Genomic DNA, 288358 nt, shown 5'->3' with positions numbered 1-288358 from the left:
GGAGAATTGCTTGAACCCGGGAGGCAGAGCTTGCAGTGAGCTGAGATTGTGCTACTGCACTCTAGCCTGGGCGACAGAGTGAGACTGCGACTCAAAAAATAAATAAATAAATAAAATATATATATACACATATATATATATATCATCATGTATTACTTATCCATTCTCGGTAGGATTTAGGTAGTCTCCTTCACCAGATTAAAGAAGACTGGTTTTTCCCCTGAACTGAGATGATACCCAGGATATTACATTTGCTTTATTCTTTCAATCAAAGATTGGGTGAGGTAACAATTGTGGAAGGTAACAAGTTGCATTGAATGTTATAAGATTCCAGGATTCCAAATACTCCACCGAGAGTACATGTGAGTCATCTTACAGATAAGGAGAGTGGGGTAAGGTACATTAGGGTGTGATGTGGGCAGGGTCTCTCCTCATCAGCCTGGAAATGTGCTCACCCACAGGAGAGAGACCGCCTGCTCCCTGCCACACCCACACCCAGCATACAAACAGTACCCAGAAGGCACGCAATCAGTGAGGAAAGAGTTGGGGCCACTCTGGTTGAGGAAGAGCTGGATGAGGGTGGAAGGCTGGCCTGAGACATAGTGACTCACCAATGTGAGGATGGCCCATTAGATGCAACTCAAGAACAAGATGGTTTCAAAACAGATGTCTGGCTTCTAGCTGGACAAAAGACCCTTGCTTTCCCTGAATATCCAGAAAGATAAAAGGCATAAATGAATCGGAATTAACCACGGATGACTCAACCTCAGGTCACATGGGTGAGTGTTCATGAGACATTTTTCTCCTTCTGCTTTGGAAGGTTTGCCTGGGGCAGTCTTGCTTGACTGGTAGGTGAATCAGCTTGCAAGCCTGAGTGTCATCACAGCTCTCACTGTTCAGCCTCCTATTTATTTACCCCTTACCACATAGGTGAGCTCCTTCCTCAGTTTCACTAAAATTATCCCTTCCTGTGAGAATCGCAGAATTTATGGATGGTTTCAGGGGAACATGGAAGGTATATCTCATTTTGCTCCATAGCCCAAGCAAATGAAAACCCAATTTTTCAAATTAACCCTCTCTCAAGTTTTACCTCGGAATTGCCGAGTCAAAGAGCAGGAACATCTCTGATTTTGGTATACTCCCTTGGAGCACCATCATAGTCAGCCCATGAAATCAAAAGTGCTTTATATGGCAGAGCACCTCCTTACTCCACCAGAGGCAGGGCCACCGACAAGAGTGGCCTTAAGTAAGGGAAGACACAGCCGGGCAGGTATGCCTGGCAGGCTTCAAGTGGGCCACAGCGGATACCTTAGACATGTCCTGGGCAAAGGCTTCCTTATGCCCATCCCATGGCACCGTCTCTGGGGCTGGGAAGCTGGCAGACCTGACCCCTCCCCATCAGCCTTCCCACACATTTATAGGCACCTCTCAACTGTTCAACATATGGTCCTCTAGCCTGGGGATGACTTACATTTTTTTTCCTTCATTTTTTTCTACTGTTTGCCCTTTGGCCACCTAATTTGTCATATGATTGACTCCAGAGACTGGGTGAAAATCCGATGGATGATATGTGATCAAGAAAGATAAAAGGATAAGATAGCCCTAGCTACCCACATTATCTCTGGCCCTTATCATTTAGAGACTATCTTTATTTTTTTGAGATGGAGTCTCGCTCTGTCACCCAGTCTGGAGTGCAGTGGCACCATCTCGGCTCACTGCAGCCTCCGTCTCCTGGGTTCAAGTGATTTTCCTGCCTCAGCCTCCCAAGTAGCTGGGATTACAGGCACATGCCACCATGCCCAGCTAATTTTTGTATTTTTAGTAGAGATAGGGTTTCACCATGTTGCCCAGACTAGTCTCAAACTCCTGACCTTAGGTGATCCACCTGCCTTAGCCTCCCAAAGTGCTGGGATTACAGGCATGAGCCACTGCGCCCAGCCTAGAGACAATTTTGAATGGCCTATATGCTACAACTTCCTGTTCATGAGTTCTTCAGCAGCTTTTCTCTCCAGAGCCTGGTGAGGAATTCCACCTAGCTAGAGCACGTCAAGACTATATTAAGGTCTCCTGATTTTCTTTTTAATTTTTAAAAATTTTTCTATTTTTTTGAGATGGGGTATCACTCTGTCACCCAGGCTGGAGTGCGGTGGTACAATCTTGGTTCACTGCAACCTCCACCTCCCTGGTTCAAGCAATTCTCCTGCCTCAGCCTCCCGAGTAGCTGGGATTACAGGCACTCACCACCACACCCAGCTAATTTTCGCATTTTTAGTGGAGACGGGGTTTCCCCATGTTGACCAGGCTGGTCTCAAACTTCTGACCTCAAGTGATCTGCCCACCTCAGCCTCCCAAAGTACTGGGATTACAGGCGTGAGCCACCGTACCCAGCCAGGTATCCTGATTTTCTATCCAAAGTTCTCTTTCTGTTACACCATATCCTATTTTTTAGAGTTGAAATTAAAGACATACTTGTCATCAGCGGTTCAGTAGGGCATTTAGCAGGTCAATCTCCTAGCTCTTATTGTCATGAATAGGCAGATGATAACTCTGAAGGTCTTTGCCAATAGCTGTTAGCAGTCTTTATTTCCATAATCATAGACTGAGACAATAAACTCACTTGCAAGGCAATGTCTAATACCTTTAGTAACAACACTAAGATTGGGTACATCGCCAAGAGCTCCCAACATTTCTAGATCTATTCAAAATCAATGGCTTTCTTTGCAAAGCACAAAGGCAAACACCAAACCATCCAAAATCAATACAGAAGAGTGATAGATAGGGAAATAGGACTGGGTAGCACAAAGGATAAAGAAATAACAAAGCCAAAGGTTATGGAGTGATTGCTTTCTAATTTGTCTTTATAAAAAGAAAAAAGAGTCAAATGAGAAATTGGCAAGTTACTGAGTGAAAATGTCAGAAACGTTTTATATTCTAGGGTTTTGCCACATACTGTCTTGCACAATGTTAAAGGAAGTGAAGTTGAAATTGAGAATATTTTCACAAGTCTGAGCCAGCCAGGAAGCCAGGGGAAAATACTCTTAAATTTGGGAAAATTACAGGCCTGCTATTTGACATTAGTTGGAGAAAAACATCAAACCTCAGAACTTATTCTGAGAACTTGAACAAGAGACGTACTTTAAGAAGCCCTGTGCCTTGTCCAGGGGAGCGTAGATCCCCCTAGGACTTAGAAACACTATTGGTAAAGGCCTTTAAGGAAGCCTCCAATGAAGGGAAATGGATAAAGGGGGCTCAGATTTCCTTTTTTTTTCTTTTTCTTCTTTTTTTTTTTGAGACAAGGTCTTGCACTGTCGCCCATGCTAGAGTGCAGTGGTGTGATCTCAGCTCACTGCAGCCTTGACAGCCTGGGTTCAAGCAATCCTCCTGCCTCAGCCTCCCAAGTAATTGGGACTACAGGTGCACATCACCATGTGCAGCTAATTTTGTTTATTTTTTGTAGAGATGAGGTCTCACTATGTTGCCCAGGCTGGTCTTGAACTCCTGGACTCAAGAGATCCTCCTGCCTCAGCCTTCCAAAGTGCTGGGATTGCAGGAGTAAGCCACTGTGCTGGGCCAGGGGCTCACATTTCTACTAAACCATCTTCTGAATGTGCAGAGAACAATGGCATAGAGAATCTGACCCTAAGGACTGGGGCTGGGGAAGAACACATAAGCGAGGTTGGAGAGCCAGGTCTCCCACTTAGGCATGGGCCCAGCACCACGGTGAAATTAAAAATAAACAAACTTGCCATTTTGAAAAAGAAAAGTGATCAGGGCATAAGCCTTACCAGATAATAAAACATATTATCAAAATATAAGAAAAACTGCGTGGTATTGATATATTAATACAAATAGTCATCAAGCACAATGAAACAGCCTAAACATTTTTCACTCTGTTGCCCAGGATGGCTTGATGTGATCCTCCTGCCTCAGAAATGCCGTTTCTGAATATAAAACAGAAAATTCAGTATAGAGTCAGTTGGCTTTCAAATCAGTAGGGAAAAATTATCATTTTAAAAATTATATTGAGACAACTGGGTAACCATCCAAACAAAATAAATTCTAGATAGTTGAAACTGTAAAAGAACCATACAATTACTAGAAGAAACAAAGGACACTTTTATTTTTTGTAATCTAGTAGTATAGAGATATAAGACTCAGAAACTATAAAAGACAAGACTGACAAACTTGTCTTTTATGAACATGAAAAGAAAAAATTTCTGCATGGCAACCCCTCTGCATAAGCAGAATCAGAAGAAAAGGCACTGGGAAAAAATGTGCAGTTCAAATTAGAAATAAAGGAAAAAATCCTTTAATGTATAAAGAGCTCCTACAAATCATTAAGAAAAAGACCAATAACCCATGATCACCCTTATACAAAATATAAGAAATACAAATTAAAACTATCATAATAATATAATAAAATATAATTAAGTACTATCTTCTCTTGTTAAACTGGCACAGATGAAAAATCAGATAGGGGCTCCAGAGACAGGTACTGTGTTATTGTTAGTAGAAGTGTGAATATATCCAACTTTCTGGAAGGCAGTTTGGAAAACACCTATCCAAATTATAATTGCACCATCACTTAGGTCCAGAAATTTCACTTTTAGGAATGTAATGTACAGATACTCTTGCACACATGTGAAATAAACTATGTATAAGGGTGTTCTTTATCCCACTATTTATTAATAGGAAAGATTGAACACCTAACTGTCTGTGAATGGAGTGGTGGTTAAATAAATTTTATTACAGGCTTGGTGGCCCACACCTGTAAGCCCAGCACTTTGGGAGGCCAAGGCAGAAGGATGGCCTCAGGCCAGCCTGGGCAACAGAGCGAAGAATGTTCAGAATTCTAGGCCTGGGTTTGATTCCAGCTCTGCCACTTACTAGCTTGATATCCTGAATGATTATTTAATTTCTCTGAGCCTCTTATTTCTCATCTGTAAAATGGGAATAATAATATAACCTATTACATGAGTATTGGGAGGATTAAGTGACATAATCCATGTGAAGATCTTAGTCTTGCTCATAAAATATTGGTTTTCTTTCTTTTCCACCTCTTTATTAAGGAATCACTGGTGTTGTTCGCTATTGAAAGTAAATATAATTAAATTATAAATTATAAAGTAAATATAATCAAATCATGACTGGGGGCCAAGTGTGGTGGCTCACACCTGTAATCCCAGCACTTTGGGAGGCCAAGGCAAGTGGATCACTTGAGGCCAGGAGTTTGAGACCAACCTGGCCAACATGGTGAAACCTGTCTCTACCAAAAAAATACAAAAATTAGCCAGCGTGGTGTTACGTGCCTGTAGTCCCAGCTACTCGGGAGGCTAAGACAAGAGAATCATTTGAACACAGGAGGCAGAGGTTGCAGTGAGCCAAGAGTACCACTGCACTCCAGCCTGGGCAACAGAGCAAGACTCTTGTCTAAAAAATAAATGAATAAATAAATAAAATATATATATATATATAAAATATATATTATATGTGATAAATATATACAAAATATATATTATATGTGATAAATATATACAAAATATATATTATATGTGATAAATATATATAATATATATTATATATGATATATAATATACATTATATATGTTATATATTATAGATAACATATATAACATATATATGTTATATATTATAGATAACATATATAACATATATATGTTATATATATTATATATAACATATATAACATATATAACATATATATGATATATGTTATATATAACATATATAACATATATATGTTATATATGTTATATATAACATATATAACATATATAACATATATATGATATATGTTATATATAACATATATAACATATATAACATATATATGATATATGTTATATATATAACATATATAACATATATATGTTATATATGTTATATATGTTATATATTATATATAACATATATATGTTATATATTATATATTATATATAACATATATATGTTATATATTATATATAATATATATAACATATATGTTATATATTATATATAATATATATAACATATATGTTATATATTATATATAATATATAACATATATATGTTATATATAATATATAATATATAACATATATATGTTATATATTATATATAATATATATAACATATATATGTTATATATGTGATATATGTGTTATATATAATATATATGTGATATATGTGTTATATATAATCAAATCAGTGTAATCCTTGCACACATTCAAGAAAACACAGAACAATAAAGTTAGGTGAATTAGAAACAGATCCCAGAATTTTAAAGTGTTTAATGAATCTCATAGCAGGTTCTACAAATTAGTGGGGCAGGTAAGTATTAATTAAGATATAACACTGGGATCTTTGGTTAACCATGTGAATATAAATCAATTTAGTATTCTCACCTCATACCATATACAACATAAATTTCAGATTAAGAAAAGAGTTAAGTGTTTAAATTTTTTTTATTTTTAAGTAATATAAACTCACAGGAAGTTGAAAAGATAGTACAGAGTTCTGTGTACTCTTTGCCCATCTTCCCCTAAAGATAACATCTTCTGTAGCTGCCATATCAAATATCAAAACCAGGAAATGGATCATTATCATTAATTCGAGTACACACTGTGGCCAGTGCGGTGGCTCATGCCTGTAATCCCAGCACTTTGGGAGGCCGAGATGGGCAGATCACTTGAGGTCAGGAGTTCAAGACCAGTCTGGGCAACATGGTGAAACCCCGTCTCTACTAAAAATACAAAAATTAGCTAGGCATGGTGGCGGGCTCCTGTAATCCCAGCTACTCAGGAGGCTGAGGCACGAGAATCGCTTGAACCCAGGAGGTGGAGGTTGTAGCAAGCCGAGGTCGCACCATTGCACTCCAGCCTAGGTGACAGAGCGAGACTCCGTCTCAAAAAAAAAAAAAAAGTACACATTTTGCTTTTTTTCACTGTTTTAAAAATCATGATTTGCGTACGTGTATATGTGTAGTCCTATGCAATTTTATAAGTAAACTTCACTTATTACTTATTTATCTATTCATTTGTTTAAAGGAACTTTATTTTTTTTTTCAGAGCAGTTTTAGGTTCAGAGCAAAATTGAGTGAAAGATACAGAGATTTCCCATATACCTCCTGCCCCGACACAGGCAACATTCCTTACTAGAGTAGCACATCTGTCACAACTGGTTAACCAACCTTGACACATCATTATTACCCAAAATTTGTAGTTTACACTCTTGGTGTACCTTCTGTGGGTTTGGACAAACGTGTAGTGACACGGATTCCCCATTATGCCATCATGCAGAGTAGTTTCACTGTCCTAAAAATTTTCTGTGTTCTACCTATTCATTGTTTCTCCTGATCCCTAATCCCCGGCAACCACTGATCTTTTTACAGTCTCCCTAGTTTTGCCTTTTCTACAATAGAATGTCATATAGTTGGAATCATACAGTTTGCAGCCTTTTCAGATTAGCTTCCTTCACTTAGTGATAGGTATTTGTTTCCTCCATGTCTTTTCATGGCTTGATAGCTCGTTTCTTTTTAGTACTGAATGATAGTCCATTGTCTGGTTGTACCACAGTTTATTTATCCATTCACTTGCTGAAGGACATCTTGGCTACCCCCAAGTTTTATGAAAAAAGCTGCTGTAAACATTTATGTGCAGGTTTTTGTATAGACATAAGTTTTGTTCCATGCAACTTTATCCCGTTAACAGATTGGTGTAACCACTACCACAAACAAGGTTAAGAACTGTATCATCACCACAAAAAAACTCCATCATGCTACCTCTTTGTATTTGCATTCACTTCTACCCCTGCTTCCCACTCCTTGCTACTCCCAACCTCCAACACACATACATTCCTGTCCCCTGACAGCCACTAACTATTCTCCATATTAAAGTTTTGTCATTTCAAAAATGTTATGTAATTGAGATCACACAACATGTAACCTTTTGAGACTGTCTCCTTTCACTAAAAATAATACCCTTGAAGTCCATCTAAATTGTTATATGCATCAATAGGTGATTCCTTTTTATTGCTGATGAATATTCTATTTTATGCTTATACCTGAGTTTGTTCAGCCATTCACCAATTGAATGACATTTGGGCTCTTTCCAGTATTTTGCTATTATGAATAAATCTGCTATGAAAATTCACACACAGCCTTTCATGTGAATGTTTTTATTTCTCTAGGACAAAAATTCCAAGAATGCAATTGCTGGGTAATATCGTAATGCTCACTTTGGGAAGAAACTACCAAACTATTTTCCAGAATGATTATATCATTTTACATTCTCCCAAACAATGTATGAAAGATCATTTCTCCACATCCTCTCCAGCACTTGTTATTATTTTCTTACATTTTTTATGTCAGCTGCTTCTATAGTTGCGTTAGGAGTTAAATGTTTTAAAAATCTCAAATCTCCAGAAGAAAACTAGAAGAAAACGTGGGTGAAAATTTTCTGATTTCTGGCAGGGGTATTACTTTCTAAAGTTAACAGTTTCAACCAGATGAAACTTTAAAATTTCTAATGCCCCAAAACATCACTGACAACAACAAATATAAGCAACAAATTGGGGAGAAACATCCATGAAAAATCAACCCTGCATTACTGAGACTCCTAAGCCAGGCACCCAGAAACCTACCCTGTTTCTGTGACCCAAGTTCAGCTTGTCTTCGAGAAATTATAGTAGGTGAAAATTTTAAGTTATTGATACAAATTGCAAAAGGCTTTCCAGAAATGTTTTATCAGTGTTTGACCTATCAGTAACATATGAGAGTGACTATGAAAATGGCTTTTTAAAGATATATTCTTTTTTTTTTTTTTTTTTTTTTGAGACAGGATCTCACCCTGTCGCCCAGGCTGGAGTGAGGTGGTGTGGTCACTGCTCACTGCAGCCTTGACTTCCCAGGTTCGAGGAATCCTCCCACTTCAGCCTCTTGAATAGGTGGGACCACAGATGCATGCCAGTATGCCCAGCTAATTTTTTTTATTTTTCATAGAGATGGGGTTTGCCATGTTGGCTAGGCTGGTTTTGAACTCCTGGGCTCAAGTGATCCTCCTGCCTTGTCCTCCCAGAGTGCTGGGATTACAGGCATGAGCTACTATGCCAGCCCAAGATACATTTTTTGAAAAACCAACCCTGGATCTTAATATATGAGAAAAGGACAGGAAAAAAAAAACCCACAAATGGAATAAAAATTTTAAAACATGAGAAAAATATTGCAAATCACTAAAAATTAAAATTCAAAATTACCTAGGAAATACATACTTATTAAAATATCAAAAACAGATCATGTATAATACTCAGTCTCACTAGGAGTGGGACGAGGCCAACATTCTTATGCATTGTTCCCTTCTACTGGTTTCCATCTTCCCTGGTCTTATTCCCCTGGTTCCTCACTCCTGCTCTTGGGTATCACTCCCAAGTAAACGACCTGATATGACCTTTGTCTCAGATTCTGCCTGTAAGAGAACCAAGCTATGAGAGTTGGTAACAGTGGTTTTAAAACTCAGACTCTCAGGATGGGATTTTGGAGTACAGTGGTGATAACCTGGGCAGGCAGTAACATCACAATCACCAAGACTGTCACCTGCACAGGTACAGGTAGAAGGTGACACATTGGGTTATGTGACAACTTTGACACTTGAATGGAGTTGGGCCAATAAAATTACAAAGATTTGGGAACTGGTCAGATTTTGTTAACTCTTTGGAAGTCTTGGCAAACACATGATTCAGGTTAGCTAAGTGTCAAATGAGGTATGATGTGAAAGCCAGAGGCCTCTAGCCGTTGTAGGGTAGAATGTGGTTAAAATCAGTCCCAGCAACCGATTATAAGGGTGACAGAACTGCAAAGGACAGTTAACTCATGGCTTCAACAAGTCTTTCTTTCTTTTTTTTTTTTTTTTAACAAATAGGACTTTTTATGTGCCACTATTATAAGTCTGAACTATAAATAGATTCTTGGACTGGTGGTTCGTATCCATCAGCTCGTTCAACTTTAGCACCTGTCTCGTCCCCAGTGGCTTTTCCAGAACTACTGCCTTCACCATGAAGCTCCATGAGCTTTCCCAATTCAAACTTGGGCTTCTTCAGCATTTTTAGTCTTCTAACGAAGACATCATAGAGAGGATAAATAGATTGGCAAGCCTTTTCTGTGTCTTTTCAACACCGTCTGGAATCAATTTATTGACCACTTCTTTCAAGTCATTTCTCTGCACCTCTCAGGTCATGATTTCCAACATCTTCTTCCGGATTTGTTAGACCTGTTGATGCTGAGCATAACAGGTCTTCTGTATCTGATTGTTGTGGTTTTTTTTTTTTTTTTAGTAAAATCAATGCAGAACAGACAAAGCAAGTAACCACTGGTAGTTTTTTTTTGAGATGGAGTCTCACTCTGTCAACCAGGCTGGAGTACAGCAGCATGATTTCGGCTCACCGCAACCTCTGCCTCCCAGGTTCAAGCAATTCTCCTGCCTCAGCCTCTTGAGTAGCTGGGCTTACAGGTGACCACCACCACACCTGGCTAATGTTTGTATTTTTAGTAGAGATGGGGTTTCACCATGTTGATCAGGCTGTTCTCAAACTCCTGACCTCAGGTGATCCACCTGCCTTGGCCTCCCAAAGTGCTGGGATTATAGGCGTGAGCCACCACCCAGTGGTAGTCTTGACATTGACATGAGCTTCAATCATTGTCTGCCATTTTTTGACCATGAAGCACATTTTGTCATGGGTAAGATCCATGGCATGGAAGTTATGCAGTTTTTGCCCAAATATCTTCAGCAATCAGCTTAGATTTTCTAAATGCAAATTCACTATTCTGCAAATCAGCAGGACTCACTTCAAACATGTGACCCTTGAGGCCATCAGATTCAGTTTTGGTTCCTTGGGTCCTGGTGACTAGGGTCTTTCCAATATTTCTTATATTGAACACAGCAGGGGCTTTCACATCATACCAATCTTTCTTAGAAAATGGATCAACTGGGGTGGAGCCAAGATGACCAAATAGGAAAAGCTCTAGTCTACAGCTCCCAGTGTGAGCGACACAGAAGACAGGTGATTTCTGCATTTCCAACTGAGGTACCAGGTTCATCTCAGTTGGGAGTGCCGGACAGTGGGTGCAGGACAGTGGTGCAGCACACCGTGCATGAGCCGAAGCAGGGCGAGGCATCGCCACACCCGGGAAGCACAAGGGTCAGGGAATTCCCTTTCCTAGTCAAAGAAAGGGGTGACAGATGGCACCTGGAAAATCAGGTCACTCCCACCCTAATACTGCGCTTTTCCAATGGGCTTAACAAATGGCACACCAGGAGATTATATCCTGCACATGGCTAGGAGGGTCCTACGCCCACAGAGCCTCGCTCATTGCTAGTATAGCAGTCTGAGATCAAACTGCAAGGCAGCAGCGCAGCTGGGGGAGGCACCCGCCATTGCCCAGGCTTGAGTAGGTAAACAAAGCGGCCGGGAAGCTCGAACTGGGTGGAGCTCACCATAGCTCAAGGAGGCCTGCCTGCCTCTGTAGGCTCCAACTCTGGGGGCAGGGCACAGACAAACAAAAGGCAGCAGTAACCTCTGCAGGACTTAAATGTCCCTGTCTCACAGCTTTGAAGAGAGTAGTGGTTCTCCCAGCATGCAGCTTGAGATCTGAGAACGGGCAGACCACCTCCTCAAGTGGGTCCCTGACCCCCAAGTAGCCTGACTGGGAGGCACCCCCCAGTAGGTGCGGACTGACACCTCACACGGCCAGGTACTCCTCTGAGACAAAACTTCCAGAGGAACGATCAGGCAGCAGCATTTGCGGTTCACCAGTACCCGCTGTTCTGCAGCCACTGCTGCTGATACCCAGGCAAACTGGGTCTGAAGTGGACCTCCAGCAAACTCCAACAGACCTGCAGCTGAGAGTCCTGACTGTTAGAAGGAAAACTAACAAACAGAAAGGACATCCACACCAAAACCCCATCTATACGTCACCATCATCAAAGACCAAAAGTAGATAAAACCACAAAGATGGGGAAAAAACAGAGCAGAAAAACTGGAAACTCTAAAAATCAGACCGCCTCTCCTCCTCCAAAGGAATGCAGCTCCTCACCAGCAACGGAACAAAGCTGGACGGAGAATGAATTTGATGAGTTGAGAGAAGAAGGCTTCAGAAGATCATACTACTCCGAGCTAAAGGAGGAAGTTCGAACCAATGGTGAAGTTAAAAACCTTGAAAAAAAATAAGATGAATGGCTAATTAGAATAACCAATGCAGAGAAGTCCTTAAAGGACCTGATGGAGCTGAAAACCACAGCACGAGAACTATGTGATGAAAGTACAAGTCTCAGTAGCCGATGCGATCAACTGGAAGAAAGGGTATCAGTGATGGAAGATGAAATGAATGAAACGAAGCGAGAAGGGAAGTTTAGAGAAAAAAGAATAAAAAGAAACGAACAAAGCCTCCATGAAATATGGGACTATGTGAAAAGACCAAATCTACGTCTGATTGGTGTACCTGAAAGTGATGGGGAGAATGGAAGCAAGTTGGAAAACACTCTGCAGGATATTATCCAGGAGAACTTCCCCAATCTAGCAAGGCAGGCCAACATTTAAATTCAGGAAATACAGAGAATGCTACAAAGACACTCCTCGAGAAGAGCAACTCCAAGACACACAATTGTCAGATTCACCAAAGTTGAAATGAAGGAAAAAGTGTTAAGGGCAGCCAGAGAGAAAGGTCGGGTTACCCACAAAGGGAAGCCCATCAGACTAACAGCTGATCTCTCAGCAGAAACTCTACAAGCCAGAAGAGAGTGGGGGCCGATACTGGACATTCTTAAAGAAAAGAATTTTCGACCCAGACTTTCATATCCAGCCAAACTAAGCTTCATAAGTGAAGGAGAAAGAAAATACTTTACAGACAAGCAAATGCTGAGAGATTTTGTCACCACCAGGCTTGCCTTAAAAGAGCTCCTAAAGGAAGCACTAAACATGGAAAGGAACAACTGGTACCAGCCACTGCAAAAACATGCCAAATTGTAAAGACCATCGAGGCTAGGAAGAAGCTGCATCAACTAACAAGCAAAATGACCAGCTAACATTATAATGACAGGATCAAATTCACACATAACAATATTAACCTTAAATGTAAATGGGCTAAATACTCCAATTAAAAGACACAGACTGGCAAATTGGATAGAGTCAAGACCCATCAGCGTGCTGTATTCAGGAAACCCATCTCACATGCAGAGACAAACATAGGCTTAAAATAAAGGGATGGAGGAAGATCTACCAAGCAATGGAAAACAAAAAAAGGCAGGGGTTGCAATCCTAGTCTCGGATAAAACAGACTTTAAACCAACAAAGATCGAAAGAGACAAAGAAGGCCATTACATAATGGTAAAGGGATCAATTCAACAAGAAGAGCTAACTATCCTAAATATATATGCACCCAATACAGGAGCACCCAGATTCATAAAGCAAGTCCTGAGTGACCTACAAAGAGACTTAGACTCCCACACAATAATAATGGGAGACTTTAACACCCCACTGTCATCATTAGACAGATCAACGAGACAGAAAGTTAACAAGGATATCCAGGAATTGAACTCAGCTCTGCACCAAGCGGACCTAACAGACATCTACAGAACTCTCCACCCCAAATCAACAGAATATACATTCTTTTCAGCACCACACCACACCTATTCCAAAATTGACCACATACTTGGAAGTAAAGCTCTCCACAGCATATGTAAAAGAACAGAAATTATAACAAACTGTCTCTCAGACCACAGTGCAAACAAACTAGAACTCAGGATTAAGAAACTCACTCAAAACCGCTCAACTACATGGAAACTGAATAACCTGCTCCTGAATGACTACTGGGTACATAACGAAATGAAGGCAGAAATAAAAATGTTCTTTGAAACCAACAAGAACAAAGACACAACATACCAGAATCTCTGGGACACATTCAAAGCAGTGTGTAGAGGGAAATTTATAGCACTAAATGCCCACAAGAGAAAGCAGGAAAGATCTAAAATTGACACCCTAACATCACAATTAAAAGAATGAGAGAAGCAAGAGCAAACACATTCAAAAGCTAGCAGAAGGCAAGAAATAACTAAGATCAGAGCAGAACTGAAGGAAATAGAGACAAAAAATACCCTTCAAAAAATCAATGCATCCAGGAGCTGGTTTTTTGAAAGGACCAACAAAATTGAGAGACCGCTAGCAAGACTAATAAAGAAGAAAAGAGAGAAGAATCAAATAGATGCAATAAAAAATGATAAAGGGGATATCACCACTGATCCCACAGAAATACAAACTACCATCAGAGAATACTATAAACACCTCTATGCAAATAAACTAGAAAATCTAGAAGAAATGGATAAATTCCTCGACACATACACCCTCCCAAGACTAAACCAGGAAGAAGTTGAATCTCTGAATAGACCAATAACAGGCTCTGAAATGGAGGCAATAATTAATAGCTTACCAACCAAAAAAAGTCCAGGACCAGATGGATTCACAGCCGAATTCTACCAGAGGTACAAGGAGGAGCTAGTACCATTCCTTCTGAAACTATTCCAATCAATAGAAAAAGAGGGAATCCTCCCTAACTCATTTTATGAGGCCAGCATTATCCTGATACCAAAGCCAGGCAGAGACACAACAAAAAAAGAGAATTTTAGACCAATATCCTTGATGAACATTGATGCAAAAATCCTCAGTAAAATACTGGGAAACCGAGTCCAGCAGCACATCAAAAAGCTCATCCACCATGATCAAGTGGGCTTCATCCCTGGGATGCAAGGCTGGTTCAACATACGCAAATCAATAAATGTAATCCAGCATATAAACAGAACCAAACACAAAAACCACATGATTATCTCAATAGATGCAGAAAAGGCCTTTGACAAAATTCAACAACCTTCATGCTAAAAACTCTCAATAAATTAGGTATTGATGGGACGTATCTCAAAATAATAAGAGCTATCTGTGACAAACCCACAGCCAACATTATACTGAATGGGCAGAAACTGGAAGCATTCCCTTTGAAAACTGGCACAAGACAGGGATGCCCTCTCTCACCACTCTTATTCAACATAGGGTTGGAAGTTCTGGCCAGGGCAATCAGGCAGGAGAAGGAAATAAAGGGCATTCAGTTAGGAAAAGAGGAAGTCAAATTGTCCCTGTTTGCACATGACATGATTGTATATCTAGAAAACCCCATTGTCTCAGCCTCAAATCTCCTTAAGCTGATAAGCAACTTCAGCAAAGTCTCAGGATACAAAATCAATGTACAAAAATCACAAGCATTCTTATACACCAATAACAGACAAACAGAGAGCCAAATCATGAGTGAACTCCCATTCACAATTGCTTCAAAGAGAATAAAATACCTAGGAATCCAACTTACAAGGGATGCGAAGGACCTCTTCAAGGAGAACTACAAACCACTGCTCAATGAAATAAAAGAGGATACAAACAAATGGAAGAACATTCCATGCTCATGTATAGGAAGAATCAATATCATGAAAATGGCCATACTGCCCAAGGTAATTTGTAGATTCAATACCATGCCCATCAAGCTACCAATGACTTTCTTCACAGAATTGGAAAAAACTACTTTCAAGTTCATACGGAACCAAAAAAGAGCCCGCGTCGCTAAGTCAATCCTAAGCCAAAAGAACAAAGCTGGAGGCATCACACTACCTGACTTCAAACTATACTACAAGGCTACAGTAACCAAAACAGCATGGTACTGGTACCAAAACAGGGATATAGACTAATGGAACAGAACAGAGACCTCAGAAATAATGCTGCATATCTCCAACTATCTGATCTTTGACAAACCTGAGAAAAACAAGCAATGGGGAAAGGATTCCCCATTTAATAAATGGTGCTGGGAAAACTGGCTAGCCATATGTAGAAAGCTGAAACTGGATCCCTTCCTTACATGTTATACAAATATTAATTCAAGATGGATTAAAGACTTAAACGTTAGACCTAAAACCATAAAAACCCTAGAAGAAAACCTAGGCATTACCATTCAGGACATAGGCATGGGCAAGGACTTCATGTCTAAAACACCAAAAGCAATGGCAACAAAAACCAAAATTGACAAATGGGATCTAATTAAACTAAAGAGCTTCTGCACGGCAAAAGAAACTACCATCAGAGTGAACAGGCAACCTACAGAATGGGAGAAAATTTTTGCAACCTACTCATCTGACAAAGGGCTAATATCCAGAATCTACAATGAACTCAAACAAATTTACAAGAAAAAAGCAAACAACCCCATCAAAAAGTAGGCAAAGGATATGAACAGACACTTCTCAAAAGAAGACATTTATGCAGCCAAAAACACATGAAAAAATGCTCACCATCACTGGCCATCAGAGAAATGCAAATCAAAACCACAATGAGATACCATCTCACACCAGTTAGAATGGCAATCATTAAAAAGTCAGGAAACAACAGGTGCTCCAGAGGATGTGGAGAAATAGGAACACTTTTACACTGTTGGTGGGACTGTAAAGTAGTTCATCCATTGTGGAAGTCAGTGTGGCGATTCCTCAGGGATCTAGAACTAGAATACCATTTTACCCAGCCATCCCATTACTGGGTATATACCCAAAGGATTATAAATCATGCTGCTATAAAGACACATGCACACATATGTTTATTGCGGCACTATTCACAATAGCAAAGACTTGGAACCAACCCAAATGTCCAACAATGATAGACTGGATTAAGAAAATGTGGCCCATATACACCATGGAATACTATGCAGCCATAAAAAAGGATGAGTTCATGTCCTTTGTAGGGACAGGGATGAAGCTGGAAACCATCATTCTCAGCAAACTATCACAAGGACAAAAAACCAAACACCGCATGTTCTCACTCATAGGTAGGAATTGAACAATGAAAACACATGGACACAGGAAGGGGACCATCACACACTGGGGACTGTTGTGGGGTGGGGGGAGGGGGGAGGGATAGCATTAGGAGATATACCTAATGCTAAATGACGAGTTAATGGGTGTAGCACACCAACATGGCACATGTATACATATGTAACAAATCTGCACGTTGTGCACATGTATCCTAAAACTTAAAAGTATAATAATAATAATAAAATTTTAAAAAAATTAAAAAAAAACTTAGTACAAGAATAGAGCTCATGTTAAGTGTTCTCATCACAAATTTAAAAAAAAGAAACAAAAAATAAAGTGGCACATGGAAAAAAAAAAAGAAAATGGATCCACCACTTTCTTCTTGGCTTCCTTTTTGCTGCCTTTGTAAGGTACCTGTTCTTGCCAACCATCATGGTGCTGCTCAGACAGCCAAAAGGGTGGAAATGCCAACAAGTCTTTTAAGGTAAAAGTCAGGGCCCTGATAGAAAAAGAGAGACTCTGAGACTTGATTTAGGGATATTTGGATGCACGAATCTGAGATGCAAGCTCTCATGCTTCTCTGAATTCTCTCCCCTTGCAGACCAGAGCAGATGCCCCTTGCCTGGGAACCCTGCTAAAGCCTCACCTGATTTGTACTCTTCAAGATGACCCTGCCTCTTTTTATTGTCTTCAGACCAATAACGAAGATTATGTCTCAGCACAGTCTGAACAGAGAAACACAGCTCCCCGCTCCAAGAGTAAATATCTAACATACCAAAGACATTGCTGGGCTTGGTTAATGTGTCCCAGTAGCAACCAAGGATCACAATGGGGGTGTAGATCTTAAAGGAATAAGATTGTGTGTGTGGATGGGGGGTGGCAAGTGTGTATTACTGGCAAGAGTAGAATATAAATAAGATGTGATAGAGTGCAATTTATTGATATAGGAGCCCTCTCTCATGACTTGAAGTTTAACATCAGGGAAAAGACACCTAGAACCTGTCCTAATAGATGGCTAGAATAGCTCCTTAAAGTTTCTGCTAACAATGGCCCAAAAGAAATGAGGTGAAAACGCTGATATTGCCTCAGCATAGTATTCATGAAGGGTTCAGAAGTTCAGATATGTGGGAATGTTAGAGTGGATTTATACAAAACCATAGGAGCCACCACTGTGCTATATTCCTCAGGAAGGTGGAGAGAATATTCCTGTCAGTAGAGTAGCAAGGGTACAGGTGAAGGAGGCACTGACATCTTTGAGAAGTCTGATGATGGCCATCCTTGATAGGGACCAGGGTTGATAGCAGGAGATGCTGTCATGGAAATAGGCTCCCTATGGGAATCATACAAACATACTTGAAAATATAATCAGGAACAAGTGACAGTTAAAGTCCCTGCTCACAAGACATGAAGAAAACAGGAGACTCCTGGAGAATTATCTTTCAACACTTGCCTGAAAAACCAAAATCAAGCAAATAAAAAACACCTTTGTAATAAACCTATTTTTGTTTTAAACACTCAATGGAGATCCTTCTGTAGATCTTTTATGGAGATGAAGATTTGACTTTGATGGTTGTAAATCATCACTATGTTGGGGTTGCTAACACAGGAGTTTATCCTTTTTATTTTTTTTTAGATGGAGTCTTGCTCTGTCACCAGGCTGGAGTTCAATGGTGCGATCTCGGCTCACTGCAACCTCCGCCTCCTGGGTTCAAGAGATTCTCCTGCCTCAGCCTCCCGAGTAGCTGGGACTACAGGCACGTGCCACCACGCCCAGCTAATTTTTGTATTTTTAGTACAGACGGGGTTTTACCACGTTGGCCAGGATGGGCTCCATCTCTTGACCTCACGATCTGCCTGCCTTGGCCTTCCAAAGTGCTGGGATTACAGGCGTGAGCCACCGCACCCGGCCAGGAGTTTATCTTCTCTATGGAGTGAACCTAATGCCAGTCAGGACCAGGATGAGCGTGCTATTTGCAACATTCCTTGTATCCAGCATCCTTTGCCATGTCATTCTATAGATGCTCTCACTAAAGTGATGGCCAATTTCCCTACCCTTCGAATCCGGGCTTTGGCAAATGGGATGTTAACAACAGCTCCCAAACAGAGGATCACAAAGTACTTGCGTGAGCCCACTCCCTCTTATGTTCTTCAAGCATGCCATGAGAACATGCCTGGGTCAGCCTGCTGAAGGAGCTGAGCTGAGTCATCCCGGTGACAGCCAGCTGACTCTTAGCAGTGAGAGGCACCCCCACAAAGCTGCTCTGCTGACCACCCCAGACACAAGAGCAAAAGAAATGTTTACCATTACATGTCACTGAGGCTTTGTGGTTATTTATTATGTAGGATTGTTATGGAAAGAGCTATCTGATAGATACCATGAGGCAAATATGTAAGAATGAAAATTACTTTGAACAGGAAGAAGACATGATTACCTTCAGGAGTCGGTTGACCTCTTTTCTGCAGGTGCACAGTTGGAACCTGGAGAGAAGGAAGAACACTAGTGGTGGAGTTGAACCATAACAACAAAAACAACACCTCATAACCAGTAAGGTAATGGTCTCATCTAACAAATCCCTCTCCCAACACATGAGCATGAAGTGCTCCGGCTGGGCGGGGAGGGGTTTGCTGCTGTGTGTAGCTGCCTTCCTGGCCTCTTGTCCTCACCAGCTCCCTGTTCCCCATCATCCTTCCTATGCAGTCTCAATTCAACAAATATTTACTGACGCCCCATGCTGCCTGCTGTCCTGCTGAGGCGGGAGGAAACCTGTTTCAAGAGGAGCCCTAGTACAGTTCCTGCGCCCTGGCACCAGCTCTTGTTGAAGAGATATTTACACAAGCATAGGGAGAGCACTGAACTCGGAGTCTGGTGATCCAGATTCGTGTCCCAGCTCAGCCACTCACAAGCCTGGGGCCCACAGAGAAATTCTATCTCCTGCCCACACCTCCGTTTTCTCCTTTCTAAAACAAAGATAATAATCCCCAGCTCACACATGTGGGAGAGGATTCACGAGAACGGAAAGACATCGTAGGAGTTGGAAAGGACTCCCAAGGGACAGGGGTGGGTGCCACCAAGACCAGGCACTAAGATGGCCAGAGGACATTAACTCCTGGCTCTTCAAGGGGGAGGGAGTGTGGATGCTCACTCAGGGTGTGGAACCGCAGAGTTGGAGGGAGCCTAAAATAAGCCTTCCTCCACAGGGAAGAGGGAGACCCAGGCCTGGTGGGGCCTGGCTGCTCCTGCTGGAATTAGACTTTCATGGACTTGGTATTTGACCCAGCCTGAGCGATGTTTCCTTTGCAGCTCTTGTTGGAAGCTTCCACAAGTAGCACAGCCCATTCCCTGCCACCCACCAACTGCAACCACAGACTTAGCTCAATGTGGAATGTCAGAGAGACACAAATATGGCCTTTTGCCTCAGGCTGTTCCCACCTGGGGTGTAACTGCAGGAGCCTGAGGCTTCCTGGGATTTCAGTTGCTTCCCAGAGCTCAAAAATAGTTACCCATGGATCAAAATCAGCATGTGAACAGAGCATCAATCTACTTCAAAACCAAAGCATCTATCTACTTCCAAACTAGATTTGGGTCAGCTATAGTGGCTCACACCTGTAATCTCAGCACTTTGGGAGGCTGAGGTGGGAGGACTGCTTGAGGCCAGGAGTTCAAGACCAGCCTGGGTGACATGGTGAGACTGTCTCTACAAGAAATTAAAAAATTAGCTGGGCATGGTGGTGCACAACTGTAGTCTTAGCTACTTGGGAGGTTGAGGTTGCAGTGAGCTAAGATTGTGCCACTGCACTCCAGCCTGAGCAACAGAGCAAGATCCTGTCAAAAAAAAAAAAAAAAAAAAAGAAAAGAAAAAGAAAAAAGAAAAGAAAAGAAAAGAAAAAGAAAAATGATTAAAAAAAAAAAAAGAAACAAAAAAACCAAAACAGATCCGGTTTCCAGGGCTCTAATCTTGGAGAGACTAGGCTGGAAAAAAGCTGTAGTCTCATCTATGACCTGAGGGACGACTCTACTGATAGGAAGGGGATGGGTTGTGTAGAACCTGGATAACAGGGACCAGGAAGCAAGACAAGGCCAGCTTTATCCAGGGTCATGCTAGGGAGGGAGAACTTCATTTGAGAGTGGGCATTCTGGGGGCCACAGGCTCCTCCAAGCCCGGATGAGACCCCTCAGGTTGGTCCTGAGTTGATGAAATCCCCTTGCTTCCTTCCCTCTCCATGTTGGAAAATGCACACTCATCCCTTGGATTCGCTACTTTTGGCCACATGAGCAGCTTCATCTGGTTCTTCCTGACCCAGAAACTCCACGCCTTGTGGATGTCTTGTGGCAGGGTGCCCGGCCCCTCTCCAGGACGCTCTGCTGAGGTTCCACACTCATCAAACAGCTTCCAGTAATTCGGTCAGCTTCAGTACCCCACTCCACAGCTGGAGAGGAGATCCCCTCCTTGGAGGAACAGTTTGCTGACACCCTAAGTGACGCAATTATTCCTAGGAAGGGTTTGGAGAGGCAGCATTTGACAAGAGGTGGGGCTTAGAAACCCAGCTGGGGCAGAAAACTCTGAGCCCCAGCAGATCTGCTCAGGTGTGTGACTGGAGTCACACTATAGCAGAAGCAGATCGTGACCCCCTCCCCAGACCCTGGTGGACCCTGAAAGGATTTGGGGAAGACCAAATTTCCTGTACATACCGTTTGTATGGAGAACAGTCCTCTGGCAGTCACAGTTACAGGGACTCAGTCCTAGGTTTTTATCCACTCAGACGGGGGACCTAGAAGAGGGTGCCCTTTGCCCTCTAGCACAAAGATGCCTTCGGGCTCACAGCAGCCCCCCTGAGACCTGACCTGGGTGCCGACCTCTCCACTGGCAGCACCAGATCTTTCTTCAGCTCTGTGAGGTGCTTTTTTTTGCAGTTTCTAACATAGCCGTGGCAGCTAAGCAGACACTTGTCTTAAAATCCTCATTGCAGCTCCTCTTGGGTCCCACTGAGAGCCCTTTGGCAAAGCTCAAGAGCTTGCCCACACTATCAGTGTTCAGCCAGGCCCTGCCCTGTGTATAAACAGGAAATCTTAAAGTTCCAATGTGCACCTTCTTCAAGCAATAAAGGCTCTTAACAAGCTCCACAGTAAAAGACACTGACCCAGAAAAGCAAACTTCCACAGAGGGGAGGCTGCATTAATGGAGTCGACCAGTCATTAGTGGCAACCCCATGACTTCAAAGATTTGCACAGATGACCTGGACGGGAAGAATAAAAGCAGGCTTTTCAAAGAGCTGCAGAGTGTGGAAATTCAGAAAGTGTAGCCCACAAGTAGGACATGCCAAGTAATTATTAAGAAGGGAACAAAAGTGAAAAGAAAGAATCACAGGAAAACTCTAGAAGGAATTGAAAGAAACTAAGTTTTGAAAGAAAAAGTGAGTAAAAGAAAAGAAAAACAAATAACAAAAGAAAAATGTGTTCATCTGTCATAGGGGAGAATGATCTTCCTGCAGATCAGAAGCCAACCGGGTTATTGTTAGTAGGTGATTTCCTAGGGCTGGCACCCAGCAAACAGCTGCAGGGCGAAGGTAAACAGGACGCTGGGGAGAACGGGAGGATGATACAATTTCATAGGAAGTGCTGTTATTCCTATGTAATATTTACATAAAAATCTCATTTAGGTTCACTGCCTTATTTTCTTGAAAAAGGCTGGCAAATTTTCAGCCTCTTCCCGTGAAAGAAATCATACAATGCCCCCTTTAAAATGTCACATATGTCACATTTGAAAATTAACCACAAAAAAAGAAAAAATAATGCCCATATAGAAAAAATACCTTTCTGATTTTGAAACAGGGAGTTCCATTCTCTCTAATGCCAGATTTTTTTATCTGATAATAAATTAGAGACCTTGGGAAGAATATTCACTTTTTTAGGCCACAATAAAAATAGCTACAATAACAACAGTGGTTACTTTTATTTGTTCATACATTTTGGAGAGAGAGAGGGCTAATTCCAAAAAAATAACACAGGGAAGAATTCTTATAAGGCATTTACCATAAACAATATTCTCTTTTCTTTCCCACCACCCCAACCCTGACTCAAGACTATTCTCAATGGTTTATGTATATTAACTGTTTTAATCCCAACACTAATTGCATAAGGTAGCTATGATTATCATTTCCTTTTTACAGATGTGGAAAAACACAGCACAGAGAGGCTGAGCAGCTTGCTCCAGATACACAACTAGTAAGTGGTGAGGCTCAGATTTGAACCCAGCTAATCTGGTGCCACGGTCCGAGTTTTTCAACAGTAAACTATGCTGCTAGTAAGAACACCCCAAACCACACAGAAGAAATTATGTCTAAAAGTAGAGTGTTGACTTTAGATGAATATTTGTGTTAAGTATTAGGTCACAGGCTAGGCTGTAACATGGGTTCCCACTTAAAGTTACTTTCATAGGGTCCCAAATATTTTATCATAAAGCCAAAAGAGTCAATCTTTCCAAGTTTTGTTTTCCCTAAAGTTATCTTCCTTCTAGAGGTGAGAGGGATCCCCAGTGTATACTTCTTTCTAGGAATAAGAGAGTCACTGCTATCACTGCTATGTGTCACTTTTTTTTTTTTCTTTTTTGAGACAGGGTCTTGCTCTGTCACCCTAGCTAAAGTGCAGTGGCGTGAACATGGCTCACTGCAGCTTTGATCTACTGGGCTCAAAGGATCCTCCTGCCCCAGCCTCCTGTATAGCTGAGATACAGGCGAGTGCCTCCTTGCGTGTCTAGTTTTTGGCTTTGTTTTTTGTAGAAACAGGGTCTCTCTACATTGCCAGGCTTGTCTCAAACTCCTAGGCTCAAACAGTCCCCCCACCTCAGCTTCCCAAGTGCTGAGATTACAGGCATGAGCCACCGCACCTGGTTAATGTGTCACTTTGAAATCAGTTGTTTCTGCAAGAACTGTGAAAGAGTCATCATAAAAGACTAAATTGGCCGGGTGCGGTGGCTCACGCCTGTAATCCCAGCACTTTGGGAGGCTGACCTGGGCAGATCACGAGGTCAGGAGATCGAGACCATCCTGGCCAACATGGTGAAACCCCATCTCTACTAAAAATACAAAAATTAGCTGGGCACAGTGGTGCATGCCTGTAATCCCAGCTACTCAGGAGGCTGAGGCAGGAGTATCGCTTGAACCTGGGAGGCAGAGTTTGCAGTGAGCCAAGATTGCGCCACTGCACTCCAGCCTGGCAACATAGCTAGACTCCATCTCTCAAAAAAAAAAAAACAAAAAAACAAAAAAGACTAAATTAGGGCAGGGCGCGGTGGCTCACACCTGTAATCCCAGCACTTTGGGAGGCCGAGGAGGGCAGATCATCTGAGATCAGGAGTTCAAGACCAGCCTGACCAACGTGGAGAAACCCTGTCTATACTAAAAATACAAAATTAACTGGGCATGGTGGCTCATGCTTGTAATTCCAGCTACACGGGAGGCTGAGGCAGGAGAATCACTTGAACCTGGGAGGCAGAGGTTGCGGTGAGCCAAGATCATGCCATTGCACTCCAGCCTGGGCAACAAGAGCAAAACTCAGTTTCAAAAAATAAAAATAAAAATAAATAGAAGACTAAATTAGAGTTTGGGGAAGAAAAAAAACCCCTAAATTATAAAATCACAAATCCCGGGCAATAAGTTAAATCCTTCCAATCCTCCCCTTCTTACTTTGGTTTTGAAAGATTTCTTTGATTTGTATCAAAAAGCACTCTCCAGACCAAAGGCTGTCACTGCCAGTGAGTCAGGTATATTCCTAACCCTGTTTTGTGGGACTCTTCAGTGCCTTCTGTCTCCGAGGAGACCCCATCCCATCCCAGGGCCCATCTGGAAACACATGTCTCAAGTGAGCCAGATTTAAAATAGGTTTAAGTGTGAACATTTTCACCCCTTAACTTTAAACCATGCAATGAGATAGAAAACAGTATGTTTGTAAGTTCTCCATCACATGAGAAACAAACTTTGATGACCACCCAGCCAACAGGGTTTTAGAAAAGCAGAAGTTGTAGTTTTGAAAACATTAAGATGCTTATTTTAAGAATCAGAAATCTAGGCCGGGCACGGTGGCTCATGCCTGTAATCCCAGCACTTTGGGAGGTCAAGGTGGGTGGATGACCTGAGGTCAGGAGTTCAAGACCAGCCTGGCCAACATGCTGAAACCCAGTCTCTACTAAAAATACAAAAATTAGCCAGGTGTGGTGGCAGATGCCTGTAGTCCCAGCTGCTCAGGAGGCTGAGGCAGGAGAGTCACTTGAACCCAGGAGGCAGAGGTTGCAGTAAGCTGAGATTGCACCACTGTACTCCAGCCCTGGTGACAGAGCAAGACTCTGTCTCAAAAAAAAAAAAAATTTAAGAATAAGAAATCTTACTTTATGCATTAAATAATCACTGGTCACAAAATAAAATTCAGAGTTATTATTTCCCTAAGTCCTATAACTATAACCTAAGTTCTCTAGATGGTAGTTTTGACATGTGTGGATGTCTTTATCAGTTCTGCAAATCTCTCAAACATCTGCAAAGCAGTTTTAATGGAATGTGATTGTGTGTTGAAAAGCAGTGTATAACTTCTCCAGAAATTTTGTCCTAATGCTCTTAGTCTCAGGCCTTCTCTGCAAGACCCTTTGTAATCCTTTAGTGGAAATGAATTTCTATTGGTGGTTACTTTCATTTTTTTCAAACCATACAGATGCTAATAAGGATTTGCTGCTTGCTTATTTAGAGAACATGATTAAGCCATTTTAAAGTATCTTTGTGGGCCAGGCACCAGGTGTTTTGTTTTGTTTTGTTTTTGTTTTTTTCATACACTTGGGGCGGGGGGAGGGGGGGGGAATGGCTAATTCCAAGGAAACAACATGGTTAGCAGTGTCATAACACACATTTGCAAACAGCATTTTTCTGAATGTTGTTTATTATGTAAACTAAAGGACCTTTGTTCTTCAGTAAAATAGAGCAGATAAGTAAATCACTGTAGAAAATCAATTTCTAAATGGTTTCTTAAAAATAAAGTTTTAGGCCAGGCATAGTGGCTCACACCTGTAAATCCCAACACTTTGGGAGGCCAAGATGAGTGGATCACGTGAGGTCAGGAGTTTGAGACCAGCCGGGCCAACATGGTGAAACTCCATCTCTACTAAAAATACAAAATTAGCCGGGCATGGTGGCACATGCCTGTAATTCCAGCTACTCAGGAGGCTTAGGCTGGAGAATCGCTTGAACCCGGGAGGCAGAGGTTGCAGTGAGCTGAGATCGCGCCATTGCACTCCAGCCTGGGCAAAAAGAGCAACACTCCATCTCAAAAAAATAATAAGAAGAAGAAAAATAGTTTTAGGCCCGGTGTAGTGGCTCATGCCTATAAGTCCAACACTTTGGGAGGTCGAGGTGGGAGGATCGCCAATGATCTTGAGCCCAAGAACTCAAGGCTGCAGTGAGCTATGGTCATACCACAGCACTCCACCCTGGGGCGACAGAATGAGACACTGTCTCAAAAAATAAAGTTTTAGTCAATTTATGTTTTATATTTTAATTGTAGAAAATGTTAAAAATATAAGAAAACATTAAAATTACTCATAACCTCACCTCCCAGAAAAAGAATTAACATTTTGTTTCACTTTTGTCCCATACATACATGCATTTTTAAAATCTGTTTTGTGCCCTGAGTTCTGCTCAGGTTTGTCCCTTTCTCTGATGATAAAGGCTTGGTACGTGGGTCAAGGTGGTCACCCCAGTTGTCATCTTCTCTCTGGATAAGTTCATTCCTTACAGGATGCTCAGGCTCTCATTCAAACTTCTGGTGGGCCTGCCCCAGCAGTTTCCAGAAAAGCCCAGGCATTTCTGAACTTTATTTTGTATTTATTTATTTATTTTAAGACAGAGTCTTGCTCTGTCACCCAGGCTGGAGTGCAGTGGCATGATCTTGGCTCACTGCAGCCTCCATCTCCCAGGTTCAAGCAATTCTTGTGCCTCAGCCTCCCAAGTAGCTGGGATTATAGGCACATGCCATCACACGGGGCTAATTTTTTGTATTTTTAGTAGAGACAGGGTTTCACCATGTTGGCCAGGCTGGTCTCGAACTCCTGACCTCAGGTGATCTGTCTGCCTTGGCCTCCGAAAGTGCTGGGATTACAGGCATGAGCCACCACACCTGGCTATGAACTTTAGCTTGGACTCAATCTGGACCATCCTCCCATGCCCTGGTCCCCAATATTCTTTGTGAAGAAGGATAACAGAAACATGGCAGCTGCATTCTAATATTGGAAGGGTGATTATGGAGCAGAAGGGGCACAGAGGCTCTTTGAAGCTCTAGGGGACAAAACTAGGTTGGGTGGAAAGTAGAATAGCTTACTTCAGAAGCAGAGAGTTCTCTGCCCTTGGCAATATTCACTTGTGGGGATGGCTGTGGGATGGAGCATGGAAAGCAGAGATAGTCAGTGACAGTGTCCTTGTCAGAAGGTTCTGTGACCGTATGTATTTCCAGGGTTGACTCTGTATCTACATGGCATGATTTATGGGTGTCCTGAACATTCTTTTTTCTTTTTTTTGAGATGGAGTCTTGCTCTGTCACCCAGGCTACAGTGCAATGGTACAATTTCGGCTCATTGCAACCTCTGCCTCCCAGGTTCAGGTGATACTCCTGCTTCAGCCTCCCAAGTAGCTAGGACTACAGGTGTGCGCCACCTTGCCCAGCTAATTTTTGTATTTTTAGTAGAGACGGGGTTTCACCATGTTGGCCAGGCTGGTCTTGAACTCCTGACCTCAGGTGATCCACCCACCTTGGCCTCCCAAAGTGCTGGGATTACAGATGTGAGCTACCGTGGCTGGCCAATGGTGTCCTGAACATTCTGCCTCCACATCAACAATCTTGATCATGGCTGTAGCCACGGGGCCCAGGATGGGGCCTGGCACATTGCAGGAACTCAGTAAATGTTTGTTGCAATGAATGAATGAACCAACCTGGCTGCAGTGGCTGCTCCTTTGCTCTCCACTTTTAGAGACTATGGACCAGCAGACATGCTGGACTTTGACCAGGGCCTGGTGGGAAGTGCTGAGAACTGCTGGCTTCTTATTTCACAGAATTATCCATTTTCTGTTGTTTCTTGGGAGGGCCCTTGGTCTTAGCTTTCACACAGTGGTATGTAGAATGAACTGGGAGACAGCCAATTTAGGCTTTTTCATCTACCAAACAAACCAAATCCATAACATTTGATTTGATGGATGGAATCCCCAGTGGATGATTTCACTCAGCCCTTTAAACAATGGAATGAGACCACTGGCCTCCTGCAGACTTTCTCTTGATGGGGGGTGAGGGAGGAGTGGTGGTCTGGAATGGGGAGATAAGTGGTAAAGGATTGAGGCTGGGCACAGTGGCTCACGCCTGTAATCCCAGCACTTTGGGAGGCCGGGGTGGGCAGATCACGAGGTCAGGAGATCGAGACCATCCTGGCTAACTTGGTGAAACCCCGTCTCTACTAAAAATACAAAAATTAGCCAGGTGTGGTGGTGCACACCTGTAGTTCCAGCTACTCGGGAGGCTGAGGCAGGAGAATCACTCGAACCCGGGAGGTGGAGGTTGCAGTGAGCCAAGATTGCACCACTGCACTCCAGCCTGGGTGACAGAGCAAGACTCCATCTCAAAAAAGAAAACAAAAACAAAAACAAACTTGGCCGGGTGTGGTGGCTCATGCCTGTAATCCCAGCACTGTGGGAGGCTGCAGCAGGTGGATCACTTGAGGTCAGGAGTTCGAGAGCAGCCTAGCCAATGTGGCGAAACCCTGTCTCTACCAAAAATGTAAAAAATTAGCTGAGTGTCGTGGCGGGCTCCTGTAATCCCAGCTACTCGGGAGGCTGAGGCAGGAGAATTGTTTGAACCTGAGAGGCGGAGGTTGCAGTGAGCCGAGACTGAGCCCCTGCACTCCAACCTGGGTGACAGAGTGAGACTCCATCTCAAAAACAAACAAACAAACAAACAAAAAACCCTCTACAAAATGGCATTTTAGGACTTTATAATATTAATATTTTTGGCTGCTTTAATGAGTATGAGTAGCTGTTTCATAAGCAGATACTATGTTACATAGGGTAGATTTCAAGCCACTGCTTTAGAAGACGGTATGCTTGAATTGATTGTACACCTGAGGACTGAAGTTGAAACCGCCAGCTAGAAGTGAATGCTTTTTGCTTTGTCATGGGCCAGTGGACTTTGCCTGGGAATCTCCCCTGAGCTGAGGCCAGCAAAGGTTGCACTCTGAAAGAGTATGAAAGGGTGGCAATATGTCTCATTGGTGAACCAGGTAATGGAAAATGCCTCTCCCCATCCTGCACAAGAATGCCAAACACCAGCCACGTGCTCCCTTTTCTTTTGTACCAGTGTGGTTTATAGAAACTGGACAGTATCAATGGACATTTTCTCTGGGCTTTTAAGGGGAACACATTGTATCTTGAGGCATTTCATCTGCAGAACCTGTACTTAGAACAAAGAAAAACTTCTGCGTTCTCGGTAAACAAAAGATGCCCAGTTTCCCTTCCCCACATTGCCAGCTGCCATGACACACAGTTTGGCCTCAGCCCACTCAACCACAGGTGAATTTGACCACAACCATACACCCTCGCAACCTACCAACTACAGTGACCTAGAGATAGCACTTTCTAAATGTAAAATGTCATTAATATGAGTGTTTATTGTCTAGCAATAAAGTTATGCCTATCATCAAAGTATCCAGGATCCAGAGGGAATGGAATAGGGCAGTAATTTTGAATCTGGTTGTGATAAAAGCCCAAAGCTAGACAGGCAAGAGGAGCGTAAGTGGCATGGCTTTAGCCTGCGTACTCTCAGGGCCTTATCTGCTGTCAGCCAGGTAGGAGCCTGTGGCTTTAATTCTACCTCCCCAACTTCCCACCTCACCCCCAGAACTAAACTGCCATCGGTCTCATATACCCTCCTCTGTCCCCAGTGACTGAAGTCACCTTCAACCAGGCTGTGACTACCAGCCTTCCTTTTTCCCTTCATGATTTTTCCAAGTGAAGGGACTAAATGAAAATATAAAGCAAGTCTTGTGATTTTTCTGAGGCTACATAAACTACTTGCCTCATTCCAGTGAGCTCTGCAGGGGTGTAACCTCCATTTTCACAAGGTTATGATATACTAACCCTCACCCCATCACCCCACAATTCTCTTCTCTCACCATGGACTAAATATTTTTCTTTGTTCCCCCAAATGAAGCTTACTCCGTAAAGATTTCTGAAAAAAAAAAAAAAAAAAAAAATTTAAAGGAAAATGTGCCAGGGCAGAGATGGAGGAGGTGGTAGGGCAGGCTGGGAGGGTGGGGGAGGGAGGTCCACAGGCCTCCCTGTTCACATCACACAGAACGTCCCTTAGAAAAACCCTCTAGAGGCCAGGCACAATGGCACATTCCTGTAATCTCAGCACTTTGGGAGGCTGAGGCAGGTGGATGGCAAGGTCAAGAAATCAAGACTATCCTGGCCAACATGGTGGAACCCCATCTCTACTAAAAGTACAAAAATTAGCTGGGTGTGGTGGCGTGTGCCTGTAGTCCCAGCTACTCAGGAGGCTGAGGCAGGAGTATTGCTTGAACCTGAGAGGCAGAGGTTGCAGTGAGCGGAGATCGTGCCACTGCACTCCAGCCTGGCGACAGAGCAAGACTCCGTCTCAAAAAAAAAAAAAAGAAAAAAGAAAAAGAAAAAGAAAAGCCCCCTAGACATATCTCTCCCCACCCCCACCCTCCATGTCCCCTGCCTCCGTCTTCTGAAATCTCCCTTTGCATCAACATTCTACCTTTCCCTTCATCCCAAACCCATCCCGAATACCTCATCCCTTCTCTCATGCAAAGTAAGTTAGTTCCTGGGCCTGCAGAGACAAGATGACTTTATGGTTCATAAACAAGAGCTCTCCCAGCTACCAGGAGCCCCACTAGTGGAAACATTTTAAATACCTGATTATTTTCCTGGGTTTTAAATTTTTTTTGTTTTGGTTACCTGCACAAACTCATCCAGACAAATTGTACATGGCCTCCCTGGAGGTCCCCCTTGCCAAGCTGAGCCCACAACTTTGATGGTGGCAGCTTCTCGCTATGCCACACTGATTTCTGAAATGAGCTCGAGTCCACAAATGGACCCCCACTGACCCCCCAGGTAATACACCCCTCAGTTCAGATTCAAAGCTTTTGGGGACCCCACTCAGGGGTGGCTTCTAGGTACGCAGCCTTCGTGGCAGCACAGGCCGCATGGTTAGAATGCTCCTGCCTGTGGTTTAATCCTCTGCTGTTGCCATCTTTAATTTTCAATTTTTATAGGTACATAGTAGTTATATATATTTATGGGGTATGTGAGATATTTTGATATGGGCATACAATGCATAATAATTACAACAGGGTAAATGGGGTATCCATCACCTCAAGCATTTATCATTTCTTTATGTTATGAACATTCCAATTATACTCTTTGTTATTTTTAAAGGTACTATAAATTATTGTTGACTATAGTCACCCTGTTGTGCTATGAAATACTAGATCTTATTCATTCTATTTAACTATATTTATGCACCATTAACCTTCCCCCCTTTCCCTCCCCTATCTACTACCCTCCTCAGCCTCTGGTAACCATCATTCTATTCTCTATCTCCATGAGTTCAATTATTTTGGTTTTTAGCCCCCACAAATGAGTGAGAGCATGCAAAGTTTGTCTTTGTGTGCCTGGCTTATTTCACTTAACATAATGACTTCCAGTTCCATCCACGTTGTTGCAAATGACAGGATCTCATTCTTTTTTATGGCTGAATAGTACTCCATTGTGTATATATGCCACATTTTCTTTATCCATTCATCTGTTGATGGACACTTAGGTTGCTTCCAAACCTTGGCTATTGTGAATGGTACTACAGTAAACATAGGAGTGCAGATATCTCTTTGATACACTGATTTCCTTTCTTTGGAGTATATACCTACTGCTGTTGCCATCTTGAAATTCTTAAGAATTTTGAACAATTGGCCCTATATTTTCAGTGCACTTGGCCCTGCAATTATGTAGCCAGTCCTGTCCACATATGGCCATCCTAGAAAATCTCTCTTCCTTCAAAGCAGTTTCTCCACAGCTCCCCACCAGCCTTAACCTCTAGGCCCATCTGCCTTGGCCAGCTGGGCCCCACTCACTGTAGGGTGCTGGGCCTGTACAGATGGTAGGGACTTTTTCTCTAACAAAGCCACAGAAACTAGGGTCCCTGAGGAGGAGGTGAGGGGAAGGAGGCAGGGAGGCTTGACAGAGGCATCCCTGCAGTTATCCATCTGACAACATGCCAGTTCCAGAGATTCCCCCAGTAGAGAGAATTCCTTTCCAACTGTTCTGAAAATAAGAATATTCCTGAGAGGGCCAGCCCCTGCCACAGGATTGGTCTCCACCCTGCTGTGAACACGTCTGTAAGCTGTTGTAAGCTGATTGGTAGCGGAGATCCTGGTACAGTGGGAAGTTTGAAGGAAGGAGAAGGATATTTTGGCACTTGGAGGAGAAGAAATTCAGGAAGGAGAAATCTGGCTGAGGGGCGACAGAGTGGGCAGTAAGACAGGGGAGAGAGAATAGAGGGGACTGCAGGGGGAGATGCTGGAGAAGTGTTTCTTCTACTTCACAATTTTGCTGGACTCTGAAGACAAAAGCCTTGATGGGTAAAAGGGCCTGTATTAGCTTCCTGGGGCTTCCATAACAAATTATTGCAAACTGGGTGGCTTAAAGCAATAGTAATGTATTCCTACAGCAAGAAGTCTAAAGTGCACACAGTGTCAGCAAGGTGGGTCCCTTCTGGAGGCTCCGAAGGACAGCATCTTCCAAGCCTCTTCCCTGGCTTGTGGAGGCTGCCTGCCTGGCCAGCTTTACTGTTCCTCGGGTTGCTGACACCCACTGCAGTCTCTGCCTCCTGTGTGTCTCTGAGTGTCAAATCTCCCACTCCTTTATTTTACAAGGACACCAGTCATTGGATTTAGAGCCCACTCTAAATGCAGAATGATCTCATCTCGAGAACCTTATCTTAGTAATATCTGCAAAGACCCTATTTCCAAATAAGGTCATATTCACAGGTATTGGGCATATATTCTTGAGAACCTAAGTCAACCCACTGTGGGGTCTTTAGATTTTCAGTTTCCATTTGCCTTTTATTCAAGCTTTACTTGAACTGTTGAGCTTTGGATTTCCACTTGATAGAAATACTGAAATCCTGAGACCCTTTATTAATGAATAATAGCAAAACCTCTGCAAATTCGAGGCAGTTTAAAATCATGTCCTTCGAGAGACTCTGCAGGATCTCCTAGCATCCCAGGAGAATGGGAGGGAACAATAGCAACATGCCTTTGATCTCTTCAGTAGGAAAGTTTCAACAGGAGCCAAGGCCTGTGCTTTAATATTGTTGTGCATTAGTCAGAACATAGATATGTGAGTGTTTACAATCTTGAGACATAAGTGGAAAAGTAACAAGAATGTGGCTCTAAGAGATACTCACCAAAATAACTTGTTTGTTGAAAAATAGGGAAAAATCTAACACAATATTGGTGAATAAAACTTCTAATGAGTGAACCCCATTCATACTCCTTTCCCATGCTTTTAGGGAAACATAAATTATATAGAAATAGTACTACAGATGAACAAATGGAAGTTATATGTGATTTCTAATAATTAAAGAAAGGTCCCGTTATCTTGGGAGATTTGGCATTAAATCTAAATTATTAATATAGGAAGATAACCATATTAAAAGTTAGGGGTTTTTTTATCATTAATCTCCACCAATTTAAGTTATTTCTCTTCAAGTATCATCATGGCTCAGATCAAGCCTCCAGAGTATTCTGCAGATTTGAGATGGAAACTTCTTCCTTCTAATGACAGGCTTCTCTCTATTTAGGATACCAGAGAACCTTTCATTTCTCTCTTTTTTTTTTTTTTTCGAGATGGAGTCTCGCCCTGTCACCCAGGCTGGAGTGCAATGGTGTTATCTCGGCTCACTGCAACCCCCACCTCCCAGGTTCAAGTGATTCTCCTGCCTCAGCCTCCTGAGTAGCTGGGATTATAGGCTTGCACCACCACACCTGGCTAATTTTTTTTTGTATCTTTAGTAGACACAGGGTTTCACCATGTTGGCCAGGCTGGTCTTGAACTCCTGACCTCAAATGATCCGCCCGCCTCCACCGCCCAAAGTGCTGGGATTACAGGCGCTCATGCCTGGCTGTTTCATTTCCCTTTTTTTATGTTCAGAAAAATCTGAAACACCCAGTGAGCTCGCTCATCCTAATCACATTTCATGACCAGTAATACCACCATGCAATTAACTTAATAAATGGTTTTCATTTAAAAAGTAGAAAGAATAGTTAACAAAATTATAAAAATGAATAAAGGGAAGTCGCCCTACCGGACAATACATCTCACAGCTACAATTCTTACAATATTGTAGCGCTATCACATAAAGACCCACATACATGAATGAAATGGAATTACAAACGTTGACTTCAGTAATTTATATAATAAAGGCAACATTTCAAATCAACTAGATAGCCATCAAGAAAAAGGATATTTGCACCCCTACCTCATATCTTAGAGTAAAATTAATACTGAATACAGCAAAGGTAAAGATGTAAAAAAACGAACACATATATATACATGCATGTGTTCATGTGTGCACACATGCACACACAGAGTGGAAGAAAACATGGGGAAAATTTTATAATTTCAGAGTCAGAGAGGCCTTTTCAAGTATGACAAAAATCCAGAAGACTAAAAGAAAAGAGAAATTTAACTACACAAAAATAACTTTTTTGCATGGAAAAACCATCATAAGCAAAGTCAAAAGGTAGATAATAAATGGGAAAAAATGTTTACAGCTCACATCGCAAACAAAAGACTAATTTCCTTTCTCTCTTCCTCTGTCTCTGCACACACATACACACAACCACCTACACACTCTTCTTACAGAGAAAGATCTAAAAACCAATAGAAAAATGGGCAAAGGCTATGGAGACAACTTGCTAAAGAGGAAGCAAACACTGAAAAGATGTTCACCTCGTTCATAGATTTTCATGTGTATAATATGATTTGAAAGTACAATTCAATTACATTTCAAAAAGAAGTTTGTTTTCAAAAACAAACAAAATGCCATGTTTAACTCATCAGATTGGAAAGGCGAAAAGACCTTGAGCATATATCCAATTTGCTCTTTATAACAATGTGACTGACACTATTCCCACCAAGATGGAGTTCCCTCCCTTTGTGTCCCCTCTCCTTACACCTGGGTGGGTTTGTTAACTCTCCCCACTGGATGGATTGTGGAAGGGATACTATGTGACATCCAAACACGGCTTTTTATAAGGATGCCTCCTTCAATCACTTGCCCCAGGCATCTTTCTTGCCTTCCCCTAGCCCTGGACATGCTTCTAAAGTCTAGACCATAAAAAGGATCTAGCTTCCACCTGGCACTCTTTCTGTCTCCCAGGTACTCTTTGGAGCCCTGGGCTCCCATGTAAGATGTTTGGCTACCCTGACGTCACCAAGTTGAAGAAACCATGTGGAGAGACCACAAAGAAATAGAAATAGAAAGAGATACCTGAGTGGTCCCAGTGATTCCATCACTGAGAGTTTTGGCCTGTGCACCAGAGGTGTAAGTCCTGTACCAGATATGTGAGGAAATCTTCAAAGTTACCCATCTGAAAAGCAACCTCCTCTGAGACCCCAAACCAGAACAGTCCAGCCAAGCTGCCCCTGCATCTGGAAACTGTGAGAGATGAGAAATAACCATTGTTGTTTGAAGTCACTAAGTTTTGGGGTGATTTGTTAGGCAGCAATAGGTAACTAATGCACATACCCATATAACTTGCTGCTGGTAGAGTAAAGTGCTACATCCTCCTTGAAGATTAGTGATTTATTAACATCTAATCAAAATAACACATACATAAGCCCTTTCCCCAGACATTCCACTTTTAGAATTTTCTTGGGCTGGGCATGGTGATTCATGCCTGTAATCCCAGCACTTTGGGAGGCCAAGGTGGTTGGATTGCTTGAGGTCAGGAGTTCAAGACCAGCCTGGTCAGCATGGGGAAACCCCATCTCTATAAAAAATTTTTTAAAAAAGAAAGAAAGAATTTTCTCAACAAATATACTCACACAAATGCAAAGTGACATATGTACAGTATTATTTATCACAGCACTATTTCAATAGAGATTATTGGAAACAACCTAAATATGGGCCCGTTTTAGCAAATTTTCATTCCACAGATTATTGTGCCATCTAAAAGAGAATGAAGCTATTCTTTGTATGTTTATATAAAAATAAATCTCCAATTTTAATGCAAAACAACAAAAAAGTAAGGTGCAAGGCAGTGTGTATAGCACAGTCGCAATTGCAAAAGAGAAGAAAGAAAAAAATATTTGTCCATAATTGCATGAATATGCATAGATTATCTTAGCAGTTACACAATGAAATTTCTACATCCATTGCCTGGGGAAGAGAACAGAAGACTAAGAGATCAGAGTGGGAGGGCAGAGTTTCACTGTGTGCTTTTAGTACCTCTTAATTTTATGCCAGGTGAATATATTATCTAATCAGAAATAAATAAATCAGATTTACTTAAAAAATAAATTTCTATCAATTGTTTCCGCTTTTACTTAACACTGGACTTTTAGATATTAGGGCTGGATCGTCAATCTGAGGTACATGTCATGCAGACAGGGAAATAATAGGAAGAGGGCAGTTCCCTGGCAAAGCCCCACCCTCAAGCCTGAAAACCCACAGCCCTAAATGAGAATAGGCATTCCTGTTTTCATGCCCCAAAAGTTGCCTTTTGGCCTGCTATGCCCCTATCTTGTACCCATATAAACCCTGAACCCCAGGCTCTGGGGGAGATGAGCAGACAAACAGCAGAACGCATGGCAGAGAAAGAGAGAAGAGAAGGAGCATCTGAATGCTGAGAGGAGTTTGGCTAGGGATGATCACAGAACAGATTGGCCACTGAACAGCCAAACTCCAGGGGAAGATCATCTTCCCAGTCCATCCCCCTTTTAGCTCCCCATCCATCCCACTGAGAGCTACCTCCACCACTCAGTAAAATCCCCACATTCACTCTTCAAGTCCGTGTGCGACCTGATTCTTCCTGGATGACAGACTAGACCTGGGTGCCAAGAGGGTCCACTGAGCTGTCTAACACTTAAGCCATTTGTGGATAGCAGGGTTAAAAGAGCGCATTATAACACGCACCCACTTGCGCTTCAGGAGTCACAGACACTCACCCCTAGATGCTGCTGTGGGGCCAGAGCCAAAAAGTGCTCACCCTGGTTCCTGCACCTGCCTGTCTGCATGCTCCCCCTCCTGCAAGGGGTTTGAGCTCATGGAGGCTGAACAGAAAGCCACACCCCTGTCACACTTCCTGCAAGGAGGGCCAGGGAACTCTCCTGTCTCACATATAGTCCTGAGGATTCAGGAAGATTTTTCCCCAGGGTGTATACACATGGGCTAGGAGGTTAAAGGAATTGGCTTCTAGAAGCAGAATGTCTATAAAACTCATTTGTCTGGGAAAGCACCTTGCTGGTTCTTCCTCCTTTTCCCTCTCAGCCTTTCTTCTCTCACTTGAAGGAAGACAAGAGTACCTCTCACCTGTCTTGCATTTTATTCTGATGCATTGCTCCAGGCCAGGAAGAATTTTGGGAAGCCAAATAAAGAAACAATTCAAACAATTCAACATTTGTTTGTTATTTTGCTTTAAGATTACTTTGGAGATTTATTTTCATCTCATCATACAAAGAATAGCCTCTTTCTATTTTGGATGGCACGTTTCAAAATGTTAGCATTGATCTTGAGAAAGTGAACAACATGAAAGATTGGGAAATACATCTTTTTGCAGATCAGATTCTTGCAAAAGTAGTTTGTAAGCTTTTGTTTTCAATAAAATTAAAAGAGGACCCATTGAATTATCAGCTGGAAGAACATTAAAATTATTATTTTGAGACAATGTTTCACTCTGTCACCCAGGCTGGAGTACAGCGACACAATTGGCTCACTGCAGCCTCAACCTCCCAGGCTCAAGTGATTTTCCCACCTCAGCTGCCATGCCCAGCTAATTTTTGTGTTTTTTAGTAGAGATGGGGCTTGACCACGTTGCCCAGGCTGGTCTCAAACTCCTGAGTTCAAGTGATCCTCCTGCCTTGGCTTCCCAAAGTGCTGGGATTACAAGTATGAGCCACTGTGCTTGGCCATAAATTATTATTATTGTTGCTGTTGTTGTTGTTGTTGGGGTTTTTTGAGACAGAGTTGGACTCTGTAGCTCAAGCTGGAGTACAGTGGCAAGATTTTGGCTCACTGCAACCTCCACCTCCCCGGCTCAAGTGATTCTTGTGCTTCAGCCTCCCAAGTAGCTGAGACTACAGGTGCGCACCACCACGCCCAGCTAATTTTTTGTATTTTAGTAGAGACGGGGTTTCACCATGTTGCCCAGGGTGGTCTCAAACTCCTGAGCTCAGGGTCCATCTGCCACAGCCTCCTAAAGTGCTAGGATTACAGGTGTGAGCCACCGTGCCTGGCCCAAAAATTATTTTTGATGATAGATCACACAGATCATTTTTTATATATAACTGAGGACTTCAGAGAAATGAGTGATATTACTCTGACAGAACTCCTTTCATGGACCTCTGCTTATTTATATGAACAATGTTCCTCTGCATTAACATTTTTAAAAACAGCCATAAAAACAGCCAGGCACGGTGGCTCAGGCCCATAATCCCAGCACTTTGGGAGGCCAAGGCAGGCAGATGGCCTAAGCCAAGGAGTTCGAGACCAGCCTGGGCAACATGGTGAAACCCCATCTCTACAAAAAAATACAAAAAAATTAGCTGGACATGGTTGTGCGTGCCTGTAGTCGAAGCTACTTGGGAGGCTTAGGTGGAAGGATCACTTGAGCCTGGGAAGTAGAGGTTGCAGTGAGCTGAGATCACGCCACTGCACTCCAGAGGCAACCCTGTCTCAAAAACAAACAAGAAAAAAACCACCACAGCATCATTTTTTAAAGACAGAAAAGTAGAATAAAATTGATGTAATAAATTATACTCATTCATACATAACTGAATTTGTTTAAAGACCCAAACAGCCCTATTGATTTTACTGAGATACATTTCTAATAAAATTTTAATATTTAATGATTACAGTTGGTCAAAACAATTATACTCCATCTAAACTTTTTATTACCCTTACTTAGAACTTTCCAGTCACAGGAAATATTTTAAATTTCAATTTGTTTATATACTTTTGCTGCATGAAAGAAGGATAGAGTGACTTTTCAAAAAGACTTTCAAGTATTCAGAATGTTATATTGGGGTAATATTCTTTTGGTGAAATAGAATAAAATGAGTTAAAAGTGAAAGAGTAACCATGTAAAATTTCCAGGTGTTAAAGAATAATTTATTGATATATTTTTAAAATTATGATGGTGGCTATAAAATGGCTATAGTATTTGGATACATTTTAAAGAATGATGTAAGAAGGTTTTTAAAAGGTTCATATTTATTATGTATTGGAAGTTGTATCTTTTGTTAAAGAGACATTATTTATTTATTTATTTATTTATTTATGACAGTCTCACTCTATTGCCCAGGCTGGAGTGCAGTGGTGCCGTCCTGGCTCACTGCAACCTTCAAGCATTTCTCATGTCTCAGCCTCCTTAGTAGCTGTGACCACAGGCCCGCACCACCATGCCCAGCTAATTTTTTGTATTTTTAGTAAAGATGGGGTTTTGCCATGTTGGCCAGGCTGGTCTCCAACACCTGGGTTCAAGTAATGTGCCCTCCTTGGCCTCCTAAAGTGCTGGGATTACAGGCGTGAACCACTGCACCCAGCCTGAAGAAACATTTTAAATAACGTAAACTGCAAAGGGAAGAAGTAGTTTTTCAAATTATTTTAAGCAATACACAAATAATTTGAAATATTGCCTTAGAGACCATCTGGTTCACCTCTCTTTGTGAATGAAAAACTCCTGTAAGTAACTTTCTTAAGGTCACCAAGTAACAAAAGGGACCAGACCCAGTCTCCTGCCTCCTGCCCAGTCAGGCAGGTCTAACACTGGCAATCTTCCTAGTAAGGGTAAGTCCTCTATGGTCCTCGGCAGAAACAAGTGAGTGACAAAGAGCAAAGGGAATAGAGCCCAGATAGGAGTGTTTGGCACTCTGCCACCCCCTCAGGAATGTAGGTAAAACACAAGCAACAAAATGCTGTCTTCCCCACATCCTCGTGGGGTTGCACAACCTTTTGATGCCTTCCTAAGAACACCCTTCATTTTCTTTCCCATCTTTTTCATCTCTGATTTCCATGACTCTCCTGCCCTCACGTGCTCATCGGGCACCTCTCTGGAGAAGCAGCCTTATTCCTGGCCCGAGCCCAGCAGGCAGAAGAATGAGGCTGGAGAAAGGTCAACACCTGGCACCTCCTTAGCTTTGTCTTGGCAGCTCCACTTTTAAGCTTTTCCTTTTTTCACCCCTACACCTGCTTTCCAGCTTTGCTCAAACTCATTCAGCTACAGGTGGGGTTACCCAATAATGTATCCTCTATACTTGCATGCATTTGAAAGATACAGAGGGGGTGTTGTGCTATTCATAATTATGCCAGAAAAACAAGTAGAATCCAGGACCGTCCTGGGCTATAGGGCTCTTAGTGAGGAAGGAAGGGCAAAGCTGCTCAAAATGTTGGATTAGGAGTGGGGAATGTCAGAGCAGCAGATAAACCAGTGAGATCTGTCTGAAAATGAGTGATGAGACTCAGTTGAGGAGAGAGATGCATAGACAATGTCTGGTGTGTTGTTTTTGTCTAACACTCTGGGGAGAGCCAGTATCACTGTGGGCAAAATCAGCAGCAATCTACTTGATGTGATATGAGGAGTACAGAAAAATCCAGAAATTATACATATATATTTCTGGTGACTTCTGCAATGCCTGATATAGTCCCTAAATTAAAGTTATCGCTTAGGCCTTCTGGAAATTACTTCATTTTACCTGGGAGATATAACTTGGTGGGCACACCACAAATCCATCCTTCTTTACCTTGTAGAGAACTGTCATGAAAACATGGGCTACAGGGATAGGTAAGTTTTGGAGTGGGAACTAGAGATGACATAGGAGAAAATTCTGAACAGAAGGTACTGGACCACGTTTATTGGGAGGAGGGGCACCTTCACACATGCAACCCACTTAGTCCTTCCATAACCACGTGGGTGAGCACAGCCTTTCCTGCTTTACCCACTATGCAATGCCAGGGGGGCCTGTTGCCTCGTAAAGTGTCTTTGAAAAGATCATTACAGGAGACAGATTGTGCTAGAATAAAAAAGAATAACCCTTTGTATTAGACAGTAATACATGTAGTAATACATGTAGTAATACATGTCATGTAGTTCTCCATGTTGACAAAAGCTTTCACTCGCATTCCTTCATCCAGATGTGGTAAGAGCCCCATGAAACGCGCTGGAGGTGTCACTGACCCATTTACAATGAACACAGCTGAGGCCCATGCTCTGGGTGTTCTGACTTCAGGTTTGGTGACTTGGTGTTTTTTCTATAGGCCAAAACCTCTATGCAGTTTATGAGAGATCAATCCTGACAAATTGCCCTTGGCCTTATAGGGAGGATTATTGGATCCCTCCAGTCACGTGTGTTGAGAAAATATTCATTTACAACTAGATTCACATATAACCTTTACTGAAGTCTCTAAGTTCCTTAAAACCGAATGATTTGCCCACCTTTCCAGCCTCTTCTCTGTTTTTTCCTGTTCTATCCTCTAGTGTGGTCTCTTTTGTGGTCCTGGCCTATGCCAAATCATTTTCCACTGGTTGTTTTCTCTGCCTGGACTTGCTTTCCCCTAGATCTTTATATGGCTGGCTTATTCTCATCCCTTAGGATAAGATTAAATTCTTTAGAGCCCCCCTTCCCCCTCTTATATAAAGTGACCTCCCTGGTTACTGTCTAATACATCATCCTGCTTATTTCCTTGATAAACACAGCACAACCTGTAATTGTCTTATTTACTTATTATATACTTTTATCATGTCTTCTCACTAGAACATGAGTTCCATGAGGCAAGGACCAAGTCTCACTTTTCACTGCTCTATTCCCAGTGACCAGTACTCAATAAATATTGTTTTATGAATAAAATGAACAAGCAACTGCAACTGGGAATATTTGCTCTGTGTCTGTGGCCAGCTAACATTTCTATCAGGGATAGTTTTGCTATAATTCCAAGCAGAGCTTATTCTGGAAGTTACAGTCAGTCAATCATTTGCTTACCTAAGTAGAGGCACCCAGTGTGATGGAAAGAAACCATCATCTATTTGAAAGAATCATCAGCATGTCTCAGGAAAGGGAGTATCAAGATCATATTGGGTCAACTTATTAGGTCCAAATCCTCCAATCTATATAAATAAAGTGCTTGATTTTTTAAAGGGCAAATCTCATACACTTTCATCAAATTTTAATCGTACTATTATGAGGAAGCATAGCATGTAGAATGGTTTAATTGGAAAAGATATCAAGCACAAAACACTCTTGAATCTGTTTTGGCAAGATGCTGAACTCAGCAATTATTCACCCCCAGGAGGTTCCAGAGGTTCCAGCATATGTTAATCCAAGAACAATTTTATTGGACTCTGTTCATCTTAGACTGTAGATACTGTAGCCTGTTTTACTTTTATTTAAAAATCTACTTTTATTGCTGTCTTAGGACCAGGATGTTGGATTCTTTAAGTGGAAATTCCCTGGGGTTCTGGCATAAGCTAGTGATCAGAAGGAAGGGAGCTAAAAAGTCTATGGGAAGGCAAAGGAAAAAAATCTTAGAAACAAAGAAGAGAAAAGAATTTGAAGAGTTTTTGAAGGGCAAAATCATTTTCAGACTTCCCCTAAAACAATAAAGGCCAATTCTAAATGTATGTGGTTCTACATTTATATTTTTACTCTATAAGAATATATCCAAATTAAATAAAAAATTACAAAGTGTGACTATAATTTTGGCAGTTTTCTTCCTAGACTCTAAGATAGGAAAACAAGTTTTCTTTTGTTTGTTTGAGACAGGGTCTCTCTCTGTCGCCCGGACTGGAGTACAGTGGCATGATCGTGGTTCACTGTAGCGTCAACCTCCCGGGCTCAAGCGATCCTCCCACCTCAGCCACCCCTGGCTCCAAGTAGCTGGGACTACAGGTGTGCACCATCACACCTGGCTGATTTTTAAAATTGTTTTTAAGTACAGACAGGGTCTCACTATGTTGCTGAGGCTGGTCTCAAACTCCTGGGCTCAAGCAATCCTCCTGCCTCGGCTTCCCAAAGTGCTGGGATTACAGGTGTGAGCCAACACAGCTGCCAGGAAAATGAGTTTTAATACTCTAATATTGGTATAAAAGCTGAACAAATTTTCCCAGAAATGAGATACACATTTTAACTACAATGATGTAATGAAGACTTGTAATTAAGTAGACTCCATACTGTTATTAAAAAAAAAAAAACCAAAACTGAGATTCTAGTAATGATAGACTAGACAATTTAAACCAATCCACTCACTGAGGGCAGCTAGAATAATGAGATACAATACAAAAATACCTGCTTGAAGGTATCCGAGAGCTAAAAAGACAACAAAGGGCTGGGCATGGTGGCTCACACTTGTAATCCCCATACTTTGGGAGGTGAGGTGGGAGGATCACTGGAGCCCAGGAGTTCAATACAAGAATGGGCAAGATAGCAAGACCCTGTCTCTACAAAAAAAAAAAAAAAAAAAAGTAAAAATTAGCCAGGCATGATGGTGCATACCTTTAGTTCCAGCTACTTGGGAGGCTGAGGTGGGAGAATTTCTCGAACTCAGGAGTTTGAGGTTACAGTGAGCTATGATCATGCCACTGCACTTCAGCCGGGGCAACAGATCAAGATCATGTCTCTAAATAATAATAATAATTTTAAATAAAAAAAAACAAAGGAGAGAAAAAAAGAAGGCAGACCAAATCAGAGAAATAATAAGGTACTTTATAAAATAAGATTACAAACCCAAATATAGCAGTAATTGCATGTAATACAATAAGGCAATGAAAAGCCAAATATCTTCAAACTGGTACCAAAAACCAATTTGATGTTCATTAAAACTCTATCTGTGAATATAGACATGTTAAAAGTGAAAAGGTGGGCTGGGCATGGTGGGTCACACTTGTAATCCCAGCACTTTGGAAGGCTGAAGCAGAGGGATCGCTTGAGGCCACCAGTTCAAGACCAGCAAGATATTATTTGTAAAATAATAATACTTTTTTAAAGTAAAGAGATGGACTTAAAATACATTTTAAATATCAATGAAAACAAAGTGGGTATAGCCTTAATTTCTATCAGTTACTAGTAAACCATATCTCCAAAAACATACACTTAATGATAAAATATACGTCTTATTAGGAAGATATCACAATTCTAAATTTGTATCCACCTAAAAATCTAATCTTCAAAATAATATAAGGCAAAAACTAACAGAACTAAACAGGAAAATAGACAAAAATATTAATTTAGATTTAGTGGGAGGTTTTTTCTTTTTTCTTCTTTTTTTTTTTTTTTTTTTTTTGAGACAGGGTCTTACTCTGTTGCCCAGGCTGGAGTGCAGTGGTGCAATCTCAGCTCACTGCAACCTCCGCTTCCCAGGCTCAAGCCATCCTCCCACCTCAGCTTCCCGAGTAGCTGGGACTACAGGCACATGCCCCCATACCTGGCTGATTTCTGTATTTTTTGTAGAGATGGGGTTTCCCCATGTTGCCCAGGCTTGTCTTGAACTCCTAAGCTCAAGTGATACAGCACCATGCCCAGCCTAGTGGGAGTTTTTTTAAAAACACATTTTGTAACTGAGAACAAGCAGATAAAAATTGGTAAGAACACAGAACACTTTAGCAACGAGTGCCAAATAACTTGAGAGATAAGATGGAGCATTCAACAACTACAGTGCATATATTTGTAAAGCATATATATAGAAAAATTGATCACATACTGTGTCATAAAGCAAGTTGCAACAAATTTCCAAGGATTGAAGTTATATAGCATATGAAAAGAATTGCACACTGCAGATGAAAAGAAATCAGTACCAAAAAACCCTAGAAAACCTTCACATCGGCCAGGCGCGGTGGCTCACGCCTGTAATCCCAGCACTTTGGGAGGCTGAAGCGGGTGGATCACGAGGTCAGGAGATCGAGACCATCCTGGTTAACACGGTGAAACCCCGTCTCTACTAAAAATACAAAAAAAATTAGCCAGGCTTGGTGGCGGGCGCCTGTAGTCCAAGCTACTCGGGAGGCTGAGGCAGGAGAATGGCGTGAACCCAGGAGGCGGAGCTTGCAGTGAATGGAGATGGCGCCACTGCACTGCAGCCTGGGCAACAGAGCGAGACACAGTCTCAAAAAAAGAAAAGAAAAGAAAACCTTCCTATCTATGGAAATTAAGAATATGCTTTTAAATGTCCTCTGGATCAAAGAAGAAATCAAAATGGAAATTAGAAAGTATTTTGGAATGAAGTGAATGAAATCATGAAGTGAATGAAAATGCTACATATTAAAATATGCAGTAATCTCTTGCTTTGAAAGCATTGGACATTACGTATTGACTTTCTCCTATGGAAGAGCTAAATTTAACTCCTTAAAACCTTCCCATGTTTCCCCGTCTCCCAGTACGTCCCTTCTTTCCATTCTTCATTCTCCCAGATAGTTACAGCACATTTTGGTTAAATTAATAGTCGCTAGTTATATTATTTGACTATATAAATATTTTTCACAAAATGTGAATGGGGTAGATGTTGCCTTCAAGGCAGATCAGTCTTTACCTCTTACCTACACAATTTACTTTCTTATTATACTTTTGCTATCCTCAAACCTCCTCACTCCAGCTGCCAAGGACATCAGCTAACAATAAGGTAGCTAAAAATCTCCACAATCCAGACAGTTAAGGGCAAAAGCTTCCCTGATCCAATGGCAACTCAAGATGGAAAGGGATGTGTTTGTATATTGCAAGATGGCAAGAGCAAAGCTAAGGAATGCACAAAGGAAACAGTGTTAAAAAATAAAAAGTAGTAGATGCTTTCAAAGTGGCTGGGGATAGCTGCTTCTTTTTGGCTGTGAGAGTGCAGAGCAAGAACAGACTGAGCTGAGCATTCTTAATGATTTTATTACAAGAGAAATATAAAAGTTCAAAACGGTCTATTTATTTTCCTCCTTTTTAATATGGCGGGGAGAGGGAGGGAGACAGACAGACAGCTCCCAGGATACACATCCATTGCTTAATGGGTGTTCCCTGGGATACAAGAACTGTGCTTATGAATTTGAGTATCGAGTCCTTTCTGCTGCAACCCCTAGGAGATACTCCTCTTTATATACTAAGTAGAAAGGGCATATGTAGAAAAGAAAGGAAAAGAATCCTCTTTCCCAGCCACAGCAGGTGGGGAGGCAGAAAGCAACTGTCTTTATTAAAGGCATCGAAGCAGAATGAATATGGTTTTGGTGTCCTGAGTTCCTGATTGGAAGCCAAAATTCCTTTTCTGACAGAAGCAGTGTGAACCCATGTAACTATCAGGAATTGTCACATAGGGTATATTCTTGTGTCAGGATGGTAGCAGAGAATAACAGATATCATCTATAAAAAATCAGAGTTAGGGTTTTATTTTTCTCCTGTTGAAACAGATTTCTTTGGAAGAGCTGGAAACTTAACAACTATTCATTTTTCCATTCATTCAGCAGATGTTTATGAAACACTTATGAGTACTAAGCACTGAGCTAGAGCTGAAAAGTCCTCTCAAAATGAACTTATAGTCTAGTGGGGGATGCAGATATAAAAAGACACTCACAACTGTACAATAAAGTTACCCTGGGTAGATATGGTGCTGGGGGCACCAGGAGAGGTAGTCTTTGGTGCAGCCTGGGTGGATGGATGGGAGGCTTCTGGAAGAACTGTCATCTAAGGCGACACCTAAAACTAAGGATTTGTAGCACTGCAGCTATGGGAAAATATTATCAATCCCAACCTTCAGACTTACTAATTTATAAGACCTAAGTGACATGTAAGTTCCAAATCGATTGTATGCTACTTTTTCCTACACAGAGATTGAAGTCAATCATACTCATTGCTGCGAAGGCTTCTGAAGGTTTTCACCGGTTGCCTTATCCCTGAAACCCTTTCTATTGCTCTGCTCTCCACATCACCACCTGAAAAGATCCCAACCCACTCAGCTGCTTTGTTCCGCTTCTTTCTGACCCATTTTGTAGCACTGCCCGAAAACATTACTTGGAAATTCAATGAGAGTTCATGGTGGGGAAGGCTGGGAACTGCTTTTTAGAACTTGCTCAGAAAATGCCTTCAAAATGTAACTAGCCAAGTCTAGCTTTTGATCAAATTTTAATGATCACTCTGTTATAAACCACTTTCTATTCCTGATCTGTTTCCCAGGACCTTTCCTGCAATTAATCATCAGCTAAATAGATTCAGAGGCTCCAGGCCAAAGTAAAAAATGCTCCGAGGCTTGCAAGTGTCTCAACAGATTGTGCAGGAACTTTAGTGAGCATTCTTTATTAGCTCAGACTCACTCTGGGCCGTCTCCACAGCCTGAAGTAAGGCTGGCCTGTTACCTTTGTTTCCTCTAGTTTCCAGGGATACCACCCGAAGGAGCTTTGAAAGTTTCTAATATAGGCTTCCCCTCTTTTGATAATTCCCTTGGAAGTCTATGGTGGGGTCTATCTGGCTCTTAGTTTTTAGATGACATGGCATTCTCTCCATCACCTACCCCAATGTAGCGCTGATGCCCTCCAGTCGTTGGGAAGGCAGTGTTGGGATGGCCCAAGCACACCAGGGCTGCCTCTAGAAGCCACATTTCTTGGACTTGAGATTTGAAACTTGTCAGGAACAAAGCAATTAACTGAGTTCCCCGTAAGTTGGCCGGACAAGTGAAGTGAGGTGGAAAATTGAGGTAATTTTCTGGACCAGTCAGACTAGAAACAAAAAATAAATGTAAAAGCAACCCAGCTTCAACTTTCTAGATCTTTCAGTAAAATAATTTCAGCCCAAATGATCTGGAGAATTGCCTCCATTTTATGTTGTATTGTGGACACAGTCTTAGGGAATCCATTTGCCCCCCCCAAACCGGACATCTCTACCTTGAATGCACTGTTATAAGAAGTGCTTCCTGGTTTCCCCCTTTTTTTTTCCATAATCTATGTAGAGGAGAGAATCATTCCTACTTTTTCTTCCCCAAGCAATGCTTGCACATGGTCACAGCTGGAAGCCGTAACAAGCAGGATGGAAGAAATCACATCCTATTCACAGCTAACAGGTGAACCTGCAAATTAATTAACTGGTGGAAATGCTCAAAACAAGTCGTTAAGGAGCCAGGTAATGTTTGTGGATGAGCTGCGTGCAGGTGGGCTGGCCATAGCCATGGCCCAATTCCTCACACGCGTCTGGGCGGTCCAGAGGGCGGGGTAAGGGGCAGGGAAAAGGGCAGTCGGGAACTTTTTTCCTTGGCAGCCCATCTGCTGAGGTCACAAACAAGCCACACTCCAGCTGCTCTGCCATCTCGGCCTTGTGGGTGGTCTCTCATATACTCGACCAGCCACACAACAAAGCCCACCCCCTGCTTATGGCCTCTGCCAGAGTATTTATTAGGAACCGTGCCTTCTTGGAAGACTAAATAGCTAGACTTCATAATTAAAGACTTCATTAGTTACTTGTTGCCAATTTCCATGGCTAATGGGACTCAGGGCTGCATTATTTATGGCATTGGAAGGCTTCCCATCAATCAATCTCAGATCTCCTCTTTTGCCAGGTGCCCACCACACACCCCCTCCCCACAAGTCTGCCAGCAGGATGGGAGGTAGTCAGTGCCATGGTTAACAGGAAAAAAACTCCCAGGGTCTCCACACTGGTCTGCATGAATTCATAGTGAGGCCAAAACTAGGCTGGGAAATGGAGTAAATCTGATGCCCATTTATCATCTTTTAATTGTCTTCTCTTCTTGCTCATCTCATAACGGGGCATTTCAGCAGATGAGGCTGAACTTGCTCCATGGCCTGTCTTTCAAGACTGTCACTCTAGGGATTATTTTAGAAGCTCTTTGGGGCAGAAGAATGGAGACCTTTAGAGAAAAGGAGCTAAGAAATGCGTTCAGAGCTGCCAAGGAAGCTGGCAGAATACGATCATGAGATCAGTACATTTTTCCTCGAAAGAGTCATTGTGTGGCCTAGTTTGAGAAAAAGCTTTCTTTTCTAATTCCTACTGCATGAGAGAATGCATAATATCAACACAGCTGATATTTGATTACTACCTCATTTCAGGGACTATTCTAAGCTCTTTACCCGCATTCTCTCATTTACTCCTTATGCAGTAGCTCTACACCACAATCTGTTCTCCTCTTCCAAGAGTCGTAGCTGGAACATGGCTGTCCAGCCTGGGACTGCATTCCTCAGTCACCCTGGCAGCCAGGTGAGGTCATGTGACCACACTTTCACCAATGGAAGCCGAGCAAGGGCCTGCCAATCTGCAGCCAGAGCTTTTAGAAAGCAGGCTGCCTCTTTGATGTTCCTTCCTCCTTTCCTGTTAGCTGAGCTGGTGGAACATGGAGTGGTCTTAAAATGCAAGTTGGGCAGGCTTCGTAGCTCACGCTTGTAGTAATCCCAGCACTTTGGGAGGTCAAGGTGCGCAGAAAATGAGGTGAGGAGTTTGAGACCAGCCTCACCAACACAGTGAAACCCCGTCTCTACTAAAAATACAAAAATTAGCTGGGTGTGGTGGCAGGCGCCTGTAATCCCAGCTACTCGGGAGGCTGAGGCAGAATTGCTTGAACCTGGGAGGCGGAGGTTGCAGTGAGCAGAGATCACGCCACTGTATTCCAGCCTAGGCAACAGAGCTAGACTCCATCTCAAAAACAAACAAACAAACAAACAAACGAACAAAGAAAAAACACAAGTTGTTTATCAGAGTTGGTGTCCAAGCCACTCACCATTCCAGAGCATCCATCCTGGGTGGTTTTGTGACAGAAATAAACTGCTTGCTCCTTAGCTTGCTACATGTTAGGGCTCTTTATTAGAAAGCTTATGTTACTACCCTAGCATACTTTGCAACAACCCTCCAATGTAAGTTTATTTATTTTAATATTTTTTAGAGACAGGGTCTTTCTCTCTCATCCAGGCTGAAGTGTTGTCACACCATCATAGCTCACTGTAGCCTCAAACTCCTGGGCTTAAGCCACCCTCCCGCCTCAGCCTCCTGAAGCACTGGGATTGCAAGCGTGAGCCATTAAGCCTGGCCTTTAAATGAAACAAACAAACAAAAAACAACCCATTTTACTGCATTTACAAAACTGCAACTCAGAGAAATAAGGTACTTGGTTTAAATTCATCAGTTACAGTGAGCAGCACTGGGGTTCAAATCTAGGTTTCTGAAACAATCTATGATGATAGGGGGCAGAGTGGTGGTTCCCCGGGGGAGAGTGGATTGACTGGCAGGGTGCACAAGGGAACTTTTTCTGTTTTTTTAAGAGCAAGGTGCTTGGATTAGTAATTATGTTTAACATTTAGACAACATTTTATCATTAAACAAGGCACTTGCATGCAGATAACTCATTTAAGCCTCACAAGCACTCTGAGGAATAGGTATTATTATTCTCCTTGTACAGATGAGATTGAGGTGTGGACAAGTGAGATATCTTTAATACAGTTAATAAGAAGTGGCTGTAGGATTTGAACATGGATTTTTTACTCTACATCCTGTACCCATTCATTCTATTATACAAGTGCTGAAGAAACTCTCCCAGGTACAAATTCCAAAAACCAACTTATTCTAGCTTAAGCAAAAGACAAACAAAAACCACACACACACACACACCACCCACCTTCCTATGTTTGGTCACATCACTGGGGACCAGATTCCTTGTTCTCTTTTTGCAGCAGTAGTCTTTCTCCACCTGGCTGGAAGAAAATGGGGCCAAAGACAGCTCCAACTTATGGCTTCCAAGCTTAGCCACTCATTAGGAAAGACTGAGTTCTTGCCCATTTCATTCATATATATATATATATATATATATATATATATATATATATATATATGTTCTAGGGAAATACCTTTGCTGGATCAGCTTGGGTCTCTTGTCTTCCCCATGGACTATTCTTTGAAGCCAGGGGGATGGAGCAAGACATTGTAATTAACAGTCCCACTGGAACCACTACTAGAATGGGTAGCCCAACAGGAACAATTGTTCATAGGAAATGGAGGGAGGAGGATGCTGATGTCAGAATCAGGAAGGGATGTTGGGCACACAAAAACAGACCCACTCTCCATATCCCGCATTCTGGAAAGAATTCACTGTAGAACTGGCAGCAGCATCCCTTAGTTTGGAAAACTCTATCTATCTGCACACACACAAGTAAAATTATTTTTCAATCTTGCTATAGACATCCTATTGTGCAGTGTGGTCCAAAAAGTTGCATTCCATGACTTGCCTGTTTATTCCAAACCCTCTCTAGAACTTGTTAGTAGCTGCTTTTTAACCGTAGTGCCAAGAGAGTCCATTCAGTACATGTGCACAGTCCTGTCCCAGGGAGAGCAAAGTCCCTGATTTAAGGTATTGAGGGAGTAAAATAATTGCACATATGTGTGGGTATGTGGGTGCTGCGTGTGTGTGTGTGTGTGTGTGTGGAGGGGTTATATTCACACTTAGTTTTCTGTCTCCAGGTTTTCTCTCCAGTTTCTGTCTGAGGATCAAAATTCATTTTCACAACAATCTCTCAGCAAGAAAGAAAGACTAATAAGATGTCAGATGCACCATTCTGTCCGTCCCTCAGGCATGCAGGGGTTTTTGGCAGCGCTCCCAGCCAAGGCAATGCACTTAGTTACCCCATGGGCCCAACTGCTGTGCCACAGACATGAGCTTCACAGTCAACTGGAGCAAGAAAACAAGTGGACAGAGTTGTTCAGCCTGGCAGGAACTGTCACCTCTCCCCTCAGGCATGTGAGCTCTCTAGCAACTTGTGACCCATTTCTAAGGCTCCAGACATTTCTGTTCCATGCATTATATTAAACAGTAGAAACGTTTTAAACTTTTAAGTTAAAAAAATTAAACCCGCAGTAAAACATACATTTTACATTGACTTTGTACACTCATATATACAATATAACCAAAAGCATTTCTTGAAAAACACCTGTTCCTGTTTACCCTTACCCTGTTTGTTGTACTCTGATATAGTTTGAATTTTATTTATTTTTATTTATTTATTTTTATTTTTTTGAGACGGAGTCTTGCTTTGTCACCCAGACTGGAGTGCAGTGGCGCGATCTTGGCTCACCGCAACCTCCACCTCCCGGATTCAAGCAATTCTCCTACCTCAGCCTCCCGAGTAGCTGGAACTACAGGCGCCCGCCACCATGCCCAGCTAATTTTTTTTTTAATTTTTATTTTAGTAGAGACAGGGTTTCACCATATTGGTCAAGTTGGTCTCGAACTCCTGACCTCAGGTGATCCACCTGCCTCAGCCTCCCAAAGTGGTGGGATTACAGGCGTGAGCCACTGCGCCCAGCCTGAATTTTATTTAAAAAACAATTGCTGGGTGATTGATTTCATAACCTGCAGCTTGGAATGCACACAGTCTAACCATTCTATGCAGTGTCCCTGCTGTGCTATCAGCTGAAACTGTGAGCACCTTCCCATCAAACGCTTCCAAAGCTCTTTGTCTCAGGACTCCAGCCTACGCCATTCAGTTCGGGAGTATGTAAACTGTGCAGGTGGGGTAGGTGAGTCTATGGCCTCAGACATCATCTCCTCCCTCCTTCATGAGGAGCCTCAGAATGGGAAGGGGCATTTCCTCAGCTGCATCAATCCCTTCCACATCACACCAGCACAAGTGGTCAGCTAGGCTCTGCTTCACATCTCCAGCAGCCAGGAGCTCATCACTGCTGCTCTAGCTGAGTAATGAAAACATCCTTCCAGTTTCCAATAGAAATGACCTTGCTGCCACTTGCACCCTCCATCCTGGTCCTGCCCTTTGAAGTCGGGTGAATTGAATCTCTTTTCCACACTACACACTACACTTGAAAACCCCTGAAGATACCCATAACTGTCCTGAATCCCCATCACCAGTTCTTTCCATTTATAAAGGATCCGTTTTCCAGGTCCCTCACCATCCTGTTGGCTGTTTCTGGATACACCCTTGTTTGCCAACATCGTTCTGAAAGTGTGGCTCCCAGGGCAGGAAATTGAATACTTCGGGTGTGTGTGTGTGTAATTTGAAAATACTTATTTTAAGAAATCAGATAGGTTGTATAAGGAACAGAGCACGGGATTCTAAGATTGTAGACCCCTGTCCCAACTGCATGACATTGGGCTAGTCCCTTTCCTTTTTGATTTCTTCATTGCTAACAAGAGAGGGGGTATTGTTAAACAGGTATAATTTCAGTGTGGGAAAATGAAAAAGTTCTGGAAGTGAGTAATAGAGATGGTTGCACAATGTTGTGAATGTTCTTAATGCCACTGAATTTTACAGTTAGAAATGGTTAAAATGATCCATTTTATGTTATATATAATTACAATTTTAAAAAGAGAAAGAGGGTTGGGCTGAATATCTTTCCAATGCTAAGATTCCCTTCCAATATTTCTAAAGCAGTTACCTTCTGACCCCACGTGACTTTGGCTTTGAAGGCCCTAAGGGCCAGGCCCAGCTCAGCAGGAGATGCTGTCTGGGACTCCCAGTCCAGCACGAGGGAGACTGTGCATACAGCCCTGATGCACAGCCTCCCTACCCCATTGTCCTGGAATCATGTGGTCTAGTAAGGTCTAAACACTTCCACAGCAAAATTAGAGCAGTGGTCCTGGTTGGACCCCTGGGATCAGAGTCCCTGCAGGGCACTTAAACCAAGCAAGAGCTTCCTCAGACAGCCTGACCTCCAGGTTATCTGTGGGGCAGACCCAGAGGTGCAATCTTGAGGAATTTCTTCCCTACTCCCTGGTTCTGGATTTTTAAATTCTTTTTTCCCTGCTCTCTATTCCAGGGAAGTGGTGGGCTCCAGGGCTGTAGTTCCTTTTCTCTAGTTTTGGGAAGCGGCCTCCCCTCCACACGCACACGACCTCCTTTTTTTTTTTTTTTTTTTTTTTTTTGAGATGGAGTCTCACTCTCACCCAGGCTGGAGTGCAGTGGTGCGATCTCGGCTCACTGCAACCTCTGCCTCCCAGGTTCCAGAGATTCTCGTGCCTCAGCCTCCCAAGTAGCTGGGATTACAGGCGTGTGCCACCATGCCCAGCTAATTTTTGTATTTTTAGTAGAGACGGGGTTTCGCCATGTTGGTCAGGCTGGTCTTCAACTCTTGACCTCAAGTTATCCACTTGCCTTGGCCTCCCAAAGTGCTGGGATTACAGATGTGAACCACTGCACCCAGCCGACACTACCTCCTTTTAAGAGGTGGAGGGAAGAGGAAATAAACAATAGAAACCCCAAAAAGCTGAATCTAAGGACCAAAGAGATGGCCTTCCTAGGGCCAAAACGGCGTGTTGTGCAACCCAGGCAGCCTGCGGGGAGAGGGAGAGATTTGTTTAGTCTTGTGAGATTGATGATCGGCATCCTGCAGGGGTAGGTGCCTCCCAGTAGGGCAGGATCTGAGCTGGGATTCCCAGGCCCTTCTGAGAAAAAACACCCAGGGCAGACTGACCAGCTCCCCAGAGCATTGTGGAAGCCTCCACACCACAGTCAAGAAGTATTTAGGGACTTTGAAATTTAACAGGAGGGGTGAGAGTATTATATCATCCATGTTTTTTTTTTTTCTTTTTGCAAACTATGAGGGAGGTGCAAACGACCTCAGGGATCTGATTCACAGTGCTGTTCATATTTCAGACATTCGACAAATGACTGGAAGCAACTCCATGGGGCAATAGGAGGTCAAATTCATTCAACAGGGACCTAGGACCTCTTCTGAGAAGCTGCAGCAGCTAAGGACATTCATGCACTCATCAAGGCCGACAAAAAGCCTACGGCAGGAATCAAGACTGAAAACAACAGTCACATGAATTTGAAGGTGGCAGGGAAGATGGTTTGTGGTACAGTTTAAGGTTAAGAGCCATATACCACTTAGTAAGCTAATGAAAGCCTATTGTGAATGACAGGATTTGCCAGTGAGGCAGAGCAGATTCTGATTTGATAGGCAGCCAATCAATCAAACAGACACACCTGCACAGGTGCACATGGAGGATGAAGATACAATTGATGGGGCCCAGCATCAGACAGAAAGTACCTACTAAAAAGGGAACCTGCTACGTTATTCCAGATTTCTGTTCCTACAGACCAAGAATACGTTCTCAATGAGAAAACCACGACTTCTTTCCACCACATCCTGACAACTACAGCAGTTTCTCTAGTCTTTCATTTTCCCCTTCCCTACCACTTTATTGTACAGTCATGTGTTGAATGTGCCGTGTTTCAGTCAACAGTGGATATACATGCATATACAACAGTGGTCCCATAATCAGAATACATATTATACTTTTTTTTTTTCGTTTTTGAGACAGAGTCTTGCTCTGTTGCCCAGGCTGGAGTGCAGTGGCACAATCCTGGCTCACTGCAACCTCCATCTCCCAGGTTCAAGCAATTCTTGTGCCTCAGCCTCCCGAGTAGCTGGGATTACAGGCACCTGCCACCACACCTGGTTAATTTCTGTATTTTTAGTAGAGATGGGTTTTCCTATGTTGGTCAGGCTGGTCTTGAACTCCCAACCTCAGGTGATCCCCCCCACCCCCTCCACCCTGCCCATTCCACCTCAGCCTCCCAAAATGCTAGGATTACAGGCATGAGCCACCACGTCCCACCTAATATACATATTTTTACTGTATATTTTCTATGTTTAGATACATAAATATTTACCATTGTGTTACAGTTGCCTACAGTACTCTGTACCATACAGAGTTGTAGCCTAGGAATGATAGGCTATACCATACAGCCTAGGTGTGTAGTAGGCTATACCATCTAGATTTATGTAAGTACACTCTATGATGTTCATACAACAAAATCATTGAACATTTCTCAAAATGTATCTCTGTTAAGTGATGCATGACTGTACCTAAAGTAACTGGTGTGTGTGCACAAGCTATCACATTTTTAAAAAGCTAAATGGCCAATGATATGTTTTGATCAACATCAGATGGCGATGGTTGGGAAAAATTAGTGGTTCTGTGAAAATGTCATTTTTCTCCACTGTGGCATGCTGATTCAGCTGTTTATATTCCAGGAAGTTATTTTGCTCTCACTGTTTAACAACAACACAAACAATGTAAACAATTCTTGTATGCCTTGTTTGGAGAATTATGTTTTTCATTAATCATTGTAAAAGCAAGGATGATCTTGCAACCTTTTTGTATGCAGCCATTATATGTAGGGCAGTCTGTCTTTAAGTAGGGATAGATCACTCTAAAAGAAATAAGTCCTAGATAGCTTTCCCTCCAAGTCATCTTGTTTAAATACACTTGTTTCAAATGAAAAAAAAAAAGTGGGGGGTGGAGATGAAACCAGAACAAAACTTGCAGGTGGCAGTCTAGGTGTCCATTAACAATTAAAGAACAATTGAAGAACCAAACCCATCTGAAACCCATTAGAAGCAATGTAAGTGCTACCATGCAGTCACCCCTCCCACCTTCCCCCAACACCAAGTGGCTTCTCCCCAAGGCAAGGCCATGACATCCACATCTGGGTCCAAAGAGTGGCGCGGGAGTCACAGCTTTGGTTTCTGGAGTCAGTTAGAACCCGAGTTCAAATCCTGACCCTGACATTTACCACCTGCATGACTCTGGACAAATGTTTTGTGTTCTCTGTGCCTTGGCTTTCCTGTCTATGAAGTGAAGATGATGGTATTTACTTCATAAGTGCTTGGGAGGATAAATGAGACAGTTCACATAAGGTGCTTAGTGAACAGTGAGAACTCAGGAAACCTACATTATTATGTTCTGTGGTGTTCCAAATATGCAGGAGCCGAAAGCCATTTGTGCTCTTCAACAGATGGAGCTACATGGATTTTCTCCCCAACATATTATAAAAAATTTCAAATATACAAAAAAGCCAAAGATTGTACAGTGAATACGCATATACCTACCACCTAGGTTCCACAATTAGTATTTTGCTATGTTTTTTGACTTATCTCTTATCCATAATCCATCTTATTGTTTGATACAATTTAAAGTAAGCTGCAGACATCAGTACTTTTTAGACTACATATTCTATAGATTTCTTAAAGAGAAAAATTACATTCAGTGAAATGCACGGACCTTAAGTACACCACGCAAGCATCCATCTTGACTTCTTAGTAAGTGTCCAGCTTCTGTTGCCAGAGAGATGGCTTTGCTGTGGGTTGGGCTCTGCCAGGGAACAGGTGGTGGGTGGTCTGGGAGCATGTGGGAGGAGAGGGTCTACCCCTCTAGAGGCTGCTTACTTTTTGAGGCCCAGCAGAGCTCCCAGCTCCCCAGGGAGGTGCAGATTGAGTTATGCTCCTGTCACTATTTCACAGGTTCAAGCCAATTTTAAAGGTTATTTAGTTTTCTCAATGTAGAAAATCCTGTTTCTGCTTCCCTAACAGATGGTGATTCAGTCTGTTTGCATGCCTTGGGCAACCTCACTATGTTGGCTTTCCCAATTTAGAAGTTCTTTCTAAAGATGAGCTGAGATCCTTCCTGAAACTCAGAAGTTCTTCCTTCTGGAGACAGGTTCAAGATTCCTGCTGAAAAAGGAAGCCTGTTCTCTCATGTGCCCTTCATTTTCTCTAAATTGAATTTCTCCAGGTCATTCCATCCTTTCTCATTTGGCACTTATCACATCCTGTCTTGAACTGCTAATTAACATTTCAGCAGCTGGGTGTCTCCTTAATGAGGTTTCCTGCAGTCAAGGACCACAGCTAAGGCTTCTCTATGTATGCCAGCCTGAAGGCACTGCCCACCTTGAAGGTGCTCAATGAATGTACTGATTGTTTAGGTGGAAAAAGAATATTACATGGGTTAGATATAAATGTAATAGATCTTCGAGTCCAAACAATGAGTTTTGCCCTTTAAACATAGTTTGGACCATATATTATGTGTAGGGACGTATGTGCATCTCTTAGTCTATATTGTGTAGAGGAAGCAGCCATAGAATATAACACCTAATGAAGAGCCTTGCTTATTAAAGTTATAAATAAAAACAGTGTTCTACCAGCTCTATGTTGTCAAGGCAGGGCTGCCTGAGCCACCATGCTGTATACTTTGAATTATTTGCATCATAATTTTGGGGAAGAAAATCCTGCTGTCCAAGAACCTCTGAAATGTAAGGCAAGTCTTAACACTTCTCCCAGGGATGAACTGCATTTGAAATCATATTTCAATCCAAGGTACACCCAGAGCTTTGTTGTGAGAGAGTTCTTCCAGTCCCTAGACCTATCTTCCAAACAGTGTCTCACTGTTTCCTGTAAAGGGCAGTGGTTTCTACTGGGCTGAATACATGAAGAAAGCCCAGTTCCATCCAAGTCTTCTCCACTCACGTTCTTGCCCATTCATTCACAGGAAACCCAAGTTGAAATGGCTGTAAGTAAACTTTCTTTGATACCATAAATGCCTGCACTTGGGACAGGCAAGGACTCTGCCCACTCAGCGATTTACATCTTTTCAGGTTGTGTTTACAGAAAGGAACATCTCCGAGCTAATTTTTACCAGAGCTTCTCTTCTCTGCCTCCCATGAGACCAAGTGTTTGCCAGAAGCCGAGTCATCACTCTGACAACATGACTGTGCCCCTACCCTGCATGTGTTTCTTTTCTTCCAAAACCAATAGAAAAAAACCCCAAAACCTATGTTCACATGTGGTTTTCATGAAAGGGAAGAGTTGTTGACACCATCCAGATGGGGACTGGGAGGCGCTGGTTTCCAGCCTGAAGCTGGGTAGGGCTCTGGGTGAGCGGGATTAGGAGACTCTGATACACTTGGGATGACTCATATCCACTGGGGGCTTAGGAGATGTAAAATAAGCCTGTGCTAGATTTTGCTGTGAAACTCATGATACAAAGGCACATCTCCAACACACCATGGCATTCAGAAGGGCTTCTTTAGGGAGACATCTTCAGAAGGAAAAAGAGCAGATTAGAACTTCAGCGTTTTTGGAGAAGACTCCCGGCTACCTCACCTGTTGCATAAGGCCTTGTGGCCAGCCCGGGAGTTATAGACGATGAGAGTTACTGGTTGTTTTCTAGAGAGGCACAGTCTAGTCTTGTGGAGGGGCTGAGACGTGCTCTCTGAAACAGCCAGACCAAGAAGGCTGGGGATGTGTGTTCATCATGCCGGGGGTGAATTAGCACCAAGGATCAAGCCTGAAGAAGTCCAATTCTGTGTTCAGTACACTTCACATGGAGCCTAGGATAAGGTGAAATAACCTGCTGGGTTGGCCCTTGAGATGGCTGGAGAGTGAAAGAAGGGATAGGAGGTAATCAGGAGTGTCCAGGACAATTGTCCTGGACAATTTCCTCGATCGGAAATGGTACCCGTGCTTTTATTTTATTCGTTGCTCAGTGCATAATGAATCTGTTTGGTTGAAATGAAAGGATAGCATCTAGGAAAACAGCTGCCTTCAAAACAAAAGTGATTTTGCTTTCTGGAGCTGCCCTATCAGCAAAGGCAGTTTCACCTTCACCTTGGGGTCAAAAAGATTTGCCTCTTGAATGTATGAGTCAAACCTAAACTGTGTCGGATTTTTTAAACCTATGACCTTTAACCACATTGTTGATTCACAATGTCAAAAAACTTCATTCTTCTTTTGGACTGGAAAGTTTAAACATACTTAGCACAAAGTTGAATCCTGGGTCCACATTTTTTAAAAAAATACCTTTCTAGTTCAGCTAGAAGAACCTCATTTTAACAGAGCACTGTTTGAAAGACTGCATAAATTATGACCAACAATAACAAACCTTTTTAAACAAACACATTAGAATGTATAACCAAAATACATGTGAGTTTTAGTCACATGATGCTATTATTACTCAAATTATTTTCAAAGTTCCTCTTTCAGAGTGGCCTTGAAGACAACTTGAACAGAAGCAGAAAAATGTCACCTGACTTGATAGTCACAGGTTTGCTTCCTTGATCTCATCCAATTTTCTGCCTTTCACACTCTTTTTGCAACTTTAGCCTTGCCCTTCTCCCCTCTTTCACTTCATGAACTAATAACCATGGGACCCCCCCACCAATGCTTTAAATATATTGTAATGATGCTACCTGGGAATGGAAAAGTCCAGGAGAAAGACTATGGGGCCAACAACAGCTGGGAATCAGAGAGCCCCATGGTGTATGGGGCATAACACCCAATATTCCTTTGGGTATTAAGTGCATATAAGAAACATAAGAGGAGGCTGGGCGTGGTGACTCATGCCTCTAATCTCAGCACTTTGGGAGGCCGAGGCGGGTGGATCATGAGGTCAAGAGATCGAGACCATCCTGGCCAACATAGTGAAACCTGTCTCTACCAAAAATACAAAAATTAGCTGGGTGTGGTGGCACGAGCCTGTAGTCTCAGCTACTTGGGAGGCTGAGGCAGGAGAATTGCTTGAATCCAGGGGGCAGAAGTTGCAGTGAGCCAAGATCGTGCCACTGCACTCCAGCCTGGGAGACAGAGTGAGACTCCGTCTCAAAATAAATAAATAAATAAATAAATAAATAAATAAATAAATAAATAAATGTAAGAGGATAACTGATCAAGCGTTCTCTACACAAATCACCACCAGTTGAACCCCCATTAAGGCAGGGAATAGTCCTTGGCTATAGACAAGAGTTGGTACCATGCGCCTAATGTAGGTCTGGATTTGGTTAACATCCTTTTGTGCAACAGGTCAGAGAAGGACTTATAACCAGAACACTGGCAGGCTGTGCTGGAACTGCTTGTTGCTGGATGGCAGGGACATTTGAGGCAGAAAGATAAGAAGGGAAAGAACCAGCTGTTGCGTGGATTCCCTCAATGGCAGCAGCTGTGTCTTAGTCTGTTTGTGCTGCTAGAACAACATACCTGAGACTGGGTAATTTATAAAGAACAGAAATGTATTTTCACAGTTTTGGAGGTTGAATGTTCAAAATCTAGATGCCAGCAGGTTCGCTGTCTGGTGAGGCCCAGTCTCTGCTTCCAAGACATTGACTTGTCGCTTTGTCCTTTGAAGGAAACGCACGCTGTGTCCTCACATGGCAAATAAATGCAAGGGCGAAAAGGGCCAAGCTAGTTCCCTCCAGCATTTGAATAATGCGCTAGTCTCATTTACGTGGGCAGAGCCCTCCTCCTGGCTCATCACGTCCTAAATGTCCCTCTCTTAATACTGTTGCATTGGGGATTAAGCTTCAACATGAATTTTAGGGGAAGAAAAACACTGAATGCATAGCAAGCTGTAAGAGAGACTTATGAGTTGTCTTGGGCCAATGTCTGGGAAAGGATTAGTTTGAGGGAGTTCCAGTATTGTAGAGCTACAGGAGGAAAAAGTGCCAGGTCAGGGTAGCTGAGAACAATGGAGAAATTGGGGGATAACCTAGATTTGGCACTGGAAGACCCACTTGGATTGTTGTGAGGATTAAATGAGATCTTTATACAAATAATTTGAAGCCACAAAATTGTTTTTTGTCGATGCGTCATTCACCATTTTCCTCATTCATGAGGAAGGCAACAAGCATTAACTTTTCTGGCCCTCCATTAAGAACCTGTCTCTATCCTCACCTAGCTCCTGAGTGCCTTGCTTTTTCCATAGCTTAGTGAAAGCCTGCTCCTGTCCTCACCCTAGGCTAATTCCCCAACCTGTGCAACATCTGTGCTCTTCTAGGGCCATCCCTTCCTACTTTGTGAGTTCTTGTTCCGTCAGTTATGCCTCATTTGTTCACATTCTCAGCCTCTCCTTTCCTCTTCCTCATTATCATTCAAACATGCTCTACTATCACCCAACTTAAAAAAAGAACAACTTCCTCCTTTATGGCACTATGTCCCTATAGGTACTTCCTTTTCTGCATTCAATTTCGTCTTCACAGTCAGCCTTCTGGAAAGGGCGGTCTCTACTCACTACCTGAAATTGCTTAGTCCCTTCCTACTTGAGCTCACTTCAGCCTGGCTCCTGAATCCATCGCTGCACTGGAACTGGTTTTGTCAAAGTGACCAGTGACCACCCCTCACCAAATCCAGTGGGCACTTTTTCATTCTTCTATTAATCAATGTTTTCTAAACCTCTTACTCAGCTTCTATGGGAACTTTCTCTCCTATTTTTCTCCCACTTTTCCAACTGTTCTGTCTCATTTATCCTCTGCCATCTACTTCTCAAACATTGGGGATTCCTCTTGGCCTCTAGTGGCACTGCTGTTTCTTCAGCTCTTAGGAGAAAGCTGGTTGGCACACAGTTGGTTCACAGTCAAGGACCTTTCTTGAGCCAAAGGGCTTGGAGTTGGTGCTTTCTTCCTCTTGGACCCAGCTTTGGGGGTTCAGCTCTCCCCAGGTGAGTGGTCTAGTGAACCAGCCTGGGGCTGCCCCTACTGGGAAAGCACCTGTCCTAAAGGTGCAGTTTCCACCAGCAATGCTCCAGCCACCAGAACAAACCCCAATTTATTTCCTCATCCTTATCCTTTTTTTGGCCATGCCATTTCTAGAGCTCACCTTGCCTCTTTAAGGGATAAAACAGAGCTGAGATTTGCATCTGGGCCTATGAGGACAGGGAATAGGTGGCCACTCAGTCTGCTGGATCTGTCTCAGATCTGTCTATTACCGGCCAGAGTGGCTCCTTTAGTTAAACCCGGAGCCCCACGGATAAGTCTCCGCACTGAGGTCAGGGGCTAAAGCCCTAAATAATCCATTCCTTGGGGGCTTCCTTTGCCTGGTTGCATTCTTTACAAAGTTATCTTCCCCAGGATCCTACAACTGTTTATGTGTTGAGGTTCTTGGAGCAGGCATTCACAAAGGCAACCTATCTGACCAACTGGTATCCACAGCCTCTTTTTTCTACACATACTTGTTCTTTTTTTTTTTTTTTTTTTTTTTTTTTTTTTTTTGAGATGAAGTCTTACTGTATCACCCAGTCTGGAGTGCAGTGGCACAATCTCGGCTCACTACAACCTCTGCCTCCAGGGTTCAAGCAATTCTCCTGCCTCAGCCTCCTGAATAGCTTGGATTACAGGTGCCCGCCACCATGCCTGGCTAATTTTTTTTGTTGTTGTTTGTTATTTTTAGTAGAGAAGGGGTTTCACCATGTTGGCCAGGCTGGTCTTAAACTCCCGACCTCAAGCGATCCACCTGCCTTGGCCTCCCAAAGTGCTGGGATTACAGGCGTGAGCCACCGCTCACCCGGCCTTTTTTTCTACACATATTTGTTCTGAGATATCTGATCAAACACTAGGACTCCAAATACTGCATGTGGCTGGTAGTACAATCTCTAGAACAAGAACAGGGTTTCTGACCTCCAGGCCACATGTTCTTGCATGATCAACACATCTAAAAGTCAATTCATCAAAACTCCCCAAAGTCGTCCCTTCTCTCTTTCCATTCCTTCTGCAACTATCTTTACTTCCCCATTCCACTGCTGGCCTTTTGCTGTTTGCTCTTGCTTCTCCTTAAAAATGTAGCCAAGATGTCACCTCCTTGGAAGCCTCCCTGGTCCCAAGATTGGATTGGTAGTCCTCCCCTCTGTTCATATAGCGGGCTGTACTTTCCCGATATAACACTGTCACTTGTTCCCTTTCCAGTTTTCTCCCTAGACTGGGCATTGCTTGAGGGCAGGAGCCCTGCCTTGGGTATAAACATCCAAAAGAAACTGGGCATGTGAAATGGAAAAATCCTCTGGTTGCAAATGGGAATATTGCTCTTCCTCAAACACATCACCAGTTTATTGAGCAAACTAAAGTCAGTAAGATTCCATTTATTTTTCTCTCCCACCATTGTCTTCAAATGGACTCTGTCCAGTTCTCCTTTCTTGCTCTTTGGTGACTTCTCCAGGCAAATGCCAAGACTTTGATCACTTTCAGACATCTAAACAGTCTCACTTGCGATATGAAAAGGTCCAGTCTAGGCCTGGGAGGTGGCTCATGCCTGTAATCCCAGCACTTTGGGAGGCTGAGACAGGTGGATCACCTGAGGTCCGACGTTTGAGACCAGCCTGGCCAATATGATGAAACCCTGTCTCTACTAAAAATAAAAAAATTAGCTGAATGTGGTGGTGCATGCCTATAATCCCAGCTACTCGGGAAGCTAAGGCAGGAGAATCGCTTGAACCCAGGAGGTGGAGGTTGCAGTGAGCCAAGATCACACCACTGCACTCAGTGATAGAGCGAGACTCTGTCTCAAAAATAAATAAATAAATAAATAAATATAATAAATAAATAAAAGGTCCAGTCTAAACCCAACTTAAATCTCATATCCAGTTTAAGTTTCTTCTCTCTATCCAGCTCAGTCTGATGTTCAATGGAGAAGGCAGCATGACGTGTTCTGTCATTTGTTTTTTTTTTTTGTTTTTTTTTTTTGAGATGGAGGTTTGCTCTTGTTGCCCAGGCTGGAGTGCAATGGCATGATCTCGGCTCACCGCAACCTCTGCCTCCTGGGTTCTCCTGCCTCAGCCTCCCAAGTAGTTGGGATTACAGGCATGCACCACCACACCTGGCTAATTTTGTATTTTTAGTAGAGATGGGGTTTCTCCATGTTGGCCAGGCTGGTCTCGAACTCCCAACCTCAGGTGATCCACCTGCCTTGGCCTCCCAAAGTGCTGAAATTACAGGCGTGAGCCACCGTGCCCGGCCTCCTTCTGTCATTTAATCTTCTCATAGCCCTCTCCCCCTCTTAATCCCCTTCCCCTTCCCCTCTCACCCTTCAGGATTCCCCAGGACTGAGCAGATGAGGAGGAATGAGAGGGAAGGGGCAGAGAGCACCATGTGCAGTTTGTGGCTTTGCCTGAGTGTTTGGTGTCCTGTGCACTCTAAGCCTAACTCTTTTTAGGGCATATTGATGGGACTTTGAGGTATCTTCTCCCAGCACAGGGACTTCTTGCCTTGGGTCCTATGCCCTCTATCTCTGAGTTCCTGTCTGCTGGGACCTTATGCCCCAACAGGTATCTCTCTTTAATACCTCTGGCTGTCACTGGGCCATGGAAACCCACTCGCCCTTAACCTTTTGTTAAGTAAAACTTATAGGAGGCCATTGATTTGGGCTGAGCTCCAGTACTAGGCTCCAACAGATCAGACCAAAATGGAAACACTCCCGCTAAAGTTCCACATCACCAAATGTTGCTGTTTATCTGACCTTCTGAGAAACCAGGAGAGATTACAGCCAAATCCCCAAACAGGCCAGTTTTAGCCGACATGACAAGGAAGTCCCCTCTGCTTTAATCCTTCCAAGGAAAGTAACCGAAAGTAACCTGATGCTAACCAATCCACTTTTTGTTCCCCATTTCTGCTCTCTTCAGCCCTTTTCTGTCCATAAAGTTAACCTCTTCTGCTCAGCTCATCAGAACACTCATTGCATTTTATTGAATGAGATGTTGCCCACTTCTAGATTCACTAATAAAAGCCAAGTAGATCTTTAAACTAAACGTGTTGTAATTTGCCTTTTGACACTTTCAAATGGCATCTTGCTACCCAGCTGCCCTCTCTCTTCTTACCCTGCCTCCTGGCTCCACCTGGCTCCTGCTTTCACAGCTCTCGAGAGCCAGGTGCCAGTCATCATGCCCCCAGACTCCAGGGGACACATGGCAAGCTCTCCCAAGACCTTTGGCATTCGCAACTCTGGTAGCAGCACTATGCGGGCTGAAATGTTTTCACCACTCAACAAGCTTCTGTCCATAAAATGAGAGTTTGTCTCTCCTTGCAAGAATCTCCCTAAACCCGAGGTTCTCTTGGACCCCTCTTTGCTTGCTTTGGGGGAGGGGATCCCCTTCCCCATGGAAAAGGAAGGAAAAAGCAAAGCTTGCTCCTCTTACAAATTCCCTTCAAGGAATTCTCCATGAACCTCTAGCCTCTCGTTAGCAAGTCCAATGGGATTCTTTTAGCACCTCTCTTTAGAATGTAGGGGTGCTTATTACCCACTGACTCCAACTTTGAAGCTTTGGCCAACACCTGAGACAACAGGATAAGTTCCATTCCATATCCTGTTAGCTGTTTCTTCTGCTTAAAATACTCTTTCTCCTTCCTTAGACCTGCCTTCAGTCTCACATCCCTCCCTACCTGCAACCTCATCCAAACTGTCACAGTAAATAGGACAAAAAGGGTTAGATTGGAACCTTATCTCTGAACAAAACTCAAAATCATAAAAATACATTTATTTTATCTATTTTATAAAACAGATATGGTATATATGATTGTGCACAATTCTGAGACTGAAAAAAGAATGAGTCAATTATATGGGGCTTTAGCTGTTTGATAAAATGATATGACAACACATTATGTTTTCCTTTATTTTACATTCAAAGGCAGGAAGATGAAGAGAAATATTTTTGCAAAAATATTCAAGAGTTTCATAATTTCCTGAGGGCCTCTCTTCCACCTTTGATATTCAAATCACCTTCTTTTGAAGAGGCTTTTTTGTCACATCCTTGTCAATTTTCCCTCTGTTAGCTGCTCTAATTCTGCCAGATTCTTCTTTGTCCATGGGCTTACCCATGATTGAGTAGTTCTCTAACTTCACTGCCCACTGCATAAAAAAAGTGCATTTGCTTTGCGTCATATTTCTGTATTGTTACAGCGCTGGGAAATCAGTGGGAGGATGGCTGACAAGGAGCATGAGGCGGCCGGCTAGAGGGAGGAGGCAAGTTTAACGAGGATGGGGTGTTTGCATTTGGATACCTTTTATAAATGGCAGGTAAGTTCATCAGTCAACACTGTGCTGTAACAACTTCTGCTTCCCCATGCCACCTTATGACTTTGGGGCTTAGATATTGAAAACTGGGATAACCAGGAACCTCTGCCAGCATCCAGGGAGGTGGCATATTTTAAATGGCTCTCAGCTAAGTTGGAGGCAAGGACTAACTGGAGCGGGCAGAGTACGCAGGAGACATGGATAACCGGGGGGAATATATTGAGCCACAGAACCCAGAAGCAATTGGAAGGTTCTGAAAGGGAAGGTAAGGGAGGTGCCAAGACGAGTTTGGCCTCTGTGATGACCAAGACTCAAGCTATCTTAGTCTACACATAGGAGACCAAGCTTGTGTCTTCTTTAACCTCAACTCCTGCCTTACATTTTTTTTTCCAACTTCACTTTCCTTAAGGAAACCACTAGTTTATCTTCACTGTGTCTAAATCAAAAGAACACCCACACCCACCCTGTGGAAGAAGGAACGCCTCTGTAAACATGGATTGATAACTAAACAGCATCAGGAAGCACATCACCTGCCCTTTGTAACTAGTCCTCGGCATTTGCAAGACTAATCTCAGCACCAGGTATGTGTGATGGAGCCAGTTTTCTGCAGGGAAGTCACACATGGAAAAGCATTTGTAAAAAAGCATGAACAAACGAAGGGGGAAAATCTTAGGGAAGGATTGGAAGATGAAGGGGGAAAATCTGAGTCTGTTCAAATCTGGAGACCATAAAAAGTGTTTGAAGCCATAAGCTTATATCTTGGAGGAGATCCCAGGGTAAACAAAACTTGCCAGGAGTCTGGATAGTGTAATAGTTCGCCCTGATTTGACGAATGCGCTGAAGCCCTCCCAGCTAATAGAGAACAAGCCCTTTGAAGCTCCAGATACAGACTTCCCTGGAGCAGGCAGCAGGGTGGAGCTGCCTGGAGGCTGAGAATGCAGGGTCTGCAGGCAGAACGTCAGGGTTTGGAACAAGAACCAGAGGGAAATCAAGGACTAAAATGTCATCCTAAAATCAGAAGGTGGTTAGGTCCTTGGAATTCAACAAATCGAACACTCATCCTACTAGTATTACCTAAGCCAAGCCCTGCTCTGAGGCAGATATTCCATGAAACAGAGCAGACATGGGCCATTTCTACTGATTAACAATACAGTGTGATGACCACTCCTATGGGAGATGCGTGAGTCAGGAACTCCCATTCCAGTTCAGCGGGGTTAGGAAAACCTTCCCAGGGAAAGGGGCCTTTCAGCTTAAACCTGAAGGATGAATTAGTCAAGCAAAGAGAAAAGAGAAGAATGAACTGCACCAAGGGACTCACCTATGTTAAGGCCCAGAATCACGAGGGTGCTGGTGGACTGGAAGAGCTGAAGGAGGTTCAGGAGTTCAGATGAAAGAAACTGGGATTATTCATACTGGAAAAGGAAGGCTAAAAATTGAATGAAAGTTTTCATTATAATAAGGTGTTTATACAGAAGGCATGACCTCCTGCACTGAGCCTTGCTCAAAAGAAAAGGGGCTCAGGGGTTCCCAGAACTGATCCAGACTCAGGGATGGGCCAATCCAAGTAGAAGGGCCAGAAGGCATCAAAGCACCATCCCCAGAGATCCTCAGAACCCCTCTCAGGGAAAGCCTGTGTGGGGTTGGGTGGAGTAAGACCCTTGGCAGTGAGGGTGGGATGGTCCCAAGGGCTACTCTTAGTAAGAAATAAGTGGTTGTTAAATTGCTTTCTAAAAAAGGCAGTCAGTTATCTGTAGGGCTTTCCTTTTGCCAAAGGGTGTTCCAACTGGGACAAGACCTGTGTGCTTGGATCAGAGGGCAAGGACTGGGCAGCGCCCAGTGGCCTTCCCTCTCTAGCTTTTCCCAGCAGGGCCCTTATTCCAATATTAATGTCCCAACATTAAAAGAACATTGGCCAGGTGCAGTGGCTCATGCCTGTAATCCCAGCACTTTGGGAGACTGAGGTGTGTGGATCACCTGAGGTCAGGAGTTTGAGATCAGCCTGGCCAACATGGTGAAACCTCTTCTGTACTAAAAATACAAAAGTTAGCTGGGTGTGGTGCTGTGTGCCTGTAATCCCAGCTACTCAGGAGGCTGAGACAGGAGAACTGCTTGAACCTGGGAGGCAGAGGTTGCAGTGAGCCACGACTGTGCCACTGCACTCCAGCCTGGATGACAGGGTGAAACTCTGTCTCAAAAAAAAAAAAAAAAAGATCACTTTGAAGGATCACTAAGTGAGTAGCCTTTCCAATGTGCTCACAAGTCTCACTTTGGCTCTGTCCATAGAAAGGAAAAGGACCTTGACTATTCTCTGGCTACCTCTTCATTTTTCCTCACCTCCTGCCACAATTCCAGACACAAAATAGAAATCAGAGACAGCTGTGTGCTCAGAATGCCCACCTGGAACAGGAGGACTGGTAGCCAGCCTGGGACGAGGGTTCAGGTTCAAACAAAGGCTGGTTTTTCCTTTCTGTCTCCTCCCAGCTGGGGCTCCTTCCCACCCTCTTCTGCTCCCTCTACTATGGGGCCCAGGAGACTGGGGGAGAGGGCTGGTCAGGCCACTCAGGAAAGAGCCATGGGGGTCAATAAACACATGGAAAAGTGCAAACATCTGGCAGTGAAAGAAACACAAATTAACATTTTAAAGTCTGTCAATCCAGCAAGAATCTTAAAAATGTATAATAAGTACTGGTAAAAGTAAGGTCAATCTCTACTCACTGACGATGTTATGGATAAAACCTTAGTAACAAAGGGAAGGGCTAATGGCACCCACTGCTTACTGCTCAATGCCATCCCTGTCCCAAGAGAGGCTGTCTCCCGCCATCTGGGGATGGGTTAGCTGGACCTAGTTTGGCTTTGCTTAGTAACTAGATGTTTTGGACTGGGGTGATCACCAGGATGACATATTCTCTCTTTTTTTTTTTTTTTTTTTTTGAGATAGAGTCTCGCTCTGTCATCCAGGCTGGAGTGCAGTGGCGCGATCTCGGCTCACTGCAAACTCTGCCTCCAGGTTCAAGCGATTCTCCTACCTCTGCCTCCTGAGTAGCTGGAACTACAGGCACCCACCACCACACCCAGCTAATTTTTGTGTTTTCAGTAGAGATGGGGTTTCGCCATGTTGGGCAGGATGGTCTCGATCTCTTGACCTCGTGATCCACCCACCTTGGCCTCCCAGAGTGCTAAAATTACAGGCATGAGCCACCGCGCCCCAGCCGGGATGACATATTCTAAAAGCACCATCAGCGGAAGCCCACAGCAGCCCCAGTCAGGTCCTGTCTTCAGGAGATGACTCCCCAAAACTGTTGCCTGAGAAGCAGGGACTTTGCCTCATCCCAAACAGTAAGAGGGGTGGTGGACATAATGACTCTGGCTTCGCCACTTAACTTTTTTTTTTTTTTTTTGAGATAAAGTCTTTCTCTCACCAAGGCTGGAGTGCAGTGATGCGATCTCAGCTCACTGCAACCTCCATCTCACGGGTTCAAGTGATTTTCCTTCCTTAGCTTTCTGAGTCACTGGGATTAGAGGCATGCACCACCACACCTAATTTTTGTATTTTTAGTAGAGATGTGGTTTCGCCATGTTCGCCAGGCTGGTTTCGAACTCCTGACCTCAAGTGATCTGCCAGCCTCGGGCTCCCAAAGTGCTGGGATTACAAGCATGAATCACCATGCCTGGCCCCAGCTACATGGGGCAACAATGTTGCCAGTTTAGCCATCAATGTATTTTTCTAACCAGGTTGTGTTGACCAGTAGAGAGTCCTCTAATTTATATATTAATCCAAAACATGCTATCTGAACCTAAACATAGTTTTTGTTCCTCTTTTCAAAGATAGATCCTTGGCCAGGTGTAGTGGCTCACACCTGTAATCCAAGCACTTTGGGAGGCTGAGGTAGGTGGATCACCTGAGGTCAAGAGTCCCAGACCAGCCTGGCCAACATGGTGAAACCCGGAGGCATGGTGGTATGTGCCTGTAGTCCCAGCTACTTGGGAGGCTGAGGCAGGAGAATCGCTTGAATTCAGGAGGTGGAGGTTGCAGTGAGCTGAGATCGCGCCACTGCACTCCAGCCAGGGTGACAGAGCAAGACTCCATCTAAAAACAAAACAAAACAAAAACACCCCAAAACAGAGATCCTCACAAGCAATATTCTTTATAAGAAAGTCCACATATCCAGGCCAACACTTTTGTTCATCCCAATCCCCAGAAATAAATCATTACAAACAGAACTTTCAGAAATATGCTTTGTATCTGAAGTATTTGTTACTCTTCACCTCAGAGCCCTAACCACAGAATGTAAGGACCTATTGACTTTGTAGCCAAGAGAACAGTCTACGTTGCTAGTAGAAATCACCTCCTCCTCCTCCAGAATTCAGCAAGACGGTACCTGACTGTAACTACAGATTAAATAACAGCTGATGTCAACTGGTCATAGAACTAGATACAACATTCATTCCGTTCTCAAGCCAGCACTCTCATCAGAAGCTGTAGTGATACTTTATGAACCCACCTGTAAATTTCATCTGTTCTTCATATCAGCACTGTGCTGTTGGTTTTGTCTGCAAGTTCACTGGGAAGATGGCACAGATGGCCACCAACTTCTGTGACCTGTGTGTGGGGAGGCAATTTTCATATGAAGTATATGAAAAACATCACTAAATTTAAAGATATTTGTAAAATCCCGGAAGCCACTAATTAGCATTTCATCCTACTATGTCTCCCTCTTTAGTTGTTGCTGCTTCTTGGCTGAACCAAGAAGCCAGCCCCCTCCCTGGCTTCCCCGCCCCCACTCCTCACATGCCTTTGTCATGCTGGTGTTCTTCTTCAACTCTAGCTTTGGCCATCACTCACCACAGATTACCTGGATCATAGATTGCTTGAACAGGATTTCCTACAAATTATCCTCAGTCCTTTGAGGGGCAGGTCAAAGGCAAGGGAAGGGGGCCAAGGGCTAGGGGTCCAACCATGAGCGGGAGAACAGAGCGGGGGCTTTGAGTTAAGAGCTTTGAGTCTGGGCTCCAATTCCAATGCTACTGGTCGAGTGACTTCACGCAACATAATTTCTAAAATGGCAAAAACATTTATCTAAAGAGTAGATATTATTGTGAAGGGTTTAGTGGCCACTGTAAGAGTCAGTAGTGTCTGGCCGATAATGCATCCTCAGTAAAGGTTAGTTCCTTACCTTGCTCCTGTAATTAGCAAGATATGGCACATCTGATGAGTTAAACCACAGAATCCAAAGAGGCTGTGGTGAACTGGGGCCAGGTGAGGCCACGTGGGCACCCAGGGGCTATGGGCTGGCTGATGAGACAGAAAAGGGGCAATTTCTAGGTATTAGTAACACTGAGTTTCCTGGAGTATAGGAAGGGCCCTTATGATCCAGGGGACCATAGATTATAATTGTAAACCAAAAAGTATCTGAGACAGGTCTCAATCAATTTAGAAGTTTATTTTGCCAAGGTTAAGGACATGCCCAGAAGCAAAAAGCACGGAATCAAAGAAATGGTCTGGGGTTTGTGCCTTTCTCCAAAGATAATTTTGAGAGATGGCTTCAATATTTAAAGGGGAATCTGGGTGTGGTGGCTCATGCCTGTAATCCCAGCACTTTCGGAGGCTGAGGCAGGTGGATCACCTGAGGTCAGGGGTTTGAGACCAGCCTGGCCAATATGGTGAAACCCCATCTCTACTAAAAATACAAAAATTAGTTGGGCATGGTGGCGCACACCTGTAATCCCAGCTACTCAGGAGGCTAAGGCAGGAGAATTGCTTGAACCTGGGAGGCAGAGGTTGTAGTTTGCCAAAATCGTGCCACTGCACTCTAGCCTGGGTGACAGAACAAGATCCAGTCAAAAAACAAAAACAATTAAAGGGGAAAAGCAGGCTGGAGAAGAAAGAGGGAGGGTATGGAAATCCACATGTTGCAAGAAAAAGGATCAGGTAGGACAATAGTCAATTATGTATTCGTCTCAAGCTCAGTAAATTGGCACTTTACCGATAAGGTGAACCTGTGAAGATATTTAACCTTTTATCTGTAGCTTAGCTTTATCTGCTTAGGAACAGAAGAAAAGGCAGTTTCTGCATGAGTCAGCTTTCAGCTTAGTTTTTTTTTTCTTCTGGTATAGTGAATTAGGGTCCCAGTTTTTCTTTTCCTTTCACACAACCTTGGAAATTAAGGTAGAGAAAGGGGATCAGAACCTGACTCAGGGAACTTCTTTTGTTCTTTTTTTTACTTCCCACACTATACTGATGTAATCAGGGAACTTCTTAACCCAAGAAACTTACGTGTTGTTTCTTTCTTCCTCCTCTCAGTATTGAGTTATTTCTTCTAAACATTTCATCTCTGTCTATTGCATCTCTACCAACTTGTTTATTGACTTTCCTGGCTTCTTCCTTTGGTTGGATCCTATGATTTTCTACTGTCTCGCAGAGGATGTGTATGTTGATTTCTTATCGTGTTTATACATTTCACTCATTTAGAATTCTTCCCTTGCTTTGGGGTCTCCAGGCACACGAGCAAAACAAACTGTTAGAAAAAAAAGTGCAGCTGTGATTCTTCTTGGAGGAAATGACAGGCGGAGGGGAGAGTAGTGCATCAGGAAGTGAAGTCGCCAGTCACCACGGAGCACCACCCAGCACAAGGCGTCGGGCCTGGGCACATCAGAGCCAGCGTGCCTGCCCCAGAAACATTTCCTTGTCTCTAGGGCAGTGTTGCCAAGTCATACACCTGACATTACTGACATTGAATTACAGTGACAAGTGATTCACTCTTTATTCTCTTTCTTTCCTTCCATGCTGGAAACAGTTCCTAGCTCAAGTTTAAGAACAATACATATTACTGTGTCTATTTTTGTGATTATCAATGATAGAGGTATTTCTTTTATCATGGTAATAAAAAAGCATTCCTTTGAAATACTAGAATAAGTAAAGAATATCAATTTAAGGAAAGGCACCATGGTAAGACCCCCACTGACGAAAAGGCCTGCATGGGCCCCAGCGGTCTGAGGTGGGGCTGGGAGGGGCTGCTGGGGGGCTGCAGAACCTCTGAGATCGCTTGGCATCCCCCTGGCCCTGGCTGCCTGTGGCGCTCCAGCTGCTTTTTTGGGCGGGGAAGGAGCATCTGTGGACCTCAGTGATAGAACTGCAGGTCCCACTGAGACGAACCTTTATCCTTGTCCTGGAGTCCTGGATGTGGGGGGCCCCATATTTCCATCACCTGTATGAGTTAAAGCCAAACACTTTCATTCATGCTCTGGCCTAAGAACCAAGGAAAACCAGATGCCCTATTATGAAGCCCCAACAAGTAACCTTTTATTTTTTCTTATTTTTTTTTTGAGATGGAGTCTTGCTCTGTCATCCAGGCTGTCAGAGTGCAGTGATGTACTCTCACCTCACTGCAGTCTCGACCTTCCAGGCTCAAGTGATCCTCCCACTTCACCCTCCCAAATAGCTGGGACCACAGGCATGCACCACCACGCCCGGCTAATTTTTATACATACATTTTTTGTAGAGATAGGGTTTCGCCATGTTGCCCAGGCTGGTCTCAAACTCCTGGGCACAAACTATCTTCCCGCCTCGTCCTCCCAAAGTGCTGGAACTACCGGTGTGAGCCACCGTGCCCGGTCCAAATAACCTTTTCAAACCAAACCGGCTGCTTCCCTAACAGATCCAGAGTACATGCTAATCAAAGGTTTTGCCTTTAGAAATACTTTATACAGAAAGAATTCATAGCTCTCATGTGGGTAAAAAACGAAAACAGGCTGGGCGTGGTGGCTCACGAGGTCAGGAGATCAAGACCATCCTGGCTAACACAGTGAAACCCCGTCTGTACTAAAAATACAAAAAATTAGCCGGGCGTGGTGGTGGGCGCCTGTAATCCCAGCTACTCGGGAGGCTGAAGCAGGAGAATGGCGTGAACCAGGGAGGCAGAGCTTGCAGTGAGCAGAGATCGCGCCACTGCACTCCAGCCTGGGCGACAGAGCAAGACTCCGTCTCAAAAACAAAACAAAACAAAACAAACAAACAAAAAAACCCAAAAAACAAAAAACAAAAATTAAGACAATGTAGGTTTCCTTGCTGGGCTTCACGCAGCGTTCCTCTGACTGGTGAGCCCCTCTGCTTTCCCATCCTGTCCTGGGTCCTTCTCCTCCTGTCCAAGCCTCACGTTTGTGCTCCACTGCAAGTGAGCATCCTGGGAGCAGGGGCTCATCAAATGCCCCCTCACCCCCTGCTGGGGTCTGGCCGGGCTTGGGTGCCTTTATCTTCACCCAGTGCATGTTACAGCATGAGCTTGAATGATTTCACCTATAAAATGTTGACATAAAGGGCAAATCTAAACTTCGATTCATTTAATGCAAATAAAAGCCCAGTAAATCCTGTTTACCTGTTTTCCCGAGGAAGGAGGAGCGTGCGTGTTTATCTCCTCTGTCTGGCTCTGCAAGGCTCTGGTCTGCACTAGAGGCAGAGTCCCTTCCTTGCTGGCCTGAATGATCACACACTGGCCCCTCGGTGTCCAGGCCCCCTCCTGAGACCCGTGGAGGACAGTGAGCACAGGGTGGGGTGTGAGTGTGAAACCACGGCCCTTTGGAGTCAATATCCTGGGAACATCTGGACCTCATTAATGAGATTAAAAGGAAGATTTCCTGAAGACTGACATTTTATTTATCTACCATCTTGAATCTCTAAGAGGGCTCAGCAGGGCACAGTGGGATTTGAAAACCAACCTGGGAAGGGGCCACTTAATTACTGTCTTGTTACAGGGGTGTAAAGGTTCACGATGGCTGTCTCCAGGTGGTGGTTTACGGATTGTTTAATTTTGTTATGTTTTCTATATTTTTAAAAATTGTAATAGTAATATGTATTATCTCTATTGTCAGAAAAGTAATAAAGGTGATTAAATGAAATATCTGAAGTGCAGTCAATGACTGGTGACTTTGGTGAATTAGTTTGAGAATGAAAACATCTCTCCAGCTTCCTGATGGCCACAAATCCCTGATGTCAGGCCCAGGGAGTTGCCGCTCTCCTCTTCTGCCATCCTGGTGGTGGCTCCCATGGCACCAGGGCAAAGGTACAAGAGATGTGGTGGTTACTTCTATACCATCTGAATCCACCTGGGTAGCAGGGATGGTCAGGGCTTTTCAGCAGGAACCAGTCTATACACAATATGACTATTCTCTACTTGAACAAAAAGTAGGTTTTAAAGTTTAAGTGGTCACTGCAAAGGATAATAATTATTTCAATATATTTAGTATCGGCCAGTATGATGGTTAATATTGAGTATCAACTTGATTGGATTGAAGCATGCAAAGTATTGTTCCTGCATGTGTCTGTGAGGGTGATGCCGAAGGAGGTTAATATTTGAGTCAGTGGACTGGAAGAGGCAGGCACACACTCAATCTGGGTGGGCACCATCTAATCAGCTGCCAGTGCAGCTAGGATAAAAGCAGGCAGAGGAACATGGAAGGACTAGACTGGCTGTGTCTTCTGGCCTCCCTCTTTCTCTCGTGCTGGATGCTTCCTGCCCTCAAACATCAGACTCCAAGTTCTTCAGCTTTTGGACTCTTGGACCTATACCTGTGATTTGCCAGAGGCTCTTGGCTTCCCTACTTTTGAGGTTTTGGGACTCGGACTGGCTTCCTTGCTCCTCAGCTTGCAGACAGCCTATTGTGGGGCGTTACCTTGTGATCATGTGACTCAATTCTCCTAATAAACTCCCTTTCATATATCCATCTATCCTATTAGTCTTGTCCCTCTAGAGAACCTGGACTAATACAGCTGGCATTTTATTTTTATTTTTTTTGAGACAGGGTCTCACTCTTATCCAGGCGGCAGTGCAGTGGTGTGATCATGGCTCACTGCAACCTCGACCTCCCAGGCAATCCTCCCACCTCAGCCTCCCAAGTAGCTGGAACTACAGGCATGCACCAACATGCCCAGCTAATTCTTAAATTTTTCTGTAGAGATGGCGGGGGTTCACTATGTTGCCCAGGCTGGTTTTGAACTCCTCGGCTTAAGCGATCCTCCCGCCTCAGACTCCCCAAATGTTGGGATTACAGGTGTGAGCCACTGCACCTGGCCAATTTTCTTAAAAACACTTAAGCTGAAAAGAACTTTATATCATAGAATTAGGTTGTAAGCCTCTTAGGTGCAGGGGCCATGCCTTTAGTTTTGTTTGTATCATTTCTCTGGTCACTATACCTCCTCCCCAGCACCTGATACATGGGTATGAGTCCTTCTTCAGGAAAACCTGTGCAGCAAAACCTCAATTTAGGAAACCGAAGTCAATGTATTTAGAATTTGGAAATACAAAAGCAAAAATTTGCATTTACAAAAAGATTTACAAAAAGGTTTCTTCAAATAGTGAATTCCTCTGCATCATTTAAAATGTTTCATTCACAAATGTTTATGCTTACAAGCCCATTTTGGTTATTTTCTTGACATAAATCATTTTACACTTGAACAAAGATTGGCTATTGAAAAAATGGAAGAGATGAAAACCAAGTAAGCCTTTTACAATTAAGAGTGAATGAATGTAAACATTACTTCCAGTTATTTAAAAATTATATTAAAGGCTGGGTATGGTGGCTCACACCTATAATCCCAGCACTTTGGGAGGCTGAGGTGGGAGGATTTCTTGAGTGCAGGAGTTTGAGACCAGCCTGGGTGACAGAGCAAGACCCCTGTCTCAAAAAAAAAAAAAAAAAAAGCAAGAAAAAAATTATGTTAAACAAGATACTCTTTTTAAAGCAGCTAGTACAATGCCTGGCATATAGTAAGCACTCAAAAAAATTAGCTTTTATTAGAATACTTTTAGAAAATGAGATTTAGGAAATGAGTTTAGAAAATCTCAGGCTATTTTTTTTAGCACAGTATTATTTCACATCCTCCCATTGGATTTCAGTCATTTGAGAGCCAATCAACCAACATTTATAGAATATCTGTGTGCCAGGCATTGTTCTGGACACTAGGGATATGAGACTTTAGCAATTATCTAATTCAACCCATCGCTTTACCAGGAAAAAAACCGAGGCACAGAGAGGACGAAGTGATTTGTTCATGGTTAGTCTACTGCTAAATAGCAAAGTTGAATGCTTTTTCTACCATCTCTTTTCAAATAGCAGCATTTGATAAATGCATGTGGACTTGACAATCTATTCCCAGGAGGCCAAACGAGACCATTTTCCTCTGATGTGATGTGAAATAAGTCCACAAATCTGACAGTCCCTTTGAAAAGTAAGATTTTCCTCCCCTAGAATATGGGCTGGCCTTAGTGACTCATTTCTAACAAATAGAAAAATGGTATAAGTGACAGTGTACACCTCTAGAGACTAGGTCATGAAAGGCCCTGTGGCTCCCTGTTTACTTGCTCTGGAGGAAGTTAACTGCCATGTGTGAGGACATCCAAGCAGCCTGTGGAGATGCCCACATGGCAAGGAGCTGAGGCCTCCAGCCAAGAGCCTTGTGAGTGAGTCAGCTTAAAAGTGGATCCTACGGCCCCACTCAAGTCTTCGGATGACCACAGGCCTGCTTGACAACAATCTCACGAGAGACCCTGAGCCAGAACCACTGGGCTAAACCACTCCCAGTGTCCTTACCCTCATAGAATGTGTGAAGTTATGAATGTTTATTGTTTTAAGCTGCTAAGTTTTGGGGTAATTTGTTACGCAGCAATAGAGAGCTAATACTCTCTTTTACTGTCACTTTGTTTTCACTCCTACCCTTCCTTGACCTCCCTCTAATACCTTATTTTATAGTTTATATTCTTAGGGCAATGATTGACACTTTTTTTAGTTCTAAAATTTTTATATTTATTTATTTAACAGCTTTACTGAGATATAATTTATGTACCATAAAGTTGGTTGACACATTTAAAAAATTGTAATAAAACATAAAACTTAACATTTTAACCACTTTAAAATATACAATTCAGTGGCAGTAATTGCATTTATGATGTTGTATAACCATGACCACTATCTAGTTCCAGAACTTTCTCATCACCCCAAATGGAAGCCCCATACATATGGCTGACACATTTTAAAAGATTAATTTTATTTTGTCCCCCAAATCTGGAATAATCATGTAGTAACAAAGAAAAATGAGCTCACAATTAAATAAGCAAAACCTTCTGTAAAGGTAAAAAAATTTGCCGGGCACAGTGGCTCACACCTGTAATCCCAGTGCTTTGGGAAGCTGAAGTGGGTGGATCACTTGAGGTCAGGAGTTTGAGACCAGCCTGGCCAACATGGTGAAACCCTATCTCTACGAAAAATACAAAACATAGCCAGGCATGGTGGTGTATGCCTGTAATCCAGCTACTTGGGAGGCTGAGGCAGGAGAATAGCTTGAACCTGGGAGTTAGAGGCTGCAGTGAGCCGAGATCACACCACTGCACTCCAGCCTGGGTGACAGAGCGAGACTCCATCTCAAAAAAAAAAAAAAAAAAATTGGAAAGAAATAACATTATTTCTAACAACCATATATCAATCTTTTCACATTCTTATACAGAATCAGGGAATCTAATGAGATACATTCTATTATGGATAAACCAAAATCTCAAGTACTTGTTTTACAAAAAATTAAGTCTTCAAACTCTTTTGAAGTCCACTGGGTGCAGAACATCCCCCACTGTGCCTGAAAACCAAGGAACTAGAACTGGAGACAGCTGTTGGGAGGACAGCAGCGATAACAGATAGGTGCCCTGTAGCGATGGCCTCCAACGGCTACCTACACCCAGCCCTGGGATTCGGAGGATGCAGAAGGAACATCTGGGCTCAGCTATTTCATGCTGTCAGCCATACACTTCCAAGTGGGAGGTGATGGCAGTTTGGTCAGCTGTTTGCCAACCCAGGAGTTGGGTAAAGGTTGGTAAGAGATGTTATTAGTTTTAGCACCATTTCCTTCCAATAGTCTCATTTTAATACAATACAGGTTAGTAGTGACCAGAAAATATTGCTACTGAATTGAAGGATGACTATACAAGGACTTATATCAGATTATTTGTTGCTTTTAGTTTCTAGTGTCCCATAAAGAATAGAAATGGAAATTGCTGACAAGAGAGTACCTTTGGTAGGCACAGTTCCTTTTCTCCCCCCACTGGAGAGGACGCTACAACCTTGCTATAGAGTGTCCTGTGACTGCCCAGTGATGTAGATTACGCTCCTACCCCAGGAGGGGCAGCTTGAGAACAGAAAAGCAACAGCTGGAAGACATTTATATTACCTCTGTATTCAGCTCATTGGACTAGCATCTTTCATGGTGTGAGACTTTCTCATTTACTCATTTGTCCATTTATTCATTTGTTTTAAAAAATGAGGCCAGGCATGGTGACTCACGCCTGTAATCCCAGCACTTTCGGAGGCCAAGCTGGGAGAATTGCTGGAGCCCAGGAGTTTAAGACCAGCTGGGCAACATAGGGAACCTTGTCTTTTCAAAAAATAAAATTAGCTGGGTGTGGCGGTATATGCCTGTAGTTCCAGCTATTTGGGTGCCTGAGGTGGGAGAATCACTTGAGCCCAGGAGTTTGAGGCTACAGTGAGTTGTGATTGTGCCACTGTACTCCAACCTGGTGACAGAGTGAGATCGTCTCAAAAAGATATAAAAAATTAAAAATAAAATAAAAATTAAAAAATGTATTGAGTGCCTTCAGGCAGTGTTCCAAGCATTGGTGAACAAAATGGTGGGGCTAATGCAGAAAAGAGTATCATTTTTGCACACATTTCTCTGGGTTTGACACTCTCTGGAGCTAATATGGACTGTTCCACATTAGTAAGAATTAGTGGGATTGAGAAAGGGCTGCAGGTCAAACTGCATCCTCTTTGCCAGACCCCAGAACCTCAAAACAAGCAGTAAAACCGAGAATAAGAGGACTGTGGGTGTGCCCTCCTCTGCTTTACCAAGGCCCAGTATCCCAGACACTGGCCACTTGCTTTTTCATATCCTTTCCTGAGGTTTCTTCTCACTGCTAGTAAATAGCAGTGCAAGTCTTAATATATTATGAGATAAAGCTACAATCACAATGACTAACTCCATGCAATATAGGAAAAGCCTCGCTGAACAGATGCCACAGAGCCAAGCATCTCCCACCCAGCCCTCTTAGTGTCTACCATGAACATCCTCACAGAGCAACTCCACCGCCTATTACGGGGAGGCCTCTAGCTTCAGCCCTAGGGGCAAAAGTAAGGCAGGGCTCAGCAGCGTTCCAGAAATCAGGGGTGCTCAGGTAGAGAAGCAAAGTGGTCTTCCCAGGGATAGGACTACTGAGGTCAAAAGGAAAGGCAGGAAAAGCCACAGAAGAATTGGAAGTGGCAGGAAGTCTAGACAGAGTGAGCAATGGCTGGGGGGAAATAAATTACGATAAAAACACATTTCTTTATTTTAAAAGCCACAATCAAGGTGCAGGCATTTTGCTGTTGACCTGAACAACAAAATGGGCCTTATGCTCTGTGATGAGATAAGTGAGTGAGGGGTGAACCAAGAGGGGTGGTTCACTTGGAATGCCTGAACATGATCCTTCACCGACAGGGAGAAGCCTTGGCCAACAGAACCATTAATCACTGTCTGCTCCCTTCATTTGCGTAAGAAATGTGATTCACTCCAATAAAACTGGCTATTGGCAGAGGGGAATCGAACGTCTGACTTGTGAGTCTAAAAGAGCCAGCTGTTCCAGCCTCCAGGATTCAGTGAGAACTTCCTATTTCAAGTTAAGTTCCCAGCTGTCCCAAGGCTTAGGAAAGAGGGATAAACCCAGCCACCCCCACCTCTAGACACATGCTCCAGCCAACAGCAGGAGTGTTGCAGATTTTATCAGCTTCTTAAATGCATTAGGGGTTGAAATTAGACACCTCGGTGTGGTTTAAGAGCAAGAGAAGGGCCAAGTGAACCCAGGTTGGGATAACAAATGAGACAAGAGTCATGAGAAAAGGCCTGAGGTCCAACTTCCAATTGAAAGGTTTTCTAGCCTCCCTGAAATCCTACATCCAAGGGCCCCACACCCCAGTGGCCTTGGGATCACAGCGGGGGTCCTGTGCAGGGAAGTACACGGGCACTGAGTGTTTATGGTAGAACTGTAGGCGGGACAGGAGCTTTGTGACGATGTGAGGATATTCTCTGGACAGGTCATGTCTTTCTTCAGGGTCCCGATCAATATCAAAGAGCCAGAGGGTCTTGGTTGGTGGGTCTGATGAGGGTATCTCAGAAACATTGTATTGAGACGGTGGAGGGAACCAGTAACCACAGCCTAGCAAAGAAAACAAAACAGTTTACTGAGGGAGAAGCACAGAGGCAGGTTCTAATTTCAGGGAAGGAGTCTGAGGCCAAGGCTGCACTGGGTTGTGGGTGTGGAAACATAAAAAGATGTGGCCCTAGATGCTGTCTCTAGATGCTTCTCAGACTTGACTTCTGGTGCTTTAACTAGACATGTCTCACTGCTTCACAAGCCAGGACACCCAGAAACGTGTGTGCATGTGTGTATGTCCTTGTCACAAGGACTAGGGCATAGGGGTACTCCTGGCATTTAGTGTGCATGAGCTAGTGATGCTAAGGTCTTGCAATACATGGGACAATCCCAGTCAAAAAAGACTTGTCATATTGCAAACGCCAAAAATGTTCTCATTGTAAACATTGATTAATTACATCACAGCCTTAACCATCATCCCACATATTTTAAAAGTATTGAAAAGATATTACTCTTAGAGAATATAATCAGAGGAGCAACCTCCTTCCCCAGCTATACCACTGGTTGAGGGTGTAGCTCTCAGAGACTCTCTTTGTTAGCTAAATGTGCTGTGCTTGATAGCCACATATATTTAAAATCCGTATTTTCCATGAAGCATAAGAGTGACATTTCTTCCTTTCACCCCTGCTACAGTTAATTCTCTCCGTCTTTCTCTCTCTCTCTCTCTCTCTTTTTTTTTTTTTTTGGTTAGGACGAGTAGGTTAAACCATTTCTTCCTATCTCCTCATTCAGCAGCCCCAGAGATATGTTTTGCAAAAGGCATTTGTTACTTCAGTAAGCTTCTCCTTGATGATCCACTGGGAAAGCTTACTTGCACCATTACAATGATGGAAGCTGTGTAATTGGGAACAGGCGGGGTCTTACAAGTGGGAAAAGAAAACCCTGAATAAATAGTTGTCTTTCTAGGACATATATCAGGAGGGATCATGAAAGATTAGAAAGACAAATTAAGATTTCAGGTATCTGAGCAAAGTGAGGTAAGTGGTAGGGCTTAGGGGCCTTGAGGAGGAGCCACAGAGGAAGAGGTGGGAAACGGTTAGAACAAGAGTGATAATGTCCTCTCTTTCCAGAGAAATGGCCGTGGGAATCAAATCCCAGGAGGGCAGATAGACTGGAGATACTGCCCTGAGGACACAGCCCTGCTTTGTCTACCACGGGAAGGGAAGTTTGCTAAGCTAAGGACTCTACCTGGGTAGCCCGTGAGGAGTTTCCAATTTCCATGTCTAATTGCAGCATGGACAGATGTGTTAAAGGCTGAATATTCTGGAAGAGAAGAGTCATCCTTTGCTGGAGCCATGCTGTTCCTGGGACCTGGGAAGAAATAGTTTGAAAGAATTAGATCGCTGTTATTGGAACGTGTTGTTATAAATCAGCATTTTATACCCTTGCAGAACAGTAGCTTTTATTCAACACTGGAGTGCAAATGTGTATCTTGCCACAGAAATGAATCTTTCATTAAATCCAAACAGAAAGCTATAGTTACATGAAATGTCAGTCATAAACCACCGCAAATATAAAGGAAATCCCAAAGAGATTACAACACTAATTCATCCTTAAAATCGCTATGTTCTGCCAATGTACAGCTAGCCATATGCAGAACAGTGTTCTGTTACAGCAGAATGACTTTTTTTTGGTTTTTGTTTTTGGCTGTTAAACATTTAAATACATTTTCTGTGTATACTTATACCTATGTAAATAGTATAAGAAATTATAAAATGTACATTTTAATGCAGTCGTTTCAAGCTATGAGAGTTCATGCATGCCATGATAGAGTACAAAGACTTATTTTTTAACAACTCTTAAGGAATCTAAAAGTGAGCAGTGCTCAGTTAACTATTCAGACAGGATAACTATGGGGGTAAGAATAAATTTGGTATACAAATTTTTGGCTGGTATCATGGATTATATTAATTTATCATTTTTGAGATCTTAATTGATCATCAGGTTGGTTTTTTGCTTTTGTGGGGAGCAATTACTAATCTCTACCACCTCTTAAGTTTGAAACCAATTAAGAGGTAGAAGATAGACAGATGGAACAAAAAATACTGCTTTTGTTACTGACAAAATTGATTGGAGAGAATACAGCTTCAGATCTGTAGCAGAGAGATCTTGTTTGTAACTGACCCTTGACTTAGAAAGATTTAACCCTCACCATTGATCTTGCTGAACACCCAGTGGGCTCCCTTAGAGCACACAGCCGAGCGCAGACCAGAGTGCTTACATATATCCAGGTGACAGGCTGGCTGGAAATTGGACAGCAAAAAGGGTCTCGGTTGAACATGCTCAGTTCCTCCTTTTGAATAACTCCTTCCTTTGCCTGATTATGAAAGGAGTGAACAAGGCAAGAGTTCTACTCTTGTGGAAGACCCTGGTGGGTCCACGAGGGCCCTCACCTCACTCCTACCTATGCCTATGGTTGAGGCCTAGCTGAATAACATATAGTCTGTTTTAAGCCCACATTCATCTGTTAGCTTTTCAAATATGGTCACAGCAATCATCTTGGGATCACTTCGAAAGGTTGCTGAACCACCAGCCTAATAATTAATTGTCATAATATGTGATATGTCTGTAAAAGTATAGACTCCATTGGAGTGGTTAACCCATCTGTCTGCCTTCCTTTGATAATAGACTTTGAGAGAGCCCTTATCCTCACCCAAGCAGGACTTCTGTGCTCCTGGGGTTTTCATGCAGGGTGTGTCGGTGGTGGAAAAGGCGGGACATGCCATTCTTTTGACAGTCTTTTGGAAATGACCTTGTAGAGACAAGCTGGAGACAGATCCAGCAAACACTGGTGCTTTCAGAACTTCAGTCTCAACAATCACACAGCAGCAAATCTTTAGCACCAAAGAGGAAAATATTTTTGACTTCTTGTTTCTCTGCTTGCGGATGTTTTGGCTCCAATACAAATGGATACTTCTAGTACTTGAGGTGCATGAGCATGTCTATCACAGGAAATGGTTGCTAACATACAGACTGTGGTAAAACTGTGAACCCTCATGGTTTACTCCTCACAAGTTTGTATGAAGGCCACATTTTGATACCAAAGAATGTTAAATAAAACAAGCATGTTTTGTGAACACAAACAAAAAAAGGAAATTTAACTATCTCATCTATACTTATATTTATACACATTTTTTTCCTAAAACAAACAGGAACATAAAATACCTAAACAATAAATAAGCCTAAGACTAAACTATGAAAGATACTATTATCTTGACTTTATTGTTTTCATTTTGAGAAATTAAACAAAGGGAAAATTACAAAGAATAATATGACTAACACCCTATGAGCCATCACCCAAAATGAACAGATGTTAACATTTTACCATGTTTACCGTTTTTTAAAAAAAATAAAAGAAACTGGACAATAAAAATGAAGTTGAAGTCTCCTTTGTTCCTATCCTCAAACCCTGTCCTTTCATTTACTCCTCTAGAGGCTGCTGCTATTGTGACTTCAGTGCATCCTTCAGCCATTTTAAAATGCAGAATACATATGTGCCAAGGGATAATATATAGCACTGTTTTATGCTTTAAAAATGTATGTGTGTACTGTTGGTGGGAGTGTAAATTAGTAAAGGTATTATGGAAGACAGTATGGAGGTTCCTCAAAAAATTAAAAATAGAACTACCATACAGTGCAGTAATCCCACCACTAGGTATTTATCCAAACGAAAGGAAATCAGTATACTAAAGGGATACCTGCACCTCCATGTTTATTGCAACACTATTTATAATAGTCAAGATATGGAATCAACCTAAGTGTCCATCAATAGATGAATGGATAAAGAAAATGTGATATATAGACACAATGGAATACTATTCATCCATAAAAAAGAGTTTGTTGGTAAAGCCATCTAGGCCTAGAGTTTTCTTTGTGGGGAGGTTTGAAATTATTGATTTAATTTCCTGAGCAGGTATAGGACAATTTAGATCTTCTATTTCTCCCTTTGTCAGTTTTGATAACTTGTATTTTATTAGGAATTTGTGTAGTACATGTGAACTTTTGTTTTGTATTATCTTTTAAATGTTTGTAGCATCTGTAGTAATATTGCCTGTTTATTCCTGATATTGGCAATTCATGCTTCTCATTTTTTTCCAAGATACATTTTGCTAGTGTTTAATTGATTTTATTAGTCTTTTTTTTTTTCTTTTTAGATGGAGTCTTGCTCTGTCACCCAGGCTGGAGTGCAGTGGTGCGATCTTGGCTCACTGCAACCTCTGCCTCTGGAGTTCAAGCAATTCTCCTGCCTCAGCCTCCTGAGTCACTGGGATTACAAGCGCATGCCACCATGCCCAGCTAATTTGTTGTATTTTTAGTAGAGACAGGTTTTCACCATGTTGGCCAGGCTGGTCTGGAACTCCTGACCTCATGATCCGCCCGCCTTGGCCTCCCAAAGTGCTGGGATTACAGGCGTGAGTCACCGCACCTGGCCTGATTTTATTAGTCTTTTCAAACAACAAACTTTTGGCCTTGTAGATCCTATCTGTAATATGTTTGTTTTCTATTTCATTAACTTCTTTTATCTTTATTATTTCCCTCCTTTTATTTTCTTTGGGCTTAATTTGTTATTTTTTTTATAACCTTTTGAATAACAGATATTCAACATTTTCATTTCTAATACGTACTATGAATTATCCAAGCACCAATGTAAAAAATATGTAGTCTGAAGTTGTTGGGCTCAATGCTCTGTATATCATTTAGGTCAAGTTTGTTAACTATGGTGTTCAAATCTTTTATATCTTTATGGACATTTTTGTTTGTTTGCTTGCTCTATCAGTTACTGAGAGAGGTATGTTAAAAATCTCTTCTATGACTGGATAATTATTTTGAAAACTCCCTCTTTAATTCTAATAATGCTTTCCTCCTTTAAATCTACTCTATCTGATGTATAGATAGCTCAGTTTTAGCTGTCATTGTTGCTGCTGTTAGTACCTGCATAATATATTTTTTCCATCCATCTGTCAACATGTGTGAGACTCTTATGCAATAGAAAGAAGTATAAAACAGGGTATGATAGGCAGGATAATGGTTCCTCAAAATGTCAACATCCTAATCTCCCAGAACCTATGAATACATCACCTTCCATGCCATAAGGGACTCTGCAGATATGATTATAGGTAAGACCTGTAAGATGTGAGGATTATCTCAGATTTATCTGGGTGGGCCCGATCTAATGACATGAGTTCATAAATGCAAGGAGTACTTCTTGATTATGGTCAGAGGGAGATGTGGCTGCAGAAGAAGGGTCAGAGAGGTGGCAACTTTTCCTTCTAATCAATAGGGAGACATAAGAGGAATTTAAATATATTTTTTAAAGAGTATATCATATAGTTCACATATGATCAAATTCACCCATTTTTAGTGTAAAATTCCATGGTTTTTAGTATGATATATTCACAAAGTTGTATAACCATAACTGTAACATATTTTAGAACGTTTTTATCACCCCAGAAAGAAACCCTGCACCATTGGCAGTTAATCCCCATTTACTCCCACACCCTCCAGCCCTAGGCAACCCTTAACCCACTTTGTGCTCTGGATTTACCTATTCTGGACATTTTATATAAATAGGATCAGACAATATGTGGCCTTTCGTGTCTGGCTTCTTTCACTTGGCATAATGTTCTCAAGGTTCATTCGTTTTGTGGCATGTATCAGTACTTCATTCTTTTTAAATAATGAATAATATTCCTTTCATTCCTGTATATTGCCAAAAATATACCACATTTTCTTTATTCATCAATTAATGGACACTTCTTTGTTTATACTTTTTGGCGACTACGAGTAATGCGCCATGAACATTCATGTACAATTTCAGTGTGGATGTACATCTTCACCTCTCTTGGGTATATACCTAGAAGCAGAATTGCTGAGTTATATGGTAAGTCTATGTTTAACCTTTCGAGTAACTGCAGAGCATTAAAAAATGGCTGAAAAGTGTTCTGTATTACATTCTCAATTTTATTCTTTTTAGAGACAGGATCTCACTCCATCACCCAGGCTGGAGTGCGATCTTAGCTTTAGCTCACTGCATCCTTAAACTCCCAGGCTCAAGCGATCCTCTCACCTCAGCCTCCAGAATAGCTGGGACTACAGGCACATGCCATCATGCCCAGCTGATTTTTTATAGAGATGGGGGTCTTGCAGTGTTACCCAGGCTTGTCTTCTGGCCTCAAGCAATCCTCTCACTCCAGCCTTCCAAAGTGCTGGGATTACAGGCATGAGCCACCATACCCACCCAATTTCATCCTTTTGTATATAGATATCTCAGTTGTCTCAGAACCATTTGTCTGAGAGAGTATTCTTTTCCTCTTTAATTGTCTTGGTATCCTTGTCAAAACCCAATTGACCATAAGCATGGGGGTTTATTTCTGGACTCTCGATTCCATTCCATTGATCTATAGTTATTAAAAAATCGATATCTATCTATCTATCTATCTATCTATCTATCTATCTATCTATTTATATAGATACAGGTTTCACTATGTTGGCCAGGCTGGTCTCAAACTCCTGGCCTCAAGCGATCCAGCCTCCCAAAGTGCTGGGATTACAGGTGTGAGCCACACACGTAGCTGATCTATGTCTATTCTTATGCCAGTACCACACTACCAGGACTTGTCAAGCTTAGTAGTAACCTTAGAAATCAGCAAGCCTGAGTCCTCCCATTTTTATTTTTTCCCAAGATTGCTTTGGCTGCACTGGGTGTTTTCATTATTAACTTGACAGTGTATCGGATAAACTGTCAGGACCCAAGACAGGAGGCAGAGGTTTCTTAGAATGTTAACAAACTTTTAAAACTTCTTTGACAGAGTTGGACTAGATTCCAATTTAAGAAATATTTGTTGATTAACAACTGTATGCGGTAATATAGCACTGTGTTCTGGAATTCCATGACATGAAGTGATGAGCAAAGAGACATCTAAGAGAAGTTCCCAAGGTGAAAGCCAAGATATTTGGTGACAAAAGAATATAAAAGATAAATAAAATCCAAGGTTTTGAGTTTGGTGATTGAGAGAATACTGTTGATATTGGCAGAACAGAGATGTTGAGACGGGAAATAGTGGGGAGTAAAGGATTCTGGAATGAGACATACTGATTTTAGGAATTAACTGGAGCTCAAGGTAGACGGCTCCACAACATATTGGAGCTATAGGACTGGCCTCTGTCTGACAGACTGAGGCACACACTAAGCATCACCCGCAATGCAGGGATTGCTTAACCCTGGAAGTGGACTCGCTGCCTAGGGAGGGAAGCAAGAAAGCAGACGCCCAGAAACAGAGCACTGAGGGCCAAAGGAAAACAGCAAACGGAGTAGAGAGGAAAATAATATGAGGAAGTGAACCAGTTAAACAGGACATTGCAGAAGCCAAGAGAGCAGAGGGTTTCAAATGGCGAATCAGAAGAGCCAAATATTCCATCTATTAGCTTGATGAATGAGCAGAAGCTAGGGAGTTAAGAGAGAAGTATAAACAAACAAATTTTTCTCGTTTCCTTCTGAGCTGAAAGCCACCTCTGAGATAATAAAGCTTTCTGGCCAGACAGAAATATTCAGCTATAAGATGGATTAGCCGTGTGTATTGATTTTGGATGGGAAAAAGGAGATCAGCAGAAAATTTTAGGACTGATGAAATATGTTACATAATACGTAGTAAACTTACGGCACTCCTTATCTGAGCAACCCCTAGAAATTGGGAGTTGTTTGTTACCAGAATGAGGTGGCCTGATGGTGGTTTCAGTGGAGAAATGTGTTCTCCAGACCCAAAGTAGGTTCTGGAAGTAACTCGGAAGTTGTCTTGAAATAGGATGGTGAGTTAGTGGGTCGGGGTCCAGGTTCACCATTTCCATTTCAACAGAGTTCAACTCCTTAAGGAAGAATCTATAATATCTGCTAAATATGTTGTACTTCTCTACATTTTTTTAATTTATTTTTTTATTTTTTGAGATAAGGTCTTACTCTGTTGCTCAGGCTAAAATACAGTGGTGAGATCACAGCTTACTGCAGCCTTGAACTTCTTGGCTCAAATGATCCTCCTACCTCAGCCTCCTGAGTCGTTAGGACCACAGGCATGTGCTACCATGCCTAGCTAATTTTAAAAAAATTAGAAAAAAAATTTTTAAAGAGGCCACTATGATTTTTGTAATTGTTTCCCTACGTTACCTGGCTGGTCTGAAACTCCTGGCCTCAAGCCATCCTCCCACCTTGGCTTCCCAAAGTGCTGAGGTATTATAAGTGTGAGCCACCACATCTGGCCTACATTTTTGTTTGAAGAAAGGGTCTATGGCTAATATATATAGTTTGAAATACACTAATTAGTGATTCCAATGGGTTTACCAAAAAGGGAAGGGACTGAGGGGAGGGCTAGAGATACTTCTGATCTTCATGAAAGGCAATCCTACTCTCTTGACTGCACAAGGCATCCTCTTGACCTTGGAAAGTATTGTATAATACAGTGTATGATTGTACTTTTAGGAAACACAGTATTTTTCATAATAATGCAATTTATATGTTTGTTGTATATATGTTGGAAAATACGGAAAAACATGAAAAGGAAAATAAAAATGACCTGTTAATTTATTAGTTGCTGTTAACATTTTGGTATATAGCCTTTGAGACTTTTAACTACATAATGCTTAAACAAAATAAATATGTGAGCTGACCTGCAAATAAGAAGAGGAAAGTCCATGGAAGACAGGAAGTTTTCACGCCCAGAGAGAAGAGCATGGGTAGAGATCAGCAAGAAATTAGTAGAGAACCTAATAATCCATCCAAAGTATGAAAGCAACCAAGAACCAGTTTGGCTTCTGAAGAGGGAAATGATGTACAAAAGCAATATCCCAGAAAGACAGTTCTTAACGATGCATGTACAGCAGACTGGAGTGATATGGTATAGAGTCTACAAAGCCATCACAAAGGCCACCATCATATCCTGGAGGGCAGGCTGCAGCTGACAAAAGGGTGAAAAAGAGTGAATTCAAGAAGGACTCAATTTGTATTATAAAGCATTTGGGGTGGAATCCATAGAGAGAAATAATAATAATAAAATAGTAATAGCAGCTAATATTTAGCAAACGTAATACAGATGAGGCATTGTTTTAAGCACTTGGTGTCTAATTTAATCCTCGTGAAAGTCCCATGGATGAATAAACTGAGGCACAGAGAGGTTAAAGGCACATAGCACCATTTGGGTCAATATGAGGAATATGTTTCCACCAGACAGAGCTTCCCCAAGACAGAAAGAATGAGTTTCCTTGGGAGGATGATTTTCTGGCATTAGAGGTGTGCAAGCAAGGGCTTGGCAGGGTGGTGAGGGAAGCGTGGCACAAACAGCGCTGTAGGGTGAACGGGAGGGTCTAGAGGCATTTCCTCTCCGAAATGCTGCTCAAGTACAATGAGCTGGACTTGATTGGAGAATGGGGCTTAGGAAGACCTACTGTTGTGACCCTGAAGGAAAGCAGTGCTAGGGATGGTAATGAGGATGGAGGAAAGGGCTGTATCATTGAAGTGGCATCCTACCAGCCCTTCTCCAGGAGGCCATAGTACACAGTAGCATAGAACATGCACTTTTGGAGCCAGACTGCTTGGGTTTGAATCTCAGCTCCATCATTCACTGGCTGTGTGATCTCGGTGTTAGCTGGCCTCCCTAGGCCTCAGTTTCAGTATTGTTGTGAGGTCTAAATGCAACGATACATTAAAAATGTCTAGTACTAAGTACAGCATATAGAAAGTACGCAGTTATTACCACCTGTGCAATCTTGGGCAACTTTTTAAACTTCCCATGCCTCAGATTACTATCTATAAAATTAACATAACAGTAGCAAGTGAGATAAGACATATATAGTGCTTAGTAGAATATCTGTTATATTGTTAAGACAATTGCCAACATTAAAGATAATAATATCTAATACTTAAATACTACATGCTTATAAACATAAAACACTGCTTTAAGTGTTCTATGTATAACTCATTTAATCTTTGCTCTATGAAACAGATATTAACATCTGTCAATAACTATCACTGAATGGTAGCTATTATCATCAGTATAATATAGTTTCATTTTCTTTTACAACCTCTTCTACCCAAGACCTTACAAAAAGGAGGAAAGGAGGCAAAAATCACTATTATATCAGAAAAACAAAATAAAACCAAACAAAAAAACAACCAAAGTCACTTCTCTGGTGTGGATTTAGAAAGGGTCTATATTTGCTCCCCCATTTATGTTCTAGAATTTAAAGAGGGTTGGGGTAAAAAGGATTTATGTGTGGAAGCTATAATTTACCACTTTTAGTCTGTAGCCCCTTTTCTGTCCGGTTTGTTTGGCCTGCCATTCATTTCTACTGAGTTCTATTTGTTTTTTATCATTTCACAATTTATGAAGATCAGCAAAATTTCATTCTTTGCCAATAACCCATCTGACTTTCCCTGCCAGTGTGATGCCACCTTCACTTAATGATGTATGCATATTTACTTACAGTAAAACTTACTCACTTGGGCTAAGTGAGAAAAATACCCCAGCTGTCCCAGAAATTTGATTCTTGAGGAGTTTTCTAGTCTGGAAATTCTGTCGAGTATGTTTTTAATGTACAGGCAAGATTTAGGTTTAATTAGCAACTATCTTCAACTTTTGTACTTAAAAGTTCCTAAAAGTAGCTTTTTTATTTATTATGTAAATCAAATGTGTCTCTTAAAGCTTATTTATGCTAAAGTTCAGTTTATACTAAACATCTGATTGGCTGACCACTTCTTTATGGCTCACTCTAACAAAAGTTCAAAGGATCTCAAACTGAAAGTGAGGTTCAAGTCATTAAGTTCCTTCATGTGCCAGCTAGTCAGACACCCAGAGCCCGTGAGTCCCCCTCCCAGATCAGCGCACCCAGGCTGCATCTGAGCGACTGCGCTGGTGCACATGTGGCTCAAATCTCCAGTCTGCTCATGGTTTTGAATGTCCCAACAACTGCAGGCTTTGGCTAAGGCCACCCTCTCATCTCGCTGTGTGGTAAGGGCTTACATATCCAGACGTGCATGTATGCACTGTTGTCTAGATTTTTGTTTTTAAAAATAATCGTGGACCTAAAAATAGTTTTTTCCTAAAATCAATTCCCTAAAATACACTGACTAGAAGCCCCACACTCTGAACTGATGCTTTAGTGAACCTCTTTGCTTAATTTTTGAAGATGAAAAAAGCCCCTAACAGCTGGGAAGTGGGGCTGTGCACAGCTGTTTTGGATGGCGCAGTGGCATGCCGTATGCCAGGCGTGTCCAATCTTCTGGCTTCCTTGAGCCACGCTGGAAGAAGAATTGCCTTGGGCCACACATAAAATACACTAACACTAATGACAGCTGATGAGCTAAAAAAAAAAAGAAATTGCAAAAAAACTCATAATGTTTTAAGAAAGTTTATGAATTTTAAGAAAGTTTACAGGCATGGTGGCTCACGCCTGTAATCCCAGCACTTTGGGAGGCTGAGGCAGGCAGATCACTTGAGGCCAGGAGTTCGAGACCAGCCTGGCCACTGTGGTAAAACCCCATCTCTACTAAAAATACAAAAATTAGCCAGGTGTGATGGTGCATGCCTGTAATCCCAGCTACTCAGGAGGCTGAGGCATGAGAAGCACTTGAACCCAGGAGGTGGAGGTTGCAGCGAGCCGAGATCACATCACTGTACTCCAGCCTGGATGACAGAGCGAGAATCTGTCGCAAAAAAAAAAAAAAAGAAAAGTTACGCATTCAAGGCCATCCTGGGCCACGTGCAGCCTGTGGGCCATGGGTTTGAATAAGCTTGCCCTATGCCATCACTCTAGTTCTGAAAAGTAACTCAGAGAAATCAATCACTGGCATTTCAATAGCCTTTAGAACAAGCTCTTTTTCTTATCTTATAAAGTCATTTAACCACTCTGAGTTCCTGTTTCCTTGTATGCAAAAATGAGAACCAAAATACTACCTAAATAGAATGAGTGTGAAGAGGAAATAAGATTCTACACGTAGTGAGCATTCTGTGCACCATAAGTGCACAGATTCTGGGTACAGGTCTCTTGAATTTCCACGGTGGTCGCCATAAGCCCAGGCAAATAGGTAAAACCAACTGACCAACTGAAAGAAATCATTTCAATATATGTTGAACCTATGGCCTCTGACTGACAGCTGTCAAAGTCAAGGTGTGACCAACTGCTCAACCCTCTTATGACTGTGAGATCTGAACCAGCTGCAAAGGGAACAAGGTATTGTTAGAAAATTATGTGTGGAATATGTGGTAACATTTTCCCCACATAACCTGTAGTGGTATGCCACACTACAGGTCTGGCCAGAATTGTAAAAACAGAGTGAAATAGAACAGAGATTCCCAATTCTGGTTCTGCCTTGGGGTCACTGGAGCCTACAGTCCCTTTCATACCTATCTTTGGTTCCCTTAGTTTAGCCCAGCTGAGCCCCGGCATCCTGTTTGGCCCAGCCTGGCCCAACATAGGCTGCCTGAAATTACCATCTTCAGCAGCATCTGTTGCACTTATGATGGTCTTTGCACAGCTATTGCCCTAGGACAGTCCCACAGAGGACTTCCTGCCTCACCAGGTAGCCCATGTCATGGATGGTCAGCTGGAGCAATTTGAAAGATCTCAAATGTGCCTCCTATAGTATCCATCCTATTATTTTCATGCTGCCTGCAGTGGGCACCTAGGAGACATTCAACTCCCACTCCTTAGAAGACAACACTCTTTTTCCCACCTCCACACTTATCTTACACATAGTGGGGACAGGGAGGAGCGGGAAGTTTCTACTCTAATTAGCATTTTTATTTAAAATAGATTTTATAGCTAAATCAAATGTTTATGAGCATGGATGTACGCAGTTGGTCAGTGAATTTCAGAATGGAAGAAACAAAAAGATGTCTTCCCAACTGCTCGGGAATCAGAGTCTGGAAAGGAAGAGTAAGGAGACAGCAGAGAGCTGAGAAGTATCTCGATCCTGTGGCCATGGTCCCCCCAAACTAGATTGATTTACTTCGTCAACAAATACTTCTTGAACTAGTCCTAGTTGCTGGGCACACAGCCAGGTGGAGGAAGGCAAGGAGACAAGCAGTGATGATCAATTAGGATGGGTGTTGTGGCTAGGGATGGGGGCTCTAGGAAGGCAAGGTGGGGACCTTGATTAGTCTAGGGAAAGGAGAAGATCTCCCTGAAGAAGTGATGTCTCAGATGAAACTGGAAGGCTGAATTGGCATTAGAAAGATTTCAATTTTTATTATTTTTTTTTGAGGCGATGAGGCAAGTATGTGTGTGCTGGGGGCAGCATGGGAGGAAAGTGGAAAAGGAGAAGAGTGATCTGGGCAGAGGCACAAAGCAACGTAGTACATTCTGTAGAGCCCGTACATTTAGGCCCCAGAAATTCTCAAGTTATATGGTTTCTGCTGCAACCTTAACTTGAGCATAAACATTTCTTTAGGCATTTCCAAATATCTAACCACACTGCTGGAATCAATCTCATCCTGTAGGAGTCTGCTTCTCAGGCTTACTATAAGCTGGCTATAGGTGCTGTAGTGGATTCTAAATTTGCTTGCTATTAATTTTATGAACTGATTTCTCATTCCTGGGCTTGCGGCTCTGTTAAAAAACAAAACAAAACCCACCAGGGTTCTTGGCTCAAAAGGGCAATTCTAATTCATATATCATTTTGGAAAAAAAAAAAACACAGAATGAATTCAATAGTCTTCAATTGCACAAACATGAAATAAAATAAAAACATCCAGTGTTTATTGAGGCCAGTGAACTAACACTGAGTAGTAAGAGGGGAGGGTGTGTCCTAGTGTAGAAGCAAGAGTAAATGTGACCTGTCCTGAAATAGGAGCCTAAAGAATCTAACACAAGGCAAAGAAGACAGGACCGATAAGGGAGGCAAAAAGAAAACAGAAAACAAAGAAGAGAGGTGGGGTGGGGGAGAAAGGCAAAGGGAGAGGTGATAGGAAGGAGGAGGAGGGAGAGGAGGAAGAATGTTTTATCAGGCAGGATATTCGGGGAGTATTTACAAGCCAATTTTTTCTTTTTACCCTGTCTGTCTCACTGCTTCTCCAACTTTTCCAAAATTAGGTGAGGCCACTGGGGTGAGAGGGATAGAGTGAAGCTCAGAGTAACTGAGGCTCAAGCATCATTTAACGCTTGACTGTCATAGGCACTTACTAAACATGTGCTGTTCTGTTTTCCAGTTGTCCAGGCTGCCTCTTCACTTTTACCAGAGCTAATTAATAGCAGTATTAGCAGCAAGATTGAGATCCCTGGCTTTGGAGCCAGACTAAATGGGCCGCTGCTCCTACTTCATAACTCTGTAACCATGGGCATTTTACTTAGCCTCTGTTTTCTAGCTGATAAAATCAGTAAGTGCCTCAGAGATTTTTTTGGGAGAATTAAATGAGATAGTACATTGAAAGCCCATAATAGGGTCCCTGGCAGATAGTAAGCTCTCAATAAATGTTAGCTATTATTATTATCATCATCATATAGTAGTTATTGAAATTACACAGTTAAGGCAGTGGTTTTCAAACTTTTAAGGACAAAATCTTCCTCCCAAACAAACTCTATGCAGCTGCCCAGCAGAGGTGGCCAATGTCCACCTTGGTTCATCTTTGGGAGTCTCCAGAGGTCCCTCCAGCTCCATGGACCCTAGGGGGATGCTGGTGGCCTAGGGCACTCTGCTGGATGCCCCCATGTGGGTGCAGGTACATGTGGGGAGTGAGGGGGCCTGGGAGCCACACCAGCTTTGGGGAGGAGGGGGCTGGCTTGTGGGTCTAGATTACAGACCTTTCACAGGCACTGTGCCTTTCACAGGCACTGCCACCCCTCGGGGCCTGTGCAGCTCTGCCAGCGTGTACCAAAGAAGAGTAAAATAGGGAGGCCTGACCACCATTAAATACTTCCCTCATTTCTGAACTTGAACCTGGTTGCCGCAAGTTTTCTGTTAGACCCTCACTACTTACTTAGAATCCTGTCTGTCCTTGGAGAAATTCTTACAACACGAAACAGGAGTGTGGGGAAAAATATGCCAGACATGAAGCTAATCAGAAAAAGGTGAGGAGGAATATTGCAGATGTTATTTATTACCTACAGGGGACAAATTAAAATGCTCATAATTTTTATATATGCACTCCACATGACGTATTTCAAATGAATCTTAAGCTTACGATTTTCAGTTTACAAAGTCAATTTCTCTGACACCTACTCACTCAGTTCATATTTGATATTTTAAAAGTCCTAGTGAAAAAAGAGCTTTGATGTGGCTTACTCAGCCTAGACAGAGTTCAAATGTTAATCATTATTGCATTGTGCATAGTAAGTATTCAGAGAATGTGCTGGTGTTACAGGGAACTTCAACAATTGGTTAAGGTCTGACATCAGCCAGCAGTGTTGATTGAGCAGTGTAAACCAAAAATGACAGAAAACAACCATTCAATGAATCCTCAACTCATGACCGTTGTAGTAAATTAAGCCACCTATACCTGAAATAGGTTGACGAGAGCTCTTCTCATGCTTTGGTTTAAATTTGAGTCTTGAAAAAATAACTTATTTCATATTATTCATTTACTTACTAAACAAATACCTATGTTGTTGATCACTATATGTGTTAGACACTAAATCTTCAGAATGAATAAGCTGGAGTCCAGCAGGTAATAATAAAATAATTTTGTTTAACCACCATAAATTCTAAAATAGTGGAATAAACATTTGTTGCCTGAATAAATAAAACGCACAAAGTGCTAGGAGATTCCAAAAGACATACCAATTCCCCAGGAGGATCCAGGAAGAGCCCTATGGATAGGCCAATGCAATAGGTAAAGAAAGAGTGACAAATATGATCAAGGCAGAAGGAGGGTCTCTCTTTTTGAAATTTTCTTCTTTCTAAGGTGTCCTTCCCCTTTTCAGTCTCTAAGTGAGACAATGCGTGCAAAGCACTTACTGCAGCGCCTGGCATAGAGAAAATGCTCCATCTGGGTTCATCTTTGGGAGTCTCATTTCTACCTCTCATTTCTACCTGCCATTCTTTTTTTTTTTTTTTTTTTTGACGGAGTCTCACTCTGTCACCAGGCTGGAGTGCGGTGGCACAATCTTGGCTCACTGCAACCTCCGCCTCCTGGGTTCAAGTGATTCTCCTGCCTCAGCCTCCCGAGTAGCTGGGACTACAGGCACACGCCACCATGCCCAGCTAATTTTTGTATTTTTAGTAGAGACGGGGTTTCACCAGGTTGGCCAGGATGGTCTCGATCTCTTGACCTTGTGATCCGCCTGCCTTGGTCTCCCAAAGTGCCGGGATTACAGGCACGAGCCACTGCGCCCGGCCTCTACCTGCCATTCTTTTCAGCCTCATTTGCTTATTCTTTTTTCACTGTTCATCTCTTCAATGTTTTCATTCCTCTAGTTTCCATGCCCAACATTTCGCTGGGTATTCTAGACTCCAGAATCTTATCTCTAACCCAGACTGTTCTTTTGTGTATCCAACCATAGTGCCTCTAGCCCAGGTGAACCTGCACAGTAACAAAGCCCAGCCTTCTCACTTCCTTCTCACATCACTCCTTCGATGGTGCTCCACTCCTGTATTTCACATAGGGATATTGACATCCATCTGCTGGCCTTGGCCATCAAAACAGGTTCAACCTCTTCAGCTTGTCTCTCCCTGTATCCACCATGGACAATAGCTTACCTACTCTCTCTGGCTCCATCACCTTTCTGCTGCCCCCGTGAGCCATCCTGCTTTTTGGGGTAAGGGTAGGAATCACAGAGATCCTGTATATTCAGCTGCCCCTAAGATAGCTTTATGGGTAACCCCTCTCTAATGTCCGATGTGCACTGCCAAGTCCTGGACTCTCAAACTGGGTGCCTTGTCTCCACTTCTTCTGGCTGTATTTAAGGTGGAAAAAATATATGGACTGAGAAAAGAACAGGGAGGAGGATGGAATTCTGGAAAGAAACACCATTTGAAAGGCAAAGCATAGGGGAAGGGGCCTCTAAAAGGCTGAGAAGGAGGAGTTAGACTAGAAGAAGGCCTCAGAAGCCAGGGGAAATACTCCATGGAGAAAATGGTTAATGTCAAAGAGAGGGAAAGTATGAGAAAGCAGGAAAGGAGATAACTGGATTTGGCAACAGGATGTTATAGATGATGTGGAGACAGAAAATGCACTGAGCTTCTAACATATAATGGCCATAATAAACATGAACTTGCGGATCTGATGAGCTGGTAACAACAAAGATAAGATTGGAAGAAAAGCAAGTATTTTTTTCTAATCATCCTCCAATTAAAGTGACAACAGACAGCCATCTCCAGTTCTGGCACCAGCAGATGCTAATCGAATACAGAACTAGGGCCACCATTGAATTCACATTTTTGGTCTGTCTCTGTCTAAATACACGTTTTTTTAAGTAATTGGTAGAGTCTGTCAACAAATGGTTATAAATAGGCATTGTGTGTAAAAAAAAAAAAAAAAAAGGGGGAAACTAAACCCAAAATATTCCTCTTCAGCCTGTGATTATGATGATGAGCATGGCCCAGGCTGAGTCTCTGGCAAGGGATGAAAGGAGAAAGACCCCCCCGCCCCCTACATGGCATTTAGTGCAATCCCAACCACAAAGCCTCACCATCCAAAACGCCTTGCTGAAGGCTGAGCTCACCCTGTGTTGTACGGTTCATATTCCGGTGTGCAGGAAAGACGTGTCTAGGCTCTGAGCACAGTTTTGGATAAGGATGAAATAATGTTCATTTAATACTTAATTTGGAAAAAGGGCCCTGCCCATGGAATCAGCCTTTTAATGGCTGTCAGGTGGGCCTGCCCCCTCCGGGAAGCTTGGTGATGCCATCCCTCCTGACCCCAGGAGCCCATACTGGGGTAGCAGTGGCAACAATTACAGTGCAGAAAACTGAAGCTGGCTGGTGTTCTTCCAAGGGCAGCCCTCCACAACATTGCTATCCATGGCCCAAACCCAGGCATGTTACACAAACCCTGTAATCACTGACATGAGGGCCACTAGGTGATGCTTGCCAAAGGTAAAAAAGCAAACATTTGAGACAACTCTTTCTAGCCTCCTCTAGTTCTTGGCAGCAGCCCCTGAAAGTAAGGATGTTTTATATTTTGAGAAGTTATCAGGGTTTCACATGAACTGGGATTCAGAACACAATTTCTCTTTCCAATGAAAACTGGAAACACATCTGAGACAGTAAGCAAAGATGGTTTCTTAGCTCTGCAATTGACTTAGAATGAAATATGAAGGAGGTGCCACCCAGCTCTTCAGAGCAGCTTTGAAAAGGTCCAGCTTCAGAGGGCACCCGCCTCAAGTGCTCAAGAATCTGTAGATGCAGATTTGAATTTGGCAGCTTGGTTATGAAGCTCAACAGACAGACATCCTGAGATTGCTGAAGCCTCAGTCCTCTCTCAACCCATGTTAACTTTCACATCCATAATCCCAGCGTGCTTCCTGAGAAATGCCAACCGTTGGACACTTTAGCCACATTCATGAAGTGACTCACTTGAGGGGCAGGATCTGAAGCTGTGCTGGCTAGCCGAGTCTGGAGAGAGACTCCCTCCCTAACAGTCAGTTTGTCTCTTTTCCTTCCCCTGATGCTGGTGCTCGCCTACTCACATGAAGGATGATGTGTACAGCAAAATCCTACTTCTGAACCCGCATACGGAAAACCAATTAAGACGGGGAGAAAAATGAAACAGAACTGTATTTCCCATCTGACTCAAACAAGAATGTTTAGAATCAGGCAGATTTAGAAATAGAATGCAGGAGCCTGCTATCATAGTAGAGGCTCATTTTACTAGAGGATGGTACCCTACAAAGGTGTAGGTGAGCAGAACCCCACAGAGTCAAGGCAGATTTTGAAGCTTTGGCTGGTTGATCTGATGCCCTCTCCTGGCTCTCATAGGGTTTGGCAGATGAAAAATCTGGATAGAAGGGAAAATTGGAAAGACAGAGCCCCAGGGCAACACCCCTACACCTTGCGACCAACCTCTTTCTTGGGGAAAGAAGGATTGTGAATGAAAAAGTGGGAATATTTGTAAGCAAACAATCTGTGACAAACCCAGAGTTGGCTTCCTGAATGAGCAAGAGAAGCAAAGTAGCGGCCAGTCGCGGTGGCTCACGTCTGTAATCCCGGCACTTTGGGAGGCCGAGGCAGGCAAATCACTTGAGGTCAGGAGTTCAAGACTAGCCTGGCCAACATGGTAAAACCCCATTTCTACTAAAAATACAAAAATTAGCTGCGCGTGGTGGTGTGCACCTGTAGTCCCAGCTACTCAGGAGGCTGAGGTGAGAAGATTGCTTGAACCCAGGAGGCAGAGGTTGCAGTAAACCAAGATCACGCCACTGCACTCCAGCCCGGGTGACAGAGCAAGACTCCATCTCAATTAAAAAAAAAAAAAAAAAAGCAGCAGCAGCAGCAGCAAGGTAGGAAGCTGTGCACAGAGGCTGGAGGAGCACTCACAGACTCCCCTCTCCACCATGCATTTTACCCAGACCTCTGTTTGGGGCTGGAATTCCCAGAAAAAGCACTCCCCCTTAACTGACCAAGACTTTGCATTTTAGAGGGGGTTATACATTAAAATAACAATAATAACAAATCAACAAGAATTTTTTGAGCATCTGCCATGTTTAAGAAACTGTGTAAGGTGTCACAGGAATTACAGAAAAACATTAATTAATAATTTTTTTGGAGGGTGTGCAAGGTACTGTTTTAGATACCAGGAAAAGTATCTCTACTTAAGAAGCTTAGAATGAATTGGGAGAATAAATGTCAATAAAAGGCAATACATGATAAATGCCAAAGGAGTGGTAAGACACAAGTTAATTTAAGCATTAATTACTTTGAAGAGTAAGCACTACAGAACTCCAGAGATGGAAAGTCTATTTCTGGTTGGTTGGAGGGGAGACTTCCCAGAGAAGGTGAGACTTAGGGGATGAAGGCTTGCACTAAAACATCAGTAGGATTCAGAGAGGAGGATGAGCAGGAACAGGACATCCCAGGCAGAGTGTGGAACAGTACAAGGTGAGAATTCACCAAGTTTGTTTGGACTCTGGATAGTTGAGCACCCTGGCTGGCTTGAGGAGGACAAAGTAAGAATTGTTAGGAAAAGATGGGTTGCGTTAGTACCTCCAACATACAGAAGTTAGAACTTTATTCAGTAGGTAATTGGAAGCAAGTAAAATTTTTTTTAGCAGGGATGAAAGGCCTGTTTTAGAAAGACACATCTCCATGTTCATTATACTCTGATTACTAATTAAGTTTCTAGGATGACCTGATAGTACAAAAAAGTTGCTCTATACAACAGCCAGGAATAACTCTGTCACTGGAAGGGGATAGTCTACATTGTAAATATGTACATTAGCATTCTGTATCAGAGCAGAAAGAAACCAATTGAAGAGCCTAGTCAGGGAAGTACCGAACCAGTCCAGGGTTGGATTGGTCAAGTAAGTCTAGGCGACGAACAGAGCAGGAAAAAGGACTGCTAGGTCTGGAATGGCATCACTGGAAGAACACGTGAGAGATGTTGCTTTTGGAGGAAGATGAATTGCATGACATTAGCAATTGAACGTGTAGGTTTAGAAGTGCTGATGGATTTGCCACAGGTGCACTCTCACTCACACTCCTCAGCACGCTAGGAATAAAACTGAAACTGCAACATGGCCCACAGTGTCTGCGTCATCTGCCCTGTCTCCTTCTTGGGATCACACTCTGACCACATTTCTCGGCCTCCCTTGCAGTTGGGTGTGTGCTGGCGGAATGTGAGTGCAGTTGGGAGCACCACTTCCAGGCAGGCCTGGGCCCAGAGAACCCTCTCATGCACAGCCTTCCATGCAGAGAAGCATGCTGGCCTTGCCAGGTCATTAAAAATGGCAGAGCTGTAAAATGAAAGGAGCTGTGGTCTCCAAGACACTGCTTTGAACAGGGATGTCTAACTGCTCAGGAATATCTAGTTTGCACTTCTGCAAATGAGAAATAAATGTCTATACTGTTTGAATGTCAGTTTTGGTTTGTTCCAGCAGCCAGCATTATCTTAACTAATCTGTCATTCTCCCAGTCTCATCTCACCCCACTGCTCTCACTGTGTATGTTCCAACCACACCGGTTTCCTTCAGTTCTTTGGGCACACGAAGCTCTGTTCATCCAGTCTAGCCCTTCCCTGCTGCAAAGGTCTTTGTGTTAGCTCTTTCCTCTACCCGGAGCACTTTCTACAACTCCTTGCCTGATAACTCCTTTTCCAGGTCTCAGATCAAATAACACTTCCTCAGAGCAGATATTTTTTGACCTCCCAAATTAAATCAGGGCAACCCCTGTTCATCTTCCATAACACGTCTTACAATTTATCATTATATATTCATTTAATATATTTAATATTATTTAAATTATACTTGTTAAATTAAATTAAATATATTTAATACATGTCTCCCTAGAAAAGTATATGATCCAAAAAAAGCAGGGATCATGACTCTTGTTCACCAGTGTACTGTTCATTCAGCACCTAGCACCGTGTGGGTGTTTGAGAAATATTATGGAATAAATGAATGAACTGGAGTGCTGCAGTCACAGTTAGATTTGAGAATGATCGCAACAGGGACAGATAGAGAGTGGAGAGAACAGAGCAGCAGGCTGAGAAACAGCCCCGGGAAACACACACTAGGGTACAGCATCTACCTTCCACCCCTAAACAAAGGCCGTGGAGAAGAATAAAGTTTAGAGAAGAGAAACTAATTAGAGAGATAATGACTACAGAATGAAGAGCACTCAAGTTCTTGAGGGGCCTTAGACATCATCTAACCTGTTCTCCCCTTTGCATAGATGAGGAAATAGAAGTAAAGTTCTCTGGCTTAGCTAATTGGTGTCCACGGTGGGGTGGCCATACTAAAAATGTTAGAATTGTTCTGTTTGCATTGATACCTGAGAGGGAATAGGATCAAAGTCTTTAAATTTGTGGCCAGGATAAAACTGTGGTCCTACCGCCAGATTTAAGGGGTGCCTTGTGAAGGTCTCATAATGGACTTAAATGAACCAATGTCTCCTAAGATCTCAACTCCAGGACATTTTCTCCTGCAGGGATTAAAGAGAAGGGGGGCTGTTTGAAAACATGAGGAAGGGACATCTAGGTCATTATTTGGTTGTGTTTGCTCTCCTTCAAGTGAAACACTTATCCGAATGCAATAAAGAGGCTTCTTCAGAGAGATGAAGAGCAGGCCCTGTGGGCCATGGAGAGAGTCAGTTTCCTCCCCGGTGGGACTCGTCTGCTTTCCTGGAGAGTGTTTTCACTTCCATGTTGAAGCTGGAACTCCAGCCTCCCGACAGACAATTCTCCCTAACGCACTCCCCTCTGCACTAGGGACGGCCGCCTCTTGTATTAATACAATTAAATTAGCCCGTCAGTTCCCTGGTATCCTTTGAACACTTGAGAGAAAGTCGGCAGCTTACTGGGGCTTTTCCAAGAGAAATATGTGCTACTAAAAAGCGATTTCTACACACATCCCTCCCTCCCTTGATCACGAGGTTATTACTGGGCTATGAAGGCCGCTGAAGCTGGGGCCTGGCAAAGCCAAGTGTGTGCTGCTTTCCGACTGCCAAAGGGAGCAGACAGAGCCCTGGCCTTGGTCCACTGGGGCCTGCACCACTCTTGCAAGCTTCCATGAGTGAGGTCAGTGGCATCCAAGTTCCCACAGAAACAGTGCTGGTCTCCTCGGCTGGAGGGCTTGATCAGCCATCTGCTTCCCTGCTCAGGCTGCTTTCCTAGTTGATCCAGCCCAGAGCCCTTGCAGAGCTACAAATGATGCAAGTGCTATGAAGACCAGAAGTCTTCCCCCATGGGATATAGTAATGTATTCGTTACTTCAACAAATATTTATTGAGCATCTACCCTGCACCTGTGCTGGGCTAGGAACTGGTTTTATCCCATTTGATGATTATTTATTGAACACCTACTTTGTACTAGAAGTTGTACTCCAGTGCTATTCCCTGCAGGCAAGGAGCTGGAGGTCTGGTCAAGGGCCTATTTGTTGTTTCAGTGCCCTTATCCTCCCACCCGAGGGCACCTGGCAGAGCCAGACAGGGCCCCTGGCAGTCCTGCTGAGTGAAAGGTATAAGCAGGCACCCAAATGGCTCTAACAGTCTTCAGCCATTAACGTTCTTTCATTTCAAGGAGCTCACATAAGACACAGGCACAGTGAGACTCTTGCAAAATGAAACAAATGCCAGGGAAGAGAAGTCTCTCAGGATTAGCAACTGCTCACTGCAGATGTAACCAAAATGTGGAATGAAAAAAAAAAAAGATCCCTTCAGACTCAGTTTTTGTGGGGAAAAAAAAGTGTTTCACTTCAGCTCAGCATGATTTTTAAAAAATCAAAACTGATTCAATTCCCTTTTCCTTTCCTTGCCACCCCATCCGAACCACCCTATCACTGAGGTTAGAGGACTTACTTGGTCAATGTCATCACATAAGCCTCTGTTAAGGAAAAAAAGTAGAGAGTAAGTTAGAGAGGATGGGAAGGTTGAGAACTACCTACTGTTTATATGACAGAAGAAATGGAAACCACTGTACAATTCTAACTTATCAAGCAGGGTGAAAATACCACTAGGAGCAAAAGGGAGAGAGCTCAGAGGGATCAGGAGAAATCTTTTGACATGGCAGATAATTAAGACAACCAAAGGCAGAAAGGCAAGCTGTAATTACCCAAATGCTTTCAAAGCCTGGAGAGGAGACAAAAATGGGTGGTTCCTACTTTAACCAATGTGGATAGCCTGGTAGGGACTGGCCTGTCTGTCCCCAGTATGGTTGGCTGCAGTCATTGGCCTCTGACCTCCCAGCTCCCGGACAGTGGCCATTATACCTGTGCACGCTGAGGGAATGGGGAAATGCTGCCCCGTGCTCCATGCATCTTCCAGGTCCATGGCAAGTCTCCTGTAAAATCAAGGCCACTTAAGGCCCATTCAAGCTCCTTTCATATTACACATAGCACTTTGCTCAGAAAGAGTCACATGTATATTTGCCAACCAGAGACCATTAGCAGGGACACAGCATCCGGCCTCCAGGGTTTAGTGATAGCAACACGCAAGATACTGTTTCTTACAAGTGGGAAGTTCCTCACAGACTTACTCAAATGAGTGCACACTGGAGAATGAAACAGAGACCCCGACCAACCAACGTTGTCATGTCATAAATCACATTTCCCAGGGGCTGCTGAAAACACCCAGCCTTTTCCTAATAATTGCTGAGTCGCATAACAAGCAAAAGGCTTAATCCTACAGTCGCATCAAGTTTACCTGTAGGAGGAGTTACTTTCCACTTATCTGTATGGAGAATCTGCCATATTAGGGACATATCAGAGCATAATTCAGCCAATGAGGCACACAGGCAGCTATAAGACATATCAGAACCTACACTGTAGTGATTTTATACCAAGTATGTGAAAATTTAATAAGATTAGAAGGAAAACAAAATGAGGTTGTTAGGAAGAAAGACGTCTTTCTGTTTCTATTCGTTATTGTTACTTCTAATTGTTTTCCCTTCTATCCACCCTCCACCACTCCAGGAAGAGGCTACTGGAGGCTCTTTCACTGCTTTCCACAGAGGTAGGAACCATTTCTGAGAAAGCAAGGCTCACTCTTCTCAGCACTGGGTGTTTCTGGTCCTCTCTGACCTTGACTAGAAAAACAAGCAGGAAAGAGGAGGAATGATAATAAACATATGGTCAGCATGCCTTTGTCTTCTGATAAGAAAAGTGGCTGGATGAGCAGGAATGTCCAATGGAAGCAAATTTAAAATTTTTGATTATCATCGACTGAGCAGCCGGGTGGCTCTGTGGGTTCTGGGGCACAGTCACACTTAGACACGATGCCTGTGGAACTGGTCGCGGTGCCGAACCCCAGGCAAGGAGCACTTCAGGGGAGCAGTTATTCACTGCTGTGGAAAAAGCAACACCAGGGAGAGGCACTGCGAGCTTGGGCTCCTGGAGTCCCCGCCTTGTTGCTTTCTAGCTGTGTGGCCTTGGGGGCAAATTGCTTAACTTTCTAATATTTTACTTTTCTGTAAAATGAGACTAATACTACCACCTACCTTCATTGGGTTTCTGTGAGCGTTAAATGCACTAATGAGCTACAAGTACTGAGCAATACAATAGAGAGAAAATAGGGTGGCCTTTATTGTTATTATTATAAAATCTGTTCTGGATTACCTTCCTCTCTAACACCCTAGTGTGTAAGTTAGGAACTAAAGGGATGACAATAATCAAACAAAATTAACCCAAATGCAGAGAAAATACAAAACAATAACAAAGTCACAGTGTCCCCTGGCATGCGTAACAACTGTATACCTGAAGGATGTCATAGGCTGTTAATATGTAAAGATCTTTAGAGATCTTCTTCTGCATGCAACATGCAGTATCAGATACCATCAGAGAAATAATACTATCTTTCATATGAACAACCATCATTTACTGAGATGGCCCCCTTCAGAAACTTACAGGAAACAAAATGTGATTCCTGGACTGGCACTTCTCGTCTGGATATATTACAGGATTGATGCTTTCAGCCTCCTGTATCCATGCAACTGGATTTTAAAGCATTTGTAGGTCTGTCCAACCACATCACACTGTTGCCTCCTATTAAGTTCCTTGTCAGTCACTCCTCCTCACCCTGCGCTTTGCAGGTGGCCCACGCACAGCACTCTACATTGACTCGATGACATTCTGGCCTATTAGATTTGCCTCATTATGCTCCACCATCAGCTTCTCCTGGATTCCGACTTCATCGTCTCCATACTCATGATTACTCATAGGCCCTCTGGCCTCTGGAATGTGATAAATATGGTTTTGGTAGCTTCCTTCAAGTCACACCACCGGAAAGTGGCATGTGGATAGGAAGCTAGACAAGATGGTTACCTCAAATGGGCAGACATCCCCAAAAACTCTACAGTTCCATTTAAGACTCCACCAGCTGGCATGCTCTCGCCGTGCTTACTCTTCCTCTCCCTGTCACCTCCGATTAGCTACTCTTTCTCCACTTTCCTGCAACCATATCTGTGGTCTGCACTGGCAGAAAGCTGGGCCATGAAGGTGGGAAATGGCTGAGGACAATACAGTGAGTGCAGAGCATTCCGTGTTGGGGTGTGGTGATGGAAGGGGTGTTTTGGGAACATGAGGTGGTAGAAATAAGGCCAAGAAAAAAATCCACTCTGAAAAATGTTAAGCTACTGGACTTAAGAGCTTCTAGTCTCCCTCCTTAAGAGTGAGACATAATAGAAACATTTGAGAGAGTCAATAATCCAGGGCCAAGCCTGCCCTCCACATTTTATGTTCCCAGTTGGTTGGTGGTCCCCAAGCTCTATCAGATAGCACATCTTCATCAGTTGGCTTCCAGGTTGATTTAGTCATATGAAAGTGTCTTTCTTTTAAAATGCTCCCATTCTGGCTCCCTTGGGTACAGGCACAGTGAAAATGGCACATTTCTCTTCTACAACCTCAGGAAAGCATACTCCTCATTGGAGGGAGGCAAGTGATTCACCTCAACAGAGCCTAAGCCTGGGCAAGGAGCACTTCAAGGGAGCCTGGTTTCCAGTACCATATGCTGCTCCCCACCCCTTCCTGAGCCAATGGGAGGAAATGCACCTAATTTCCAAAGACTTTTAAACATATTTGGGGAACCTTAAGGGAAGGCCTTTTAAGAAGGTACCAAAAGGTTAGATAGAACAACAATTTGGACCCTCTTCTCTAACTAGGAGATCCTCAGAGGTAACCAGGGGTGAGGAAAAGGGACAATAAAGCAAATCCAAGAAACGAGGGGATGAGAACAAAATACTGTTTCCCCTTAATCTCTCAAATACTTAAAAAACACCTTGTCATGAAAAATGTCAAACATGCACAGAAGTAGACTGAGCATCATAATAAACACCATGTACCCAACAATCATCAACTTGTGGCCAATTTTCTTTATCTTTACCTCCCATCCCCTCCTTCCCATATTATTTCCAAGCAAATTCCAACCATCATATTTCATCAGTAAATATTTTGGCATATATCCCTAAAAGACAAGGATCCTTAAAAAAATAAACCCCTCATAATCATGATACTATTATATTAGTAGGAATTTAATGTGCAAAGATGAGCAATGTTTCCTAGAACATTCACAATAATTCCCTAATAGCCTCCCATTTCTAGTTAGTGTTCAAATGGTCTGACTCCACATGGTTTTTAAGCCACTTTTCTGATGACGAGGCCTGTATGACCTCCTGGGTGGCTGGGAGGATGCTGTTCTAGAGCACGTAGCTGGCACAGGGTAGCTCAGCATGCTCTCCGGGCACATCCTGTACTGGGTGGAGTGAGATTCAGTTCATGTTGCACTTACACCTCCCCGCACACAGAAGCACTCCCACTAAAGCATTTCCCTGATTTCCGGAGCCACAGGCAGCTTCAGAAGTCCAAATACTTTTGAAGGCCACAAGGGACCCATCTTACTTTCAGCCTTCAAGACAGGTCAGCGCTCCTGCCTCCACTGGTGCCCCCACCCTGTTTGCAGTGATGCTGGAGGGACACAGGATGGCCCCCTGGGCTCCCTCTGCTCGGGTCAACGATGTGTGACTTTTTGCTGGATACGGGGTGGCTAGGGCAGCACACAGCAAGACGCCAATATGTGTTAGCTGTGCCATGTGCCCTACTTTTGATTTCTCAACTAGTCAGAGCTAAGATGTTAATGAAATCTACAGGCTTTCATCTCAGATAACGGATTTGCAAAACAGACATGTATAAATGACAAACTGTGTTTCAGGCACTGTGCTGGGAGGGATACAGAGATGAATGGACAGATATCCAGGTCCCTGTCTTGGACAGATTCAGCATCTAACAAAGAATGTGAATAAATAACTCTATCATAATGGGCTAGAGGTGCATAGAACACGCTGAGCGGGCACCGATGGGGCTGCAATCAGTATGCAATCCTGCCAGGAAAGGTGGTGGTCAGAGCAGCTGGGAAGGCCTTGCCAAGGAAGCTTACATTTGAACTGGGATCTCAAAGAACAAGCCAGATTTTACCAGGCAGAGAAAGGCAGGAAAGGTCACTTGGGCAACGGGAACAGCATGAGGAAAAGCACGGCAGCACATTGGTGGTGTAGGTGTCTTGGGACAGAGCTTTCGGCACATAACACAGTGCCTCTCTTCTCTGTCTACAACAAAGGCCAGCCCCGTGGAGAGCTAAAAAGAGTGAGGAACAACAAGGAGACAGATGATCCTGGAGCATGTTCAGGGAGGAGGGCAGGAGCCAGGTCTGGCTCAGCTCCCCAAGTCAGCGGCACTTCTTGCCTTCAGCTGAAGCTGGGAGACCCATCCTACGGTCAGGCTGAGGGCCGCCAGAGCCTGCGGCCAGGCCTAACACTAGGCAGAGACGACTCTGCAGCTGTCTGCTCACACTCACTGCCAGTCACGCTTCACTCCACTTTCCTGCTTTGAAAATCACGTCCTGGCAACCTGCCCATCGGACCTGGAGCTAGCCTTGCCCTCTCCACTGCAGGCCTGTAGGCCTGGCATTGAACCCCAGCCTGCTGACACGCTTCTCAAGCTACAGGCCCATTGCTTTGGCCCTCTGATTCTGGCTGACCATGGGCCACAGAGAGGAATAGGTGGCAGCTGATGCTGGCAGTTGTAGACTGCACAAGCAGGACCCATCTCTGGGCCCTTTCCATCAAGCCTGGTCTGGTGGCCAGTGTGGTGGGCACCCCACTAGACCCCTTGATCCGGTAGTGAGTTCCAGAAGAAAAGGCACAGCTCCAAAGCTCATCTGGAGCAAACTCTGTTCTCCTAATCTCCATTCACTTCTCAAATTTCCTGACCCCCGCAAGCTTCACTGGCCTCCTAGAACCTCCCTACCAAAGGAAAAGGTTAAGTGGTCATTTCTTTAACTCTCATTTCTCTTTCAGGGACAGAGCCTGCTATTCAGGGGCATCAGGGAAGCAGGGGAAATAAGGATGGGAGTGATTAAGTGCATGTCCAAAACCAGCTCTCTGATCTCATGACTTTCTTGTACCCTCATGACTTTCTTGTACCCTTGGTACAAGTGCTCCAGAGAGAACTGAGTTGTGAAATGACAGGTAAAAACAGCACAGTGAAAACCCTTCTTGCTTTGAACAGAAAATGCAGTTGGTGCCTGTGAGTTATTTGTTTCTCCTTTGCTTTGGAAAGAGATTGTCTAGAGAATTTGGAAACCTACATCCCATTTCAGAAAGCAGACCAGATTTCTGCTGACAGTTAGTTTGGCAGGGGGTAGAGTTTGTCTGTTTTTGCCATGAGAGCTCGTTTTCTGGGGGACACACCACATGGTTCTAATTCTAGATGCCAGCAAAGCTGCGCCTTTAACCATGAAACTTGAATTAGCATTGAATGGCTTTTGAGTTTTTATTTAGGATGCATTTTAAGAAAATACAAGGCCTTCCAGCTGCAAACAGTAAGTGCCACCAGGGACTATGTGAGTTAAACATCTTTAGGATCTGTAGTCAGCCTTCCTGCGCTTTGGGAGTTTCAGGAACTTTCAACCACAGAGTACTGTGTTCAGTTGTGTCAGAAAATGACTGGGGTTGGATTTCTCCTAAGCTCTCAAAGGCTTTGAATCTTTGACATAGTGTTGTTAACATAGTCAAACTGTTTTCTACACAGAAGGCTTACTCAATACAACAAATTAGCAATACAAGAAAGGTTAGGTAAAGTTTCTATAGAAAATTCAGATCCTACAATGTTAGATTAATTTAACAACATGAAAAAATGTCCAGAGCTGTAGGCGTGATGAACTGAAGGCTCCCCCTGCTTTTGGAGGCAGCAGGAGCGCAGTACAGAAGCATGCGTTTGACACTCACAACCCACTGCCATCCTATTATCATGTTAGGTTTCATCTTTCCAACTGGACTGCATTTGCTGAGGTTAGCCTCCGTATACTATCCTGGTCTTGCCCCCATTTCCTAGTACAGTGAAACAATGGATGCTCTGGAATGTTTGTTGATTAAATAATTGAGATCACACATGGATACACTGGAAACTTTTTTGCAGGGCAGCATTCTTTCGGTTAGTGGGATTCTGTTCTGGGTAGAGAAGCTGCTTCCCTCATTCTCTCCCTAAGAACCTAAATTCCATCAAGAGGACACAAACACACCAGCAAGAGAAACTAGCAGGACAACTGAAATTCATCACAGGAGGCCACAAAAGAGTTAATTCAGCTCTGATATGAGGATTATGAGACAAGGGTATAAGGATTACACACAATGGATTTATAACAGAATACAATTTTTTTTAAAGGACAAAAGTAGTGACTAGGGACGTTTGTTTCAGATGAAGAAATAACCATGTTAACCTTTTAAACATTTGCATCTGTGAATTGTAGCGGCTCAACATAAAGCAGATTGCCTACATCCACTGCAGCCATTCTGGCATGAGAAAGTTCTCTTGCCTAAAGCAAAACAGATGTGTGAGAGGAAAAAGCAAAGTCTCTTATGGGTGTATCAACATTCATAATTATATAGTTATCTCAGGAACTATAGATCGTGTGAAGCAATGAATATGGAATCCTTCCCATATTTTTTCCCTAAAAACTCAGTATAAAAAGCAGAAACTTAATATTGAAAAAACACTAATTATAAAGGCAGATGAAAAAGTTAACAGTGTATTCACATTTCATCCATACATTTTTTTTTTTCTTTTTGGCCAACTGAACTAATCCTGTACCAGTGATTAAATATTCAGAATTTTTGGCCAAGTGCTGCCTAAGAGAGATCCACTTGACTGTTAAAGCAATTAGAAAAAGTGCCACATCCTTGCATGTGCCTCCAAGCAGGAAAGAGCACATCAGGGACATCTGCATATGTGTTCACATATGGGATTCACAGGCAAATCACCTTGGAAATGGGAAAGTACACAAAGGCTACCCCACTTGAGGTGCAGGTCAGTATTTACAGAGCAGTGGGCAGGTGCTTGGCTGTCTGCTAGGTCCTGGGAAAGGTACAGGAGAAACACAGGCAAGAGCATGGGCACTGAACAGGAAGGAAAACAATACCCTGGAGGGCACAGCCCCCTAGCCCAAAAGAAGAGTATTTACAGTGGGGAGGGGAGGACAGAGCATGGACAAAGTCTCAACAAGCAATCATCCGAAACCAGGCTGGGAAAGTTGTTCAAGGAAATTTCAAGTTTGAATGATATGTAAAACGTGTATATGTAACAGATGAGAAGTGGCTACACAACAATCAAATCAATTTGGTAAAGATAAATGCTAATACGATTAAAATGACCCCAAATATTTGTATTATCACATTATTATAGAAATGAAGTCATATGAACATTCTGTTCAAACACACACACACACACACACACATACACACAATATCACAATTTAGCATTAAATGCAGCTTAGAGGGCTTGAAATTGTACTGGTACACATGAGTTTAATAATAATTGATGGGCTGATGTGGTGGCTCATGCCTGTAATCCCAGCACTTTGGGAGGCTGAGGCAGGCGGATTGCTTGAGCTCAGGAGTTCAAGACCAGCCTGGGTAACATGGCGAAACCCTGTCTCTACAAAATACAAAAATTAACCGGGCATGGTGGCATGTGCCTATAGTCTCAGTTACTCAGGAGGCTGATATGGGAGGATTGCTGGAGCCCAGGTGATCGAGGCTGCAGTGAGCCGTGCTCACACCACTACGCTCCAGCCTGGGCAGTGAGACCCTGTCTCAAAAAAATTTATAATAATAATTGATGATAAAAAAGTTTACAAATTATGTGTACAGAGATGGAATAAATAAATTTCTTCCTTCCTTCCTTTCTTTTTTTTTTCTCTTGCTCTGTCACCCAGGCTGGAGTGCAGTGGTGCAATCTCGGCTCACTGCAACCTCTGCCTCCCGGGTTCAAGTGATTCTCCTGCCTCAGCCTCCTAAGTAGCTGGGATTACAGGCATGTGCCACCACACCGGCTAATTTTTGTATTTTTAGTAGAGATGGGGTTTCTCCATGTTGGCCAGGCTAGTCTTGAACTCCTGACCTCAGGAGATCCACCCACCTCAGCCTCCCAAAGTGCTGAGTTTACAGGTGTGATCCACCACGCCCAGCCAATATATTTTCATGAACAGTTTTTCTACTTATGCAGTTATACAAATTAAACATGAGATATAATCTCTACCTGAAGTCATACAGCATTTATTTATCACTTTTAAAAAATGCAAGGCCAGGCACAGTGACTCACACCTGTAATCCCAACACTTTGTGAGGCTGAGGTAGGAGGATTACTTGAGTCCAGGAATTCAAGACCAGCCTGGGCAGCAAAGCGAGTCCCCATCTCTACAAAAAATAAAAAATTAGTTGGGCATGGTAGCACATGCCTGTGGTCCCAGCTATTCAGGAGGCTGAGGTGGGAGGATCACTTGAGCCAGGGAGCTCAAGGCTGCAGTGAGCCGAGAGGATGCCTTTGTGCTCATCCTGGAGGACAGAGGGAGACCCTGTCTCACAAAACAAAAAAAAAGCAGTGATTTGTACTCCAGATAATGGAGTCATGCAGTACTATAAAAATCTCTTCTCATTTTGTATTTATTATGAGTACTGGCAAAAGAGAGGGTCATCTTCATTTTCTTCTGATTTTTTAAATATAAAATATTTGCTGAAATTGTTTTCTAATATACAAAATTGTTTGAGTGAAAGAAAAAGAACTATAAAACACAAGCACCAAACAGTCTCCAATAAAAACACTTAGATAATAATCCATTTGGAAAGAATGAGCTCCAAATACGGATTTTATGAGTAAACAAAGGTTCTGTATTGCAAAAGTTAATAGACTGTCTTCACATTTAATTTCATGACCACTTCCTCTATTTGACTCTTCTGTGGCATAGCTTGAGATGTCCGCAAGCCCTGCTACTTCTGAAGGAAAATATACAGAGCAAAAAGACATGCTGTTAATCAAAGACTCTGGCATCTGAATTTAATAATCAGATGCCATTTGGAGTCTATACAGTTTTTCAATAGTGTAACACACAAATCAGTCAGCACATACATTTCAACAGTGATTAATCTCTTTTTACATGCACATCTGCGATCCCTTATGAAATAGTCTTAAAAGCAACCTAATAAGAAAGGAGAAAGAACCTGTGGGTCAAAAAGGATCATCATGAAGCCATGAGATGGTAAGTCAGTCTTTCCCTAAGTCTCTCACCACATAAAGCTACTGTGCCTTTATTTACATATTTTTCCCAACTGAAATGGTCTCTCCTCTCTTTTAAAGGCCCACTCTTTTTTTTGAAGTCTTCAGGGAATTCCATGTAGGAACATTCTTCCTCTTCCCACCTAATATGTCACTGGTTCATCATTTTCTCTGTTACTCACTTGCTTCTGTAGCACCCACCGTTGGGTGTTGTTCGTTAACTTTATGTATGTCTACCTCCTGTTCCCTAACTCAGTTATATGCTCTTACAGGACAAAGAACTATGGATTATATGCTTTCCATGTCTACAGCAACCTTCCTCAAAGTGTGGTCCTTGAATCACCAGAAATTCCTTGGATGTTTGATCAAAATATAGCTGAGAGATCCTGAAGCTGCATGAAGGGAGGGCCTAGGAAGCTGCATTTTCAGCATGCTGCCCAGGTGACTTTAATTCACACCAAGGATTGAGGACCCCTGTATACAAGGACTAAGAGAGTGCTATGAATAGAATGGGTACCAAGAAGTATTTGTTGAATATATAAGGGCACACAAAGTAAAAAAAACCCCAAACTAAAACAACAAAACCAACCAACCAAACAAAAAACAATGTGCAAAGTTAAAGGCGTTGGGATTATTTAGTCTTGTGCCTGTAAGTTTAATCACAACCCAATTATCGAAAAGATTATTGAAGTTGACTGTAGTAAAGCATTATTTTAAAGAGATTGCTTATTTTCTAGTCGCATGGTTGCTGAATAAGGCAAACGATCTCCCCTAAACTCCTAATTAGAAGATCATAATGGTCATCTCCTTTCCCCTTCTCCACCCTTCCCTGTTGACCTTCCCCAAGAATCCTTTCCTTGGCTTTCCTTCTTGTCTCTATTGCTTTTTCCCTGCTTTTTTCTATGAGACTGACTGCTTTTCACTCATCTCACTGTGGCTTGCAGCTTCAAGAACAGAAGAGAGCAGGCCACAAAGATAAATTAGAACAAGACACCCCTCTCTGTGCCAGAAAGTGTGACTTGGCAAATGGAGGACAGGCTGTGCCCCTGTGCAGTTAGCAACCTGTGAAACTGTATGTGGCAGCCTGTCAAAAAAGGTGGAGGAAAGCATGTGGGCCTACATTTTCCTGAAGATGGCTTTTCAAAATTTCTGTTTTTAGCTGATTTCACTCTTCTCTATATGCTACTAGGTAATAAGAAAAGTTCCAAACATTATTCACTGGGATGCTCAAAAGTAAGCTGCATGTGCCATATTACTGTAAGACAAGTATAAAGGGCTTGCATTTTATTTCCACAAGGAATGAATAAAGGGAAAGGAATTTACTTTTGGGAAAAGGTAACACAAAGAACTTTGGTCTATGAAGGACACAAATGAATTCTCATCTCCAAAGATATTTTGAAATAATATAAGAAATGACCCATCTGTGGTAGTTTATGGTTGATCTAAGTAAGACAGCCTCCTGGGGCCCCTTCTTTCTTGGAGAAGGCACTTTTCCTATGATGCCAGGTTCCTAGTTCCCGCCTCTTCTGCCACTTCTGCAGTAGCCACCCGAGGCCTTGAGGGGCCCTTTCAGAACCTTGGTTCTGAAGTCATCTCTTATGCCCTGGGTTATCATCTTCAGTAGAAAGTTGGTGGTAGCTACAACAGCAGCGAGCACTCAGGCCAGTCTGTAAAACACAAAAAATGACTTTCCTGAAAATATACAGATTTCTCAGGGTACAGTTGTATCAGGACTGCATTTCTAGTCCAGGAGATTTCTTACGATCTCACTAGACTGTGAATTCCTAAAGGGCAAGGACTGTCTCCTTCATTATTCTAGTGCCTAACAGGGCCTAGAAAAGAAGGTGCTCAACAAAGACTCTTACTGGTTAAAGGGGCTTGATTAGCTCTGTCAGCAAATTCTGCCTCCAAAAGTCCTTCTCTGTTTGGCTCCCGGAGAATATTTCCCTTCCGTGTGTCACTCCCCAGCCCCACCCTCAGTCACAGATTTCTGGTCCCTGAACCCTGGATTTCCAGGTGTCATTCCAAGGTCAGGTGGAACCAAGGGCTCCATGATCTTCACCCCCTGGTGTTACTCCTGCGATTATGTTATGTTTGGTGGGAAAAGGAATTCTGCAGACGCCATTAAGGTTACTAATCAGAGAGCATCTGCACGGGCCTAACCTAATCACATGAGCCTTTTAAAAGTAGGGAATTTTCTCCAGCTTGTTACAGAAGCGAGATTCTTGTTACAGTTGAGAGATTCTAATTGTGAGAGGGATTCAACAAGAGGAAGCTTCTCCATTGGTGACTTTACCATGAAAGGGTCAATGGGACAAGAACTTGAGAAGCTAAGGGTAGTCCTTGCAGAGACAACAGGGACTTCAGTCCTACAACCACAGCAACTGAATTCTGCCAACAACCTGAGCAAGCTTGGAAGAAGGTTCTTCTGCAAAGCCTCCAGGTAAGAGCCCAACCTGACTGACACCTTGAATTCAGCCCTCTGAGACCCTAAGCAGAGAACCCAGTTGAGCCTGCCCAGCCTTCAGACCTACAGAACTGTGAGGTAGTAAAGAGGTGTTATTTTAAGCTGCTAAATTTGTGGTAATTTGCTATACAGCGATAGGAAATAAATGCAGCAGCCCTCTGGGCCCTTCTGTAGCAGTACCCTCCTTGTCTTCCGGACTTCAGTTCAATCAGTTCTCTACTGGGAGAGATAAAGAATGATCATTAGTAGGCACAAAATAACAACAGCTATGGTGACCACTGTTGTCCTTGTTCACTGACCAATTATCCAACTGCTTCACTCTCTCTGGTTTATGCTTCCCTCCCCAAACCCACACATCCTTCACAGCTTCCTCTCTGTTCTTTCTCTAGGTGAGCTTTGGCAATTTATGGTAAAAGCCTCTATCCTTGAGCTATATCCTTTATGTTCCCAGGACCCACTCGGCTTCAACATAAGCAAATAGATATATAAATAAAGACAAAAGTATGTGTAGATCCTGCAGAATATCTACAGTCAGGTCTGGGGCAATAAATGGGTGCCTTTAAGAGTGAGATCTGATTTGAACAGAAATAAATCAAATTAAGATCTCTGATAGGCCGGTCGTGGTGGCTCACACCTGTACTCCCAGCACTTTGGGAGGCCAAGAGGGGTGGATCACCTAAGGTCAGGAGTCCGAGACCAGCTGACCAATATGGTGAAACCACCTCTCTACTAAAAATACAAAAATTAGCTGGGTGTGGTGCCATGTGCCTGTACTCCCAGCTACTCAGGAGGCTGAGGCAGGAGAACCTCTTGAACCTGGGAGGCAAGGGTTGCAGTGAGCTGAGAGTACGCCACTGTACTCCAGCCTGGGCAACAGAGTGACAGCGAGACTCTGTCTCAAAAAACCCAAAAAAACAAAACAAAAAATGTCTCTGATATACAACTAAGGGCTGGGCACAGTGGCTTACATCTGTAATCCCAACACTTTGGGAGGCCAAGGCAGGTGGATCACTTGAGGTCAGGAGTTCAAGACCAGCCTGGCCAACATGGTAAATCCTCATCTCTACTAAAAATACAAAAAAATTAGCTGGGCATGGCAGCACGTACCTGTGGTCCCAGCTACTCAGCCGGCTGAGGTAGGAGAATGACGTGAACCCAGGAGACAGAGGTTGCAGTGAACCAAGATCACACCACTGCACTCCAGCCTGGGTGACAGAGCAAGACTCCGTCCCCCTGTGCTGCCCCCCAAAAGAAAGATCTCTGATATACAACTAAGATCTCTGTGGATCTCTGATATACAGCTAAGATCTCTGTAGATCTCTGATATACAACTAAGATCTCTGTAGATCTCTGATATACAACTAAGGCTGCACAGGCTTGAGCATCTAGGGCCGAGACAGCTGCAATCTTGGATACTCTTAGTTATATCTGAGATAAAAGTCCTGCATCTGAGATACATATCTGAGATAAAAAGTCCCATTTGTAAGGTTCAGGGCTTTACCCAAACTACATGGTGCTCAGCAGAATGGCCATCTAGAATCTTGCACAGTTGGCATTTCATTTCTTCTTTCAGAAACCCCACTTTCCTTGGGTTTAAATGGAAAGAACCCATCAAATAAAGCTTTTTTTTTTTTTTTTTTTTTTTTTTTTTTGAGACGGAGTCTCGCTCTGTTGCCCAGGCTGGAGTGCAGTGGCGTGATCTCAATCTCGGCTTACTGCAAGCTCCGCCTCCTGGGTCCACGCCATTCTCCTGCCTCAGCCTCTTGAGTAGCTGGGACTACAGGCGCCCGCTACCAGAAGGGACATGCTTTTCAAGTGTCTTGCTTGATCTCCTATCATAATGAATCCTCCCTTTCTCCTTAAGCAACTTTGCTCAATCCTCTTTTTAGGACTAACTTGATTCTGTTTTGCATTGCAAGCAGTTGTTTATAGATGCCCCCTCCCACCCTTGCCCTGGCCCTCTCTGGCTCCTTAGGGGCAGAGGCCATGTCCCATTGATCTTTACACTTCCCTGGGGCCTGCACAGTGAGCACTGAATACCCGTTGAAGGAGTTTAATTTCTGCATGGAGTTAGATTTATAGTTGAGATTTCCTTTGCTGTTAGGTTTCAGGTAGGTGCTTAAGATCCCTTGATCCAGGGAGAAAAGGGCCAGGCGGCAGTTGCCACTCAGTCTGCTTCTGAAATCTCCCCACAGGAGTAAGGAAGGGGCTGCTGGGAGGTGATGGTCCTACCACCATGAGGAGGTTGAAAGAAAGGGTAGGGGAAGGAAGCTCTGAGGGCCAACCTCACTTCCCATCCCTCAGCCAGCAGCAAGCAGGGCTGCTTCTCAAATTTGATCTGTTCTCTGCCTTGGCAAAGACCAAGTGCATTCCCTGTATGTGAAACAATGCAGTTGCTGTTTCAAGGCAGACAAAAAGACTGTGGGTGGGAAAATGTGAGGAAAGTCTTTTTCGTGACTTATTTTTTTAAAAACGTATGTTGTGAGAAAAGGTGTCATGAAGATAAAATATGCAGTAAATTCTGAATCATGAAAGAAAAACATTTCCCACTGTCCTCTAAAATCTACTATATTTAGTTATTTATTCAATCACTCAGCACACTTCAAATGTGCCCTGACTAGGTGATGCTTCCCTTTGGGAGATTTGTGTATGTGCTTGTCTTCTAGACTGGAGGGTCTCCAGGGCTGGGACCTTCCACAGTTCGTCTTCATATCCTTAATGCCTAGCACTGTGACAGCAAGAGCTCAGGAGATGGCAGAGCCACAGAGACTGAAGGGGGCCACAGAGGTAGAGAGGAAAAAGGCAGAGCCAAGGGGCCTGGGAGGCCAAGTGCTTTAGGACAAGCACTGGCAAATGGCACAGAAGGGCCAAGTCAGCTCATGCTGAAAAGGAGCCAAGGGATTCAGAAAACCCACTGGTCACCTGCAGGGGGCTGCTATGGTTTGTTGCTCCAAAATCCATATGTTGGAACCCCCAAGGTGATGGCATTAAGAGGTGGGGCCATTGGGAAGTGATTAGGCCCTGGGGGCTCCACCCTCATGGATAGGATTAGTGCCTTTATCCAAGAACCTGAGGAAGAGAGTTCTTCCCTTTTCCCCTTTTGTCCCTTCTGCCACGTGAGGACTCAATGTTTCTCTCCTCTGGAAGATGCAGCCACAGGGCACCATCTTGGAAGCAGAAAGGAGCCCTCACCAGACACCAAATCTGCCGGCACCTCAGTCTTAGACTTCCCAGCCTCCAGAACTGTGAGAAATAAAGTTTTATTATTTATAAATTACCCAGTCTGTGGTATTTTGTTATAGCAGTAGCAATGGATTTAGGGATATTTAGGAAAGAAGGTTGATTGCAGTTGGGTCAAAAGTAAATGGAAGAAACATTCACTGATATCTACAAATAAACATGTTTTTAAAAGTCTCTACTAAAATTACAAAAAATTAGCTGGGTGTGGTGGTGGACGCCTATAGTCCCACCTACTCGGGAGGCTGAGGCAGGAGAATCACTTGAACCTGGGAGGTAGAGGTTGCAGTGAGTCGAAATCGCACCACTGCACTCCAGCCTGGGCAACAGAGCAAGACTCCAACTCAAAAAAGAAAAAAAAAATCATCTAAATATACACTGCTACATGACTGGCTAAATAAACTACAGAATACCATGCAGCAGTTAAAAGAATAAAGTAGACCTTTATCAGGGTTTCTCAGCCTCAGCATTATTGACATTTCAGGTGGAAAACTCTTTGTCATAGGGCTGTTCTGTGCATTGTGGGATGTTTAGTACATCCCTGACTTCTACCTACTAGATGCCAATAGCATTCCCCACTCAGGTCGTGACCACCAAAAATGCCTGCAAAAATTGCCAAATCTCCCCTGGGGGGGCTCACTAGCCCCTGGTTGAAAACCACTGATTTATACTTACGGATCTGGAAAGATCTCCAAGACAGATCATTGACAGAAAAAAGTATGTGGCAAAAAAAAACCCCCACAACATTTTATATGATACTATCTATGTAAAAAAAAAAAAAAAAAAGTATTGTACACACCACAGCTCCATAAATCCATATTGTACACATAAGCACATCTAAAGTGGTCTATAAAGTCAAAATGGTTAGCAGTGGTCACCTCTGTGGAGGGGGACAGGGAATAAGGGTCATAGTGAATTTTGTTTTGTTTTATTTATTTATTTATTTATTTATTTGAGACGGAGTTTTGCTCTTGTCACCCAGGCTACAGTGCAATAGCGTGATCTCAGCTCACTGCAACCTCTGCCTCCCGGGTTCAAGCTATTCTCCTGCCTCAGCCTCCTGAGTAGCTGGGATTACAGGCGTCCACCACCACGCCCAGCTAATTTTTTTGTAATTTTAGTAGAGACGGAGTTTCACCATGTCAGCCAGGTTGGTCTCGAACTCCTGACCTCGGATGATCCACCCACCTCGGCCTCCCAAAGTGCTGGGATTACAGGCATGAGCCACTGCACTGGGCCAATTTTGGTTTTATTTGTATGGCTGTGTTTAAACAAATAATGAAAATGGAAATGTATTTGGTGTTAAAATTAGTAAATGAATGGAAATTGAAGATATGGAGAAAGCACATGCAAACTACTTCTGACAAGGTTTAGTGGTGAGAGTGAGGCAGAATTCAAGGAAGGAATTTTTAGAATGTGGGAAAATTGAGCACTGCTAAATTCAGTCAAGTTACAATTTTGTATAAAGCACTATGAGGAGGCGGTGCATATCTTCTAGAATGCTTCTACTTATTAGCTCAAGATTTCAATAACACTTTGCCAGCAATGACTTTCCCACTAGAGTTAAATATGCATGAAATAACAGAATTCCTCTTTCTGTTTTTCTACCACATGTTTCTTTAATTTGTGTTTCTTTGGTGTGTGTACAGCTTTCTCTAACTAAAGTGCTGATGCCATTATGGAAACTGTCACTCTTCAGAGTTGGAAAGACCCAAGAATAAAAGCTGACTCTGACTTGTTTGGTCTGGCATGGCTGGGGATACTGCAGGAGTGTATTTGTTTTTCATTAATTTGTTTGTCATTTTTCTCCATGATCTATGGAACATTTATTTCCCCTGAAGCAAAAAGACCTGAAATGTCAAAGGTTTTTTGGTTTCTGTTGGGGTAATGAATTGTTGAGAAAAAGAGATTTTTTCTTATATGCTATTTTATTGTAGAAAGAGACATTTTGTGACCTTTTGCTGTTTTACAGTGATAATGAATTTTCTGACAGACTTGGAAACTTTGGGCTTCTATGTTAAAATAATAAAGTTTGAGGAATAACATTGACCTGGACCTTTGGAGAATTAATCAAATACAGATTTTGGAAAATTGATGACTTTGGTCTTTATCAAGACACTCTAGTTTATTACTGTCATCAAGGCAGTACACAGATTTATACCACATAAAAACATCCAACAATTAACTATAGACCCAAGTCCCTGAACAGAGATTTTGACACTCTTGGTGGTTGGGAGGTTTAGGCCCAGGAGACCTTCAGCCTGATCAGTGTTGCTTTGTTGCCTTTTTTCTTTGTTCTTTTTCAAAAATTTAGTTGCAAAAGTAATAGGTACACTGAATTGAATAAAAACGATACTAAAAATTATCCATAATCTCACCCTCTAAAGCTAACTGACCATTATAACATTTTGGTATACTCTTTCTAATCCTGTTTTTTTCTTCGTTTGTTTGTTTTTTGAGACGGAGTCTTCCTCTGTCACCCAGGCTGGAGTGCAGTGGCGCGATCTCGGCTTACTGCAAGCTCTGCCTTCCAGGTTCACGCCATTCTCCTGCCTCAGCCTCCTGAGTAGCTGGGACTACAGATGTGTGCCACCATGCCCAGCTAATTTTTTTTTTTTAATTATACTTTAAGTTTTAGGGTACAGGTGCACATTGTGCAGGTTAGTTACATATGTATACATGTGCCATGCTGGTGCGCTGCACCCACTAACTCGTCATCTAGCATTAGGTATATCTCCCAATGCTATCCCTCCCCCCTCCCCCCACCCCACCACAGTCCCCAGAGTGTGATATTCCCCTTCCTGTGTCCATGTGATCTCATTGTTCAATTCCCATCTATGAGTGAGAATATGCGGTGTTTGGTTTTTTGTTCTTGCGATAGTTTACTGAGAATGATGATTTCCAATTTCATCCATGTCCCTACAAAGGACATGAACTCATCATTTTTTATGGCTGCATAGTATTCCATGGTGTATATGGGCCACATTTTCTTAATCCAGTCTATCATTGTTGGACATTCGGGTTGGTTCCAAGTCTTTGCTATTGTGAATAATGCCGCAATAAACATACGTGTGCATGTGTCTTTATAGCAGCATGATTTAGAGTCATTTGGGTATATACCCAGTAATGGGATGGCTGGGTCAAATGGTATTTCTAGTTCTAGATCCCTGAGGAATCGCCACACTGACTTCCACAATGGTTGAACTAGTTTACAGTCCCACCAACAGTGTAAAAGTGTTCCTATTTCTCCACATCCTCTCCAGCACCTGTTGTTTCCTGACTTTTTAATGATTGCCATTCTAACTGGTGTGAGATGGTATCTCATTGTGGTTTTGATTTGCATTCCTCTGATGGCCAGTGATGATGAGCATTTTTTCATGTGTTTTTTGGCTGCATAAATGTCTTCTTTTGAGAAGTGTCTGTTCATATCCTTCGCCCACTTTTTGATGGGGTTGTTTGTTTTTTTCTTGTAAATTTGTTTGAGTTCATTGTAGATTCTGGATATTAGCCCTTTGTCAGATGAGTAGGTTGCGAAAATTTTCTCCCATTTTGTAGGTTGCCTGTTTGCTCTGATGGTAGTTTATTTTGCTGTGCAGAAGCTCTTTAGTTTAATTAGATCCCATTTGTCAATTTTGGCTTTTGTTGCCATTGCTTTTGGTGTTTTGGACATGAAGTCCTTACCCATGCCTATGTCCTGAATGGTAATGCCTAGGTTTTCTTCTAGGGTTTTTATGGTTTTAGGTCTAACGTTTAAATCTTTAATCCATCTTGAATTGATTTTTGTATAAGGTGTAAGGAAGGGATCCAGTTTCAGCTTTCTACATATGGCTAGCCAGTTTTCCCAGCACCATTTATTAAATAGGGAATCCTTTCCCCATTGCTTGTTTTTCTCAGGTTTGTCAAAGATCAGACAGTTATAGGTATGCGGCGTTATTTCTGAGGGCTCTGTTCTGTTCCATTGATCTATATCTCTGTTTAGGTACCAGTACCATGCTGTTTTGGTTACTGTAGCCTTGTAGTAAAGTTTGAAGTCAGGTAGTGTGATGCCTCCAGCTTTGTTCTTTTGGCTTAGGATTGACTTGGTGATGCGGGCTCTTTTTTGGTTCCATATGAACTTTAAAGTAGTTTTTTCCAATTCTGTGAAGAAAGTCATTGGTAGCTTGATGGGGATGGCATTGAATCTGTAAATTACCTTAGGCAGTATGGCCATTTTCACGATATTGATTCTTCCTACCTATGAGCATGGAATGTTCTTCCATTTGTTTGTATCCTCTTTTATTTCCTTGAGCAGTGGTTTGTAGTTCTCCTTGAAGAGGTCCTTCACATCCCTTGTAAGTTGGATTCCTAGATATTTTATTCTCTTTGAAGCAATTGTGAATGGGAGTTCACTCATGATTTGGCTGTCTGTTTGTCTGTTGTTGGTGTATAAGAATGCTTGTGATTTTTGTACATTGATTTTGTATCCTGAGACTTTGCTGAAGTTGCTTATCAGCTTAAGGAGATTTTGGGCTGAGACAATGGGGTTTTCTAGATATACAATCATGTCATCTGCAAACAGGGACAATTTGACTTCCTCTTTTCCTAATTGAATACCCTTTATTTCCTTCTCCTGCCTAATTGCCCTGGCCAGAACTTCCAACACTATGTTGAATAGGAGTGGTGAGAGAGGGCATCCCTGTCTTGTGCCAGTTTTCAAAGGGAATGCTTCCAGTTTTTGCCCATTCAGTATGATATTGGCTGTGGGTTTGTCATAGATAGCTCTTATTATTTTGAAATACGTCCCATCAATACCTAATTTATTCAGAGTTTTTAGCATGAAGGGTTGTTGAATTTTGTCAAAGGCTTTTTCTGCATCTATTGAGATAATCATGTGGTTTTTGTCTTTGGCTCTGTTTATATGCTGGATTACATTTATTGATTTGCGTATATTGAACCAGCCTTGCATCCCAGGGATGAAGCCCAGTTGATCATGGTGGATAAGCTTTTTGATGTGCTGCTGGATTTGGTTTGCCAGTATTTTATTGAGGATTTTTGCATCAATGTTCGTCAAGGATATTGGTCTAAAATTCTCTTTTTTTGTTGTGTCTCTGCCCGGCTTTGGTATCAGAATGATGCTGGCCTCATAAAATGAGTTAGGGAGGATTCCCTCTTTTTCTATTGATTGGAATAGTTTCAGAAGGAATGGTACCAGTTCCTCCTTGTACCTCTGGTAGAATTCGGCTGTGAATCCATCTGGTCCTGGAGTCTTTTTGGTTGGTAAGCTATTGATTATTGCCACAATTTCAGCTCCTGTTATTGGTCTATTAAGAGATTCAACTTCTTCCTGGTTTAGTCTTGGGAGAGTGTATGTGTCGAGGAATTTATCCATTTCTTCTAGATTTTCTAGTTTATTTGCATAGAGGTGTTTGTAGTATTCTCTGATGGTAGTTTGTATTCTGTGGGATCGGTGGTGATATCCCCTTTATCATTTTTTATTGTGTCTATTTGATTCTTCTCTCTTTTTTTCTTTATTAGTCTTGCTAGCAGTCTATCAATTTTGTTGATCCTTTCAAAAAACCAGCTCCTGGATTCATTGATTTTTTGAAGGGTTTTTTGTGTCTCTATTTCCTTGAGTTCTGCTCTGATTTTAGTTATTTCTTGCCTTCTGCTAGCTTTTGAATGTGTTTGCTCTTGCTTTTCTAGTTCTTTTAATTGTGATGTTAGGGTGTCAATTTTGGATCTTTCCTGCTTTCTCTTGTGGGCATTTAGTGCTATAAATTTCCCTCTACACACTGCTTTGAATGCATCCCAGAGATTCTGGTATGTTGTGTCTTTGTTCTCGTTGGTTTCAAAGAACATCTTTATTTCTGCCTTCATTTCGTTATGTACCCAGTAGTCATTCAGGAGCAGGTTGTTCAGTTTCCATGTAGTTGAGCAGCTTTGAGTGAGATTCTTAATCCTGAGTTCTAGTTTGATTGCACTGTGGTCTGAGAGATAGTTTGTTATAATTTCTGTTCTTTTACATTTGCTGAGGAGAGCTTTACTTCCAACTATGTGGTCAATTTTGGAATAGGTGTGGTGTGGTGCTGAAAAAAATGTATATTCTGTTGATTTGGGGTGGAGAGTTCTGTAGATGTCTATTAGGTCCGCTTGGTGCAGAGTTGAGTTCAATTCCTGGGTATCCTTGTTGACTTTCTGTCTCGTTGATCTGTCTAATGTTGACAGTGGGGTGTTAAAGTCTCCCATTATTATTGTGTGGGAGTCTAAGTCTCTTTGTAGGTCACTCAGGACTTGCTTTATGAATCTGGGTGCTCCTGTATTGGGTGCATATATATTTAGGATAGTTAGCTCTTCTTGTTGAATTGATCCCTTTACCATTATGTAATGGCCTTCTTTGTCTCTCTTAATCTTTGTTGGTTTAAAGTTTGTTTTATCAGAGACTAGGATTGCAACCCCTGCCTTTTTTTGTTTTCCATTTGCTTGGTAGATCTTCCTCCATCCTTTTATTTTGAGCCTATGTGTGTCTCTGCATGTGAGATGGGTTTCCTGAATACAGCACACTGATGGGTCTTGACTCTTTATCCAATTTGCCAGTCTGTGTCTTTTAATTGGAGCATTTAGTCCATTTACATTTAAAGTTAATATTGTTATGTGTGAATTTGATCCTGTCATTATGATGTTAGCTGGTGATTTTGCTCATTAGTTAATGCAGTTTCTTCCTAGTCTCGAGGGTCTTTACATTTTGGCATGATTTTGCAGCGGCTGGTACTGGTTGTTCCTTTCCATGTTTAGCGCTTCCTTCAGGAGCTCTTTTAGGGCAGGTCTGGTGGTGACAAAATCTCTCAGCATTTGCTTGTTTGTAAAGTATTTTATTTCTCCTTCACTTATGAAGCTTAGCTTGGCTGGATATGAAATTCTGGGTTGAAAATTCTTTTCTTTAAGAATGTTGAATATTGGCCCCCACTCTCTTCTGGCTTGTAGGGTTTCTGCTGAGAGATCCACTGTTAGTCTGATGGGCTTCCCTTTGAGGGTAACCCGACCTTTCTCTCTGGCTGCCCTTAACATTTTTTCCTTCATTTCAACTTTGGTGAATCTGACAATTATGTGTCTTGGAGTTGCTCTTCTCGAGGAGTATCTTTGTGGCGTTCTCTGTATTTCCTGAATCTGAACGTTGGCCTGCCTTGCTAGATTGGGGAAGTTCTCCTGGATAATATCCTGCAGAGTGTTTTCCAACTTGGTTCCTTTCTCCCCATCACTTTCAGGTACACCAATCAGATGTAGATTTGGTCTTTTCACATAGTCCCATATTTCTTGGAGGCTTTGCTCATTTCTTTTTATTCTTTTTTCTCTAAATTTCCCTTCTCGCTTCATTTCATTCATTTCATCTTCCATTGCTGACACCCTTTCTTCCAGTTGATCGCATCAGCTCCTGAGGCTTCTGCATTCTTCACATAGTTCTCGAGCCTTGGTTTTCAGCTCCATCAGCTCCTTTAAGCACTTCTCTGTATTGGTTATTCTAGTTATACATTCTTCTAATTTTTGTATTTTTAGTAGAGGCAGGGTTTCACCATGTTGGCCAGGATGGTCTCAATCTCTTGACCTCGTGATCCGCCCGCCTCGGCCTCCCAAAGTGCTGGGATTACAGGCGTGAGCCAACATGCCTGGCCTCTAATCCTGTTTTAATGTCTATATTATTTTTACACAACTGAGATACTGAATACAAAATTTTATTATTTTGTGGTTTTTCCTCTCAAATATTGCATATAATGTTTTGTTTCTAATCTCAAAACACTTTAAAGGAAAACTGTAGGAACATTAATAAATTCTACCATTGTCCCTATAAATGTGATGATTAGATCCATTTTTCACATGCTCTGAAATTGTAGGTGTGTTTTTGCTTTTATTTTTGGGAGGTGAGAAAACAGGCTCACTGAGTCCAGGAGGCCGGCCAAGCTCACATAATGATGACACTGGGCAAGATGCTCTGTGTCCCTTGGAGACAGAGTAACTGACCAATGGGTGTCCCAGTGACTACTTTGACTACCCAAACAAATGCAAGGTGTGTAATACCAGGCCACAGAAATCTCTCAGCCGTTTAAGAGGCATGAGTATAGGGAATTTTCCTCTTTTGCACAAAGTAGTGGCACTCCTAATCACCTAGTTTCTCTACTAAAACTCTTTCTGGGGACTTTTTGGGGTTTGCCTATACCCATCCATAGTACTTCCGCAAGATCAGAGGAAGTACTTGAAAGAAGTCAGAACCCATAGCCTAAGTGGGTTTCCCTAAGAATGTTCATAGGAGAAGAAATCTGCTACCTGATTCTTGATTTCCAGGGACCTTCTTCTAGGGTGGTAGATACTGAGCTCCTTGCCATTTTTTAGAAGCTTGGGTTTTCTTTCTGAATGTTCACATAAGGAGAAAACCAGGAACAAAAGGAAAAGAGACCAAGCTTCTGCGATGAGCTCTAAAATCTTCATGTCTTGCTGGCTTGAATATATCTTAAACTTTTTTTCAGCAAATGCATCATGTTACTTTAGGATCAGAAAACATTTTGGCATTTGGATTATCTGAAAGATAATGTAAATTGCTATACAACTGGCTTAAATAGAAATGTGGGGGAAGAGACTATAACTACTTATGATATAATTTGGATATCTGTTTCCTCCAAATCTCATGTTGAAATGTGATCCCCAATGTTGGAGGGGGGGCACAGTGGGAAGTGTTTGGGCCATAGGGGCAGATCTCTCAGAAATGGCTTGATGCCCTCCTTGAGTCTTGTTCTGTTCATGTTTTAAAGAGCTGTTCTTTAAAAGAGCCTGGCATCTCTCTTGCTGCCACTCTTGCCATGTGCATACCTACTCTCCCTTTGCCTTCTGTCTGAGGCCTCATCATAAGCTGAGCAGATGCTGGTGCCATGCTTGTACAGCCTGCAGAATCATGAGTGAAATAAACCTCTTTTAAATTACCCAGTCTCAGATATTCCTTTACAGCAACGCAAAACAGACTAATACAATTTATAAAACAGTTCTGAAATTCAAGGTCTTACATCTCTGTCTTTATTAGATATCTTAGAAAAAATATTTAGTCTTCAATACTTATACAAATATTTTAAATTCTAAAGATTGAGCTTCAAATTGGGTGAAAGTCCTCTAGACTAGGGGCTCAATATTCAAATTGTAGTCAGAGACCCAGCAGTATTGGCACCACTCAGGAGTCTGTTAGAAATGCTGAATTTGGGCCCCACCCCAGCCTGACTGAATCAGGTGATTCGTGTGCACATTCAGGTATGAAAGGCACTGCTTTAAGTGTAGGGTAGTAGACCAGATGTGTGGAATGCCAATATTTTCACCTAGTATTCCCAGGTGAGTTCCTAGGATATGCAGGAAAGTTATTAGACCTGTTCACGGCCTGCTGTTTTCTTCCCCATTAATAGCCTAATTTCTGGTATTATCTTTTCATCATGACTTAACTAATCATCAGAATCTGCCCCCAACTGCTGACAGAGACAGTAGCTCATAACTATCTGTGATTTTCTGAAGTAGGAAAACAATGCCAAGATTATTGTCCTCTTGGTTTTCAGTTAGGTTAAGATAGGCAGAAAAGATGGCTGGTTTAAAAGCATTTTAACAGCTGCACTGGTAATATACTGCATTTTGACAGATGTGGTTAGTAACTCTAAGGAGTGCATTTTTCTCTCACTTGCTTACTTTTGTTTCTAGAAGTAAAACAGCCTATGGGTAATATAAGTTTTCAGAAGTATTCAAAAGTAGGCCTAGGGTCAGGAGTGTGTTTGGTTTAGCAGTTAGGAGAATTTAAACTCAAATCCAGTTGGTTTTTAATTCAGCTTAATCACCAAAACCTGATAAAGTGCCACCAAGTTATCTAAAAGCAAGCAGATACTGCACAATGGAAGAGTTGATGTCATCCCTGGAGCTGCCAAACCATCAACAATTTGGAAAGTGATTTTAAAGAGAAAATGTAAAATATGAAAAATGTAGTTCTTAGCTTTGCTTACATGCTCTTCCAAGTGTCTGTGATTTATGTGCATCTTTTTCCTTTCTTTTCTAAATTGGTTTTCACTGTCATTATTTTCATTTAAAAAATGTTTATTCATTTCAGCTCAATGCAGGGTAAATGCTGCTGTTTATAATTTGTGGAAAGACTAAGAAAAAAATCCCATATACATTTGAAAATATGATTACAATTAGAAAAAGGGAAAGGTTTAGATTCCTTTTCAGTCTCTAACATTTGTTTTTTAAAACATTAGTTGTTAACAATTAGAAATCAAGTACTATATTCTAACTTGTCCAAAAAATAACCCAGATCCAATCTTCAACTTTCTTTAAATAAAATGTATTTATGTCACAAATAATTCTTATATCTCAGTCAAAAGATAAGGGAAGGTAGTACTTAAGCTGACTTTCTCATTCCTCTTTTATTATTTTTTTCTTTTTTGAGAAAGAAGCTAAAAGTCAGCTATAAGCACTGAACTATTTTTTTCGAAGGAGTTTTTACAAAATGATGTAAAAGAAAGGATCTGAAATGAATATAAATAGTTCAAATACCCATGACTTCCTCTTTAAGTCATTTTAAATTTATACTAATGTCAGTCTCAAGTAAACCTCAGTCTCTTAAACTTGCCGTCAAGCCAAATCTAAGCTTTCTTATGTCTCACTTTACAAACAAGCATTAGCTATTACAATCAAGTACCTCTGACATCTATCCAATCTTTTCCATAGATCTTTTTTAAAGGTTAAAAAAGTTAACCCCATGTCTTTCCTTTTTCTTTTTCTTTTTTTTTTGATGGAGTCTCGCTCTGTTGCCCAGGCTGGAGTGCAGTGGCACGATCTTGGCTCACTGCAACCTCTGCCTCCTGAGTTCAAGGGATTCTTCTGCCTTAGCCTCCCAAGCAGTTGGGACTACAGGCGTGCGCCACCATGCCTGACTACTTTTTGTATTTTCAGTAGAGACGGGGTTTCACCATTTTGGTCAGGCTGGTCTTGAACCCCTGACCTTGTGATCTGCTCGCCTCAGCCTCCCAAAGTGCTGGGATTATAGGCGTGAGCCACCGTGCCTGGCCCCTTTTTTCATTTTTTCTTTAAGAAAAGACATTTATTCAACAACTACTTATTGTGCTACTGTTCTAGATGTTTGGGTATAGAAAAGAACACAAAAGACTAAATTGTCTGCCCTCGTGGAATTTGTATTTTAATGGAGACAGGAGGATGATAAATAAATATTTAAAAAATAATATGTGCTCTAAAGAAAGGCAGGTACTTGGGGCAGGGGGTAGCTACACAGTGCCTAGAACACAGTGCACTGTCAACAATGGTTAGTTTCTTTTCTTTATTGCTCTCCATGTGATTTCTCTCAACTCCTTTTACTTAATTGTGTATATTCTCTGGTTCAAAACTGCTTCTGTGAAGGCATTTAGGAAAGAAAACAAATAGCACAGGTGTTACCCCTCATGTATTAAAGGAAGAAGCTAAAGCTGACTGCAAGCTCTTTTGCTGCGAAAACAGTATGATGCCCCCAAAATAAGTGAGAGAGATACTAACAGACTTCTACAAACATTCCAAATTTGAAAATATGGGCAGGTAACAGGGCAGAATGGAAGCCTCCAAGGGGGAACCTATTTGGCTGCCATGGGTCAGGAGCATTAGGAATCACCTATGACAGGAAGCCCCAGAGCATCCCTGGCATATCAGAAGGAAAGGGCACCTACAGGGGGTTCATCCTAATAGGGGCACAGCCAGCTGCATACCTAGAACAGAGTCCAGATAGTGACAAGAGACTGTAAACCTGGCCCCAGATCAATGGCTCCATCAAATAGAGCCCACCTAGACATGATTTTCTCTTTCTAGGATGGCCCACTGTACCAGTCACTTCTCATCCATAGGCTATTAGACCACTAAACTAGTTATAAATATCTTATATAAACTACTTCTCCTGCCTTTTTTTTGAGACAGAGTCTTGCTCTGTCACCCAGGCTGGAGTGCAGTGGTGCACTCTCAGCTCACTGCAACCTCTGCCTCCCCAGTTCAAGCAATCCTCCCACCTTAGCCTCCCTAGTAACTGGGACTACAGGTGTGTGCCACCATGCCCGGCTACTTTTTTGTATTTTTTAGTAAAGACGGGGTTTTGCCATGTTGGCCAGGCTGGTCTTGAGCTCCTGGCCTCATGCAATCCACCCACCTTGGCATCCCAAAGTGCTGGGATTACAAGCATGAGCCACTGTGCCCAGCCCCTCCTGCCTTTATACTTGAGATTATTTTAACACTTTGCTGAGATGGATTCCAAGGATAATCCAGCTATATCATTTTTAGTAAAAACCAGCCTACAAAGGAAAATTTATATTTTACTCATATGACTGAATCAGGCCCACCCAGGACTTCCTCTTGGTTGAGGCACTTAAGGATATGGGACTTGGATTACATCTATCAAGTCCTTTCAGGCAGTGCCTAAACCAGCCTTTGTTTGGATAATTGGGAGAGAAATGGCTAGACTTTGACTAGGGCTGTCATTCCAAAGAATTCTGGGACCCACAGTCCTAACAGCAAAACAAGAGTCTCTACAAATAAACTTCCACAATTTCTGAATTTTTTTTTTTTTTTTTACTTCACTGAGAGTTTCCGGTCAAACAGGAAGTGCTGAAACCCCAGCATCTATATAACCACCTGTGGAATTAGCAGATTTTTCTTTATTTTGGGATTAAAATAGTGCAGACACAAAGGGACTTTCCTGTGGACAACAGCAATAGCTGTTTTAAAAATTCTACAAACTAAGAATAGGAGGGAGTTTTCCTACACTGATAAAGAGTATAAAAAAAATCTGCAATCGATATTACACTGAACGGTGAAATGTTGAAAGCTCTCCCTAAATAGAAATAGAAAAAGCCCACCAAAATATTAACAATGCTTATTTCTTGGTAGCAGAATAATAGGTTTAGGGTGATTTTTGTGTGTGTATTTTTAAAATTTTTGAGCTTTTCTGTATTTTAAAAAATTTCTTGCACCCCCCCCCCCCCCATCTATTATTTGTACAAAAGGAGCTTCCCTGTTGCATACAGAATGAAATCCCATCTCCTTAGTATGACATCTTGTCCTTGTTTAGCTTTCCCATCTCTTCTTTCATGCCTCTCCTTTGTCCCCCAAATAGGCTCACACACCTTTTGCTCACAGCTTTTTCTATTTCCTTTGATGGTCTTTTCCACCTAGGAACTCTTTGAGATTCAGTGGAGGTGAAAGAGGGCCTGAGTGTTTTAGCCCTCCTTCACTCTCATAGCAACTATCAGACTCCGTGGAAATGATCTGACAATTAAGTACAACTTGTAACGTCTCTACCACCATAGCTTTCAACTGTTCTCTGATTTTCTTTTAACTTTTTGTATATTCTTGTTCTCTCCAACTATGTTATAAGCGACTTGTATTTTTCATGAAGTCTAGGGCAACAGAGCAGGTATTTGTGGTAGCAGAATAATGGCCCCCTAAAGATATCCACGTCCCAATCCCCAGGACCTGTGAATATGTTAGGTTACACGGCAAAGGGGCATTCAGGCTGCAGATGGAATTAAGATTGCTAATCAGCTGACTTTCAAATAGGGAGGTGATTCTAGATTATTTGTCCAGGTGGGCCCAATGTTATCACAAGAGTCCAGAAAAGTTGAAGGAGGAGGCAGAACAGGTCAGAGAAGATGAGATGATGGAAGCCAGGTTCAAAGAATGTGCTAGAAAAGGACCCAACCTTCCATTGCTGGCTTTGAAGATGGAGGAAGGAGGCCATGGGCCAAGGAATGTAGGCAGCCTCTAGAAGCTGGAAAAGGCAAGGAAATGGGATGTCCCCTCAGCCTTTGGAAGGGACTGCAGCCCTGCCAATCGGTACCCTGGATTTAGTCCAGTGAGACCCATGTCAGACTTCTGACCTACAGAACTGAAAATATTCAAAAAATACGAAAACAGAGTGATGGTTAAGTATTGGTTGTTTTAAGCCATTGAGTTTATGGTAATTTGTTTGATCAGTGATAGAAAACTAATAGTGTTAAATATTCTTTTCCTTCATTCACATTAAAATCAAGAAAGATAAAACTAAAGTTGTTGAAGTAATGGACAAATTTAAAGATATCCTTTTTGAGAACACCTTTCCTAATCACTCCCAAATGCTGTCACTTCTTCATTTGTCCTTACTGCTTATATTATATCACTTATCATTTGTTCTACTTTATTTTATAACTGTGTTAATATCCTTTCCTGGGCATATGTTTTCCTCTGATTCAAAAGAATCTTTAGAAGCAGGGGCCATATACTCATTCCCTAGGTATTTTCTGCCAGAGGTAACAGACTTCAGTCTATAAATGCCTGATTACTAACATCTTACATTATGGGTTACTAAACAGGCCGTTTAGTCTGTTTTCAACAACGTCCCAGAAATGTTTTCAAAAGTTTTATTTCAGCCTTATACACAAGCACCCTAAAACCCCTAAAAATTCTGACAAGATCAATAAATATTTACAAAATAGATTTACTTTGTAAATTTTAATTTCATTGGATATGTTCCCTAAAATTTTATGAGGTTTTATGTTTTTACAGAATTTTATGGTAGACTCTTTCAAGAAAGGTGGATATATTTATCTTTACAGATGGTAAGACTGGGGAACTGAGGTAGGAGAATGACTGGTCCAGACTGGGAGAGGAAAAAAGGAGTCTGGACACCACCAAATCTTTACCAGACCTGGGGAGGCTCCAGGGTGGAAGACGGAAGGGGCGGAGCGACTGGACCTGAGAGGGACTGTTTGGAAGTCAGTCTGCTTTTGTGCTGAAATTCAAAATCAGCATAGAACCTTAAATCAACTATAATTAACAGGCTACACTTGGAAGCTATGGCTAAAATTTCTAGGCTGTACCAGAATTAAAGAAAAGTAAGCAAATAAATAAATGGTCAGTTGGACATGAGACAGTTTGGCATCAAAGTAACCCTGGGGAAAAAAAAACAAACGCTGATGTACAAATGGAGTTATGGGCCACTAACCACGTGGTGCTGTAGAGAAGGGATCTGGTGAGGCAGCTGGCCCTTCATCAAATGGCCTAACTCCAGATGCAGGGCCAGGCCAAGTCCTTCAGGTCAGCTTCTGTGATCTGGCTCAGAGAAGCCCTAGAAAATGTTGCTTACCCTGATTTCTCCAAACATAAAATTGGGGCAGTGGGATTTGCCATTTCTGCATAGCCTAGGCCAGTGGTGAGAGTTAATTAGTGTTTTTAAAGTGCTGTGGATTTGGTTTGGTTTGTGTATTTTCTCGGGATGAAAGCCAGGATGTCAGCACCAAGTGTTAACAGTGAAGGTTTCATGCGTGCTCCTTGAGATGTGCTGTGTGAAGTGGGGTGGAGGGGATACGAGGCTTGTGGGACTGCCTTTGGCATCAAAAAGGCCACATTTCCAAACAGACTTTAGTGCTCCCCAAAGTGGAGGGGGCAGACTAGAAGCCTTTGAAAATTAAAAAGGAGACAGCTATCTGTGTTTTGGCTCTGTGATTGAGGGCATGTAGCAACCCACACCAAGGAAAATTTGACGAGCTGCTAAAGACAAATATTGGCAGCTAGAGACGACACAAAATTCTAACTGCTCTGACCTAGTACAGGCAGGCATGGAAGCAGCAACTCCCACTCTATAAGAACCCAGCAGATTTCAGATATTCCATGCTTGCCGGAACCCTCCTTGGAGGTGGTTTTCACAAATAAAGCTTTATGGCTTTATTCCTGATTAAGGAAGTCATATGTGATCATAATTTAAAATTAAAACCAGAGAAATACATAAAGTGAAAAGTGCAACTTTCCCACCCTGCCCCAATCGTAGCAGCCAGAATGTAATTGTTGTTCACTGTTGTTTGGACATATTTACAGGAGATATTGTTATCGTTCCCAACGTATAGGTGATGAAACAGATGGCTGGAAGAACTTACCCACAAGCTCACAGGAAATAAGTCAGACCTGGTATTGAATAAAACCCAGGGCTTTCTGGCACCCCCAACTCTACCTGTTTTACTAGGTGACACTGCCCACCCCACACACAGCTCCCTCATCCCCCCAGCACCCTCCAGTGGAGTGAATACAAGGCACTGACAGGGCTTCCATGACTAGCTCTGCAAGCAGAAGCTACCACCATCTGCAGAGTCAGATTACATGTGAATCTAGCAAGGCTAATGTGACTACTCGACCCATTTTTCCAGCCTCCTTTAAATGAGTCATGTCCCATCAACATGCTATTATATAGATGAGATGATCATAACTCATATCTGGGTGCCCTTCTCCCACAAGACAAGGGTAGGACACAAAGCGATGAGACCTGCGAAATCAGTAGGACATGATGTACATGCCGGGTCTGAACAGCCCTGAGTTCCAGCTCTGATATTTAACAGCATGCATGACCTGGTGCCTCAGTTTCTTCACTTGGATTATAAAGAGTGAACAAACTGCCAAGGGGCCCTTAGCCTCTGGCATTCTATGCAATGCTGAGCAATCTGTAGCAGGGTGAGCCCCATGCATTCCCCCTAACTCTTGATTCTGCTTAATATCTAATTTCAGGCTGAAAGAAAGATGCCTCTGTGTCACTACTTCTCTAATATACCCAAAAAGAAATAAAAATGCCTTGAAAATGATGTATGAAATTACTATTATTCTCATTAGACTGATTCTAAGTGAATCAGCTGATGATAAATTATTCATTTATTAGCATGCATTCTTTCAATATGTATTAATCTCTTATACATAAGACACCGAGAGAACTATACAATGAAGCCTTGCTCTCCTTATAGCTCCGGATGGGGAAAACACGTGAATATAAATACTGCACTATGAGGCAGCAAGAGCTCACTGTCCTGGGAAGCTCCAGAGAAACTCAAGGGACTCAAGTTCAAAAGAATCAGAGATGGCTTCACAGAGGAGTAGGAATGTGCACTGAACTCTACAGAAGGGGCAGGGCAACAAGGGAGATAAACAGGACTGAAGGAGGACATTGCAATGGTGCTGAATGGTGGGCGTTGTAGGAGGGCTTGCTAGTGGACAGCTGGGAACCACCAAAAGCCTTCCAGCAGAGTGGGGAGAGGCTGTGTCCATGCCCTCTTCCAGACTCTTCCAGACTGGGTTTTAGCCAGACCTTTAGGTTTGGCTTTAGCCTAACTGATCTCGAGTATTTATAACAGTACCTCATGCATCCCAGGCCATCATCGTTTATTTATTTACTGAATAAACAATCTTGGAAATGGCAACATAATACTGGGAAATGGCTTTGAATGTCGCTCTGAGGAGGAAACAGGGAGCAGCTCCAAGCATTCCAACCTGGACGACTCTTGGATCTCAAGCATGGATTTGGCAATTGCACCACCGAAAATGTGTGTGTGAGAGAGGAGAGGGTGGGAAGAAGGCTGTTCTTTCACCCTGTAATCATGAGCAGAAATAACATCTCATTAGAAACTTTAAAGAGAAGAGGGCCTTTAAATGAAATAGTAACAAAGCTGTATGGAATCACTTTGAAGAGCTGGCCTTTGGTGGGGTGGAAAATGCTAACATCTGTCACTGCCCTTCATCTATAATCAAGCTTCTACCAGCAGAATCTGTGTGTCTCCTGTGTGTGTGTACGTTTTAAATATATATACCTATGTTACATGATTGGATATGTGTGTTCCAGCCATCATAGAATGCCACGTCTGACTTCCAAAGTGAGTCGTGGTCTCAGATGGGGCAGGATCATTACTGCAGAACAGCCAAGATCAAGCCCGGCACCTGCAGGATAGGTGTATATGTTTTTCCTCAGGCAAAATAATGCCTTTGAAGCAGTTCTCCTTGTGGTCTGAGCCATGCTTGCTGGGGCCTTGCAGGAGTGTGGAATTTGGGGCTGGAGCTCTCCTTGGAACCATGTAGAGCTGAATTCAGACCTGCAGGACCTCGTGCCTACCCTGGGATTATGGCTGTTCCCCACCACTTTAGAGGTTTCCAGGCTTTCCCACTAATCAGCTTCAATGGTGCTATTCCCCAGGCTCTCTCACGGGTTTCTTACACTGGCCACTCTGTGCTGCTGGACAAAGACAGATCAGCCTACTAGAAAGAAGTATTTTAAAGACATGGAGGAATAAATAATTCTTAGGAGTTCTCTCAGAAGGGAACAAAGGAAAAGAGAAGGGTACTATCTGAACAGAGACCAAAGCACTTCCAAGGTTACTTCAGAACAAAGCCTTCAAAAATGAATAAAAAGTCTCCTCAAAGCACACAGGAAAGCAATTACATCCCACACTCTGACACAGGTCATGAAGCTGGGAGGCAGGGGAGGGAGGAAGGGGATAAAAGCAGAGCTAGGGTTGGGGCACTGAGATAACCAGTGAATGATGAAACAACCAGAGGGAACATCCCAGAAAACAGGAGCAGAACAGAACTCAGAACAGCAAGAAGAGGCAGAGCCCCAGACTCAGAGGGAAGTCAGGCCGAGCCAGGCCAGAGGCAAAGGCTTTATAAATCTCTATTTGTCTGTTGAGGAGGTCTGGGAAAAGGGATGAAGTTGGGCAGGGAAATCCCACATCATCTTTTCTGGCCGATCTTTTCAATGCAGGGAGCGATGAGGGTGGGCACTTAGAAGCTGAATGAATAGTTTCAAACATCTGTATATAATGTCAATTACAACTTAATAAGTGACTTGTAGCTTCTAAGTTATTTTTACTTAGGCACAAAAGGTAGGTTTGGGGTTTAAAAGGAGTATAAGTGGCCATCTGGAGGTACTTTTAGGCTCAGGAAAGGCTGTAAGACAATAAAACAATGACTTTGACAGGTTGATCTGTTTATCATTCATTAGCAGATATTTACTGATATTAACCCAACAACTTACTATGATGTTAGGTTCTGTGCTACGGAGACCTTACTGTGCATATGGCAGTAAATGAAAAAGATAGAGACCCTATTCTCATGCAGTTTCTCTTCAGTTTTGGAAGGAGGGAAAGTTACGTTTTATTTATTTTTTATATTTTTAAATTGTGGTAAAATACAAACAACATAAAATTTACTATCTTAACCATTTTTAATTGTATGGTCCAGTGGCATTAAATACATTCACGTTGTTATGCTGTCATCATCACCATCCATCTCTACACCCACTCAACAATCATGCCCCATTCTCCCCTCCCCACAACCTCAGGCAACCACCATTCTATTTTCTGTCCCTATGAATCTGACCACTTTAGGTACCTCATGTAAGTGGAGTCATATAGTTTTTCCTTTTGTGACTTGCTTAGCATAATGTCTTTAAGGTTCATCCATGTTGTAGCATGTATCAGAATTTCTTTCACTGTTAGTGCTGGATACTATTTCATGGTATATATATATGTGTGTGTGTATATATATATATATGCGCCACATTTTGTTTATTCATCCATTCACTGATGGACATTTGGGTTGCTACTACCTTTTGGCTGTTCTGAGTAATGCTGAGTAATGCTGCTACAAACATGAGTGTACAAATACCTGTTCAAGCCCCTGCTTTTAATTCTTTTAGGTATATACTCAGAAGTGGGATTGCTGGATCCTATGATAATTCTATTTTTAATATTTTGAGTAATCACACAATGTTATTGTCCATAGAGGCTACATTATTTTACTTTCCCATTAACAGTGAACAAGGGTTCCAATTTCTCTACATCCTCAACAATTCTTATTTTCCCCTCCCTCCCTCCCTCCCTTCCTTCCTTTTTCCACTCTCTCTCCTTTTCTTTCTTTATTTTTTAAATTGTAGTCATCCTAATGGTATAATTTACGTATGCATCCTTGAGACTTTATGCTTTACTGCAGAATGGTGAATCTCCTCATCTATGAGAGATTTGGTGACCCCTGGTGTGTGTGCAGGTTTCTCTGTGAATGTGTACGTGTATCAATATTTTGTGCCGATCTTTGAGTATTTTTACTGTTAGTATCCAAGCCACAACCTACCGTGTGCATGTGACCATGAAAAAAATCCTGACTCCACCAGCAGGATGGGCCTCTGGGCACCCTATAATTTGACTAGGGGAATGGGGTGTGTGTTGGCAGGGAGCGGGGGAGGTGTAGCTGCTGAAATCCAAGAGGCCAGCTTCTGGGGGCATGTGGTGCTAGGCAGAGGGCAGAAATCTCCTGGGAAGTGCATAATGCCTATTCGTATGATTCACAATCAGAGGAGACATTGGTCAACAAACCCCAGGATGACCCACTAAGGGAAAGAGGAGATAGAAAAGCGGATTGATACGGTGATGTTTCGGAACGGAAATCAGAAAGGTGGCCAGGATGTAGTAATAAGAAACTCATAAAATAATTCAAATTCCTCTAGTGCATATAATGTTTCTAGCATTTTCACTTGTGTTTATCTATTTATGATCATACCTTTGGCAACATCACTGCTTATCAATGGACACACTCCTTCTAGCAGGCAGAAAAAGGAGAGAAGCAGAGTAAGCAGATTTGCTCCTTTGAGGTCCCATTCATATAGAGACCCACAGAACACTGAAGCCAGAGGGACCTTGGAGATCATTTAATTCCTTCTTTACTCCACAGGTGAGGAAACTGACGAAGTGGCTTTAGGGAAGGTGGAGGTGGAATGCTACCTTCTTCTCCCGCAGTAAGCACCAACGATCTGGGAAGAGCTGGAGTGAGAAACCACAGAAATGCTTCTGTGATAACACTGACTCCATTCTCAACCCTCAGTTTACACCCGAGATTGGCTGCTTCTGATTTAACTCCACAAAAGCCTCTGTGCTCTATGAATATGATATCCAGACTTGGCTGTCCCCTAAGTACATGTTTTTTTATAGCTGGATTTAATTTTTCCTCATAAATGAATTGCATAGAAAAGGAAACGGGCTTGTATCATCATCCTAAAAATGAGCAGGCACCCAAAGACAGCTCTTCTTGTTTCTTCTTCTGCCTCTCAGTAGAGTGAAGTGAATATAAAAACTGGGCAGAAAAGGCCCATGGGATTGCCATGTGTGAGGAGGTGGGTGGCACCTTGCTACCTGCAGGCACAGACAGCAGAGAACGCCCTGTGTATGTGAAGCAACAGTGAATGTGGTTCTACATCCTTGCAAGAGCTGACAATGTCCTTCGTTATCTGCAGGAGTCAGAGCAGGAGTCCCAGGCTGGCAGGGAAGCCAACATGAAGGCCTGGGTGGGCTCCAGAGAGGGAAGGAAGAGCAGCAGAAGGCCAAAGAGGATGCCTAAATTTGTGGCGGCAGTACTGGGTCTTATAATTCTACCACATAATACATAGGAAACTGAGTCCAAGAGAAGTAAATGTCCTTACAGTCTATGGGTGGCAAGATTAGGAAAATTTTCTATTCTAATTTCCATGCTCTTACCAACTTTTACTCTGGAGAAACCTTTTGCCTGTGCTGTTATTTTGCTAGGGCCCTTTAGGTAAGACAGGAGAAAGCACAGCAAGTTGCACCAAGAACCCTGCAGCACACAGTGCTGTGGTTAGTGTATTCGTCCGTCCTTGCATTGCTATAAAGAACTACCTGAGACTAGGTATAAATAAAAGAGGTTTAATTGGTTCAGGGTTCCACAGGCTGTACAGGAATCATGGCTGGGGAGGCCTCAGGAACTTACAATCATGGCAGAAGGTGAAGAGGAGGCAGGTACGTCCTACATGGCTGGAGCAGGAGGAAGAGAGCGAAGGGGGAGGTGCCACACACTTTCAAACAACCAGATCTCATGAGAATTCACTCACAATCACAAGAACAGCAAGGGGGAATCCATGCCTATGATCCAGTCACCTCCCGCCGGGCCCCTCCTCCAGCATGGGGGATTACAATTCTACATGAGATTTGGGTGGGACACAAATCCCAACCATATCACATAGGAGTATAGTTCTCAAGCTCCTACTTCAAATGCCAAACCAAAATACAGCTTAGTGAGTGAGGGGTCTTAAGGTTTTTCATTTGTAGGTGGAATTTAGCAGGTAAAGACATTTACAACCATTATAATGTGGGTGGCATATTCCACATATCCCCTAGACCTAGGTTATACTGGGCTTTGCAGTGCATTAAATTAAATTACTCAGAAAGTTTTAAAGCCATTCCTGCCTCCCCACTACTCTCTTCCAGCCACCCTTAGAGATTTTGATATGACTGAAATGTATCTCTTAGGTGTACTGGGGTAGAGAAAAGTTTAGGAGTCATTGATGTAGCCTCACAGTAACTATTCACAGCTCTGTGATCAGCTCAGCTGATCAACTTACTTCCTAGCACCTTCTAGAAGGGGTTTTTAGGCCAATAGAAATATAATGCAAGTCACTTATGTAAGTTAATTAAAATTAAAATTTCTATTAGCCACATTAAGAAAGGAAGAGGAGAGAAGTAAAACACTAACAATATATTTAATTCAATATATCCAAAGTATTATCCTTTCAACAAATAATAAATCTATAATATTGTATGCATATAATACATAGGTGTACTAAGTCTTGAAAATAGGATGTATATATTCTACTCACAGCACATCTCAATCCACAGTTAGCCATATTTTAAGTACCTGACAGCCACATGTGGCCTGTGGCTACTATACTGGACAGCACAAATCTAGACTGTTCTTACAGTCCTTAGGGCTCAAACCTTCCCCTTGCCTCTCTCACTGACATGCGTTTACTCCAAAAGAAATAGAAATTTCTCCACGATGTAGCCATTCTCGCCTGTCTCAGGGCCCTTGCCTGTCCAGGTCTTAATGTGTCCACTTGGTCTTTATTGCATCTCAACTCTCCAATTGTCCACTGAGTCATCAAGTAATCATTACTGAGTGCCTAGCAAGCTCCCAGTATTTGTGTTAACTGACAAGGATAAAAAAAAATACAGGAGATGCTGACTTCCAGGAGCTCTCAGCTTGGAAATGCAGGCACAAACACGAACATGTGAGGGATGCTATACGGAGACACATGCACACAGGAAGGAGTGACTGCTTCTTCTGGGGCTCTGGAAAGCATTCACAGAGGGAGACATGGGGCTGGGTTTTTAAGGGATGAGAGAGATTATAGAGAGGTAGGGAAAATGTGTTTCAGGCATAGGGAAAAGCATATTCATGACAGTACGATGATCTGCATGGAGATGACAAGTGTCTAGGAAGTGAGAACATGACAAGGAGTGCCTGGAGTGAGGCTGGCCGGGCAAGTGGGGCCCGAGTGCCTGGTGACACATTTAGAATGACTGTGGGGTAATTCTCTGAGCAGGAATCTCTGAATGAGAATATTTTGTGGTGAGCTATAATGCAGTTTGGAAAAAACAAAGAAGTAAGGAGAGCCTGAACTAAGGGGGCAGCAGTATGTCCAGAAAGGAGCGGATGGGAGCCCCCATGTGAATAAGGGAGTATAAGGGCACTGTTTGCAAGATGAGCATTATGATGAAAGCTGGGTGAAGGGTCTAATTGCTAAGGCTTTCTATGCCCAAACTCACTATGCTGAGGGCATTAGGGCCACTCGCATGGTATTTATACAGGCCTATTACAGTCCGTTGTGATCTGGAAGCACTACATGCATGCCTGCCCTGAAGGAAATGGTAAGGCTCTTTACAGGTTAATTTAGGCAGGAGGCAGAATCAAGCGGAATCACTTCCAGGACTGCTAGGAAAGTCACACTTGTGACACCCAGCAGGTGTTGGGCAGTACCTGACCAGCCCAATCAGATAATGTGGTTGCTCACACTACCCTGGAACCCAAGTGTGGCTTATCTGACTGTGAGTTTTCTGGAAGGTGGCTCTGGAGCTCTCAGGTAAGAACAGGGCAGCAACATGACATCTACAGTGAGAAGGAGCCTCAGAGATGCCATGAGTTCTTCTTTTGTAAATGGGGAAGGCTGGGGCAGGGAGAGTTCAATGGCTTAAAGGCTAGTAAGCGGCAGAGCAAGAATAGAATTCACCTTTCTTGTTTCATAAGCTGGTGTTCCTTTCACAGCACACTGCCCTCTGAGATGAGTGGGAGATATGTCCCGAAGAACTGTTTACCTTTATAGCAACTCAGGAAAAAAGAGAAAGCTAGGCTAGAGACACACTAGGTAATCAAACCACCTTGGTGGGCCAATTAGATTTAATCTAGTAGCAATGCACTGGTACTCACACGGTGAAGAGTCCACGAAGTTCGGGTCAATATTATGCAGCAGCTCAATTCTGGGGGATGGGCTTCCTTCACTGGAAAACAATTTTTAAGGGAATGTTAATTTCCTCTCTCTAATGGGCATGAGTTATTTTAATACTTCCCTTCCTTGTACTTATAGGAAATAACAAACCTGCCAGTTAACAACTCTGTCATGAATTTGGAGGTCTCCACAATCACGGCTGGTGCATCTTCAAGCAGTCATCGTTTGTTTACATTGACCGAACCCTTTACATAAGAACTTCAGTGTCAAGCATATGAAGATATTTTAAAAAATGATTCTGGGACCCTTTGAAATAAATATTGTGGCCTTATTTAAACATGACCATTTTTTACACCAGAGAAATGAGAACTCAAGTCACCTCATATAGACTTCATACTGAACACTTACAAGTAAATGAAGAAACTGCATCTGCCAAAATGGTGGCACCAATATTACAGATGCAACATGCCTCTTAAAGAGTAACCTACATCAGAAAAATTAATGTCCTCCATGTCCAAATTTGCAACACGGATCTTAGATTTAATATAAATACATGAGAAATACCTAGATCTCTTTAAGGCTTTAAAAAATGTGTACACACAAATACAATCACAACCTACATTTGTGCTGAAAAGTGACTTGGAGATCGCTTAGTTCAACCCCCTCTTCTTACAAATGATGAAGGTACATAGTAAGTTATTGGTAGAATATTCGGTTGTGTGACTCTCAAAGCAGTGTTCTTAAGAAATTGGGAGCATAAACATCACCAGATGTATGTAGGGAGCACAATAGGCACCCAGGTCATTTTGCTAGTGTAGACTCAGCCTTACAGAAGTAGCTAAAAACAATTTAAATCATTGAGGGTGTACTGAGGACTCCCTGATAATCTAATACAGTTCAGCTAAGTACTAAAGGTTGCAAAGTACTGTTAACACCACAGGATTCATACATAATATAAATAATCAATAAGGCTCCTGACGTAACCAAGACATGGTTTCAGGTGTCCCAGTGTCCACACCCCAAACTCACAGTTAGCTGTTGATAGCAGTGGTTTGGGATTTCAATGCCCAATACAATTTCAAAAAATCTGGGTTGTGATTCACAACTTTGTATTTGCCAAGTAAGGAAATATAAAAACAAATCTTAATGAATTAATTTAAAACAAAACAAAATAACAAACTTCAACTACCATCACCATTATTTTATAAAATAAAGTTAACAGCAAAAAAGGTAGGAAAGACACGATCTCTGAATAAATAACAGCTCCTTAAATTGAGCATATTTAACTTTGGTATTCTATAAGATGTCATTGTCCCCCTCTACTCCATAAATCACAGTGATCAGAGAGAGTGGAAGAGAAACATTCAGGGGTGCCCACGGTCCTGGGACAGCAGCGGCAGCACTGCAGGGGTGGTGGTGGGGCATATTTCCCAGGACCTTTCTTTTCTCATTTTCTTTCAGAGACACTTAACTGCCTGAATATCCTGGAGAATATCAACCAGTCCAAAATGCCAGGAACTATGGTTTGATCCCAGAAGCTCTGAATGGAAGTAGAAATGATATGTAAAGAAAATGGTAAATATGAGAAAATCTAAATAGAATGATGATGATGTCTAATTTGTGGGCTTAAAACCAAACAAGTATGCCAGGTACCATGGCTCACGCCTATAATCCCAGCACTTTGGGAGGCTGAGATGGGAGGATCCCTTGAGGCCAGCCAGGAGTTTGAGACAAGCTTAGGCAACATACTGAGACCTGGTCTGTACTACTACTACTACTACTACTACTACTACTACTACTACTAATAATAATAATTTGAGCATGGTGGTGCATGCCTGTAGTCCCAGCAACACAGGAGGCTGGGGCAAGAGGATCCCTTGAGCCCAGGAGTTCAAGGCTGTAGTGAGCTATGATCACACCACTGCACTCCAGCCTAGATGACCAAGTGAGACTCTGTCTTAAAACAAACAAACAAATAAAACCAAGCAAACAGAGTTAAAATCCTGGAAAATAATAGCAAGCAAGGAAAGGAAATCAAATGAAAGCATTTTAAAGTATTTATATTGTTTGGAAGTGGGGTAAAGCTACTGATTAAATTTAGATTTAGCTAAGTAAAACTTTTGTGTTAAATTTTTAGGGCAACTATTAAAAATAAAGGCTTTTTCTGGACTATAGATTGAAAACTCAAAAATTTCAGGGCCAGTATATTAATACATAACTACGCAGCTTTAAAAGTAGAGTTCACTGTAATACCCCAAAATATTAGGCACAATTAAATAAAAACATTTTCCTAATAACTTTAGAGAGAGTTTATATACATACTCTTCATTCATGTCATTTTTTTCATTATTCAGAAGAGTCACAGGTATTTTAAAATAAGTAAATTTAATACGATGAGATGATTTTTTGAAACCAAGCGTTGTGTATAATCCTAGCTGATTGTTAGGAAAAATCTTCATAGGCAGAATCATCATGATGCAAATAGGAGCCAACCCCTCCAACTATCTTAAGTATGTTGTCATTCTACTTTTAAAATGCACTCATCAGAATATTTTGATAAGGATGTGGTTAGAGATATGGGCCAAGAAAACACAATATATGACAAGTGATTGAAACAATGACCAAACACCATTAGGGACTTCCTGAGGGGGAGGTAGAGAGGGATTGTGGATTTCTGTTAATAGTTAACACTTTATTAACACAGATTCAAGTAATTATACCCTCCACCACCACCACACACACACACACACACATCAACTCAAGAAGGCACAGAAACTGCATGGTTAATTTCAGTGCAGACAAGGGTACAGTGTACTGATACTGCAACCAAGAAGGTGGGTTCAAGTCACCTGGAGAAGACAATCTGGGGGCATGGGACAGAAATGGAGCTTGTCGGAAGGAGAGGAAGGGGTGGGTGATGAGAAGTCTCAAAGCTAACTCTGCAAGCCTCATAATTTTGCCTAGGAGATATTTTAGAGTCATAATTTTGAAAAGACCAGTAAATGGCAGAGACAATGGTCATTAGAGAGACATGGCTGATTGCTGGGGAGGAGAATCCTCAGGGCTGAATGCCATATATAGGAAGAGCATGCCCCAGACCCTGTGCAGGGCCCACTGTCTACTGAGGAGTTAAAATTTCCCCAGACCGAAGAAGCTGGACATGGGTACACAGCTTGGGAAGAAATGTTCACCACCATATTAATAAACTTTCTCTTTATAAATTCAAAGAAAGGGAAGTTCAGTAAATACCCATATGTTTTCGGCATTAATTTAAAGACCCTCTTAAGAACCCACAAATTCTTGGCCACTTAAATTTGAGTAGTCTCCAATAATCACATGAAAGATCCCTCTCTTGGATTTAGAAGGAAAATGCCTGGTGTGTGGTGAGTTTTCTGGTTTTTTTTTTTTTTTTCCCTCTGTTTTTTTTTTTAGAGCAAACATTTTCCATTGTTGTCTCACTCCCATCCCTTCCTCACTCCTCTGGAAATTTTTGATATCAATAATCTCCACTTTCTTATGCATGTTCCTCTATCCTTCTGTTAAAAACAAAATAAGAAAATGTTATTAACCATCTTATTTGCCATTAGGTATCTTGTTTTTTGCAGTACTCATTCTCAAACTTTGCTGTACATTAGAATTACCTGGGAAGCTTTTAAACCCCAGATGCACAGGCTGCATCTCATACCCGTAAGATCACTGGCGGTGGAACCCAAGCATTGGTACTTTTGGACTCTCCAGATGATTCCAATGTGCAGCCAAGCATGGGAACCGCTGCTCCTAAGCAGTGCTTCCCAAACTTTAATGTACATATGAATCATCTGGGGAGCTTGTTAAACTGTGGATCCTGATGTACTTGAACTGAATGGGGCCCAATAATCTGCATTTCTAACAGTTTCCCAGGTGACATTGATGCTGCTGGTCTCAGAACCACACTTGAGGTATCATGGTTTGAGAAAGCCTCCCGGAGTCCTTCCACATGGGATCTCAACTCTTTTGGAGTCTCTTAAATTAAAATCTTATTTGGATTAGGGCTGATTCAAATATGATTCTCAACCTTGGCTGCATAATACAATCACCTGAAGAACTCTTAAAAAATACTGATGCATGGGTTCAATCCCAGGAGACTGAGTTCATTGGTCTGAGTTTCAGCCTGGGCATAAAGATTTATAAAAGCACCCAAACTTAGCTTTATTGAAGTATAATTTTAAAACCATACAATCACCCATTTAAACTGCACAGTTAAATGTTTTTGGTATATTCACATGGTTGCACAATCATCAACAGTCTAATTTTAGAACATTTTTATTCTCCCAAAAGAAATACTGTACCCATTAGCAGTCATTCTTCATTTTCTGCTTCACTCACCTCCCCAGCCCTAGCCAATCGTTAATCTGTCTCTACAGATTTGCCTATTCTGGACATTTCATATAACTGGAACCACACAATACTTGGCCTTTTGTGGCTGGCTTCTTTCACTTAGCATAATGTTTTCAAGGGTCATCAATGTGGTAGCATGCATCAAATATTTCATTCCTTTATATGGCTGAATAATATCCCACTGCTTGAAGATATCACATTTTCTTTATCCATTTACTTGGTTAATATTTTGATTGTTTTCAATATTTGGCTATTATGAATAATCCTACATGAACATTCGTGTACAATTTTTTGTGTGGGCATTCGTTTTCATATCTCTTGGGTCTATAACTAGGAGTGGAATTGCTGGGTCATATGGTAACTCTACAACATTTTGAGGACTTGCCGAACAATTTTCCAAAGCAGCTACACCATTTCACACTCTCACCAGGAATAATAAGTGTTTCAATTTCTCCACATCTTTGACAACACTTATTAATGTGTCTTTTTGAATGTAGCCATTCTAGTTGGTGTAAAGTGATATCTCATTGTGATTTGATTTGCATTTTCCTAATAATTAATGATGAGCATCTTTTCATGTATGTATTGGCCATTTATATATCCTCTTTGGAGAAATGTCTATTCAGATCATTTGCTCATATTTTAATGGGGCTACTTGTCTTTTTATGATTGAGTTGCATGAATTCTTTATATATTCTATTTGCAAGTCCCTTATCTGATACATGATTTGCTAATATTTTCTCCTATTCAGTGGGTTGATTTTTCACTTCCTTGAGAATATCATTTTGAGAATAAAAGTTTGCATTTTGATGTAGTTCAACTTATGTATTTTCTCTTGTGTTGCTTTTATCTAAGAAACTACTGTCTGACCCAAGATCACAAAGCTTTACTCCTGAGTTTTCTTCTAAGAGTTTTATAGTTTTAATTCTTACATTTAGGTCTATGATCCATTTTAAGTTAATTTTTGTGTATGCTGTGAGGTAGAGATCCAACTTCATTGTCTTCTTTTTTATTATGTTTAATTGACACATAAATATACATATTTATGGGCTAGAGTATATTTCAATATATGTGTACAATGTGTAATGATAAGTCAGTGTAATTAGCATAACCATCACCTCAAATATTTATCATTTCTCTGTGTTGGGAACATTCAAAATTCACTCTTGTAACTTTTCAAAAATATACAATAAATTGATGTTAATTATAGTCACCCTATAGTGCTATAGAGCACTAGACCTTATTCCTCCTATTTAACTGTACTTTTATATCCATTAACTAACCTTTGGCTATTCTCCTCTCCCCTACCCTTCCCACCCCCCAGGAAAAACACTACTCTACTCTCTGCTTCTATGAGATCAATGTTTTTTAGCTTCCATGTATGAGAACATGTGGTATTTATCTTTCTGTGCCTGGCTTATTTCACTTAACATAGTGACCTTCAGTTTCATCCATGTTACTGTGAATGACAAGATTTCATTTTGTTTTATGGCTAAAGAGTATTCCATTGTGTATATATACCATATTTTCTTCATTCACCCACTGATGGACCCTTAAGTTGATTCTATATCTTGGGTATTGTGAATAGTACTGCAATAAATATGGGAGTGCACATATCTCCTTGATATACTGATTTCATTTCCTTTGCATATATACCCAGTAGTGGGATTGCTGGATCATATGGTAGTTCTATTTTTAGTTTTTTGAGGAGCCTTCATATTGTTTTCCACAATGGCTAGACTAATTTGCATTCTCACCAATGGTGGATAAGAGTACCCCTTTCTCTACAACCTCGCCAGGATCTGTTATTTTTTAACTTTTTGATAATGGCCATTCTAACCGGGTTGAGATCATATCTCATTGTGGTTTTAAATTTGCATTCTCTCATGATTAGTGATGTTGAACATTTTTAGAAATAAATCTATTAGCCATTTGTATTTCTTATTTTGAGAGGTGTCTATTCAGCTCATTTACCCATTTTAAACTGGATTATTTGGGGGGTTTTTCTGTTGAATTGTTTCAGTTCCTTATATATTCTGGATATTAATCCTTTGTTGAATGAAGAGTTAGCAAATATTTTCTCCCATTATGCAGGCTGTCTATTTGCTCTGTTGATTGTTTTCTTTGCTGTGCAGGAGATTTTAGTTTGATATAATCCCATTTGTCTATTTTTGCTTTTGTTGCCTGTGCCTTTGAGGTCTTCTCCATAAAATATTTGCCCAGACCAATGTTCTGAAGCATTTCTCCTATGTTTTCTTTCAGGAGTTTCATAGCTTCAGGTCTTATATTTAAGTCATTAACCCATTTTGAGTTGATTTTTATATATGGTGAGAGATACAGGTTTGGTTTCATTTTTATGCATATGGATATCCAATTTTCCCAGCACCATTTATTGAAAAGACTGTCTCTTCCTCAATAAATGTTCTTGGTGCCTTTGTCAAGGATCAGTAGGCTATACATACACGAATTTATTTCTAGGTTCTCTATTTTGTTCCATTGGTATATGAATCTGTTTTTTACACAAGTAACATGCTGTATTGGTTACTATAGCTTTATAGTATCTTTTGAAACCTGGCAGTGTGATGCCTCCAACTTTGTTCTTTTCAATCAGGATTGCTTTGGCTATAGGGTCTTTTGTGGGTCCATATAAATTTTAGGATTTTTAAATTTCTGTTGAGAATGTTATTGGTATTTAGATAGGGATTGCATTGACTCTGTAGATTGCTTTTGGTAGTAAGATCATTTTCACAATATTTATTCTTCAAATCTATGAATATGAGACATCTTTTCATTTTTTGTGTGTTCTCTTCTGCTAGCTTGTTGCTGGCATATAGAAATGCTACTGATTTCTGTATGTTGATTCTGTATCCTGCAATTTTACTGAATTTGTTTATCAGTTGTAAGAGTTTTTTGGTAGAGCTTTTAGGGTTTTCTGTATATATGATGATATCATCTGCAAACAGGGACAATTTGACATCCTCCTTTCCATTTTGGAGGTCCTTTATTTCTTTCTATTGCCTGATTGCTCTGGCTAGGACTTCCATTACTATGTTGAACAAAAGTGGTGAAAGTGAGCATCGTTGTCTTGTTTCAGATGTTACGGGAAAGGCTGTCAACTTTTTCCCATTCAGTGCGATGTTTGCTATGGGCTTATGATATATGGCCTTTATTGTGTTGAGCTGTGGTCCTTCTATAACTAATTAGTTGAGTGTTTTGATTATGAAGGGATGTTGAATTGTATCAAATCCTTTTTATGTATCTATTGAGATGGTCATGTGGTTTTTATACTTCATTCTGTTGATGTAATGTATCATGTTTATGGATTTGTATATGTTGAACCATTCTTGCAACTTTGGGATAAATCCCACTTGATAATGGTGAATGATCTTTTAAATTAATTTTTATTTTTTGAGATGGGGTCTCATTTTGTTGCCCAGACTGGAGTACAGTGGCTTGATCATGGCTCATTGCAGTCTCAATCTCCCAGACTCAAGCAATCCTCCCACCTCAGCCTCCCTAGTACCTGGGCTATAGAAGCATGCCACCATGCCTGGCTAATTTTTAAATTTTTTGCAGAAATGGGATCTCCCTCTGTTGCCCAGGCTGGTCTTGAATTCCTAGGTTCAAGTGATCCTCCTGCCTTGGCCTCCCAAAGCACTGAGATTACAGGCATGAGACACCACACCTGGCTGTGAATGATCTTTTTAATGTGTTGCTGGATTCAGTTTGCTAGCATTTTGTTGAGGCTTTGTGTGTCTATGTTCATTGGGGATACTAGCCTAAAGTTTTCTTTTCTTGTTGTATCTCTGTCTAGTTTTGGTATCAGCATAATGCTGGTCTTGTGGAATAAGTTTAGAAGAATTCCCTCCTCTTCAATTTTCTGGAAGAGTTTGAGAAGAATTTTTATTAGTTCTTTAAATGTTTTGTAGAATCCTGCAATGAAGTCATCAGGTCCTGGGCTTCTCTTTGATGGGAGACTTTTTATTACAAGATTCAATCTCATTACTTATAATTGGTCTATTCAGGTTTTCTATTTCTTCTTGGTTCAATCTTGGCACATTGCATGTATACATGAATTTATCCATTTCCACTAGATTTTCTAATTTGATGGCATATAGTTGTTCATAATAGTCTCTCATGATCACTTGTATTTCTATGGTATCAGTTGCAATGTCTCCTTTTTTGTTGGTGATTTTATTTGGACCATTTACATTCTTGATTCATCTAGCTAATTATTTGTCAGTTTTGTTAATCGTTTCAAAAACCAACTTTACATTTCATCGATCTTTTGTATTATTTTTTAGCGTGAATTTTTTAATTTTATTATTAGTATTATTATTATTTTATTATTATTATACTTTAAGTTTTACGGTACATGTGCACAACGTGCAGGTTAGTTACATATGTATACATGTGCCATGCTGGTGTGCTGCACCCATTAACTCGTCATTTAGCATTAGGTATATCTCCTAATGCTATCCCTCCCCCCTCCCCCAACCCCACAACAGGCCCCAGAGTGTGATGTTCCCCTTCCTGTGTCCATGTGTTCTCATTGTTCAATTCCCACCTTTGAGTGAGAACGTGCGGTGTTTGGTTTTTTGTCCTTGTGATAGTTTACTGAAAATGATGATTTCCAATTTCATCCATGTCCGTACAAAGGACATGAACTCATCATTTTTTATGGCTGCATAGTATTCCATGGTGTATATGGGCCACATTTTCTTAATCCAGTCTGTCATTGTTGGACATTTGGGTTGGTTCCAAGTCTTTGCTATTGTGAATAGTGCTGCAATAAACATACGTGTGCATGTGTCTTTATAGCAGCATGATTTATAGTCCTTTGGGTATATACCCAGTAATGGGATCACTGGGTCAAATGGTATTTCTAGTCTAGTTCTAGATCCCTGAGGAATCACCACACTGACTTCCACAATGGTTGAACTAGTTTACAGTCCCACCAACAGTGTAAAAGTGTTCCTATTTCTCCACATCCTCTCCAGCACCTGTTGTTTCCTGACTTTTTAATGATTGCCATTCTAACTGGTGTGAGATGGTATCTCATTGTGGTTTTGATTTGCATTTCTCTGATGGCCAGTAATGATGAGCATTTTTTCATGTGTCTTTTGGCTGCATAAATGTCTTCTTTTGAGAAGTGTCTGTTCATATCCTTCGCCCACTTGTTGATGGGGTTGTTTGTTTTTTCTTGTAAATTTGTTTGAGTTCATTGTAGATTCTGGATACTAGCCCTTTGTCAGATGAGTAGATTGTGAAAATTTTCTCCCATTCTGAAGGTTGCCTGTTCACTCTGATGGTAGTTTCTTTTGCTGTGCAGAAGCTCTTTAGTTTAATTAGATCCCATTTGTCAATTTTGGCTTTTGTTGCCATTGCTTTTGGTGTTTTAGACATGAAGTCCTTGCCCATGCCTATGTCCTGAATGGTAATGCCTAGGTTTTCTTCTCGGGTTTTTATGGTTTTAGGTCTAACGTTTAAGTCTTTAATCCATCTTGAATTAATTTTTGTATAACGTGTAAGGAAGGGATCCAGTTTCAGCTTTCTACATATGGCTAGCCAGTTTTCCCAGCACCATTTATTAAATAGGGAATCCTTTCCCCATTGCTTGTTTTTCTCAGGTTTGTCAAAGATCAGATAGTTGTAAGTAAGCGGCGTTATTTCTGAGGGCTCTGTTCTGTTCCATTGGTCTATATCTCTGTTTTGGTACCAGTACCATGCTGTTTTGGTTACTGTAGCCTTGTAGTATAGTTTGAAGTCAGGTAGCATGATGTCTCCAGCTTTGTTCTTTTGGCTTAGGATTGACTTGGCAATGCGGGCTCTTTTTTGGTTCCATATGAACTTTAAAGTAGTTTTTTCCAATTCTGTGAAGAAAGGCATTGGTAGCTTGATGGGGATGGCATTGAATCTGTAAATTGCCTTGGGCAGTATGGCCATCTTCACAACATTGATTCTTCCTACCCATGAGCATGGAATGTTCTTCCATTTCTTTGTATCCTCTTTTATTTCATTGAGCAGTGGTTTGTAGTTCTCCTTGAAGAGGTCCTTCATGTGCCTTGTAAGTTGGATTCCTAGGTATTTTATTCTCTTTGAAGCAATTGTGAATGGGAGTTCACTCATGATTTGGCTCTCTGTTTGTCTGTTATTGGTGTATAAGAATGCTTGTGATTTTTGTACATTGATTTTGTATCCTGAGACTTTGCTGAAGTTGCTTATCAGCTTAAGGAGATTTGGGGCTGAGACGATGGGGTTTTCTAGATATACAATCATGTCATCTGCAAACAGGGACAATTTGACTTCCTCTTTTCCTAAATGAATGCCCTTTATTTCCTTCTCCTGCCTAATTGCCCTGGCCAGAACTTCCAACCCTATGTTGAATAGGAGTGGTGAGAGAGGGCATCCCTGTCTTGTGCCAGTTTTCAAAGGGAATGCTTCCAGTTTTTGCCCATTCAGTATATTGGCTGTGGGTTTGTCATAGATAGCTCTTATTATTTTGAGATACGTCCCATCAATACCTAATTTATTGAGAGTTTTTAGCAAGAAGTGTTGTTGAATTTTGTCAAAGGCCTTTTCTGCATCTATTGAGATAATCATGCGGTTTTTGTCTTTGGTTCTGTTTATATGCTGGATTACATTTATTGATTTGCATATATTGAACCATCCTTGCATCCCAGGGATGAAGCCCACTTGATCATGGTGGATAAGCTTTTTGATGTGCTGCTGGATTTGGTTTGCCAGTATTTTACTGAGGATTTTTGCATCAATGTTCATCAAGAATATTGGTCTAAAAATTCTCTTTTTTGGTTGTGTCTCTGCCTGGCTTTGGTATCAGGATGATGCTGGACTCATAAAATGAGTTAGGGAGGATTCCCTCTTTTTCTATTGATTGGAATAGTTTCAGAAGGAATGGTACCAGTTCCTCCTTGCACCTCTGGTAGAATTTGGCTGTGAATCCATCTGGTCCTGGACTCTTTTTGGTTGGTAAGCTATTGATTATTGTCACAATTTCAGAGCCTGTTATTGGTCTATTCAGAGATTCAACTTCTTCCTGGTTTAGTCTTGGGAGGGTGTATGTATCCAGTAATTTATTCGTTTCTTCTAGATTTTCTACTTTATTTGCATAGAGGTGTTTATAGTATTCTCTGATGGTAGTTTGTATTTCTGTGGGATCAGTGGTGATATCCCCTTTATCATTTTTTATTGCGTCTATTTGATTCTTCTCTCTTTTCTTCTTTGTTAGTCTTGCTAGCGGTCTATCAATTTTGTTGATCCTTTCAAAAAACCAGCTCCTGGATTCATTAATTTATTGAAGAGTTTTTTGTGTCTCTATCTCCTTCAGTTCTGCTCTGATCTTAGTTATTTCTTGCCTTCTGCTAGCTTTCAAATGTGTTTGCTCTTGCTTTTCTAGTTCTTTTAATTGTGATGTTAGGGTGTCAATTTTGGATCTTTCCTGCTTTCTCTTGTGGCTATGTAGTGCTATAAATTTCCCTCTACACACTGCTTTGAATGTGTCCCAGAGATTCTGGTATGTTGTGTCTTTGTTCTCATTGGTTTCAAAGAACATCTTTATTTCTGCCTTCATTTCGTTATGTACCCAGTAGTCATTCAGGAGCAGGTTGTTCAGTTTCCATGTAGTTGAGCAGTTTTGAGTGAGTTTCTTAATCCTGAGTACTAGTTTGATTGCACTGTGGTCTGAGAGACAGTTTGTTATAATTTCTGTTCTTTTACATTTGCTGAGGAGTGCTTTACTTCCAACTATGTAGTCAATTTTGGAATAGGTGTGGTGTGGTGTTGAAAAAAATGTATATTCTGTTGATTTGGGGTGGAGAGGTCTGTGATGTCTATTAGGTCCGCTTGGTGCAGAGCTGAGTTCAATTCCTGGGTATCCTTGTTAACTTTCTGTCTCATTGATCTCTCTCATGTTGACAGTGGGGTGTTAAAGTCTCCCATTATTATTGTGTGGGAGTCTAAGTCTCTTTGTAGGTCACTCAGGACTTGCTTTATGAATCTGGGTGCTCCTGTATTGGGTGCATATATATTTAGGAGAGTTAGCTCTTCTTGTTGAATTGATCCCTTTACCATTATGTAATGGCCTTCTTTGTCTCTTTTGATCTTTGTTGGTTTAAAGTCTGTTTTATCAGAGACTAGGATTGCAACCCCTGCCTTTTTTTGTTTTCCATTTGCTTGGTTGATCTTCCTCCATCCTTTTATTTTGAGCCTATGTGTGTCTCGGAACGTGAGATGGGTTTCCTGAATACAGCACACTGATGGGTCTTGACTCTTTATCCAATTTGCCAGTCTGTGTCTTTTAATTGGAGCATTTAGTCCATTTACATTTAAAGTTAATATTGTTATGTGTGAATTTGATCCTGTCATTATGATATTAGCTGGTTATTTTGCTCATTAGTTGATGCAGTTTCTTCCTAGCCTCGATGGTCTTTACAATTTGGCATGATTTTGCAGCGGCTGGTACTGGTTGTTCCTTTCCATGTTTAGTGCTTCCTTCAGGAGCTCTTTTAGGACAGGCCTGGCGGTGACAAAATCTCTCAGCATTTGCTTGTCTGTATAGTATTTTATTTCTCCTTTACTTATGAAGCTTAGTTTGGCTGGATATGAAATTCTGGGTTGAAAATTCTTTTCTTTAAGAATGTTGAATATTGGCCCCCACTCTCTTCTGGCTTGTAGAGTTTCTGCCGAGAGATCAGCTGTTAGTCTGATGGGCTTCCCTTTGTGGGTAATCTGACCTTTCTCTCTGGCTGCCCTTAACATTTTTTCCTTCATTTCAACTTTGATGAATCTGAGAATTATGTGTCTTGGAGTTGCTCTTCTCGAGGAGTATCTTTGTGGCATTCTCTGTATTTCCTGAATCTGAATGTTGGCCTGCCTTGCTAGATTGGGGATGTTCTCCTGGATAATAACCTGCAGAGTGTTTTCCAACTTGGTTCCATTCTCCCCGTCACTTTCAGGTACACCAATCAGACATAGATTTGGTCTTTTCACATAGTCCCATATTTCTTGGAGGCTTTGTTCGTTTCTTTTTATTCTTTTTTCTCTAAACTTCCCTTCTTGCTTCATTTCATTCATTTCATCTTCCATCACTGATACCCTTTCTTCCAGTTGATTGCATCGGCTCCTGAGGCTTCTGCATTCTTCATGTAGTTCTCGAGCCTTGGCTTTCAGCTCCATCAGCTCCTTTAAGCACTTCTCTGTATTGGTTATTCTAGTTATACATTCGTCTAAATTTTTTTCAAAGTTTTTAACTTCTTTGCCTTTGGTTTGAATTTCCTCCTGTAGCTCGGAGTAGTTTGATCATCTGAAGCCTTCTTCTCTCAACTCGTCAAAGTCATTCTCCGTCCAGCTTTGTTCTTTTGCTGGTGTGGAACTGTGTTCCTTTGGAAGAGGAGAGGCGCTCTGCTTTTTAGAGTTTCCAGTTTTTCTGCTCTGTTTTTTCCCCATCTTTGTGGTTTTATCTACTTTTGGTCTTTGATGATGGTGATGTACAGATGGGTTTTTGGTGTGGATGTCCTTTCTGTTTGTTAGTTTTCCTTCTAACAGACAGGACCCTGAGCTGCAGGTCTGTTGGAGTTTGCTAGAGGTCCACTCCAGACCCTGTTTGCCTGGGTATCAGCGGCGGTGGCTGCAGAACAGCAGATTTTCGTGAACCGCGAATGCTGCTGTCTAATCGTTCCTCTGGAAGTTTTGTCTCAGAGGAGTACCCGGCCATGTGAGGTGTCAGTCTGCCCCTACTGGGGGGTGCCTCCCAGTTAGGCTGCTCGGGGTTCAAGGGTCTGGGACCCACTTGAGGAGGCAGTCTGCCCGTTCTCAGATCTCCAGCTGCGTGCTGGGAGAACCACTGCTCTCTTCAAAGCTGTCAGACAGGGACATTTAAGTCTGCAGAGGTTACTGCTGTCTTTTTGTTTGTCTGTGCCCTGCCCCCAGAGGTGGAGCCTACAGAGGCAGGCAGGCCTCCTTGAGCTGTGGTGGGCTCCACCAAGTTCGAGCTTCCCGGCTGCTTTGTTTAGCTAAGCAAGCCTGGGCAATGGTGGGCGCCCCTCCCCCAGCCTCACTGCCACCTTGCAGTTTGATCTCAGACTGCTGTGCTAGCAATCAGCGAGACTCCGTGGGCGTAGGACCCTCTGAGCCATATGCGGGATATAATCTCCTGGTGTGCCGTTTTTTAAGCCAGTTGGAAAAGCGCAGTATTAGGGTGGGAGTGACCCGATTTTCCAGGTGCCGTCTGTCACCCCTTCTTTGACTAGGAAAGGGAACTCCCTGACCCCTTGCGCTTCCTGAGTGAGGCAATGCCTCGCCCTGCTTAGGCTCGCTCACGGTGCGCTGCACCCACTGTCCTGTGCCCACCGTCTGTCACTCCCTAGTGAGATGAACCCGGTACCTCAGATGGAAATGCAGAAATCACCCGTCTTCTGTGTCACTCACGCTGGGAGCTGTAGACCAGAGCTGTTCCTATTCAGCCATCTTGGCTGCCAGATCTCCGTGAATTTTGTTTATTTCTGCTTTCATCATTATTTCTTTCCTTCTACTAATTTTGGATTTGGCTTGTTCTTGCTTTTCTAGTTTCTTGAGATACATTGCTATGTTGCTTATTGGAAATCCTTCTACTTTTTGGATGTAGGCATCTATTGCTATACATTTTCCTCTTAACACTTCTTTTGCTGTATCCCATAGGTTTTTGATATGCTGTATTTCTATTTTCATTTGTTTCAAGACATTTAACATTTTCCTTCTTAATTTCTTTATTGACCCATTGACCATTCGGGAACATGTTTAACTTCCATTTCCATGTATTTGTAAAATTTAAAAAGTTCCTCTTGTTATTGATTTCATTGTGGTCAGGAAAGATATTTGAGATCATTGCAGTTTGGTGGTTTTCTGTAGTAACAAGGTTTTAGTACTTTCTCTTTCTCCTTTGTGCATCTGCTCTACCAGCGAGTTTTACACCTGTGTGTGTTTTCATGAGAATGATTATCATCTTTTTTCCTCCAGATATAGGACTCCCTTGAGTGTTTCTTGTAAAGCCAGTCTAGTGGTGATGAATTCCCTCAGTTTTTACTTGTCTGGGAGACTTCCTTTCTCTCTCATTTCTGAAGGGTAGATTTGCTGGGTATCGCATGCTTAGCTGACAACTTTTTTTTCTTTTGGTACTTTGAATACATCATCCACTTCTCTCCTGGCTTGTCAGGTTTCTGCAGAGAAATATGCTGTACCCTAGAATGGCAGAACACAGCTGTTATTTGGGCCCTGGAAGACAATGTGCAGCACGGCAATGACTCCACTCCCCAGAGACAAGGGTATCTCAGCAGCTCAGACTTCAGGAGGCTAGTACAGCCCCAGGAAGGAAGGACACTAGAGCTGTTTGGCCTGCAGGATGGGGTGTCTCAGCTCAGCCACTGCTCTGTTTCCCTGGGACACAGGATACCATGTCAGCACAGCCCTGGGATTTGCAGCTATTCAGCTCAGCCAGGGTACAAATTCCCCAGAGGGTGATGTGTCATTTCGGCTTGAGTCCAGCAGGTATGACCGTTCTGGGTGGACCAGGCACCATTTCCCTAGGATGCAGCATGCTGCTTTGACTTAGGCATTGGAGGGGCATGATTTCTCTGAGCAGTCAAAATACTGTTTTCCCAGGAATCAGGACACTGCTTCAGCTCTGGCCTGAGGAGGAAAGGGTGGTGGGAGGTGGAGCAGCTCCACCTCTGCTTGGCCCCACAGGGAAGCACAAAACAGTTGCTCGACTTGGGGATGTCAGGCCATTGGGCTGGGGCAGTTCAGCAATGGCTTAGCCTCAGGGATAAAAGAGAGCCATGCATACTTGCCCCCAGAGCAAGACACATCCAGCCATAGTTCCAACTCCAAGATGGCATAGCATGGTAGCTATGTGGGCCACAGGGTGTGGATCATAGTGTTGGCTCCTTCTCTGGGGGAAGCACGGACATGTGGACTTCAGGCAGCTCCCTCAGCTAGGCTTAGTGCCTGTGAGGATTGCAGGGGACCCCAGTGCTCAGGTCTGTAGGTATCCACGGTGTTGAAGGGGCTGCTGGGATCCTTTTTGTTTACCTCCTTGCAGTAGGGAAACGTTCCTCCTAGTTCATTCCCAGCTGCTTCCAATTGGGGTTAGGGTAATGGAGGCCTGGCATTTCTTCCCATTCTCTATGTGGCCATCCCAAGTTTCTGTGCTCACCAGGGTATCTGTTACTTCTCTTGTGCACCGCTGTGCTCGTCCTCAGTTATTTTCGTTAAAATGAAGTTGTTTATTCATTGTTCTGGCTATCTTTTTGAGGGAGAAGAGCACTAGGGTCTTCTAGTCTACCATCTTGCTGATGTCATGCTTCTTCAACTTCATTCTTCTGCATGTGGGTAGCCAGTTATCCCAGCACTGTTTTTGAAAAGACTATTTTTTCCAATAGTCTTTTCAATAGTTCCAACGGAACTATCTTGGCACCCTTGTCAAAAATGCAATCTGATTTTAACCCACATCTAAGATTAAGAATCACTGCTCTCTGGCCTTGTTATGGAGGTCACCATATGTGATTACATGTTCTAAATTCTTGATTTTTTTCCTATAGAGCAAAAGATGGGTATCTAGCTTTTAGGACACTTAGGTAAGAAGTCCATATATAATGATAACGGCTTCCCCTTGAAAACAAGTCCTGGTTCCCCAGAAAGTATCCTAAGAAATCTGTTGATAACTTCCTATAATCAGTATCTTAATATATGCCATATAGGGATATTAGTACCTTGAACACAAAGCTTTATCACAATGACACAATTTCTTCCACAAAGGTGTGTATACCAAAGCGGGTTGGAGAAAAAGTGTATGTTGTAAGTTCATAACACACTTTCAGCAATATCAACTCTTGTGATCACTTGTGATCTTGCAGAATAAACAGTGGCCCTATCAGAACCATAAAATGGTTGTGGGGTTGATTATTGCTATACTATAATCATGTGTTAGCTTCTATCTTCTCTATGTCTCTCTCTACACACACACACATATATATGTATTCATTTTTAGGTAATGCTACAAATACTATAGTATTCCAGGACATCATACAGTTCCAAAGTTTCATTTCCATACAATCATCAGAAAATGAACTTTCCTCCTGACCAATTTCTGAAGACATCACTCTCTCATAAGAAGTATAGCATTGTCTTTGGGAGCAAAGCCTTTCAGGGTGTGCATCCCAACTCCAGAAATTACTGGCTATATAAACTTGGGTGTTGTTTTTCTCATCAGCAGAATCTAGATAAAAGTACCTATCTTACAGAGTTGTTATGAGAATTGCATGAGGCAACAAAAGCCCTTTTATTGTAAAATATAGATCCAGATTCTGCAGACATGGAAATAATATAACCTCAAAGACTACAACCTGGGACACAGACACAAGAATAATATGAAGATAAAATGAAACATTAATATTCCTACCTATTCTTCTTGCTGGCAAGTGCTCCCTTTATGAAACACACTGGGGTAGATGTAATTTTAATTTCTAAGACATTTTATGATGTTCTCTCCAATATGAGAGTCTCTTTTTAGAAAAATATCAGTGTCAATATAGTCAAGTCACACAGTCTACTCATTATAGACTGTATATTAAAAAATATATATTGCAATCTGTTATCTAGGTATTTTCCTTATTTTTTGGTTTTGACAGATGCTATAGTTTAGCTGCATGAGCAATACTGTCTTTATCAGATTGTTGATTTTATTTGTGAAATAAAAATCTCTAAATAATGACTGACGGTGTTAATGATAAATGGGTTTTCAATAATCACACAAGTTCATGAAATGTCCTGGTTTTATGTGAAACAAGGTAATGGGTGTTTTTATTACAGCAAATACTTGGGCTCCAGGCTTACAGGAACAAAGCAGAGCTCTCTAATTAGCTTCTTTAAGGTAGGCACCCATGAGACAGTTCAAGGATTGCCACCGTACAATGTTTACCCCCATCCCAGCACATATTATTGGCTATGGCAGTAAGTAGACAAAGACCTATGTAAAGAAAATAACAGAACTATCTTGTTTGCCATTTGCCACTTAGTGATGAAGACCTACCTCTAAACCAGTGAAGTTGGCAAGTTTTACCCATGCCTATAACAACCAAACTAGTTATTTTGGGGTTTCATTTGTTTTGGCTAGGCTAGTTTGGATAACAGTAGCTTGCACTGATAGAACATTTTTTATGTGCAACACACCATTTAAAATACTTTACACGTATCATTTCATTCAACCGTCAACACTGTGAGGTAGAGACAAGCTTGGCATGGCATGGTTAAGTGACTTACACAATCATGTGGTTGAGCAGGTGATAGGACTGGGTTTGGAACTCAGGCAGACTGACCCCCAAATCCCATCTCTAACCTTCTATGCTAAATTCTCTGCTCAGTAAAATGTACACATGGCCTCAGTGTCTCCTTGAATGTATGGTGTTTCCATTCATTTGGTTTATTTTTAAGGCTCCATAAACAAATATCTCTATTAACTGCAAATGCTTCTATTAATAAAAGTTAATCATTTTTCTTCACCCTCTTCTCTTGAAAACTTATAAAGTAGTATATCATTGTCTCTGATGATATTTTCAGTATTCTGTTTAAATTTACCCCAAATTTCACATTTGCTAGAGTATTTTTATTTACAAAAACAGGGTAAGGAGACAGCCACTGACCAGTGACCAGTTTCCGATATGCTATAAATATTTTCTAAAAGTCTACAGTTTCAGACACTGAGATCACAGCACTGTCCATTTATAAATAGTTTCCAGTTTTTGATTTTCATTTTCCTACTAGTTGAAGGGTGGGGCAACAAAACATTTCCCATAAATAAATGAAATGGTATTACATTCCATACTTCTTTTACCACTAACTGCTGACCATCTGTCATAAAAGACACACCCTGAAAGGCAGTATCAAATTTTTAGAAATAGCAATGACAATACTTTCTGAGAAGAAATTTTGAAGAAAAAAAATAACCCCAGTTACTAATGAAAACATTGACCAACACATCCACAGGGTAATGTCCAACCTGTTAACCCTTTGGAAGCACCATCATCCTTGTTATCATCTTCACTCCCAGCTACTGAGTTCTTACAATGTTCCAGGCATGGTGCTAAATGTTTCAAACACACTCTCTCACTAAATCCTCACATAGGTGTCTACAGGATAGGTTGTTATTTGTTACATTTGTTACAGGCAAATGTAACTACTATTACATTTTACACAAGGAAATCAATGCTTAAAGATTGCACAAGTAATTAATGGAGGAGACAGGATTTAAACCAGATCTAATCAAAGAGTACCGATTTTTAACCACTATCCCGGTGAAACTCCTTACAGGACTTATTTCCTTTGTTAAGGGTGTGTGTGTATGGGGGGCAGGTGATATTTGGTTTGTGTAAATCCCACACTTCTTGAAAAGCCATTTCAACATGCAAATATTACCATAAATTAAGAGTATAGGCACGGAAATTAGAAAATGTTGATGAAATTCAGTGAGGAAATATGTAAGTTGAATTCACTGGGTCTAGAGTTATATATGGAAAGATATTTTTCATGTAGATTTTTATTAAGGTTTATTAAGTTTTTTAAGTAGTCTAGAGAAAAAAGTAATATCAAAAATCACTGAATCATACCCTTAATATAATCTTTTCCTATTCATTACTGAAAAATAATTGGTAGGACTTCTGGGTTAATGTCAGGATAAACTTCAGGGACTAATATGCCTTTCTTCCAATTTCCATTTTAATATCCATGAAGAATTACAAAAAGATGAAAACTGGCAACAGCGTTGGAAACTAAAGAGAAGACCATATGCCAAAGTCCCAAGGGGATTTTCACTAATGCCAATGCTGAAGAGACGAACAACACATTCTTGGATTCTGCCATAAGAATCAAAATATGATCCCAAAGAAAGTAGAAGAAGATGGATTTGCTTTGCCTCCATCGAATGATGGGACTCAGGGGCTACGCAAAACAAACAAACAAAAAAAGAGTGATGATCTTCCATGAACTGTCCTTAGAGAGGCACCACTGTGCCTCCTCTCACCCCGAACACTGGCTGCTTTCCTCTCTATGTCCACCCCCACAGCAAGCAGCAGACTACCATGGAAGAGATCAGGCATGAGACGTAGCTTCCTGGAACATGGAACCACCTAACAAAACAATCTGAAACAACCTCAGAGCACTCCATACTGTGAGTGTAGGATAGAAGCCCTTTTATCCAAAAGGTTGGGAAATTAGGGAATCAAATAACATAGCATTCCTTAAACATTTAGTTTGAACTTAAAAACATAGATAGTTCCAACTATGTTGTCAATTTTGGAATAAGTGCAACGTGGTGCTGAGAAGAATGTATATTCTGTTCATTTGGGGTGGAGAGTTCTGTAGATGTCTATTAGGTCCGCTTGGTCCAGAGCTGAGTTCAAGTCCTGGATATCTTTGTTAACTTTCTGTCTCGTTGATCTGTCTAATGTTGACAGTGGGGTGTTAAAGTCTCCCATTATTATTGTGTGGGAGTCTAAGTCTCTTTGTAGGTCTCTAAGGACTTGCTTTATGAATCTGGGTGCTCCTGTATGGGGTGCATATATATTTAGGATAGCTAGCTCTTCTTGCTGAATTGAAGTAAAGCACTCCTCAGCAAATATAATAGAACAGAAATTATAACAAACTGTCTCTCAGACCACAGTGCAATTAAATTAGAACTCAGGATTAGGAAACTCACTCAAAACTGCACAACTACATGGAAACTGAACAACCTACACCTGAATGACTACTGCATAAATAACGAAATGAAGGCAGAAATAAAGATGTTCTTTGAAACCAATGAGAACAAAGACACAACATACCAGAATCTCTGGGACACATTTAAAGCACTGTGTAGAGGGAAATCTATAGCACTAAATGCCCACAAGAGAAAGCAGGAAAGATCTAAAAATTGACACCCTAACATCACAATTAAAAGAATTAAAGAAGCAAGAGCAAACACATTCAAAAGCTAGCAGAAGGCAAGAAATAACTAAGATCAGAGCAGAACTGAAGGAAATAGAGACACAAAAAACCCTTCAAAAAAATCAGTGAATCCAGGAGCTGGTTTTCTGAAAAGATCAACAAAATTGACAGACCACTAGCAAGACTAATAAAGAAGAAAAGAGAGAAGAATCAAATAGACACAATAAAAAATGATAAAGGGGATATCAGCACCAATCCCACAGAAATACAAACTACCATCAGAGAATACTACAAACGCCTCTATGCAAATAAACTAGAAAATCTAGAAGAAATGGATAAATTCCTCGACACACACACCCTACCAAGACTAAACCAGGAAGAAGTTGAATCCCTGAATAGACCAATAACAGGATCTGAAATTGAGGCAATAAATTAATAGCCTACCAACCAAAAACAGTCTAGGACCAGATGGATTCACAGCCGAATTCTACCAGAGGTACAAAGAGGAGTTGGTACCATTGCTTCTGAAACTATTCCAATCAACAGAAAAAGAGGGAATCCTCCCTAACTCATTTTATGAGGCCAGCATCATCCTGATACCAAAGCCTGGCAGAGACACAACAAAAAAAGAGAATTTTAGAACAATGTCCCTGATGAACATCGATGCAAAAATCCTCAATAAAATACTGGCAAACCGAATCCAGCAGCACATCAAAAAGCTTATCCACCAAGATCAAGTTGGCTTCATCCCTGGGATGCATGGCTGGTTCAACATATGCAAATCAATGAACGTAATCCATCATATAAACAGAACCAAACACAAAAACCATATGATTATCTCAATAGATGCAGAAAAGGCCTTCGACAAAATTCAACAATGCTTCATGCTAAAAACTCTCAGTAAACTAGGTATTGATGGGACATATCTAAAAATAATAAGAGCTATCTATGACAAACCCACAGCCAATATCATACTGAATGGGCAAAAACTGGAAGCATTCCCTTTGAAAACTGGCACAAGACAGGGATGCCCTCTTTCACCACTCCTATTCAACATAATGTTGGAAATTCTGGTCAGGGCAATCAGGCAAGAGAAAGAAATAAAGGGCATTCAATTAGGAAAAGAGGAAGTCAAATTGTCCCTGTTTGCACATGACATGATTGTATATCTAGAAAACTCCATCATCTCAACCCAAAATCTCCTTAAGCTGATAAGCAACTTCAACAAAGTGTCTCAAGATACAAAATCAATGTGCAAAAATCACAAGCATTCCTATACACAAATAACAGACAGAGAACCAAATCATGACTGAACTCCCATTCACAATTGCTTCAAAGAGAATAAAATACCTAGGAATCCAACTTACAAGGGATGTGAAGGACCTCTTCAAGGAGAACTACAAACCACTGCTCAACGAAATAAAAGAGGACACAAACAAATGGGAGAACATTCCATGCTCATGGATAGGAAGAATCAATATAGTGAAAATGGCCATACTGCCCGAGGTAATTTATATATTCAGTGCCATCCCCATCAAGCTACCAATGACTTTCTTCACAGAACTGGAAAAAACTACTTCAAAGTTCAGATGGAAGCAAAAAAGAGCCCGCATTGCCAAGACAATCCTAAGCAAAAAGAACAAAGCTGAAGGCATCATGCTACCTGACTTCAAACTATACTACAAGGCTACAGTAACCAAAACAGCATGGTACTGGTACCAAAACAGAGATATAGACCAATGGAACAGAACAGAGCCCTCAGAAATACAACCTTCTGATCTTTGACAAACCTGACAAAAACAAGAAATAAGGAAAGTATTCCCTATTTAATAAATGGTGCTGGGAAAACTGGCTAGCCATATGTAGAAAGCTGAAACTGGATCCCTTCCTTACACGTTATACAAAAATTAATTCAAGATGGATTAAAGACTTAAATGTTAGACCTAAAACCATAAAAACCCTAGAAGAAAAAAACCTAGGCAATACCATTCAGGACATAGGCATGGGCAAGGACTTCACGTCTAAAACACCAAAAGCAATGGCAACAAAAGCCAAAATAGACAAATGGGATCTAATTAAACTAAAGAGCTTCTGCACAGCAAAAAGAAACTACCATCAAAGTGAACAGGCAACCTACAGAATGGGAGAAAATTTTTACAATCTACCCATGTAACAAAGGGCTAATATCCAGAATCTACAAAGAACTTAAACAAATTTATAGGAAAAAATCAAGTAACCCCATCAAAAAGTGGGCAAAGGATATGAACAGACACTTCTCAAAAGAAGACATTTATGCAGCCAACAGACACGTGAAAAAAATGCTCATCATCACTGGTAATCAGAGAAATGCAAATCAAAACCACAATGAGATACTATCTCACACTAGTTAGAATGGCGATCATTAAAAAGTCAGGAAACAACAGGTGCTGGAGAGGATGTGGAGAAATGGGAAGGCTTTTACATTGCTGGTGGGAGTGTAAACTAGTTCAACCATTGTGGAAGACAGTGTGGCGATTCCTCAAGGATCTAGAACTAGAAAAATCATTTGACCCAGTGATCCCATTGCTGGGTATATACCCAAAGGATTATAAATCATGCTACTATAAAGACACATGCACACGTATGTTTATTGCAGCACTATTCACAATAGCAAAGACTTGGAATCAACCCACATGTCCATCAATGATAGACTGGATTAAGAAAGTATGGCACATATACACCATGGAATACTGTATAGCCATAAAAAAGGATGAGTTCATGTCCTTCGTAGGGACATGGATGAAGCTGAAAACCATCATTCTGAGCAAACTATAGCAAGGACAGAAAACCAAACACTGCATGTTCTCACTCATAGGTGGGAATTGAACAATGAGGACACTTGGACACGGGGCGGGGAACATCACACACTGGGGCCTGTCGTGGGGTGGGGGGTGGGGGTAGGGATGGCATTAAGAGAAATACCTATTGTAAATGATGAGTTAATGGGTGCAGGACACCAACATGGCACATGTATACATATGTAACAAACCTGCACATTGTGCACATGTACCCTAGAACTTAAAGTATAATAATAATTTAAAAAAAATAGATAGTCACTTCATAGTCTTTGCATGCAGGGCTACTGATTGTTGTTCCTATCATCTTTATTTCATAAACCATATCTATAATGTTTTATCTATAGTTTCTAGTGCTGTTTTTCTTAAAGTGGAACAAGAACCTAAGAACATGTGAATTTTTAGATTTTCATAGAATAATGGTGGCCATCTAAATTTAAAATCCCTTCATACATTCTCTTTAAAAACCATATTGATAAAGAAAGAAAGTAAAATCAACCAAAGCAGAAGCCTATGACACAAGCAGGAGACAAGGCCTATTTAAGCCCTGGGTGAAGTGAGGAAACAACCCTCTGAGACCTGAAGAGTCAGGACTGGTACCCACCCAAGGGCAGAGAGTCAGGCTAGAATTATGCAAAAGAGGGTCAGGGGGTACAAGAGGGGTGTATTAGTCCGTTTTCATGCTGCTGATAAAGTCATCCCCAAGACTGGACAATTTACAAAAGAAAGAGGATTAATTGGACTACAGTTACACATGGCTGGCGAAGCCTCACAATCATGGTGGAAGGCAAGGAGGAGCAAGTCCCATCTTACATGGATGGCAGCACGCAAAGACAGAATGAGGAAGATGCAAAAGGAGAAACCCCTGACAAAACCATCAGATCTCATGAGACTTATTCACTACCACGAGAACAGTATGGAGGAAACTGCCCCCATGATTCAATTGTCTGCCACCGTGTCCCTCCCATGACACATGAGAATTATGGGAGTACAGTTCCAGATGAGATCTGGTGGGGACGCAGTGCCAAACCATATCATTCCACCCCTGGCCCCTCCCAAATCTCATGTCCTCCCATTTCAAAACCAATCATGCCTTCCCAACAGTCCCCCAAAGTCTTAACTTGTTTCAGCATTAACTCAAAAGTCCACATTCCAAAGTCTCATCTGAGACAAGGCAAGCCCCTTATGCCTATGAGCCTGTAAAATCAAAAGCAAGCTAGTTATTTCCTAAATACAAAGGGGATATGGACATTGGGTAAATCCGACCATTCCAAATGGGAGAAATTGGCCAAAACAAAGGGGCTACAGGGCCCATGCAAGTCCAAAATCCACTGGGGCAGTCAAATCTTAAAGCTCCAGAAATGATCTCAAACTCCATGTCTCACATCCAGGTCACGCTGATGCAAGAGGTGGGTTCCCATGGTCTCGGGCAGCTCTGCCCCTGTGGCTTTGCAGGGTACAACCTCCCTCCTGGCTGCTTTCATGGGCTGGCATTGAGTGTCTGTGGCTTTTCCAGGTGCATGGTGCAAGCTGTCGTGGGTCTATCATTCTGGGGTCTGGAGGATAGTGGCCCTCTTCTCACAGCTCCACTAGGGGGTGTCCTAGTAGGGACTCTGTATAGGGGTTCTGGCCCCACATTTCCCTTCCGTCCTGCCCTAGCAGAGGTTCTCTGTGAGTATCCCACCCCTGCAGCAAACTCCTCCCTGGGCATCCAGGCATTTCCACACATCTTCTGAAATATAGGCAGAGGTTCCCAAACCCCAATTCTCAACTTCTGTGCACTGGCAGGCTCAACACCACGTGGAAGCTGCCAAGGCTTGGGGCTGGCACCCTCTGAAACCATGGCCCAAGCTCTACATTGGCCCCTTTTGGCCATGGCTGGAGTGGCTGGGACACAGGGCACCAAGTCCCTAGGTTGTACGCAGCACAGGGACCCTAGGCCTGGCCCCTGAAACCACTTTTTGCTCCTAGGCCTCCAGTCCTGTTATAGGAGGGGCTGCCATGAAGACCTCTGACACGCCCTGGAGACATTTTTCCCATTGTCTTGAGAATCAACATTTGGCTCCTGATTACTTATGCAAATTTCCACAGCCTGCTTGAATTTCTACTCAGAAAATGGAATTTTCTTTTCCATCACATTGTCAGGCTGCAAATTATTCAAACTTTTATGCCCTGCTTCCCTTATAAAACTGAATGCCTTTAACAGAACCCAAATAACCTCTTGAATGCTTTGCTGCTTAGAAATTTCTTCTGCCAGATATCCTAAATCATCTCTCTCAAATTCAAAGTTCCACAAATCTCTAGGGCAGGGGCAAAATGTCACCAATCTCTTCGTTAAAACATAGCAAGAGTCACCTTTGCTCCAGTTCCCAACAAGTTCCTCATCTCCATCTAAGACCACCTCAGCCTGGATTTCATTGTCCATACTGCTATCAGCATTTTGGGTAAAGCCATTCAACAAATCTCTAGGAGGTTCCAAACTTTCCCACATTTTCCTGTCTTCTTCTGAGCCCTCCAAACTCTTCCAACCTCTGCCTATTACCCAGTTCCAAAGCGGCTTCCACATTTTCAGGTATCTTTTCATCAGTGCCCCACTCTACTGGGCCAATTTACTGTATTACTCTGTTTTCATGCTGCTGATAAAGACATACCCAAGACTGGGTAATTTACCAAAGAAAGAGGTTTATTTGGACTTACAGTTTCACATGGCTGGGGAGGCCTCACAGTCATGGTGGAAGGCAAGGAGGAGCAAGTCACGTTTTACATGGATGGCAGCAGGCAAAACGAGAGCTTGCACAGGGAAATTTCCCCTTATATTACCATCAGATCTTGTGAAACCTATTCACTATCATGAGAACAGCATGGGAAAGACCTGCCCCATGATTCAATTACCTCCCACTGGGCCCCTCCCACAACACATGGGAATTCAAGATGAGATTTGGGTGGGGACACAGCCAAACCATATCAAGGGGAAAGGACTCAAATAATGTCTGATAAGATAAACTCCAGAAAGAGAAGGTCACACCCAAGGGACAAAATGTTGATAGAGGTCTCATACCTGACAGATCAAAGCACTGGCTAGTGGGGAATCAAAAGGGAGTCCAAGGAAGTAGCTTGGATAAGGAAGTGTGCAGGACGAGAGTGGCTGCCTTGGGCAGCTGAGATGCTGAGAGAGGAGCAGCTGAAGAACAAGTGTCCTTTGGAAGATGGATGGTAAAGGGAAAGAAGGACATGGCCAAAGATCAGGGTTCTATTACAATAACACAGTATCAGAGAATCACGAGAAGGCAGACCAAAAAGAAAGGGGCTACATTTAGCAAAGAAACTGCACTTCACTATAGCAATACACAGTGCTCTTGAAGCACCTGAAGTAAATGAAATTGTCCAAATCCCACTCCTACGGATTGCCTGCTATCTTAGATCCAGGAAAAGCCAACATACATAAACATGAACAAAACCAAAAAGAACTCAGCATCTATGCAAAGTTACCATATGAGTTAAAAAAAATAGAAAATGAGAATTCAAAAATTTGGCAAATGAAAACATTCTCCTACTATGGAAAAACAGTCATAAGGCAGAAGAAAACCATTACAGGATATTTCAACATGAATTAAATATAATGAAATCATCAACTGCCAATATTAAAGAAACAACAACCATGATTCAGAAATTGTAAAACTCAGACATCACACTTCTTAAAGGAAGGGAACTGGGAAAAAAAGGACAAAATCTTAGAAATGACAAAACCTTATACATGACATTCTCTATGTGAAAGCGTGTAGAGAATAGAAATTAAAAGAGAAAGGATAATTAATTCAAAATAAAGAAAAAATAAAGAGGCAAAGAGGATACGAGAGAAATTGAGAGAAACCAAATTTATGTAAAGAAGATTCAATAATACCTATAACTAGGAGTTCCTGAAGAAGAAAAACAAAACAGTGGAATATAATATTTAAAACTGTAATTTTTTTAAAACTCTGAAATAAAAGAAGATCTGAATATACAAAGTGAAATAACTCACTTTTATCTGAGAAAACTGACACAGTAGGGTCACCTTTGTGACACATCTGGAAAAAATCTTAGATTTTAAATCATAACTATAATAATAGTGATAATAAAAAATCTTCTGGGTGCCCAGACAAAAAACACAAAGTCACTTGCAAAGGAATAAAATCAGGCTGATATTAGACTTATCAACAGTAACATAGAAAACAAGTAAAGATTAGGGTAACATTTTCAAGAAACTCAAAGCAAGAAAGTGTGGGACAAGGGTTTTATTTTAACCGGTTGAGCTGGTGTTCAATTATCAAGGTTGTAGAAAATGTTTTAATAAACATGCAAGAATTCAAAGAATCCTGAGAAATCTATTCAAGGATGAATTCCTCCAACTAAGAGATAATTGTGAACACTTTAGAAGTGGATGGGTGGTCAGTATTGAATATATTATTGAAGATCTAAAACTAAAACAAAATTGTGGATAAAGAGAGAACAGTATTACATATTACATGCTCTGATACAGTAGGAATAACACTACTTAAATCACAAAACTGGAAGAGAATGAATAAAGTTACATAAGTTGCTTGATTTCCTTATGGGTAATAAGTGGAAGCTGAAGATGTCATTTAAAGGTGACAAACCAAATAGTGGAACCTAAGTAAGAAAAAAGGGACTAAGGAATTATATATAAAGATATTTGTATAATGATAAACAGTAGGATAAAATATAAATTTTTCTAAATACTAAAGAACTACTAAATAAAAGGTCAAAGATAAAAAGTAAATGTAATAAAACAATGAAAAAACTAAGAATAGAAATAAAAATATTTATAAATATGTATAAATTGATCTACTAAAATATTACAGACTGGATCATAAAGAAAAACCTAACATTATACTTAACAACTACAGAATACGCATTCTTTTCAATTACACCTGATGTGGACAACAAGAAAGACCATCTACTAGGCCAAGTCTCAAATTTAAAACAATTAGTCCAGGAGTGATGGCTCACACCTGTAATCCCAGCGCTTTGGGAGGCTGAGGCAGGAGGATTGCTTGAGCCCAGGAGTTTGAGACCAGCTGAGGCAACATAGTGAGACCCTGCCTCTACAAAATAAAAATTTAAAAATTAGCTGGTTATAGCAGTACATGGCTGTAGTGCCAGCTACTTGGGAGGCTGGGGTGGAAGGATTGCTTGAGCCCAGGAGGCAGAAGTTGCAGTGAGCTATGATTGCACCACTGCACTCTACCTGGGTGACAAATTGAGACCTTGTCTCTGTTAAAAAACAATAATAATAATTGAAATAATAAAAAGCATTTCAATTATTTGTGGTCCTCAAAACCACAACTGAAATAAACTAGAAATCAATAATTTAACTAGGGAAAAACCCAAAATTTGGAAACTTAACAATGCACTTCTAAATACATGGTTCAAAGAAAAAAATCACCATTTGCACCATTCCCCATAGAATACGTTCTTTCAAATGAAAGAACTCAAACATAAATAATTACATTCAAACATAAATAATATTAATAATACACAGAATTCTTGTTAAATCCTTTCTGCTCAAGATGCTGTAGACATTAATTTATTGTCTACTGGTGAGTATTATTATAGCAAAGTGAACCAGGTAAAGGCAAACAAAAACAAGACAGGATTGCAGTTTTGGTATTTGACAAGGTGGAGTTTATGCCAACATTGTTGGTAAGTATCATGATTGAAAGATGAAATAAATACATTCTTTCATTTTTAACAATAATTATTTATATTATTATTATTTTTTTTTTTTTTGAGACAGAGTCTCGCTCTTTTACCCAGGCTGAAGTGCAGCGGCGCAATCTCGGCTCACTGCAACTTCCACCTCATGGGTTCAAGCGATTCTCCTCCCTCAGTCTCCCAAGTAGCTGGGACTACAGGTGCGTGCCACCACACCCACTCAACTTTTGTATTTTTAGTAGAGGCAGGGTTTCACCAGGTTGGCCAGCCTGGTCTCAAACTCCTGACCGCAAGTGATCTACCTGCCTCAGGCTCCCAAAGTATTGGGATTACAGGCATAAGCCACTGCGCCTGGCCTATATTACTATTTATGTTTGATGGTAATAGAAATATATTCTTTCATACGAAAAATTTGGAAGAACTCACCATTTATGTACCTCTACTGAAAAATTACTTTAAAATATTAATCAACTAATCAAAAGATTAATCAAACTTAAGAACTAAGGAAAGGGAAAGTTATAAATAAAAATGTTGGTAACATTAAACATAATTAAATATATATATATAAAATTTCACAACATGTGATTACAAAGTAGAATGAAGAAGAAACTTGCTTTGGAAGAAGAGTTATAAGATTTAAAATATTCAATTGCAAAAAGCTGGGTCTGTACTGATAGATTGAATTTAAAACACTTGAAAGTGAGAAATAGGCAAGAAAATATTGGTAAAGAAAGTAAAGGCACAATACATTTTTCTTTGGATACTTCTGCTTCCAGCCAAATTAGATTTACTTAACCCTCTTGCCTAAAACAACCCAAAGAAAAATGGACAGAATATTTAAAACAGTATTCAAAACACTGGATATCAGGCAAAGAACAATGATTATTGCAAGATGAAAAACAAAGCAGGTGAGTTTTTAATCATTGCCCAGTTTACTGCCTTGAGAGAATTTCTAAGCCCTGGTGCAGGGAAGGTGAAATGTAGTCCAGTGAATTCCTTGAGTTGAGCAGACAGAGCTGAGTCCAGAGACCAAGGGAGCTTGAGCTCTTAGGACAGAGGACCAGAGAAGAGAAAGCTGCACAGAATGAGAATCCTGGAAATCTGCAGAGGATCCCCTTAGAGCAGAGGTCCCCCAACAAAGACTGTGGACCGGTACCCATCTGTGGCCTATTAGGAACTGGACCTCACAGCAGGAGGTGAGCGGTGGGCTAGCAAGCTTTACTGCCTGAGTTCTGCCTTCTGTCAGATTAGTGGCAGCACTAAATCCTCATAGGAGTGCGAACCCTACTGTGAACTGCGCATGCGAGGGATCTACGGTGTATGCTTCTTATGAGAATCTAACTAATGCCTGATGATCTGAGGTGGAACAGTTTCATCCTGAAACTATCCCCCCACCAACCCTGGTCGGTGGAAAAATTGTCTCTCACAAAACCAGTCCCTGGTGCCAGAGAGTTTGGGGACCATTGTCTTAGAAAAAGATGCCTGTGAGTGAACTACTCACAACACGGGAAAGAACTACCTGTAAGGATTAAGGGGAAGACTGCTCAGCATTCACACAGAGTTGGGAACAGTACCCGTTCCCATCAGCCAGCCTTGAAAAACTCACAGGCTGCTGTGAGAAGGTTTGACTAGAGAGGGTTTGACTCAGCAGTGGAGTATAATTAGCTGTAGACTGAGCACTGCTCTGCAGTTGCCTAATAAATCCTAAAAGCAATGCTCAAAACGATCAAACTGTTTCCAAATAACTTAACTGCATCTCAGAACAAAGCCAGAAGCTTTATTTTTATTTATTTATTTATTTTGAGGCAGAGTCTCAGTCTGTTGCTCAGGTTGGAGTGCAGTGGTGCAATCTCGGATCACTGCAACCTCTGCCTCCCGGGTTCAAGCGATTCTCCTGCCTCAGCCTCCTGAGTAGCTGGGATCACAGGCGCCTGCCACCATGCTCAGCTAATTTTTATATTTTTATTAGAGACGGGGTTTCACCATGTTGGCCAGGATAGTCTTGAACTCTTGACCTCAGGTGATCCACCCACCTTGGCCTCCCAAAGTGCTGGGATTACAGGTGTGAGCCACCACACCCTGCCTAGCTAGAAGCTTTACAAGAATACAAAAATATCCAGCACTCAACAGGGTAAAATGTACAATGCTTGGCATTGAATCAAAGACCAAAAGGGATAGAAATATGACTGGTATAATGAGGAGAATAATCAATCACAACCAACTGAGAAGTGATATAGATGTTGGAATTAGCAGGGGACATTAAAATATTTATTATAACTGTATTCTATATGTTCAGGAAGTTAAGTAGTTACAGGGAGGATATTAAAAAGACCCAAGTGGAGCTTCAAGAAGTGAAAGCTACAATGTGTGAGATGAAAAATACATTGCATGAAATTGATGAAAGATCAGACATTGAGAAAAAAATCAAAAACCTTAAAGGCTTAGCAATAGAAACTGCCCAAAATGAAATAAAGAGAAAACAGAATTTTTTTAAAATAAAAAGAGCATTAGTAAGCTGGGGGACAACTTTAAGTGTCCAAGTGAAAAGCATGAATATGTACATTGTTGCCAGATTAATTTACAGGCTTAATCTCACTCAGTATAATTTTTGAGAAGCTTTTCTTTTAATTTAACAAAATAATTCTAGAGTTCACCAAGAAAAATTAAAAAGTGAGACTTGTCAAGAAAATTTTATAAAGACAATATAATGAAGGAGAGGCCGATAACCATTTCTACCAGATATTTAAATATACTCGAAAAAGACAATGATTAATAGTCAGATGCCAGCATGAGAACAGATAAGTCAGTGGGCTAAAACAGGGGGCCCCAAGACAGATCACAGTACTCATAAGAACTTAAAACCTAAAATAGTGCCATAAGTCAGTGAAAAGAGAAATATTATTCAATAATTAGTCTGAGTTCTCTTGTTAGTATGTGGAATGAAGTATCATTTTATGTGTTTTTTTTTTTTCTTGAAGTATCCATTTTAGATCAGAGGTTAACATTTAGCTCATGGACCATCATGCTTTATTTGGCTTCATGGCATCTGTAAAATTGAGGTGAAAAGATTTGTTTTTCCTTTAACTTTCTTCTTGAAATGATATTGATAGTGGGGGAAAAGTCTTTATAATGACATATTAAGTTTTTAAGATATTTTAATATTCAGTTGTCACCACTGTCATGTTATGACATCTTAAAGTGTTTCCCATTGATGATAAAAAAGAAATTCCTATCATTATGATCAGGAGATTGCTTTTTTTTTTTTTCCTGAAACAGGATCTTGCTCTGTTGCCCAGGCTGGAGTGCAGTGGCATGATCACAACTCGCTGTAGCCTCAAGCTCCTGGGCTCAAGCGAACCTCCTGCCTCAGCCTCCTGAGTAGCTGGGACTACAGGTGTGTGCCAACACACCCAGCTAATTTTTGTATTTTTTGTAGAGACAGGGTTTCGCTATGTTGCCCAGGCTGGTCTCGAACTCCTGGGCTCAAGCAATCCTCCCTCCTCGGCCTCCCATAGTGCTGGGATTATAGGCGTGAGCCACCACGCCTAGTCTGCTTATGTTTTACATTGTTTAATTAAATATAAAATAATTAAAAAGAAACTTGCAAGGTTTTAATCCTTTGGTTTTCCTTTTTGTCAATCAACCTTATGAAATGTCTTCAAACAACCTATAGGCTGATTATTGAGCTGAAAAGCAGGAAAACTACACAGAATTGGAAAGAGCTTAGAGAAGTCATGTCCCCTAGAAATGGCAAACATAGTCTGTGGCTTGGAAAGAAGAAAAACTGAAGCAGTCGAAGGAGCTCCTATTGTAAATAATGTCACCCACTCCAGAACTACTATTTCTTCTAACATTTTAATATTTTGAAGCAGTCCTAAGAGAAATTTGTAACTATACAGCTAATAAAACTTCTGATGCTCTCAGCACAGACAACTGTTTTTCATCCGTTACTGGCATTCCTATTTCACGAGCCTCTTCAAATTTTCAAAAACTACCATCATCTCGAAAGTGGTATTTCCATTTCTGGAAAAAAGTTTCCGACCTCTGGGCACAGATCGGGTGTCTCTGACATTTGGCTGTCCATTTGTTTTTGCTGCTTTGGAAAAGACACAACAGACGTCAATGTGACTGGGCGATTTCTGTATCAGCAGGCAGGGGTGCCAAATGTTCTGCCACCGATTCCGAACTTGCCTAATGCTGTGAGAAGCACCAACTTCATTAGGCTCGAGGCTGAATTATTATTTCAGGAATTTTTCTCAAGCAATGGGAACAGAATGAGAGTGGTTTTTTGCTTTCTAAATAGAAATTTGCTGAATTTCCAGAAAACAAGTCTTGAAATGTATGATCAAACTTTGGGCAGAAATTTTACTTTTAAATAAAAAAAAAAAAAAGAAAGCCCATTATCTCATGATTTAGCCTACTTGGACAATAATTTTGGCCATATCTTTTGGTTAAAGCCCCGCAGTCACCACTATGTACGCTACTGAAGAACGTGCCCCTGTTCCATAAGAGATTGCCCGGTAGGAGAATGTGCTAACACCGAAGCAAGATCTGCAATTTGGAGCTAAGAGTGATTAGACTTTTCCCAATTTCTCTGCAGTCAGAAGCAAACATGAGCCAAACTCTTAAAGGTTACTTCTGATCAACATAATCTTAAGGTTGAAATGTGCATTTATAATCCAAAATTTAGCTATATGGACAAACATCAATCATGTGAACTTTGCCAAAGATAATAACCTCAGTAAATTTGGGACTCAAAATGAATTCAACTATTTTTCGATTCAATCCTACCCTCACCTGGCAAAGTGTCCTATAAAGCTTTGATTCCACATGCTATTATGTCCTTATGCAAGCCAGGGTTTACAACATTTTTGCCACCAAAACAAAACAAAAGAAAAATCAAAAATGATTGGATATCAAGCATGCCACAAATGTTGCCATCTCAAAGTCACTCAAAGCTTTCTCCTACTCCAAGCCAAACCTTTACAGCCTTTATATTGAAAGTTGATGATAACCTGAATTAAAGTTCAAGATTTGCTTTGCTTGGAAATTTTTGTTTTATTTTTTACCATGAAGTGGGCATTAAGTTTTGCATTAAAATAAGCAAAAGGGGCATAGGCTTGTAAAGAATGTTTTAAAAAAGAATGTGTAATCAATTTCTAATATCACAAAATAGGTAATATCTAGATTTTTGTGCCTATGTTTAGGTACTTTTTTCCTGTAAGTTCATAGTTTTCATCGGTCTTAAAGAGGCCTACAATCTTAAAAAACTGCAAAAAACATTACTCCTCTGATTTAGATACTGACCTCACATAACACACACACCATCTTGCAACAATTTAAGAATTATGGCTGAGCACAATGGCTCACACCTGTAATTCCAGCACTTTGGGAGGCCAAGGCAGGTGGATCACTTGAGGCCAGGAGTTCAAGACTGGTTGGACCAACATGGCAAAACCCAGGCTCTACTAAAAATACAAAAATTAGCTGGGTATGTTGATGCATACCTGTAATCCCAACTACTCGGGAAGCTGAGACATGAGAACCGCTTGAACCCAGGAGGCAGAGATTGCAGTGAGCCAAGATCATATCACTGCACTCCAGTCTGGGTGACAGAGCAAGACTTTGTCTTAAAAAGAAAAAAAAAGAAAAAAGAAATACATGGAAGAAACTCAAACCACAACACCTAGAAGAAAATAGATATTTAGCACATTTGAAGCTGAGAAAAATATTTCTGAACAAAAAAGAAAGAGAAAAACATTTCATTGACAAATAAACATGGGAAAGACATCCATGTAGAAGACATCAACAAAATAAAAAGACAAAAAAAAAGGAAAAATATTTGCAAGAAATACAACAATCCAAAAACCTGACATAAAGAAGCAAACAAATCCACAAGTAACACCCACTTTTCAGTAAAATAAGTGTAAAAGCACATGGAATGAATACTTTCAAAGAGAAAATACAAATGGAATATAAAAAGTTAAATATTAATCTCCATAATAATAAAAAATCAAGTTAATACAAGACTATTTTGTCTATAACATTAGCAAAGATTTTTTAAAAAGCTTGATAAGGAAAAGCTATGAGGAAGATGAGCACTTTCTACCCCTGTACAAGAGTACATTGATACAGCCTTTTTAGAAAGCAGTTTGGTAATGTTTATCAAATGCTTTTAAAATCATGTAGGGGCCACCCTTGGCCCTCCGAAAGTTCACTGAAAAATCAGTTCACAAAAGGTGAATTAACAGGAGAAAAGGCATACAAATGTATTTAAATGTATTTAATGTGTATACATGGGAGCCTTTAGAATGAAGACCCAAAGATATAGAGGAAATCGTTCATTTTTATGTATAGGTTTAACAAAGTATGGACAGCCATGTAGAAATATGATTGGATAAAAGGGTATGCTCTAATGCTAATAGCCTGAGTGGGGAAACCCAGCAAGGTCTGTCTCTCTGGATTCTTCTCGGCCTCTCTGGGCATGCATTCCTTCCTTCTGGATGTGGGGTTGGACCCGCTCTGGAATGGGAATGTTATGACCTACAGTTAAAACAAGTTAGGCCAGATAACTTTTTTATGGCCACTTTTTACACAAATAGGGCAGAGGGAAAATTAGAATAATATTTCTAGGTTTTATGATCACCCCTGGGGAGAAGGGGTTCTGGTTTCTATGACCTGCCTTGGGGAAGAAGGATTCTGGTTTCCGTGGCTTGCCTCAGGAAAAAATGAGACTGACAGACAAGAGAGCAGGAGGAGGTCAGAGAAAAACTTCTGTTGTAGAGGCTGCTTCTGGGGCCTCCAGTTTGGGGTATTGTTTTTCAAGCCCCAACATTGGTCACTTTCTTTAGCTTAATGATTTAATTTCAAATCATTTATATCTAAGGGAAAAAGTCCAAAATGTAGACAAAGAGTTCATGTAGAAAGAGCTCATTTCAGAGCTATTGTTTTAAAAAACTAAAAAAGAAAGTCAAGGGAATGGATAAGTATATCAAGGTATATCCATGCGATTGAATGTGCAGTGACTGAAATAGTGTTTGCAGTAAGTTTCTTGGATGACACAATCAAAAACCAATGGTCTGTTAAATAAGGAAAAAAGATGTAGTAAAAAAATGCTGAAAAGAAAAATTCTAAGGAAATATGACAAAATGTTTATAGTAGTTGTTTCTAGGTAAGATTTGAGTGATTATTTTTTTTTTCTTTTTTGAGACGGAGTCTTACTCTGTCGCCGAGGCTGGAGTGCAGTGGCACCGTGTCGGCTCACTGCAACCTCCGTCTCCTGGGTTCAAGCAATTCTCCTGCCTCAGCCTCCTGAGTAGCTGGGATTGCAGGTGCCCACCACCACACCCGGCTAGTTTTTATATTTTTAGTAGAGACGGGGTTTCACCATGTTGGCCAGGCTGGTCTTGAACTCCTGACCTCAGGTGGTCCACCCACCTCGGTCTCCCAAAGTGCTGGGATTACAGGCATGAGCCACCACGCCCAGCCAATTATTTTTATTTTTTGTAGTTTGCAAATTATCTACAATGACATATAGTACTCACACTTGGGGAAATTAAATTTAAATTTAACATATCAAGTTTAGATCATGGATAGAGGCAGAAATGTTTCAAAGAAAAAGAAAAAAAGTCATCTCATATGAATGAGCAAATAATGAGCACAAAGCTTCAAAATTTCTGGTGAGAGAAAAGGTTTTACTGCTTTGCTTCTCAGCTTAGCTGTTCAGTGGCATTACTTTTTCTGTGACTTGGATGCTGTAGAGTGTTCTTGAAATGACAAATCATAAACTGATCACTGTCTCCAAATTGACAAATCAACTTTTCAGGCAAGAATAAGAGGAAACAATTTGAGGCTAGTGAGGATTTTAAAATAATATGAAAATAATATGACTCATAAGAACCAAAATAATGTTTAGAAATGGTGAAGAAATGGCTACCCAATACTACAAATGTTGCTGCTTGATAAGTGATCTTTAAAATTTAATAAATTCTCGAAGGAAAACATGGAACTTTGAGTTGCAAAATAATTGAAAGAAGGTTATAAAGCTAATTAAATCAGATTTTCCCTTGGGTTTGTAAGAGATGAGGACCTTCCCTAGTCTCACCCTTCTGGGTGAGGCCCATTAGAGAGGAACTGATAGACTCCACGTTGTGAGAGGTTGAGTGGCCTGGCTGAACACTTCTATCCATTCCTGAACTCATAGGACTTTAAACTTTAATGTTTAAACTTGAATAGCTATCAAACTTCCTTTGTAAAAACTAATCTTAGGCTGCTGAACCCTACTATTTTTTAACATTAATTATTAATTACAGAAAAATTGATAATATAAAAAGAAAAGAAATAATCTATATATTTTGCAACTGGAAATTGGTCAAAGTATGGTATTTCCAGAGTATTGAATACTATGATTATGTTCAGCATGGACTATAAACTTAAATGCCTACAGAGACTAAGTAGGTAACCTAAATGAGTGCAGTGGATCTGTATTGGAACTTGGGAACAATAGAGACTGAAGATTTGAAGGGTGGATACTTCATCTACAGAAGGCAGCAGCTATTTGATTCTAGTCAGTTGTTGGCCTTCTGGAAATGTGGGTGCAGTGCTGTCAGACCTTCCTATTTTTAAAACACTTTTATTTGGAAATAATTTCAAATTTACAAAAAGTCGCAAAAATAAGACATAACAAAAGAATACCTATGCATCTTACCTATATTCTTTTATTTAATTTTGCAGTCCATTTGAATTCTCTCTGTGCACATGTACATACATACACACACACACACACACACACACAATTTTTTTCTGAACCATTTGAGGGTATGTTAAATATATCATGGCTTTTTGCTCCTAAATACTCCATTGTGTATTTCCTATAACTAGAGACCTGAAACCTACTATTCTTGAGCTGGGATACCTGGAGTGGGATGAAGAGATGGCCTGAGGAAGTCCTCTCCCCCTGGCCACTAAGGGACAGTCAATCAGCTGCTAACCCCAAACAGAGCTGTAACACCAAACAGAGGTTGAAAACCATTGCACTAGACAACTGTCATTCCACCCGTAAAAATAATACCTCCAATATATGCATATGTATTTATAAATTAGATTTATGTACAAGTCTACTAATATATTATGTGTCTTAAAAAACATATACTTTAAAAAGGATGAGATGAAATTAGATATTAATACAAATACAAGATTGAAATTTTCTTCCTGTACTCCAAGGGAACATCTTGCAACCTCTAAGGCATGTGCCTCCCAACCTTGGGGGCTATTGCTCTACACTGTGGGGGTTAAACAGGAAAAAGACCACCACGATTTCCAAATCTGAGTCTGGGTCCTGTTCCCTGATGTATCTTCTTCACATCAGCCAGCTCTATCTATCACAACATACTTTTTTGCCTTCCTGGCACTTATCACAACTGGCAGTCATCTTGCTCATCTGTGTGTTCATTTGTCCAACATCTTTCTCCCCCAACTAGAATACAGCTTCCTGAGAGGCAGGATCTTGACTGACTTGTTCATTCCTAATTTCTCAGCATCTAGAAGAAGGTATGGCACATAGTAGGTGCTTGTTAGATACTTGCTAATAAATGGAAATAAACATATCCCTAGTTCCTATTCCAGCTTTTTCCCTGCTGTTTTGTCCTCCATTCTTCCAGCAGACAACAGGACTAGTTCCCTGACCTCCTGCAGGAAGCTAACAATACCCTAGCCTACCTCTACGCAAAACGTCGCAGCTTCAAAGACCTTCCATGGAGGGCGATGGGCTGAGGACAATCTTGTTCTTCACGTAAAACACAGGCCCACAATCTCAAATTTATAATTTAAAAAAATATATACTTACAATGTCTCTAAAGGCATTTATTTTTCTTAAAAATCATGTATTTGTAAGCTGAACTATCATTTTAACACAAAAGCTATCATTCTTGCTCAATGGAGTCAGGCTGCTCTTGGAGTTTCTGTCCTGGGAGGAAAAAAGGGCAGGATGCAGGTACCTGATGGTTTTCCACACGTCGAAGCCATCCAGAGGCTTTGTGCCATTGGTGTGTCCCCTGGCCAGCTTCACGAGTGTTGGCAGCCAGTCAGAGATGTGGATGAGCTCCCGGTTCTTCACGCCCTTCTGCTTCAGCAAGGGGCTTGCCACAAAGCCCACCCCTCGGACGCCTCCTTCCCACAGGCTCCATTTTCTTCCTCGAAGGGGCCAGTTATTACCCCCTGCCAAAGTCTGCCCTCCGTTATCTGAAACACAGTAAGGTCTTGGCATGAGGATGATGTTAACTCTTAAATACATTTAAGAACAGAGACTGTATGTACATTGTTACTAAATGGTGCTTAAATAATAAAAAAAGAAAATTCCTTGCCTTTTCCCACCCTAAATTCCCTTTTCCCATTGACATAGCCTTTCATTATTCAGACATAAGTAAGGCCCAGTGTGACACATATCTACCTTTAAATCCTCCATGGAGAGGGCCACTGGAAAACAAGGCAGTCCCTCGATGATATGCGCTTTGGAGATCCCTAAGCTAAATAATCCACTAAACTTTAAATACACCTGTGTAACTTTGTATAGCATGGGAGAATGAGTCCATGGAAGCTGGGACCCTCTCCATGCATGAAGAGAAAACTAAGTGAATTTCACTTAGTGACTTAATGCTCCTTATAGGTGGAGACAAAAACTGACCTTTTTCTTTTCCTCTTGGAAAAAAAATTCTACAATTTAAACTGGAAAATGAATTAACACTCTACTCTCTGGCAATAATATCTCTTTCTTAAGTGTGAAAGCTGAGTATTTCTCCAGTGGTTGATAAATGTCTCTGTAAACAGAACATTAGATGGAAAAAAATAAATGTGAAAAAAATTCTTCCCCTCTTGACAGGATGGTGAAATAAAGTTTCATTATGCACAATACCAGGGAAGAGAAGGTTTCTCTTCCAAGACAACAGAAGGAATGGGAGACCTTGGCAAAGACAGGGTAGAAGTTACTAGAGTAACTGAAGTTAAGTATCTTCCCAGCCAAGTGAGGGCTCAGAGTTAGACATTAAAGTGGACAGTAGAAAAGAAAAAGTGCCATTTCTTACATACTGAGGTTATAGAATCATACAAACTCCCAAAGTATCCACAGATTTAGGTGACTTTAGAGACACATTTTAAATAACACATATTTTGCATTAAACTTTAAAAAAAAAACCACTATTACCCAAATGAGCCACATGAGGGCAGTATGACAGACCACCTGCTGTATAGAATGTTACATATAAAAATTTATTAAGAAATCAGAGATCTATCAAAGCTACAAGATGCATCCAGGAGGAAAGAGAATGAACACTTGTTAAGCACTGACTGCACTAGGAGTGACTCTGATTTTGCATTATCTCTCACAGAATCTGGGGTTGGCAGACCTGGAATAGAAGCCTGAGGCCAGACACTCACTAGCTGTGTGGCCAGGGGTGATATACCACCTCAGTTTCCTCGTCTTCATGTGGAAATAACAATCACTAATTGATTTAGTCCATTTTGTGTTGCTATAACAGAATACTGAGACTAGGTAATTTATCAAGAAAACAGGTTTATTTGGCTCACAATTCTGATGACTGATAAGTCCAAGCGCTAGGCACTGGCATCAGTTGCTGGTGAGGGCTTTTGTGCTGCATCATAACATGGCAGAGAAGTGGAAGGAGAGGCAGGTGCAGGTAAAGAGGGACCAAAGAGGAGGAAGAGCCTCACTTTATAACAACCCACTCTCATGGCGACTAATCCATTCCCTTGAGATTGAGAACTCAATCCTGGGAGACAGCATTGATCTATTCATGAGGAACCCGCCCCCATGACCCAAACACTTCCTACTGGGCCCCACCTCCCAAGATGCAGTGGCAATTAGACTTCCACATGAGCTTTGGTGGGAACAAACCACATCCAAACCATAGCACTACTTCATGTATTATGATGGAAATGAAGTGACATTGCTTATGATCTTTTCTTGGCAGGGTACCTGACACAACCTAAGTGCTCAATATATGGTAGTAACTGCTGTTGTTCTTAAAATTTACAACAACCCAAATAGTTTAGTATTATAACCATTTTGTCACGTTTTTTAAAAGGAGGTTTGAAAAAGCCAAACAGTGAATAGATGGCAACGCTAGGATTCCAGCAAGGTCTGTGTGACACCCCAGGCCTCTGCCCCTAGAGCACCACACTCCTGCTATCCCTAGTATAGAGTGGGCTCACACATGTAGGCCACATAAACTTTCACTTCCTGATGAAAACCACAAGTACGGTCAACCTCAGCAAAGTGTACACTCTTCCTATGAGTGTACATAGGAAGTTATTTCAAGGTAATGGTAATTCCTTTTAGAGAAGGCTTAGCTGCTGTTGGGGAAGAAATTCAAGGCTCTACTGCCAAGGAAACTTTTGGTGGCGCCCTTAACACACCAGTTCTCAGTTCTTTTCTGTGCTTCTCGAAAGGGAGTAGAGAAGAGTCTTGAGTTAGATCAGGTGAGGAAACAATTCTTCAACACATGGGTCGGTGACAGACAATCTCATCATTTGACATCACAGACTTACAAGAATCTTTCTTCAAACCTCCCCACATCACTTCTTGACAAAAACTCAAGGCCCAAACATTCACTCAGGCCAGTTGTTGAAATACACATTCCATTTCATATTGAAGCTGAGCAGACCTGTATATTCAAAACAACAAAAGGTCACCATCAGTAGAAAGAAGAAATTCCTCCATGTTCATGATACTGCAGAGAGTAGCAATCACTCATAACCAATGTATTGAAACTTAGAAGAAGGTGCTATTCATGTGATACAAAAATACACTGGAAAGAAACACCTACACTCTTCCCGTGATATCAAGAAAGGCTGAGACAGAACGATTATTTCACTCTGTTGTCTGGATTGCTGTAAGTGATGCTGGCTCAATACTTTAGAAGAAGCCTGTTGTCTCTGTTTTAAATAGATACACTTCTCTGAGATATTATGTAGTGTCCTTCAGTTGCACATATTTGTTAGTGCTCAACGGAAAGTATTGGATGAAGATGGTGGTGGAAATAAGAGTGGAGATGATGGGGACAAGGGTGGCTGGATCTGGAATCTGATTCTAGGAGCAGCTCTTCAGTTATGACTCAGATAGGAAAATTCTCCGGGTTGTACAGAGAATTTGGCCACTTTTGCTACTGTAGGAAAGGGAAGGTGTTTCCACATATCATTAGGGGAGGCCACGGATGTAGTAAGTGTGACTGTTTTTGCAATTAGTTCTCTGTGATGTTTTGCCATTAGCAATAAGCGATTCTATCAACAGTTATTCTTTTTAAGTGCACTCCAAAGAGAAAGCACTGTCAATGGACACATGTGCAACTTCTCCAAGGCTCTCCTGGCATAGCGCCAACTGCAGATATGGCCTCAGCAGAAGGGCAGTTCAGCTTCGCCTGTCCTTGTACCCCCACAGATGGCACCTGGCCGATGGTTGCCACTTATCAGCAATGGGGCAGAATCCACTGAGTTAGGCCATTAGTTGGTTAACTATATGAGAAATAGGGTGCGGTCCATAAGTTCTAGTTCAGTCTCCTGGGTATTTCAAAGAATTCAACATAAAACTGGTAGGAGTAGCAACAAGAATAAAATAAGCTCTTTTGCAACAAGGTGGAAAAGGGAGTTTCCTATATTGCTCACTGAAGTTTGACATAAATTAGAATTTAAAAAGACAATGGAACCATCAGCATTTCAAAGACGTTTCTTCTCATTTTCCCTTCTAGTTTTATTTTTCGGCAAAAGTTAATTTCTTTCTTGTTAAGAATTCATATTCAAGAGAAATTTTTGTTTCATTTCCTGACTGACATATGAAAAAACTTCCAAATCAAAATAAGATGACGCCAGCTCCTAAAAGAAGCAAAGAAACGTTTTTTCAGGGAGATGGTTTTGCAGCAATGTTTTGGCACAGGGAAAATCTAATTATAAGGCCTTTACTGTCTAGAAAAGAAATGTCAAAATAAGACAAACATTATCATATACAGACCGTAAATCTCACTTTATTATTCACTATTGAACAAAAATAACTGTCAAAAAGTCATGGAAAAATATTGGTTTGCCAAAGATCTAAGCAAAAACATTAAGTATATGACAATGAAGCCTCATCCATATCCAGCTGATAAAAATCAAAATGAAACCATGACAATAGCATTAATTTTTAGAACTACTCCCCAAACAATTTAATGTGTGGCTTGGCCGTGGAGGGCTGCCCTGAAACATCATCTCTACCCCACCATCCCTGTGCATGCTTCAGCCGGGGCTTACCCTAGTCATCCTTCCCACCCTGACTCAAAGATCACAAAAGGAAAAGCAAGGAAGGCTCTAGCAGCCTCATACCAAGCCTGGACATCTCTTTGAACACGGCCCTGATGCAAGGGTGACTAACAGATGAGTAGGCAACACCATTTCAAAAATGGAGAAGCCTCTTTGTCCCAGAAAAGTATCTGCTTGTTGATGGTTGATTCTTTGGATTTTTTTTTAAATTACTGAGATGCAAACTGGAGTGCTAATATATGTCTTAGTACACATCTAAAGGATTCGGTAAATTCAATCTTCTCCTGCTAAAAGATTTTGGAGACATTATCTACCTAGATATTCAAATTACATTCTGATATTCTCAAATCTTCTCTTTTTTTTTTTTTTTTTTTTTTTTGAGACAAAGTCTCACTCTGCCAACCAGGATGGAGTGCAGTGGCAGGATCACAGCTCACTGCAGCCTCGATCTCCTGGGCTCAATCAATCCTCCCACTTCAGCCTCCCAAGTAGCTGGGACTACAAGTGTGTGCCACCACGCTTGGCTACTCTTTCCCTGTTGCACTACATTGAATCATTTCTGACAGAATGTGCATTTGATTCTGCCAAGTCTACCTTTAAAACAGCTTTCCAATCATCCCCCCTTCTCCAGCCCATTGCTTTAGGTCAGGCACTCCTCTGTCTGGGCTCCTGGGCTAATTTATATACCGCTTCAAGTTCCCACCAGAGGTGTTTGTAAAACCCAAAATCAATCAGGCCACATGCATGTTTAAAGACCTGATTGCTTTCCAATCAGGGAAAAAGTTCCAACTTCAGGCCCACATATAGATTCCTTCATATCTGCCCCCAACCTCCTTTTTGGGTATCAACTCCTGTCCTCCCCCATAAAAAGTGCCCTGAGCTTCAGTCACGTAGAACTAACTTCTCCCTGTTGTTAGAATATGTCATGCCCTTTCATGCTAATTTTGCCTTTGCACATGTTGGCTCCCTTGCCTAAAGTGCCACGGGTTAAAGATCATATCTTCTGTGAACCTGCCACTTAGTGCCCTAGATGGTCTTCATCTCTGCTCTGTATTTCTGCTACATTTTATGTGCACATTTTCTACTATACTTAGCTCTGTTTATTGTTAATCAGTTGTTCATGGCTTTGTCTTCCCCATGAACTCTGCTTCTCAAGAGCAAAAAGTTTCTTAATGTTTTTATTTCCAAGACCTAGCACAGGACCTACCACACAGAAGGGCTCAATGATTTGGAGGAACAAATAATTAGGGAAAAGGCCACTCACCGAAAATAGAGGTTAAAGGCACTAAACATTAACTTAGGTCACTGCATTGTTTTTTCTAAGCCTTTGTCCAGCTACTCTGTGACCTTGACTTTTCATTGGCTATTCTACATACTGCTGCTTAAACTATAGGAGCTGGCAAGGGGTGCTCTTGGACCCCAGTGAGGATTTAAGTAAATCAAACCCTCAAATATCAGAATTGTTTGTCTAATCTGGTCCCTGGTCAGTTATGTTGGAGTCTAAGAGGGTTGATTGGGAGCATTTCAAGAAGCATCAGTCTTGGCCTGGAAGAAAGAACTCACTTATTCCTTTAACACATCTTTCTTGAGTGCTGCCATGTTCCAGGGACCACTCCAGATCTGGAAAAAGGGCAGCAAACAGGATGGACAAGGTGCTGTCCCTCACGGAGTGAGTGAGAAAAAGAGATAAGATCTCTCCATTCATGGTAAGCAATGACTGGGCTTTGTGGAGGAGCTGAAACCATAAGGACAGGACAGAGCCAGCCAAGTGACCACCAGAGAGATGAGAGCCCAGGCACAGGGAGCAGGAGGCCTTATGCAATCGCACATTAGAGACTAGGGTGTCTGTGTCAAGGCTGCTTCTTAATTAAAGACTAGTTATACTATCAGGTATACTCTGCTGCCAGAAGTTAAGGAGAACTTGAGCTAAATGATGACTAGGTATAAACAAAAAGGTATAGGTCTAGGTGTTTTATGACCATCATCACTTTCCCCTTTATGACCATCATCACTTTCCCCTATCACCCCTACTGCCCCATGTCTAATTTCACTGAAATGCAGGGAACTGAGAGGAGCTAAGCACTGTGAGTTTGGGCAAGTACTCAATCTCTGAGCCTAAGTTTCCTTATTTGAGAAATGAGGATAACAAAATACCCACCTTAATATTGTGCCTGGCATAGAAGCAGTGCTAAATAATATTAGCTATTTTTATGTATGCTAGTCATCAGCACCAGCAAAGTACACAGAACAGAATAGGCTCCTATCTGGATATTTACTAAACATATATTAGATTTAAGTATCATAGCCACACTCCAAAACATCACATTTTCATAAGACCAAAGTATTCTAAGCATAGAGTCCTCCTAGATTGCATTCTCTATTCTTTTTTTTTTTTTTTTTTTTTTTTGAGACAGTGTCTCACTCTGTCACCCAGGCTGGAGTACAGTGGTGCAATCTTGGCTCACCGCAACCTCCGCCTCCAGGGTTCAAGCGATTCTCATGCCTCAACCTCCTGAGTAGCTGGGTCTACAGGTGCCCACCACCATGCCCAGCTAATTTTTGCATTTTTAGTGAAGACAGGGTTTCGCCTTGTCGGCCAGGCTGGTCTTGAACTCCAGACCTCAGGTGATTCATCCACCTTGGCTTCCCATAGTGCTGGGATTACAGGCAGAAGCCACCACGCCCAGCCTGCATTCTCTATTCTATAGGTAATTTCTTGAGAAGTGCAACAACACAGTGAATTGTGAGGGGTGTTGTTACTATCAGGGGAGAGCCAGGATAACTCCTTTCTGTTCCCATGAGTTTAAATAAAGGACATCAATTATCATAGAAAAAAACACTATAACAATAGCCTGGGATTCAAATTAAACACCAGAAACTGAAAATTTGTTCAAATACACATTTGATTATTCGTAGGGGTTTAAAATGGTTTGCAGCATTCAGGGCAGATAAGTGCTCTGACCACCAGCTCAGACACTAACCAGACTTTACATCTTGACTAAGAGCACCAGCAAGGAGAATGTCCAGCTGGGCTAGCAAGAGGAGGGTTCTGGTGGAGTGCGACTGGCAGCCAGGCACCAAATAACCGATTGATACGGTTTGGCTGTGTCCTTACCCAAATCTCATCTTGAATTGTAGCTCCCATAATTCCCATGTGTTGTAGGGGAGACCCAGTGGGAGATAATTGAATCACAGGGGCAGATTCCCCCATTGTGTTCTCGTGGTAGTGAACAAGCCTCACGAGATCTGATGATTTTAAAAGAGGTTTCCCCTTTCACCTGGCTCTCATTTTGCTTTTGCCTGCTGCCATGTAAAAGATGTGCCTTTGTTCTTCCCTCACCTTCCACCGTGATTGTGAGGTCTCCCAAGCCACGTGGAACTGTGAGTCCATTAAACCTTTTTCTTTATAAATTATCCAGTCTTGGGTATGTCTTTATCAGCAGTGTGAAAATGGACTAATACACGGATGTAGCCACCAAAAGATTTGGAGATTAAAAAAAGATGGATGCAGGGAAAGGGCAAAATCAGGGATGAATGAGGATTAAAAAGAAAAATGTTATAAAAGTTTGTAGTAAAATATTTCCTCACTTTAATGAGGCTAATGCCATTGCTTATAATGCTGAGATATCAATGGGGTTTTATCTCTCCTTTAACATTTATTAAGGATGAAAAGACTCCAAAGTCTGTTGAAAGATTGAAAACGTTTGTTCTCTACAAGTTAAAATGGAACTGGAAACTGGAAAACAGTGTCCTAATTTATTACATATTGGCAAGCAACAACTTAACTTTTTCCTGTAATTTAAAACATAAGTAGTCACAGATCTTGGAGATCTTTAGATGAAAGTTGTAAGGTAAGCACAAAATGTTGAGGTGCTCTCACTTAGGAGGTATGGGTAATGCAAGGTTTAATCTTCATATTCAGAATCCCCCTGACAAGTAGCACAGAAGACCCATGTTTGATGTATTAAGCGAGTAAAAGTACCAAATATTTGGTCTGTCCTTTTTAACAACTAAAACCCTGTTTGTTTTTCCTATTGTTTAATTTTTAGGAATGTTTGATATTTTTTACTAATGGATTTCCAGGCAAACTAATTTTTTTGGCACTCTTAGGGAGTGTTACAGTTTACTCACACATTATTTGGCTCCCCTTTCAGACCTAAAACCCACTGAACGTGGCCAGATAATTTTGACTAGACAGCTGTTTATCCTTCAGTAATGCCACTAGAGAAGTAATGAATGAGAAAAGTACCACACAAGTGCTGGAGAGTCTGGCAAGTTCAAGGGCAGCAGGAGAAAAATGAAAATACCATCAACACACAGGAACAAACAGAATTGTGGTTTCAAAAGAACAGGTGTACTAACAACTTGCATGGTGAGAAAGATGGAAATTTAGGTCAATGTGTTTTCAGAGATGGTTAAGCCAGAGAAAGCTAGCACATTCTATCTGGGCAGACATCAACTATTTCAATTTGTCTTTATGATTCCAAGTATATAACACAAGTTAAATGTTCTCAATTTTTATCCTTGGAGCAGAAACAACATTTTACTGAATCTCTACTTCTTAAGTAGTAAGATATGCCTTTAAGGTTACTCAGAAAAATCAATGAAACTGAGTGGACAGGCAGTTTCATTTCCCCAGAGTTCTCTGAAGTTTTGCCAGATTCTAAAGGATCTCACTGATGTTTGGGTGTTTAATGCAGAGAGAGGCAAACAAAAGTCACGAGAACACTGATGAGCACAATCCTCCCTGAAGAATAACTGGAGAGTAAAACATCTAATGGCAGAAACAAAAATAACTCAATATATCCAAACATGAAGCAGTTTGTTTAAAGCATTTCAAATATTGAATGCATACTTAATCAATAATAACAAGAACCTCTTCAGATCTGCAGATAACACTTGCTCCAAGGCCAAAGTAAAATAAACTCTGTGAGCCCCCAGAGTCCTGGGCAGCAGCCCCACCTCTGACCAGGGCATGCACAGTGGGAGTGAGGGCAGAATCCAGGTGATTGACACTGGACATCCCAAGCAGGTGAGGAGGCCACTCAGGAGGAAAGAACATGGAAGGCAGCCTGGGGCTCCATGCCTAATGAAAGGCAAATAGCTAACAGGAGGCCTTGCAGCAGGAGACAAAGGGATGAAAAGCCAAGGGCCAGGATAAAAAACCAAACCAACCAACCAACCAACCAAACAAACAAACAAATCAAAACAAATGCCCCTGAGTTACCACAATAGGCACCACGAAGTCCATGCAATTAGAGACTAACTCAGGACCTATTCAGTCTCAGACGCAATTCTAGCAATATGTGCGGTGTCTGGTGTCCTAATTTTATAGCAGGCTAGAATCTGCAAGTCAGGAAGATGCATACTGCTGGACATAATCTTTGTAGAAGGAGGAAAGGAGAAGAAAAATATAAATTGTAAAAGTAGACCACAAACTAAAGTGTCTTTACCTGTTTTTCCAACATTAAATGATCCACACTGACGTATATTGAAGACACCACTGAAAGATGCATACTACAATAAAAACATTAAAATGATGACCCTACATCATTAAGATAGTGAGAGACTCATGGCATAGTTAAGGATGGTTTAGACCTAGCAAAAAGGTTTATATCCCATATTCCTGTCACTAATCCTATTTATCTACAGCAATACAACGTGCCTGCCTTCTTCACCTGATACCTTGCAAAGGTCACAACGATAAGCACATGAAAAGTTTCACTATCCTGGCATAAAGTTAGGCATATAGACTGAAAAGAGAGAAAATGATTACAGGCTAAGCAGTATGCCTCATGTGCCCTGCATCTCCACTGGAATGATGTTTCCAAATATTAAGTAACAGCTTTTCTCATTCCTAGTAATTCTGTCACCCTGTGACCCTCAACCCAGGAAGCAGGCAGGGAGATCCATGTCTGGGCTCCGGAAATGGATAGTCAGCAGGTGGATGAGCTAATAGATTTAGCTTAAGCAATCACTCAGAGCCAGGGGAAGAGAGAGGACTGGAAACGAAGCTAAAGGACATGGCTGTGACCTTAAGCACACATCTTGGGCTCTGCCCCCAGGACTGGATCTAGTGTAGAAGAAATAATGGACGTAGGGATACAAGAGTGGAAAGAACCAAGCCTCATCCCCTGGAGGAGCCGGGGGGCAGATGAGAGGATAGCAAGACTCCCTGCGGTTCTTGTGTCCAGTATAGTGTGGCAGCAGCAGATGACAATGGTTGCACAAGGTGATGGAAGGCAGGCTCAGAGGCTTCTCACACCACAGTGTGGAAGGGGTTGCAGCTCCACTGATGAATGTTTTTCATTTGGTGTTGAGAAGAGCACAAATGTGGCACAGAGATGGTCCAAAGAGTCTCTGCAGGCAAGGAGGTCGCAGCATGATCTAGATGGATGATATAAAAAGGCCAGCCAGGAACAGGAATGTTTCTGCAGAGGCTTGTGCAAGGATGACTATGGACCACACACTTCCTTCAGCTCCAACGCACTGGGCTCCCTGGAGGGGAGCCAGGATGAGATCATGAATTAACTGAGATGATCTGAATTGACTGGAACCAGGTTTCCTCCACCCAGCAGAATAGGGACCCCAGAGGTACTGAGTTCAGTGACAGGGTAAAAAAGAAGTAAGTTATATTCTTTGCAGATCTAAGTTTGTGCACTGAAATTTGTGATTACTATGCATATGTGTGAGCACTATGGCTGGATGTCCTAGACTTGATGGATATAATAATTGTGTTAGGCTATTTTGTAGGCGAAATAGAAGTTAAATCCATTTTTATTGTTTTGGTTATTTTGAAGCAGTAATATGGACTCATTCCAAGACTTTACATTTTTATGTAATAGCAACTATAATGATAGGAAAAGTACTGAAATCAGAAGAAAGTTTGTTTCTATAACGTGCCTCTCAGGCTTTTCAAATCTAACATCCCCACCCTTTTCATAACAAATATTTTGTGATGGTCTTTTGTCCTGAAATGGAATTTATATACAATACTGTAACTATATGTCTAATTAAAAAAAATAACTCTCAGTGTAATACAGAGTAGAAAAAGGCAATTAATAATAAAATAGCATGTATTTCATAGGAAAATGCGCAGGTTCAACCCTAAAAGACATAGCAAAGTGGTTAGATGAGTGCATACAGTTATAGACGAAATAAATTTGGACTTAAGGCCATTCTATAGTAGAAATACAAAAAAAAAGAGAGAGCAGGGATAAATGCTAAGATAAAGATTAGAATATTAATTATATATTAAAATCACACAAAAATTACTTTGTGTTTATGTGTAAAACATAGAGACTAGACTTAGGTTCTAGTCTCAGAAAATTGTAAACAAGCTTTTAATCTTCATGACTAACCAGCAGGATATTTTGTAAGTTGTACAGGACTTGGGACAATTCCTCACTGTGTGGGGTTATTACGGGCATTGCATCCTGAGCCCCCTACTCACTAACTATCAGTAACACTCAAGTGAATTTCTAAAATACTCTCAGTAAAAACCACTGCCCTATACAATGGCAGGATTGGGACATATGGCCAGAGATAGGTAGTGACCTCTCTTTCAAGAGGCTTCACAGGTTAGCACTCATTACCTTGTGAATTTAACACAGTTTGGGGTCTGGCCTAAACCTCTGTAAGCTTATAAATAATTCTAACAGCACATGGAAAGAGGTTCCATTTTTTAGAAGCAGAATCATTGTAAATGATATATATATATAATCACAAAGTCAATTAATTGATTTACAAAGCAAATTTATCACAGTGACTGGCATGTTTATGGCCCATGGGAGTGGCATAAATGTATGGGAAATCAAGTTATAATCAGATCTCCTGGTGAGTAAGGACTCAGATATAATATTTGTATTTTTGTAATATGTGGACTCTCATAATAATTATTTTTCAGATCTAAAATATATTCTATAAATATAAAATATTTATATTTACTATATTCAAAAATGCACTAAAAGAAAGCTGCTTTAATGAGAAAATTCACCAATTTTTAAATATTTTTTTCTAGCAACTAAGACTTCAAAAATGATTAATCTAAGTTCATTCAGGAAAAAATAGATAACCTACATACCCTATATCCATTAAAGACATTGAAATTAGTAATTAAAAACCTCCCCACAGGCCGGGTGCGGTGGCTGACGCCTGTAATCCTAGCACTTTGGGAGGCTGAGGTGGGTGGATCACATGAGGCCAGGAGTTCGAGACCAGCCTGGCCAACATGGAGAAACCCCGGCTCTACTAAAAATACAAAAATTAGCCAGGTGTGGTGGCAGGCGCCTATAATCCAAGCTACTCAGGAGGCTGAGGCAGGAGAATCGCTTGAACCCGGGAGGCAAAGGTTGCAGTGCCGAGACTGTGCCACTGCACTCCAGCCTGGGCGACAGAGTGAGGCTCTGTCTCAAAACAAAACAAAACAAAACCTTCTCACCAAGAAAATTTCAGGCCCAAATGCCTTCCTTGGCAAATTCTACCAAACATTTAAGAAAGGAATAATACTAGTTCTATACAAACTCTTTCAAAAAATAGATAGGAATCCTGTACTTCCCAACTTATTCTATGAGGCCAGCATTACTCTGACACCAAAATGAAACAAAGACATTACAGAAAAAGAAAACTACAATGAACACAGGTGTAAAAATCTTTAACAATATTTAGGAAATCAAATTTAGCTTTATATAAAAAACATACATTAGTTTTCTATTACCACACACTTAGCAGCTTAAACAATACACACTTATTATTGTACAGTTCTGCAGGCTGTACAATACATTCAGCTGCTGAGGCCTGTACAAGTCTGATGCAGGTCTCACTGGGCTAATGTCAAGGTGTTGAGAGGGCTGCATTCCCTTCTGGAAGTTCCATTTCCTTGCCTTTCTAGCAAATCCATTTCCTTGCCTTTCTAGCTTCTAGAGGCTGTTTGCACTCCTTGGCTCATGTCTTTTGAGCTTCATACTAGAGTTACGAGTGGATTGCATACCAGCAATACAGTAAGAGAGTATTCTGAGTTTGTCCAGGTACTTAATTTTACCTGTAGGTTTTATACTTTGAAAAGTTTTCTTTTGCACATTAGCGTTTTTTTCTTTCAGACTGAAGAACTGCCTTTAGTATTTCTTGCAAGATGGATCTAGTGGTGGTGAATTCTCTCAGCTTTTGTTTGTCTGGGAAAGATTTTATCTCTCCTTTATATTTGAATGATAATTTTGCTGGATACAATATTCTTGGATGGCAGGCTTTTTTTGTCTCTCTTTGAGCAATCTGAAAATGCCATTCCACTCCCTCCTGGCCTGTTTAGTTTCCTTAGAGTAATCTGTTGCCACATGAATTAGAGCTACTTTACGTGTCATTTGCTTCTTTTCTCTGCTGCTTTTAGGATCCTCTCTTTGTCCTTGACCTTTGAGAGTTTGATTTTTCTATGCCTTGGAGTAGTCTTATTTGGGTCAAATCTGTTTGGTGTTCTCTGACCTTTCTGTAGCTGGATATTTCTCTTTCTCAAGTTTTGGAAAGTTTTCAGTTCTTATCCTTTTGAATCAACTTTCTACCCCTTGCTCTCGCTCCACTCTCTCTTGAACACCAACAGCAGTAATTCTTAGATTTGGTCTTTTGAGGTAATTTTTTACATATTGTAGGTGGTCTTTGTTACATTTTATTCTTATTTCTTTTTTCTTCTCTGATTGTGTATTTTCACACAGCTGGTTTTTGAGCTCATAGATTCTTTCCTCTGCTTGGCTCACTCTGCTGCTCAGAGCCTCTTAAGAGTTCTTCAGTTTGGCAAATGTATTTCTCAGTTCTAAGATTTCTGTTTGATGTTTAAAAATTATTTCAATCTCTTTGTTAGATTTCTCTGATAAATTTCTGCTTTTCTGTATTATCTTGGAGATATCTGAGTTTCCTTAAAACTGCTATTTTAAATTATTGGTCAGAAGCTAATAGTCGCCATCTCATTAGGGTCAGTCATTGGATTTTTGCTTTGTCCTTTGGGGAGACTGTGGTTCCCTGTTTGCTGTTGTTACTTGCGGGTATATGTCTATGTCTTTGCATTGAAGGATTAATTATTGATTCTAGTTTTCTCTGTCCAGCTTGTTTTGTCTTTCATTGAATACATTTGCTTAATCTTTGCAACTAGGTTGCTGCCTCCTTTTCGGCTCTAGGTGGCGCTATAAGCCCAGGTTCACTTTGGCTCTAGTAAATGGTTGCAGTGCTGCCTGTCCCAAATAGGGGAGTCACCAAAGGGATTATCCCAGGTATGTTCTACAGGCTCCTAGGCAGGAACCCCTAGTCAGCAGTGTGGGAAGACTGGCTAGGGGTTCCTGCCCATGGGAACCTGTGGAATGTACCTCCTACAGTGTGGTGCTGCTGAATAGCCACTCTGATTTGGTGTCTCATTTGGCTGAGTTACAGAGCAGAGTTTCCAGGGTTGGGGATGGTAGTCTCACCTTCTGACCTTTGTTGCAGCCTGTCCTCAGAGATATTTCTCCCTACAGGCACTCACAATGCTTCCCATGAGTTAAGGCAGGGACAGGACTCCTGCTACGGAACCCAAGAAGGTGAGGAAGCTGGTTGACCACTCAATTTCACTTTTTCCAGTGTAAAAACAGAATTGAGGGAGATTTTCCACATGCTTGGTGCTGAAAGAATGTAGGGGAGGGGACTCGCAGACGTGGAAATCTGATTCTCCAATCATATGCTCAAGGTTTTTCCACTTCTCTGTGGCCCTGGGGGCTGTCTCATCCTCATACTTGAACTCTGGGTTGTTGCTGGTGAAAATCTCAATGCTATATATTTGTTTTTGGTCTTCTATTGAGGGATTGAAGCTGGCTTGCTTCTATACTACCATTTTGAAATCCTGCATTCCTTGATTCATGCCCTCTTCCTTCACCTTCAAAGTCAGCAATGGGCGGGCACGGTAGCTCACGCCTGTAATCCCAGCACTTTGGGAGGCCTAAGGAGGCAGATCACGAGGTCAGGAGATCGAGACCATCCTGGCTAACACAGTGAAGCCCGTCTCTACTAAAAATACAAAAAAATTAGCTGGGCATGGTAGCAGGCGCCTGTAGTGCCAGCTACTTGGGAGGCTGAGGCAGGAGAATGGTGTGAACCCGGGACCTGGGAGGCAGAGCTTGCAGTGAGCCGAGATCGCGCCACTGCCCTCCAGCCTGGCGACAGAGCAAGACTCCGTCTCAGGAAAAAAAAAAAAAAAAAGTCATCGATGATGGTTGAATCCTTTTCATATCATATTACCCGACCTCCTCTTCTGCCTCCGTCTTCCACTTTTAAGGTCACCGATTGCACTGGTCCAACCAGATAATCCAGGACAATCTCCTCATCTTCAGGTCAGTTTATCAGAAACCTTAATTTGGTCTGCAATCTTAATTCCCCTTGTCATATAACATAACATATTCACAGGTTCCAGGCTTTAGGGCATGTTTGGAGGCAGGAGGGAGACGGGGGATTACTCTGCCTACCACAAACATGATGATAAAGTGATATTTATCCCAAGACTGCAATCAATTTTCAAATAGAAGAACAGAGTTAGAAGAATTATACTATCCAATTTCAAGAACTACTATAAAGCTACAGTAATCAAGATTTCATGGAACTGGAATGGAGTGCCTAGTAAAACAACCACATTTAAATGGTCATTTGCTTTTTAGCAAGGGTGCCAAACCAACCTATAGGGAAATAGTTTTTTCAAAAAAAAATAATGCTAGAGTATTCTGATATCTACGTTAAAAAAAACAAACAAAACCTTGACAAACCCTACTTCATAACACACATAAAAATTAAAGATGAATCATATTACAACTCAATAATAAAAGATAACCAAATTAAAATATTGACAAAGGATTTAAATAGACATTTCTCTAAAGAAGATACACAAAAATAGATTGTCAATAGATACACAAAAAGATGTCCCACATTAGTCATCCAAGAGGCACAAACTAAAACCATAAGAAGATACCACTTTATACCCAATAGGATTACTATATAACAAAAAAGACAGACAATTGACAAGTGGTGGTAAGGACGTGGAGAAACTGGAACACTCATAAATTGCTGGTGGGAGTGTAACATGATGCAGCTGCTTTGAAAAACAGTGTCTTAGTCTTGTTTTCTGTTGCTGTAACAGAATACCATAGGCTGGTTAATTTATATAGAAAACAAGTTTATTTAACTCATGGTTCTGGAGGCTGGGAAGTCTAAGAACATGGTGCTGGCACCAGGTGAGGGCCTTCATGTGCTGTCATAACATGACAGAGGGCATCATATGATAAGAGGGCAAGAGCAAGAGAGACTGAGAGAACTCACTTTTATAACAAAGCCACTCTCAATGTAATGAACCCATTCCTGTGACAGTGACATTAATCTATTCATGATGGCAAAACCCTCATTAATCCATTCATGAGGACAGAAGGATTCAGTTTCCAACACATGAACTTTTGGGAGATACCTTCAAACCATGGCAAACAGTTTAGCAGTTCCTCATAAAGTTAAACATAGATTTACCACATGATCCACCAATTCCACACCTAGGTATACACCCAACAGAAGTAAAAATATATGTCCACACAAAAATTGGTACCTGAATGGTCATAGCAGCATTATTCATAATAGCCCAAAAAAGGAGGAACAACCCAAATATCCATTAACTGATTAATGGATTTTTAAAAATGTATATTTTCAGCAATGTATAGCAATAAAAGGGATATTATGCATCAGCAAAAAGAAATGAAATACTGATTTATGCTACAAAATGGATGAACATCTAAAACATTATGCCAAACAAAAGAAGCCAGACACAAAAAGCCATATATTGTATGATTCCATTTTTATGAAATGTCTAGCTTAGTAAAATCCATAAGGACAAAACATAGATTACGTGATTGACAGAGGGAGGAAAGGGAGTTGGGAGCAACTGCTAAGGGGTACAGAATTTCTTGTATGTTTAATTTTTAAAATGTTCTAGAATTAGACAATGGTGATGATTGCACAACTTTGTGAATATACTAAAAACCAGTGAACTGTATACTTTAAAAGGATGAATTTCATGGTATATGAATTATATCTCAATAAAAACAATACTGTATGAGGAAAAAGAAGATAGATCAAAGACCTAAATGTAACAGCTAAAACCATAAAACTTTTATAGAAAAACAGAGAATCGGTCTTAGAATAGGTCAAAAGTTTCTTAAAACCAACAGTTTTGTTTAATATATTTATGTATAAAAATAGATAAGACCCATAATGGTGTAACAGGAAGCAAAATGATGATGTAACTTCAGAGGGGGAATAAGCAGTGGGAGAAAGTACAGCTCTGGTCAGCTGGGGAGATCTCATTGCAAGTAAGCACCCATCCTGGATGTTTTGCCATTTGGATGAGAGGTGCGTTAAAGAAAAAATCCTACATTCAGGAAAAGTCTTCCTAGTGTCACAAGAATGTAAAAAATCTGCTTCATTTAAACAGTCCAAGCCTGCCCACTCCATGTATATTTCAGAACCCAAGCAGGGATATATCTCAGCACAAAAGATGTGATTCCTCGAGACAGCATTCTAAATACTTCCCTAATTATCAAAACCCAGAGCTTCCAAGACATGTCAGATTCTTTGTTCTTGTTTTCACCAGTCCATCAAATTTGCTTGGCTTCTTTTATAGAACAGTAGACCTCCTCTGGAGTCAATGTGCCTCTCGTTCTCTTACAGGCCCCTACTTTTATACTGCATTTTTTCAGCGAGGCCTTTTGTGGTAAGTTGACCCTACAAAACATCTGCCTGGCATATGAAACACAAAATTCTTTTTTGGAAAGCTTTCTGTATGTATCAGAGACCATTTCATTGTTTATTCCATTTTTGGCTTCCTGAAAGTTTATGGAATCAAATGGAAAATGACTTCAAAATAGATAAGAGATTACATGAATCTTTTCTATACTTCACATAGTCATGAAGATATATTAACCCTATCAGATATGAAATCATGTGCTGGTGATTTCTTTTTAATTTACATACAGTAAAATTCACTTATTTTGGTGTGCATCATTATGGATTTTGACAAATAGAGTCATATAAATACCACCACAATCAGGATAGAACATTATATCACTGTGATATAACTCCTTTGTACCATCTCTTTGTAGACAAATTGTACACCCAGCCTTAACCCCTGGCAACCACTGATGCTTCTCTGTCGTTAAGGTTTTGCTTTTTCCAGAATGTCATATAAAAAAATCATAGTGTGTGTAATCTTTTCAGTCTGGCTTCCTGCATTCAGCATAATGCATTTGTGATTCATCCATGCTAATGTGTGTATCAACAGTTCATTACACTACTGAGTAGTAGTCCACCGCACAGAAGTACTACATCTGTTTATCTATTTGCTAGCTGAAGGACATTTGGGTTTTTCAGTTTTTAGTAATTATCAGTAAAGATGCTATAAATATATGGGTATAGTTTTTTGTGTGAACATGCTTTCATTCAATTTCATTCAATCCCATGAATGAGATTGCTGCTTTCAAGGTATTTTTTTTTTCATCTTTAGTTTTCAGCAGTTCCATTATGATGTTGGTGTAGTTTTCTTTGGGTTTATCCTGTTTGGATTTCACTGAGCTTCTTGAACTTGTACATGTATCTTGCACCAAATTTGTGAAGTTTTCACACATTATTCCTTTATATATTTTTTCTACACTAATATTTCTGCTCTCTTTCTGGACTCTAATGACATAAATGCTAGACCTTTTGATATTATTCCATAGGTCCCTGCAGCACTGTTTTTCTTCCTTTTTTCTGTGTTTCAGGCTGTATAATTTTCTTTCTTTTGTTTCTTTCTTTTTTTTTTTTTTTTTTTTTTGAGAGAGGGTCTCACTCTGTTGCCCAGGCTGGAATGCAGTGGCGCTATCTCAGCTCACTGCAACCTCTGCCCTCCTGGGTTCAAGCAATTCTCCTGCCTCAGCCTCCTGAGTAGCTGGGACGACAGGCGTGTGCCACCACACCTGGCTAATTTTTGTATTTTTTGGTAGAGATGGGGTTTCATCATGTTGGCCAGGCTGGTCTTGAACTCCTAGCCTCAAGCGATCTGCCCACCTCAGCCTCCCAAAGTGCTGGGATTACAGGCACGAGCCACCACGACCAGCCCAGACTGTATAATTTCTATTGATCTAACTTGAAGTTCACCGACTCTTGTTTATCAGCTCCATTCTGCTATTGGACCCATAGAGTTAATTTTAAATTTCAGATATTGTATTTTTCAGTTCTATAATTTTCACTTGTTTTGTTTGTTCATTTGTTTGGCTTTAGTTTCTATTTCACTGCTATTTTTCCATTCATTTCAAGAGTGTTCAACTTTGTCTCATGGAGAATGGTTATAATAGCTGCATTAAAGTTTTTGTCTGACAAAACCAATATTTGGATGATCATCTCAAATGAGCTCATCACAGCTGAAATAAAGAATCTATTTTTAGTCTTTTCCCTTGAGTACTGCTCATATTTTCCTGGTTTTTTTTTTTTTTTTTTTTTTTTGTATAATGAGTGATTTTGGACTGTCTATTAGACATTTTGAATACCATGTTCTGAGTCTCTAGGTCTAGTTAAAATCCTCTCGAGGGTGTTGATGTTTGTTTGGTTAAGCAGAGAATCAACCTAGTGAGACTCAGACCACGAGTTTTGTCTCACCTTCTGTGGACAGTGGTTCTAATGTCGGTTTAGTTTTTAAAGCCTTTGCTATGAGGTTTGGGTTTGCCCAGCTCATGTGCCACTCAGGGGTTAATCTAGGACCTGGGCAGTGGTTCACATGGCAGTTGAGTTTTCAAAGCCTCTGCTTTGCTCCTTTGGGCCTGTGTGGCATATATGCAGCTTGGAGGGGAGCCTGGGGCTTAGCTCATACACAGAATCAGGGGATCCTCTTCTCCAGTTCTTCTCTCCCTTTAGATCCTTCAGATCCACCCCCAACCTCCGCTCCAGGGGCCCCTTTATGTGGTTTCTCTGATCAGAAAAACAGGTTTCTCTTAGGTTGTAGTTCCCCATTCTGTCATGCACTTCTGCATAACTGAGGTTGCCTTTGGGAGCAAAGTAGCAAAAAAAAAAAAAAAAAAAAAAAAAAAGAGGAAAATAACAGAGATTATCTCACACTCCAGTCAGAAATGTGGGTCTTCTTTTGAGATTTTAGGTGCCTGCACCCCACCACAACACCAACGCAGATCTTCAACTGGGGCCTGTCTTGGGGTAGATAGAGTTCAGAAAGAAAAGGGAAAGAAAATGAAAAAACAGTCTGGACGCTGTGGCTCACACCAGCCAGGCAACATAGCGTGATCCAATCGCTAACCAAACATAAAAAATTAAAAAAAAAAAAATTAGCCAAGTGTAGTGGTGCATGCCTGCAGTCCCAGCTATTTGGGAAGCTAAGGCAGGAGGATCACTTGAGCCCAGGAGGTACAGGCTGCAGTGAGCTATGGTTACACCACTGTACTCCAGCCTGGGCAACAGCGTGAGACTCAATCTCAAAAAATTAAAAGAAAAGAAAAAACAAATAAAATAGGAATTCCCCATATTCTTGAGCAAGAGCCCACTTTACTAGACCTCTGGTTAGAAGTAGGAGGTTTCTCTTGGAGATGTTGCTGCCAGTGCCTGCTGCATAGTTCCATAATTCCATTGGCTCTTGGGTCAAAGCCAAGAGATAGAGGAGAGAAAATAAACCTCCAAAACTCTCCACACAAGGGATTCATGAAGCTTTGACTTTATTCTCCATTCTCCATTCACCTGATTTTGTTTTCTTCTCTGTCCCTATTCTTACCATCCCTGCTGTTATATTAGGTTGGTGCAAAAGTAATTGCAGTTTTCGAAAACCTCAATTACTTTAGCACCAACCTAAGTACTTTTAAGAAGCCTCAGATAGTTGCTTTCAGTATTATCCAGAGTTTTTAATCAATGAGAAAGATATTTGTTGACTTCCTCCATCCTAGTGAGCACGGGAAGGTGGTGCCCATGATTTTAATGAGAATGGGCTAAGGGAACTTGTGATATTTGTCTTGATTTTTTTTAAACCTTTATCTGAATTAATACAGGAGCATACTTCATGTCAGGCAAGAATAAAAAAGGAAACAATTATTTGACACACCTTAATTAAGCACCTGCTAGGTGCCCGCTACTCTGGGAAAAGGCAACAGGGGTTCAACACATGGTCCCTGCTTTCGAGGGAGGCAACATCTACAGAAAGCATAGCCTATGTGAAAAAATACAAGACTGTACACAACTAAGGGCAAAAAAGATATGGAGAAAGGAGAACAAGGTAAAAACTGGGGAATTAGAGGTGACATGGAGGCCGTTCAAGCCCCCAGCTAGACCTTGATGGAGAAGACAAGGCACACTCCATCAGAGGGCAAGGGGATGGGGCGGGGTGATTATTATTCCAAAGTTGGCTTTGTACCTTTTTATTACACAGTGAGTTTGTTTTCCCAAAAGGAAAGAAAGAGACTGTTTCTAAGGGCATTTGATCACTCCTGACCCTGTTCTTCCCTCGCCTTCTCTCAACGTGGTGGAAAAGTGTTTCCAGGACTTTGGTTCAGAGTGAGGACTGGAGGCCCAGCCACACTGGAGTGAGTCATGAGATCTTTCCTGGGGAGTCTTGAATTACCACATACAAAACTCTCAGTAACTGTCGGAACTCAGCTGGTTGCTGGTTTTGCTTGCATGCTTTAGCTGCGTTAAAGCACTCGGTAGTTTATTTTTCATATTTTATTTGGGTTAATTCCTAAAAATCACAAAGGCAGCGCCTTCATGCTAGGACAGTATCTATTATATTTTTTAAAATTTTGTTAAGTATTCAGGAAGGCTTTGCGTGGACTGCTCCTGTTAGAAGACAACCACAAAGTGGGGGAGGCCATGGGTAGAGCGGTTGCACAGATGGCAAGTGTAAGCAAATAGCAGCCAAGTCCATTGTGAAGTTTTACTTGCAGCTGTGTGGAAAATACCTATGCTGGTGACTCAATGGCTTTGGATTTCTAGCTTTAAATTACAGCAGAGAAGACTCATTTTCAAGTGCTGAGCATATAGGGAGACTGGCAAACGTGGGCCAGTTTTGAGCCCATCAGTTACCATACACTGCACTACAGAAGGATAATTAAAAGCAGCGGGAAGGGGGAAGTCTTGTGGTAATCAGGGCATCAAGCATGGTACCTGGACAGCTGGCATGGCAACCAACCTGACAGCGATACTGTGTCTATTTCCAATAATAGAAATTTAGCTCCCTTCCAGTGTAGCTGTATGCTGGGGTCTTGATTTTCTTTTCTGGAATGAGGTGTGCGCAGATGCAACGTTATTGCTCACCTGGCCCATCAGAGTCACGTATAAATGGCCAGGCCAGTGACTGTATCATACTTGTGCCTCTCACAGTTTTGTCTGGGAACTCTACCTTGTGTTGTAAAAGACCTTGTGTCCTCTGACCCCCCTCCCCCGACTTCCACCCTCCTCTTGGTCTGCCGCTGGGACTGTATTTTGTCGCTTATCTAACACAAAATAAACAGAACAATCTGGAGCTAATTTAAGTGGTTTACCATATCAGGATACAGCTGGGAAAGATTTTAAGAAAAAGGCTCAACAGGAACAATAGCGCTGTGAAGTGGAGCAGCAGCGGAGAGCACAGGAAGGCAGTTTCAGGCAGCCTGGCAGACAGCTGTCAGCCACTCCAATAACAATTCCCGCAGCCAATGAAAACGGGCAGGCTCTGTGCGGGCAGCCTGGCTGGAACACCAACAATGAAAACAAGGGATTAGAGAGCATTCTCAGTTAATGGCTTGAGTGTCAGGGCCACCAGTCTCCCGGGAGCCAGTGCTCCCAACCAGCAAGGACTGGAGAGGAACTGCAGATGAAACAACACTTCATTTCTCTACAACACTGGCCAAGACTTTTTTTTTTTTTTTTTTTTTGACATGCATGCATCCACGCTGGCTTTATCCTGACTTATGAATCCAGCAAGGCCCACAGAGGAACATCTGGTTTTGACATTAATTTCTTCTACTCTGCAGGATGGTTGGGTTTTTAACTCATTGGGGGCCTTTGGCTAGACCTTGAATTTCCTGGTGCAACTTGACAGAGGTGAGAGGGCTTGAGGGAGTTAAATAAAACTATGTGCTGCCCTTGAAAGGACTTGCAAATGCTTTATATATTAAACAAAGAAACGCCACTTGGATCAAGCTCTTGACAAAGATCCAACCAATTAGGTAAACGGTATAGTCTCGAAAGGCAGTGACATTTCATGCAAGGAATACTGAATTGGAAGCGTGGAGACTTGGACTCTTGGTCTACTTCTGTCACTGCAAAAGGTTTCTGGGTCAAAGTTTCCTCACTTAGGACCATGTGCCCTTATCCTCTTCTTCATCATTTCATTTATGATATTAGCTTATGCTCACACATTTTTTTTTCCAGAGAGTGCTTGACTTAGTAAAAATTTCCCTCTAACAACAGCAACTTTTGGGTTTATTATAAAGTAATTCCACATGTTTAAGAATAACTCTAAAAAATAATCTGTGTCTGTGTTCTTAAATTGTAGGGAAAAGAGAGAGAGATCAGACCATTACTGTCTCTATGTAGAAAGGGAAGACATAAGAAACTCCATTTTGATCTGTACCCTGAACAATTGCTTTGCCCTGAGATGCTGTTAATCTGTAACTTTGCCCCAACCTTGAGCTCACAGAAACATGTGTTGTAAGGAATCAAGGTTTAAGGGATCTAGGGCTGTGTGGGATGTGCCTTGTTAGCAAAATGTTTACAGGCAGTATGTTTGGTAAAAGTCATCGCCATTCTCCATTCTCGATAAACCAGGGGCACGATGCACTGCAGAAAGCCACAGGGACCTCTGCCCAGGAAAACCGGGTATTGTCCAAGGTTTCTCCCCATGTGATAGTCTGAAATATGGCCTTGTGGGATGGGAAAGACCTGACCATCCCCCTAGCCTGAGACCCGTGAAGGGTCTGTGCTGAGGAGGATTAGCAAAAGAGGAAGGCCTCTTGCAGTTGAGATAGAGGAAGGCCACTGTCTCCTGCCTGCCCCTGGGAACTGAATGTCTCGGTATAAAACCCGATTGTGCATTTGTTCAATTCTGAGATAGGAGAAAAGCCGCCCTGTGGTGGGAGGCGAGACATGTTGGCAGCAATGCTGCTCTGCTACTCTTTACTCCACTGAGATGTTTGGGTGGAGAGAAGCATAAATCTGGCCTACGTGCACATCCAGGCATAGTACCTTCCCTTGAACATATTTGTGACACAGATTCCTTTGCTCACATGTTTTCTTGCTGACCTTCTCCCCACTATCACCCTGTTCTCCTGCCGCATTCCTCTTGCTGAGATAGTGAAAATAGTAATCAATAAATACTGAGGAAACCCAGGGACCGGTGCCGGTGCAGGTCCTCTGTATGCTAAGCGCCGGTCTCCTGGGCCCGCTGTTCTTTCTCTATACTTTGTCTCTGTGTCTTATTTCTTTTCTCAGTCTCTCGTCCCACCTGATGAGAAATACCCACAGGTGTGGAGGGGCTGGCCCCCTTCATAAAGTAAGAAGAATGTCATCTGAAGGTCCAATAAAAATAAACAAATGAAGAAGTAGAAATTAATGTTGTATTAGTCACTGCCCCATCTATTGTTACATCACATCATAATACATCATTGAAATAGCATTGATTATCAAAGTTTCCATGATAATAGAATGCAAGACTAAATTTTCAGTGTAAAAATAAGAGAGATATGGATAGGTCTTCTAAAAGCAGAAAAGAAGATGAAAACTTCTAAAGGATAAAAAGATGGGTAGGATTGGGAAATATCCCCTTTAGAAATAGAACATCTCTTCTATTTCTAGACCAAGTAAGTTCTGACAACGATTACTTCAAAAATATCTGAGCCCACTAAAAAAATTTTTAAAAATCCAACTATCTGAAATTATAAAATCTCTCTAGAACAGCTCTCAAGCAATAGTGTGTCGAATCACCTAGAAGTCTTGTGAAAACAGATTGCTGGGAACCATCTCCAGAGCTTCTGGTCCAGGAAGGGGCCTGAGAATTTGCCTTTCTAACAAGTTTCCAGGTGATAGTGATATTGCTGCTCCTGGGACCATACTTAGAGAACTATTGCTCCAGAAAGAGATTTAATGGCTAATACAATAAAGTCAAGTGATCTTACTCTGTATTTTTGTTGTTGTTGTTCTTTTAAATCAACAAAAGTGATTCAAGTGTCAAGTGTGGTTGAATGGTGAGAATGAAAAAATAAGCAAAAAACGAAGGGGTATTGAATCAGTGCAGAATGGTCAGAAGTCACACACAGAGAAAATGGATGTATCTTACCTTTGGTGAGGAGTAAATTATGAAAGGACTGTAGCTACTTTCTGAAAGGTAAAATTGTCCTGACTCAAGGATGAAAAGGTATGGCAAAGGGGAATGTTTTATAATAATGAGTCCCTGGGTCTAGACCTGATACCAGTGGTTCTCATCCTGGCTACATTATAGAATTACTTGGGCACACTTTGGGAGGCCAACGCGGATGGATCATCTGAGGTCAGGAGTTTGAGACCAGCCTGGCCAACATGGTGAAACCCCGTCTCTACTAAAAATACAAAAATTAGCCGGGTGTGGTGGTGCACGCCTGTAATTCCAGCTACTCAGGAGGCTGAGGCACTAGAATCGCGTGAAACCAGGAGGCGGAGGTTGCAGTGAGCTCAGATCGCACAACTGCACTCCAGCCTGGGGAACAGAGTGAGACTCCCTCTAAAAAAAAAAAAAAAAAAAAAAAAAAAGAATAACTTGGGCAATTAGAAACTTGAAAGGGGGCTTTCCGGGTGATTTCCAAGTACAGAGAAGATTATGAACCTGCCTACAAGGTGTTCTACTTTGCAGAAAAGATGAAGTGTTGAATCACAAAGAGACGAGAGACACAGCTTTCTATGGATGGCGATTTTAATTCCCATGACTGGACCACAGAATCTCAATACAAAGACAATGAGGTCAAGATAGATTAAATGATATGCAAAAGGCTGTACAGCTAGTTAGGGGCAAATCCACTATTAAACCTCTTTTCCTGAAGCCCATCCAAATTTCTGTCTACCATATTATTTGACTGAATTTGCAATAATAATTTTAAAAATAGAAAAAAGGTGGTATTTGGGGAGAATCTAAAATAGAGATCTCAGTACACAACAGTAAGGTCAATTATCACATTGGAGATTCCAGTGTTTTCAATCAAAATATCCACTATAAGAAACTAAGAAGTCAACACAGGCTTTCATCAATTCTGAAACTACCTCTAATGTAAACAGAGCTTTCACTATCTACAAGCCAAGTGGTTCCAGTGAGGTTGGTTACTGACGTTATTGTAGTACACAAAAGCCATGGGAAATTGAAGCATAAGGAAAAAGAGAGAAGATGGCCTACAGTGATGTTGTCTGGCAACCTTAAGAGATCACAGGCAAGCTCTTCTCCAGCAAGCTGTTTCTCATACTCCATCAACGATATCAACATATTGCACTGGGAGAGGTTTGCCAGAAGGAAAGTGAGGTCATGGAGTGATTTGGTGAAGCCCACAGCTCGTCTGCGACTCAGCCTACTTTATGGGACTCAAAGTGAATTAAAACTACATTTTAAAAGCTGTGTCTTCCACCTGGTTCTCATCACTGTTTTTGGCTAGCAGGAAAAGGGCCTGTCAGTTTTATCTGTAGGAGGTAAAAAGGAACAGCACATTTCAGGGAAAAGCAAATAAACATATTTGCTGCGGTGGTTTCAGGTTTACCAATGCAGCAGGTGGGTCAGGAAGCACAGCACCGATCCCAATCACTGCAACATTAACATTTTGCTCAACCAAACATGATGTCACATGGCCCATGAGAAAGCATGTTTTGAGCTCATAATATGAAATAGAGGTCAGACAGGAGCTTCTCCCCCATGTGACCAATGCATCTACATTTTACAGGAATTTCTTCCTCTTGGGATCAATTCACAATACCTCTATCCATTTCCATGTCTTGATAAAAACCAAATAGACAATCAGAAATTATTTTTAAAGCAGCTTTGCTGAAAGAATATTCAAGGCATTAGAAAGAAAGAATCAATATATCATTTTGATCACTTAAAAGCTTTTTTTCATGGGTACTCAAAACCCACGCAGAGCTAGGAGAGAGGGCTCAGTGAATCAGAGGGATTCTGGAAGACCATTTCCTGGTCAGCTGGAGCAATGTTGCCTGCACCAGTCCTATCCCTACAGCCAAAAACTGTGATGAGAACCAGGCTTTTAAAACGTAGTTTTAATTCGCTTTTTTTTTTTTTTGAGACAGAGTCTCGCTGTCGCCCAGGCTGGAGTGCAGTGGCGCGATCTCCGCTCACTGCAGGCTCCGCCTCCCGGGTTCACGCCATTCTCCTGCCTCAGCCTCCCAAGTAGCTGGGACGACAGGCGCCGGCCACCTCGCCCGGCTAATTTTTTGTATTTTTAGTAGAGACGGGGTTTCACCGTGTTAGCCAGGATGGTCTCGATCTCCTGACCTCGTGATCCGCCCGCCTCGGCCTCTCAAAGTGCTGGGATTACAGGCGTGAGCCACCGCGCCCGGCTTAATTCGCTTTTGAGTTTCATAAAGTAGGCCAAGTTACAGACAAATGCAGCAGTGTGAGGTAGACTTTCTATTTTTCCTATCCTGTTGTGTGATGGAACTTACTTATTTCTTTTGATTCTCACGTTTCTCATGCTATAATTAAACACAAATGTGGCTCCTATCATTTTATTTTACAAAAGTGAGTTAGAGCCTCTTAATCCATATTTCAATATAGGCTCAATGTTACATATTTGTGTTTGGAGCTGAAATCCACAGACCTGCCAGCTTAGTGCATCACAATTATTCTCTGCTACTATGTGTACATGTTTATACCAAAGTATCACATTAAGGTACCCAAGATTTCAGCTGGGGGAAAAAAAATTTCTTTGCTAGCTGTAGTCACCTAAATAATGATTTCTTAAGATGACCGCTATTGTTAAAACTCATGTTTTAAAAAAATTTTTTAGTGTCAGAAAAATTTTCACTATAAAAGGTGAAATATTTACCTTAGGAGTAGAATAATAATAATTCACATTTTCCTCTTTATACCTTTCAATACCATGATTTTTTTTTTTCAGACAAGATACCACTTTATCACCCAGGCAGGAGTGCGGTGGTGCAATCATAGTACGTTGTAACCTCAAACTCCTGGGCTCAAGTCATCTTCTCACCTCAGCCTTCTGAGTAGCTGGGATTACAGATATGTGCCACCACACCCAGCTAATATTTAAAACTTTTTTTTCGAGACAGGGTCTCACTATGTTGCTCAGGCTGGTCTCAAATTCCTGGCCTCAAGTAATCTTCCTGCCTTGGCCTCCCAAAGTGCTGGGATTACAAGCATGAACCACTGTGCCCAGCAGCCACATATTAATATTTTTTATCAGAAACATTATCAAATTTTTAATTAAAATTAATGAACAAATAATAAGGATTTCTTTCAAAAACTGACTTTAAATCTAAAATCATGCAGTTTATTGTATAATAAAGTCTAATCTGGTAATCCAAAAGTTAGAAAGTATTATTTTAAATATTAATTTACAAAGAAGAAAGAAATGAACTAGGAAGTACTACCTTGTTTTACAGAGAAAAGTAACATTTCAGAGTCTATTATTTAACAATATAAAAGAAAACAAGCCCTTAATGTGACCACCAATCCTTCTCAATGCCACACCTTGTTGGACAGAATGGCCCACGTATCAGAATGGAGCAGCCCAACAAATACTCAGAGCCATCAGATGATGCCAAGGATACCTCATTATTCGTTTTATTTCATGAAAGTCTTTGTTTTTGAGACAGAGTCTCGCTCTGTCACTCAGGCTGGCGTGCATGATCTCAGCTCACTACAATCTCTGCCAGGTTCAAGCGATTCTCCTGCCTCAGCCTCCTGAGTAGCTGGGACTACAGGTACCTGCCACCACGCCCAGCTAATTTTTCTGTTTTCAGTAGAGGCAGGGTTTGGTCATGTTGGCCAGGCTGTTCTTTAACTCTGGCTCAAGTGACCTGCCTTGGCCTCCCAAAGTGCTGGGATTTATAGGTGGGAGCCACCACACCTGGCCTCATGAAAGTCTTCTTATGGACATTAAATGTTCCTATTATTTTTCTAGTAATTTGCCAGGCAATGGGCTACTTTCTTTAGTTTTTGAGCTTGCTCCTTGTTCCTTATGTGTGTATTTTTGCCTAGAAGAGACATAATTCAATTCTGGCAGAAACTTTCCCTTTTGTCAAACAAATCTGGTTTTCACTATCAATGCGCAATCAGCTTGGTTTCTGCTTCCCAGTCATTTCCTGGATACCTTTTTGAGTTATTTGATAATTACTTGACCAAGAACTACTGCTGCCACCTCTAATCAATTAAAATTGACACAATTTCTAGGCCCTTGGCTTTTTTTTTTTCTTGAAGTTTCATCAGTCATGACCTTAGGACCTTTCTGAGCTGCATTGATACCGTAACTAAAAGGAAAACAAGTGATTCCAGGAAAAGACTGTCTGCATTGAGGATCGTGATTAGGAAAGCACTTTGTTAATGTCAGTCGAAGGCAAGCTAACTCTACACACTAAAAGAAAAGATGTCCTACAGGCAATAATGAGAAAGGTCAAATAGGCTTTCTACTAAATATAGATACTACATTAATTTGGGGAAAAAAAGAAAAGGAGAGTGAGGGTATGAATAAGAAGGTAAAATGGAAGCTGACACCAACCAGATCTAAGTGGATACTACAGGTTGAATACTCCTTGTCCAAAACACTTGGGACCAGAAGTGTTTGGGATTTAAAATTTTTTTTGTGGGATATTTGCATATACATAATGATACATCTTGGGGCTGGGATCAAATCTAAACACAAAATTCATTTATGTTTCATATACACATAGCCTGAAGGTAATTTTATACAATATTTTAAATAATTTTGTGCATGAAACAAAGTTTCACTGCATTTTGAATGCGACTAGTCAAAGAAGGTCATGTGTGGAACCTTCCACTTGTGGCATCACATCGGCTCAAGAAGTTCCAGATTTGGGAGCATTTCAGATGGTGGATTTTCAGGTTAGGGATGCTCAACCTGTATAGCCTTTATGTAGTCTTAGTTTGTGTCTTCATTAATGCTCTGAGATTGGCATTTATTACAAGTCTTCCTTAAGATCAATGATTCATTGTAAAATTACTGAAGTTCTGGATGAATATAACGTGGTAAGCGTGTATGACTTCCATAAAATCCAAAATATCCAAGATACTTACATCTCATATGTGAACAGCTGATAATAATTACACACTCTACCTTACATTTCTTTTAAGGCTCTCAGCAGGCGGTCTATGACAGCTTCCCATGCAAGTTCTAAGGCAAGATAAGACGCAAAGCTGTGGCCAGGTGCCCTGACTATGGAGAGAAAGAGAACAAAGGCCCAGAAATCCTCCCTGGCCTGTTCCAGTCCAGAAGAAAGGAGACTGGGCCTGGGCACACAGACAAACTGTCTTTAGTTTAAAGAGGAGAACAGACTTAATCAGATTTCAGGGTTAATGTGGTAAAACACTAAACTTGCCTGTCTTCTGGGAAAATGCACGTAGAACAAGAGGTCACTGAGATGAGGACCCCTGGGAATCCTACCTCAAGACCCTCTGTTTCCTTCCCATCCCCAAAGACATCTTTCTCTTATTGATAAAAACAGAAAGATAAGAAGGAAGCTACAACATCAATTTGTTCTGCGGATTAAATGTTACATTAATGCCAAGTTTTCTCCTTGAGATTTATCATTTTCCTATTAAGTTGTATCATTTATCATGTCCTAAAAGCAATGCAAGTGTGTAAGAAAATCAGGAATGGAGCAAAGAATGAAACAAAGGTTTAGTAACTGGAAGTTGTTATTCATTCTTGGGGGGATCTTTTTGGCCTCTTTCTACCAGTAATTATAAACACATAGATACACACACACATGTATTTCAATGTCAAACTTTAAATTATCAACCTGCTATATGCCAGTGTTCCAAGCACAGGGAATGAATGATATAGTGGTGAACAAGACAGACAAGGCCCCTGCTCCTATAAAGCTGAATTCTGGTGAAGGAGACAGGTGATAAATAAGGAAAGCAAATAATAAACCTTGAGAGAATTCCCACTGTGGTGAGTGCCAGGACAGAAACCAAACACTGTGATGGGGCAGACCATGAGGGAAAAGGGAGAGGGTGCGGAAGATAGAGGAGTTGACTTCTGAGCTGAGAATTAAAATGACCAGGAGTCAACCCTGTCAGGTCAGGATGAAGAGAGCTCTAGGCAGAGGAAGCTCAAGTTCAAAGGCCCTCTCTAATATAGTATTAGGTAGTTGGATACATTGTGCCAAAGTTCCTTTTAAACTACAGACTATATTCTATGTTCCTATAGTTGTCTGTTGTCAAGAAAAACTTAAGCTAAATACATAAAGCACAAAGGAACGTCAACTCAAATTTTGTGATTATCGTTACTTCTCTCTCATTATCTGTATAACCCACCTACTTAATTTTATTGAAATTTATTTATCTGATAGGATACATGCCCATCTGAAGTCATTTTTTTTTCTTTTTTGTCTGAGCATATGCATTTTTCTCAATTAAATCACTGGTTTTTAAAAATGCAATTGTGTTTGTTTTATTTTATTTTATTTTGAGACAGAGTCTCACTCTATCATCCAGGCTGAAGTGTGGTGGCACAATCTTGGCTCATTGCAACCTCTGCCTCCTGGGTTGAAGTGATTCTCATGCCTCAGCCTCCAGAGTAGCTCAGATTACAGTTGTGTGCCACCACACCCAGCTAATTTTTATGTTTTCAGTAAAGACGAGGTTTTGCCATGTTGGCCAGGCTGGTCTCGAATTCCTAACCTCAAGTGATCCACCCACCTCGGCCTCCCAAAGTGCTGGGATTACAGGAGTGAGCCACTGTGCCCAGCCTGCAGTTGTTTAAAGATGGAATATTAAACCACAGGTTCAAGGGGGAATCAAGGAAAACTAGATATACTTCAATCAAATTTGGCCACCATCAGTTAATTTCTTAGAAACTTATAAGAGAACAGACCAAGAGACAGACACAACTCAAACGGTCACCACACTTCCTTACGCTGGCTCATCAGCATCGTGAGACAGGCTTTCAACCCTAAAGACAATTCGTTCTAGTTTTTAACTATAAATTTGACTGAGGTGTAGAAAATAGATGTATTAGTAAATAGTAGGCTTATTGTTTCTCTTAGGAATTGTATTGTCTTCTAAATACAGCAACTAAATATTTGACATGTAATTTTATAGTTAATATATCTGCACATTAGGGATTTCTGATGGCACTATTATGTACATATTAAAACCACTACTCTTAATGCTTCTGTTAGCTGAAGTCAGAAGCTTTAGGAAGGCAACACATTGTCAGGTTTTTTTATTAAGTTATTTTCTACGTGGAATTAAACTTTATAGAAACTTTTCAGGGATGTTTTAATTCAGTTCATTGCAGACTGCATCAAATTTTATTTTAAGGGACTTTCTTACATTGAAAAAAATAAATTCCTTATTTTAGAATAGCTTTAGATATACAGAAATGTTGCAGAAAGTTTCCATATGCCCCAAGCCCAGTTTTCTCTATTGTTAACAACTGACATTAGTCTCATAAATTTTAAGTGGCAAAAATCTCAATATCATGTGCACACACACACACATGCATGCACAAACACACATCTAAAGAATTTTCAACCCAACATGGTATTTCTGAAACTTAGAATCTTTCAAGACCTCTTCTTAATGCCTGATTTTCTAAAATGTTAGAATAACAGTGATTTATTAAATTAAGTAACTCTTCTTCAGACATTTTTAGAGTCAAAGCAATTTTTATCAAAAGGTCACTACCAAATAATTATCTAATTAGCAAAAACATTTTTTTCTCAGTTCAAAAAGTAATTAGAAATTATAACCATGAAGGGGTGCTAATTGGGTTTACACAGAAGCATTAAGTGCCTGAACATTTTTTTCATTTGTTTCACCCCTCTGCCGATGAAAGTTACCCTGATTAATCCTTTCTCTTCTGCATGACAACACCAACATAAAATGCTGCAGTTGAGTACTGGTAATAGAGGATAAGGAACAGAGTCAATTAAGATTTGGGATTTTCCATAAGTGTGAGATTTCCTATTGATTGGCTACAATTTCAATACAGGAAGCTAGGAACCCCACTCTCCAATCTGAGAGAAGAAGGTGGAGTTGCAGAGAGAATGGAGCTCAATATTCCCTCGTGGGCTCACCTGCTGTGACTTTATACAGCATGTTAGCTGATGTTCCGGTGAACCTGTGACCCACACTGGAGAATGATCATGACAGGGCAAGCTGTGGGGACCACATAGTCCTTATTCCATTAATGTCTGCTTACCACAAACATCAGCGCACTTGCAACATCCCCGTGGTTCTTGAATGTGGAGAAGCTGCCAGTGCCAGTAGCTAGCCTGGGATTGGACTTCAGGCAGAGTTCATGTATGATCCAAATACCCAAGTTTGGTCAAGTTTGATTCACTTTTGTGTGCTTAGTGTGCAGCCCTGCACTGAGGAACCACTGAGAGAGTTACTTATTTATTTATTTATTTATTTATTTATTTATTTATTTATTTTTGAGAGGGAGTCTCGCTCTGTCACCCAGGCTGGAGTGCAGTGGCACGATCTTTGATCATTGCAACCTCCGCCTCCCGGATTCAAGTGATTCTCCAGCCTCAGCCTCCTGAGTAGCTGGGATTACAGGTGTGTGCCACCACACCCGGATAATTTTTGTATATTTAGTAGAGACGGGGTTTCACCGTGTTGGTCAGGCTGGTCTCGAACTCCTGACCTCATGATCTGCCCACCTCGGCCTCCCAAAGTGCTGGGATTACAGGAGTGAGCCACCGCACCCTGCTGAGAGAATAATTTTCTAATAGATGAAGAAGTAAAGCGTTCACTTACCCCTAAAAGAACTGCAGAGATTTTGAGTGATACACACCTCTAGAAGCCCAGGAATCAAGGGCTTTCCAATAAGGCAAACACAAAGCTCTCATCTGAATTCAGAGCACTGGCTGGTTTGCACAGAGCACTGGCTGCTAAGTGCCCAGACTCCTGTTTAGCAAGCCAGTGTCCTAGGGAGTATGAATGCATTTTCAGGGAAAAAAAGGCCAGCTTCACATCCAAACCCCCAAGAGATAGGAGGAGGGAATTGGGACAGAGGAGCCACCTGTTACAAATGAATTCCAGAAAGGGTAACAAGTGTGTTCTCTGAGAAAAGAAATTGGGTGGCTGGAGGGAGGCAGACTTACTTTTCATTCAGATGTTCTTGTCATTTTAAAATTTTGTACTTCGTGCACTGTTGGTTCAAAAATAAAATAGGCTGGATGCGGTGGATCCCAGCACTTTGGGAGGCCGAGGTGGGAGGATTGCTTGAACCCAGGAGTTCAAGACCAGCCTGAGCAACATAGCAAGACTCTGTCTCTAACAAAAAATAAAATAAATTATTATTTAAAAGTGAACTCTGGATGAAGTCATTTATCTGGAATAAGACTACTGTGCAGTCATCTGAGGAACACTTCAAACAGGAGACAGGATGGAAGTCAGGGGTAGAAAGATACACTGTGAGACTTAGGTCTTAGTGGTCCTCTACCCTGCTAGCCACAGGCCATACCTGCGGCGGGTTATCAGAACCCTCAGAAGGCAATAAGGCTGGGACAGCAGTGGGGGACACACCTCCACCACAGGGGATGGGGTGAGCATCCCTCAGCACCTGGACTCTTGTCCCCATAGAGCTCTGCACATCTGGTGATCTGACTCCAAATACTAACCCTTTCCAGCTCCTAAAACCATTCCTCTGTGCTTCAGCTCCTCATAGATCACCATCAGAAGTCCTTATATCCAGAACCTCTGGCTCACATTGAGATCTGGCTCTCCCCTGAGGACAACTGCTTCCTCTGCAGCCTTGTTGCTTGTTACTGCACTTCCTAACTTTTTCCCACCCTCCTTTCTAACTGCTGCCCCGCCAGGTTAGAAGCCCATGCTATCAGACTATACTACTTGATTACAGGGATTTACAAACTCCTGGATCAGACCTGCCAGGAGTTTGTAGATTCTCCTTTGAAGATTTTAAGACCTAACATCCTATCAGTCTCTCCACTCTCTCATAATCCTTGATGAATTCAAAACTGACACAGATGATCTTTCCCAAAACCTGGACCCTCAATGACCTGTCCTTTTCTCCTTCCATGATCTAAATTTCCACTCTGCTAAAGAAACTCAATCCCAGAGTTATATCCTAGATCTTAAGATTATAAATATTTGCAAACCCTCCACAATCTCAGTTTCAAGTCTCACTCTCCAATGACCACCAACCATCTTCCAGCTCACTTCCTTTAGAGCTGAGCTGTTCAAAGCAATACCCACTGGGCACATGCGGCTAGAAATGTGGCTAGTCTGAATTGAGGTGTTCTGTAAGTATAAAATACACAACAGACTGTGCGTGTGTGTGTGTATACACACACATATATGTGTATGTACATACATATGTATGTGTATATATGTGTGTGTAAAAGACTGTAAAACATCTCATCAATAACTTTTTATATTGATTATAAATTGAAATAATATTTTGGATATACAGAATATCTAATTACTAAAATTAATTTCACGTGTTTCTTTTTAGTTTTTTAATGTGGCTATTTAAAATTACATATGTGGAGAAGATTAAAATCATATCATGTATCTTTTCTGACCACAATGCTTTGAAACCAGAAATCAGTAACAGAAGAGATCTGGAAAATTCACAAATACAGTATGTGGAAATTAAACAACATGCTCTTGAATAACCAATGGGTTAAAGAAGAAATCAAAAGGGAAGTCAAAAGTATCTTGAGACATATCACTTAAATGTCTCTTTCATATCACTAAAAGAGGCATTGAAGAGGGTAGGAAAGACAGTCACGAATTGCTGCCATGCCTCACACATCTCCCCAGTAGCAGCTGCGTGGCACAGAGACAGAATCTGTGTTCTTGGGGGAAGGAAGGTGTAGCGATTGTGGGGCTGTGCACTGGAACTCAGTGCTGCCCTAAAACAGTGGAAAGCAACACCGGCAGAATTCAGCTGGCACCCATGGAGGGAGCATTTAGACCAGCCCTAGCCAGAGGGGATCAACAATCCCAGTGATTGGAATCGAAGTTCCAGCAAGGCTCACCACCATGGGCTCAAGTGCTCTGGGATTCTAAATAAACTTTAAGATAGTCCAGGGTACAAGGACTGCAATTTCTAGGCAAATCCTAATACCATGCTGGGCTTAGAGCCAGTGGATTTGGTGGGGGGTGGGGGGCACGTGACCTACTGAGACACCAGCTAGGATGGCCAAGGGAGTGCAGCTCGCAGCCCTGGGAAAGACTACTTCTTTCCACTCGAGAAGAGGAGAGGGATGACTAAAGAGGCCTCTGTCTAACAACTTGGATACCAGCTCAGCCACAGTAGGATAGGGCACCAGACAGAGTCCTGAGGTCCCCATTCCAGGCCCTACCTCCTGGAGGACATGTCTAGATACATCCTGGGCCAGAAGGGAGCCCACTACCTTGAAGGGAAGAACCCAGTCCTGGCAGCATTCATCACCTGCTAACTTAAGAGCCCCTGGGCTCTGAATAGTCAGCAGCAATACCCAGGCAGTACTTGCAGTAGGCCTTGAACGGGATTCAGAGCCAGGCTGGCTTCAGGTGTGACCCAGCACATTCCCAGCTGTGGTGCCTATAAGGCGGGATGTCTTCGCTTGAGAAAAGGAGAGGGAATTGTAAAGCGGACTTTTGTCTTGCAGCTTAAGCATCAGCTCAGCCACAGTGAGGTAAAGTACCAAGCTGACTCTTGATATCCCTGATTCCAGGCCTTGGTTCTTAGCATTTCTGGAGCTGCCCCTGGGCAGCGACGGGGTTTCACCATGTTGACCAGGATGGTCTTGATCTCCTGACCTCGTGATCCTCCCGCCTCGGCCTCCCAAAGTGCTGGGATTACAGGCATGAACCACTGCACCTGGACTATAATAACAGATTCTTAATCTTTCAAGCTCCAACCTGCTGTGAGTTGGTGAGGACAAGGGAGTCAGTATGAACATGTGACTATAAGGAAACGCTTTTTGAAATTATCTTTGCTTGGACCAAAGGCAGAAGTTTGCATGTAGGTAGTTTATGTTGGAAGTGATCCCAGAGAGCAGGAGGGAAAGGCTGGGAGAGCCAAACAGGGAGGGAGGGAAAAAGCAACACCTGGATGTGTTACCAAGTTGGCTGACCACCGCCACAGGTGGCTCATGCTCCATCTCACTGGGACCCTTTGAGAATTCCAATAAGATTCATCTCACAGCTGGGGGATCCATGGGGGAAACATCCATCCACTGGTTCCCAATGAGTAAGTGTGGCCCCATGGGCACTGACTCCCAGCACACCTGGGTTATGCACATGTGAGCCCCTCAGTGTCAGAAAACATGGGCTCAGGGCAAGGCACTGTGATTGCCCCTGTGAGAAACTCACGAAAGCCTGCTCTGACCTGGTCACCATAGCAGCAGCTGGAACAAAATATGGTGCTTCAAGCATCTGCAGTGATGCACAGACGCGTCTACAAGAGATACTGTCTTAGTAAGTGTGGTTTCTAAATGACAGCCTGGAGCTGAAGGATGCAATTGTGGCTTTTGCTTTAACTATGGATCACAGTCCCTTAAGCTCACGTCGTCATCTGAAAAACAGAGAATAACATACCTACCTCACATTCTGGAAAAGACTTAAAACTAGAATGCTGCCATTCAGTAGTTTTAAGAATTTCAGTAAGATTTAAAGACAGCAATTGGCTATTGAGTCATTAGCTCCTGCTTGCCCCAATCCTACCCAGTTGCAAATTCTGAGGACTTCAGTGAACAGGTTCAGCTCTGCTCAGGCCCTAGAGACTGACAGCTTAATGTTGAGTCTACAGTTTTCTCTGCTACCCTACAGTATTATGTGTGGGCATCTGCCTGCTTTCCAAATGTACATTCCAGTTTCCTGAAAGCGAGGTTCCAAGGCCTGCCCAGCCCTTATGAACCTCCTTTTCCAGGGGGTGCTGGGCTCTGTCCACATAGCATGGCTGAATATGATCCTGCTTCTTCCTGGACCTACGGAACCTAAACATGGATATAATATTTGTAATTGCCCAGAGATTACTGCTGCAGTATCCTCACCAACCAGTGCAAAATGGCAAAAGCCCAGATAGTGATGATGATGAAGATAATAATAATAGCTGTATTTATTAAATTCCTGCTTATGCCAGACCTGGTGCTAGGTGCTTTATGTGAATTCTCTCATTTAATCCTCACAATAGTCCGCTGAGCAAGGTTTATCCCTATTTTGCAGATAACAAAACAGATGCTCAGAAAAGTAATTTATCCATAGTCACCAAATTAGTAAGTGGTAGAATGAGGGCCTGAGCCTCAGGTCTGTACAATTACAGAGCCTCTATTCCGATTTAATCATTGTGCTACACAGTCTCTCCAAGATGGGTCCTAAACCTGCCATGTCTACTTGGCCATGATAAGTCAGACTCCTTGTCAATTTTCTGGAGCCTGTCCTATAGCCAGCTCAGCCTCCTATCTATGGCTTTGCCCAGCCTTGGCTTCCCACCTTCTCCCTGTTCCCAACATGCCAAGTTGAGTCTACTATTAACAATATTTTCCAAGGAATTCCAAGGAATTGACTGGACCTGGAATCTTTTTGGTACATTTCCGTATCAGTCATTTGACTTGAGCAGTCTTTGAAATCAAAAAGTGATATAAAGTCCTCATGTATTCTTTCAGTTACGATTAAATCTAGGTTTATTACCAAGTTCCTACGATGAGCAATATATGCCCAAAGCTAAGCCTAGTAAGAGAGCAAGGAGAATGTGCTTCAGGGAATAGACTGAATTGGGGTTGAGATAATGACATGTAACTTTAAAAGCAAAGCATTGTCCTGAAACACCAACAATTAAAATCATTTTTCTTTTCCAAAATGTGTCTCTTACTCTCTACACACTGTATATATACATGACAGGGAGAAAGATCCACCGACCATTATTTTCACACCTGCAAACATATTCTCAAAGTTCCATATGTTTTTCAAGGCCTCAATGCTTAAGAAAATACACCTTGGCTGACTGGTTGCATATCTCCAAGGAAGAGGCTGTTTATGTCTGCTCCTGTCTGAATCTTGAGACTTGGAACACCTTATTATCATGACCCATAATTTCTTCCTCATTTACAGTTCTCAGCAGGATCTCCAGTTGATGGCTACACAGACCGTGCCCTAATCCATAGGAACACAGTTTCTGCATTCAATGTAAAAAGTGATCTTGCTTAAGTCCCAAAATCAATTAGTGCTTCAAGACTTGGGAAAATATTATCAACAAAGGAATAGCCACCCAAGGAAAAAAGCAAATAAATTCCTGCAGAGAAAATAAATGCCATTCATTTCCAGTCATATACAGCAATAAAACTGATTAAATTCCTCACAAATATAAGCTGACAAAGCAGTGGGAATGTGATAATGAAGGTCTCATAGCTTCACAGGGACTTTGCCTCCGAGAAGCGAGCAAGGATGCCTAAATCCTTTTTATTACTATTGGGAGGAAAGAAGTAGCAAGATTGAGAATTCTTCTTTACCTCTGTTACAGTTCTATAAATTGTTATAAATAACTGTATTACTAAGCAAAGCACAGGGTAGAATTTAAGAAAAAGGAATGCCCCTAAAAATGAGATATACCTCCCCACTTTTCAGAACAGTATGTTCTGTCGTAAACAAGACACTTTACTATTCACATAGCCATGTGATACTATGATTGCAGCCCCTGAAATGGAAAGTAAAAGATCTAAATTTTCAAACCATTTCTGGCACTGGTCCCCTGTGCTTTTCGACAAATGACTTCCCTGTGTTTATTTCCCGATTTACAAAACGGTGATAATTATTTCTAACCTACCCCAGAGAAGTACAAGATAAAGCATGCTCCAGAACAAAAAGTATTTTTAAAAGACCTTAATAATAACAACCCTCTTTTTTGGAAAAAAGATTATTTCTATTTTATGGGGAAATACTTTACTAATCGTGAGTTTGTCCATAGAAAGATTTTATAATATTAAAAAAGAAAGATTCCTGAATATGGATGGATTAGCCTTGAGAATATATTTGAACTATATAGTTTCTAATGATTAAAATTTCAAAGAAAATATGTTTTACAATATGGATCCTGAATAACATATTCAGGATCCCACAATCCTATTTGTTGTATGTTATAATAATTTTTCTTCCGGCCATAATCCTATTTTTTATATGTTGTAATAATTTCTCTTCTGGCACCAAGGAAGAAAGGATAGCACATCACAGCAAACAAGTTAAGCATCTGGGTTTTCTTTGAAGCAGCTGGAAAGGCTTTCTTTCCCCATTCTGCCTCCATTATGTTGCATTCTGCATTGATGAAATAACAATAGGTATGATCGTGGTTCCTGTCCAAGTGCCTTTCTACATGCTGAGTCCCCACTGGAGGTATGGACTATAAGAAATGAAACTTGCTTCCCCCGCTTTTTCTTTTCTTTAACATTCCAACCCCAGTCTTATGCAACCAAATGAATTGTATCTTTCAATGGAGTCACTGGGAGGCAATACCCTTACTTCAAAGACGATGCTCAAAACTGGTTTTGGAATTGCCTTCGAAGCCAGTTTATGAGTTTCCTAAGCAAAATGACTTTACTACTCCTGCCTCCAAAGTACATTAAACAGACACAGCTTTTGCCTTGAAGACTCTTACAGTCTACTATGTGTTATTCTCACCCAGCCTGATCATTGCAAGAGAAAATCTTCAACAAAATAATCCCTGGAGAACTCTCAAGAGGTAGGAATTACTGCAATTATGAAGCTACCATCTAAAGCAGCACTGTCTAATGGAAATAAAATGTGAGCCACAAATGTAATTTAAAATCTTCTAGTGGCCAGATCATGAAAAGATAAAAATAAACTGTTGAAATTAATTTTTTTTGAGACAGGGTCTTGCTCTGTTGCCCAGGCTGGAGTGCAGTGGCATGATCACCACTCACTGCAGCCTTGACCTCCCTGGCTCAGTCAATCCTCCCACCTCAGCCTCCCGAGTAGCTAGGACCACAGGCATGTGCCATCACACCCAGCTAATTTTTGTATCTTTTTGTAGAGATGGGGTTTCACCCTGTTTCCAAAGCTGGTCTCTAATTCCTGGGCTCAAGTGATCAAGTTCTGGGATTGCAGGCATGAGCCACCACGCCTGCCTGGCTGAAATTAATTTTAATAATATATTTTATTCAACCCAATATATAAAAATATTATCATTTCAATATGTAATTCATATAAAAATTATGGAGGTATTATTTTTCATTATTTTTTCATATCATCTTTGAAATTCAGTATTTTACCCTTACAGCACATCTCAATTCAACTTTACCACATTTCAAATGCTCAATAGCCATGTATGACTAGTGGCTGCCTGTTGAACAGCACAGACCCAGGCCCTTTTCTCCCCTTAATAATGAAGGCCAGGGCACTATTTAGTATTGAATAACTGAGCTCTTCCTGCCATTTTCTTAATTCCTTTAACTTATGAGTAGATAACTATAGTATAAAAACACTATCTATAACACTGGGCAGTTTGGTGTTCTAACAAAGAAAATCTTAGGTCAATCCAACACACACCAGAAAGAATAGAAGTCAAAACAGAGATAGTAAAGAAAGGCTTAGAGGCTCTTTCACCCACCACCAATTCTGCCTCTGGTTGGCCTCTGATGCCACACTAGCTTGGAGAGACTGTATGCAGCTTTCTCAAAGCTGGGAAAAGGCCAGAGGCAGCTTTGAACCAGAGGAGTTTGCCTCTGCCTAGGAAAAACAGAACCTGTTATCTAAATTGCCTAATGATTCACAACCCAAACAAAGGAAACTCACAAGACCAGAATCCAGAGACAGCAGGGGGCCAGAAAAAGCTGAGACAGGAATGTCATGCTTAGGACCAGAAGGGGAGAAAGGAGATGAAATTGAAGACTCAAGAAATGCCTCTGAAGACTCTTAATTTCATTATCTCAAGAGACCAAGGCAGCCAGGCCTCTGTGCATTCTTAGGAGTGCAGACTCCATGGCCCAGACTGTGCGCAGACAGACTTCATATCTGTCATATGGGATGGAGGCACATCCTTCGGGGAGTCACATTAACCATCATCAAGATTTGCCAGTGTCAAGAAGCACAGGATGAGTATGATGGGTCCAAAGGGCCTGGGACCTGAAGAGGACTGTCTAACAGCCAAGCAAACCCCATGGCCACATGCTAGACTGCTTCCCTACTGCCCACAGGGAGCTAAGGGAAACCATAGCTCGTGCCTCATGATATAAGTAAGGATCTGTGGGCAACTGTGATTGCCATTTGCTTTTGCTTTTGCTTTTTTTTTTTTTTTTTTTTTGAGACAGAGTCTTGCTCTGTCACACAGGCTGGAGTGCAGTGGCGCCATCTCAGCTCACTGCAATCTCTGCCTCCCAGGTTCAAGCGATTCTCCTGCCTCAGCCTCTGAGTAGCTGGGACTACAGGGGCATACCACCACGTCTGGCTAATTTTTTATATTTTTAGTAGAGATGGGGTTTTGCCATGTTGGCCAGGCTGGTCTCGAACTGCTGACTTCAGGTGATCCGCCCACCTCGGCCTCCCAAAGTGCTGGGATTACAAGCATGAGCCGCCATGCCCGGCTGCTTTTGCTATTTTTGTGAATGAAGGAATAAAGTTGATCTCCTTTAAAGAATTTAAAATTCTTCCATCGAAGGATCAAAAGAAAACAATGGAAACCTGAGATTTTGAACTTTAACAAAAATCCATGAAATTAATTGTATTCTCTTCCATAATTTGCCTGTTTTAATATAACAATGTTTTAAATTATTAACCAGTTAAATTATTTATTTTCCCTTCTATATATTCAAGCAAAATGAACACTCCAGGAAGATGTGCCCCATTTCTCCTATGGTCTTGTGTGCCTCTTTGAACACCAAAGGCTGGACAGGCCTAGTCAACATGCTCAGAACACACCTTCACTTCCTCTTCCTACATCCCTGCTCACTCCCCATGCCCAAAACATCCTGCTCTCCGTGTCCATTGCCTACCTACATCTTAACAATCACTCAAGCACAGTTTAATGGATGTCCCGCCTCCCCTAAGAAGCTCCTCAATGACCCCTCTGCTGTCCAGACTTCATCTTTCTGTTCTGCCCTTAACCTGGGGAACCGTGGCTCCTGCAGATGTGTAGCTGAATCTTGAATCCACGCATACTCCTGTACCTCACACAGTCCCCGAGTTCTTTGCTAGGCATTGTGCTAGACTAGTGCCTGACATGTTTTTGGTCCCTTCCTCACAATTCACACTCCCTTTGGTAACATTTCTTCTCATACTAAGTAATTTTCAGTCTAGAGGGCAAGGAATCAACACAGTCTTTAAAGGGGATGGATCATGGCCTCAGACACGGGAAAGGAAATCTCCACACCACACACTTGCCTGGCCCCCTCTTCACCCCCAGAGGAATCTGAGACTTGTGCCTCACACTGAATTAGAGACCACTATCATGATTCTAGGTGTGCTTTAAGAGAGGAGACTGGCCCGGTGCAGTGGCTCACTCCTGTAATCCTAGCACTTTGGGAGGCCGAGACAGGTGGTTCTCCTGAGGACAGGAGTTAGAGAACAGCCTGGCCCACATAGCAAAACCCCGTTTCTACTAAAAATACAAAAAAATTTGCCCAGTGTGGTGGTGGGTGCCTGTAATCCCAGCTACTAGAGAGGCTGAGGCAGGAGAATCACTAGAACCCTGGGGGCTGAGATTGCAGTCAGCCGAGATCGCGCCACTGCACTCCAGCCTGGGTGACAAAGCAAGACTCTGTCTCAAAAAAAAAAAAAAAAAAAAAGAGGGAGACTGTATCTTACTGATCTTCAGAACTCCTCAGGACAGTACATTGTCTTAAATAACAAGTAGAGTTATGCTTGTTAAAGTTATGCTTGTTAACTGACTAATTTCTGTTACCAAAAAGAAAATAATGAGTGGTCAGGTGACCTCACCTGGGACCAGCCTGATGATCACAACCCACCATAGACACCAACCAGTCAGGCCACTCCCTCCAGCGACTCACAGATGTGATCTGAATGCACTGTACACAGGGTTATTTGCAGCCCTGAGTTTTCCTTAGGCCCCACTACTCAGCCTGCTCTATTACCTCTGGACTCCAGAGGGACCTTCAAACAAAAGGGGACACCAAAGTGGGAGTTTAAAATGGCAACCTACGGCCAGCACTGTCAGCCCAAACACAGCACTCCCTTTGTTCCCCACCTCTATTTCTTTTATATTTTGACTAATTTGCATGTATCTGAATAGTTCACCAGATCACAGGCTATTTTGAGGACAGGTATATAACTTTTTTGGTAGCTTCCACGGCAATGGATGTCATTCTTAATGTTTGCTAAATTTTTTACAACAATCCTCATTTTTTAAAAAGAAGATATTGACAAGAAAGTGTTCTGAGATGGAAACAAAAGAAAAAGAAAAAGAAAAAAAAGATCCTTTTCTTTGAATAGTCACGGTAGGAGAGGCTGATTAGATATGGCCCATACTGTGAAAGAAAAATACAAAAAAAGATCATAAAGATTACAGTCAGTTAAGAGTGTAAACCACTGGAAAGGAATAAACCTGTGGTGCCAATAATCTCTGAAATATTTTCTCATTAAGAAAACATGAAAAAAGAGTCCTACAAGGTTAAGGATTGTTCTGTAAGAAAGGAACAAGCCTGGAAGGCAGAATTTCTGTATACAACATTTTGTTGATGCTTTGTACCTAACTGCCAAAGACAGCAAGAGAAGCGACTGGGGATTTTTTTCAAATATATTTTTATTATTGTTTTTAAGCCTGATGGGGCAATCTCATGCTTCTGAAAGCAATGGACAGCAGCCTGTTTGAAGCCAAGCACAGCGGGGTGGTCCCCCACCAAGAGCTTAGGCACTGCGTTCCCAGGCCCTCCACGGAAGAGCAAGTCTCTGATAAACTCCTGGGGAGGAAGGCGACTGTAGTCTTTCCTCAGCTGACTAAGCCAGAGCTTCAAATCAAGTCAGAGAACCACAGTAATCTTTGTATAACCCCAAAGCGGAGAGGAATCTGGGACAGAATGCCAACAAAGGCTAGCTCGGGAAATCTCTCTCTCGTTTTCTGGAGCGAATGCCTTGATACAAATATATTGCACACATATGTGCAGCAGTTACCACTGCCCTCAAGGAGAACCCCACACAAGGAGAGTAAAATGGGAAAGTATTAGTCTGTTTTGGTTCTTTAGTAGCTAAAATCTAACCAACTTTCATTTTTTTTCTTAGAAATATTACTACAGGGTAAATCCTCATTTTTACATTCTAGAAGAGATGAGTATAAACAATGCATCACTTTTGTTTTTTCAACTGATAATACTGGTGCCCCCTTTGAAACCTAAATGTCTATCTTGAATCTATTACTAATGACAATGTTAAAAAGATACCAGACCAAAAGCACCAGCATCTATTTTCCGCTCATTCATGAATGCATATTCCTCACTTAGTGCCCCTATCTTCCTCCAGCTGCCTGTCTCTGGCCATTTCACTGCTCATTAATATTTCTACTGGAAGGGGAGGAGAACTTGAGAAAGATAAAAAACACAATCAGCCCATTTTTACCACTGGTTTCTGGGTAGAATGCAAGCTAGAAAAGAATATGAAATTTTGTAGAGAGTCATGTTTTCACATGAAGTGATATGAAAACATGACTCTCTACAAAATTTCATTATTCTTTGGCAAATATAGTTTGTCCTATGCTGATTGGTATGGTTTGGCTGTGTCCCCACCCAAATCTCATCTCGAATTGTAATCCCCAGGTGTTGAAGAAGGGACCTGGTGGGAGGTGACTGGATCATGGGGGCTGGTTCTCCCATGCTGTTCACATGATAGTGAGTAAGTTCTCATGAGAGCTGATGGTTTTATAAAGGGCTCTTCCCCCTTCACTTTCTCTCTCTCTCCTGCCACCATGTAAGATGTGCTTGCTTTCCCTTCCGCCGTGATTGTAAGTTTCCTGAGGCCTCCCCAGCCATGTGGAACTGGCTCTTAAACCTCTTTCCTTTATAAATTACCCAGCTCAGGTATTTCTTTATAGCAGTGTGAGAATGGACTAATACACTGATTTTCACCCAATTCTAAAAGATGGCTGCATATGTATCAAAAAGGCATACTTCAGCCAAAAAGTCACGAGCAGTCTAATAGCTCTTTGTTTTAGTTGGAATTCAGTGAACTACATTCTCCCATGGTGGAATCCATTCCCAGGGGTATTATGTCAGATACCGCTTTACCTCCCATGTGACTGAGGCAGCCTATAGCTGCCTTCTGACAGTCATCAGGGCAACGCTAACCTTTCTGCATCATTATCAGATGGACTCACCTAACTGTGGTAAGAGGACAAGTGTAAGAGACAAGGCTAAGTCTCCATTCTAACATAAGTGGTTGCACTTAGCCTCTCTGGGTCTCTGTTTTTAAAATGAAAACATTGTGTGGGGATTGTCTCTAAAACCCTTTCCAGCTCTATCTTTCTAGAACTTCAATTATCCAGGATTTCTCTGCATGGCTCCCATACTCTAAGCTGACCTGGATCACAGCCTACTGACACAGTGATTATAAGCTTGAGCTCTGAAATCAGACAGGCCTGAGTTTGACTCCATTCCTCCACTTAGGAAGTGCTATGCTTTGAATGAGTTATATTACTCTCTAAGCACCTACTTCTTCATCTAGAAATTGGGGATAATAGTAGTACCTATTAAATGGGTAGATATATGTAAAGTGCTTGGCACAACAACTAGGTTACAGGAAGTACTCATAAATTTTTGGTTGTTACTGTCATAATCATTCTCCATTATTTTCTCCATGGAGGCATCTGGAATGGACCATTCTCTCTTTCTCTGCCTATTCAAACTCTAGCATCCTTCCGCCAACAGCTCAAGCCCCAGCTCCTCTGTGAAGTCTTCTCACACGACTCCACTCATATTTCCCCTCCCTACTACGAAACAGCACTTACTGTCATTGTCAATGTCACACCATTTAGAAATTAGTTGTATAAAGTCTTACACTATTAGCAAGTGGGTTGGATAGCTAGCCTTACTGCTCAGATAAGAATGTAAACTCTTGAAAGCAGAACCTGGAACTTTTATATGTGCGTAAACACAGAGGTGACACTGCTCATCACACAGAAGATGCTCAGTAAATGAAGGTGAGTTGAGGTTTTTATTTTACCAAAAAAGTATTAATGCAAGTTCCCAAGGTGACAAATATATACCTGTGGATTGAAGAATGGGCCTGAATTTTTATAATTATTTACAGCTTCCTATGTATTTTTCTGGATTTACAACAAAATCCCTAAGTAGAAGAAATCAGTCCATGGATCCCCAAGAAAACTAGAGCCAGCTGCCGCTCAAGTTTCAAAGGCTCTGAGGTGTGATGCTGTTAAAAGCATCTATTTGCCCAAAGTTGTTCTTATCTTCACAGTCACTCACAAGTCACAATATTTTAAACAATTATTCCCAGGCCCACAACAATTACTTTTTTTTGTTTTTCAGAGAAGTCTGCTGAGCTGCCTTGTGGATGGGGACACTGGGACTATCACACAAGTATTAGGACGAGCATTTGCATGTGTGGTGAATGTTTTTCCTAGGAAAAGAGTAGTAGAGGATGGGAGGTGATCTGAAAGATTACTAAAAAATTTCAATCATTCCAAAGTGACTGCATGGAATTATGGTCCCCAAAGATGTCCTAATCTCAGAACCTGTGAATATGTTACCTTACATGGCAACGGGGAGTTAAAGTTGCCATGGAATTAAAGTTGCTAACTAGCTGACCTAAATATAGGGAGATTATCCTGGATTATTGGAGAGGGCATAGGTTATGAGCTCTAAAAGTTAAAGAAGGAAGAAGAATAGACTAGAGTGACGAGAGAGAAGAAAAAGGAGGAGAGATTCAAAACATGAGGAGGACTCAAACCACTGTTAAAGGCTCTGAAGGTGGAAGGAGAAAGTCAAAGAATAAGGGGCAGCCTCCAGAAGCTAGAATGAGCCTTAAGCTGACAGCCAGACAGTGAGGGTCTTGGTCATAGGACCACAGGGAGTTGAGTTCTCCCAAAAAACCCAAATGGCCTCTGCATTAGCCCTAGAAGACCAAATAGCCCAATGCCTACTTTAATGCCATTTCTGGCATCCTGGAACATCAATAATGGTGAGGTACAGTTTACCAGCACAGATAATCAGTGTAGCTACATCACAGTAAAACAAGGCACATTATTTGGTGTTAGTATTAATATCTGAATAGTCTCTTTCAAATATAGATAAGCATTCTGGATGTCATTTGGAGCAAAAAACCTCCTATGTCCTTTACTATATATGTTACAATTTTAATCAAAGTATAGCTGTTTAGTATAATAAAAATAAAACACTACAATCATTAATGGTTAATATTTTGTTATAAATATGATTGCTGATATTGTAATAATATATATACTTAAGAACTTTCAGAGTTGGAAAATGAATGAATAGTTAATGAAAGAGAAAATGTTACTTTGGAAGGCCAAGGCGGGTGGATTGCCTGAGGCTAGGAGTTTGAGACCAGCCTGGCCAACATGGTGAAACCCTGTCTCTACTAAAAATACAAAAATTTGGCAGGCGTGGTGGTGGGCACCTGTAATCCCAGCTACTTGTGAGGTGGAGGCTGAGGCAGGAGAATTACTTGAACTGGGAAGGCAGAGGTTGCAATGAGCTGAGATCACGCCACTGCACTACGGCCTGGGTGACAAAGCGAGATTCTGTCTCCAAAATAAAAAATAAAAATAAATAAATAAATGAGAAAATGTGGTAGATAGATAACTTTAGGAAGAACCTTGTATATTTATGAAACTATAAATATTTATTAAAATTAAATAATAATACATGGCAAATAGATTATATAATTTTGATTTTTCTAGTAGTATATGGTAAACTAGCATTCATCACTTTAAACAAAATGACCTTTAAGCATCACATTTAATTTTTGATTATTTAATTTCATTTTTAAGTCATAAATTTTTCAAAAAAAAGGAGATGAATTAAAAGCAGAATTTCAACTTTGCTCCCTCAATAATTAACGGTACAAAAAACTCCAAAATCATATCCAATAGCTTGCATAATAAATCACCTTCAATTTAAACATAAAGAATATAATATGAAGAAAAGAAACTATCAGAGGAAATAACGAGGTTCTCAAAACATATTGTATTCTCGGTAATCAAAATCAAAGACTGCTTTAAAAAATAATTCCTCATGATTTTCAGAAGCTAAAATATAAATGAAAAATGTGTCATAATAATTGCTACAGACTGCTAACCATCTTCAGTAGAAGAAGGAGGATTCTTGACATTCCTGATGCTCATTAACAGACTATTGAATTAGGAAATAAGCCACTTCGTCCTGTGTATAGTCAGCCTCATTCCCTACTGTTTCCCAGGGCCTAGCAGAGAGCTTGGCCCGTGGCAGGTGTGCCGCTGATGAGTGAACAAGTGAATGAATGAATGAATAATAAGCATAGGTAGAGCAAATAGCCTGATGAGAGTAACAAGAGGAAATAGAAGCCATAAAAACAAATAAAAAGCAAACCGGAGACCAAAGGCTAGAAATGGTTTAATCTCTAGCCACTTAGCTATTATTATATCACACAACCTAATAACAATAAAGCACTCAGTATGTGTCAGGAAGTGCTGCAATCTCATCAGTACTATCGGGTAGTTATAATTTTTATCCACACTTTGCTGATGAAGAAAATAAGGCACTGGAAGTTTAAGTATCTTACCCAAGATTGCATAGGCATCAGTGAGTGTTGGACCCAGGCCATCTGCCTCCTGAGTAGTTACAAAAGTCCCAACGTCCCTCTCTGGGTCTTTTTCGTTCTCTCTCCTCCCCTCTCCTCCCCTCCCCTCCCGCCCTTCTCTCCTTCCCTCCCTTCCTTCCTTCCTTTTCTTTCCTCCTTTCTTTTCTTTCTGTCTTTCTGTCTCTCCCCCCCCACCTCCCTCCCTCTCTCTTTCCCTCCCTCCCTCCCTCTCTCTTTCCCTTCCTCCCTGCCTCTCTCTCTTTCCCTCCATCCCTTCCTCTCTCTCTCTTTTTCTTTTTTTTTTTTGGTGGATTCTCACTCTATCACCCAGGCTGGAGTGCAGTGGCGCTATCTCAGCTCACTGCAACCTCCGCCTCCCGAGTTCAAGCAATTCTCCTGCCTCAACCTCCCAAGTAGCTGGAATTGCAGGCACAAGGCATCATGCTGGGTTATTTTTGTATTTTTAGTAGACATAAGGTTTTGCCATGTTGGCCAGGCTGGTCTTGAATTCCTGACCTCACGTGATCTGCCTGCCTCTGCCTCCCAAAGTGCTGGGATTACAGGTGCGAGCTACTGTGCCTGGCCAGGGTCTTTATTTCTTTCTAAGATCAGATGATCTTGTAAGATCCTTACAACTCCTAAGACAAAAAAAAAAGGGGGGTGGGGAAGGGATAGGTGTAATACAAAATGTCAAGTTGCCCTTAACCCTTAACTTGAATCAAAATAAATGAACCTCTGCTCACATAGGAAGCTGTCTTTCTCACTTACCTCAAGAGATTTCTCAAAGCCTGCAGGTCTCACTGGTGCCTGCTAATTCCCTCATGATTTTATTTTGCATCTCTAGTCAGCAGAGTCCTGAAATTTGATAAGCCCTGCATAGGTCTTTATGCTTAGACAGGGCTCACCTAGCTACTTGTCCAAATAGGAGTCCTAACAGTAATGCATTCAATAATGTTTGTTTGCAGAGTTCACAGACACATTAATAATTAGTTTGCCTTTGTAGATTTTATATCTTTAAATATTTGGCTAGACGACTGTAGGAGACAGCAGATACGGGTACCAGATAAGAAGCAATGTAAGTAAATGCACTTTTTTTTAACAGCTTGTGACAACCTGAATTTATTTCAGCCCCTTCTTCTTGCTGTCACTGTAGTTTCCCGGTGATTATTTCTACATAGAATCTACTTTTCATTTTGCTTCATCCTCCAGTGCAGCCTGTCCAACATAACATAGCTCTTGCCTCTCAGAGAATTTTGGCTCCAGTGAGTTCTGAGAGGAGCATAAAATATAAGAAACGGATTCATCTTAAATGTGACCTTCAAAATGGAGTGCAAAAGATGAGATTAAAGTAAACCCAAACAAATTGGAAAGTTTCTTGCAATTTAGTCAATAAATATGCTCAGTTCAAGGAAGTTCGATACATATATATATATATATATATGAGATATATATATCTTACATATATATGTAAGATATATATATGTAAGATATATATAAGATATATATATCTTATATATATGTAAGATATATATATCTTATAATGAATATATATATTCATTAATTATAAACTCATAGAAAGGCCACAGTGCTCTCTTCTCACAGAATTGTGAAAATCATGATTACTTCATGTTTCTCCTGCTAAAAGTTCATAATATCAACAATAAGACATTATAGCATAGTATATATTAAGTACTATAATAAAACATTGAAGATCTGTTAAACATAGAGATTGAGAGGCATTTTTTCCTTCGACTCTGGGATTGTGAATTCAATGGTTTGACACAGAGAATACAAATGCAAGATCCTTTGGTGCGGGGTGGGGGTGGTTTTAAAATGTATTGGTTATTGATTTCGGAACTTCCAGTTCCAAAATGGTAACACAGACACAATCTAGGTTCACTCCTCTCCACAGAAAACCAAAACAAATATAAGGTGCCAAGATTATCACCAGCAACATCGCAGAACTCAAATATGAGGATGATTCCATTTCCAGGGTCACAGAGAAGTGAAAAACTCTGAGGAGATGGTAAGAGAATCGAATGTCCATATCTGCTACACCCCCCACCCACTGTGGCCCAACTCATGGTTTCTACACTGGAAAAAGTGAGATGGAGGTAAACAACCAGCTTCCCCACCATCCTGGGTTCCCTGGCAGGAGGCCTGCCCATGCTTTAACCCATGGGAAGCAACACGAGTACCCAAAGGGCAACACATCCCTGAGAACAGCCAGAGACAAAGAGGGGAGGTGGGACTACCATCCCCAGCCCTGGAACCTCTGCTTTGTAACTTAGCCAGGGACACCAAATCAGCATGGCTGTTCAGTAAAATGTATTGGTTATTATTTTCATTCAATAAAATAATCAACAAATTAGTACCTATTACTAATAAAATTTTAAAGTGATCCAACATGCTCTCAGTGTGGACATTAACAGGTGAAATCTAAAGAGGTGGCATGAATTAATGACTGGCTATGGAAAAGTTCATTCAAGTCTCATTATTTTGAGGCATGGGTTGTAATTTTCCTCTATGATAGATGCACCAAATAAATGCATAATTGCAAAGAGTAATAGAATGTGGACACGCTCACTGATTTATTCACGTAACAGCTTTTCCTTAGCTTTGTCAGAAATTCATTTAAGTGTCTGAAGAACCCAGTGAGATTGATTTCCTAGCACATATAACTTTGTTCCTGGCACAGAATTTCTGTAATATTTTATAAGTCTGCCAATTGCATAAGTATATTTAAAACCTTGAATGAGCTCTCTCTTTGCCAACTACCAGTTTTGAAGGAAATTCTTATATGTAAGGGGAAAAGGAACGTAAGATTTAGAGGAATTAGTTAAGATTATTAACTCCATTTGAGATATTAAATCACATGTAATATTGTGAAAGCTCAGATAATAAGTGCTAAAAGTTTAGACTCTGCAATAAATTGCTCTATTTGTCTAAGTAGAAATGTGTTATTGAACAGGATCCAGTCACTGTCCCTTAATGGTTGTGCTACTGACATCTGAGGCAGGACACTTCACTGCAGGACTGGCCTGAGCACTGCAGATGCCTGTTCACTAAATGGAAGCTTCACCCTCAAGTCACTGTGACAACCAAACCACTTCTGCTCTCCGTCTCATGTGTACTATGAATCTATGCACTCTGATGCACTACTGCTATGTGGATTATGTGGGTACTCTGGCCATGGGCTTCACTCTTTCCAGTTCTTTGCAGATGTATCCATGCCATGGGGAGAACATGAAAGGCTTTCATTAGCACTGACAACATCCTGAAAACTGGCAGAATTACAAAACCATCAGCTTTCCTAGTAAAAAGAGCTCTCAACATCAAGTGGTCCAAGCTCTCCTATGTATTTCTTTTTTTTTTAATATACTTTAAGTTTTAGGGTACATGTGCATAACGTGCAGGCTTGTTACATTTGTATACATGTGCCATGTTGGTGTGCTGCACCCATTAACTCATCATTTAGCATTAGGTATATCTCCTAATGCTATCCCTCCCCCCTTCCCCCCACCCCACAACAGGCCCCGGTGTGTGATGTTCCCCTTGTGTGTCCATGTGTTCTCATTGTTCAGTTCCCACCTATGAGTGAGAACATGCGGTGTTTGGTTTTTTCTCCTTACGATACATTGCTGAAAATGATGGTTTCCAGCTTCATCCGTGTCCCTACAAAGGACATGAACTCATCATTTTTTATGGCTGCATAGTATTCCATGGTGTGTATGTGCCACATTTTCTTAATCCAGTCTATCATTGGTGGACATTTGGGTTGGTTCCAAGTCTTTGCTATTGTGAATAGTGCTGCAATAAACATACATGTGCATGTGTCTTTATAGCAGCATGATTTATAATCCTTTGGGTATATACCCAGTAATGGGATGGCTGGGTCAAATGGTATTTCTAGTTCTAGATCCCTGAGGAATCGCCACACTGACTTCCACAATGGTTGAACTAGTTTATAGTCCCACCAACAGTGTAAAAGTGTTCCTATTTCTCCACATCCTCTCCAGCACCTGTTGTTTCCTGACTTTTTAATGATTGCCATTCTAACTGGTGTGAGATGGTATCTCATTGTGGTTTTGATTTGCATTTCTCTGATGGCCAGTAATGATGAGCATTTTTTCATGTGTCTTTTGGCTGCATAAATGTCTTCTTTTGAGAAGTGTCTGTTCATATCCTTCGCCCACTTGTTGATGGGGTTGTTTGTTTTTTCTTGTAAATTTGCTTGAGTTCATTGTAGATTCTGGATATTAGCCCTTTGTCAGATGAGTAGATTGCAAAAATTTTCTCCCATTCTGAAGGTTGCCTGTTCACTCTGATGGTAGTTTCTTTTGCTGTGCAGAAGCTCTTTAGTTTAATTAGATCCCATTTGTCTATTTTGGCTTTTGTTGCCATTGCTTTTGGTGTTTTAGACATGAAGTCCTTGCCCATGCCTATGTCCTGAATGGTATTGCCTAGGTTTTTTTCTTCTAGGGTTTTTATGGTTTTAGGTCTAACATTTAAGTCTTTAATCCATCTTGAAATAATTTTTGTAAAGGTGTAAGGAAGGGATCCAGTTTCAGCTTTCTACATATGGCTAGCCAGTTTTCCCAGCACCATTTATTAAATAGGGAATCCTTTCCTCATTTCTTGTTTCTGTCAGGTTTGTCAAAGATCAGATAGTTAAAGATATGTGGCATTATTTCTGAGGGCTCTGTTCTGTTCCATTGGTCTATATCTCTGTTTTGGTACCAGTACCATGCTGTTTCGCTTACTGTAGCCTTGTAGTATAGTTTGAAGTCAGGTAGTGTGATGCCTCCAGCTTTGTTCTTTTGGCTTAGGATTGACTTGGCAATGCGGGCTCTTTTTTGGTTCCATCTGAACTTTAAAGTAGTTTTTTCCAGTTCTGTGAAGAAAGTCATTGGTAGCTTGATGGGGATGGCATTGAATCTGTAAATTACCTTGGGCAGTATGGCCATTTTCACGATATTGATTCTTCCTACCCATGAGCATGGATTGTTCTTCCATTTGTTTGTATCCTCTTTTATTTCATTGAGCAGTGGTTTGTAGTTCTCCTTGAAGAGGTCCTTCGCATCCCTTGTAAGTTGGATTCCTAGGTATTTTATTCTCTTTGAAGCAATTGTGAATGGGAGTTCACTCATGATTTGGCTCTCTGTTTGTCTGTTATTGGTGTATAAGAATGCCTGTGATTTTTGTACATTGATTTTGTATCCTGAGACTTTGCTGAAGTTGCTTATCAGCTTAAGGAGATTTTGGGCTTAGATGATGGAGTTTTCTAGATATACAATCATGTCATCTGCAAACAGGCACAATTTGACTTCCTCTTTTCCTAATTGAATACCCTTTATTTCCTTCTCCTGCCTGATTGCCCTGGCCAGAACTTCCAATACTATGTTGAATAGGAGTGGTGAGAGAGGGCATCCCTGTCTTGTGCCAGTTTTCAAAGGGAATGCTTCCAGTTTTTGCCCATTCAGTATGATATTGGCTGTGGGTTTGTCATAGATAGCTCTTATTATTTTGAGATGTATCCCATCAATACCTAATTTATTGAGAGTTCTTAGCATGAAGCGTTGTTGAATTTTGTCAAAGGCCTTTTCTGCATCTATTGAGATAATCATGTGGTTTTTGTCTTTGGTTCTGTTTATATGCTGGATTATGTTTATTGATTTGCATATGTTCAACCAGCCTTGCATCCCAGGGATGAAGCCCACTTGATCATGGTGGATAAGCTTTTTGATGTGCTGCTGGATTCGGTTTCCCAGTATTTTATCGAGGATTTTTGCATCGATGTTCATCAGGGATATTGGTCTAAAATTCTCTTTTTTTGTTGTGTCTCTGGCTGGCTTTGGTATCAGGATGATGCTGGCCTCATAATATGAGTTAGGGAGGATTCCCTCTTTTTCTATTGATTGGAATAGTTTCAGAAGGAATGGTACCAGCTCCTCTTTGTACCTCTGGTAGAATTCGGCTGTGAATCCATCTGGTCCTGGACTTTTTTTGGTTGGTAAGCTATTAATTATTGCCTCAATTTCAGAGCCTGTTATTGGTCTATTCAGAGATTCAACTCCTTGTTGGTTTAGTCTTGGGAGGGTGTATGTGTCGAGGAATTTATCCATTTCTTCTAGATTTTCTACTTTATTTGCGCAGAGGTGTTTATAGCATTCTCCAATGGTAGTTTGTATTTCTGTGGGATCGGTGGTGATAACCCCTTCATCATTTTTTATTGCATCTATTTGATTCTTCTCTCTTTTCTTCTTTATTAATCTTGCTAGCGGTCTATCAATTTTGTTGATCTTTTCAAAAAACCAGCTCCTGGATTCATTGATTTTTTGAAGGGTTTTTTGTGTCTCTATTTCCTTCAGTTCTGCTCTGATCTTAGTTATTTCTTGCCTTCTGCTAGCTTTTGAATGGGTTTGCTCTTGCTTCTCTAGTTATTTTAATTGTGATGTTAGGGTGTCAATTGTAGATCTTTCCTGCTTTCTCTTGTGGGCATTGAGTGCTACAAATTTCCCTCTACACACTGCTTTGAATGTGTCCCAGAGATTCTGGTATGTTGTGTCTTTGTTCTCATTGGTTTCAAAGAACATCTTTATTTCTGCCTTCATTTCGTTATGTACCCAGTAGTCACTCAGGAGCAGGTTGTTCGGTTTCCATGTAGTTGAGTGGTTTTGAGTGAGCTTCTTAATCCTGAGTTCTAGTTTGATTGCACTGTGGTCTAAGAGACAGTTTGTTATAATTTCTGTTCTTTTACATTTGCTGAGGAGAGCTTTACTTCCAACTATGTGGTCAGTTTTGGAATAGGTGTGGTGTGGTGCTGAAAAGAATGTATATTCTGTTGATTTGGGGTGGAGAGTTCTGTAGATGTCTATTAGGTCCGCTTGGTGCAGAGCTGAGTTCAATTCCTGGGTATCCTTGTTAACTTTCTGTCTCATTGATCTGTCTAATGTTAACAGTGGGGTGTTAATGTCTCCCATTATTATTGTGTGGGGGTCTAAGTCTCTTTGTAGGTCTCTAAGGACTTGCTTTATGAATCTGGGTGCGCCTGTATTGGGTGCATATATATTTAGGAGAGTTAGCTCTTCTTGTTGAATTGATCCCTTTACCATTATGTAATGGCCTTCTTTGTCTCCTTTGATCTTTGTTGGTTTAAAGTCTGTTTTATCAGAGAGACTAGGATTGCAACCCCTGCCTTTTTTTGTTTTCCATTTGCTTGGTAGATCTTCCTCCATCCCTTTATTTTGAGCCTATGTGTGTCTTTGCACGTGAGATCCATCTCCTGAATACAGCACACTGATGGGTCTTGACTTTTTATCCAATTTGCCAGTCTGTGTCTTTTAATTGGAGCATTTAGCCCATTTACATTTAAGGTTAATATTGTTATGTGTGAGTTTGATCCTGTCATGATGTTAGCTGATTATTTTGCTCATTAGTTGATGTCGTTTCTTCCTAGCCTTAATGGTCTTTACAATTTGGCATGTGTTTGCAGTGGCTGGTACCAGTTGTTCCTTTCCATGTTTAGTGCTTCCTTCAGGAGCTCTTGCAGGGCAGGACTGGTGGTGACAAAATCTCTCAGCATTTGCTTGTCTGTAAAGTATTTTATTTCTCCTTCACTTATGAAGCTTAGTTTGGCTGGATATGAAAGTCTAGGTTGAAAATTCTTTTCTTTAAGAATGTTGAATATTGGCCCCCACTCTCTTCTGGCTTGTAGAGTTTCTGCCAAGAGATCAGCTGTTAGTCTGATGGGCTTCCCTTTGTGGGTAACCTGACCTTTATCTCTGGCTGCCCTTAACATTTTTTCCTTCATTTCAACTTTGGTGAATCTGACAATTATGTGTCTTGGAGTTGCTCTTCTCAAGGAGTATCTTTGTGGCAGTCTCTGTATTTCCTGAATCTGAACGTTGGCCTGCCTTGCTAGACTGGGGAAGTCCTCCTGGATAGTATCCTGCAGAGTGTTTTCCAACTTGGTTCCATTCTCCCTGTCACTTTCAGGTACACCAATCAGACGTAGATTTGGTCTTTTCACATAGTCCCATATTTCATGGAGGCTTTGTTCATTTCTTTTTATTCTTTTTTCTCTAAACTTCTCTTCTCACTTCATTACATTCATTTGATCTTCCATCACTGATACCCTTTCTTCCAGTTGATCAAATCGGCTACTGAGGCTTGTGCATTTGTCACGTAGTTCTCGTGCCATGATTTTCAGCTCCATCAGGTCCTTTAAGGACTTCTCTGCATTGGTTATTCTAGTTAGCCATTCATCTAATCTTTTTTCAAGGAAAAAAGTTTTTTTTCCTTTCAAGTTGAAAAACTTGAAAGTTTTTTCAAGTTAAAAACTTCCTTGCCATGGGTTCGAACTTCCTCCTTTAGCTCGGAGAAGTTTGATCGTCTGAAGCCTTCTTCTCTCAACTCATCAAACTCATTCTCCATCCAGTTTTGTTCCGTTGCTGGTGAGGAGCTGCATTCCTTTGGAGGAGGAGAGGCACTCTGATTTTTAGAATTTTCAGTTTTTCTGCTCTGTTTTTTCCCCATCTTTGTGGTTTTATTTACCTTTGGTCTTTGATGATGGTGATTTACAGATGTGGTTTTGGTGTGGATGTCCTTTCTGTTTGTTAGTTTTCCTTCTAACAGTCAGGACCATCAGCTGCAGGTCTGTTGGAGTTTGCTGGAGGTCCACTCCAGACCCTGTTTGCCTGGGTATCAGCAGTGGAGGCTGCAGAACAGCGGATATTGGTGAACAGCAAATGTTGCTGCCTGATCATTCCTCTGGAAGTTTTGTCTCAGAGGGGTACCCGGCCATGTGAGGTGTCAGTCTGCCCCTACTGGGGGGTGCCTCCCTGTTAGGCTACTCGGGGGTCAGGGACCCACTTGAGGAGGCAGTCTGTCCATTCTCAGATCTCAAGCTGTGTGCTGGGAGAACCACTACTCTCTTCAAAGTTGTTAGACAGGGACATTTAAGTCTGCAGAGGTTTCTGCTGCCTTTTGTTCGGCTATGCCCTGCCCCCAGAGGTGGAGTCTACAGAGGCAGACAGGCCTCCTTGAGCTGCGGTGGGCTGTACCCAGTTCGAGCTTCCCGGCCACTTTGTTTACCTACTCAAGCCTTGGCAATGGCGGGCGCCCCTCCCCCATCCTCGCTGCCGCCTTGCAGTTTGATCTCAGACTGCTGTACTAGCAACGAGCGAGGCTCCGTGGGCGTAGGACCCTCTGAGCCAGGCGCGGGATACAATCTCCTGGTGTGCCGTTTGCTAAGACCATTGGAAAAGTGCAGTATTAGTGTGGGAGTGACCCGATTTTCCAGGTGCCGTCTGTCACCCCTTTCCTTGGCTAGGAAAGGGAATTCCCTGACCCCTTGCGCTTCCCGGGTGAGGCGATGCCTCGCCCTGCTTTGCCTCAGGCTTGGTGCACCGCACCCATTTTCCTGCACCCACTGTCCGACAATCCCCAGTGAGATGAACCCAGTACCTCAGTTGGAAATGCAGAAATCATTCGTCTTCTGCGTCGCTCATGCTGGGAGCTGTAGACTGGAGCTGTTCCTATTCAGCCATCTTGGCTCCACCCCTCCTATGTATTTCTTAAATCTGTCCTCTCATCTCCATCCACCTTCCCTCTGCCTTTATTCACGTGCTCCTTATCTTCTCTCCTCTCTTTATTGTCAGAGTCTCCTAAAAGGTCGGCCTGCTTCCAATCACCCTGCATGTCAGTTCTAAAGTGAAAATCTGATTCTGCTTAAAACTTTTCAGTGCCTCACTGTCACCATGAGACCCTTCACAATTCCTCCCTGCATGTGCACAGGCCCCTTCTGAGTGGACCCCTGGGTCATGCTCTCTAGCCTCACATCTCACTGCTCTCCACCTTGCAGTCCAGACTCCAGCAATGCAGACCCCCTCCAGGACTGCTCTCCCAACCTCCCTGTCTTTGTTTATGTTCCTTTCTCACAGGCTAGAATGCTGCCCAATCTCCTCCCCACCTGTGTTCTGCTTATCTGGCCAAGCCATTCCCAACCTTTCCATCTCAGAAAGCCTCCCCACACCCTGGGCTCTGAGAGGTGGCTCTTATTGTGTGCAGACAGCACCCTGGGCTTCATCCTAATACTCCCACTGCATAATAATAATACATGTACCTGTCTACTTCACTAGAGTGTGAGTTTCCTAAGGGAGTATTATGTCCTAGTTATCTTTTTATCTGCAATGAAAGACGGAGTGAATAAATGAATGGTCAATCAACTTGCGTTTAACAGATAATGAAACCGAGGCTAGACTCTACATATAACTCATTGGCAGGAAAGTTGGGACTCAAACTCTGATCATGTTCTATCGGAGAAGTATTAGAAGTGTCATCCTTGGATTTAAAAAACCTGGAATTAAAAAGTGCCAGCTAGAGTAATCAGACAACAGAAAGAAATAAAGGCATCCAGATTGGAAAGAAAGAAGTCAAATTATCCTTGTTTGCAGATGATACGATCTTACATTTGGAAAAACCTATAGGCTCCACAAAAAAACTATTAGGACTGATAAGCAAATTCAGTAAAGTTACAAGATACAAAATCAACATACAAAAATCAGTAACATATAAAAATCAGTAACATTTCTATGTGCCAACAGTGAACAATCGGAAAAAGAAATCAAGAAAGTTATCCCTTTTACAATAGCTACCAATAAAATAAGATACCTAGGAATAAGTAGTAAGTAGATCACTACTTAACCAAAGTAGTGAAAGAGCTCTACAATGAAAACTATAAAACATTGATGAAAGAAATTGAAGCAGACATAAAGTAATGGAAAGATATTTCATGTTCATGATTGGAACAATCAATATTGTTAAAACGTCCATACTACCCAAAGCAATCTACAGATTCAATGCAATCCCTATCAAAATACCAAAGACATTCTTCATAGAAAGAGAAAAAATAATTCTAAAATTTATATGGAACCACAAACGACCCAGAATAGCCAAAGCTATCCTGAGCAAAAAGAACAAAACTGTAGGAATCACATTACCTGACTTCAAATTATACTATAGAGTTATAGTAACCAAAACAGCACGGTACTAGCATAAAAACAGACATCTAGACAAAAGGAAGAGAATAGAGAACCCAAAAATAAATCCATACATCTACAGTGAACTCATTTTCAACAAAAGTACCAAGAACAGACACTGGAGAAAGGACAGTCTCTTCAATAAATGGTGCTGGGAAAACTGGATATCCATATGCAGAAGAATGAAACTAGACCCCTATCTCTCACCATATAGAAAAATCAAATCAAAATGGATTAAAGACTTAAGTCTAAGAACCCAAACTATGCAACTACTAAAAGAAAACATTGGGGAAACTCTCCAGGACATTGGACTGGGCAAAGACTTCTCGTGTAATATCCCACAAGCACAGGTAACCAAAGCAAAAATGGACAAATAGGATTCCATTGAGTTAAAAAGCTCCTACACAGTAAAGAAAATGACCAACAAAGTGAAGAGATAAGCCACGGAATGGGAGAAAATATCTGCAAACTATCCATTTGACAAGGGACAAATAACCAGACTATATAAGGAACTCAAACAACTCTATGGGAAAAAAAATCTAATAATCTGATTAAAAATGGGCAAAAGATCTGATTAGACATTTCTTAAAAGAAGACATATAAATGGCAAACAGGCTTATGAAAAGGTGCTCAACATGATTGGCTATCAGAGAAATGCCAATCAAAACTGTAGTGAGATATCCTCTCACCCCAGTTAAAATGGCTTTTATCCAAAAGACAGGTAATAATGAATGCTGGCGAGGATGTGGAGAAAAGGGTACTTTTGTACAATGTTGGTGGGAATATGAGTTAGTACAGCCACTATGGAGAACAGTTTGGAGGTTCCTCAGAAAACTAAAAACAAAACTACCACATGATCCAGTAATCCCACTCCTAAGTATATACCCAAAAGAAAGAATATCAGTATATCAAACATACACTTGCACTGCCATGTTTATTGCAGCACTATTCACAATAGCCAAGATTTGAAAACAACCTAAGTGTCCATCAACAGATGCATGGATAAAGAAAATGTGCTACATATACACAATGGAGTACTATTCAGTCACATAAAAGAATGAGATCAACCACGTGCAACAACATGGAGGGAGCTGGAGGTCATTATATTAAGTGAAATAAGCCAAGCACAAAGACAAACATCACATGTTCTCACTTATTTGTAAGAGCTAAAAATTAAAACAATAGAACTCATAGAGGTAGAGAATAGAAGGATGGTTACTAGAGGCTGGAAAGGGTAGTGGGGTGAGGGTAGGGGGGAAGTGGGTATGGTTAATGGGTACACAAATATACTTAGAATGAATAAGAGCTAGTATTTAATAACACAATAGGGTGACTACAGTTAACAATAATTTATTGTACATTTTAAAATAACCAAAAGAGTTTAATTGGAATGTTTGTAACACAAAGAAATGATAAATGCTTGAGGGCATAGATATCCCCATTACCCAGATATGATTACTATGCGTTGTGTGCCTGTATCAAAATATCTCATGTACTCCATAAATATATATTTATACCTACTATATACCCATAAAAATAAAAAATAGAAATAAAAAAACAAACCCAGCATAGTATGTGTGTAATGAGAAAGACAATATTTGTTAACAGTGGTATTAATCACACACTGCAGAAGAAATGGCATGAATCAATCAAGGTTGTGATTTATATGCAGTAAGAACATGGAAAGCAGAATAATTAAATTTAAACTTTTCTCGTCAGCTTTTTGAAGAGTCTATTTCTAGAAATAGGTGCATTTACCTGAAATGAAAACTACCTAGGAGAGCTTGAACTTCAAACCCAGTTGGTTTCCAGCTGTCATATATATATTCCTCCTAGTGAGGAGGAATATATGTATAAACATAAATATATGTCAAATTTAAATAACCACATACATTCCTTGTAAGGTAAATTCCTAAAGTTTGAATAAGAGTTACCTTAGCTCAGAGGTTCTCAAATTTCTGTGTACAAAAGAATCACCTGAATTCTTGTTAAAAATGGAGATTTTTGGGCCTCTGGGTTTCTAATTCAGCTGGGCTGTGATAGAGTCTGAGAAATTGAATTTTTAAGATTGTGGTGAAATTCACATTACATGAAATTAGCCATTTTAAAGTATCCAATTCAGTGACATTTAGAACATGCACAATGTTGTGCAGCCATCACCTTGAAAATTGCATTTTTAACAAATGCTCCACTGCTGCAGGTGGTCCCCAGACAGCACACTGAGAATAACTATGCTAAGATGATGGGTAGAGGTGGCAAGGAATGAATCATGGATTTCTCTCAGATTATAACAGAAATAAAAGTTAGCTTTATCAAACATCAAAATCTAAAAATTATGCCTTTGCCTTTACCGATCACCAAATATAATCCGACACCAGGAAGCTAGATTGTTTTCATGGTTTTCTGTACTAATGGACTCAACATTTATTGATTTGAATGCAACCAGTATTCTTATCCTTATAAAGAAGTACAGGGCTAAGTGAAGTAAAGTGAGAGAAGTGGGAAAAAATGAATCACTGCTCTGTGATTAGTTAGTCCAGGTCCTTGGGTTATAATTACATTATTATAGCACATTATTAATTTCAACTTCAGGAAATGAAATTGTCAATAAACACAGAAGTCTCTGGAGAAAGAAATGCAAATTAGGTTTCTCCTTATATTCAAACCCTCATCTAAATGTAAGTAAAACTAATTATTCTGGTAAGGCTTAATACAGGCTGGGCATGGTGGCTCATGACTGTAATCCAAGCACTCTGAGAGGCTGAGGTGGGTGGATTGCCTGAGCTCAGGAGTTCGAGACCAGTCTGGCCAACATGGCGAAACCTTGTCTCTACTAAAAATACAAAAATTAGCCAGGCATGGTGGTACATGCCTGTAATCCCAGCTATTTGGGAGGCTGAGGCAGGAGAATCACTTGAACCCGGGAGGCAGTGATTGCAGCAAGCCAAGATCATGCTACTGTACTCCAGCCTGAGTGACAGAGCGAGACTCCATCTCAAAAAAAAAACAAAACAAACAAAAAAAAGAGTTAATATAAATACACAATGGCTGCATTAAGATGTTGAGGTCAATCACTGTTTTCAGGGTTGCAGGATCGGTTTTCGTAGTATTAACTCATGACCTAGTTACTCAAGAGTTGTCCCTAACCTTAACTCATTTTACTCCAGGTCAGATTCCTGTGCAGGTTCCTGGAATTTAGCAACTACAAAGATCAGCCATGGTGACAAGCATCCAGATTACAATGGTGTCTTCCTAACAGCCACTAGTGCTGCTTCTCTGAACCACTACCCTGCGAAAACAACAAACACAGAACAAGATGAAACCCCATCACAACATAAGAAACCAAGATGGACAGACAGCTTATAATGCCAGAATCTTGGAAACATGTCCAGAAACTACAAGACCAGAGAAGCTGGGCTGAGGAAACAAGAACTGGCCCACCCTGCTTTGCCTCATGACACAGAGCCCTTCACCTAGATTAAGAGAGGCAGGAAGACAGCCTGAGAAGGGATGGCACTAATTTAAGCAGAGGAGAATTATTACCTCCTCTACTTCTATGTGCTTAGAGATCACAACTCCCAGAAGACAATAGGCAGGAAAAGAGAAGGTCTGGCAGTGCTGGCACACTGTATCCTGAGGAATGTCCCCAAAAATAAAGCCCTGAAAATGTGGAGATAGGAAGAGTCTGGGGTTCTTTTAGCCTGTCAAAGAATTAGAGCGCCAAAAGAGAAGAAACTGTAACTAGGTGGGTCAGGTTCAATAGAGTAGAACACTTAATGCCTATATGCCACCAGGAACTCTGTGAGGTGTATGCATCAACCTGACCTCAAGCTGCAGATCTGAGAAGGAATCAACCAGGAAACAGTGACCAGAGGCCACAAGACGGCCACACATTCTGTGTGTGCGGATCCTTCACCACTACACTCCAAGGAATAGCATCTAGCTGGCAATGACTTCCTATAAAAATAAAGATTTTAGAAAAGTTCTATTCAGAAAGGTTCAGGAAAAGGATGGGTCCTGTGAACACAAGCGTAGAAATGCAGTACAATGGGATGAAATAAACGGAAAAGAAAATGAGATGCAAAAAGACAACTGATTAGCGTAATTGGGTTTTGACCTCAAGTAGATCTGGGTTTGAATTCTGGCTTTTTCAGTTGTTAGCTGTGTGGCCTTGGACTAATCACTTAATTTCTTTAAGCGGCTCACACTGATAATCCTAGCATTTTGGGAGTCTGAGGTGGGAGGATCACTTGAGCCCAGGAGTTTGAGACCAGTCTGGGCAACACAGCAAGACCCTATCTTTATTTTTTTATTTTATTTTTTAAAAAGAAGTTTTGATTTCTTCATTGGTAAATGGGATCAAGAAACCATTTACTATCTCACAGGGTTACACTGAGGTTTAATGCTTATTAAATACTATACTATATTAACAAGCTTGGAAGAAAAGGGTACGGATTGAAACAGAGACAGCATTGCAAAAAAACTAAAAATACAATCAACAATAATCTATGTTGGAGATATTAAGGTGAAGGATTAAAATTGCAAAAGTGTCTAAACTGGTAATGCAGAAGAGCTCCAAAGGCTGAGAAAAAGGACCAAAAAAATGAAAAGGATGAGAGAAAAGCTGAATCAGGGATTCAACACAGTAATTAAAGATATTTTTGAGACATAAATCAAGTAGAACAAAAGCAATAAGCTAAAATATGAACAAGGAAAGCCTCCTGGAGTGAATAATCATCTCAGCATGCAGTTCCAGGGCTCACTATGTTTCAGGAAAAATTAATTTCAAAACATTTTAAAGACACACACCTAGATATAATTCAGCAAAAAATGTAAACTATGGAAATAATTTTTAAATGCCTCCACAAAAGGCTTCAGGGACCAGCTAAACAGAAAGATCTTTCCAACATTCTATAAACTATTCCAGAGCATAGAAAAAGATGGCAAAACTAACCACATTATTTTATGAAGTGAGTACAACCAAGACAACAAAACCTGACACAAAAAAGAAACCACTAACTCTACTTCCACTTCTGAATTGATGCAAAAATCCTAAATGAAACCCTAGCAAACTGAATTCATCAGTATAATAAAAATACATAGGCACGGTCAAGTTGGATTTAACCTAACAAAGCAAAGATGATCCAAGATTAAGATATCTATTAATATAGTATCAAAATATAAGACAATCCTATTTAAGGTGATCCTCATTTTCTCAGTGAGAAGCTCCAAATGTTACTACTACCAGCTTGAATAAATATAGATGTTTACGAAATAGTCAACTATCTGTTTGAAAGTACAATTATACATACACATTTGCAATCATATAATAAAAGAAATATTTATCTTAAAATATTTTTCCATTCTCAAATATCATGAAAAAAAATTGTATTCCACCTCTTCCCATGCACTCTTCTTTCTTTCTTTTGAAACAAGGTCTCGCTCTGTTACCCAGGCTGGAGTACAGTGGCGCAATCTCAGCTCACTGCAGCCTCAACCTCCTAGGCTCAAGCAATCCTCCAGCCTCAGCCCCTCCGGTAGCTTGGACTACAGGCACATGCCACTACACCTGGCTAATTTTTGTATTTTTTGTAGAGACAGGGTTTCACCATGTTTCCCAGGCTGGTGTTGAACTCCTGAACTCAAGTGACCTGCCTGCCTCAGCCTCCCAAAGTGCTGGGATCACAAGCATCAGCCACCAGACCCAGCCTCCCATGCATTCTTGATGGGAATGTTATCACAAGAGCCACTTAGAGATATTTAATACAGTCTTCCAGAACTAGCATCTTCACTTCTGTCTGAGCACATTTAAGCCCACGTACAATACATTAATCCATATATACTTTCACTTTAGAAAATCATTTGTCCTGAAATTGTCTAATTGTGATCTCTAGAACAAAGACTTGTTTTATAAACTTATGACTTCCAATTCTTGCAACAATGAGGTCATTTCCCAGGAATAATTTTGCTACATCAGTGTTAAATGTCCTAGCATCTTTTTTTAAATTGATTCTTTCTAGTGACTTCTCTAGGCATTCAAAACCAGCACTGATCAAAATGCTATGCCAGGATATTCAAAATAAATTAAATTGAGAATGACTCCCAGAATCTGAGAGATCTTGTTAAGCGCTGAAATATGTCTACCTTTTTTTTCTGAAGAGTAAGTTTTGGGAGAAAAACAAATTTTAACCTTTTTCACAGCAGGACATACTTAGAAAATTATAGTATTTGGATAGCACCCACACAAGTGAACAAGGCTACTCAGGGTAGATGCTATTCTGGCCCTGCCCAGGCTCCTCAGCAGATCAGTATTGCAGCACACCATATGGAAAGCTCTGCTATACCATGAGGTCCTATGAGAACACTGAGATCATCATCTGGGAGGCAGGATACTGTAGTGGAGCCAGGCTCTGCCTGGCTGCGTGACCTGGGGCAAGTTACTTATGCCCTTTGTGCTTCAGTTCTCACATCTGCAAGATGGGACAATAATAGTTCCCAGAGAATCCGTTATCATGAGGATTCACTGAACTAATTCGCATGAAACACTTAGAACTGCGTCCCACACATAGTAACTGCTCAACAAATGCCACATTCATTAACTATGCCTGACTGAAAGCAAAACAAAACAACTCGTGAAAAAACAAAACCACAAAAGTATGAGTAGAATACCAAGATGAATTCCTCAACATGTCACCTCACCCCTACATGGTCATGTTACAGTAAAACTCAGATGACAAGCCCTGACCTGGCACTTGGAGTTTCCAATCAAATTGTTAGATTTCAGCCAAGAATCTCTAGGGATTTGAGAAAACCAAACCACTCTCATTAAAGACAGACTATAACAAAGATATAAACAAACTGAAAAAAAGAACTCAAAAGGAAGAGAGATAATGTTGGCAATATCAGCAAACTTTAAAAAAAGTATATACATACATATATATACACACACACACATAATACACACTTAAGAGTAATGGTTAAGGGCACAGGCTTTGGGGGAACACGTTACGACATCTATAAATTAAAAACAGAACTTTACAAAAAAGGAATTATCAGAAAACACAAAAGAGTTGCTGGTAATTAACAGACATGGCAGTTAAAATAAATTCAATAGGAAGCTTACAAAACAGTAAGATTTCCCAAATACTAGAAGAAAAATAAAGAAAACAGGAGAGGGGAAAAAAACTAAGAAAAATTAGAGGACTGACCTGGTGACCAAATAATAGGAGTTCTGTACAGAAAAAATAGGGGAAGGTGGGACGGAGGGCCACACAATTCCAAAATAAATCATATAAGAAAATTCCCCATAACAAAAGGATCTGCATTTTCAGATTGAAAGTGCTCTCTGAGTACTCAGCATGATGAATAAATGATGATCTACACCCAAAGCACATCACAGTGAAATTTCAGAAAACCATCTCTAATGAGAGGGGGAAGTTGCATATGTAACAGATTAGGAAACAGAATGGCATCGCCATAATGAAAATGATTTTCAAAAGTAATCTCTGAGATTATGAGTTTTATTTCTCCCTTTTCTAATTTGCCTATAATAACATATAAAACTTTTACTGTCAGAAAAAAAATATTTTCTTTTGAGACACAGTCTCACTCTTTTGCCCAGGCTGGAGTGCAGTGGTACAGTTTCGGCTCACTGCAACCTCTGCCTCCTGGATTCAAGCAGTTCTCCTGTCTCAGCCTCCCGAGTAGCTGGGACTACATGCACTCGCCACCATGCCCGGCTAATTTTTGCATTTTTAGCAGAGAAGGGGTTTCACCATATTGGTCAGGCTGGTCTCGAACTCCTGACCTCAGTTGATCCACCCATCTCGGTCTCCCAAAGTGCTGGGATTACAGGCGTGAGCCACCGCGCCCGGCCCCAAAAACAATTTTAATACCAAAAAAAAAAATCTAAACTTGGAGACACTTGCATAGATTTAAATGGCTCCATTATTTGTCTTCATAATGTCACAATCTGTCTCTTTGCAGTGATACAGAGACCCTTCTAGTTGGTGGGAGTTGTGACCATAGAAGATGTCTGGGTTGTAGAGAGAGCTGGGAACAAGCCACTCTAGGGATTCACTACCCAGCAGCCCTGTATATGAGTGATGTCCACTCATACTTACTCAGTTAGTGAACATGTGTTTTCAAGCCACAGTCCCAGAATATTTTGATATCTGAGGGAACGGGGGAAGCCCATCATTCTTTTTCCTTAGATACATCTTTCCATCCACAATTATCATGTCTCCACTATTGCAGTTTGCATTTATTTTAATAAGGCAATGCTAACCGCTCCAATCTGTCTTCATTCCACTTATCAAATACCATGTCCTAGGCTTTGCCAAGAGATGATTTTCCTATTGACAGACTTACCTGTAGAAAAGATGAACACCGTGTTGTTCCAGAGCCCACTGCTTTTTAAAGCTGCAGTGACATTTCCTACTGCTTCATCCATAAGGGACACCATTCCCGCATAGTGATGCCTGTTCTTGTCTTGGATAAAGTCATATGGCTTTAAGTATTCCTCAGGGACCTGAAGGGGCTCATGCACAGACTGGAGAGCAAGGTAGAGAAACAGAGGCTGGAAAGAAAGTTTGTGCAAACCAGTTAAGAGGATATTGAAGCATTAAATATAGAAGGATAAGACAGTTCAGATTTATGCATTAATAAAAATAATATCAAGACAACCTACAGAATGCATTGAAAGTATTTGTGAATCACATGTATGATAAGGGACTCATCTCCAGAATATATAAAGAACCCTTACAACTCAATGATAACTCAACTACAAAATGGGCAAAGAATCTGAATAGCAATTTCTCCAAAGAGGATATACAAAAGGCAATAAACACATGTAAAGACAGTCAACATCATCAGTCATTATTAAGATGCAAATTAAAACCACAATGAGGTAACACTTCACATCTGTTAGGATGGTGATAATTTAAAAATGGAAAAGAACAAGTATTGGTGAGGATATGGAGAAATTGGAACTGTCATTCATTACTAGCAGGAATGTAAAATGGCACACATAGCCACTATGAAGAAACATTTTGGCAGTTCCTGAAATTGTGAAACATAGAGTTACCATATGACCCAGCATTTCCATTCCTAGAGAAATCAAAGCATACATCCACCCAAAAACTTGCATGAATGTTCACTGCAACATTATTCATAATAGCCAAAGAGTAGAAACAACCCAAACATCTATCAATTGATGAATGGATAAACAAAATATGGTATATTTTCAGCAACATATGGCAATAAATGAAATAAAGTATTGATACATACTACAACATAGATAAACCTTGAAAACATCATACTAAGTGAAATGAGTCAATCGTAAAAGTCCTCATATTATATAATTTCATTTATATGAAATTCCAGAAATATAGGCAAATCTATAGAGACAGAGAGTGGTTGCCTGGGGCTGTAGGAAATTGTGGGGGAGAGGAATGGTGAGTGATTGCTAACAGATACAAGGTTTTTTTGGGGGGATGATGAAAATGTTTTAAACTTAGATTGTGGTATGGTTGCATAACTGAAAATTTACTATTGAACTGTATACTTTAAATGAGTGAATTTTATGATATGTAAATTTTGTTTCAATAAAGATATTAAAAAATATAACAAAAGACACAAGAAAAAAATTGAAAATAAAAGCCAGAGTCCCAGAACAGCCTCCATGGACCTAATCCAAACAAATAATAATATCAGTAATGGCAACCACATATTAAATGTTGTCTACATACTAGACAGTATGATAATAATTTACATATTCTATCTCATTTAATGAAACCACCCTATGTTATAGCAATTTTACAGATGAGTTAACTGAAGCTTAGAAAGGTTATATGTGTGACTTGTCCAACTCCACATTAATTGAAGAGCAATTTCCTATTGGAAAACCCGCTATTACCATATGGATGTGTACCAATAGAGGCTTTAGCTTTTTGCTTTAGCTGAAAATAAGCCCTCATCTTTTAGAAGAGGTTTAGTATTTTTAAACTATATTTTATGAGAAAAAAAGTGAACACCATGCCTTGTTAGTCTTTGATGCAGGACCAAACATAAGACCAGTTTAATTCCTGAAACTAAGAAGTATGACACACTGATTCTATTTTACCACTTACATCAATTTGCAACATTTAACATCAGTGGCATACCAGGTCAGCTTCTCCTTTTTAATGAGCCTTTCTGAAGGCATTCGCTTCATAGTGCTACAGAATTCTTTAATGAGTTGAAAACCCTCAAAGAGACAACAACTAGTTTAACCCAAAAATAAACATATAATTCTGTTAAAGTATTTGAGGCATTTAAATCTCATAAATGAATGAAAATGGTTAGAAACAGACTTTGGTGGGGGGGGTGCTCGTATTTCATTCTTCACTGTTGACAAGTTATTTTAAATTTTATATTACACATCCTTGTAATGCAAAAAGGAGTATCCATACATAGAGCTCAAATAGACTCCCCAAAAGTTTATTTATTGTTCAGGTCTTTGGAACTCAGAAATATGTTTTCCCTAAACTCACAAAGTTAAAAATAGCTGCTAAATGTCAAAATCGTTGCTTTAAAATCTATTAAACTAAGGAGGCAGGTGATGGAGTGAAAATGATGATAATGTAGAACCTGTACTTCCATTATTTCCATGGGAAAACATTCCAAATTCCCACTCCAAAAGTCTATTCTATAACCTCTGACACCATTTCAGTTCTGCCTCTGCTTCCACTCGACACACATACACCTTCTACTCTAGCTGCATGGTCATGCTAAAGCGTCTATGTTCGTGTAGACCATGGTGCAGGACATCCCAACAGATGCCCTGCCTGGGGGTGATGAAGGTCTCGGCTGCGATATCTGGAGGGAAGAACGTGCAGGTGCATCGCTGACCTGACAGTGCAGTATGGGTCTGCTCTGGGTACTGCTATCTGGGTCTTCAGCACTAGACTGAGCCAACTCCAGCCACCAGCCAAAGTCCAGATGGGGATAGGATTAAAAATCAGAAGTCTACAACAATTTGCAGCCCACGTAAAGTTTTTAAAAAATCAGGAAATATCACATCGATCTGTTTTTATATAAAAAAAACTTTTTTGAAAAAATCAGAATTTCTGACTACTCTTTGTCCACACTCCATCTGGTAACAAAAGGCTGGAGTATGAGAAACAGGGGCCCCATTCCCCTCAAATGCTATCCAATTTTCTAGTTTCCCACTGTTCTACATAAACTGCTTCACTTCTTTAGGTTAGCAGCCTGGCCCTTGCAAACACGAGATTTTGTGACTCTGATCTGGACTCTTAACAGTGGCAGGGGGCAGGGGATACAGTGGGGAGAGAGGGGGCCCACAGCTTAAGGAGAAGATGTTCTCATCCAAGTCATTAGCAGCAACATGGCAACCACCTGGCGAAGGAGAGAAAGGAGAAAGAGGGTAGGTGATTCCCAGCCAGCAATTGATTACTAAAGGCAATGGCTGGGAAGGGGGACAGGGGAGTTCTTGAACAATGACCAGGGAAAAAAAGATTTGGGGACCATTATTAAAGGTCCTTATAAATATTCAGTATAGAAATCATTCTACTCACTTTGTTAAATATGGTGAAAAATAATCTGAAAATCTTTCCTATAATTATTCCTTAGTAGCTAAAGACATTACCATCACTTTTATAAAAGAATATAAATTTTCAGGACCCTCTAAATTATGCCAAGGGGAAAATTAAGTCCTGGAGACTGTGTCACGTAGCATGTTTGCAACTTCTGTTTCTTAGATTATAGAGTAACTCTCTTCCTTATTGTTCTTGTTCTGTAAATAACTAGGAAAGACCAGAGACCAGGACTCCTCCCCTTCTTATTGAAGGTCTTTGTTATAGATTAACGACCTCCTTTATTGTCCTGTACCTAACTCAGACCAGATGACCCAAAAAACACCATGACTGTTACATCTTCAGTGTGGAATGTTAAACATACCTTTCCCAAAAGAAAACCACCACCTTGACTAATCAGATCATTGTAATTATGCATTAAGCCTTGTACAGAAAGATGTTGAAATTCTTTTAAGCTCCCCTAAATTTTGTCTATGTAAGTGATATGGTTTGGCTGTGTCCCCACCCAAATTTCATCTTTAATTGTAGTTCCCATAATCCCCATGTGTCAGGGGAGGGACCCAGTGGGAGTTAATGGAATCATGGGGGTGGTTACCCCCATACTGTTCTCTTGACAGTAAATAAGTTCTCACAAGGTCTGCTGGTTTTATAAGGCGCTTTTCCCCCTTTGCTTGGCACTTCTCCCTCCTGCTGCCATGTGAAGAAAGACTTGTTTGCTTCCCCTTCCACACCATTGTAAGTTTCCTGAGGCCTCCCCAGCCATGTGGAACTGAGTCAATTAAACCTCTTTCCTTTATAAATTACCCAGTCTCAGGCAGCTTTTTTTTTTTTTTCCTGCAAAAACCCTCAGCTCACTGGAGGGCCAGCGGAACTCAGGCAGTTCTTTATAACAGCGTGAGAATGGACTAATACAGTAAGAAATCCCAAACTTCTACACTTTGAAACACGGACTTCCATTCTTTGGAATCTGTGCTTCCCAAGAGGCCATCCTTAAACTCTGTACTTGAATAAACTCTCTTTAAACTAGATTCTGATCCTTTTGATTATTTTAAGTTGACACTCTTGAGAGGTTAAAAATAAGAAACTATACCAGTCCATGTCAGTACTATAGCCCATTTCAAGAAGTCAGGACTGATGCACATTTTAGATATTTCCATCCCATACTACAAAAAATAAAGTTTCAACACTTAGAAGGTGAACTTTATTCATGAAATATTATAACTCATTCCCCAACAGTAGTAAATGTGAAACATTTCTATACTATTTTTAAATTGAAAAAAGAGAAAGAGTAGTGTTTTTAATACTATATGGTAGCCTAGTGGAAAGAATTAACTAGGACTCCAAGGTTCTCCAATCACAGTGAGGACCCCACCTGCAGCCACTAGTCCTAGGACCCTGCCTGTGAACAGCTGTGGTCAATTTTCCCACTCCTGCCAACCAGAGCTCGGCTCACTGTCAGCCTAAAGCCAGCAGCTGCCATCACTGGAGCCTGATCTCTCCCCTGCTTTTTCTTAGGTCCAGATCCCTGTTCTGATCAACTGTCACAGTTACTGCCTTAGCTCCAACCCTACCTGTAACCCTTTCCAGTGTCTTGGGAATGTGAAATGAAATCTTAGGCATGAAATCATTACTAAATATCTAAGTATTACATAAAAGCAAGACATTATCACCTAGAGCTATTAGCATATTCATGTTTGAGATATTGCGGGTTCTTTTCCCTTTATTTATGCTACATGGTTCCTAAGATATATACTGTAAATATCCTCACCATGCTAAGAAAACTTATTTCAGTGAGGAAGAAAGTCTTATTTTCATTTCTTTAGTGTATTTTCCTAATTTAAAGTATAAATGAAAAAAAAGCATATGATAGGTTTTGAAATTGTTTTTCTTTGACTTCTAAATTAAGACATTCTTTTCCAAATTGTGTCACAGAAAAGTAAGAGTCTTCCACTAGAAATTAACATTTTCTTTAAGAAGCTTCTAGTAGATCAGGTGTATAACATTACATTTGTTTCCATTCTGCAAAGTGCTGACATGGGGGTGTTTTTTTGTTTGTTTTTCTTGAGATGGAGTCTTGCTCTGTCACCCAGGTTGGAGTTCAGTGGCACGAGCTTGGCTCACTGCAACTCTTCCTCCCGGGTTCAAGCGATTCTCCTGCCTCAGCCTCCTGACTAGCTGGGATTACAGGTGCATGCCACCAGGCCTGGCTAATTTTTGTATTTTTAGTAGAGATGGGGTTTAACTATGTTGGTCAGGGTGGTCTCAAACTCCTAACCTCACGATCCACCCGCCTCGGCCTCCCAAAGTGCTGGGATTACAGGTGTGGGCCAGTGCACCCGGCTGAGGGAGGGCTGTTTTTAAAAGAAAGATATTTTATGAATATGTTACTTTCAGTCTGTAGTGTCACTAGTATGGGGAATTATCCTGCTGAAAAAGAGAAAGAAGGTTCCTTCTTAACATATGTGAAATGGTAATTAGCAGTACCTTCCTGAGTCCAGCATCAGCAACTGTGTTTCAGTTATGAACTGCCTCCAAATGCTTTTTTCCTCTTAAGTGCTTTTTAAAATAGGCACAATTTTAAGTTAGCCTATGGATTCTTCATGTGCCTTTCTTTAATGATTTTTATCTTAGAACAAGTTCCTTATGCTACAATCTATATATAGTACCTGAGAAATTAGCCCAGAATTAGATTCAACATCGGGATAAAATTGTGAAAAGTTCAGCTCCTCAAACTGGTGAGTTGCATCATTTTATACAGAATTGAAAATGTAAACATGTATTAGCTGTCTTAAACATTCTTGGGTTACAGCTTGACTATTGATTATTTCATTCACTTATGTCTATGACTGAAACTTTCCTTTGAAGATACTGGGAATGCTGGATACTGCTATAGCATGTTTCAGACACGATAGGAAAATGACCATCCTCTCATCTGGCAATTTCCAAACAGTTACCTATGAACAGCGGCTATGCTAATAACACTCCTTCCATGGCTAGCAAGCTTTTAGGGCTTCCTATTGTCCTCAGTTCCGTGTTTTCCCCACCACCCTAGTTAAGAGAGCCCACCCACAAAGATCTATTATTTCACTCCAGTTGCTTCCTCTTATCTGCTTAATGTTATGGAACCCTGTGAGGGAATATTCCATCGTTCTTCAGTAGGAATGAATTTGTATTGTGGGCAGATTACAGTTGTTGCACAGATTAAGGTATGGCAGATTGTGAACCTGTAATAGGTAGCTGGCTTCTGCTTGCCTCTCCATATTTGAGAGGAATGCCCTGAATGACCCATCCGAGAATGGCTGTCACTGCACCAGGTGTCAGTGATGACTGCACATTAGAATCACTGGTAGGAGCCCGGGAGGAGGAATAATGAAACACCAATGATTGGGTCCCACCTCAGACCAATGAATCACAATATTTGGCATCAGTATTTCTTATAAGTTTCCCAGATGATTCTAATATATGGTCAGGACTGAAATCATTAAGGTGAATCATGAGCTGGGACTCAGAATCTCTGGTCTTGGATATTAGCTGTGAACTAGGGAGGCTGATTAAGTACATGAGGTCTAGAGTCAGAGAGCATGAGTTTAAATTCTGATTCTGACTCTCAATAGCTCTGTGACCTTGAACAAGTTACTTAACTTCTCTAAGCCAGTTTGCTTATGTGTAAAATGGTGGCTCCTTCAAAGAATAATACACAGTTCTCTTAAGACTTTACCTTGTTAAGTGTTAAGGTGCATCCATAAAATGTCAAATATGTAGAAGAAAACTGAGGATTTAAGCCAATTACCTAGCAACTATTTTTCCAATTATCTGAATATTTGTTTAGATTTAAATTTAAAATCTGTGTATTTCCACATATTTGAGAGAATGTTCCCATTTCTTCGTGTTCCACAGAAAGCATGGTTGCTTCAAGATATCAGCATAGGAGAGTGATCGCCAAAAGTGGGACGCAGCTGAGGACAGACACCTCTATCTGTGTTTTCACTTCTACATGTGCTCGATTTTTTTTTTTTTTTTTTTTTTTTTTTTTTTTTTTTTTTTTTTTGAGACGGAGTCTTGCTCTGTCGCCCAGGCTGGAGTGTCGTGGCGCGATCTCGGCTCACTGCAAGCTCCGCCTCCCGGGTTCCCGCCATTCTCCTGCCTCAGCCTCCGGAGTAGCTGGACTACAGGCGCCCGCCACCGCACCCGGCTAATTTTTTTTGTATTTTTAGTAGAGACGGGGTTTCTATTATTTTTTAATGAATGTCAGGAGTTGTGTAACATTTGATAGTGTAAATATAATTTGAAGTTCGAGGTAAAGTTGTCTTCTGAAAGATTTTACCTTAGCTTGTGGAAGTCAAATAAGGATGCCAGCAATCTGGCATTTAACTCATTCAGGGAAGATTTCCAGTACTGAGTTCAAATAGGCAGAAACTGGAAGGGAAACCAGCAGCCACATACCAAGTCCGAACAAGTATGTAAACCAGAATCCACACGGTGATCTTCTTATAGTTTAGATATTTGACGCTCCTCCAAACCTCATGTTTAAATTTGATCCCCAGTGGGAGCCTAATGGCAGCTGTCTGGGTCATGGAGGTGGATCCCTCACGAATGGCTTCATGCCATCTTTGCAGTTATAAGTTCTCACTGTATTAGTTCCTGAGAGGGCTGGTTGTTAGAAAGAGCCTGGCATCTCTCTCTCTCTCCTCTCCTGCCATGTGATCTGCACACGCCAGCTCAACTTCACCTTCCATTATGACTGGAAGCTTCCTGAAGCCCTTACCCAGAAGCAAATGCTGGTGCCATGCTTCTTGTAGAGTCTGCAGCACCACGAGCCAAATAAACCTCTTTTCTTTATAAATTACCCAGCCTCAGCTATTCCTTTATAGCAACACAAACAGACTAAGACAGACCTGCACCAAGGACCTTCAGGCATTGTCAAAGAGGCAAAGTGCAGGAAATTGGAAGAACCAGGGAGCACTGCATATTCTATAATTTGTTGTGTCAGGGTCCCACTGAAGTATTATTTTTATGGGTGTTCTTAATGAAGCCATATTTTGAGCCCAGTGTCTGACAATACAAATATTTGTTCCCATTTCAAAAGCATTTATAAGCTAAATCCAGAGAACTTAGCTTAAACTTTACCTCATGAAGTTAACTCTAGGTTAACAAAATAATCATAATAATAAGATTATTCATGTGTTACACAAAAGCATCAGTATAGTAAATGTGAAAAATAAGCTCATTGGTATACCAGGTATATGGATTAGAAGACCCAATATTGTTAAGACATCCATTCTCCCCAAGTTGTTCTATAGATTCAAATATAAATCCAAGCAGACACTTTGGGGAGGGGGGAGCTGGCATATAGAAATTGACTAGATGATTCTAAAATTAACATGGAAATGCAAAAGATCTAGAATAGCAAAATATTCTTGTAGGGAAGAAGTACAAGGTTAGAGGACCTGCCCTGATCCCAAAATTTATGAATCCCTTAACCAAAAGTTTGTCATAATAAAGCCTCACCTTACACCTAAGCCAATCATTTTTTAAGTCATTTTATTAATTACTCACAGCACATGCACATAATATACCAAAATTTTTAAACTATATTTCTATTGAAATACTACCAACATAGTATTCCTCAAAGTGTGATCTGGGGACCACTCTTAAGAATCACCTTTTAAGAGTTTCTCTAAAATGCTGATGTACGGATTTCTCCCACGCCTAATAAATCACACCCTAGAGGTGGGCTCCAGGAATCTTCCTTTTTAACAAGCTTCCCAGGCTGATTCTGGGATACTGTATAATTTGAAAAGGACTTCCCTAGAATTTATTAGATTTTTCCCTAAACAACAATGGCCTTTTCCTACATTTGTCTGAAAAGACATTAGTGTAACAAGATTTTGCTATCAGTAAATAGAAGCAAAACTTACCTTCTCTGGTGGATGGTTAGTTATGAGGGCTATAGCCCTTTTGGTGAATATGTTTGTTGAATACATATTTTTATATCCTGTTGCAACTTCTTCGCCATCTCGAAAATCAAGAGCACATCGTGTGACATTCAGAGCGTCAATTAATGTACAGCGTTCATGGGAATAATAATCTTCACTACCCAGGAGATATCCTGCAAGAATGGAAGACAAAAATAGTCAGCATAGCATAAAACTTGTTAAACAAACTAATGTTTCAGCATTTAATTGCCTAATGCAATTGATTACCCGTGACGAGGCTAATCAAATGACAAGGCTAATCAGCACCATTTCTCAACATGTCTATATCTGGTGGCAGAAGGCATTAAAACATTACTGCATAAAAACTCAAATCTATTCCTCATTCGCCTTTAGAATATAGGCGCTATCATGTAACACTAACAGTTTTTTTTTTTAATCAGAGTTGAAACTCAGTAAGGGTGATAAAATCTCAATCCTTCAAAGCTATATAATGGTAAAAATAATGTACAGTTAATGTGACTTGTTACAGGTTTTTACTCTAAGGTGATCACATAAATGAGTGCAGGATTCAAACAATGTTTGTTGTTACTGATGTTGGGAGACTGGCTTCAAGGTTATTTACAGAAGTGGTTCTAGGAAGAGTCATCTTTAGTCAGATGCTGACACCCACTGGTGAAAGATACAAACCTTTCCTAATAGAGGATCTCTAGACATAACAGAGCCAACAGATCAAACTAAAGTGAGCACTGAAATAAGACTTTTCTACCTAAAATGATCTCAATTTCACCCCAGATTTAAATGGCATCAACGGCCTATCCCATAATTTAGACTTCACATGGAAGAAAATGGGTTTTCTCAAATAGTTGTTTCTGCAAATGTTCCATCTTTTCTATGTTTTAAAATATTATATTTCTATATTTTAAAGTATTAAAATAAGCTGTGCTACATATGATTCCACTTGTATTAAATGCCCACAACATGTAAATCTATAGAGACAGAAAATAGATTAGTGGCTGCCTAGGGCTAGAGGGACTAGGGGGAAATGGGGAGTGACTGCTGAGGTGGATGAGTTTCTTTTTTGGGGATGATAAAAATGTTCTACAATTGGATTGCCATGATAGTGGCACAACCTTCTGAATTTATTAAAAATCATTGAATTGTACACTTTAATTGGGTGAATTGTATGATATGTGAATTATACTTTGATAAAGTTATTAAAAAGAAATATTTGCTAGACTCTTAGCTATCTCCTGACATATACTGCTTATTAACCTTAAAATGAGAATGATAAAGTTGACCTAGCTCTTTCTTCAGTCCTGAACTTTCCCTATAATGAAAATTAAGAGCTTTACATAGTTTATATAATAAATCAATTCATTTTAAATTAAATTCTCCTTTTCTATGACTCAATAAATTCAAGATCTTGAATACAATTAATACTTTGGTCTTAAAATAACTTTTATATGGCAATCTTTTCTCCTATGTATATAATGGAAAACGAAATACAAAGTACTTGTTAATTAATGTGTAACAGAGAAAGAAATGTATCCATAAAAATAATTTCAGCCCTTACATGGGTGATTAGAATGTCAGAACACTGGAGGTCTATTTAAGGTTTTTAATAACTACTGGGCATTAAAGCTTGAGGAAATCACTTCAGGTTCTTTAACTGTTAAGTGTGAGCTGCTTTCTATCAGTTGGCAGAATATAGGACAGATACACTTCATTAGCAAAGGCATGAACTACAAATATTTAAAAGATAATACAGATAGGAGAATTCCAGAAATAAAACTATTCACATACTTGGCAAAACTAATACCAAGCAACCATGTGACAATCACATGAAGCTTTTCTTCATAATAATGATTCACAAATTTGAACTTCAATACTGAGCCTAAAGATGATGGCAGCCTATGCTTTTGGGGGAAAAAAATAGAAAATGCTTCTTGAACAACCAAATCTTCTCTGATGCTTTATGTACCAGCTGCATTGAGATATAATTCACATACCACACAAGTCACTCATTTAAAGTGTAAAAGACATTGGTTTCTAGTGTATTCACAGGCTTGTGCAACTATCCCACCATCACCTGATTTTTAGCAAAAGAGCTGAGATGTAACAGTGAGAAGAGCTGTGTGGTCATCATAACCTTCTTGGCTGCAAGTCTCCCTTCAAATGAATTTGGGGTGTGTGTTCATCTAAATCCAGGTTAGGCTTCTTAATTCTCATAAAAGGATATCATTTCTACCTTCTGTCCAGCTGAATTTTTAAGTACCTAACTTGGTTTTAATAAAAAATTCAAAATATCTACAGTCCATCCTCTTCCCAGAGTATAGATATTGACTCATCTTTTAGCAAAGGCCTGATTGAAAAATTTCTAAGGATGTACAGGCTGTTTGTTCCTCTAGAATTTCCAAGATGACAAAGTGATCTTACATCAAGTCTAATTTTAACAGCTATTTGAGGTACTGAGAATACATCCAGGTCCATTTAAAAAAAAAAAAAAAAAAGCTAAGATTGAGTAGTGAGGTCTGCTGGTGGACCTGGATGAGAGTGGGGCACACACACCCTCCTGTCTGACATCCTTGCATCTTGATTTTAACCCTGAATCCAATGAGACATTGCAGAGCCATGTGCTTCAGCTGCATTGTTTTGGCCCCCATATAATTACTTTTACTGAACTGCACTTTGGTGCTCTGGCCCTAGCTTGAACAGAAGAAAATACCTCAAAACATCTACAAGAAAACCACCTAACGTATTATTAAAATGACATTTTTAAAGATGTTGTCCACCTTACCTTCTCCTTCTCCCAAAGGAGAAATTTCTGTCAGGCCTAAGAGCCAGAAAATGCTTTTGCTTTTCCTGAACATCTGGTTTCCATTTATCTTGTAAATAATGTAACTCTTACAGTCTTTTCCTTTCTTTCTCCCTCTTCGGACAAATAAATTTCAAATCTCAGGCCGGGCGCGGTGGCTCACACCTGTAATCCCAGCACTTTGGGAGGCCAAGATGGGTGGGTCACGAGGTCAGGAGTTTGAGACCAGCCTGACCAACATGGTGAAACCCTATCTCTACTAAAAATATAAAAATTAGCTGAGCGTGGTGGCACACACCTATAATCCCAGCTACTCAGGAGGCTGAGGCAGGAGAACTGCTTGAACCCGGGAGGTGGAGGTTGCAGTGAGCCGAGATCATGCCACAGCACTCCAGCCTGGGCAACAGAGCGAGACTCCGTATATTAAAAAAAAAAAAAAGAAATTTCAAATATCAGAGATGAATATGAAGACAGCCTAGAGCCATACAACTTTTCTGTAATTTGATGCCATTAACCTATTCCATCTTTTTCTACTCATCCTGATTATTTAATCCTGTTTAAACTTTCTATGTTCAATATGTGTTCCTTTTTGGCTATGGAGGGTTGTAAATAAATAAATGAACAGATGGGAGGTAGGTAGGTAGCTAAATAGCTAAACAGATAGCTCACTATAAAAAGAACTTGAAAGAAAGATATATAGCTACTGGCAAGATACACAGGTTATTAATTCAGGCACAGGTTATTACAGGTTTAAAGAGGGCATATTTTAAAACAAACTCTAGGTTCCACATTTAGTTTCATAGGGCTATCAAGTTTATAAAATACTTATTATTATTTCTTATTATCCTTCTTATTACCATTTATTTGGCCTCCTCATTTTCCTTTGTTTTTTAAAACCTATCTTCCCCAACTTTGTGATTGCAAAAACAGATTTCACAGATGGAAGAATGCCAATGGAAGAGTCTTCCCCCACCCCCTTCAAAAAAAAAGAAAAAATTGTGAATACATTCCACAGGGAGAAAAAAACACACCAAACCTTTGTGAAGGAAATATTCATTTTTTATTTTATTATTATTATTATTATTATTTTTGAGACAGAGTCTTGCTCTGTTGCCCAGGCTAGAGTGCAGTGGCATGATCTCGGCTCACTGCAAGCTCCATCTCCTGGGTTCATGCCCATTCTCCTGCTTCAGCCTCCTGAGTAGCTGGGACTATGGGCAAGTGCCACCATGCCCGGTTAATTTTTTTGTATTTTTAGTAGAGACAGAGTTTCACCATGTTAGTCAGGATGGTCTCCATCTCCTGACCTCATGATCCACCTGCTTCGGCCTCCCAAAGTGCTGGGATTACAGGCGTGAGCCACCGCACCCGGCCTGGAAATATTCTTACATTAGGTTTTGCCAGGCATTAAAAAAATAAAAAATCAATCCATATCCCTTTTTGGTAATAAGGGTCTCTGAGAGTACAGCGGTCTCCAACGTGGATAGTAAACTCTTGCAAGGCCCTAAGGTGGCATTTAGAACTCCAACAAAGGTAATGGGTTTGCCCACCATAAGGTCAGCACAGAGCCCCATTTACAGAGGTAACATTAGAAAGCAGCCCCATTACAGTGCCGACTGATTCACTCTGTGTTCAAATATCCAGTTATTTCATTTGATTGCACTTGGGTGTGTTTTATGAGATGGCTGCAGTTAGTCTAAGTCGTTAAAGAAACATGTGCATTTCCATTACCAAAGTAGGTATCAAATCCTCGGCGGGTTGGAAGGCATTCTTTCCGGTACATTCCCAGGTGCCATTTTCCGACCATATGGGTAGTATAACCTGCTTCTTTTAGGAGCTGGGGCAGGAGTTTTTCATCCAGAGGAACACAGCTGGGCTGACAGGGCCAGATTATTTGGTGCTGTAAACCTGTACGGATCTTACAGAGATAAACATAAAATTATAGATTAATGACATTGAAATATTGTGAACAAGCAGATAAAATGGCCTTCTACCTTATTGATCATATCTGTTGACTTGGATGTTTAACTCTATTCCTGTACTGCCTTGAGGATATTTCTGAAAGGCAGAATTCTCTTATTCAAATGAAGTAGTGGACATAAACAGGATTTGAAAGACAAATAAAACCATTCCAACAAACAGATATTTTCAATATTTATCAAGGCACTATGTTAGAAACCATTAACTTGTTACTTTTTGCCTCAAAAAAAGTAGCAATAATATGTGGTGTGAATCTAACAAGAAAAAAGTGTTCCAATTTTGGGCACACAAGAAGTTGGTGTTTGATTAGAAGACACTTCTGTAATCTTCGAAAACTTGGTGATTTTTTTACAAGTGGTTTTGTTTTTGTTTTTGTTTTGAGATGGAGTTTCACTCTTGTTGCCCAGGCTGGAGTGCAATGGCGCAATCTTGGCTCATTGCAACCTCCACCTCCCAGGTTCAAGTGATTCTCCTGCCTCAGCCTCCTGAGTAGCTGGGATTACAGGCACCCACCACCATACCTAACTAATTTATTTGTATTTTTAGTAGAGACGGGGTTTCACCATGTTGGCCAGGCTGGTCTCGAACTCCTGACCTCAGGTGATCTGCCTGCCTTGGCCTCCCAATGTGTTGGGATTACAGGCTTGAGCCACCGTGCCTGGCTGAGTTATTTAACAGTATAATAAAACGATTATTTGCATTTTTTATTCTACTTTATGTAAATCATTATCTCAAAAGAGAGTGTTCAACTTTTTCTTATAAAAAGCGGCCATCTGACTGCTGCTTGGGAGTGGCTCACACAAGTATGCCCAGGGCATAAGGTCCATACAGCAACTAAACTTTAAGCAATGACCACTTCTTAACTTTTGGTGTAATATTGAGTAGAATACCCACAATTATATGAAAAGGATATTAAAATAGCCCTCCCTTTTCCAACTACACATCTTTGCGGGGCCAGATTTTTCTTCAACTTTTACTAAAAATAATATATCATAACAGGTTGTATCTGCAGAAGCAGATACAACAACCTAGCAAACTTCTATTAGTAGAAAAGATGTACAAAAAATATAAAACAATGCCATTCTTCTCACTTAACTATTTGGTTTTGAAAAATAGAGCTTTTTTCATAAGTTATTTATGTTAATATAGTGGGTTTATTACTATTTTTCATTGAATAAAAAAATTTATAATTTGTTTTAACTTATGGGGCAAATTTTGAATGGTAACAACCCATTTAAATCTATGCTCCCTGGGGTCCTCAATAATTTTTAAGCAAGTGCAAAACCCTAAGAGCAAAAAGTTTGAGAACTGATACTCTAATGTCCAATAGTGATCATTGCCATGAGGAAAAGTAAAGAAGGAGAGGGAGACAGTGACAGAGGTGGCACTTGTGATAGAGTGGCAAAAGAAAGCTTCTCTGGGCCAGGCGGGGTGGCTTATCCCTACAATCCCAACACTTTGGGAGGCTAAGGCAGGAGGATAGCTTGACTCCAGGAATTCCAGACCAGCCTGGGCAACATGCCATGATCTCATCTCTACTAAAAATAAAAATAAAAAAAATTAGCAAGGCATGGTGGCCTGTGCCTGTAGTCCCAGCTACCAAGGAGACTGAGGTGGGAGGATCACTTGAGCCTGGGAGGTCGAGGCTGCAGTGAGCTGTGATCATACCACTGCACTGCACTCCAGCCTGGGCAACAGAGCAAGACCCTGTCTCAAAAAGAGAAAGAAAGAAAGAAACCTTTTCTGAAGAGGAGATATTTGAGCAGTCACCAGAATAAAGTGAGGCAGTGAGACTTGGAGAAATCCGGGGTAAGAGCAATCCAGACCTAAGGAATAAAAACTTCAAAGGCCCTGAGACCTGAGCTTACTAGACAAGTTCAAAAGGCCCGCCCAGAACCCAGTTTGGCCCTGTCACAGCTCTTGTGCTGGTGGGTGCCACTGTAGCCCCTGCTGCGGCATGACAGGGTATCCCTCCTTGTCTACCCAGTCCCACCCTTCCCTAAAACTTGACACCCTCCTGCCTCCTTGTCCTGGCTTAGCCAGGGAGATGCTCTTCTTTGTAGAAAGTGGGACTGGGGTCTCAAATTCAACTCTGCACCAGACACCAGCCTTCCCCAGCACTGGGAGCTCTTGATTTATAGAATAAACAGGCTCTGGGGACACGGGGGGTAAGAGTGCCAGTTCTCAACCCAGGCCACGGCTGGTCCCTTCATCAGCTATAAGGTGGAGAGCAAGAAACTTGTTGCTAACAAATGATTTTTTATAAGTGTTTGTGAGTATTTTATTTGCCTTATAATTTAAAGCGGAATAGCATAAGGCTCAGAGGATTAAATCCCATCCTGGCTTTATCACTTATGAGCTTTGTAACCCTGGGCAGTAACTTCATTCAGTAACTCACTAACTTCAATAACTTTAGTAAGTTAGGAATTGCACCTGCTATTGCTTTACTGCATGATCTCTTTCCACATCCTCCAAAAAGAACCACATGGAATATCTTAAGTGTTAAGTTAAAGTGGGTTTATCTTGAGGATGATAGTTAAGTTCACTATCTTGATGTGGTGATGGTTTCACAGGTATATACCTATCAAAGCTTATCAAATTGTATACTTGAAGTGTGTACAGTTTATTGTATGTCAATCATATCTCAATAAAACTGTTTAAAATAAAAGTGAGTTTAAGTTTCCTACTGAGATTGTTATGCCTCTCCTAGAAATAATTAGACACCTATCTACATTGGGATATGTGTCAGATACCTTCTGTTTGCCCTTCAAATCCACGCTACCTTCTCAGTCCTGCTCTCTGCCCTAGGAGGCTGACCTATGAGGATCAAGTCAAAGGACACTTGTCTTCAGGTTTCTGATTGGGCTTAGCCAATGGGGAGCCCTGGCAGGAGTGAGAGGGAAAGAGGAGAGTGCATGGCCTCACCTGACACGCTGCTTAGCCTGGCTACATGAGTCTCTCTACCAAAGGTCACTCTGGAAGCAGACTTCTTTCTCTATCTGCCTCTCTCTTTCTAGGTTCTGGTAATTGGCCCTTCCTTTCTTCTCTTCTGGTCTAGGAGTAGTAACAGCTCTACTGGATTACTACACTATCCCTAGCATTTTGCCCCACACATTCACACCTTTTAAAATGGTCCCTTTGTAAATAAACCCTCCCTAATTTGAATGTGCCACCTCTTTCCAGCTGGGACCCTGAATGATAAGGATGTTATAATATCCAGGCTGGGAAAGGGAAGCATTCCTCTTAGCACATGTGCACGCATACGTGTACACACACACACACACACACACACACACACCCCAAATCAAAGTATTCTTTCCATGGTTAACTCTGGAAGCTTACTGAAGAGAAAATTGACCCTAGGACTCAAAAACTTCATAGCATATAGTATGCTAATTGGCAACCAGGCAGGATAAGTAAAGATAATATTTTATGGAATCCAAAAGCCCCAGTGGAGATAAATGCTCTGCGAAAATTCCCTTAAATGGAAAGCTCATCCATCACATGCAGAGAATTAATTCTGATTGCTAGAAAGCACTGCCAAGAGAGTTGTGTGATTTGGTTTTCCTAAGCCGTGGGCACCAAGCCAGGTGGTCAGCTGAAGCCTGCCTCCATTACTGACAATCATATGGAGCAGGGAATGTGTTCTTTTCAGTTCCTGAGAATTTATTTGACAGAGCATTTTTATGGCATTATTGGGAAGCAGAAGCCAAACCCTGGATGACATCCAAAAACATGTTTTTGGTCTGTTCAAACACTATCTGAAGGAAGGAAGCTGTAATGTGTAGAGAAGCAGTAAACAGGCAAATGCCGAACTGGTTCCAACCCAGCACTTCAGCACAGAACTACAGAGCCACGCCATGCTGCAAGGGGCAGGAAGGCAACCGGGCACCAATAGGAATCAAAAGAAAAAAATAAGGGTGCCCTGATAAACACAACAGAATATAAAACAATTTCATTCTAACACCCATCTGCAATGTCCAAAGAAGCGTGTGTGAATGGAGAAGGTTCTACATGTAATATACGAAAGTCCAAGGGGTTACTTCCCTATCTACCATGTGTGGCTGTCTCCTCTTCATTAAACCAAATCTTCTCTCAAAAAACAACTTCTCCTAAGATTTTACTTGACCATCAAAAATCCCCTCCACAAAGGCAAAAGGTCTGCAAATCCAGTGGAGGACCTGGCTTGTTCTAGGCTCTTTCTGTGACATAACTGAGAGATCCTTATTTACATATCGGTTGCACATAACAATTTATTTGGTCCAGTGTGTTATTCTGTCTTCTGCACACCTAGGAGATCCTTGCAGTATAGTCTCATGAGCTTAAAGGAGAAAATCCAATCTCTTGCTGGGGGAGAGGAAGATGGCAGCTCCCATATCAGAATCTCTTTCAATTCCCCTTTCAGAGGTCCAGACAGTCAATTGATTAGTTATCTATATGGGAGTTCAGAGCACAATATTTCAGCTACACTCAAACTCTCCCAAGAGCGAAGCAAACCACTGCTGCACAGAAGGCGATAGATGCTCTTTCTCTCCTCACCTCAACAGTGTTGAGATAATATCCCGTTGAACAGAAGGGAGGTTCTGTCCAGTCAGTCTGGTCTGAGCAAAATGAACTCATATCCTCATGTGCCCACATATGTGTGCAATACCTCCTGCTGCAGTACTTAAAAATTCAGAAAAATGGGCCACTCTACCCCTCCACCTTATACACCAGAGAGCCTATGGGAAGCTTCATGATCAGAACGCAATCACAGAACATGCTGGTGGCAAAGCAGGAGTTCAGAATTTCTAGCCTGTGCCTCGGCCAGTACACGGCAGGTTTTAATCACGGTCAAGTAACACTTGTGCCACTTAGGGTTTATTCCTGGAGATGCCCAAAGAACAAATGGATAGTGGAAAATCTGCTCCCTCCTCACAGAAGCCATCTAAAAAGCAGTCAGCTGCCCATGCTGCTGAAGCCAAGAGCTACAGACACGCATTATGTGTGCTAGGGGCCTGGCTTTGCCATCTGGCTTGGCCCTTCAGGACTCGGGCGGCAGAACTGGCCCGTGTCACTGACAGTTTTAAGAGTCTATTTATTTTGGTGTTGATTAGTGAAGAGTGCAAATCTCTGACTAAACCCACAAAGGGATGTTGTTTGTAAAAAAGAATAAACAAGTCAGAAAGGGTTTCAGTGCCTCCCTCTGTATAAATTATAATTCCAAAGAAAGCCCAAATGGAAAAGGAAGGAAAATATGAAGAAAGCTGAGGGAAAGGAATCTCTCAAAAGGTGATATGATTAAGGAAACGCAAACAGAAGATAATGACCAGAGAGCAACAGCTTATGCTCAAAGTGATTCCTGAAATGACAAACCTCGTAAATCAAGCAACTAGAAAATCCTCTAACTCAACTGGTCATATTCCACTTAGCTCCAAACTTATTTCCTTATTTCCTCATTTGCAATTTCCTGGCAGGTCAAAGATATAAAATCTGGAATTGTTTCTTTAAAATAGCTGCAATGTTTGCAGAATAAGGCCTCCGCACTCCCCTTCCCTCCTGGGAAAATGCCTCTTGGATTTGGCTAGGCTTAGGAAGGACACCTGGCTTTAGCAAACCCATGAAAGTCACCCCAGGGCTCTGCTGTGCTTTAGTGAGGCCATCTTGCTTGTCCCTATGGAGCTAATGCATCCTTTGTTTCTCCCCCTAAAGGAGCACAGAAATAAAGACACTGTTTTCTCTTAGGAGGCACCCATGGTCTCAAGGCTACATGGTCCTCTGACAGCTCCCTCCTCCTGTGCCTTTGCCAGGGGATCCTAGGAGCGCCCACCTTGAGACATGCACTTTCCCCAATCCCTGCACCCTGTAAACATTTCTTCCAGCTCTGCACTCTCCTGTGCCCCACTTCTGAACCTCAAAGTCCAGGGAGAGGCGACCACTGGCAGGAGTCCACTGAGAGGCCAGCAGGCGAGGAGCAGGCAGGACAGTGAGGGCGAGGAGGACAAGAAGCAGGAAAGGGAGGGCATGCTCAGGCAGAGCGCCTGCACCACCATGCCCTCTTCTGCCTGCAGCATGCATCTTTCCTGCTCACCTTCTTGAAGCAAACTTGAAGCAAAAGTCAAAAATTACCCACGACGCTCCAGCACAGCCTCCTTCCTATATTTCCTGTCCAAGGTTCCGCCTCAGGGGTGAGTGAAAAGCCGTGAAAATGTCTTGTCCATTTATCAGTGTGATTAAGAAAAATGTGGTTTGGATCCCTTAAGAATGAAACCTTGGAGTCATCTTTCATTGCTTCTATTCTGTGCCAAGGTTTATGGAGTTCTGGTGGAGTGGCCCCCTTGGTACCCAAGGTAAGGACATTCCCAGTTGAGGACCAGAGTTACTTTTCTTAACTATTTTCCCAGAAGAGTGTTTTCCTTTAAGGCCTATCACTTTCTTACTCTTTAATCCTTTCAATTTCTTAAAAAAGAAGTAAAGGGATTAGAAATGACATGGCAATTTCAAGCAGTTTAATTAAGATGGTGAGCTCTTTCACGAACTGTGTAAAAGTGCTTCTCACATTCGATCATTTAATTGTCCAACACTGAGTGCTTCTTTAGCCCAGAGACAAACAAGGCAATCTAATGGAGAAGTCAGACCTCAGAACCACTTATCACAATTAAAATATGTATTAGGAATAACAAAGGTATAATGAATATTTTGTATAGAATAAAGTCAATTTGTAAGAATACGGAAAATTAGTAATATTAAGTTTTCTATTTGAACTAAATGCAGTACACAAATTCTATTAGAAAAGCTGGAGAATTTTTAAATTAATATTTTTAATCTTGAGGTTTTAAACAAGGGAAAAATAAATATAAAATCTATTTTCTCATATGCATAACATGCCTCCAAGCGATATCAAGAAACCAATAAACAGGAGCTGCCTATGGGAAGGAGGGTGGGGAGACAGGATGAAAAGATCCTCATCTATATATTTATATTTTTTACATCTTTTATATTTGAAGCTTTTGAATGTATTTCCTGGAGACGATTTTAAAAACAGGCTACTTTTTTTTTTTTTTTTTTTTTGAGACAGAGTCTCACTCTGTCACCTGGACTGGAGTGCAGTGGCACTATCCTGGCTCACTGCAAACTCTGCCTCCCCAGGCTCAAGCAATTTCCCGCCATCTACCCCCCTGCCCCCCGGTCTCAACCTCAGTCTCCTGTGTAGCTGGGACTACAGGCGCTTACCACCACACTTGGTTAATTTTTTAACTTTTTATAGAGATGGAATCTCACCGAGGCTGCTCTCGAACTCCTGGACTCCAGTGATCCACCCACCTAGGCCTCCCAAATTGCTGGGATTACAGGCATGAGCCACTGCGCCCAGCCAAGCTTATTTCTTTTAAAGAAAAAGAGAGAATATGTACAATTAATTCTAATTGGAATTACATGTATCCAAAGAATGCCACATGGCACTTGACTGTATTTCCTTAAAATATACCCATTTAGAACACTGTTAGATTCGAAATGTTCTTTAGTGTATAATAGCCTCAATGTAACCTTACTATAAAAACTGACACAAAAAAAGTTCAAGTTTTAACACTTTTTAATGGGTGGGCAGCATTAAACCCAGGGAGACCCAGCCTCCCTCCTTTAGCTCTTGGCCTGCCTCTGGCACCCTCATTCACTCAGCTACCATCTCATTCTTACAACAAGCTCGTTCCAGCCTCAAGAGCTTTGCTTCTGTTGCTCCTTCCTCCACGTTAAACTTTGCTAGGATGTGTGCATGGCTGACTCCCTTCATTCAGGCCTCTGCTCATACTACCTCCTTTAAGACACCTTCCTGAGTCAAGATCACTTGACCTACTTTATTTTCTTCTCCACATGTATTGTCATGCTATTTAAATTCACCTTACTTGTTTGTATTTCTTTCTTTCCCCTCCTCCCCACCCGAGATGGAGTCTTGCTCTGTTGCTCAGGCTGGAGTGCAGTGGTGCAATCTCGGCTCACTGCAATCTCCGTCTCCCGGGTTCAAGCAATTCTCCTGCCTCAGCCTCATGAGTAGCTGGGATTACAGGTGCGCACCATCATACCTGGCTAATTTTTGTATTTTTAGTAGAGACAGGGTTTCACCATGTTGGCCAGGCTGGTCTCAAACTCCTGACCTCAGGTGATCCGCCTGCCTCGGCCTCCCAAAGTGCTGGGATTACAGACGTGAGCCACCACGCCTGGCCTGTTTGTATTTATTTCACTTCCCTCTTGGTTACTCCTTCTCCTTACCTCACCCCCTTCAGATTATAAGCACCAAGAGATTCCCAGAGTACAGTGGCGTAACTTGCTGCTCAGTAAACATTTGTTGAATGAAAGGATGAATGAATATATCACACTTAATGGTGATCGACTGAAAGCTTCCCCTCTAAGATTGGAAACAAGACAAGTATGTCCACTCATGCCACTTCTACTCAATATTGCACTGGAGGTCCTATCCAGGGTAATTAGGCAAGAAAATGAAATAAAAGGTATCTAGATTAGAAAGGAGGAAGTAAAACTTCTTCTACTTGCAGATGACATGATCTTGCACTAAAAAACTCTAAAGATTATACACACACACACAATTAGAGCTAATAAGCTCATTAAGGTTGCAAAATGATCAATGTACATATATCCGTTGCATTTCTATGTAACAGCAATGAACTACTGAAAATAAAATTAAGAAAGGAAGTCCATTTACAATACCACTGAAAATAGTAAAACAGGAATAAATTTAACCAAAGCACAATGCTTACACACTAAAAATTATAAAACATTGTTGAAAGAAATTAAAGAAGACCTAAATAGGCTGGGTGTGGTGGCTCACGTCTATAATCCCAACACTTTGGGAGGCCAAGGCAGGTGGATCATTTGAGGTCAGGAGTTCAAGACCAGCCTGGCCAACATGGTGAAACCCCAACTCTATTAAAAGTACAAAAACTAGGTAGGCGTGGTGGTGGGTGCCTATAGTCCCAGCTACTCAGGAGGCTGAGGCAGGAGAATTGTTTGAACCCACGAGGCAGAGGTTATAGTCAGCCAACACTGTGCTCCAGCCTGGGCAACAGAGCAGAGCGAGACTCTGTCTCAAAAAAAAAAAAAAAAAAAACCCTGTAAATAAACAGAAAGACATCTCATATTCTTAAATTGGAAGAGTTATATTGTTGAGGTAGTAATACTCTCCAAATGGTTTTACAGATCACTGAAATCCCTGTCTACCAAAATTCCACTTCCCTTTTTTTTTAATAGAAATGTACAAGTTGATCCTAAAATTTATGTGGAAATGCAAGGGCCGAGAATAGCCAAACTATCTCGAAAAAGAATAACAAAATTGGAAGACTTGCATTTTCTAATTCTGAAACCTTTGTAGTACAAAGCTACAGTAATCAAGACAGTGAGGCACTGGCATAAGGATAGGCATATAGATCAATGGAATAGAATTGTAAGTCATACGTCTATGGTCAATTGAGTCTTGACAAGGGTGCAAAGGGTGCAATGAGGAAAGAACACTCTTTTCAACAAATAGCACTGAAATATTTGGACACCTACATGCATCCACATACCTCAAATTGTACATAAAAATGAACTCCAAATGGATCAAAGACCTAAATGTAAAAACTGAAAACTATAAAATACTATAAAACATAGAGGTAAATCTCCATAATCTTGGATTAGAAAATGGTTTCTTAGACATGGTACCAACAATATAAGCAACCAAAGAAAAATAGGTAAGTTGTACATAAAAATTTGTAACTTTTGTTTACATCAAAGGACACTATCAGGAAAGTAAAAAGCAATCCACAGAATGGGAGAAAATATTTGCAAATAATCTATCTAGTAAGGGTTTATTTAATAGTATCCAGAATACATAAAGAAATCTTACAACTCAAGAATGAGAAGATAAATTACCCAATTTTAAAATAGGCAAAGGATCTGAGTAAACATTTCTCCAAAGAAGACATAAATCTGATCAATAAGACATTAAAAGATGTTCAACATCATTAGTCATTAGGGAAATGAAAATCAAAACTACAATTAAATACCACTTCCTACTCACTAGGATGACTTGAAGGCTATAATCAAAAAGATAATGACAAGTGTTAGCAAGGATGTGGAGACGCTAAAACCCACATACGTTGCTAGTGGAAATATAACGTGGTATAGCTGCTGTGGAAAACAATTTCCAATTCCTCAAAGAGTTAAACATAGAGTTACCACATGATACTAAGACAGCCAGGTGGGAGGGGGTCCCTGGCAAAACTCCAGCTGGACTGTGCACTGGGGTGGAGCCACGGAGGTGGCGCCTGGCCTCTCCTCTTCCTATGGCACCTGGGATTCAAACAGGCGATGAGGGAAGCACTGTAGCAGGGACTCTGACCTTTCAGCGGGTACCTGTTTCCCCCTTTTTTCCTTTTCACCCAATAAAACCCTGCTTTACTCACCCTTCAAACCATCTGCGAGCCTGAATTTTTATGGCCGTGGAACAGACAAGGACCTCATCATTAGCTGAACTAAGGAGAAGTCCTGCAACAATACGGCGTTTCACTCCTACATATTTACCCAAAAGAACTTAAAAAATATGCTCATACAAAAACTTGTACATGGATGTTCACAGCAGCATTATTCATAATAGCCAAAAAGTGCAAACAACCTAATGTCCATGAATTGATGAATGTATGAACAAAATGTGGCATGTCCATACCATGGAATATTATTGAGCCATAAAAGGGAACAATACATGCTACAACATAGATGAAAGGACATCTATTGTATTCCATTTATATGAAATGTCCAAAATAGGTAAAGTCACATAGATAATAAGAAGATTGGTGGTTCCCAAGGGCTGGTGGAATGAGGAAATGAAGAGTGACTGCTAATGGTTGAGTGGTTTCTTTCTGAGGTGATGAAAATATTGGTTACACAACCTTGTGAATGTACAAAAAACCATTGAATTGGATACTTTAAAATGGTAAATTATATAGGATGTGAACTATAACTTAATATTGCCAGTGGGAATGTAAATTGGTACAATCCCTTAAGATGCAATTTTGCAATATTTATCAAAATTACAAATGCATCTACCCTTAAACCCAGAAAATTCCATTTCTAGGAACTTATCCTTCATATACGTTCCAATATGTACAAAACGACATATGTGCAAAGTATTCACTTCACCATTCTTTGATATATCAAAAGGCTGGAAACAACCTACATGTTCATCAGTATGCAACTGGCTAAATAAACTACAATGTATCCATTTAACAAAATATTATGCAGCCCTAAAAGCTGTGAGGATAATCTTTAGTCAACAAAATGGAATGATTGCAAATGTTAAGTAAAAACAAACAAACAAAATAGGAGCTGCAGATCAGTGTGAAGAGTATGTTACCATTCATACAGAAAAAAGAGAGAAATGATATATAAAAATATATAATTCAGAGCATTATTTGTCTACAAACATAGGAACTGAATGTCTAAGGAAGTGTGTGTGTGTATGTGTGTGTGTGTTGGTAGATTTTCACTGTAAGCCCTTTTGCAGCTTTTAAGTTTTTAAGCCATGTGAATGTATTTTCTATTTTAAAAATAAAATACAGATTTTTTTAAAGATTTCACAAATAATGAATGAATGAGTCATAGGGCTGTGGGAAGGCCCCTAGCCTGAGTGTAGAGAGACCTGAATTTCTAGTTCTTGAATTTACCAGTAACTACTTACCCCATCTGCTAATTAGTCTCCTCCATTGCCTCCAACCTGTACCCAGTCCCTACACATATTTCACCATAGCATGCACATTTAAAATAGTTCATTTGTGAGGGCTGTGAACAATTAAATGTCTCACTACAAAAGGCTGAATTAAGTAAGTTCCTAGCAGCAGAACAAGTAGTACACGCAATTTGTAAGATACACTGTGTTGGGCAAGATTAATCTTTCTACCAGTAGATGGGGTTAGTATGATAGGTATGATAATGTGCATTTGCCAAGTTAAAAACTCGCCCTAATGGACACAAGAGCCTTAGAGTTAAATTAATTTAGAGCTAGACAAAGTCTAGAGTCCAGCCCAACTCCTCTGTTTCACAGATGTGGAAATGATGGCCAGCGAGGTCACAGTCTGACCAGCCAAGACCAAAACCTACATCTCAGTTCCTAACCAGTCCTCTTTACTCAATAAATAATTTCTGAAACCAAAAAAACTAAAACTCAGGATTTCATGAGAGTATAAAGTCCAGTCAGTCTAGGCTTGTTTATCAACTTGTGCTTTTCTTTTCTAAAGTTAAATAATTATGGGAAAGGGGTCTGTAAATATTAACTTAAAGCATGACTGCCAAGTTCATAGATATGACTCTTAACAACTTCCTTCAAGTAACTCATTTTGAGACAGTCAAAAAATTCCTTCATTTTATTGTCTAAAATTATGCATAACAAATGACTCAGAAATAAAATCTATTTTTATTTTACACGGAATATAGGCAATTCCTAACTCAGAAATATGATGGGTTGATTCTTTACATTGAGATGTTTAGGAATGACCCAAATGTCCAAAAGTAATACAGGGATTATTTAGTATGTATGAAGCAGTCCTTGGGATGTTATTTTTAATAATTTTGAGTAGGCAATATGGCTTAGTGGTTATAAGCATCAACCCTAGGGCCACGCGCCCTGGGTCACATCCTGGTCCAACATATACTAGCCCTGTAACCTTGGGCAAGTTTCTTAACCTCTTCCAGCATCAGTTTCCTTGTTACAGAACAGAGATGATAGAGTTGTTGTGAGAATCAAATGAGTTAACACTTGTAAGTGCTCAGAACAATACCAGCATATAGTATCTGACGGAGACTCCTGAGCCTTCCCAGAAATTTCTACTTCATTAAAAGTGGACACTTGCTCACCCTGGGTAACATCTACTTGGGTCTCATGAACTCTAACAGAATAAAGTGGGTGAGAAAACTGGAGGAAAAAAAATGTTTGGGGAAGCAAGGCTGCTTTAGAATCAGCTACACTGAGAGGTCTCTAAACCTTTCAGAGTGCCCAGCTTCTCTACTCATCCTTTACTTCATAACCATGGGGTACTCTAAATACTAAAGTTTGTTCTCGAAGACATAATTTTGGTGACTGGTGGGGGAGGATGTTAGGGGACAAAAGCAACTGATTACAGGAATGGGTTTTTTATTTTATTTTGTTTTGTTTTTTGTTTTGAGATGGAGTCTTGCTCTGTCGCCCAGGCTGGAGTGCAGTGGTGCGATCTCGGCTCACTGCAACCTCTGCCTCCCGAGTTCAAGCGATTCTCCTGACTCAGTCTCCCGAGTAGCTAGGACTATAGGCGCATGCCACCACACTCGGCTAATTTTTGTAGTTTTAGTAGAGACGGGGTTTCGCCATGTTGGTCAGGCTGGTCTCGAACTCCTGACCTCAGGTGATCCACCTGCCTCAGCCTCCAAAGTGCTGGGATTACAGGCGTGAGCCACCGTTCCCGGCCCAGGAATGGGTTTCTGAAGTTGGTATTTGCTTTCCTGTCCAACTCTGTTGGAAGGGAGGAAGTTGGAGAAATGAATGGCCCTTCCATTCTTTTGCAATCTGAGTTCAGTTCTCTTACTTCAAAGCAAATGCAGAACCCTTTGGGGCAAACCTCACCTTTCCCTTCTTCTTCTTCTTTACTGGCACATCCCTTTACTCCCACAAAGTGTCCAGGGTGAGATTTACACAATGTAGGGGATTCCTAATTACACGTAGCAGCCAAGGTCAGAACCGCCAAAAGTACTAAGGTGGATGGTGAAGGGAAGCATCCTTTACTCCCATTTCTAACCTTGGCTACAGCTATTTCTCACCCTTAGCAACACCCAATCTTTCCTCTTTATAAAAGCCTTCAGACCACTGCGCATATCTTTATCACAAGTAAGCCCTCCCTTCTCTTGATCTTAGGACCACGTGAGGCTAGGGTTGATCTGACAGGTTATGCGAACACATACTTGGGAGGGCAACATTCAAATATATATCCCCTGTCGGTAGCACAGTAAGCTCAAAATATTTTTGTTTAGTAAACAGCATATGTACTCTGTGAAGGCATGCAGGTGGTATCCAACAGTTCCCATTTACTGTATTTAATATGGTCATAATAACTTCAGGGTCTTAGAAATATGACAATCGTATTCAGATTGAGGGGGAAAAAGGCCAATTTCCTAAGCCCGAGACGACCAGTGGATGCAGGAAAAGCACAACGGACACTGCCTTGACCACTTTCTAGCTGTGCGATTCTTATGCCAACGAGCCTTTACAGGCTTCCTGCCTCGTCTGTAAAACGGGGTAAAAACAACTACCTCATGCACTGTTTCAATAATTCACTTTAAAAACAACAAAGTGCTATGCAAATGTTCTTGATATTCTTAGCCATCTAACATCTATGCACGCTCTACATTTATATTTCCTTCGTTAACTGTGGAGCCATTCCTAAAGGGAAGCTTTTAAAGCGATAATGAAGATGCTCAGAAGAGTTCAATACAAGGTTACATGTGAAAGGAATGTCAGCAGCCTAAGAAAAATCAACCTAGCATCAGGTTTCATTCCAGGGGTGTTGAGAACCTGGAAAAAAATAATCTTTGGTGGGACACTCCTAACCTATGACCGCTGGGTTCCCACGGGCCAGGGTCGCACCCACGGCGAGCACCCCTTCATTTTACCTCTCCCCTCGTCTTTGCTCCCAGCCCACGCCCTCCCCAACCTCCCACCTCAGGACCGCTCCGCCTGCCGGCCGCGGCGCCCAGCACCCGGCATTCCCATAAACCCCTTCGCCCGGAGCTTCAGAAAACGAAAGACAAAGCCACCCGCCCAACCCGGCGGCCGGGGCGCGGGTCCGCGGGGCGCCAGAGCCGGGCATGCGCAGAGGCCGCGGCGGGCTGCCGGCCTGGAAGAGCGAGGTTGGGGCGAGAAGCCGCCGGGACCCATAACCGGGTCGGGGGTCCGAGACCCGCCTGCCAGCGCCCGCGGCCTCAAGGGCCGGGTAGGAGCGGGAGGGCGCCGGCGAAAGGCGGGGCGGAGGCGGCGCGGGCGGCGGGGGCGCCGCGTACCTGGTAGCGGCCAGTGAGCAGCTGGCTCCGCGACGGCGTGCACAGCGGCTGCGTGTAGTAGTTGTCCAGAAGCACCCCGCCGGCCGCCAGCGCGTCCAGGTGCGGCGTGCGGATGCGGGAGCCGTGGAAGCCCACGTCGTTCCAGCCCAGGTCGTCTGCCAGCAAGAAGACCAGGTGGGGCGGCCGGCTGGCCCCGGCGCCCGAGCCCGGCGGCGCCAACAACAGCAGCAGCAGCAGCAGCGGGAGGACGACGGGGAGGAGCAGCCGCCGAGGTCCGGGGCCTCGGGGCAGGCTCGCCGCGCCGCGCGGACCCATCCTTGGCCGCTCGCGGTCCCAGCGCCTCTGGCGCCACCAGCCCCGTGTACCGCTGATAGAATGAGGAACTGGGCTGCCGGGGCCTGCTCCGCCCCGGCGCGGGACGGCACCCCCAGCGGGCCGTGGGCTTGCGAGGCCGGGCGCTCGGCCCCCGCCGCCTCCGACCCGGGCCCCCGGCTGCTGTGGCGGAGGAGGAGCCAGAGACGAACCCGCGGGCGCCCGCTGCCCGGCTTCTTGGAAACTCAGCTGACGCTTGGAGGGCACCAAGGCCCGTTATCTTCCCCGGCAATTAAATTTGCACCGTGGTTTCCTAAAAAAAAAAAAAGATGTGTTCTTTAATAACGCTTCACAATTTACAAAGCATCTTCACAGCCCGCGTCTCCTGTAAAGCCTGCAACAACTCTGACAGCTAGACATTATAATTAGTGCCAATTTTTCATAAGAAAAAAGCTTATAAATGGTTAAACCTCTGACTCAGATCCTGAACCATGATGTCTAGCTAGCAAGTCATTTCTAGCACAAGAGCCCAGCCTGTGGCAGGTGGGAGGACGGTGAAAAGGCAGAGGCCTAAATAGCCTTTCACATTCATTCATGCGTAGTGTACACCCATGAAGCCGCTTCCTCCCCACTAGCAAACAGGAGGCCAAACACACAGTCTGATTGCACGGTGCCCTTTGGAAGGTGCGGTTACTTTCAAGTTGCCCTGGGAGGATTTCGAGTGTTGCGTGGTCATTGAATAAATAGCTCATTCGCTTGTCCGGATATGACCCCACTCAGAGCTGGCTCCCCCACTAAGCAGTGACACTAAGAAGCACACAGTATCTAGTTAGCCTGAAATATCTGTGAGTGGAAGGAAAAAATCCTTTAGTCACGTGCTTATTGAATTGGGAAGTTAGCCGTATGACCAGTAGATTCCCGTTGCCATCCAGACTTTCTATCTACTCTGTCTGGAGATATTATAGCTGTTAACAGGTGTAGGGGAAAATTTTTGCATTGCCTAAAGACCATACCCTTCCAGGTTGAGTCTGATTCCGTGGAAGTTGTTTACAACTTTATAAGTTATAGATAAATAACAATGGAAAATAATTCTTATTTGTATATACACCAATGAACTTTATCCAGCGGAGTAGCAATCCTTCCCCTCCACCACTACCAAGGAAAACAGTTTCACCTCCGCTTGCACATTTATTTTAGTATTCCCGATCTGTTCTTTGGATTGTCCTTTGAATTGGTTTTAACACCTTACCGATTTCCTTATTAATGAGTTAAATAAAATCATGTATTCACTTTTATATTTGTATGAGGGTCATGATTTTACCCTTTTTTCCCCAAGAATCCTTTAACACATGAAATGTTTGCCTCTTACATACACTTTTTTTCTTTGCATGAAGTAGATTAGTTTATGTTGTATGCACTTTAATCTCTAGTGGAATCAATGAAATTTAGCAGAAAAAAGTGAAAATTTTAGCATTAGTTAAATTCAAAGAATAACTTTTGAGAGAACTGTTTGACTCATTATGTCAAGGGTTGAACTTTTCATTTAAACACCCTGTAGAAGACCTTGAAGGACTGAGAATTTCCGCTGTGGTTTTGTGTCTTTCTCCCCCATAATCCTTCCTATTCTCCTTGATTAAAAATTAAGAAGAAATAATTGATGGGTGCTAATCTGCAGGAACAATTCCTCCTTTAACCAACTTCCCCTGAAACTAGCTAAACTTGCACAGATTCTTACGTCCTATGTTTTTAAAATAAAAGCATATGTTAATAGTGCTCTGGAAATGTGCAAATTGAAGAGTTAATTCTATTTTCCATCTATGTATTGAACACATAATGTGCAGTACAAGCTAGTTATTTTATAAAATCTCTCAATTGGAGTTTGATGTTTCTTCACGATTAGATAGAGGTTATGGATTTGTGCAGGAATACCACAAAAAGTGATGTGGTATGTTTCTCGGTGCTTCCTATTAAGAGGCACATGATGCTGAATTGCTTTCTTATGGGATAACTTTGTTAAGGTAAACATTTCCTCATTGTAAGGTTAATATTTTCTTCTTGTAATTAATAAATATTTTATGGAGAGATAATTTGAGAATATGTAAATATCCTATTATGCCTCACACACATTATTTTGCTTACCAGTTTTAGTATCTTGCTTCTTGCTTCAATTAGTTATAATTAGGATGGCTACCAAATGCTGATTTTCTAATTCCTTCATTTCCTCTATATTTATGAGTTGCCTTTCTACTGTAAGGAAGAACTTTCCCTTCTCATTTATTTATTTCACTATGAATTCATGAATTCTTGTTTTAATCAATATGCTATAATCCTTTGCTATAGTTATTTCAATGCTCAAATTTTCTCTGTTTTGGCCAGTGGGAGCCCCTACAATCTGGCTCATATCCTTTTGGCATGGCCTCTTGAATCTTTGAGCATGTCCATACATTTTGATACAATGAGATTTTCTAGCCTCAACTTGCACTTTTCCTCTCCCAATCCTGGAATCAGACATTTCTCCAAGCAACCTTGATTCTTTTTTTTTTAGACGGAGTCTCATCCTGTCGCCCAGGCTGGAGTGGAGTGGCGCGATCTCAGCTCACTACAATCTCGGCCTCCAGGGTTCAAGAGATTCTTCTGCCTCAGCCTCCCGAGTAGCTGGGACTACAGGCACATGCCACCTTGCCTGGCTAATTTTTGTATTTTTAGTAGAGACAGGGTTTCACCATGTTGGCAAGGATGCCCTCGAACTCCTGACCTCAGGTGATCCACCCCCATCGGCCTCCCATAGTGCTGGGATTACAGGTGTAAGCCACCACGCCTGGCCAGTACACTTATTCTTTTTAGGGATGACATTGAGAAACCAATCTCTGTGTTTTAGATGTGCTCATTGCTACTGGGCTGTCATCACTTCTGGGATCTCTCTCAAGACAAAGACAGGAACTATATATATATATATATATATACACACACACACATACATATATAAGTGTTTATACATACACCACACCCACATACTATATCTAAACATATGTATAAAACCATGAGTTTATAATGAGTACCTCTAATTCTATTTCCCCTCGTTTCTATATGTGTATGGGTTGTACCAGTTTTCCTCACTAGCAACTGAGTAGTATAGTGAAAACAGTTTGGCAATTTCTTACAAAACTAGACCTATTCTTATCCTATAATCCAGCAGTCACACTCCTTGGTATCTATCTGAAGGAGGTGAAAACTTATATCCACACAAGAACCTGCACACATGTTTATAGTAGCTTTATTCATAGTTTCAAAAACTTGGAAGCAATGAAGATATCCTTCGGTAGGTGAAAGGATAAACGGTGGTACATCCAGACAATGGAATAGTATTCAGCGGTAAAAAGATAGGAGCTATTAAGCCATGAAAATACATGGTGGAACTTTAAATGCATATTATGAAGTGAAAGAAGCCAATCTGAAATAGCTACATACTATATAATTCCAGCTATGACATTTTGAAAAAGGCAAAACTATGGAGACAGTAAAAAAGATCAGTGGTTGCTAGGTTTGGGAAGTGGGGATAAGTAGACGTAGGATGGGGGATTTTTTTAGGGCAGCAGTCACCAACCTTTCTGGCACCAGGAACTGGTTTTGTGGAAAGCAGTTTTTCCACTGACCGGGCAGCAGGGGTGTGGGGATGGTTTCAGGATGATTCAAGCACATTACATTTATTGTGCACTTTATTTCTATGATTATTACATTGTAATATATAATGAAATAATTATACAACTCACCATAATGTAGAATCAGTGGGAGCTCTGAGTTTGTTTTCCTGCAACTAGATAGTCCCATCTGAGGGTGATGGGAGACAGTGACAGATTGTCAGGCATCAGATTCTTGTAAGGAGCACGCAGCCTAGATCCCTCACACACGCAGTTCATGATAGGGTTTGTGCTCCTAGGAGAATCTAATGCCTCTGCTGACCTGGCAGGAGGCGGAGCTCAGGCGGCAATGCAAGTGATGGGGAGCAGCTGTAAGTATAGATGAAGCTCTGCTCGCTCGCCCACTGTTCACCTCCTGCTGTGCGGCCCAATTCCTAATGGGCCACGGACAGTACCATCCATGGCCTGGGGGTTGGGGACCCCTGTTTTAGACCAGTGTCACCCCTGTTTTAGACCAGTGATACTAAATGGTGGATACATGTCATTATACATTCATCCAAACCCATAGAATGTACAACACCAAGAATAAACCCAAAACTAAATTGAACTTTACATGATTATGTTGTCAATGTAGGTTCACCAGCTGTACAGATGTACCACTCTGGTGGGGATGTTGATAATGGGGGATGTAAGCATGTGTGGGGACAAGGGTTATATGGGAAATCTCTGTACCTTCTTCTCAATTTTGCTATGAATCTAAAACTGCTCTAAAAAAACTAAGTCTTTTTAAAAAAGCACTGTACTTTTTTTCTAATCTGATATGAGAAATGATATATCAGTATAGTATTTTCGTTTTGCTTTTCTCTTATGAATAAAACTGAATATTTTTTCAGGTGATGAAGGGCCCTTTTAATGTCACTTTTGTGAATTGTCTGTATTA

The 288358-nt window shown here is 41.4% G+C and overlaps 1 protein-coding gene and 1 pseudogene across 3 annotated transcripts; both read right to left on the bottom strand.

The window, feature by feature from the left end:
- Positions 1–9921: 9921 nt before the first annotated feature.
- On the bottom strand, positions 9922–11209 carry LOC112209185 (small ribosomal subunit protein eS1-like; annotated as a pseudogene).
- Positions 11210–78480: 67271 nt separating this feature from the next.
- On the bottom strand, positions 78481–284373 carry ARSB (arylsulfatase B). Of its 3 annotated transcripts, XM_009448969.5 has the most exons (9): positions 284251–284373; positions 283469–284093; positions 268172–268358; positions 263608–263798; positions 254466–254673; positions 184793–185036; positions 144882–144952; positions 83120–83242; positions 78481–81934 (listed from the first exon to the last, which is right to left on the bottom strand). In XM_009448969.5, the coding sequence occupies exons 2-9, from the start codon at positions 283781–283783 to the stop codon at positions 81669–81671; spliced, it is 1605 nt and encodes a 534-aa protein (XP_009447244.4). In that variant the 5' UTR covers positions 283784–284093; positions 284251–284373; the 3' UTR covers positions 78481–81668. The 3 variants fall into 3 exon arrangements, with proteins under 3 accessions (XP_009447244.4, XP_009447246.4, XP_009447247.4); XM_009448971.5 differs by lacking the exons at positions 78481–81934; positions 83120–83242; positions 284251–284373 and adding an exon at positions 114692–116766; XM_009448972.5 differs by lacking the exons at positions 78481–81934; positions 83120–83242; positions 284251–284373 and adding an exon at positions 137987–138209 and having other exon boundaries at positions 283469–283899.
- Between the last annotated feature and the right edge of the window lie 3985 nt (positions 284374–288358).

The sequence above is a fragment of the Pan troglodytes genome, chromosome 4 (genome assembly GCF_028858775.2).
Source record: "Pan troglodytes isolate AG18354 chromosome 4, NHGRI_mPanTro3-v2.0_pri, whole genome shotgun sequence".
Classification (NCBI taxonomy): Eukaryota; Metazoa; Chordata; class Mammalia; order Primates; family Hominidae; genus Pan; species Pan troglodytes.
The sequence above is the reverse complement of the archived record's forward strand: the minus strand, read 5'-3'. Positions and strand labels throughout refer to the sequence as shown.

Bases quoted from the DNA above. Each gene is read 5' to 3' on its own strand.
- ARSB (XM_009448969.5), bottom strand. From the start codon at position 283,783: ATGGGTCCGCGCGGCGCGGCGAGCCTGCCCCGAGGCCCCGGACCTCGG. The intron at 144,953-184,792 runs GTACCTGCATCC...ATTGTTTTCCAG, and splicing joins GACGTGTGGAAAACCATCAG to TGAAGGAAGCCCATCCCCCA. The intron at 81,935-83,119 runs GTAGAGTCCTTA...TTTCTTTGCTAG, and splicing joins ACTCCTCACGGGCTACCCAG to GCTGTGGTTACTGGTTCCCT.